Below are 288,358 nucleotides of genomic sequence, written 5' to 3' on the forward strand. Positions count from 1 at the left end.
TCAGTGTTACTTAATCTGTTTGCATGGACGTCGCTCATTATTTGATATGTTTATGACGTTGACAAAAAAAAACATGTATTCCAAGGTTTATCCATCTGCGACCAGAAATATAACCTCTAGACTGGTAGAAACTTTACTAATGGGATGCAAGAGTGGCTTATTAGTTTGCACCAGTCCTGGTCGTTTTTGCATGTATGCCTTAAGAGACGTGTCAATCGAAAACGGTACAGAAATAGAGACGATGTAGCACATGAATAAAACATAACGTCATTGAAAGATAGCTGGATGTGAACTTTAATGCATGTGTTGGTTTTCTGTGAGGATTAACCACAATTTAAATACGTTAGTTAGTATCTCGATCATTCTGAGTAAAAAGGAGTTATGTGCCTTTCAGAATGACGCAGGGAGGAAGTAAAACCATAGTGACCAGGGTGGGTTTCGAATCTACAAACCAAGGAAAACGAATCCGAATCTTTACCATTTGAGCTACAACAACTCCCTTAATTAATACAAATTTGCATTTATTCCTAATGGTATGTTCCTTAGGTACCATGCATAATACAGAAAGATGTATATTTATATATTGCGTATCAAGGTAATAATATATGCTCAAAGTTACTTAGTTCAATAATGAAATATGTAAAACCCGTATATCGTTATTAGAAGGTCGTTTTTTGCATTGTTGGCATACTATTTCCAGAGAGGGAATCATATGGTCACAGGGGGATGATATCATAGTAACATATAATTTGATGAGGCTTTCGCCAACTGTGCATTGGCGGAAAGCGATATTCAAAGCCACGATTCTGCCCCCAATCAAGTGGATCCAAACGAAATATATTCAAGTGATTAATATTGCGAATCCATTTTATTTAAAAAAGCTGATATTCATGTATTCCTATGCGAAGCCATTGTTTTTGGTTTTCGAATTTAAGTGCATGTAATTTACTCATTATTCCAAACCCAATTTGTCACTGTTTGGAAAAGAAATAAAAATGACATAAAACTCAAAGTAATAACGATACGATGGTTGAACAATGATATAAAAGACTGGGAGAAAATTCAGCCACTCATATTCATCTACAATTGACCATTGCATGGTCCCTCATTTGACAGGTGAACAGATTAAAGTTTACCTCAATGACACAGTCATAACAAACATATATCATTTGCATCATTCATTTTTGTTAACCAAATATTTTTTTTAGAGTAGCCACCAAACTTATTTGTATGATGACTACGAAAGTAAATTTTCGTAGTGCAACTGAAATTATAACTAATGCATTGAATTTCTTATAAACATATAAGGCAAATGGAAGGAATATAAACAGAACTTGTGTGCACTGACATCTAGAATAGATTTTTGTCTTATCTATGTAGTAAGATAAAGGGCTATGAACACAAGAGCAGGTCCCAACCACGCTTCTTAAGATAGCAAGACTTGCAGGCCCTGCATTTGTCCTCTCTCTCTCTCTCACTTACACACACACACACACACACACACACACACACACACACATATATATACATATATACATATAGATATAGATATATAGATATAGATATATACATACATATACATGTATATATATACAATTGTTTACTATATGGTGCTTAAATATTGGATCAGTGAAATTGTGTGAAATGGAATATATGTATGATAGCAACGACTGGTGAAGTTTGGTTGATTTTATGTTGTGTATGAAAGAAATGCATAATTGTTTGTCAGTCTTGGTAGAATATATTATTGGTGCTAATCATCCACCTTAATAGAAAACCCTATATGACAGAAAATGTCCCAAGTTTCGTCATTTTTATATTTAGTCATAATTTATATGCAAATAACCTCTTTCTCTTGTGAATGAAATCATTTTCTTAGCTATTGAATGTGGCTTTATATCGATATAAGAAATTCAGATAGTATGGATTGGTTACATAATTTTATCTATCAAAGCAGAATTAGAAATTTTGTATAGTACGTCTACCAGTAAAGTATAAACGATCCCTACCAAAGCTATGTGCTTACATATTATTTACCAAACATTCTTTCAGATAAATGGAAGAGTTATGATACAAACATACTCTGTCATGAATAGCAGTTTTAGGCAAGCTTCAAATAAATATAAAAATATTGATCAAAATATGCCTGTCTTATTTAGCTGATGGATGTACACTGTCTGATATCTAGCCATGTAACTGCTTCACGGAGGTAGCAATCCTTTAAAACAGATATCGTGCTGATTTTGCCTCTTTATGAGGACCATAAAATCAGTAGGCGTATATAGTTCGTTATTAAATTTAGACATTGTATATATAAGCCTCTACGTAAATGACAAGATGTCATTTATATTTGATCTGGAACAAACGAACACGGAAGAGACCATACACGCACTTGTTTTCAATTGCTGATATTTCCGTCTCATACTTACTGATTGATTGCATAATACCTTTGGAAGTGATATTTAATTCAGCCCATTCTAAGCTTGATATACTAGATAAATGTATTACTGCAGTTTTGCAAATGTAATTTTACTTTGAGAGACAGGTATAGTTAACACAAATACTCAACGAGAACGATACAAATTCAGTTTATTTTATTGAGAAACATTGCAGATGTGCAAATTTCGGAAATATAGAACTAAAAGGTGCGTAAAACAAATACACCGCCTTAACGAACAATCAATCATGAAGGACTCTGATTATATTCACCAAATAGAATCTTCACAAATAATTGGTAAATAGTAGCATAGTATCTACTATTTGCACGAGTTTAATACCCCTGTGAAATTTGCATCAATTAAATAATACTACAATATGATGCCTTAATTTACTCGATTGCTTGTGCGATTTGTATTAATGTACACACAGCTCTCGACTACTCTGATTTGGACTTCCTGTGCTATCTAAGGAAGCGAAACTCGGACATAACAGAGCGCATCGTATTTATATCTTGAGATAATGCTTTCTTGAAAAATTAATCTCTTATTCCAAAGATGTATCAAAAATATGATTTTAGTATCGTAAATTAAAGGAGATCTCTTTCATCAAGGCAAAAAATATTGCATTAAAAATATATGCATGATATACAGCCAGCCCAACCTTTTCAAGACATAAACTTTTCGTTTCGTTAGTCGTTAGTAAGGTATCAGTATTAATTTACGAGCCATGTGAATATGCAAGCAAAGTATGTGCATGTAAATTATACAACGAATAACTTGGCTATGAATACCAGCAAAGATAAATTTTAGAATTATATCTGCCTTTAGCATTACGGCTAGATTTAGCATTACAATTTAGAAATGCAGCAAAACTATAGATTTTTACTATAAAAGTAAGAGAAAATATAATTTTGTATGCTACACTTCCTATGCAAAATCCAGTGTGCAACAATAATGACAAAACTTATACGTAATTGAAATCGTGGCTCAGATTTAAGGTAATTTTTCTTGTTCCTCAAGAATATAAATTAGTTACAGACAGCCTAATAGAAAATGTCAGACAAGAAATATATCCTATTAGGCAAACCAGACCAAAACATATTAGTAAATATCAGCAAAGTGTGTGGTAATTGTATCTAAACTTTCAGAAGATGGAGAAAATAATTAGAGAGGAGGTACAGCCAGTGTGGATAAGTTCACAGAAGTATGAGAATAATGATTGCAATGACGGATCAATATATGCTTGTCAAGAATATAGGGTATAATTTTGTTATTTTCAGTCATTAGTGTAAGGTTTGTCGGGTCTGATTTTTCTTACTCTATGAATCGTAACAAGGATACATATGGTATATGCATACATATATCAGTACGGAAACATTTCTGTGTTCATTTTTGCTACAGATTTCTCTGAACAGAAGTTTTAGCCCCTTTCATCGGTTAGTATATTTTCTAAACTATTAAGATTTATATGGATGATATTCTCCTAGAAATACTTTCCATATATGTTAGATGTCTAACTCCTTGCACACTTGTGGGTTTACTTTGTTCTCATAAGATCTTCTAATTAGCGTCTAATTTGCTTTTTGAACCCTAGTTATATTTTTCTTTTGTTATGTTATTTACATAGCTTCTGTCTCTTTTAGGAGCAATACAAGATCTGTTATAATTGATTTAAATGTTGACTTAACGATTTCCGCTGTAAGTGTATTAACTCTAAATTCTCTTTTTCTAGTATATTATATAATATAAAATGGTTCTACATCATCCATGTGTTCGAACTGTTCATCTACGAACGTTTCTGATTATTTAACATGCACTCAAAGGGTTCATTTCTTTATTTCCTGAAACTATATTTCGCCAGAATTCTAACTTCTGACCCTTTTGTAATACTGTGAAATGTTTCATTGTAGTGGATTCCATATATATTTTCTTTTTCAACATGATTTATTCAACACACCAATTTCCCCACGTTAACCACTACCCGTATAGCTAATTGTCCTGGTTTATTGGTACGGGAAAGTCGAATATAAGATCCACTAGCTACTTTGTAATAAAATGTTTTACTTTATCACTAATCTCATTACTGGAACTCATATTGTTTTTCATCTATATTTAATCTACGCGTTATAATAATAGCGTATTTGTATTTGTCAGATACTCGTGTGTGTAATTTAACGGGTGGCTGTTTCTATGTACGACATTTGTCAAAAGTTCACGAGCAGCAAAAATCCCTTTGATATAATCTACAAAGAAGCGTTCTTCCTCATTAAAATGAGTCCCCTTAAAATATTTTATAAAAAAAGCATAATCTCTTTAAAAGACTTTATACTATTACCATTTAATTGAATGAAATTCAACTTGAAAACGAAACAGGTCTTTTGAATCTGAACAAAGATAAAGGGTTTACAGCTTAAGAAGTAACTAAAACGCTGCAGACTAACAATAGGAATTAATAAAATAATTAATACGCATATGACAACACTGATAAGGAGTATTATAACATTGATTAAAAATGAATCAAAGAAGAACGTACGAAGTTTTTGTAAATACCACATCTGCTAAAACCTGGAAGTCGTTTAGGTCAGATTTAATAATGTCAAGATTGACATATTCCATGAGTCACTTCCCTCCAATTCATATATTAGATGATTTATGGAACGAGATTAAAGATATTAACACATTTCAATTATTAGGTGGATTTTAATTCATTAGATGCTGTTTACAAATTTCGGGATTAAGTACTAGATTGCTAAATATTAAGCATATTAATTTAAATTTGAAAGAACGTACAACAAGGAAATTTTAGCATGAAACAGTTCATGATAATAATACTCTAAGGTAACTTTGTTTAACTGCTTAGATAATTTACAAATAACTTGAAGTTAGCCTTAAAATGAGTTGTCAATATTGGAAAAGGTTGTGTTTTGTTGCAACAAAAATGGAAGGTAGCGAAAGTAACATAGAAAAATAATTATTAAAGGTAATCTTATAAAAGATAAGATGAGATCGTGTGTTGGATTTGGAAAACAACACGGAAAACGTTCACGAGATTTAAGACAATTCTAAACAGGAAAACAAAATCAAATTGCTAGCGAGTCACCTAGCCCGACTGAGGACAGTAGGGACTCACATGAAGTTCAAATAGGCTACTAATTTTGTATATATAACAGCTTGAGTTGTTAATGTAGACATAAATGTCAAGTAATAGAAACACCATCAACAAAGTATACCCCCAGCAAATCATAACAACAATAAGATTAATCCTGATATTGAACGATATCAGAATTAAAGCAATCATTTCATTTCCGAGGTAATATGTTATCTATCTACAATTTTGTTTTCAAGTCAATTTCGGGAATCGTTTGAGTCACATCTATACAAGCTTTAGAATGTACTATGATATAGCTATATGGCATAGTCAGTCTTTTAGAATGTGAATTCAATTTCATTACAACTATTAGCTTGCCCGTTTCGATGTACTTCGAGATGACTGAAAATGTCGAATGTATAGAAAACTTTCCAAATTAAAATGTTTCATCCTTTCTGCGGAATACTCTTTTGATTATATATTCGTTCATTTAGCTAAATTTACTCCAGCCTAACTTCGGGCAAATTAGGGTTAGATTGTCCACACTTAATGACTGCCTGGTCTATGTTTGCAATTTGACTCGATTAATACATACACCATACAGTTAACATTGTTTTATTTTTTGCTACTCTTCTGTACTAAAGTTAAACAATGTGTTAACTTCTTTCGCTATGTAAGGTACGAATTCTGGTTCAATTTATTACAAACAACGAAATCTAAAGACATTTAGGAATGTTCATTGTATACCTTTTGGAAATTATATTGTGTTTTGTCATGTCCGTCAGTCAGTAAGTAGAGTGTTAGATTTTGGGGATGGGAATAACAAAATCCGAATAGTTGCGATAGTTTCCATTTTCATGTTTTTATTTATGACGATTTAATCAAAATAAATAAAAGCTTTAGGAAATCTGAAATTTAGAGTGCGTGAACAATGTAATCTCTCTCATATTTTTCAATGCGTTTCCATAAAATAAATACCAAATTGACGCTTACAAGAAGAACATCAAGTATATCTCGTTTCCTCCAATTAAAAAGAGCAGCTGGTCTGACACGTTTGAACAGGAAGTTGAATACGCCACTTAGCACATCACGCAGTTATTATTTTAACCTTGCCTCGGGTCATAACATTGCCATAAATACACATTTTTTTAAAAACATTTTAGCTACTTCCTTAAAGTCTCATCGTTTTGATTGGTCATCTAGGAAAAATACAGCTTAAACATTCTGCCTTTCATTTCTATTTCCTCGTTCCTGTCGGAAAGGTACATTTGCCTGCTTTATATATTGTACAATTATATATTAACAAAATTACGTTTCTTTTTAATAATAGTCCACAACAGTAAATTTACTTTAATATAGGTCGATTTCTTCATAATAGATTATCCACTTTTGAAAAGTCCCAAACCGTTAATTTACATTAACTTACAAATATTTCTTCACAATAATTCGTTCACTTTTTAGGCTATCCATGACATTTTATTTAATGCAACACTGTCCATCCTACTTATCCATAACATCCTTTTCCATTTCAATGTAAGCTAACGATACTGACTATAATGAAAAAGATAACAATCGAATAACACCCACAAAACGTCAGCCCTGAATATATACATGATGACTCATACGCGAATCTCTGTGTCTGAGTGCATCCTTATCCCACTTTAAATGCAAATATTCTCATATGCATTATAACAATGGATCTTCCTAAAGATCACATATTGAACAATGCATTTGCAAAAGGTATCAATCATGATTATGAACAGACAATATTTTTCTAAGATACTATAATGATACATGTAAATCAGTTGCATGATCTTTAAATAATAAATACAGAAATGCAGTTGGTTTATTTTAAGGCAGACAGACTGACAGACAGAGACTGCGAGAGTGGATGGAGAATCATCGATATAGTAGACAATACAACTGTACCTAATCTTACTCTGTTGCCTCTACGAATTAGCTTGATGGCTGTTTTGAAACTGTTCCAAACAAATGTAGAAATTAAACGTAAAAAAGAGATTTACAGCTCGGCAATAGATACAACAAGACAACGGTGATAATAGAATGTTTGACAAACATATTTTTATTTCACAGGAATTTCAAATGATGCAACCGTGTGAGAAGCCACGGACGATATATTTGATGGAGAAGAACCAAATACATGCGCACTAGTGTTAACAGATTAATCATTTCCAAAAATTACATCTGAGGAGAATTAACGAGAACAAACGTCATGGTACTGTATTAAATTTGTCAACGCCCAATAAGATAATCACTTTAAAATGAATTGAAACAAAATATAGACACCAAACATATTTAAATTAGTTCGTGTCTGATGCTCAGGTTACATTTCAAACCATCGGCCCGAGATCAGTAATGTTGAAGGCATCACCAAATAGCGCTAATCCGGTGTGGACAAATGAAATTTCGTCTGTACATTTCACATTTCATAGAGAGGTTATGCAAAGGAAGGCAACACAAAACACAGCTTTTACATCAGTATTGTGTCAGAGGCAACGTGTATAGACTTTTTTCATACCACTGTGCTAATGTTAAAGGTGGTGCTTTCAGTACAATAAATGTACCCAAATAAACTACAGCACATGCTAATTTGTTGAAAAGGATATTACTTTGTGATTGATGGGTTGAAAGTTACACTTCGACCATTACGCAAGTATGATCATTTAATCTTTATAAGCCCAGGTTTCTTCCCTTGTGTAGTCAAATCAACGGATAGTTTATTTTGGGTAGCAGATATTTACCGTTTGTCAGCATGTTTATATTGTATTAGAATAAATATCACTAGTTTCGCTAACCAAGGGTCGTCCGTCCATTTCATTCACTGATGATTCGAAGTTAAGGATATTCAAGACCATTACCTTGCGAAGATTCCATACCCGAACAAAATCACAGCACAAGACTTCACGATGGGTGCCATAACTGTTTATTTAGCAAATATACGTAGCATGCTTAGCATTCATTTGTCTTGCTTTCAGAGCATTTCGATCCCTCCACATAATACAGTCATATCCATTTTAGACATATATTATCTTTACACTAAATAACAGCCGATTGAAACACGATGTCGAAGCAAAAATGCTTTGATTTTTTTATGCTACACAAGTATGTTGTAGTGCAGGAAGTAAAGATTTGAATTTGGGGATGCAACTTTAGAGATATACGGAAATTGCCATTAACATTGGTTTACATAATCAACCATTCTTGATCCAAACAAGAATTTAACACAGCAACCAATATCACATCATCAGTTATCTAACGCCCCACATTGACCATCAACATACTGTGTCTAGTAAACAATACCACATCCCCTACGTCATCAGTTATCCAGCACCCTACATTTTACCATCAAGCCAACATATACCATCATCGTGTCGTGTGTAGGGACTAATATCCTAATCTCCATTATCTAACACTCCAAATATTCTCTGCAACATGCCATGTGAAGTGGCCAAACATAGTTCATATAGTATCCGTCAGCGCATGATATATCATCATCACATTTTGTGTAGTAACCTGCTGCTTTTTGGCTAAATGCATATAGCAGATATGTATATGTAAAGCATTACCAACACACCAGACCCCGTTGGATACGTCAGTAGGGTGGTAATTATCGAACAGATGTAATAAATAGATTCAATCAAAGAAACCAAATGATAAGGGGAAGTAACAGAACTTCTGAAAACTGACATGGAGACTAAAGAAAAACAGCGACATTAGATTATGATGGGCGAGACTAAGAGTTGTACTAAACTTCCCAAACTGTTATGTGTTTAGCGGAGTTTAGAAATATTTACACAATAGCAAAATGGAAGAAAATCTTATAGCTTATTACCATAAGAATAAAGTTACATTTTATGTCGGTGGGCTATTTTATTTTACTCGATCAGACCACACTGACACGTTTTCGCTAATACTTTGCCAAACTGATTGTTGAATAACTGATATCATTTAGACGATATCTTGAGCATTAAAATAATAATACAGGAATTCGCATGGGATTGATGATCAAAAGGGGTTTCTCTGATGATTGTGTTTTTTTATTCGTAACTATGATGATCATGTGTGTCCTAGTGTTCTTGAAACCATCTCGACGAAGAACGTGATTTAAACATCAGCCACATTTTTTTACTATTGGTATTTATCCACGAAGGGTTGAAAAGAAATTACTCAATATAACTGCTTAGTATTATAGCCCACAGTTGTTTATCTCCTTGATGCAAACTCAAATGTCCATCGGTTGCTAGGATGACCCAATACACCTCAAAGATCTGGCACATAAAGACGACTTGATTGTATGGGTTACGTTCTTCACACAAAACTCGCGTTAGTTGTTGTTGCTGGATATTAGTCCTTGAATGAATTAAATTTACGTGTGTTGAACGGCTTGGTTGTCACTTATACGTATTTATATCGTGGATGACTTGTGAAGCGGCAATCCAAGAATAGAAACTGAGTTGATAACCTTTCCAATGAACTTTTACTTCTCGGAATCGATGTTTTCCCACTTTACGTATGTTTCGAAGGAAAAGGTTTTGGATATTGTACATGCCATCTTCTTTCTTAGTCACCGCTGCGCTATTAAATTTTCAAACTGTTTACTTAAAAATCTCTCTGGAACTATACAATACTTTTAACGCAATCAGATATTTGTGATAGAATTGCAACTTGCCATACAACCAACCTGCCCAAGTATTCATGCATGCGAGAAATGTCAGATTACATGTGCTTTGCGAAATTGATCCTTTGTGAGGACACCTGATTCAATAATGTTTTACAATCGATGAACTTATTTAGCGCAAGCAATCGGTCAACATCCGAAAGAGACTAAGCCTCCTGTTTCCCAAACATAGTTTTCTGCCCAATGAAGTGCAATGTCCTTGGTGTTATACAACTTTAGGTTGGAGTTTGAAATCCAGTTTTAGCCAGTCAAAAGTGGCAATGTAAACAGTAAAGGTCTTTGCTCGAGACTTACAAAAATTTCTTAATCTCAAGTTCAGTCTTATACGTTTAGGATTTACAGCCATCATCCTAGGAAAGTGAAAAAGCTCACAGTTGTCTGCAGAGAAAAGCCTTTTACAATTTAGCTGTCACAAGAGGTAATTAATCCAAACAGTCTTGCAAAATATATTTACACCACCATCATCAACCAATTTAAATTTAATGAAGAAAGATATTTGTCTTTCCAAACCGGTTGATAAGACACGTATTGCCTGTTGTTGAACGCAGTTAGCAGTATGTACACATCAGTTAGTCTCAAAGCAAATAAATACTGAAAGCAAAATGGCTATTTATAGAGGAGTTTTTCTGAAATAATATACTAAGTTTCAAAGGTGATTCGTGAGCTAATTATATCTGATGTTTATTTTACTTTTTGTGTCGAAATACTGTCTTTATTAAATTGCGAAATGGCATAGAGACACCAGTTGCACACATTATTTGCGATTATCTTAGTTCTGATTGGATACTGGTGGTCTCTTTGAAAACAGTCTCAGTATTAGTGAGATGTGACAATGTCGGGTTTCCGGCAGGCATGCCTAAACCGACCGGTGACATCACTGCTAATTGCAAAGAAGAGTTTCTCGACCCGCGGTAAAATCTTCAAAGGAAGTCACCACAAGTTAACCCAATGGCTAATTTATGGAAGGTATTTTCTTTGTTTCATATTCGGTCTAAATTCGTAATGTTATATAATACGTATTGACACTACCAAAAGTACTTTGAACTACAAAGTTTATCAGAAGACATTTATATTAATGAGCAGGAATTGTTAACAAATTTTCTCCCACTATGTGACAGCCTTGTACACATATATAACTGCATGCTAGAGAAACCTTACATTAGTAACACGCCCGTTTTGTCAGCTGCTATCATGGTCTTCAGGTTATTAAGATCTAATATCATATACACAAATCACTGATTAATGAGTTATATTTTCATATGCTAGGGAAATATTGTCACATGTTTAGGCTCGAATGAGCAGTAACAAAAGTAAGAATGAATACAACAAGCTTTCAAACAATATAATAATTTATTTCCCTGGAAAAATTCGGTAAAAATAACAAATAAAATTGAAGATACGGTTTTACAGAATCTAATCCAAAAATAATCCAAGAATAACATTTTTGAAGTCGTAATAACAAAATGTTCAACTGATTTCAAGTTCGAATCTTGACGAATAATCCAAGATCAAAGACGATAACGTATGCTGCTATATGTAGTGTTGAAGTCTACAGTTCCTTGTAGAAGCAAGAATTGTCACTCCGGTTTCAGATATTATGAATAATTGGTTTTATAAGAACTGTCTTTCATTAAGAATCTCACATGAGTATATTTATTTTACAGGAAAAAGAATTAATCCTTTTGAACCCAAACAGTTTGAAATAACTCCAATCTTAGTAATTTGAAATAACTTAAACAGCAAAACATACAACTTCCAGTGTAACAGCCCAGCTTCTATTGAGAATAATTCTCCAGAACATAGGTTATATCGTCTTCTAAACGTAACAGGGTGCCACGTGATCATGTTCTAGAAGCTTGTATTATTATTTTATTCTAAGATATCAAAACAATTGTTTCCTACTTAAACATGAAGTATCATCATGACATCGACAACAATCAATCATTTTTAAAACAAAATAGAACTTGTTTACGTGGTTGCTGTTAATTTTGAATCACCGTCAGGATTTAGATCAACACCTGGTGTTTATAAAACAAACAGTTACGGTCAAACTATTTTCAGAAAAAAGTATCATCCCCAGAGAATAAATTTACATTACAAAAGCATGTAATGAAAAATATATATATATAAAACTGACAAACAATTAAATTGAAATAAATATTTATTAACTCACATATACATAACAATATACAGTCCCCTTTGTAAATGAACGTATGTTAAAGTTTTATAAGTATTTATTGCACACTAGCACAAAGCCTAAGAATGTATTAGTGTATATATTTGGTTTATTTACGTAAAATGAATTCCGGTTGACAATTATCTGATTGTGATCGGGAATTGGTTCAAAAGTGAGACCAGGCGGTATACAAGGTGGAGCACAACGTGTGTGTGTGTGTATATATATATATATATATATATATATATATATACAAATATATATATATATATATATATATATATATATATATATATATATATATATGATTTGGTTGGGCATTCCTAAGATTCATAGAATTTTTTGAGCTTTGCCAGGCTTTCTAGACTTTGCGTGTTAGTTTTAGAAACACAAATGACACATTGGCAGATCCAAGCTCCTGTAATACGTAGTGTTCTACGATACAAATGCGTGGTATGAAATCATTCAGGCATCTGCATGACATATAATGTATAGACTAGGGAAGAAAATGACTGTTTGGATGTGGAGGTGAACCCTACCTGGGTTGTTCTGATCACCCCCTGTCCCTGACCGATTTCGTTACTGTTGTAACTCATCAGAGGAAATAATAAGGGTTGATTCAATTGGTCAACTGATCAGCTGATGAGTTACAATAGTAACAAAACCGGACAAGGACATGGGGTGACTAGGACACCGCAGCAGATGGGAGTGTTTGCCTCCACATAAAAAAGGCATTATCTTCCTTAAGTTTATATTATATCGGAAGTGAAAGCGACCCTCTGCGGGAATCCAATCGACACGACCCCAGAACCATAGAGAGCCCAATGAGTCCATACAAGAGTGCATCAGTAATCTAGTCCACGTCTTGTACACATACAGTTGTCAGTCGAAATGGTTATTCTAACAAACCCGTGTCAGACTAGCCCCAAGGGTGTTGCTTTAAAAGGAAAATTGCTCGAGGATTAGAAATTAATCTACGCCCGAGATTCACTAATTGTCCGGATTTCGTCAGTGCTTGAAACACCGTCCTCCAAGAAGCCTCAAAACTAAGATGACACTGTACCAAACGCATGTCATCTATTTACTCACCTGCACGAAATATACGAGACTAAAAGGGAATTCTAAGTGCAAATAAAAAACAACACTTGAGTGATATCCTTAATCATATAGATTAACTCAAATCTAAGCAATTTAATGTATGACCACAACATAGATTATGTTTAATATCAGATAATATCAATTATTAAATCTTATCCAGCGGTCTCTACTAGCACTATATTTAAATAGAGAACTTAATTGGATATTCCAATTACATACTCTGCAGCCGATAAGGATTAACATATTGGTCTAAATGGGGGTTCATTTGTTTTTAACACAATGTATAGACTATTCCAGGCATGTGGATGACGTCGTGTTATACAAACACAAGCATAATAAATAGACCGTTTCAACTAGTATTATGACTCAGTTTTTACATACACATGACAAAGTTTTGAACATTTTATATTCGCTATACTGTTACATACAATACTGAATGAACTTAATTCATGAATTGAGTGGCGCAAAAGCGTCTTAGAGTCTAATTTGCATTATAAACATTGTTGCGTGATTGGACACCCTTCCGTACAGCTACGGCGACAAACAACGTGCTTATTAATGCAAGAGAGTGCATTGAACAAACTTTACTAGAAAAACACTGAAGATCCTCAAAACAATCAATCACGAAGATGGCGTCCACCTGTACCAAATAAATAGATACTTCACTCAAGTCATGTATATTTATCATGATTAAAATTTGGTTATTTATGTTCTTTTGGGAAAAAATAGTATCAATTAAAATCGTTTCAATTGTTTTGATGACACACTTATTGAGATTCATAAAGAACATCTTTGAAAGCCTTTCAAAATGAAGATTATGGATGCCTGCAAAACCAGATTATTAACAAAATTGTTCGTCAATTAGAGGAATTTAATATCCAATTATAATTCAAATATATATATTGAAGTTTTTATATCAGCATAGAACATTCTTTATTCAAATAATGCTAAACATTACTCATAGATAGTTGGTATCTCTTCTCAGATAGTATATGACACTTTAGTATTCAGCCTGTATTAGATCTTTTGTCTAATTTAGTTTATATTGTATGCTATAAGTCAATAATACTTGTCTTACAAACACGTTTATGTAATAGATTCATCATTAAATAAAATGATGAACGCTTCATATATCTGAGTTCAAATATCTAGCGTATCACGTTCTTTTTAAGAAACGGGCACAATGAAAACATCCCAGAAAATAAAAATATTATTACAGAAACTTGGAATGCACTAAATGATTTTATCTAACTTCACACTTTGCAATGATGCGTTTATAATACAGTCACTTTTATTACAGGATTATAGAGGATTTCAATAAATAACGCTTATAGCAACAAGTGTGATAATTACAAAGCCGACAAGCTAGTGCCGGTCTCTAAATTATGCTGGCAATGTAGACTTGATAATGTAGTGAATTATGTCAGCGTCTACTGTCCTGTACACTAATTACGTGAAAGGCACTGCACACTGTTTTCTACACTGTACACCTGCAAGTCACTGCCAGCTGAGCTCTACAACAATCACTGAACGCCACTGCAGTCTGCCCACTGCAATAATTATCTGAAAGTCAGTATCCTATACATAAATTAAGTCAATGTGACGCCCATGTGTCCTGTATATTATTCACATGAATGTCACCCCCAAAATGTCCACTACACTAATCAACTGAAAGTGACTGCTTACTATTCTGTACACTAATCATGTAAACACTGCAGCCCACTGTCCTATACACTAATCAAGTGAAAGACTCAACACTAATCATGTGAAGGTCACTGGACATTGCTGTCTCCATTAATAATTTTCTTTGTTCTCTATCTGCATAAGTGGGATATGCGTTTCTGTCCTTCGTTGATAGTGAACTTCAGTTCGTTAATTTCCTTTTTCTGCTCACTTTATTGATTTGCATGTTGTTCAAATAGCTGTACATGTCTAAACCCTACTACATATCTAGACCATATCAAGTAAATACACTGTAGTGAACTTGTTAAAAAAATGTTTCCTTGAAATTTCTTTAGTAAAGTTTTCATCCATTTTCTCCTCCCGCTTCATCAGCAATACTACCACCACAGTCGCAACCAGTGGAATAAACAAACTTTACTTTTTGCTATTGTCCACTCTGTATTACAATACATAAACTAAATTTTTTATCTTAGATTTAAATTCAAATCTTTTTCATGATGTGTTTATTAATGTACATACTGGCGACACTCATAAAACAATTTTCGCATGGACGGGTTATGTCATCAGATGAGATAGGGCACGAACTGGCAACAGTGAAACCAAATCTCCAAGGGACATGTTCAGCTACTTCATCATCATAAGCATCATTTCATAAATGATCTGTGCTTTACATTAACGCCATTACTTTCCCTGGCAAAATCTCAGATAATGAAGTTTCGTTTTATTTTTTCAAAATGATTAGCAAGTTAAACTCTTTGATATTATATTATAATTTATAAGTTAATTAATTGATCAGTATGTTGATATGATAATTCAAAACGGTTACACTTTAAGTCAAGACATACCCCTCTCTCTCTCTTTCGCTCGCTCGCTGTCTCTGTCTCTGTCTCTCTTACAGCTAAACGCTATGACAAAATTTCGTCACGTGAGGTAAAAGTTTTTATCGGGATGGTGGATGGATGCAATTGTTTTGGAAGTTCTTGCATGACAAACTTAAAATGCAGTAAAGCAGCTGCTATTAAACATATAGCTATTTGAATACTTCCTATCTATGTATCAAGCATTATCGATCAAAAGATTTAAACTATAATAGAAAATATGCACGATGTGATATCCACATGACGTCGAATACTGAATGTGTTCAGAATTATTGAAGTGACTCAAACTAGTATCCAGTAACGTAGATAAAGAAACCTATTACCTGCATAAACATTGCACCATAGAGCCAGTCTTGTATCGAGTGGTCATTTCAGTCACTTTATTTGTCGAATTTTGGAAATGTTGGATAAAAGTGTACAATACCAGTGTTAGACGTACTGGCTCAAGCTTTAAACATTCCTGTAAGTTTTGATACCTTCTTGCAGACCTGAAAGATAACGGAGATTATGTCAACCGCAGGCGTTGCTTTAATAACTACATGATTTCTACTTGTGGTGATAGTAACATTTCCAAGAGCGAGACCTCCGACTCAGGAACTGTTTGGAAATGAAATTTGTCAAGTTTATTCATGACGTCAGTCGTAAATATATGCAGTATGATTTATAAAATAGAAACGTATTAAATGGGTTTATATACGTAATGAATTAGCATCCATCCAATACAGCTATAACATGAAGTGTAATTTGGAAGTCAAAAGTCGTGCGTCTGCTTTATGCGTCTAAAACTGTTTTTTTAGCTTCATGTTTTTCTATCCCAGAACTTCATTTCAGAGTCACGTCTATTTTAACGTAATAAATATCTCTCTCTCTCTCTCTCTCTCTCTCTCTCTCTCACACACACACACACACACACACACATTACCAGTTGTATAGTTTCCTTTCTCCTTGTAAAAAGAGGCTGAAAATTATGAAGTGATAAATTACCATTTCAACACCTTTCAAATCGATCAGCCTATAACTTTCTAAGAGGACCTTCTCGCAGTTGTAGAGATGATTTAAAACATGCTTTGGACATTATAACTTTCAAATGTGAAGCAAATAAATAATTTAAGGACATATTTATAGCAAACAATAAGGTTTGGAAATAAGAAGACAGAGATGAAGACAATGCAGATGTCCCGCACAATCTTTTCGTGTCTCGCACTCCCTTAAGGCTTTCAACGAGACCGAGGTTTCAATGGCATTTTTCACCATCACCTAAACGTTGAGTAAAGTAAAGTTACAGAGTAGTTACTGAGTAACTTCAAAACGTGCAAACCCAGAAAGCAGCAAAGAATGTCGGTAGACGCTGGAAACATGTTGTATATCTATCATTTACACTACGCTATCTTCATCCTCTTCATCCTTATGTTCAGCGGCTTGAAAGGGAAGAAACTTCTAGAAAATGCGAACACTCTATAAGATATAAGCAATCATATTAACAGTACAAATATTTCCATTATTACACTCTGTGTGAGTACCATTGTTAAATGATCTAGAGAGTTGATCTGTGAAAATAAATGTCATAGGTTCGAATCAATGCAGTATTATTGTGCTTCTTATTGGAAAATGGAATCGCAATACCCAGAAGAATAAACAGAAAATATACGAAGCAGTGCTACACATCTAAGTAGATCTGACTGCTTGAATATTGTTAGTATGTAACAGGCTAAAAATATGATAACTACGAGGTCAAATTAGCTCATTATGTTGCCGGATTACGTTACTTTGGATCAATAAAAATCAATTTTCACTCACTTAGACTAAAGCAATTATTTCAAATTAAAAACAGTTGCTTAGGACGGTTCCAAAGTTTTAGCACGGAGGCATTTCCTTAATTTGTATGTGTCAGTAAATTCGTACTCCATACACTAATTCTAAACAAATTCATATAGTCGCACTGCCAAATTATTCTTCAAAAGTTACAAATGAAATGTATACACTCTTGTCCTATGTAGAACCAAGATTGCATACATAAGGCAAAGATATTCAAAGCAATTTGAACAGGTTATTTTAGGCATGCTTATAGCAGCAGTTGATTCGACCCCTTGTTCTAAACTTATCATAGCGACGCCTTGACGGGTCCTACAACGATTTTTCAGAGCTGTTGGAAGGCATCAATCACGTTTGATTACAACAGATAATACACCTGCTTATATGGGGTATACATCCTTCCTATTCGATACAGCAGATTATAGTTGATATTACATTTTCATTATAATGCTAGAAAACAAAGTGGATGACGTCGTTGAAACTTGCATTTCTGATGGAACGACATAAAGTTACGACCTTTAATCCATGAGATGTCACATTTTGAAGCATCGTGAGTGAATCAAGTAAAATAACATAACTAACCAAATGTAGAAAGCCTACATAAATATGTGCAGTCTGATTAAAATAAAGATTTCCTTATGCAAAGTAGCTTGATGGACAACTATAGAAGGTTGTGTTCTCTTGATTTATTAATTTATCAGCCAAATTATAGTTCACATATTTATGGAAGAGAAATAGTAATTTGGAATACACTGTTACTAACTATAACTCCAATAGACATCATGCAGAACTTTATCTGACTGGTGACTAAACATCTATTAAAGAGAAATCCAATGGTCATCTAAATGGTGACTTTTATTGACGAATGTGAGCTATCAACCACGCCGCAAATCACAGTCTAATCAGACTGAAATATTTCAAAACCTCAAATGCTATTGTCGATCATTCAGCGTTCAAGATTGTGATGTTTTCTTTCTTCATGCTTCATAAAGTACAAAAATCTATTAATTTGCTGTGATTTTTCCATCCGCGAATATTTTGTAGAAATGTTATCTATTTATATTACTATGCTCAAAACTTACTTGGATAGTCCTTCAAGCTATTTGTGTATGTTGACTTGTCATTTTTGTGTTGCAGAATTTCTAAATAACGTCTCTTACTTCCAACAACCCATACTGAGAGCATTTCAAATGGTTTAGATGCTTGTATGTAAACGGCTAACGCAGTTATTATGAAAATAGTCCCTCACTTCCGACAACTCACTTCTGACAACTCACTTCCGAGCTCTTGAACAGTATATAAATATATATTCATCTTAACGGCTGTTCTTCAAGCAGTTCTTATATGATAATTTCAGCCTTTAAATTTCTGCTAATTGTTCGGGTAAATAATATGAGTGACTTTGTTTAATACGAGCATCTTGATTTAGCGCTGTTTTTCTGTCTGCTCGTATTATTGTTTGACCCTAACGAGAGAACGTATTAACAGTGTAACGATAAAAATATTTCACAAGGATAGGTGAAGTTCGGTAGCAATATTTCCGTCAATAAATACCTGTATTGGATTACACTGTATAAGAGCTGTCATTTAAGTTTCTAGATCAATTGTGTACTTTCAGAGTTTTAACTTTGGCACGGTAAATTCTATAGTAAGCGCTATTATATATGCAGAAGGTTTAGATTCTAAACCGTTTTGAAGGTATGTTGATAATTCTAATGAAGGTTTATTTTACTGTTGGGGCTTTTTATCGACGTTTAGACGGTGATATTGTTGGTGAAACAATTGTTGCATGACATAATTCGATATCTATCTATCTATCTATCTATCTATCTATCTATCTATCTATATATATATATATATATATATATATATATATATATATATATATATATATATATATATATATATATATACATGCATGAGATCTTGTACCACATAATAGACATTCTGGGTTTGCAATTTTATGGTTTGATGTGAAAAGTGGCTATAACTATGTAAGTGGTGTTCATGCAGGTAGTTTCGTATAACAAAGCCTAGAAAGACAAAAGAGATTACATAGAAGGGATAACATGCATGTTATTTTTTATTTTATACATAAAAAATACATTGCATTTTAATTGTGCTGTGTTCTCTCTTTTTCTTTTATTTGCATATTAACAATTTCCAAACATGTTTGAAAATTTCTTCCCTGAGAAAGTACAAGCCATTAGAGATAAGCTTGGTACCACAAATTCAATTGACTCGTAGTTACCATACAGTCTGGATACAGAATTTGAGCGGCAACTATTAGCAACATCTGAACTTGTCTCTATGGATTTTGTACGTACAATCCTGATGAAGAGTGCACCAAAGTCATGTGAACATGATCCAATTCAAAAATCACTGCTGCTTGAGTGTTTAGATCCAGTATTGCTTTCACTAGCTGATGTTATAAAGACATACTTCTCTCATCAGAGGAATTCCCATCATTTTTCAAAACTGCCATTGTAAAGCCTCTGATGAAGATTGTTGTTGTTGTTGTTGTAGGGTTTAACGCCCGGAAGTAACCACCGATCCACGAGAAGCTACTGGCAAGCTTTCTCACACCCCCACATTGGCTGAATCCGAGACTCGAACCCACGCAGACAAAGGTGAGATGGCAGTGATGTGTAACGGAGAGCGCCTTAGACCACTCGGCCACTCGGGGCACCCCTCTGCTGAAGAAACCAACACTAGACCATAAAGATTTAAAGAACTACAGCCCAGTTTCTAATCTCCGAATCATATCAAAAATCTTAGAAAAGTTGTTCTATCCCAGCTTGTATCTCATCTGACTTCAAACAGTCTTTTTATCAGTGTATAATCTGCATATCGCCCTTGCCACATTACTGAAACTACTCTTCTAAAAGTAGTTAATGACATTCTCTCTGCTTTGGATAGCTGAAAGATTACAGTCCTCACCTTCCTTGATTTGTCTGCAGCATTTGACACAATAGACCATGATATATTACTTCACCGTCTCCAGCATGTATTTGGCATTCATGATACAGCCTTATTGTGGTTCAAGTCCTACTCGGTCCACAGAACACAAATTGTGCCTGCAAATAGAATACACTCCAGCCCATTTGATCTAAGTTGTGGTATTCCACAGGGATCTGTTCTTGGACCTTTTCTCTTCATTATATACACTCAACCGTTCTCAAGTGTCATAGATCATCATCCAGTATCTCACCGCTGCTGACACCCAAATATATCAATCTAGCCACCCAACTGAAGTTGATGCTACCATCCAAGGTGTAGAGATGTGCATTTCTGATGTGAAATCATGGATGACATGTAACAAGCTGCAGATGAATGATGATAAAACTGAGGCCATTCGGATTACAAGAAAAAGACTTACTCATTCACATCCTTTACATCTAATAATACGTATCAGCAACACCAACATTAAATTCACACAATCACATAAAACCAAGGTGTTACTCTGGACAGTACTCTCACATTGCACCAACATGTCATGAACATATCCAAGGCTGCATACCTTGAGCTGAGACGCATCATCTCAATTCGCAAATATCTTTCAGTTGATGCCACTAAAACACTTGTGTATTCATTAGTACTTTCACGACTGGACTATTCTACCTTCTAACTCAATTATTTCTGGTTCATCTCAATATCTACTCCAAAAACTTACAAAAGTTCAAAACACGGTTGCTCGGATCATACTTAGAGTAACACGATCAGAGCACACCTCCCCACTGCTCTGTACCCTACACTGGCTATCCATTCGATCCAGAATCAAACACAAAATTTGTTCTCTGTGCTACGTTTCACTGACGGACTCGAGTCCAACATACCTATCCGACCTCACCCATGTGTACACAGCAGGAAGATACTTACGTTCCTCTTCTGACAATCGTATACTCATTATTACCACTATGAAAACAAAGTCATATGGACAGCGTTCTTTTGCATACCAATATATTCAATGATACTGATTTTAATTCGTTTTGATAATGACTTTCATTCATTTTGATTCATTACTATATTTAACAACTTCATAAAGTACGACTTTCACAATACACCACAATTTCATTTAAAATAAGATTTTCTTAATATAACTATATATCATATTTACATTTTCTAAATTTAATTTGGTAGATGAATAATTCTGATATATTATCAGAGTGTAATTCACTTGTATTTACGTGTGAGTAGACTTGTATATTCATCAAAACGTTGGTATACTAAATAAATCATGAATCATGTCCTGAGGTATAAATGATATCTAAGGAATATTACATATCCCTCTAGTTATATTTATCAACATTATTTCTTAAAATTATTTAATGTAAGTTAGAATGTCTCTTGATGGCTTAATTGGGTTGAGCGTCCGCCTCAGAAACGGGGGTTGTTAATTCGAACCCCGGCCGAGTCATACCAAAGACTTATAAATATCGTACTAGCAGCTGCGTCGCATGTCGCTTAGCATTAAGAGGTTAGTGTTAGGACTGGTCGGCAATTTCACGCAATATTTCAGTACACGATAAACGTATGATACAATTGTGACACTGGTATATATTGTTATGACTCTGTCATCTTATACTGATCAACAGAAAAAAACATACCAACAAGTTAACTAAAATTTAAAAATTATTTTCTGTCTCTTAATAATAAAATGGGAATTTAAGAGGAACTTACAGTACTGTGAATTATATCCCAAATAGTCATAAAAGTTGTATCACATGTCCAAAGTATCGACCTTTTCAATTGATTTCCATTGGTGTTCGGAATGAATTCCAGGTTTTAATTGTGCTGATGTATCGGTATTCTTGAATGTGTCGGTGTGCTAATGGTCTTGATGATTCGCAATGGTATAATCCAGAATGGTTATTAATGAATTCACGATGATCCACAAAAAAATGATCTTATTCAAACAATCAAAGAGCAATTTGTAATGCCAATGAATAATTTAGATAAATAAATCAGTCAATATTATCAATGAATACAACTAGAAGACTGCTATTATGATTGAAATATTAATAAGATATACGTCTTCCTCTCCACGACTCTGTTACAATATTGCCATACCTGACAAATGATGCAATGCATCCCTACCAAACATAGGTTGTAATATAATCCCACCTGAACTACTTGGGGATTTCATAACACTCAAAGGATTTTGTGAGCTTTTGCAGATCTGGAGTCGTTGTAGACTGCATGTTTTTTTACAAACAGAAATACAACGTACAGGCAGCTTCATGCTCCCGCATGACAGTGTTTTAAAACACAAATACAAGTATAATAACACTTCAGGCATCTGCATGATATAGCGTTGTATAAACACAAATATAATTCATAGGCCACTTCAGGCGTCTGAAAGACATAGTGTTTTACAGACACATGACACACACTTTGAACATTTTGGTTTCTATATAGTTATTAGATCGAATGTTGAATGAATATATTCATGAAATGAGATTCGAATAAGCTTATATGAGTCTAGTCTACATTATAATCATTGTTGCGTTTACGGATACACTTCCATATAGCGACGGCGAAGAACAGCACGCTTATTACTGCAAAATATCCTCCATACACGGTGAACTGAAATAAAACAGTATATTTAACATACTTTAAGAAAATCACTGAATTTAATCAGAATAAATACATTAAGTGTGGTGTCCGTCAAAACGTCCCTCAAATCGTATCTGATTGTCATGAAGAAAAAAAGCGTTGATGTTCTTTTCGGAGAATAGTAAGCATTAAATCTTTTGCATTTTCGTTATGATGGACTTTTTGCCATTCATAATAAATCTCTGCTTAAAAAATAAATTATTAGCCAAATTGTTCATGAATTGGAGACATATAATATAAAGAAGAAAGTAAATAAAGTTTACATTAAGCTTACGTATCCGCACAGACAACTCACTTTAAATAATGCATTCCCATAGAATTTAATCGCCTTTTATATGTTTACACTCTTTACTAGGTGTCTCTTTATTTTATATTGTTTTCTTTGCGTCAGTAGTATTCGTCAAACGAACAGGTTTAGTTAATAGATTCATCAATAAAGTACATATGATAGCCGCTGCATACATCTGAGCTCAAATATCTAGCAATCTTCCTTTGACAAAAGGAGAACAGTGCCAGGTTACAGTAATCTTCACAGGAAAATATTGTGTGAGAAACCTGGGGAGCTCAAAGTGGTTTTGTTCATACGTCTCTGTTTGCAGTGATAATTTAATAATAAAGTGGCTTTTTGGAGAATTTTGCGATATTTCAATAAACAAACTATGGTATATACATACAGTGGTGGAAATTAAGCCAACAAAACAGTCTCTGTCTTTACAGTATACAGTAAATATAGACCTGGTAACGTAGACACTTTCTTGTAGTCACCAGAACGCCTCTGCTCACCGTCCTGTACTCTAACCATCTGACCACACTCCTGTATATGAATAATCTGAAAATCACTGCCTTCTGCCCTCTACGCTAATTATGTAAAAGTCACTGTCCTCTACTCTAATCATGTGAAAGTCACGGTCTTTCGTCCTCTGAAAAAATTACATGAATGTCAATGATCACTGTCCGCTACGCTTTTGAAAGTGCCTGCCAACTATTATCTATACTAATCAGATCAAACTTACCACCCACTGTCCTCTACATGACTGGTATGAATGTCACTGACTAATGTCCTCTACACTAATCAAATGATGTCACTGCACTCTCCCCAACAGTAATCCATAAACAGACAAGCGTTTCTGATTTGCTTCAATAATGAATTTATGTTCGTTAATGTCCATTTCCTGCTCACTTCATTCATTTGCATGTTGCATATTTATACGTCTCTAAATTCCACAACATATATATCGACCATACACTATAATGCACGTTTTAATCATCATTCACTTGAATGAGAAATTATGAAGACAATGTTTCTAAGATATCGTTTAATATGTATACCCTCCACAGTATGGTTCTCAAGACACTTAGTGGTGTATGTGTACGCTAGGTGGATTTTTACAAAACCCATCCTTTACACCTACGACGGCTACCATGGAGTATAGAATGGTTCTCGGATCAGCACTATTTTCATGCAGGACCATCTCCAAGTCAAAATAAAGTCTTTCAGTGAAGCTCTAATGTTGATTTAACGCTTCGTTTAAGAGGAGTAGAGACAAACATTATTTTTGAGCTGTCTGCCATGGAGGCCATTTTGGATGTAAGAACATCACCATTTTCATTTAAGTTCATATACATGTATTAAAAGTCCGTCTGTATAACTCCATGTCGATATAAACTTCCTTCCCGTGGGTCGGTGAAGGCATAGGGATAAGAAGCTTTTAATGATGGATGTCGCGAGGCCTTGAGGTATTATTATACTATATTAGAAATGAGGGTAAAACTGTGCCTAAGTATATCTGGCTTAATTTAAAGTTTGTTGTCATATAAAAAGGAGCCAAATTCAGGGAATTATCTGAACTCTAACAAAAGCAAAGACAACCTCCTTGAATCCTTTTTTGTTAGTGGTCGAATTTACAATATGTTATACAACGAGTTTCATGGATAGAGTGAATTTTGATGGGTGGGTGTATTATGGATGAATATATTTTTTTCTAAAAGAACAACAAAAAAGCAGTAGTAATCAATTTCTATCCATCATAAAATTGTCCGCCAAGAAGTACATTCTCAACAGATATTTGATAAACTTTCAATATATTCCTGGTTTGTTATATTTTTGTGATATGCGATACCCTTTGCTGCTTAGTATTAAATGTTTAGGATATCGACCTGATTTCAAATATACTTTTCCACAAACTGTCTGTCGTTTGAGCTATGATGCTGGAATTTCATCCTGAATATATCTCTATCAATATTTAATTAAACGGAATTGTTTTCTAGAAGAATGTGGAGGTCATAGCCATTTTGTCAAGAGCCCAACACGTGACGTTTCATTGTTCGTCATTTAAAGTTTTACTATTATAATGGCTGGGACCGGATATTATTCAGAATTGTCTTATTTCATATAGTTTGATAAGTGAGTGAAAAGGGTGCATATTTCCATGCTTGTTTTTAATATACCAAAAAATGTAGGCAAATAAGTACGAATGCACTATAACATGTTCTTAATATTATTGCGATATATTGCCAACATCGGTCACAAATTAATGCGAGTAATAATTACAAATTTATTTGTGTATCACGCATTTTCATCAATGCTCTCTTTTACAAAATCAGTTTGAACTATCATTCAAAGATTACTCCAACGAAGCCCAAAATTTACAAGATGCTCTTTGCTCCAAAGCAGAATAATTCCTCCTACTATGAAGTTGTTACGCGACTACTACTTACCTATATTGCGTCACATGCATATATGTGCAAGTGGCCTGCGTACTGTATATTATAAGATCTTATAGTGCCTATCGATTTTCATACCATTTATTGACATGATCAAGGAATTAGAACAAAATATTCAGAATTGTTCAGGCATTCTACGCATGTGCGCACATATAGCTGTTTCGCACACGTATCACTTACCTGTCGACCTATATTATGATTACATCAGCTGTGTAATCTTATTACACTTGTAGTTACGCGGAAACCTGATTGGTAATGTACACTGTTGTGCCATCTAAGATAAAGTCTAAGTTGCAATATCTGCTTATATAATGCTTCCCTAGCAAAGGTTAACAACTGAAAATTTGCAATGGAATATATCAACATAATTTCAAAGTTAAATTTAGAGTTTTCGTAAAATCACAATAACAATTTTATACTGACATATTTGCCAGAACCATCAAAATAATTAATGCAATCTAATCAAGTTAACCTGCGACCCCGTATACCATCGTCTGACAGTGTATACCGTCTTTTGCACGTGTCGTGAGAGTGACAGCAAGGAACTTATATTCCCTTCTGCAATACTGCAATAAATATCCATGATTGCAGACGGGAATGTAGTTTCCTTGCTTTCAACCTCACGAAACGCGCATAAGATGGTATGAACGGTCAGTCGTGGGTATACGGGGGTCGAATGAGAACTTGTCTAAAAAGATAGTATTATGTAGTGTGGCAAATGTTTATCTCGTTTTAATGCAAGATTCCTCTTGAATGTTACCTCAGGGTGGACATAGTTCCAAAGACTATCATCAAAATATCCTCAGTATCGTCCAACTCGAAGTTATTTTTCAGTTAATGCAGGTATAACATATGACGTACCTGATCTGCGATGCCAACACCCAGGACAGCTTTGTCTACAACGATCACCGTTAAAATCGTTTCGAGAACGAGGGCAAGGAACGTATTACATCCAAACACCAAACCGTATCTTTGTTTTGATAAGTTCTGGGCGATCTGTGCTCTGCAAAATGTAGGAAATATCACGAAGAAACAAAGCGTTACGTTTATTAAGGACAGTTCTTTAGCTCCTTCGACGGAAATCCAATGGTATTAAAATAATCACGAAGATGAACCCAAACAATTGGTTCCAGGATAGTTGAGTTTACCTAATATCACAAGTCCACAGCGGAATTTGTTGCAATATTACATTTTACAATCACAACTATCACTAGAGTTTGACTGTGTTTAGTTTCTGAATTAACACCCTTCAGTTCGTCCATTAGCGCATGTGTATGTATCCAAACCACCAAGCCATCCCCCTACGCACCCTTTGGATTCTATATTGATTCCCCAAAACCGGAAAAACAGTGACTATGAGGTCATAAACAAAACAAAGCAATAGTTCTTAAAGTCTTCAAGTGTTATGATTAATACAGTTCTGTGTAATGAAAAAATTGAAGAGTGTCTATATTTGAAATTCCTGTGCATTTGAACTTTGAATTCATCCCGAGACGCCAGGGAGAAATTATGGAAACATCTCTCCGTAAAATGGATATCGCATGGACAATACTGTATGAATTACTTTACTTATTAGAGGAAATGCCCGACGGATGCATAGATGCGTACTTTGAAAATATCTTTGCTGCGAAAGCATTGAAATAAATATAATACTTTTAACACATAGTTTTTTATGTGTTTCTTCATATATCTAACCATTGTTCTGTAGGTTCTGTTGGCTTATTTTGAGCGTTACATCCTATCACGAGAATTATCCATCTTCACAGTGTTTTCTGGGCTGTCACGAACAGGCTTCTTTACGTCATGATGTGATAATCACATTGGTGGCCCTATAGTGTTCAACACGATTTCAAGTTGTTGTTAAATAAAGAAATTGTAACGATGTAAGTGGAACCTGACATGATACGTTTTGAAGACCAGGTTAGTTTATAATAACTGATGTTGGATGAGCATTACGACCATTACAATCCTGTTCTGAAGTTACATTACATCTTTTTTGCTCAGCAAAGCCTTAATGAATGAAGGAATATAACTCCCAACACACTATCTTGACTCAGGATAAGATAATAGAGGTAGAAAATGTTGATGTACATTTATAATTATATATAAATTAGTACTCTAAGTTAAATTTGAATCATGGGCGCTGCGGAAGTACGTAACAAATTGAAGTAGATCTAGATTTTACATATAGTATTTGCTCATACTTACGTTGCTATGGTAATGACGGTAATATAGGATAATCTGAAGAGCACATACAGTACGTATGCCACCCATATATTCGATGTGTGTGCCATCATAATGAGGAAAAAGGCATTGGCAGCACAAACAAAAGCCATAAACAATTCTGCTCGTCTGGACCATTCAACAGGCAGGAACCCAACCAACATGACCGAGATGGCTCCTTTGTTTTAGACAGATAGAGAACAGAAAAATTATGTTATGCAACACAACTTTATCAAATATACTTTCGCTCATCGAAGAGTAAACTTTCTTGGCAACGATTCATATTGTCTGACGTTGCGTATGAGTATAAGAGCGACTCAAAATGTAAGACTGGATAGGATTTGATTAATATGACCATAAAATTAATCATATCATGCGGCGCTTTTTAAGCACGTTAACATCAACAACACTTTTTTTATTTGCTTGTCAACATTATTTTTCCCTTTTGTTTGAGCATTAATTTTTTTTCGCTAAGTAAATGATGCCTAAATTATTTAAGTATTAAACAATGTATTTCACACAGGTTATATCACTGATATCGCATATGTTCATAGCCCTTGTCTAATTACAATGAGAGTCCTGAATATGATTACTTTTTGATTTCATAATGGTCATTTGCAATGGATACACTTGACTGATTTCAACAATGTCTCAACCTGCATCAGTCCAAATAAATGCTAACAGGGCCGCTGAAATAACTGTTCGCAAAGAAAAGCAAAAGTTTACATTTTTAATATTTTGAAGTGATAACTTTATTTTTATGTGAGTTCACTTTATATAACAGTAAAAAAAAACGTTACGTTGTTGGTTTGAGCATTCTTCCTTATGTAAATACTATAATAATAATAATAATAATAATAATAATAATTTTGCAAGTATGGCGACTAGATTAACGGTTGAATGAGTTTAACATCGGTCCGTCTTCTTTAACTTCTTTGTACGCGATAACATAAGAACCATTTACATATTTAGCCTGTTACTCGGTATCTTTACTTTCAAATCAGGAATAAAGAGCATGTAATATAAGATATAGAGGATCCAACACAAGTGTTCATTTTATATGAAACTTTTTTTGTCAACGAGTTTTGTTATTTTCTCGTTAAATAAAGACAAGAGTTTAAGAAAATGTTTATTGTATAATATTTAGGTCCTTTATACCTTGGTGACTATATTGCAGAAAGGTTTTGCCACATTATTCCTGATGAATGTTATGATATAATGTTATAATTGCTAAGAAGATGAGCGGTATATTGTAGAATTATATACAAGGCCCGACACAATGTAATTACGAACCTAAAAGTGTGGAAGCCGCCTCAACTGCGCCATTGTAAACATCTTCATTTTCACCAGGACTGTCCTGGGTTGAGATGACGGCCCATAGATTCTGTACATAGTTGAGCACCTGAAAGTTTCCACAAGATGCGATGGCCCACCACACAGACCAGATTATCACAACTCTAGATGAATAACTGCCCTTCATCTCCTTTAGCATGTACAGAAATCCATCCTTACATTTGTTGTTGCTTGAGGAGTCGTTTTCAACACCCTCATGTTTCACATTTTCAGCTGATCTATTGTTCGGGCTGAAAACATTTCCAACAGGTACCCTGCCTTGTGACAGTTCGTTAGTTGAGAGAATACCATTTCCAGTCTTGCTTGTCATAATGATATCACATTTGCCTTTCATTAATGAATCGTCGCCTTCAAATGCATTGTTCTTAAATGAAGTTCCATCGTTGGTACTTTTATTTTCGGAAGAATCTTTGGTGACCGGGTTCTCCTGACATGAACTAGTAACCACTTCTGGATTCACATTTTCAATATGGCTTCCTTCTGTGTCAGTATTTGTTTTTCTGTGGAATATTTCCGAATATTTAGGTCTCGGCAGTATCAAAGTAATGACAAATGCGATACAAACGCTAACAAAGGAGAATATATTCAAATCAAAGTAATCCATAACTTTCAGTGAGTGAAAAATCTGACTCAGGACAAAAGATATAAACGTCCCCATAAGCGTTGCTGCCCTTGTAAAACTCGCAATCTTCTTAAAATGTTGTTTTGGTACTTGTACATAAAGATACGAGTAGTACGCAACATCGCAAGCCGTAACGAGTCCATAAAGAACTTCAACTCCCTTCATCGCCTCAAGTCCTTGCGCCCAAAGTAGCAGTGCCCAAGTGCCGATGTAAGCTGCTCCTTCCATTATTAAAATAGGTTTGTATCGGAGAAAATCGGTCAACAGAAATACTGGTACGAGCCATATGAGATAAGCATATGTCCACCAGGGGTACATCTCATTGTCTACCTGCTCGATGGTTAGATTTTTCCATGGTCCCGTGAGGTACAGAGTCAGAAATGCTTCAGAAGGTCGCATCTCTTTTACAAACCCAAAGCTGCATAAAATGCATGTTAACGGTATCCAGTGCATGTTGTTTTGCTCCGTGATACACCAGTTTACTGACTTTATCTTTGTATGTTGCCACTATTAATACAGAACTGAAGGAAGAGGTGCCAAAGAGCAATGGATTCCCACCCAGGTTACGTATCTGGCACATTTAAAAATCCTTCTCCTAAATGTTTGTATATATTTATATATGATATGTGTTTGTATATACAATAATATACTACATTCAGTGGAATCTCTGTAAAATAATATATGAAATGAATTTACTAATGACTCGAGTACAATCTTTGAGCTTGTCAGTGAGATACGTTATCATACCAGACATTGAAATGGTGAATCTGCAAACTTGCGTTATCAACCTGGTAACAAAGGTATTGCGAACCCAGAAATTGTGTTGATAATCTCAACAGACGAATTTTTACCTTTCTCTTGTTGCGTACATAATTTATATGTTCGTGAAAAGCACTCGGTTTAGCTTGTGTTGCAGGTTATAATCATTTTTAATCAGTTCATACGTTGCGCTGCAATGTGAAATACAGTAACCATGTAGTCAATGGTGGGGCTATATGTGTATGCAAATAATTGACAAAATGAATGTACCCGACTCAGATGTAAGGAATGATGTAGGCACTCGATGACAAACAGTTACGATTTTAAAAAATGGAAGAAAATTACATTTTAAATCTTCGGTAATCGCTATCATAGAAAATAGTATGCCGTTAAACGATAACATAAATTAACCATTTTTCTTTATTGAGACTTGCGTTTACGACATTATATCCATTTTATATTATAATCTTCTTAATGAAATGTCTTTTGAATTATTCTTATACCAGGACGGATAGATCCGCTGATGTTTTACTAAATATTTTATCAACATTTGAAATTTCGGGACCAAATCTAGAATATCTTTTGATAATAGAGCTTTAACACATAAAAAAATAGAAAACAAAAACTTGTTGCATCTCATCAATTTGACTGTTTCATTTTCAACATACTTTATTAGCTAAAACGTTAAGCTGATGGAGTGGAGCTTCAAGTTTCCACATCCTAAACTGACCCATTCCCTGAAAACGATAGAAATATACCTTGATTGTGGCATAGCATCCATATTAGTGTATTCAATCCATACGTCTTAAAATAGAAGCCGTACGGAAGGGAGAGAGAGAGACAGAGAGGGAGAGAGAGAGAGAGAGAGATGTGGGGGTGGGGGTGGGGGGTGGGAAGAGATATAGAGAGACCGTAAAACTGATATATTATAAGCAAATGCACCTATCTAATTCCATGAAAGTGATAATCCCACAAGCACCATGATCTTGCCTATAGATACACCCTGACAGATCTTAAAATGTATTTCGGAGTTGCTTGAAAGCACCGATTCTAATCGAATTCATTAGAAAATACATGTATATAATATATTAGCGCCATTTTTGATATAGCAATATATAGTCTATATTATTATTTACATTTCCAGATTAAAAGACCTGTAGGGTATCAACAATGAACCGTTAATGGATTGCACAAAACGTACCTTTTTTGTCCGCATTAATGTCTGTCTCTCTCTCTCTCTTAAGAAACAAATTCTATACTATATTTGATGGCTTTGTTGCAAACAAAAGACACTTGACTGCCTCACAAAGTATTTTTCATAGCCATCGACTATGAGGTGTTTGTGTGTGTGATTTGGATATTTAAGGTAGCTGTAACAATGTTTCAGAGATTTCGACACGACGTCTGTAGCGTGGCAGTTTATAGTGACGTGTAGTAATGGGGCATCATGCCGTAGGCACGTAGATTCATGCCCCACCCGGTCACATTATCCTGACACCAGTCCGACCGGTCCAACATTAACTACCTTATGCTAAACGTCCATCGGGGCAGCTGCTAGAACCATTTTCGTAAGCCTTTTGGTACGACCCAGCAGTGGTTTTAACCCGCAACCTCCAGCATCAAATTTCACATACCTCCACAATACAGCAATTTAAAAAACTGACATGTTATCAAAAAAGACACAATTTGTTTTGTACTTATATTTATCATTTTTGTTCAAAATTGAAAATAGTTTTTTCTTAAATCTGTTTCTTACAACTTGCCTTACAAATGTTTACAAATCCAACGAAATCAGAAGTGTATGTGTGTGATTTGAATTTTTAACGTAGCTTTAAAAAAAAATTTTCAGTCATATCGCTACGATGTCTGCAGTGTGGTAGTTTCTAATAATGAATTGCACTGGGACATTATACTTCAAACATGTAGCATGATGTCCCACCCAGGTACATTATCCTGACACTAGGCTGACCAGTCCTAGCACTAACCTCTTGGTCAACCAAGAGATAGATCGAAGACTAAACGCAACGCTTTGTCTGATTAGAGACTAACAAAAGTCTACCAGGAATGGTCAAGGGTCCCCCGAAAACACTGGTCTTTTGGACAAAATGGTTCCGAAATAAATGTAATCAAACTTTACTACCTCTGGATCACTTAGAACGAAAATAATGCTTAAAATTGTTGATTGGCTCTAGTTTTAAGGATATGATACTGTATCAGTATATACAATCCTTGACATTGGAATGGCGGAGGATAAGTGACTACAATACATTTTTGACTGGATCTATGAATAAAGATATGACTGGGTTTGGACACTACTTGCTTTTTGGGCAACACAATGAATGAAACAATCTAAAGCTGGTATTGCGTCATACATGTTATGAATTGCATCATCTTATTCCTAGACGTCATAGATAGTGCAATCATAACATACTTACATCACTCTATTAGACCAACTGCTAAATATAAGAGCTCCATACATTAGATAGTGTCGTTCTCTCTTATTTGCCAGTGTTTGATTTTGCTAAAGCGATACAATTCTGTTTAACCAAAGTGAGCAGAAAAACCTCGTACTTGTGTATACAATGCAGATAACGTCTGCTATGATCGCGTTGAAGTGAGTTTTACATCACAAAAGCGCAGTATAACCACTATGGTTAAGAAGATTAATCGTTTTTATTTTGGCTGCAAAGCTGGAAACCAGGGCAAGAGGTGGGACCCCGCACAACTTCTGCAATACTCCTACAACAAATCCTCGGCAGTGGTTGGACAGGAAAAGGAAATATATGCCTTCTGCAGTGCCAATGATTTGGAGACAGCCAAAATATCGTGTCATGTATTGCTACTTCTACGCAGTGCCTCCGGTTTTGAAAGGTGTGTCAAAGACGAAAATGTGGACTGTGTATTATCCAAACATCCCATCACCTATACGCCCAGTACCCCACGGAGAAGGACTGTCGGTTCATGACGCAATAAAATCACTATCACGGTAGTCAGACAAGGAAGAGGAAGAGGATGAAACTTCTAGTCCTGAACCATGAATGTCACATGACCCATATTTTTGACACAAGGTGAACTGAAGGACCTTGCCAGGGATTTGAAACTATCCAAGAATGGAGCAGATATGTTTAGCTCCACCATACAGCAGTGGAATCTCCTGGCAGGTTATGTTAGGGTTTTCATAATCCGTGACTGTCAAAGATATCTTGTCGGTCTCTTCTTCATGTTAATTGCTCTTGTACCCTCAACAACACTGATGGTGTAATGGCGGCCCTCAATATCGTTCAAGATAAGTGGAGACTGTTCATTGATGCATCGAAGAGTCTTAAATATGTTTTGCCATCATTTCCAGTTGATCTTGCAGTCCATATGAAGGACACCTATGAAAATATGAAACAATATTTGAGGTGCATAAATTATGACCAACATCGGTGGCAGCTATTTGGTGATTTGAAGGTTCTTGCTCTCTTGCTTGGTCAGCAGAATGGATATGCTAATTGCTGCTATTTTGTCTGCGAATGGGAAAGAGATCCCCACTACATCAAGAGAGATTTGCCACTCCGACAGTCACTGGAGCCTGGGAAGCAAATGTACAGCATCTGCCACTTTTTGAATCAAGGACGATTTTGGTATTACTCTTGCACATCAAGCTGGGTATGATGAAGAACTGTGTCACTGCCATGGAAAGAACACAAGCAGCTTTCAAATACCTCGGTGATGATGCATTTGACCGTGCACTGCATGGAAAGGAAAATACGGCACGGAAAGCCTTCCTGTTAGTGGCAACACATTTTCTCGGAAACAACGAGGCAGACAACTACAGGGAGTTGATGGGAAACCTCCTCAAGGTATACAAAATCATTGCATGCAACATGTCACTAAAGATACATTTATTGCACTCTCATCTAGATCTTTTCCACCGAATCCTGAGCGATGTCAACATAATATTGCAGCAATAGTGTAATGCTATCATGGCAAATGGAACCCATCAATGCGTGCAGGCCATTGTTGGACAGTGACACGAGATGCTCCATTTAACAAATACAAGAGACAAGCAGCCATGAAGCGCCGAGTAGACACTGAAGAAGGATTAAACTATGTACTTATATATATACATCATAGTTAGTGCCTTTTGTTTCATAATACATTTTATTTATATAACCCCTTTGCTGTATTTTAAAGTGTTACATAAACAAGTCAGGTGACCATCAAGCAACTATAAACACATGAAAACACCTAGGTTTAAAACTCTACTATCTACACAAAACGTAAAATCTATAAACATAAATAGCTTGGAAACAGTAGTCAATCAGTTGTTTTAATTGTCATATTTGAATTTAGTACATCAAAATATCCATAATAAATAGTGTATTTTATCATTGAAGCAGATGACTTCTAAAACATTGTAGACCAGTGTAATAAACTTTGATTAAAGCATACCAGAGATATACTATGTCGGAAATTTCAATCTAAGTAGTTCAAAGTATTTGAAAACCTCAAGCCTCATCGGCGATCGATACACATGAAGTTACTTGAATGGATTATGTACTTTGGTAAAATGGAAAACAACATGTTTAAATAATAACGAAAGGAAGTTAGACAACATAAAATTAAAATAACGACTGATGACTACCTTTAATGCAACTAGACGTGACGACAACAAAAAATTTAACACAATATGCTTTCGCATTTTAATAATTTAAAGGCCATTGTCAACAAGAGTCTTGTCCCTCATATATGGTAAGTAACATGTGTTGTAAACGAATTATGATTGACATGCTGAACTTGTTAATTGATTAAATGAAATATTGGTCGTAATTACATGTAACATTTAAAAATTTCCTTAATTTGAACTCATATCTTCTTTTTAGTTGCATATAGAAAGTTTAAAATTAAAAAGATAAGTTGATGATAGAGTTTACAATTCTTACTGTCATCATGTGATTATTGCACCTACACCTGATCCGTCTGGTCCACATATAATAATAATAATAATAATAATAATAATAATAATAATAATAATAATTTTGGCACTTCACAATGTGAAATGGCATAGCACTATCAAGAAATTCATCAGGTCGATAAAAATTGACCAATACATTTTTAAATTCAATCAGTCGTTTAACTAGTCTTTATTTTTCGTTGACCATTGCGACGTATAGGCTGGAGTGTAGACGTCAAAGATTTCGATATCTGTGTAGTATCAGAGTCCAGTTCACACAGGAAATACAACATCTACCTCCTGATTGCATATCGCAATGAGTCTTTAAAATTTATGTGTTGAGGTCTTCCAATCGTATATATTCTACGGCATCATAGTTACCACACACACCGGCCTCTACACACACATTCATAATTGCTACAGATTGTAGATTGACTTTTATTATGAGTCTATGCTCTTAAAATAAGTAATATAAAAGAGTGAAAACAACAAGCTTTGTAAATTTAAACAAAAATGTAATTCCCTAGAATACAAAGTGAAAAATATGAGAAGAAAGAACTTATGATATTGACAATAAAGTCCAAAAATAATCTAAGAATTATAAACACAAGTGTTATCGATGAAATGTTCTAAGTGAATCTCAATTACAATTCTGATGAAATTCAAGATGGAAGACAATGACGTTTCAGTTGTGGTCAGCGAAGTACTGATGTGTCACTAGAATTTTGTTGAATCACAGGAAATATTATTCCGGTTTGTAATTCGTTATAAATTCCGGTACATGTCTTTATCCAATAATTTTGTTGGAGCACTTTATTATTTCCAGGGAACATAATCATCTGAATTCAATAATTTGAAGAAAATAAAAATTCAACCTAAACTGAACACAACATAATTCAACTTGACGTCTCTAGTGTGTTACGCCCAACTAAGACTAACTAAAACGCAAAACGGATTCCCGGATGGGTGTCAAGATTTCAATCTTCTGGAAGAAAAAGAAGTTTGTTACTAGTTGGCACATGATAAATATCACGTCGTCAAGGAATGACCTTGACTCAGTTTAATTACTCTTACTCTAAGACAGATAAAATGAAATTAGAAAAAGTTGTTTACTTGAATAATAATTTGGTCAATCAGCTCGTACACATAGAATCTACTAAAGCTATTTTAGTTGTTTACATAAATAAAATAAATTCTTTTTTAAAAAGTCAGTCACGTTCAGCAGAAATGAGCTCAATTTTGGACAAGGTCAAGTCCATTTAACAATGTTATATTACACTAGCGTGTAATTAAATAAAAAAATTAAAAAATAACAAACAAATAATTAAATTAAATATGCTTAACAGTTTATTTGATCTAAATATCTTAAAATCCAAATATAGTAACTTAAAATAATGAAAGATCCCTTGCCTATTGCGAATTTGTGCACGAAGTGCATTTCCTCATAATACATATCTTAAAATGCAAATATAGCATACGAATAACGATAACACCCTTGCATATTTTGAATTTGTGCATGAAGTGCATTACCTTATAATAGTCTCTGAGAATGTAAATATAGTAACTTAAAAATAACGATATCTCCCTTTCATATCCGGAGGTTGTGCAAGAAGTGAATTACCTGATACAATTAGGCATCACGTCTGTTGAAATGGTATTGAAACGTTTGCTGGACAAACTTAACAATTAGGAGCTATTTATGATTGTACGCATCCACCTGTTACAAATAATAATAATAATAATAATAATAATAATAATAATAATAATAATAATTAGAATAATAATAATAATAATAACAATACTGACCCGTTGCCCCCGATGCCACCCTACCACCCCAGCGTCAGCGTTCTTTTTATGTTGTTCTTTCAATACAGCTTTTTTGTTTACATTGTTACTAGGAAAATCAAGAAAAGAAGTTTAAAAAAGTGCTAGCATTACTAACTCAAGGATTAACATATCTATTTTCCTTTAACTTTGCGGTAGTTGAGTTTGACGAGAATTGCGAATTGCATCTAGGAGCAGTGTGCAAATGACTCTCACTCAAGCACATACTGAAGACCCATAAATTCATGGCATCGTACAACACCATGACGCCATGTGGCTTAATTATGTGTGTTTTTAAACCGCAATAACGTAATAGTCACATGATAAAATTCTCAAAAGAAATGTAGCTTGTATGAAAAAAAAATCATGACAGAGACATTAATACCATAAAACTGTAATTCAGGGTACAATATCATGTAACTCATAAAGCCGTTCATATGATAATATCCACCTTGTTCATCAAAAAAATAGAATATATATATGGGAGTGTATGTATGTGTATATAATTATATAGAATATGCACGCTGTATCAATGATATACCACGAGATGGGTAACTGTATACCGACCGAGTGATTGAACTCACGTCACGGCCGAGTGTGTCTTCTACAAAAAGTAGTTCTCTGCCTTTTCTGTCTATTCACAAGCAACTTTGATATTGATAAGTTGATTGTTTTCTGTTGTGAGTTTCTATTTTACTCACATTGATTAAATCAATATAAGACACGCTAGTAATTTAAACATTATATATGGTTTTAATAAAGAAATTAAAGTTTGCTTCGTGAACACTGAATGCTCAGTCATTCACACGCATAGGCGCATGGAAATTAGCGTAGAATAGAATCTAAACCAAGTGACGTATAGAGGTAATTAAAATATCTTAATATATTTAAAGTTGACCTAAGTCATTGTTCGGCTTTAATTGACATCACTACCGACTTTAAAATAAATTATCTTTCTTGTTTACACCCACCCCTTCCCCCTCCCCCTCTCTCTCTCTCTCTCTCTCTCTCTCTCTCTCTTCGGTTGGTTTGACGTAACTTTTACGATCATTCTCTCTCTGTCTGTCTCTGTCTCTGTCTCTCTCTCTCTCTCTCTCTCCCTTCGATTGGTTTGACTTAACGTTTACGATCATTCATAGGTCAAGAGACATCGTCTTATGAAAATAAGAAAAACCTCTATGTTCGTCTATCATTTGGTTTTCGCCAGTCTTGTGTGTGTGTGTGTGTGTGTGAGAGAGAGAGAGAGAGAGAGAGAGAGAGAGAGAGAGAGAGAGATGGGGTTGTTGTTATGTGAAACCAAATTCACGTAGACACAGTATTGTATTTTTTGGTGCGTAGAATAGTAAAATCGAGTGTCAAGATCCAGAACCAGAACAAGAAGAAAAATGTACCTGTTTTTATCATACCTAGTTCGGACTGAGCATAAGTTGGTGTCTGAAGAATTAGTCAGCGTGAGGTCATATAAGTACAATGGAACCAATGATGGTTTAATAAAATTCATAGCACTGTGGTCGTTTCATTAAGCTTCTTACTTCGTTGCAATTTAATTCATTATACTAATTCCATACAACTCATTTGTCCAAACAATTACATTTATGTATAACGAATATAGTTAAGAAAATTTCAAGAGGAGTATTTGAGGCATAACCAGAGTTTATTCGCTCCCTTGCTCCTCACTCATTTCAATAATGTCCTGGCATTTTCAGTGTTGATGGAAAATATTGATTCCATTCGATTCATTAAAAAAGCTGCCTATATAAAGTATATATGATTCATCTTCGATACAACACTATAGAATTTATTTCATTTTCGTTAATATGAGACAAGACACATGGTACATCAATGACGAAGAGTGCATGTTTTCCACAGATGTACATCCCTTTGTCCATCTGCCTGTCTGTATGTTTCTCTCTCTCTATAAAATGAATTACATATTTGATATAATCTTTTGTCGCAAAAACGGAGACCTTTATAGCTTAAGAAGTGTTTTCCAAAGTGATAAACAATGAAATGCATTAGTGCCAGATTGTGTGCAATTCCAATCTCAGCAGTTTGCACATTTAATATGACTATCACCAATAACTCCATTCATTCGATAGCAGTATTTATTATTCATTTACATTGATTATATGAGGGTTTAAATACAATTCCTACGCGATCAATATATTGGTAGCTGTGAACAAACTCCCATAGGTTTTTCTTTAACAATTTGCAAACAAATGAACGCCTAACAAGTCTTATAAGGTAAAATCGAGCACCTTTTTTTAGATGCATTAATGCTGTCAAGAGTTCATGGGAAGTTTCTATATGGATTAACGCCCCTATGAATTGCTTATTTTCTGTTCATCGACCTTTTTATATGCAAAATCTTATCTGGCTGTATCTAAATCCAAGAGCCGCTTTTGCGTAGACCTGTTGGTCAGTTCTTTGTAAGAATGTCTAGCTATTGTATAAGCAGCGATAGCTTCGAGCGATGTGAACAAAGAACATAATGACCTAAGGAAAGAACAGCTTTGTTGTTGCTGTTGTAGGGTTTAAAGCCATTTTTCAGCACAAGATAGGCTATACATGGCGGCCAGTATTAATGGTGGAGGAAGAACCCAGGAAATCCCCGGAAAGAACCACCGACCCTCGAGAAGCTACTGGCAAGCTTTCTCACATACCCACATTGGCCGAATCCGAGACTCTAACCTACGCAGACAGAGGTGAGATGGCAGTGATCCGTAACGGAGAGCGCTTTAGACCACTCGGCCACTCGGGGCCCCGAAAGAACAGCAGGGTGTGATGCAAGAGAACTAAAGACATCGACACAGAGCGATGAAACACGAGGAAAACTTGAAACAACTACGACAAAACTAGCCCTTCTTGTCTGCCTTCTCACTGACCAGGAGATGTTTCAAACGCCTACACCACAAGATCACAAACGTCAACGGTAATAAAGCCACGGAAGCGACAGGCTATGGAAAATCTTTGAACGTATTATTATGTTATTAATCTTGTTTCAAGAGTGCATTGTCCGTATTATGCCTTTATGCTCTTAACCTAAGTAACAGAATGGAATGAAAAGCAAATATGTTGTAAAATTCAAAACAAAGTTTTTTTCGGGAATAAAGAGTGAACACATAACTTTCATTATGGTGCGATAAATCCTAAATATTAATAAACTTTTGATCACGAGTCCAAAGTATCGAGTATTCCAATATGTTGTGCTGATAGGCGGGAATAGTTTGCTGTGATAACAGTATTGATGTGTCACAACCATATTATCCAAAATGTCTGTCGACGAATACGCGGTAATTCCAATTTTAACTAATTAGTCCTGAAATTTATGAGCATGTTGTAATGCCAGTAAATTATTGAAATAAACACGGTGCAAGTTTGACAAAGTTGATGGTTTATTTGACTTGAAAAGTGCTTGGTGTTGGTCATTCTCCTTTCCCCGAACTTGGGGACTTTAATATCCGCTTTTCCGTCACATTTTCGTTTCCATTCTATACATTAAGATTAAATGATGAAACTTTGCATTATTATACACTGTCATTATAAAGTATGTCGCAAACTCATAGAGGTCCATTCGTCAAAGATAATGTTAGTCCTGAACATTTCAATATGTTGGTCATACTTTACTTTCCGCTCTGTATTTTCAAATGATGTCAGTTTGAAGAATGAAATTGTATGTACCTATACATCATCATTAGAAGGTATGTGGGATCTAAGTCAAGGCTCATGTCTGGGATGTCTTGATTACGGATCAGCATTTATATTTTCTTCTCAATTATATTTTTTTATATAACTTTCAAGCCATTTGTGATTGCATCATGAATAGAAAGCTGTCACATTCCAAGCTGCTTGTCCAAGGTCAAGGTCACAACATATTAATTTAACTTTCTCTTTATTTTACGTAGACTCTTTAACTCTAGAATAGTTTCAAATTAAACAATGAAATTTGATATTTTATGACCACAAGTGCATCATTAGGCGTTGTGTCGCCTATCACATTTAGGATCATAGCTTCAAGACAAAGGTCAAATCTCAATATTGTATCCTTTCCGTTACACTTTATATTCCTGTGCATAACTTCAGGGCTGTTAGAAATCATGGGATAAAACTTGGAATACTTATATAATCTCAGTAGGACGTGTGTCGCGTACTCACTTGGTAGATTTTAATTCACAGGTCAGTATTTTAAGTTTTCTATCACACTTTCCATTTCAGTCTGTACCTTCAGAGCCCTTTCAACTTTAGGGATACAAATTTATATTTTATATTTGTACATTATCATTAGCACATTTTGGTAACACTATGTGGATCGTATATTCTTTGTCATGGTCATGGGTCAATATATTTTGAGCTTTCATTCACACTTTCCTTTCCTGTCTATAATACACGAGCCGTTTAAGATGAATTCAACGTTGACCACTTATACATCATCTTTAGTAGGCGTGCTACGTATGGTCATTTGAGTCACCATCTCCAAAGTCAAGGTCATGGGTTAATATTTTAAAGATTGCTTTTTTTCTTCTTTATCTCTTGCAAGAAGTTTTACTTTTATGGTTGAACCAAGGTACAATAACATTATATTATTGTATGGCATATTGCGTTTCATATCAGGGTGCATATTAAATCCAATATCAACTATAAAATTCTTCCAGTTCCTCACATTTATTCAAATTCCCTTTCAGACATAGACATGAACCTTGATTATTTCCCATGTTGTCCTATTACCTATGCAGCTAACACAAAGGCCAGAATTCATCAATGTATACTTTTGTTGACTTAACCACGGTACACGGGGATCAGATGTGTACTGAATTAGCGTGATGACGTCTGCGACACTGGTTATTTTGAGCAGATGATCGTCCTTACTCCATTACATATTTACAATTTGCGTTGTCAAAAATGTTCCCGTAAATATTTGGCTGTCGTCATCTCTGAGAAGTTCCATGGGTTACTATTAAAATATGCAATAAAAGACACAACAAAGCGTGCACAATAGTCATATAAAGACGAAAACATAGCGAATTGTATTTATCTAGGAAATTTTGAGAAATATCAAAGAAACGCGGACTGAAAAGGAAGTAGGAATGAAAACGTTCTTAAATTTACCTTGTTTAGTTACCATGTATAATAACCAGTAAATGAACGCTAACATCCGTTGATTGTTAAATAAAACGAATGAAGAGTACTAAGAGTTACATTATCTACGTCGAACATAACAAATATTCCGTCGCCCTGTATTATTTTCCATCATTCATTTTAAGAACACCTAAACACATGAAAACTGAATGATAACATGAATAAGAGATGTTTCATGTTATTCACTAACCAAAAATGCGAGTGTGTTTTGTCCTTTTCGATGCTAAATATTTTAATATTGACCCTTGTTTCTGACAAACATATGCAGAATATTTAATGCCTTGTATAAGTTTGTATTGGAGGCGGAAGAATTTTAATTCTGAATATCGCCCCATTCTTCCGACAACCAAGATCAGAGAGTTTCAACCCGTGTATAAGAATGCGTTTAAACGGTCAGCACTCTTCTCCAAGTGGTTCTTACACCGCTAGTAAATATGAGTCATCTTTATATATTCCTGTCCATCCATCCGTTGAAAAACAAAGTGAAAATTTAAGATGAACTTATAGTACTCTTACTTAACTCCCAAAAATAAATTCCTAACTATTCAATCAGAAGTCCAAACGTATAGAATGCTATGAATTAATTATAACAGCCGTGCAAAATCTGATTTACCAGTAGTGTTGGTTCTCCAATAGTCTTGCTGCACCACAACGATATAATCCAAAATATCTTTGAATGTGTCCTCAGTCACTTTGTAATTCCAATGAAATATTTGAATAAATAGTTACTTTAAAAAAAAAAAAAATGAACACAACTGGAAAATGATTCGACATATAGATTGTAAGATAGGAATGCATAATTGTTTACCTAGATCTTTACATTCAGACTGTCACCTCACCATTGACAAAGCAAAATGCCCTGGATATTAGTCATTTGTAAGGGAAACATTCCAAAATAGTGCCAACAATGTCACCTCTAGAACATTATCAGCTCTTAATAAAGGTTCAATCATTGACTCCGATTCAAGTAAACATCTAAAAATATGACAATAGTCAGGTGAGCTAACATCTACCTTCAGCCACGGATAAAGGTCATGCACACAATATAAAATAAGCCTACATAATGGATGTCACATTTATACTATGTAGGAAATCTCCATCTATTCAATTTGAAATGTTTAAAACACAAACAGTTATCGTGGTGTGCGATACGAATACAAATTTGTACATATGACTGGCTGTATGTTGCTGACTTTTACCGCCACTAGAGAGATAATTAACGTGAGGTCATATTAGTTTATTATTTGCCGGATTATTGTCATTGGAGTATTTTAAAAAATTCATTTTTCGCTCAGACAAAAGACTTAGTTTCAGTTACGACAATTATGACACATGACAGTCACGAAGTATTAGAATGTAGATTTTCATTCCTTCGTTTGCAGACTTCAATACGTTTTTACTCCATATGAAAGTCCTATAGTTACTTATTCCTTCGCATAGGCGAGACATTCCTGAAATGTCTAAAGTCTTCCAATACGTAAAACCAATCGTGGATCTATAAAGTAAATACTTTTAAAGATTTTTGTAAGAGGTAAGACTAAGATGGAGCCGTAGTAATATATTCGCTCCCTTGTTCTAAACTGATGTCAACATCGCCCTGGCAGGTTTGAAAAAGAAAAAAAACACTTTTCGGAGTTGATGGAAAGCATCAATTGCATTCAATTTAATTAGTGACTACAACTGTCTATATACACTTTGTATCCGATTCAGCACTATGTAGTCTGTTTTAATTGTGCATCAAAAATGTTAACGACGCTCATAATCTTTTACCGCTCCGGTGGCCTAGTGGTTAGAGTGTCCGCCTCGGATGCGGGAGGTCGTGGGTTCGAACCCCAGCCGAGTCATACCAAAGACTTACAAAAATGGTACTAACATCTGCCTAGCATGGCGCTCAGCATTAAGAGGTCAGTGTTAGGACTAGTCAAAATGGTGTCAGGATAGCTTGACTGGGTTAGGACATTATGCTTCATGTCAGCGGCATGATGCCCCAGTGCTTGACATTACTTTAAACTGTCACACTGCACACATGGTAGCGATATAACTGAAATGTAATTAAAGCTACATTAAAATCTAAAACACACACACACTCATAATCTTAACAAAGACGATTGGATATCTTGCACACATGTACCTTTTGCCTGTGTGTGTGTGTGTGTAAAGGGTCTCGTAGACTACCTTAGGTTGGGGTGGGTGCTCCCAGTAATATCTTGAATTATTACAGAAGACCCAACCTGGCTCGGTTTTGTTAGATATTGAAGCAATGATATAGTTGCACCCTTCCACTTCCTCCACTCACTTCCGTTCTCTCCTTTTCTTGTCTCCCAGAGATTCGAGACCAACTGTACCGGGGTATTTCCCTTCTCTGTCTCCAACAGCTCGTCCGGTCCCTAAATGCTTGCCGTAATAGATTGCGGCAATCGAGCAAATGAGTCACTGACCTGTCCGAAGCTCCTTTGTAATTCCCAGAATAACAATGTTTCCCGCCAATTTCGAATGACTTCGGAGTAGCTTATAACACTCTTATGTAATTCCCGCTAGATGGTTTAGCGACTACTGACGTTTAGTTGTTGTTGTTGTTCTAGGGTTTAGCGCCATTGTTCAGCACAAGATAGGCTATACATGGAGGCCAATATTACTGGTGGAGGAAGAACCCTGGAAAACCCAGGGAAGAACCACAGACCTACGAGAAGCTAATGGCAGGCTTTCCCACATACCCACGCTAGCCGAGCCTTGGACTCGAACCCACGCAGATAGAGGTGAGATGGCGGTGATCCGGAACGGTGAGCGCTTTAGACCACTCGGCCACTCGGCGCCCCTCTGACGTTAGGTTTAAACCTCCAATTCCAATGGTGGCCACGCCTTGCTCAATTCGAGTGGATGTCGATTCACCCAGGGTCTACATAATAAGCAGACATTGCCCCCTCCCCGGCAGTCTGTCAAGGGTGGATTTACGACCCCCACTTGATGTTCATTTTAGCCAAACACAGGCAATTCATGCCACTTACCTGTAAATCGCACACAGCTAACTAAGGCGCCAGTAACATATTATATGGCCATGTCATATACAACTGGCTTCCCTTCCGTCCGTTTGATGTCGGCTTACATTATCGTAACATAAGCCGGCCGGCCAGCTGTGTAGACATCGCTTTGACACTCATTGTTCGCAAGGCTGACACTCACAACATTTATGAAGCGAATAATTATCCTCAGGGTCTAGCATATCCATGTTGCAATCTGACTACTGTTCCTTACTTATAACGGGGCAGTGTGTGTGTGTGTGTGTGTGTGTGTGTGCGCGCGCGCGTGTGTGTGTGTGTAAATAAATTCCGTTTTCAACTTGTGGCATAAAGAGAATTTAACTTTATAGCGTAGTATTGTATATTTTGTCCATTGTCATTAACCAGACAATATTTTAATAACAAATTATCATATCATTTCCCAGTTTAATATAGCAACCAACAAGAACAATATGTTATGTAATATTTGTTTCTATCATTGTTTTGAAATGAAAATAATTGTCTCTTAAATAAGTTTGATACCATTTAAATAACAAAAGTTTAAATAATACATCCTACAAGATCAGAAGCTTTCTATTTGAAGAAGGCTCGCGAAGTTCGCTTGCAAAGAGGTCACACTTTCACACGTATTCATCTACTTTTGTCCTTCTTCTTCGTATTATCATATAAAATAAAATCGTGCAAACATTAATTCGTTCCAGAGTACATAGGGAGTTTTGGTATGGATTCGGGTCTGCATTTATCGATTATCATCTGCTCCAGTGGTATCTAATTCAAAGAGCGATGCTTCTTTTGTTTGTTTGGACAGTAACTTGCAAGAATATCGAGCTATTCTCGACGTGGCGGTTGCTACAATTGAGGAACGATCAACTTAATGATCTAAAGAACGAACTACAGAATGACAAAGAGTATTGACACAAAAAGAAACATCGGAACAACGCTGATCAGACATCACGAAGTCCACCTAACTGACTTAAAACTATCACTGCCGACACCACAAAACATAATAAATACTGTGCCCGCAGACAGAAACGTCAGAGGCAGTTCTGAACTGCGATGGGAACACCAGATGGTGGGAAAACCCGACTCGTATCTTTCTACTGTTAAGCCTGTTTCAGGTGACTTGTAAACTAGAGGTCTTAAGCCAAAATTAAGTTTACAATTCATATTAAGTTCAATCTATTTTTTAAGCATTTGCAAATCACATCAACATATTAATATATTATCATTTTCACTTTTTATAATATATACAGAATGAAACCCTTGCATATTTTAACATTGAATAACAAGTTCCTTAAGCTCAGTTAAATAAATCCATACAGTGGAAAAATCACTTTCTTCATGACTCAAATAAATTTCCCTTCAAATCCAAGTAAATATATAATAGGTAGATTGATGCGTACCTTAATCTGCTTCAAACGCAGATACCTAGAGTTACCATTGTATCCCAAAATGAACACTCTTTCAGGGATTGGTTAATGTAGGATAGTATTCGCGATCTCATTAATGCTGTTGTCAGAATATTTTCAACTGCGAACCATATTCAACAAGTATAAGTTGCTTTAAACACGCAAGAATCAGTTTATAAAGTTGGAACCGTGAAACCCGCAATATCATATCAATTATTATCATTATCTTGTGTTTATATATCCATGTATAAGCTCAACAATAACGCTTGCTTTTCTTTTAGATGTAATTTTCTTCAGTCGTAGATTGTAGTCGCACTAAGTCGGTCATTGATATAATTGACAGTGTAGTTGCGAGTGTCGCGACAGGTGACACCGCATCGGTTTGGATCCAGAGAAGAAATCCATTGTTCAAGATGAATTGTATAATTCTTGTAATCAATGAGGTATATAAGAATTAATTAGTTCAAAGGGTTGGCACTTTCTGAAATGGTAGATTTGTGTATAACAAGCATTCATTCCCTTTAACGTGATAACACTTTAATGCAAAATATAATACATATGCGGGAATGTTATCTTAGAAAGTCAGAAAAAGTGCTATGATAGTTTATATTTTACTGTTGGTGCTTGACGGTATATTGCATATAAGCTATAAGCAGGGCTTTACAAATCATAAAATAAATCGTAATAATAAACACGTCGACCATTTTTTGGTAAGTTCGCATTAGATGACTGAGTCATGTGGGTTCTGTTGCGATCTGAGCTATTGTGAACTATGACATGTACGAGGTATTGCGACGTATATCGTGTAGTAACGTTTGCATTGAAGAGACGTAATGGCCTTTATAAGAACAAAGATATAGACCTCTACTTTACTTTACTGTCACATATCTTTGTGTTAATACCATTCTGCGCGCGCGGGGGTGTGTGTGTGTGTGTGTGTGTGTGTGTTTGTGTGTGATTTTGATTTTTAACGTAGCTTTAACAATTTTTCAGTCATATCGCTATCTCTGCAGTGTGGCATTTTATAGTGATGTCTAGCACTGGGGCATCATTCCGCAGACATGTAGAATGATATTCCATCCAGTCACATTATGCTGACACCAGGCTGACCAATCCTAACACTAACCTCTTAATGCTGATCGCCATGCGATGGAACTGTTAGTGCCAGTTTTGTAAGTCTTAATACCATTCTGCGTATGTATTTAAATGTTGCGTTTAGATATAATGTTAGAGGAATCATTTATTTGGATTATTAACTATCGACTAATATATTACGCTGGGAATAGTGTGAAATCATTAAAAGAAGTTTTAGGCTATGCCATTGTCTTACATCAATATTGTTCGCACTTGAGCATATTCAAGGCTACAATTACGTAAACACTTTTAGGACCTGAAATTAATTCTGTACTCTCAATTGTTTTGGACATGAACATTTTAGGATACTCTACATTCCTCTTAAATATATATCTTTAGGACTTAGAGAATTAAAACATGTCACATTTAATAAACTTGTTGGATTTGCTTCTTCCTGGTACTTACTTTGAGACCAAAGATTCGTACTAGTCAGAATTGTAGAAAAAGCTATTTCTGTTTATGTTATTGGATATTTCTGAGATAGAATTTTCACAATCTGACACCAAAAAGAGTAATATGAACAGAAAATGAATACACTTTCATGACCCGAGCCTCTGTGGTTTCTCTCTGTCTTGAATTGTGCAACGCAATGTTTGGAAAATATGTAGTTACAGTTCATATATGTCCTTGAACTCCATTCAGACTAGTTTATTTATTCTTATTTGTTTGAAAAGATAACTGGAATACATGCAAATGAGAGAGAGAGAGAGAGAGAGAGAGAGCTTGAGCTTTCCACGTGGTTTTGCTGCGACTTCTTTCGTTTCTGCTGGATCTTCTTAAATGTCTTACAATGGGACGAATGAGTTGGGTTAGGGTGGGGATTTTACCAGGAATATGGAAAACTGACTAGCCGGGCATTATTTCCATGGAATTGTACAGCTGCCATATCAACGTCGTTGATTACTAAATATGAAGTTCAGTTCGAAGCACTCGACGTTTATCCAGACAGGTACGGAACCGTTTCTGGCGCTTGTATTTAAGATTAGATTTTGTCTCACTGTATGTAAGAAATGGAATCTGACTATGGCGATGAAGTTGAAAAATCTACTGAATGTGTGTTAGATCAGCTAGCAGCGGGTGGTAACATTGATTGTTCCACTTGCCAAATATCTGCTTCAAAGTGGTGTTACCAAACCCTCGTTTAAGCTGTCATATCATTTTGTTAAGGATCCAGTAGACATTGCTGTTTGGAACCACCCTGATGTGCTACTACCAACTCCAGGCCAGTTTGCAATCATCCGACATACAAACTCTCAAACGTTGACTTCACCACCAGATGCAAAAGCCGTCCGGGATTGTTTTGACAATAACTAAGTAGCGTTCACCGCAGTGTCCTCCCCTGTTACATATACCAATAAATATTTTACACGAGGATTGACTCAACGGAGACAAAACCAGTCTAGTTTGTTATTCAACAAGGATGCATTTGATCGAATGAAAGTTTTTAGGCAAAGATGATCATTCGATGTTAGCGGTGCTAGGCGTTATTGGTGTGGTGTATTTGTATAAGAGGGATGCCAATCAGCCAGAACGCACCATCGCCGGAGATTTTACGTTTTCTCGGGGCAGAGATTTATTATAACTAGATGACCATTATGCCAGTTGAAAGGGGCCTTTGGCTAGAGGCGTGCGTGAGTAATGCGCCTGCGCGTGATGATACAGACTAGATAATGTCTGCCTGTTGTACAATTAAAATACGCGACTGTATTATTGATAGAAGAACTCTGACAGACCCTCAGTCTTACCGACTTGAAAAAGTGTGTGTGTGTCTGTGTGATTTGGATTTTTAACGTAGCTTTAACACCTTTTTAGTCATATCGCTTCGATGTCTGCAGTGGTAATTTACAGTGATGTCTAGCAGTGGGGCCTCAGGCCTCAAGTCAAATTATCCTGACACCAGGCCGACCATTCCTAACACTAACCTCTTAATGACGTACACCTAGCGAGGAAGCTGCTAATACTATTTTTATAAATATTTGGTATGACTGAGTCTGGTTCGAACCCTTGACATCCCGCATCCAAGTCGGGCGCTCTAACCACTTAGGCCACCGGAGTGGTACGTGAATAAGCAATCAAAACAGAAGAACAACTGCGAGATGAGATCATCTAGAGAACATCTTTGAAAGTAAATTACAAACGCGCTTGCCTGGTGGCAGATATTATTTTAAGCTCGACGTGGCAGCCACTGATGGTCTTGGTGTGACTGGAATAACGACAATGTTCCCCACCGTAGGTGCAAAAACCATTGTTGTTGGAGCCATGTAGATAGTATCGGGTGACTCGTGTGACGCGAGCAACTTCATTTCGATGCGACTACATCCCTGTGTACGCGTCTATTCTGAATTGCTTGTAGCCACACAGAGCAGTTTCAATACAATCAATAAATTGTATTCGGTTGAAATCGAGGATAAAATAATCAGTGCAGCCGAGTTTGAGACTGCTCTGACGGAAATAGATAATCACAAACAACTCCAAGCACAAATAAAAAACCGTGCATTTGCAGATTAACAAACATTAAAAATCTAGTAAAAGTACACAGACTTCACGCAACTTGTATATATTGATTTATACAATAAATTAATTTTGTCTGCCTGTCTGAGCAGCAGCCATATCATCATTCATTCAGAGCTGCAGTGTTTTCGTTTCCCACAAATTGCTAAAGACTAGAGCAGTGAAGAAGCGGCTGTTTGACAGCCGTACGAAACTCTAACCCGTGTGATTGGCACACTCGCGTTACGTGGCTGTTTACATCTTTTGCAGTCCCTCAAGAAAAAGTAACCAAACCTCTACAGGTTGCGTGGTGGATAACATCTCATGGCAATTAAAGGCGAGAATGGTTGTCAGGAGACACAGGGTATCCAATGAGGTAGCAGGTACATTTTCGTAAATTGGCCCCTGGCACATTTCTTAACTTAAAACGGTGAACTTCATCTATTGTCTTGTTTGTTTGCAGTTGTCAAGGTTTGCACCCCTAATTGTATTAATATTATTCACGTTTCAATACAGACACACAGAAACAATTGCATAACATGTCAACATGCATTCTTAAAAGCAATTTAACTACACAGGAGCAGATAAACTTCAGAGGAATCATAAATAAACATACCATTGTGAATGTTGAATGTCACCAAGGTAACAGTCTTAGAAATAGTGATGCATATGGCATATTGCTTGCTATATTTTGGTGAGAAGAAAACGTTTTAGCACACTGACATAGTTTCTACCTTCATGACCCCACTGCGACGTTGACTAAGAGATTCATATCTCACACTTGGGTGATAATAGGAAATGTTTCAGTGTTATGTATATATCTTGAAATTTCTAGATTTGGTTAACAAAGGGGGAAAAGCTTAAAATTAAGTGTCCGTTTCATGCATTGGACAATACATATAAAGTTTCTCCTCTGAAACTCTTATGTTTTCACTGAATGTTAAAAGCACATCAATATCACTGGTTTCTTTTCTTTTTTCAGGTCTCAATTTGCATGGCAAAAGAGTAGGATTAATCGGTTAGTCATGCTGAAAGAAACAATAGCTTCAATCTCATCCATATACTCATTCTGATCTAAGTGCACAAGAGACTGACTTTGCCAGATTTAGCTTCCGAAGTTTAATGGTACGTGCTTATTAAATGCCAAGCAGATTAAATGATTTTTACCTTGAACTGAATTACCCACTGTAAATATTTGTTCTGTACCTTATCTTATTATTTACTATGATTTTGTGAACTCCAGATAAAATTAAAGTCAGTTGTAAGTGAATTGGTGTCCGAGAAGAAATTTATGTTAAACTGTATTGAGTAATTGTATATGTATGGTCAGTTTCAGTGGCTATATATCAATGAATTTATTTTTTATGTCACTTTGTAACTTTAACAATGTCCCACACATCAGTATATCAATATTCCAGCATGGTTTTAGGGTAATTGATCAAACTAAGATCTCTCCAGATTAGATGGCTGCTGTTGTGACTTAACCACCCCACACCGAATACACACTGCTGCTATTAGTATCTCCAGAATGATAATGAAAGGTTAGAACTGCTTGTTTTATATCAGTCTACTTCTAAAGCACATCATTTACTTAAATGTTTGATTTCTTTATGTTTGCAAGAACAGTTTATTTAAAATTTTCACTTCTGTCACACAAACCATTTTCATCCAAACTGACAGAGGGGATGTACACCTTCCATAGTTACTCTGCAGTATGTTGATAGTGAAATACCAATAGTCGGCTAGGAAGAAGAGCTGGCCTCCCATAGCAGTAAACACGTGGGTTTGGGGCAAATATAATATCTCAAAAACGGCTTGGATGACAACTATTTTCAGTTGCATCAGCCTGTTTAGTACACACTCTTTTGAACAACTGTCATCTAGGAAAAGGGGCACCGAGTGGCAGAGTGGTCTAAAGCGCTCTCCGTTACGGGTCACTGCCATCTCACCTCTGTCTGCGTCGGTTCGAGTCTGGATTCATGTGGGTATGTGAGAAAACTTGCCAGTAGCTTCTCGTGGGTCGAGGGTTCTTTCCGGGGCGGGGGGGGGGGGGGGGGTCCCGGGTTCTTATTCCACCATTAATACCGGCCGACATCTATAGCCTATCGTGTGCTGAAACATGGCGTTAAACCATACAACAACAACATCTAGGAAAAGGGCTTGTGTTTGCACTGTGAACATATCGTGGTGTTAAAAATGACCTACGGACATGAAAATTGCGGGTAGAAATTTTGGGTTGGGGTGCATAAACTTCTTCTGCTTTGAACTGCCATTGATTTATTTGGTCAAGTGGATAATAATCTGATGCCTTGTTTTAATATAGGTATCCAAAAATATTGACTTTTTTGACCTCACTTGTGTATTTGATTTTTTATACTAGGTCGGTGATTGCGGCATTAAATTTGTACATAAAAACTGGCCCCTGGGCTCTGAGGCAAAAACGGCATTTCCGTACTACTAGTGCATAGTTCCATTGAAGACAGGTATGGTGATATCGGTATTCTTCAGTCTCAAAAGACCCAGGATGTGACTCATCAAATTGACGAACAGCATCTGTTGTGGCTGAAGGGACCTAATCGAGAACGACATTAAGGAACCAGTTGACCAAAAGCAAAGTTACCTTATAACTAAGTATTTCAATTTCGTTTTCACCAAATATTTGTGTATTTGAAACCATGACAACAAAATAAATATAATGGTCATTTTTACGCATTATGACATATTAAGAAAGAAGACGTTGAGGCTCATACTCTTACTAATATTTTCTATTTTCGTCAATGAGATAATAATGTTCTACTCAATTTCTGGTAATTCAACCAATTGAAAAAAGTCTATTTTTGCATAACGAAATTAAACTGGGCATCAAATCTAAATGTATTTTAATGTATATATGTTTAATGTAAACAATGATATCGACCTTTTGTCTACAAAAAAAAAGATGTTGTGGCTAAGCATATTTTCCCAATAGTACCACAAACTGGCATTTGTCCTCCATTAGCGTAGTTATTCGCGCGTATACTACTTAAGATAGTTAAAACGGCGAGCGTACGTTGTGCGTGCTAGATTTGAACGAGATAACTGCACAAAATCAAATAATGCAAGCAATGTAATACGTAATGTTCGAGAAGACCAGGCCTCTGGTCGGCCTGGTGTCAGGATAATATTACTAGGTGGGACATCATCCTACATGACAGCGACACGATGTCCTATTGCGAGACATAACTATAAACTGATAAATTGCAGACATCGGAGCGATGTGACTGAAATATTTTTAAAGCTACGTTAAAGTTCAAAACACGTACATGAATACACTCCATACAGATGACCGTTTCCTTCTCCGTCAATTTCTAAATGGCTATTTGCTATTATCTATCTTTAAATGGCTATTTGTTATTATCTATCTCTCAATGGCTATTTGCTATTATCTATCTCTAAATGGCTATTTGCTATTCTCTATCTTTAAATGGCTATTTCCTATTCTCTATCTCTTATTCTTTCTTTATCTGCGATAGGGTTAATAAGACAAAGGTGTGCCTTTAGGTTATACATTTTTATTCTTCGTTTTAATTATTTTGGAATACCAATAGCTATAATTTTCTTCAACCATAGATTGTCTTCAACACAGGAAAGCATGAACTTTGCCACATCTCTTCGAGGCATTGACCACTCTGCACCAGCTATGAACTGACTCTCACATGCATCAATTCTTTTTCCTAGATAACAGAGAAAAAGTTGCATATGTCATGGAATCATGACCTAAAAACAATTTGTACCGACTTAAAATCAATAGGTGAAATGAAAGGTACAAGATACCTTTTTCTTAAACATTTATTTTTTTTATTGCAATATCTTAAAATCACCTAATTCAATCATTAACCAAATAACTAATAATGAAATCAACACAAACGCGCATAATATGCATGCATGTGTGTAGTTATGTATGTTCTCTCTCCTTCTCTCATTTAGTACCTACGTACCTGTGGATGGACCATTCGCCAATCCTGGTGGCCTCACAACTGTGAAGTCAAGGTCAGAACACTGTGATGTCAAATAGTCTTCCATCTGAGCCATGTTTTGGAGCGGTTTACCCAGAGCTAATGGCTTCAGGACCCATTCCACCCATATAGGATTCCCGGGTTCCGCTCAAGATATAAAAAGTTACAGAAATTTATAAAGAAACATAAATGCATCAATGCAAACTACTCAAAACAAAAGATTTCATCTTTTAATATATGCTAGTTCAGTTGTCCAAGATTATGCTCTGGAGATTGAATACATAATCTTGTATTTTTTTTAAATGTTCTGGAAAGACACAAGCTTGACATAAATATGTGTAGAATTCTCTTTCATTTCCCCCGAAATATGGCATCTGCATTTTAAATATTTCCGCACGTTTTAAATGAGCCACACCCTGAGCCAAACTACTGTGTATACATCTGGAAGGAACCATAACCTCCCTTTACGAAAATTTTGACAACGCCAAGTGTTCATTTATTATCTTAAATTGAAAGCTAAAGACATTTTACTGCAAACCGTTTCACGATACAGAAAGGAAATTTACATTCGTTGGCTCAGCGCGACTATTTCAAAAAATCACTTTCGATATTTGTGAAAGGGTAACATGAAATATTTATGTTCACTAAACTGAAAAGGAATATAATCAGTTTGTGTTTAATCATTGATTTCACAGATGAGACTTTGGTGCGCCCTATTAAAGAGATTGAGATCCCAAAGGCTACATTTTTTAATAGATCATATCACTTGAACGTTATGTCATGAATGTAAATGTCCTTACAGTGTCCCGGATTCGTGAATGCATTCTTTGTTCACGACAATATGACAATATTAATTAAAAATCGTAAAGAGGCTATTAATGGCTTAATAAGCCTTGCAAAACACCAACACGCCTTGCAAAACACCAACATGCACTCTTGGCAATATTGGGACCCAAATCAAAATTTCAAAATCTTAAAAGATACGGTCGGCATAGTCGGGTGGCTGAACCGAATGTACCATTTCTTAGAACTTCCCAATTCGGCTTCCTACAGAATGCAACAGCACTTCAAGACTAAATTAACTACCATCTCCTATGCAACATCTATCATTTCTTCAATGTAATAACTACCATCTCCTATGCAACATCTGTAAATTCTTCATTGTAATAACTACCATCTCCTATGCAACATCTATCATTTCTTCATTGTAAAAATGATTTATACAAATAATAACATTGCTACTGGATATGTCTTTCTTTCTGAAGAGAATTCTTATATATTTGAAAAGAAAATTTAATGATTTAGTGATAAAACTTACATTTGGAACACACAGAGGACATGCAGACGACCCTTTTAACTCCTGCTTTTCTCATGGCCGACGTGATAACTTTCATGGAGTCGAGATAGAGCGTGACGGTTGTCAGACTTAACCAGCTAGGTGGCGTTCCCAGACAGGAAACCACCGCATCACACTGCTTGAAATTTTCCGCCAGATCATCCTCCTTCAAAATGTCCACCTTAATGATCTGAGAGGAACGGAAATGCTGAGTTAAACCTTTATTACATAATTCCACCGGTGTCACCATACATTAACAGAGTCTTTCGCTGGAAGGGTCCTGCTTTGATGACTTTCAGTCCCTGGCCCTGGTCTCTCTGTAAACTAGTCAGCAGTTTTCTATATACTAGAATTTGCGTTTGTGCGGAAATCTGCCACCCCGTTGCCAATATGTGCGAGCGCCTATAGCCCTAATCTTACATCTTCCAAATCAAGCCGTATTCATAGTTCTTAATTTCTCTTACCATTAGAACACAGTTATTGTTTCACAAATACATGATTTAGATAACGTCCTACAAGCAGCAGACAAAGGATAAGTGAACGTGAGACATGATATAATTTCACTTTTACTCTTGCATTATGTTTAACTCCGAATAGGATATTTGTAAAACTATCAGGCATATTTTCTTTCTTTTTGTGTGAAATGGATGAGTTCATAGATTATATAAGAATAACAGCCCATTACACAGATTTAGAGGTTAATATATTTGCTGAAAAACTCGGGCGTACAGTTTTTAGTTATCAGATTTGGTTGTGAAGCAATAACGTGCTACACCTCTGCGGTGAACGCTGGATTTTTTATTCGGACATTTGCAAGGGCATAATGTCGTTCATTTAAGCTCAACTGTTTCCTCCATCTTTAATACACGTTCAACGACGTCTGAGCCGTCGGGAACGCATCGCATAAATTGTTTGAATTAGTTGTGTAATCAACATAAAAATTAGTTAAAAAATAAACTCTTGAGTAGTGAAGTGGGCCACCCTAGCGACAATGGGAATTAGCATTACAGAACCCCTTGGGCCACTCTAGCGACAAGGGAAATTTAACATGGAGAAAAACCCTGGGCCACTCTAACGACAAGGGGAATTTAACATGGAGAAAACCCCTGGGCCACTTTAGCGACAATGGGAAATTAACATGGGAATATATTTTGGGCCTGTTGAGCGACAAGGGAAATTTAACATGGGAGATAAAAAGCAATTCTAGGGACAAGGGCAATTTAACATGGGAATAGAGTTTGGGCCTGTCTAGGGACTAGGGGAAATGGAACAGGGTCGGGGCCCTATTTTAATATGGTCCCGACCTGATGGGTCTCTATTTTTTTGTTTATTTTAAAAAATAAAAAGAAATAAAAAAATGGGGTAGGCAATTGAAAGTCGATCTCTTTTCTAGAAATGTGGGTGGCCCTGAAAAGGGCCTTTGGGTTTATATATGCCCTTAACATGAAGGGCATCTGTGACTTCTACTTATCCTTAGGCTTCGTCTCACTGTAGGACCGTAAATCAGGACTATTTTGAGGCATCCTTGCCTCTCCACGTAAATCCTACGTATCCATAGGCTGCTGGTGGTCCTATGGACAACTGTCCATTCGGATCGGACATACATCGGTATGTCCGTCCTGAACATCATCATTGACACAAGGGTGGAAGATTCAACGTCAGTCCACATGCTGAGGCGACGAGAACAGGTAAATCAATGCAGTGAACTGCGCTTATTTATAGGTAGAGGAAGGATTGAAACGGATTGAGTTCATTGACCAATCCAAACACGCGTTACAAAATTCAGTCAGCTCGCATCCAATCCGAAGAGAACAGTCTGTGACGTCACGTGGTCTATATAGATTCGCTAGTGCCTGTGCGCTGTCAATCCATGCGACAGTGATTCAACATGACGGAAACTCAGAAAACGATCCATTGGGGTGCACCAGCAGTGGTGACCACCCAAGGGAACCCGGACTTACTTTCAGAAGAGGTGAATTGGGATTTTGTGGATTTTCTTACCTCGCAAGAATTTGTTCCGGAACCTTCGTCACCTTCATTACCACACATGGAGAATTTTAGACAGAGACAGAAAGAAGAATTGGAGAAATTTATACAACGACAAAAGGAAGCGGAACAAGCTTTTCTTTTACAGCAACAACAGCAAGAAGAGGTAAGAAAAAAACAACAACAACAAGAAGCAGCAGCAAAGAAACAAGAGGGTGAAAATCAAACGGTCACGGTACTGTTAGACATTTTAGCGGAGTTAAGAAGTCTGAAACAAATGTATCAGACTTCTTTATCACGACCGAAGAGAAAACGACCTTCCCGAGCTAAACACGCCAACCCTGTTACTAAGCCTACCGTACCACCCTTAGTGATTTCAACCAAATCATCATCATCAGAAGTAGGCCTCGGCCATGGCAAAGGCTTAAGGCAGTTAAAGTTGATTGCTTAAACTCACCCCTACACCAAAAACCAAAGGCCCTTTTCAGGGCCACCCACTTCTCTCGAAAAGAGATAGACTTTCAATTGCCAATAACTCAAAAAAAAAAAAAAAAAAAAAAAAAAAAAATTTTACCCCTATATTACTTGTATATGAGTGCGTGAGGGTAGCTTCTTATTTAAAATCAAAACTCAAAGACACTTACCTTTTTATACCTAATTTATTCTTTTATAAATAGTTACAATCCAATTCACAATTCACAACAGAGCACTTTAAAAAGTACATTCACTTCTTCTGTCTCACTGTTTAGTCTCTCTGTTTTTTAAATTTCTTCAACGTCACAGTCTTTTCCTCCTCTTCCTCCTCACTTTCTTCCCTTCTTCTTTTCTTCTCCTGTTTCTTTTTCTTCACCTGTCTGCTATCTTCCTCCTCTTCTTCCTCTGAAGAATCCCTCTCTTCTTCTGACTCCTCTTGTTTCTTTTTTGGGCAATCTGGAGACCAATGTCCTTTTTCTTGACAATAATAACAGGTATCTTGACTTTTGTCTCTTTTAACCCCTGTTTTTCTTTTTTGACGGTCTGGACACTCTGAACACCAATGCCCTTTCTTTTGACAGATATAGCAAGTATCTTGACTTTTATCTCGAAAAGAAGGAGAGTAGTCCGAAGGCTGGTCTGAAGAAAATGTTCTGATGACCCCTTGCAAAGCTCTGATGAAACGTTCGATTTGGCTAGTCTCTTCCATCGTTGTGCTCGGTTTGAGAGTGAAATGAATACTGAAAGGACAATACACACACCCTTTTATATACGCTGGTCTGCCATGACTTTAAATTAGTCTATGGTGTTTAAACTTGAGTCATTTGACGTTTTGCACTCAAGATGAAACGATCCAATTCATTTGAGAAGAAAGAAGAAGAAAGTAAGAGGCAGAAACGTGATCTATCGCCTCGTACCAGGGCTGAAGTCTTGGCACAAATTCATGCCAGTGATTTTGAAGACGACATGAGTGAACCAGAATCCGAACCCTCTAAACAAAGTTCATCACCTTCAGTCAACCCTGAAAAGTACTATTCCATTCGAGAGACGGAAAAGCGCTCCTCTAGAAAATTTAGAACCACGGCTTACAAATACACGGTGAAGTTTAAACATTTCAAGGCTGAAGTACCGTTAGTGAAAGCAGAAGGGTTCATCACCGGGGTGTGGGATTCTTTGCTCACCTCACTCAAGCGACAATGTCAACCCAAAGAAGACGATCGCTTGAGACTTTCCATACAACACGACGGTTTGAAATACCCTGTTTGGATCGAGTTTAGCAGCCCTGCAGAATTGACTGCTTCCAAAGTCATGGACAAGATTCAACACGTACAACAATCCAATGACCAGTTTGACATCACCGATGGAAAAGCCACACTGCACATGACCCACGTCTCTCCTCCTCAAGGGACTGGCCGCAAAAAAGTCTTATTGGTGAACGACCTTCGCAGCACCAAAACGAGTCTCGTCCGAATTCACAACCCTCAAGACCAGATGTGTTTAGCCAGGGCCATCGTGGTGGGACGAACCTATGCTAACAAGAATGACACGGTAGAATGGAAAAGAGCCTGGAAAACTATTCAACGATCCGACCGAGCCAAACAACGAAGTGAAGCAGAACTCCTGTTGCAACAAACTGGCCTGTCCACAGACACACCCTGTGAGATTCCTGAAATGCAAACATTGCAAGATGTCCTAGCTCCACGCTACACCTTGAAAGTGCACCCTCAAGAAATGCGCAGGCCTCTGTTGTTTCGAGGGAAAGACTTTAAGGATGGAAAATACATTCATGTCTATTATCACGACGACCATTTCGATACCATTACCACTATCACCGGATTCCTGAGATACAGATATTACTGTGAGAAATGTGACTATGGCTATAACAATCGAGAGCAACACAAGCATTGTGGATTGAAATGCTCAGGATGTTTGGCCTCTCCACCCTGTCTGAGCGAAGGGCCAGTGCATTGTTCAACTTGTCTGCGCACGTTTGTTAGCCCTACCTGTTACCAGCAACATTTGAAGACGCAAGGTTCACAGCAGAAATGTGCTTGTCAACTGCTGAGATTGTGCCCTACGTGTGGACAAGGCATACGTACCAATAATGCCAAGGCACACGTATGTTCAGGAAAAAAAATGTCACATTTGTCACCACATCGTGGACTTGGAACACCAATGCTACGTGCAAAAATACCAACCCCCACCAGAGAAAGAGGACGGTCACAAGAAGAAAGACAATTTCATCTTTTTCGATTTCGAATGCATGCAAGAGACTGGCATTCACGTTTCTAATTTCTGCGTGGCTCATCGAGCGTGCGAGAAGTGCATTCAGGAACCTATCTTCAGTCATTGCCCTCACTGCAGCAAGATTCCTGGAGGACGTGAAAAAATCTTTCGGGGACCGAACACGCTAGCCGATTTTGCCCAATGGGTCTTAGACCCCATCGACAAGACGTGGAGCCAAGAGGACATCGAACGTTACGGAGATTGTCATCGTCATGCCACGGTGATGGCTCACAATTTCTGCGGATACGATGGACAGTTTCTTTTGAGATACTATACGGAACAAGGCACCGAGCGTCCTAAAGTCACTTTGAACGGAGCCAAAATCATTTTCATGCAAGTGGGACAAGTACAGTTTAAAGATTCGATGAGTTACTTGGCCATGCCTTTGAGCCGAATGCCTAAAACGTTTGGAATGACAGAAATGGCTAAAGGGTACTTTCCACACTTTTTCAATACGGAAGCCAATCAACACGCCGTTATACCCCATTTGCCTGAGGCTCACTATTACGACCCTGACAACATGTGTACCGAACAACGAGAAGCTTTCTACGCTTGGTACCAGGCTCACGCCTCCGACCCTTTCGACTTTCAGGAAGAAATGTTAAAGTATTGTCGTTCCGACGTGGACATTTTACGACGTTGCTGTGGAAAATTTCGAGAACTGTTCATGGAACACGGAGGGGTCGATCCTTTGAAAGAAGCTTGCACCATTGCCAAAGCGTGTTCCTTAGTGTACCGGCAACGATTCATGCCTGAGAACACCGTAGATGTCATCAGTAATCAAACGACCAACTTTGTCAAACGTCAATACTCGGTCAAAGCCCTACGCTGGTTACATTACTTGAGCGACAAGAAAGACAAGTGGATTCAGCATGCCCGCAACGGAGGGGGCGAAAAGACCATCGGAACGCATTCGGTCGATGGCTGGGACTTAGAAAACCCCAAGATCGTGTACGAGTTTAACGGTTGCTTATTTCACGGATGTCTCGTCTGTTATCCTGACCGTGGCACTAAAAATCAGTTTTTACAACGAACTATGGAAGACTTGTACCAGGCCACTTGTCAGCGACGCCTAAAGTTAGAACAGGAAGGATACCAAGTGGTGGAAATGTGGGAAAACGAATACGATCACCGTTTGAAAACCGATCCCGAGTTTAAACGCCTCGTGGAAAGTTACCAGTTCATGGACCCCCTGAACCCGAGATATAGTTTGTACGGAGAAAGGACCAATGCCACCTGTTTGCTGTACAAAGCCGACGAAGAGAAAGGAGAAGAAATCAAATACTTGGACGTGTGTTCGCTGTATCCCTACGTGTGCAAATATTGTCGCTTTCCTGCAGGACACCCACAATTGTTCACGGAACACATCGACCTGAAAAACATTCGACAATACGAAGGCTTGATCAGGTGCAAAGTTTTGCCTCCCACGGACTTGTACCATCCCGTGTTACCTCACCATTGTCAAGGCAAACTGATGTTTCCTTTGTGCCGTACTTGTGCAGAAACGTGCAACCAAGATCAACCTTGCCAGCACACCCAGGAAGAACGCGCCTTGACGGGGACGTGGGTCAGCGTATAATTGTTCAAAGCTCTGAACATGGGATATCAACTGTTAGAAGTGTACGAAATTTGTCACTTTCCCAAGACACAACAATACCACAAGGGTGACCCCACGCAGAAAGGCATTTTCGTAGACTACGTGGATGCCTTTTTGAAACTGAAACAAGAAGCCAGTGGCTGTCCTTCCTGGTGTCACACTCCCGAAGACCAAAAGACATTCAAAGAGAAATACTGGGCACAAGAAGGCATTACTTTAGATCACATCGAGAAAAACGAAGGCAGGCGATCGTTTGCCAAAGTGATGTTAAATTGCTTGTGGGATAAAATGGCACAACGTCCGTGTTTACCCAAGACGGAGTATTTGATAGAACCTTCCCGCTACTTTCAGATGATTCACGACAAAACCAAATTCATGAAACACGTGGACGTCGTTCGCGAGGATTTGATCTTGGTCAATTACGAAGATCTGGACTTTGTACAAGACGACCCTTTTGGAAATGTCATCATTGCGGCTTACGTGACAGCTCATGCTCGCTTAAAATTGTACGAAGCTTTAGAACTGTTAGGGGAACGCGTCCTGTACTTTGACACGGACAGTTGCATTTACATCCATCACCCGAGTCAACAGCACCCTGACATCGAAGGAGACCGTTTAGGAGCCTGGACAGACAAGCATCCCGACGACAAGATTCTAAGTGTCGTCATTGGCGGTCGAAAAAATTACGGCTACGAATACCGGGACCCACAAGGAGAAGTGCACACGAAGTGTAAAGTGAAAGGATTGACTCTGAATTATCGTACCAGTCGTGTGGTCAACTTTGGAGTATTGAAAGAAGCCTTGCAATCTGGAGAAGATAAACACTTTGAAGTGACCACCTATCAATCCAACAAGATTGTACGTTTACCCACTCACCACATCGTCAGTCGACCCTTGGAAAAAGTCTATCAAATCGTGTACCAGAAGCGAGTCCGACTTCCCAATCATTTCACCTTACCGTATGGACACGTCGGTATTGGTCTGTATATAAAAAGGAACCCTAGGCAAGATCGCTAGTTCATTGTGACTACCAAGACCAAGTGAACAAGATGAATACTTTCAGAGAAACACACAACAAGTTTAGAAAGACACAATTCAAGTTTGGGGCTTCTGAAGTGGAATGCGATTGTGAGCCTTGCGACTTTTCAACCTGTGTTAGTGACAGTACCAGAAGAACCCGTCACCCAGGACAGGACTGTCGTGGACATCCCTGAAAGACCCTTTCGGGAGGACAGTTGTGTGACCTTACCCCCTATAGAACTGGTCAGAACATTACCCAAAACATGTTGTACAGACACTTGTGTTTATTCCACGTTGATGGTTATCATGTGCCTTTTATTCTTGTACTTAAGCCTTTGGCTTTTATGTATTTTTGTCTTTCGTGTTCATGTTTAAAACATTCAATAAACGTGTCCTGAAAAAAGTATATAAACTCTCGTCTTGTTTGTTTTCTTGTCACAAGTGATATTCCTCACACTATGGCTACCTCTGCTGTCTCTGCTCCCTCTTCCTCCACTGTCAAAGTCATCGACGAACACTTAGATCGTGCCAGTTGGGAGGCTTTGTATCTTCGCCATCCCTTTAACATGCTCATTGCTGGACCTAGCGGTTCAGGCAAACTCAAATTCGTCAAACGCTTGATCGAACATAAACATCATTTGATCGATCGTCCACCTCAACGCATCGTGTGGTGTTACAAAGAGTGACAATCGGCATACAGCCTCTTGCGAGAAAGTCAAGGCGATTCCATCGTGTTTGTGGAAGGCATTCCTAAAGAAGACGACGGCATCGTCTCTGACTCCCGTCAAACCCATTTGGTCATTTTTGACGACATGTTAGGAGAAGACGAAGAAGAAATTAAACTGTGGTTCACGCGCAAAGGGCATCATCGTAATGCCAGTGTCGTTTACATCACCCAAAATTTGTTTCAACAAAGTAAAGCCCATCGCACCATCAGTCTCAATGCGCATTACGTGGTCTTGTTTAAAAGCCCTCGAGATAAATTGCAAGTGCAAGTCTTAGCCAAACAGTAGGGACACCTTGGCTGACTCAGGCGTACGACGATGCCACTCAAACTCCACACGCCTATTTACTAGTCGACTTGAAACCTACGACCCCCGATGATTTGCGATTTCGTACCCACTTGTTTCACCACTGGTGCCAAGACGGAGGGCCTGTCCTGTACACGTCTCCATCCTCGACTTAACTTCATTCCACAAAAAAAATCTATAAAAACCTCAGACCCTTTTCGTCTGTCTCACACACATTTTGAACATGACATCCCTTCAGTCGCATCTTCCCGACAAATTGATTCGTGCCTTGTATGGCATCAGTGGAGAAAAAAATCCACAAACACGAGCTCGTGTCTTAGAAGCTAGTCTCAAAGAAGTCTTACGATGGTTCACGGTGACGGCACGTCAATTACTACAAGGGATCATTCAGATTCCTCATCAAACCAAACGCTTTTTTGATCGAAACAAAGTCGCTTTGACCCAACTGGCCGATCCCCGCATCGACACTCAAACCAAAAAACAAATCATTTTGAAACCTGGAGGGAGCGGTACTCTAGGAGGGGTCATCATTCGCTCTCTCTTAAGATGGGATCCTAATGCCCCCAATGTTCTCCCCAAGAAAAAAGTCAAACGAAGCTCCAAGAAGAAGAAAAAGACCAGGTCCCCAAGGAGACCCGTGTCTGCAAGAACTTCTCCAGTGGCGGGACCCTCCTCTTACCAGACACCACCCCGGAAAAAGAAAAGAAGCCCCCAGAAAAAGAAACAGAGAAAAAGCCCCCAGAAAAAGAAAAGTCCACAGAAGAAAACTAGTCGCAAGAGAGGCACTTCGGCCAGGACGCAACCTTACACTCGCAAACCACGACCTGCCACGGCGGTGACTGCGTCTTCGGCAGCCTCAAGTTCATCCACTTCTCCGTTGATGACACCAAGAACTGAAGTACCTTCTCCCAAAATCAAAGTCCAAGAAAGATCGGGCATGTTACAAAGTTTACTGGATTTGTCCAAGCAAGAACTGGCTCGATTTAGTCCGTTGCGTACCCCTGCACGACGTGTCATGCCTGTCCTGAAGTTCATACGACGTAAAGACAATCAGTGGCGACGCGTTCCAGTATAAAAAAGGTGTGTGACCAAGTCGGGGTATCACTGTTTTGGTGCTCCTGAAGATTCAAAGATGTCACCTTCCAAAAAACATCCCTCTTCTAAACAACGCCAAGGAAAGAAAAGGAAAGGACTGCCATCACGTTTAGTCAAACATGGGGACATGTTGTCCAAACACCAGAAACAATGCTTACGCAAACATCGTCACGTTCTTCGCCAATTGGTTCAAAAGAAAATTCCCATTCGTCAAAAGAAAGATGATGTTGGTCCAACGTGGAGGCATTTTACCCTTCTTGTTAGGCCCCTTGCTGAAAGGAGTCTTGGGAACCATGTTGGGAGGACTGGTGGGAGCAAGATAAAAAGGCCCTCGGAAGTCCCAATCGACCCTTGACAACCCCATGGAAGGACGAAAACTAGCTTTAGTGCCTTACAAACGATGGATGGAATACCATCGTTGGCAAGAACAACACACCCCGCATTTACCTCCCAATCTCCATTAGAGCGAGATGTCCCAGTTACAACATGAATTGCAGTCCTTGGTGGATCGCCAAGATTTGTCCGAAACAGAAAAATCGCAAAAGTACGGTCAACTCTTGCAACGACTGCAACTCTTTCACCAGAAAGCTTTAGACGAAACAGCTCTACCCACTCTGAAAGATTTTAAGACCCTGATGAAAAGTCCAGCACCATCACCAGTACCACCACCACTACCAGTGGCCAAGACAGAAAAAGAAGAAGAAGAAGAAGGGTTTCAAACTCCTCCAGAAAAAGTACGCAAGTTAACAACACCACCTACCTCCAGAATTGGATGGATTAAAAAGATGATGACCACCCATTATTCATCACAAGAGAAAAAGAAAGTGAAGACAGAAGTGAAGACAGAAGTGAAACAAGAACCGATATCCCCTGCTCCGACATCCTCCTCTGCGACACCTATTGCTGGTCGCGCACGCAAAGCATTGCAATCCAAGAAAGTACCCCAAGAGAAAAAGAGTAGCATCTTCCAAGAGTGGGTGCCTTATCAACACACAAACACAAAATGGAAAAAGTGTTAGCCAGCATTTACTACGATCCCTCGCATCCGGCAGGTTACGCAGGAGTTCAAAAATTGTATCGTGCTGCCAAAATGCGACTGAAAAGTCTCCGTTTACCTCAAGTGCAACGATGGTTACGAGAACAAGCTACCTACACTTTACACAAACCCATTCGACGCAAGTTTTCCAGAAGTCGCACCCGAGTGGAAGGCATCGATCATCAATGGCAAACCGATTTAGCCGATGTCTCTCATTTGGCCAGCTACAATCGTGGCTACAAATATTTGTTTTGTGTCATCGACGTCTTTTCCAAATTTGCTGGGTCGTACCCTTGACTTCCAAATCGAGCAGCGAGTTAGTGCGAGCCCTGCAACGAGTGTTGAAACAAAGCGGTCGTCACCCTCTTCGATGGCAAACGGACAAAGGTACCGAATCTCTGAACCAAGCTTTCCAAAAAGAATTAAAGAAACGTGACATTCATTTTTTTACCACCGAGAATCCCGAAGCCAAAGCCAGCATCGTGGAACGTTTTCAACGCACTTTGAAAGAACGCATGTGGAAATATTTTACGCATCAACACACTCTGAAGTACATCGACATCTTACCGCACCTGGTGCAAGCGTACAACCAATCTTACCATCGAAGCATCGGACGTGCCCCGCAAGAAGTGACTCCCGAAAACGAAGTGCTGGTGTTTGAGCGCCTGTTTGGTACGTCCCCGACGAGGGCTGCCCCCAAGAAAAACGGAGTGTTGACCGTAGGAGATTGGGTACGCATTGGCAAAACCAAACGCACTTTCGACAAAGGTTACTTACCTAACTGGACGACCGAATTGTTTCGTGTCACTGGACGAGTGCATGGCCGTCATCCTGCCGTCTATAAATTGGAAGACATGAACGGAGAAGTGCTCAAAGGAACGTTTTATTTGTCCGAGTTACAACGTGTCACCAAAGAAGAAGACGACGTGTACGACATCGAAAGCATTCTCGAACTCAGAACCCGTAAAGTGGGTAAACGACGTGTCAAAGAAGTCAAAGTACGTTGGAAAGGATATCCACCCAGTTTTGATTCTTGGATCGAGGCTTCGCAAGTCATCGACTATAAAAAGAAGTGACCATCATGCCCTTTCACACAGACGCAGCTACGTCGACCACTCCTTCACCTAGTTCTTCTCTGCAAGATTTACAGAAACAACCCTTGTGGGTGTGGTGTGGAGAACGTGTGCCTAAAACGCAAATCGTCTTTTTCTGCCAAATCTTCGTGGTGTATTGTGTCATCGGGGCAGCCATCGCCAATTTAAGTTTGCAACAAGGAGACAAACAATTGTGGACCATTTTATTGAGCAATTGCATCGGTTACCTGCTTCCCAATCCCTCCCTGAAATTCTCTTCCAACGGGATCCAGGGGAACCTTGTGTCCAGTGCCAGTGTCAGTCACCCTCCAATAACAACAACAACCCCATTTTGGGCGGAGACACTCCTCTGACGTCCAGTAACCCTTCGGACAGCCACAGAACTCTGGAATTATGAGTCACCAAAACCAATTTTACTTAACCTTACCCAGTGACAGTTCCATGGAGGTGTTTCCCAACAACACGTTGTGCTGTTACACGGCCAAATTACCTCAGACCATCCCATTAGATCACGAAGCCCATTGGGAAGTGGCTTTAGTAGAAATCATTCACCCGACCCAAGTCCTCAATGTCCTTCCCAATCAAAATTCTTTTGATGTGGAAGCTCATGACGAGCAATTGCAACAGTATTTGGATACCCATGGCAAATATGACAAGAAAACCCCTGGCACAAAAAATCAAAAGTACACCACCTCACTTGTTCGTTCCCCCAGGCTACTATTTTAGTGGTCAAAATTTGGTGAGCACCATAACCTCCAGGTTTAATGTCGCGTTTCTGAAAGCTTTGGAAAGTGTCAAAAAAAGTGTCACCATGGAATACCACAAAGCAGCTCGTCGCTTCTTGATGAAATTTGACGGGAGTAAAATCGTGTCCATTTTATTTTGTCCTGAATTGTTTGACATGTTGGGCGGAGACATGGACATGAGAAAGGCCATGCTCAAGAAAAACGAATCACCAATCATTTACGACAACGAGTCTTTTAGTAAGTTATTTCGTGCCCCGGTAGAACTGAACCAAGGACTGAATTTGATGTTTGTGTACTCCGATGTGGTGGAGTACAACGTGGTGGGACACACCTCTGTGCCGTTACTGCGTGTCATTCCTTTCAAAGTGGATTCTGCCACGGTCACTGACGAGGAAGGTGGAAACACTTACCACGTTCACCGCGAATTTGTCCATCCTCACTATTTGCCTGTCAGCAAGTCGTATTTGGACACGGTGAACATTCCTATAAAAGGAGATCTGGGACAAAATATTCCATTCACCAAAGGAAAAGTCACGGTGAAACTCCATTTTCGAAAACGGTTCTCTCACGATTCGTAAGTCAGGTATCCAGTGTACCGAGGGGTTGCTCGACAGCGAGGACACGGTTTAGGAGATATGTTAAAATCGGCCTTTCGTTCGGTGGCCCCGGTGTTCGAAACCGATGGTGACACGCGGATTGCACGCCTTGAAAGACGCGGCACTGACACAAGGCAAAAAATTTCTCCAAAATGTCATCATCGACAAACAAAATCCTAAAGAAGCCTTCATGAGGGCAGGCAAAAATGTCTTGCTGCAAACGGGCAAAGACCTTTTGGGCCGACGAGACACACCTATAAATGCCCTGCACGCTACCGAGTCAAGCATTCAGCAAGGACAAGGCAGAAATAGATGACGAAGAAAACACCCTTTCACCAGACTTCATACGTCTAAAGCTAGAAAGGCAAAGAAAAGAAGAACCGTTCGAGACTTAGACGTTTTCGATTATTGAGAAAGAGAAAAAAATGCTGCACCGAGAGTTTTGCGCCTGTTCCAAGTCGGAACTGGAGCTGTTTGCCATGCCCCCCCCCCCCATGATGACCATGCAAGAATCCCAGTGGGTGGAATTTCATCCCGTCTCCTCTTTGACGGATTCCGCTCCCATCGAGTTTGAAATCAAAGGACAACCCGAAGATTACATCGATCTGAATAGCAGTTACCTGTATTTGAAAGTGAAAGTGATCAAAACGGACAAAACCAATCCAGGAGGCGATGCTAGAGTAGCTCCTGTCAACAATTTCATGCATTCCTTGTTCAGCGAAGTGGACTTGTACTTGAATAACAAACTGGTCAGCAGCAGCATGGATACTTACCCATATCGTGCCTACCTGGAAAATCTCTTGACGTACGGAAAAGAAGCCAAGAATACTCATCTGGATGCTTGCGTGGTATGGAAACCTGACACGGCAGGTGTAGGCACGTTTAGCGACACAGTCCTGACAGAAGATGACAATCCTCACAATGTGGGGTTTAACGACCGTCGTAAGAAAATTCTGCAAGGGCGAAGTTTAGAACTGATGGATCGTTTGCATTTGGACATGTGGTTACAAGAAAAGTATTTGCTGAACGGGGTGGATATCCGTCTGAGACTGAATCGTAGCAGTGCCGCTTTCCATTTGATGGCCCATGCCAATGAATACAAAACTATCATTCAAGAAGCCCGACTTTACGTGCGTGGTGTGGAAATGTTACCTAAAGTGGGAAACGACGTCAGTCAGACGTTGAGCAGAACGACCGCCAAGTATCCGATACGACGCGTGGAAGTGAAAACGTTCAACATTCCCGCTGGACAGCGATCTATGATCGAAGATCATCTGTTCCAAGGACAGTTACCCAAGCGTTTGATTGTTGGTATCGTCAGGAATTCAGCCTTCAACGGAACCCACGATCAAAATCCTTTTGAGTTTCAACATTACAATGTGTCCAAGATCGAAGTCAGTCGCGACGGCAAGACCTTGTGTACCCGACCCTTTGAGCCCAACTTTGGTGTCGCGAAGGATTATTTGAGATCGTACTTGTCCCTGTACGAAGCCACGGGACAGTTAGGAACCAACACCAGTCACGGTATTTCGTAGGACGATTATGCAGGAGGCTATGCTTTGTGGGGTTTTGATTTCACTCCAGACCAAGGCAGCGAAGAGGGACATTTCCACCATATAAAATCGGGTCAGATTCGTGTGGAACTTCAGTTTGCAAATCCACCTCCAGATCACACAGTGAACGTCCTCCTGTATGCAGAATTTGACAATACCATAGAAATCAACAGTTTGAGAGAAGTCATTCTAGATTATTAGAAGCCATGGAAGACTGTTATCCCTCTTTACCTAGTGGAGAAACTTTGGAGATGGAATGTGAGGAGACCGTGGAAGAAGAAGAAGAATCCCAAGACGAAGAAGTTATCATGATGAAGTCAAGATGGCCAGAACAAGAAGCCCATTTAGTCTCCTGTTTTGCTACAGTCCTGGCAGATACAATGAAAGAATTGATCAAGGAAGAGTGCTATGGATGTCACAACGATCATCCCAGTCAAATTCAACACGACAAATGTCTGATGTTAAGTCAAGAAGAAAAATTGGACGAATATCTGGACAAAGCTTGGGATCACATCGAGATAGAATTCGTGTTGAACGAGTGGTATAAAGTTATCATGATGAAGTCAAGATGGCCAGAACAAGAAGCCCATTTAGTCTCCTGTTTTGCTACAGTCCTGGCAGATACAATGAAAGAATTGATCAAGGAAGAGTGCTATGGATGTCACAACGATCATCCCAGTCAAATTCAACACGACAAATGTCTGATGTTAAGTCAAGAAGAAAAATTGGACGAATATCTGGACAAAGCTTGGGATCACATCGAGATAGAATTCGTGTTGAACGAGTGGTATAAAGGCTTGGATAAACATTCTTCTCCTCCATTAACGTCTCTGGAGTGCCGTCGCATCGAATATCTCTTGGACCAGAGTAAGAAGTCGGATCTAAACGCCTTTTACTTGTCAGACATTTTCAAGCAAAAGGTCAGGATCGAATTGATCACTTATCATTACCTGTGAAGAAGAAAACCACACAAATCAATGGATACCTGGGAACTTTATTACCTTTTGAACCACAGCTCGTACACGGCTTCTTGGAATCATGTTGTCTGTTCTAAAGATGAACTCCCTCATCGTACACCTCAAGACCATCTAGCTTATGTGATCAGCACGGACGATAGTCATCTCCCAGGAACCCACTGGGTAGCCGTCTACTTTCCTCAAGAAGGATGTGTGGAATATTTCGATTCGTATGGATTGCCCCCTTTGGAAGACGATATCATTGACTTTATGAGAAGAAATGCTCAGACCACCCGATTCAATAATGTGAAATTACAAGGCACAGATTCCTTGGTGTGTGGACAATATTGTGTGTATTTTCTGCATCATCGCAGCCTGGGCTATTCCTTAGAACATTTAGTGACTCATTTTGATCCTCGTTCTTCTTCTAGAAACGATGTGAAAGTAGATCAATGATTTTGTGACCATTATGCTTATCTTTTGTCTCAAGCTAGGAAACGTAGTGTCGATCAATGGCCTAATGACTTCCAACAGTGGAAATCACAATTTCATTCACAACGTTGTCAGCCTTGTCCAAAATAATGTGTGTGTTGGGAAAAAAAATGTTTGTCATTTGAAACCAAATGTTTGATGTTATATTGTTGGATTATTGTTAAAAATGTTAGAGTTGTTTGTTAGTGTTAAGTGATTTTGAATAAAAAATGTTTTGTTTTAAAAAAAGTGCCTTTGTGGTTTGTTTGACTATAGAAATCTTGATTCATGCTCTTTGACTTCTTACTATCCCTCTCATGGCACTCATTGAACGTTCCGGCTCGAAAACCGTGGAGGGATGTTTTCCTTCACGTCCGCGCTTTGACTTTAAAGCCGGGGTAGCCTCCAGTCTAACCATCCATTGTCGACTCATCCTCCTACGAAGATCTGCTCCAAACTAGCTAAGCTAAACGAAGCCTACGTGAATTTGCACAGGGTCAGACACAGTCTGATACGAAGCCAGAAGAGATAGAGAATGTGAGAATGCTAAAAGTCACTGAAGACCTGATAGAAGAGCTCTTCAGAGAAGAAGTGAACAGGGAGAAAGAAGAATGGACAGAGAAGTACAGACTTCAGAAACAGCAGAGAGAGCAGCAACATCAGCAGCAGGAACCTGAACCTGACAGAGGCTTTGTTGATTGTCGTATCGACACCAAAGAGTTCTTCTTCTCTTTCTGAAGAAGCTGACCTATCGTCAGAAAGTCTATCGTCAGAGGACATCGCATTCTTAGAAACTAAAAGATTGCCATAGCAAACAAAACAACAGCCCTTTTCAGGGCTACCCAATACTCTAGAAAAGAAATAGTAATCCATTTGCCAATGTGTGTAGGTAGAGTAGTGTGAATATAAACACTGACTCTTTTTTTATAGTGTGAGTGTATGTGTTTGTGTATATGATTGTGTGTTTGTAAGTGCTCACGTACGTTTGTGTGGATAGTAGATTATGATGATGTTTTTTGTTTGCTGTTTGACGTGTGGGGAGAGTAGATTTGGGGTTTGATTGGATTGCTTTGCGTATGTGGATAGTATATTATTTGTTTAATAAAATTTTTTAGAATAGTGATGGGTAGTATAAAAATGTGAGTGAGTGTTTCTTTTAGGTCCGCACGTTGTTTGGTCATGATCTAGGTAATATAACTTTGGTCTTAGGGGATGTTTTCCTTCACGTCCGCGCTTTTAGTATAAATTGAAACTCGCTTGGCAGTCTAGCTACCCTGTTCATTCGTTAACAAGACAATGAATACCAGAATAAGCAAACTTCTTGAACTCCAGATACATCTGGAATATGTCAGGCGCCTGTTAAAGGAACTGGTAGCGGAGGCCATAGTAGAAGAGGGAAGAATAAAGAGGGAAGAGGAGGAAAAGAAAATAGGAGAGAGGATGGCTTACAAGATACCAGAGACAGAGGATTGGGGTGCTGAAGCCAATCATCCTCCCTCTGCGCTCTCAAGACAAAAAGTAAAAGGAGACTGGGGAAGAAGATGTGTGTGTGGTGCCAGGCCTGGAAGGTACCATCATTAACCAGGTGTCACTGGAGTTCAAAAACAAACAGCCCTTTTCAGGGTTACCCAATACTCTAGAAAAGAAATAGTAATCGATTTGCCAATGTGTGTATGTAGACGTGTGGATATAAACACTGGCTCTTTTTTCTTGTGTGTGTGTGTGTGTGTGTGTGTGTTTATTTGTAAACGCTCAAGTACGTTTGTGTGAATAGTAGATTTGGGTTTCATTTTAATGTTTTGCGTCTGTGAATATTAGATTTTGGGTTTGTTAATTGCTGCTTCACGTATATGGATAGTAGATCATATGAAATGAGAAAAGTAGGGGGATGTTTTCCTTCACGTCCGCGCGTTTTAAGTGCTGATCTAGGAAATATCAATTTTGTTTTAGGGAGATGTTTTCCATCACGTCCGCGCTTTAACTATAAAGCTAACAGTGTTAGCCATTAAAACCCATTCCACGGAATAAAGACAAAGAAAATGGTGGTAGCAACAGCGTTACTGAATCATTTGATAGGTATTTATTATTGGATAGTAGATGTTACGTTTGTCATGGAAAAGACAGAGAAAGAATTCAAGATAGAAAAGTGTCTTGACTGTTTTAATACTCTGAAGGAAGCAAAGGAGATAGTAAAAGGAATGATGGAAGAAGAGGAAAAGAGATTGAGATGATTGATTGACCCACCTTATGTAAGAGTGGGAAGTTTAAAGGAAGTACTTGAAAATGTCATCGAAGTCAGGTGCTTCTTAGAAAAGATATTGAATTGGACGGAGTGGCGATACGTAAAATGGGGGTTGGACCAGCTGACAAAAACGGAAGAAGTAATGAGGAAAGTGATGACGGAAGAGGTAAAGAACATCAAAGAAAAGTGGACTAAGGAAAGAAGAGAAGAAGAAAACAGAAAGAGAAAAGAAAGCGTTGAGAAACTCAACAATAACTGGATACGAATACAGGAGAAATTCCGAGCGATAGGTCATCCTGACTGGATGCCTGAATCAGAAATAAAGAAGAAGACAGGAATAATGGCAAAAGTTAGAAGATGGCTACAGAAGTGGAGGAAATAAAAGAAGATGATGATGAAACCAAAGGCCCTTTTCAGGGCCACCCACATTCCTAGAAAAGAGATCGACTTTCAATTGTCTACCCCTTTTTTTTATTTTTTTTTATTTTTTAAAAAAAAACAACAAAAAAATAGAGACCCATCAGTAGTGAAGGGGGGCACTTTACGGACAATGGGAATTAGCATTAAAAACACCCCTGGGTCACTTTACGGACAATGGAAATTTAACATGGAGAAAAATCGTGGGTCACTTTACGGACAAGGGGAATTTAACATGGCGATAAATCGTGGGTCACTTTACGGACAAGGGGAATTTAACATGGGGAATAGAGTTTGGGCTTGTTTAGGGACAAGGGGAATTTAACATGGGATTTTTTTTTTAAAAAAAAATTTTTAAAAAAGGGGTAGGCAATTCAAAGACTATCTCTTTTCGAGAAATATGGCTGGCCCTGAAAAGGGCCTTTGGGTTTTCTTCTTCTTCTAATTTCTTCTTTTCCTCCACCAACTTCTTATTTTATCTCCAACACTCTTTCTCTTCTTTTTTTTCTCCTTCTCTTCTTTCTTCTCTTCCTCCTCTTCTTCTTTCTTCCTCTTCTCATTTTCCTCTTCTTTTTCAATTTTTTCGTTCCATGTTCTTATTCTTATCTTTTCCTCTTCATCCTCCTTCTCCTCCTTGATCTCTTTCATGACACCACTAATCTTGTCCTTTGCTTTCCTTAAATTGTTAATTTCCATCTTTACACGATGGGGACTATAGGAATAATGGTCTTCAACCAGTCTTAATAGCATCTGTTCCATTATTCCTAAGTTGTCTAAAACGTCTTGCAAGGTTTGTAATTTGTCCATTTGGTTTGACGCCATCTTCTTTGTATTCTTTGCAGAATGGTTTGAACAACTAATACTGTGGATTCTTATACGAAAAGCGCGAACGTGAAGGAAAACATCCCCTAAAACATAAAATGGATCTTACCTAGATGATGACCAAACATCGCGCGGACGTGAAGGAAAACATTCCACTTTTCTCATTTCATATAATATAACCCTAACTATACTCTCCACATTTGCTAAGAAACCCATAATCTACTATTCACACAAACATACCTGAGCTCTTACAAACACACAAACACATACACTTCCACTATTAATAAAGAGTTAGTGTTTATTTTCACACTACTCTACCTACATACATTGGCAAATTAATAGTTATTTCTTTTCTAGAGTATTGGGTAGCCCTGAAAAGGGCTGTTTTGTTTGGAACTTCATGGACACCTGGTTAATGGTGGCACCTTCCAGGCCTGGCGCCACATACACATCTTATCCCCCACTTACTTTTTACCTTTTGGGGGGAGAGAGCAGAGGCAGGATATGTCGCTTCAGAATCCCAATTTTCACTCTCTGGGATTCTGAAATTTTTTCTTCTCTCCTTTTCCTTCTCCTCTTCTTTATATCTTCTCTCCTCCTCTTCTTTTTTCTTCTTTCCTCCTCTCTTATCCTTCCCTCCTCGACAATGGCTTCAGCGGCCAGTTCATTTAATATGCGCCTGGCATATTCCAGATGCACATGAAGTTCCAACAGTTTCTCCAGTCTCGTGTTCATTTTTGGTGTTGATCAATCAACAAGGGTAGCTCGACTGCCCAACGAGTTTCAATTTATACTGAAAGCGCGAACGTGAAGGAAAACATCCCCCTAAAAACATAAAATTCATCTTACCTAGATCATGACCAAGAAACAACAACAACGCGCGGACCTAAAAGAAACACTCGCTCACTTTTTTTATGCTACCCATCACTTCAATAGACTATCCACATACTCAAAGCAATCCAATCTAACCCCTAATATACACCTCAAACAACCCCAAAAACAAACATCATTTTAATCTACTATCCACACCAACCTACTTTATCACTTACAAACACAATCACACAAACACATACACTTCCACTATTAATAAAGAGTTAGTGTTTATTTTCACACTACTCTACCTACATACATTGGCAAATTAATAGTTATTTCTTTTCTAGAGTATTGGGTAGCCCTGAAAAGGGCTGTTTTTTTTTTGTTTTGCTATGGCATTCTTTTTTAGTTTCTAAGAATGCGATGTCCTCTGAGGATAGACTTTCTGGCGATAGGTCTGCTTCTTCTGAAAGAGAAGAAGAACTCTTTGGTGTCGATACGACAATCGACAAAGCCTCTGTCAGCTTCAGGTTGCTGCTGCTGTTGTTGCTGCTGCTGTTGCTGCTGTTGCTGCTGTCTCTGAAGTCTGTACTTCTCTGTCCATTCTTCTTTCTCCCTGTTCATTTCTTCTCTGAAGAGCTCTTCTATCAGGTCTTCAGTGATTTTTAACATTCTCACATTCTCTATTTCTTCTGGCTTCGGTATCAGACTGTGTCTGACCCTATGCAGATTCACGTAGGCTTCGTTGAGCTTAGCTAGTTTGGAGCACATCTTCTTAGGAGGATGAGTCGACAATGGATGGCTAGACTGGGAACAACTCGGTTCTTAAAGTTAAAGCGCGGACGTGAAGGAAAACATCCCCCACACGGTTTTCGAGCCGCAACGTTCATGAGAGGGATAGTAAGAAATGAAAGAGCATCAATCCAACATTCTTATAGCTAAACAAAAGACAAAGGCATTTTTTTCTAAACACAACATTTTTTTATTCAAAAATCACTTAACACTAAACAACAACATTTTTAACAATAATCCAACACTATAACATCAAACAATTTTTTCAAATCACAAACATTTTTTTCTTCAATTACAATCTACTTTAAACAAGGCTGACAACGTTGTGAATGAAATTGTGATTTCCACTGTTGGAAATCATTAGGCCATTGATGGACACTACGTTTCCTAGCTTGAGACAAAAGATAAGCATAATGGTCACAAAACCATCGATCTACTTTCACATCGTTTCTAGCAGAAGAACGAGGATCAAAATGAGTCACTAAATGTTCTAAGGAATAGCCCAGGCTGCGATGATGCAGAAAATACACACAGTACTGTCCACACACCAAGGAATCTGTGCCTTGTAATTTCACGTTATTGAATCGGGTGGTTTGAGCATTTCTTCTCATAAAGTCGATGATATCGTTTTCCAAAGGAGGCAATCCGTACGAATCGAAATATTCCACACATCCTTCTTGAGGAAAGTAGACGGCTACCCAGTGGGTTCCTGGGAGATGACTATCGTCCGTGTTGATCACGTAAGCTTGATGGTCTTTAGGTTTGCGATGAGGGAGTTCATCTTTAGCACAGACGACAGGATTCCAAGAAGACGTATACGAACTGTGGTTCAAAAGGTAATAAAGTTCCCAGGTATCCATTGTTTTGTGTTGTTTGTTTTCTTCTTCACAGGTAATAATACGTCGTCAATTCGATCCTGACTTTTTGCTTGAAAATGTCTGACGAATAAACGGTTATTCGTTCTGTTTCCTCACTCTGATTCAGGAGAGCTTCGATGCGATGGATCTCTTGAGTGGTTAATGGTGGACAAGAATGTTCACGCAAGTCTTTATACCACTGGTGCAACACGTCTTCGTTCGAGATGAGACTCCAAGCTTCGTCCAGATACTCGTCCAATTTTTCTTCTTGACTCAACATCAGGCATTTATCGTGTTGAATTTGACTGGGATGATCGTTTTGACATCCATAGCAATTTTTCTTGATCAATTCCGTCATTTTGTCGACCAAGTGTTTGGCAAAACAGGAGACTAAATGGGCTTCTTGTTCTGGCCATCTCGACTTCATCATGATATCTTCTTCGTCTTGAGATTCTTCTCCTTCCACGGTCTCCTCACATTCCATCTCCAAAGTTTCTCCACTAGGTAAAGAGGGATAACAGTCTTCCATAGCTTCTAATAATCTAGAATGACTTCTCTCAAACTGTTGATTTCTATGGTATTATCGAATTCTGCATACAGGATGACGTTCACCGTCTCTGTTAGTTTATTTGCAAACTGAAGTTCCACACGAATCTGGCCAGATTTTATAGGGTGGAAATGTCCCTCGTCGCTGCCTTGGTCTGGAGTGAAATCGAAAGCCCACAAAGCATAGCCTCCTGCATAATCGTCATACTCAATGCCGTGACTGGTGTTGGTTCCTAACTGGCCGGTGGCTTCGTACAGGGACAAGTACGATCTCAAGTAATTGTTCTTGGCAAAGTCAGGTTCGAAAGGTCGGGTACACAAGGTCTTGCCATCACGACTGACTTCGATTTTCTTCACACCGAAGTGTTGAAAGTTGAAAGGATTTTGAGAGATGAGTCCGTTGAAGGCTTCATTATTGACCATACCAAGGATTAAACGCTTGGGTAACTGTCCTTGAAACAGATGATCTTCGGTTATGGATTGCAGGTTAGCGGGAATGGTGAACGTTTTCACTTCCACGCGTCGGATGGGATACTTGGCAGTCGTTCTGCTCAACGTCTGACTGATGTCGTTTGCCACTTTAGGTAACACTTCTACGCGTCGTACGTAGAGTTTGGCTTCTTGGATTATGCTTTTAGGAGCCTTAGCAAGATCAGCAGCTATCAAATGGAAAGTGGTACTGCTACGATTCAGTCTCAAGCGAACATTCACCCCGTTCAGCAAATATTTCTCTTGCAACCACATGTCCAAATGCAAACGATCCATCAGTTCTAAACTGTTCTTATTTAGGATTTTGCTTTCTCTTGCCTCAAAGCCTTCATTGCTTTTATCTGTTGCGTCGAACTTGCCCGCTGTGTCATCTGCCCACAGCACACAGGCATTGAGATGACTTGTCTTGGCATCTGTTCCGTACGTCAAGAGATTTTCCAGGTAGGCACGGTAAGGGTATGTATCCATGCTGCTGCTGACTAGTTTGTTATTCAAGTACAAATCCACTGAGCTGAACAAGGAATGCATGAAATTGTTGACGGGACCTATTTCGTCATCGTCTTCTAATCCTTTATCATCTTTTTTTAGAACTTGGACTTTCAAGTACAAGTAACTGCTATTCAGATCGATGTAATCTTCGGGCTGCCCCTTGATTTCAAACTCGATGGGAGCGGAATCGGTCAATGAGGAGATGGGATCAAATTCCACCCATTGGGATTCTTGCATGGTCATCATGGTGGGGGGCATGGCAAACAGATCCAGTTCCGTCTTGGAACAAGCGCAAGACTCTCGGTGCATCATTTTTTGTTGTTGCTGTGTTTCAATAATCGAAAACGTCTAAGTCTCGAACGGTTCTTCTTTTCTTGGCCTTTCTCGCTTGAAGTCTGGTGAAAGGGTGTTTTCTTCTTCGTCGTCTCTTTCTGCCTTGTCCTTGCTGAATGCTTGACTCGGTAGCGTGCAGGGCATTTATAGGTGTGTCTCGTCGGCCCAAAATGTCTTTGCCCGTTTGCAGCAAGACATTTTTACCTGCCCTCATGAAGGCTTCTTTAGGGTTTTGTTTGTCGATGATGACATTTTGGAGAAATTCTTTGCCTTGCGTCAGTGCCGCATCTTTCAAGGCGTGCAATCCGCGTGTCACCATCGGTTTCAAGACTGGAGCCACCGAACGAAAGGCCGATTTTAACATGTCTCCTAAACCGTGTCCTCGCTGTCGAGCCACCCCTCGGTACACTGGATAGATGACTTACTTACGAGTCGTGAGAGAACCGTTTTCGAAAATGGAGTTTCACCGTGACTTTTCCTTTGGTGAATGAAATATTTTGTCCCAAATCTCCTTTTATAGTAATGTTGACCGTGTCCAAATACGACTTGCTGACCGGCAAATAGTGAGGATGGACAAATTCGCGGTGGACGTGGTAAGTGTTTCCACCTTCCTCGTCAGCGTTCGTGGCAGAATCCACTTTGAAAGGAATGACACGCAGTAACGGTACGGAGGTGTGTCCCACCACGTTGTATTCCACTACATCGGAGTATACAAAGATCAAATTCAGTCCTTGGTTCAGTTCTACCGGGGTACGAAAATACTGGGCAAAAGTCACGTTGTCGTAAATGATGGGTAATTCGGGTGGTGTTTTTTGTTCTAATTTCTTCCTCATCTCCGTGTCACCGCCCAACATGTCAAACAATTCAGGACAAAATTCAATGGAGACGATTTTACTTCGCTCAAATTTCATCAAGAAGCGACGAGCTACTTTGTGGTACTCCATGGTGACACTTTTGTTCTTGAAAGTGTCCTTCTTAAAAGTTTCCCCAAACACGCCATTAAACTTGGAGGCTATGGCGCTGACCAAATGATGACCACTGAAATAATAGCCTGGCAGAATGGAGAAGTTGTAGGTCCACGTTTTAGTTTTCTCATCATAGGTTCTATTGGTATATGTGCCAATCTTATCCAACTCCTCTTGCAATGGTGTGTCATGAACTTCCACCTTAAAAGTATTTTGATTGGGAATGACATTGTGGACTTGGGTCGGGTGAATCATTTCCACTAAAGCCACTTCCCAATGGGCTTCGTGATCTAACTGGATGGCTTGAGGTAATTTGGCCGTGTAACAGCACAACGTGTTGTTGGGAAACACCTCCATGGAACTGTCACTGGGTAAAGTTAAGTAAAATTGGTTTTGGTGACTCATAATTCCAGAGTTCTGTGGCTGTCCGAGGGGATATTACTGGATGTCAGAGGCGTGTCTCCGCCCAAAATGGGGTTCTGGTTGTGGTTGTTGGAGTGGTGACTGGCACTGACACTGGCACTGGACACAACGTTCCCATTCGAGGAGAATTTCAGGGAGGGATTGGGAAGTAGGTAACCGATGCAACTGCTCAATAAAATGGTCCACAATTGTTTGTCTCCTTGTTGCAAACTCAAATTGGCGATGGCTGCCCCGATGACACAATACACCACGAAGATTTGGCAGAAAAAGACGATTTGCGTTTTCGGCACACGTTCTCCACACCACACCCACAAGGGTTGTTTTTGTAAATCTTGCACAGAAGAACTAGGGGAAGAAGGACTGGTCGACGTAGCTGCGTCTGATGTGTGAAAGGGCATGATGGTCACTTCTTCTTTTTATAGTCGATGACTTGCGAAGCGTCGATCCAAGAATCGAAACTGGGTGGATATCCTTTCCAACGTACTTTGACTTCTTTGACACGTCGTTTGCCCACTTTACGGGTTCTGCGTTCGAGAATGCTTTCGATGTCGTACACGTCGTCTTCTTTTTTGGTGACACGTTGTAACTCGGGCAAATAAAACGTTCCTTTGAGTACTTCTCCGTTCATGTCTTCCAATTTATAGACGGCAGGATGACGGCCATGCACTCGTCCAGTGACGCGAAACAATTCGGTCGTCCAGTTAGGTAAGTAACCTTTGTCGAAAGTGCGTTTGGTTTTGCCAATGCGCACCCAATCTCCTACGGCCAGCTCTCCACTTTTCTTGGGGACAGCCCTCGTCGGGGACGTACCGAACAGGCGCTCGAACACCAGCACTTCATTGTCGGGAGTCACGTCTTGCGGGGCACGTCCAATGCTTCGATGGTAAGATTGGTTGTACGCTTGCACCAGGTGCGGTAAGATGTCGATGTACTTCAGAGTGTGGTGATGCGTAAAATATTTCCACATGCGTTCTTTCAAAGTGCGTTGAAAACGTTCCACGATGCTGGCTTTGGTTTCAGGATTCTCGGTGGTAAAAAAATGAATGTCACGTTTCTTTAATTCTTTTTGGAAAGCTTGGTTCAGAAATTCGGTGCCTTTGTCCGTTTGCCATCGAAGAGGGCGACGACCGCTTTGTTTCAACACCCGTTGCAGGGCTCGCACTAACTCGCTGCTGGATTTGGAAGTCAAGGGTACGACCCAGGCAAATTTGGAAAAGACGTCGATGACACAAAACAAATATTTGTAACCACGATTGTAGCTGGCCAAATGAGAGACATCGGCTAAATCGGCTTGCCATTGATGATCGATGCCTTCCACTCGGGTGCGACTTCTGGCAAACTTGCGTCGAATGGGTTTGTGTAAAGTGTAGGTAGCTTGTTCTTGTAACCATCGTTGCACTTGAGGTAAACGGAGACTTTTCAGTCGCGTTTTGGCAGCACGATACAATTTTTGAACTCCTGCGTAACCTGCAGGATGCGAGGGATCGTAGTAAATGCTAGCTAAGACTTTTTCCATTTTTTGTGTTGATTGGTGTCTTAATAAGGCACCCACTCTTGGAAGAGGCTACTCTTTTTCTCTTGGGGTATTTTCTCTTGGGGTATTTTCTTGGATTGCAAGGCTTTGCGTGTGCGACCGGCAATAGGTGTCGAAGAGGAGGAGGAGGATGTCTGAGCAGGGGATATCGGTTCTTGTTTCACTTCTGTCTTCACTTCTGTCTTCACTTTCTTTTTCTCTTGTGAGGAAGAAGGGGTGGCCATCATCTTTTTAATCCATCCAATTCTGGAGGTAGGTGGTGTTGTTAACTTGCGTACTTTTTCTGGTGGAGTTTGAAACCCTTCTTCTTCTTCTTTTCCTTTTTCTGTCTTGGTCACGGGTACTGGTGGTACTGGTACTGGTACTGGTGATGGTGCTGGACTTTTCATCAAGGTCTTAAAATCTTTCAAAGTGGGTAGAGCTGTTTCGTCTAAAGCTTTCTGGTGAAAGAGTTGCAGTCTTTGCAAGAGTTGACCGTACTTTTGCGATTTTTCTGTTTCGGACAAATCTTGGCGATCCAGCAAGGATTGCAATTCGTGTTGTAACTGGGACATCTCGCTCAAATTGGGATTGGGAGGTAAATGCGGGGTGCGTTGTTCTTGCCACCGATGGTATTCCATCCATCGTTTGTAAGGCACTAAAGCTAGTTTTCGTCCTTCCATGGGGTTGTCAGGGGTGAATTCTGAGATCTTGGGACTTCCGAAGGCCTTTTTATCTTGCTCCCATCAGTCCTCCCAACATGGTTCCCAAGACTCCTTTCAGTATGGGGCCTAACAAGAGAGGTAAAATGCCTCCACGTTGGACCAACATCTTCTTTTTTTGACGAATGGAAATTTTCTTTTGAACCATTTTCCGAAGAACGTGACGATGTTTGCCTAAGCATTGTTTCTGGTGTTTGGACAAAGGGATCGTGCCTTTCAAAACGTTTAAACAACATTCGCACACGGTATCGATGACCTCTTTGGAGGCCGTTTGAATGAGTTTTTTTCGTAGGGGTGGAGAAGCTTTGGACAGGACAGATAACAGGTCCCCATGTTTGGCTAAACGTGGTGGCAGTCCTTTCCTTTTCTTTCCTTGGGGTTTTCTGGAGGGTGACATCTTTGAGTCTTTAGGAGCACCTAAAAACACTGATACCCTACTCGGTCACAGGCCTTTTTTATACTGGAACGCGTCGCCACTGATTGTCTTTACGGCGTATTAGTTTGAGGACAGGCATGACACGTCGTGCAGGGGTACGTAACGGACTAAATCGAGCCAGTTCTTGTTTGGACAAATCCAGTAAACTTTGTAACATGCCCGATCTTTCTTGGACTTTGATTTTGGGAGAAGGTACTTTGTGAGCAGCAGCCACTGCCGCTAAATTGGAAGGTCCTGCCACTGGGGAAGTTCTTTTGGGGGTCATCAACGGAGAAGTTCTTGGTGTGATCAACGTCTCCAAGTACTCTTCAGTTCCTGGTGACATCAACGGAGAAGTGGACAAACGTGAGGCTGCCGGAGACGCAGTCATTGCCGTGGCAGGTCGTGGCTTGCGAGTGTAAGGTTGCGTCCTGGCCGAAGTGCCTCTCTTGCGACTAGTTTTCTTCTGTGGACTTTTCTTTTTCTGAGGACTTTTTCTCTGTTTCTTTTTCTGGGGGCTTCTTTTCTTTTTCCGGGGTGATGGTGGTGGTGTCTGGTAAGAGGAGGGTCCTGCCACTGGAGAAGTTATTCTTCTTGGGGACTTGGTCTTTTTCTTTTTCTTCTTGGGGCTTCGTTGGATTTTTGTCTTAGGGATAACTTTGGGGGCATTAGGATCCCATCTTAAGAGTGAGCGAATGATGACCCCTCCTAGAGTACCGCTCCCTCCAGGTTTCAAAATGATTTGTTTTTTGGTTTGAGTGTCGATGCGGGGATCGGCCAGTTGGACCAAAGCGACTTTGTTTCGATCGAAAAAGCGTTGGGTTTGATGAGGAATCTGAATGATTCCTTGGAGTAATTGACGTGCCGTCACCGTGAACCATCGTAAGACTTCTTTGAGACTAGCTTCTAAGACACGGGCTCGTGTTTGTGGATCTTTTTCTCGACTGATGCCATACAAGGCACGAATCAATTTGACGGGAAGATGCGACTGAAGGGACGTCATGTTCACACTGTGTGAGACAGACGAAAAAGGGTCTGAGGTTTTTATAGATTTTTTTCATGGGGAGTGAAATGAAGTCGAGGACGGAGACGTGTACAGGACAGGCCCTCCGTCTTGGCACCAGTGGTGAAACAAGTGGGTACGAAATCGCAAATCCTCGGGAGTCGTAGGTTTCAAATCGACGAGTAAATAGGCGTGTGGCGTTTGAGTGGCATCGTCGTACGCCTGAGTCAGCCAAGGCGTTCCTAACTGTTTGGCTAAGACTTGCACTTGCGATTTATCTCGAGGGCTTTTAAACAAGACCACGTAATGCGCATTGAGACTGATGGTGCGATGGGCTTTACTTTGTTGAAACAAATTTTGGGTGATGTAAACGACACTGGCATTACGGTGATGCCCTTTGCGCGTGAACCACAATTTAATTTCTTCTTCGTCTTCTCCTAACATGTCGTCGAAAATGACCAAATGGGCTAGACGGGAGTCAGAGACGATGCCATCGTCTTCTTTAGGAATGCCTTCCACAAACACGATGGAATCGCCTTGACTTTCTCGCAAGAGGCTGTACGCCGATTGCCACTCTTTGTAACACCACACGATCCGTTGAGGGGGTCGATCGATCAAATGATGTTTATGTTCGATCAAACGTTTGACGAATTCGGTTTTGCCTGAACCGCTAGGTCCAGCAATGAGCATGTTAAAGGGATGGCGAAGATACAAAGCCTCCCAACTGGCACGATCTAAGTGTTCGTCGATGACTTTGACAGTAGAGGAAGAGGGAGCAGAGACAGTAGAGGTAGCCGTGGTGTCAGAAATGTCACTTGTGACACGAAAACAAACAAGACAAGAGTTTATATACTTTTTCAGAACACGTTTATTGAATGTTTTTTATCAAACATGAATACGAAAGACAAAAATACATAAAAGCCAAAGGCTTAAGTACAAGAATAAGAGGCACATGATAACGATGAACGTGGAATAAACACAAGTGTCTGTACAACAATCACATGTTTTGGGTAATGTTCTAACTAGTTCAACAGGGGGTAAAGTCACACAAGTGTCCTCCCGAAAAGGTCTTTCAGGTCTGTCCACGACAGTCCTGTCTTGGGTGACGGGTTCTTCTGGCACCGTCACTAACACGGGTTGAAAAGTAACTTTTTTCCTTGAACAACTCTCGTGCATACTGGGCCACTTCTTGGGTCCAAGCCTCAAAATCCCATTCTTTCCAGGCACGGACATCTGTCCAATGGGGATGTAAGTCACAAGCTACACACACATCGTCATACACGTCTTGGGTAGCTAAAAGTTGACGAATCTTTTTTTCCTGTTGAGGTCGAGAAGTATCCAGATGAAAACGCAAGGCTTTGAGCAAAAGGAGTTTTTCGTGACCATTTAAGGCCATGGAGGTGGTAAGTACTGATCGTAAAGAGTCCACAAAGAATCGGCTGGTAAACGAAATCCCAGAAAACAAGTCACTAAGACACACACCACTTGTCGTCCAAAATTGAATGGATACAGTTCTTGTAATAATTGATGGTAATGATCCACGGTTTGAATATGGTCATTGAGTTCCTTCCACGGAATCTGTTGGATGACATGTGACATAAACCGTGGCATGGCAGCCTGTTTTTATATTCTCTTTTTTTCGGATGCAATAGACGTACTTTCTAGCCAGAGATCTTCGTTCTCCAGTAGGGAATCTAAATCTTGCATACTGTAACCGAAACGTCAGAGTTCGTTTAGGTGTTTCCTCTTCCTCTAAGTAGATTCCACGTAAAATATGTTGGTAATCCTTTAACTTGTCTTCCTCAATGTATTGCTGTAGGTGAATCTCGAAGTAACCATAATCATGAACATGTCGATCATTAGCGACCTCAAAGTTTTGAACAAGGTCTGACCATTGAAAGAATTTCTGACGAATCAGTTCTCTTATACCATTCAGGTACCAGTGGTTAAAGATCTGGTGACGTATCGGATGCAATTGTTCTTTACGTTTCACTTGTATTTTGACCAACTCTCGGTAAATGCGTTCTCTCAACTCCACAGGCAAAGCACGAATGTTCTCTTGTAAAGTATCCATGAATAGTTCATACTAAATCCTCTTTGGTCTGACACAAGAAATGTACTCTTTGCACAAACATGGTTTCACTTCAGTGTCGAATTTAAATCGTTGAGTCACTAATCTACACATTACAATTCGTTCAGAAGTTTCCTCTTTCACCAAGTTGACATTGTGTTCAAGATGTTGGTAATTCGTTAACTCTTCCTCTGGAATTCGATGCAGTACGTTTACAATGATGTAACTACAATCGTCCATACCAAACCAATCCTTTTTAAAACTAGAGGATCGTTGATCAATGTCTGTCCAATGGAACACTTTCAATTGAATCAGTCCTTGTATAGCCTTCAGGTACCAATGGTTCAAAAACCGGTGACGTAACGGATGCAATTGTTCTTTACGTTTCACTTGTATTTTGACCAGCTCTCGATAAATGCGTTCTCTCAACTCCACAGGCAAAGCACGAATGTTCTCTTGTAAAGTATCCATGAACAGATGATTATGGTAAAAAGTTACTTCAATGTCTCGGTCCCACTAAAGGTAAGTAATGACAATTCGGTGACCATCGAGCATGTTCAACGTAGGCCGAATCTTGCGGTTCCCAGTGGTGAAGTGACACACCGCAACTGAAGCACTTGACTTTATCTCCTTCGCCCAAGTAGAAAAATCCGGCTCTGGCTAATTCTTCGGGGGTCGGTCCTCCCAGATACTTTGGCCATTTTCCTTTGAACGATTGAAGACGATTTTCAAAGTCGCAGTATTCCGACAAACGCACAGGAAACGAATATTCGTTTTTCACAGGTTCGTTTCGATGAGGGTTGAGTGACATGGGCAGGAGTTTGCTCAGGGCTGGATGACATCCGTAGGGAGGTAAACGTGAAGGTGAACATTCCCCTTTAAAACGAAACCCAGTAAAATGTCCAAGAGGACGAGCGGCATCGCTTTCGCATCCCTCAGGTTTGACACGCACAGCATCACTTTCCATGACAGGGGTAGTGAGAACAAAGTTCCCATGATGCTTTACGGCATCGCTCAGGTCACAACGTACAGCATCGGTCCCATCGCAAGGCTCACAATCGCACTCGTCTGCAAACTCCGTTACGCAATTACAATGGTAACCACATGGACAATCGCAGTTTCCTTCCGGACATTTTCCGTCGCAATGCATGGGTCTTATCCATCCAGTATTAGTCACACTAGAGGAAGATACAACTTTTTTACAATCCCCAAACTGGAACGATGTCTTTTTCAAAGTATTCATCTTGTTCGCTCGGTCTTGGTAGTCACAATGAACTATCGATCTTGACCATAGCACCCTTTTTATACTAGTCGCAATGCAGTCTCCAGCTTGTACATCTTTCCTTTTTTACGTTTTTTATGTCTTGTTCTGGAAGGTACCGTCTCTAAGGTACCGTCAACATTGTACCGTAGTGTGATGGGTGGAAAGGCCATAGAAAGGTAAGGGCAGTGCGGAGACCATCGAGTATGTTCCAGAATAGCTGAATCTTTATAGATACATAGATCCATTCGTAACTTCAATCCACAAGCGAAACACTGTACCTCGTATCCCAATCCTGACTCAGGTCCCAAGTAGACAAATCCTGTTCTAGCTAAAACATGCGAAGAAGGTAATCCTTCCCTATCCGTAGGCCATTTCTGAAACGTGTCCAATCGATGAGCACAATCACAATAGTCAGGTAAGAAGACTGGAAAATGGTAGGGTTTGAACTTGGAGTTCTCATCGGGTTTCTCACTCGATTCTTGCTGTGGCGAAGTCATCTTTCTGGTGGGTGGCTATCCTCTTACAACCAATGTTTTATACCAACGTGTTAATACGGTAAGGTGAAATGATTGGGAAGTCGAACTCGCTTCTGGTACACGATTTGATAAACTTTTTCCAAAGGTCGACTGACGATGTGGTGAGTGGGTAAACGTACAATCTTGTTCGGTTGGTAGGTGGTCACTTTAAAGTTTCCATCCTCTCCCGATTGCAAGGCTTCTTTCAATACCCCAAAGTTGACCACTCGACTGGTACGATAATTCAGAGTCAGTCCTTTCACTTTGCACGTCGTGTGCACTTCTCCTTGTTTGTCCCGGTATTCGTAGCCGTAATTTTTAGGACCGCCACTGACAAAACTTAGAATCTTGTCGTCGGGATGCTCGTCTGTCCAGGCTCCTAAACGGTCTCCTTCGATGTCAGGGTGATGTTGAATCGGGTGATGGATGTAAATGCAACTGTCCGTGTCAAAGTACAAGACGCGTTCTTCTAACAGTTCTAAAGCTTCGTACAATTTTAAGCGAGCATGGGCTGTCACGTAAGCCGCAATGATGACATTTCCAAAAGGGTCGTCTTGTACAAAGTCCAGATCTTCTTCGTAATTGACCAAGATCAAATTCTCTCGAACGACGTCCACGTGTTTCATGTATTTGGTTTTGTCGTGAATCATCTGGAAGTAGCGGGAAGGTTCTGTCAAATATTCCGTCTTGGGTAAACACGGTCGTTGTGCCATTTTACCCCACAAGCAATTTAACATCACTTTGGCAAACGATCGCCTGCCTTCGTTTTTCTCGATGTGGTCTAAAGTGATGCCTTCTTGTTCGTAGTATTTCTCTTTGAATTGTATTTGGTCTTCGGGAGTGTGACACCAGGAAGGATAGCCGCTGGCTTCTTGCTTCAGTTTCAAAAAGGCATCCACGTAGTCTGCGAAAATGCCTTTCTGCGTGGGGTCACCCTTGCAGTACTGTTGTGTCTTGGGAAAGTGGCAAATTTCGTACACTTCTAACAGTTGGTATCCCATGTCCAGAGCTTTGAACAATTCTACGCTGACCCAAGTTCCCGTCAAGGCTCGTTCTTCCTGGCTGTGATGGCAAGGTTGGTCTTGGTTGCACGTTTCGGCACAAGTACGGCACAAGGGAAACATCAGTTTGCCTTGACAATGGTGAGGTAAGACGGGATGGTATAGGTTCGTGGGAGGCAAAACTTTGCACTTGATCAAGCCTTCGTATTGTCGAATGTTTTTCAGGTCGATGTGTTCCGTCAGCAATTGCGGGTGCCCTACAGGAAAGCGACAATATTTGCACACGTAGGGATACAGCGAACACACGTCCAAGTATTTGATTTCTTCTCCTTTCTCTTCGTCGGCTTGGTACAGCAAACAGGTGGCATTGGTCCTTCCTCCGTACAAACTATCCCTCGGGTTCAGCGGGTCCATGAACTGGTAACTTTCCACGAGGCGTTTAAACTCGGGATCGGTTTTCATACGGTGATCGTACTCGTGTTCCCACATTTCCACCACTTGGTATCCTTGCTGTTCTAACTTTAGGCGTCGCTGACAAGTGTCCTGGTACAAGTCTTCCATGGTTCGTTGCAAAAACTGATTTTTAGTGCCACGGTCAGGGTAACAGACGGGACATCCGTGAAATAAGCAACCGTTAAACTCGTACACGATCTTGGGGTTTTCTAAGTCCCAGCCATCGACCGAATACGTTCCGATGGTCTTTTCGCCTCCTCCGTTGCGGGCATGCTGAATCCACTTGTCTTCTTTGTCGCACAAGTAATGTAACCAGCGTAGGGCTTTGACCGAGTATTGACGTTTGACAAAGTAGGTCGTTTGAGGACTGATGACAGCCACGGTCTTTTCAGGCATGAATCGTTGTCGATACACTAAGGAACACGCTTTGGCAATGGTGCAAGCTTCTTTCAAAGGATCGACCCCTCCGTGTTCCATGAACAGTTCTCGAAATTTTCCACAGCAACGCCGTAAAATGTCCACGTCGGAACGACAATACTTTAGCATTTCTTCCTGAAAGTCGAAAGGGTCCGAGGCGTGAGCCTGGTACCAAGCGTAGAAAGCTTCTCGTTGTTCGGTACGCATGTTGTCGGGGTCGTAATAGTGAGCCTCAGGTAAATGGGGTAGAACGGCGTGTTGATTGGCTTCCGTATTGAAAAAGTGTGGAAAGTACCCTTTAGCCATTTCTGTCATTCCAAACGTTTTAGGCATTCGACTCAAAGGCATGGACAAATAGCTCATCGAATCTTTAAACTGTACTTGTCCCACTTGCATGAAAATGATTTTGGCTCCGTTCAAAGTCACTTTAGGACGCTCGGTGCCTTGTTCCGTATAGTACCTCAAAAGAAACTGTCCATCGTATCCGGAGAAATTGTGAGCCATCACCGTGGCATGACGATGACAATCTCCGTAACGTTCGATGTCCTCTTGGCTCCACGTCTTGTCGACGGGGTCTAAGACCCATTGGGCAAAATCGGCTAACGTGTTGGGTCCCCGAAAGATTTTTTCACGCCCTCCGGGAATCTTGCTGCAGTGAGGGCAATGACTGAAGATAGGTTCTTGAATGCACTTCTCGCACGCTCGATGAGCCACGCAGAAATTAGGAATGTGAATGCCGGTCTCTTGCATGCATTCGAAGTCGAAAAAGATGAAATTGCCTTTCTTCTTGTGACCGTCCTCTTTCTCTGGTGGGGGTTGGTATCTTTGCACGTAACATTGGTGTTCCAAGTCCACGATGTGGTGACAAATGTGACATTTTTTCTTTCCTGAACATACGTGTGCCTTGGTATTATTGGTACGTATGACTTGTTCACACGTAGAGCACAATCTCAGCAGTTGACAAGCGCATTTCTTCTGTGAACCTTGCGTTTTCAGATGTTGTTGGTAACAGGTAGGGCTGACAAACGTGCGCAGACAAGTGGAACAAGGCACTGGTTCTTCGCTCAAACAGGGTGAAGAGGCCAAACATCCTGTGCATTTCGATCCACAATGCTTGTGTTGCTCTCGATTATTATAACCATGGTCACATTTCTCACAATAATAAACATATCTCAGGAATCCAGTGATACTGGTAATGGTATCGAAATGGTCATCGTGATGATAAAGGTGAATGTATTTTCCATCCTTAAAATCTTGGCCTCGAAACAACAGAGGTCCGCGCACTTCTTGAGGGTGCACTTTCAAGGTGTATCGTGGAGCTAGGGCATCTTGCAATTTTTGCATCTCAGGAATGCCACAGGGTGTGTCTTTGGACAGTCCGGCTTGTTGTAACAGGAGTTCTGCTTCATTTCGTTGTTTGGCTCGGTCGGAACGTTGAATAGTGTCCCAGGTTCTTTTCCATTCTACCGTGTCGTTCTTGTTGGCATAGGTTCGTCCCACCACGATGGCACGGGCTAAACACATCTGGTCATGAGGGTTGTTAATTCGGACGAGACTCTTTTTGGTGTTGCGAAGGTCGTCCACCAATAACATCTTTTTGCGTCCTGTCCCTTGAGGAGGAGAGACGTGGGTCATGTCCAGTGTGGCTTTACCATCGGTGATGTCAAACTGATCATTAGATTGTTGTACGTGTTGAATCTTGTCCATGACTTTGGAAGCAGTCAATTCTGCAGGGGTGCTAAACTCGATCCAAACAGGGGATTTCAAACCGTCGTGTTGTATGGAAAGTCTCAAGCGATCGTCTTCTTTGGGTTGACATTGTCGCTTGAGTGCAGTGAGCAAAGAATCCCACACCTCGGTGATGAACACTTCTGCTTTCTCTAACGGCACTTCAGCCTTGAAATCTTTAAACTTCACCGTGTATTTGTAAGCCGTGGTTCTAAATTTTCTAGAGGAGCGCTTTTCCGTCTCTCGAATGGAATAGTACTTTTCAGGGTTAACTAAGGGTGGTGAACTTGGTTTAGAGGGTTGGGATTCTGGTTCACTCATGTCCTCTTCAAAATCACTAGCATGAATTTGTGCCAAGATTTCAGCCCTGGTACGAGGCGATAGATCACGTTTCTGCCTCTTACTTTCTTCTTCTTTCTTCTCGAATGAATGGGATCGTTTCATCTTGAAAGCAAAAAGTCAAATGACTCAAGTTCAAACACCATGAGCTACTTTATAGTCATAGCAGACCAGCGTATATAAAAGGGTATGTGTCTTGTCCTTTCACTATTCATTTCACTCTCAAGCCGAGCACAACGATGGAAGAGACTAACCAGATGGAACGTTTCGTCAGAGCTTTGCGAGGGGTCATTAGAAAATTCTCTTCAGACCAGCCTACGGACTACTCTCCTTCCTTTAGAGATAAAAGTCAAGATACTTGCTATATCTGTCAGAAGAAAGGGCATTGGTCTTCAGAGTGTCCAGACCGTCAAAAAAGAACAAAAACAGGGGCTAAAAAAGACAAAAGTCAAGATACCTGTTATTATTGTAAAGAAAAAGGACATTGGTCTCCAGATTGCCCAAAAAAGAAACAAGAGGAGTCAGAAGAAAAGAGGAATTCTTCAGAAGAAGAGAGGGATTCTTCAGAGGAAGAGAGGGATTCTTCTGAGGAAGAAAGAAGACAGGTGAAGAAAAAGAAACAGGAGAAAAAAAGAAGAAGGGAAGAAAGCGAGGAGGAAGAAGAAGAGGAAAAGCGTGTGACGGTGAAGAAATTCAAAAAACAGAGAGACTAAACATGGAGAAAAGAAGAAGTCAATGAACTTTCAATTAAAGTGTTCTGTTGTGAATTGTGAATTGGATTGTAACAATAGAGAAAAGAATAAATGAATGATATAAGGTAAGTGTCTTTGAGTTATGATTTTAAAATAAGAACGTACACTCACGCACTCATACACAGACACGTACTATAAGGGTAACATGGGTGGGGTTTATTTTTGAGTTATTGGCAAATTGAAATTGTATTTCTTTTCGAGAAATGTGGGTGGCCCTGAAAAGGGCCTTTTTTCTTTATGGTGAAAGGGTGAGTTTAAGCAATCAACTTTAACTGCCTTATGCCTTTGCCACGGCCAAGGCCTACTTCTGGACTGCGTAATGTTGATGATGATTGGGTTGAAATCACTAAGGGTGGTACGGTAGGCTTAGTCACAGGGTTAACGTGTTTAGCTCGGGAAGGTCGTATTCTCTTCGGTCGTAATAAAGAAGTCTGATACATTTGTTTCAGACTTCTTAACTCCGCTAAAATGTCCAACAGTACCGTGACCGTTTGATTTTCACCCTCTTGTTTCTTTGCTGCTGCTTCTTCTTGCTGTTGCTGCTGTTGTTTTTTTCTTACCTCTTCTTCTTGTTGCTGTTGCTGTAGGAGAAAAGCCTGTTCCGCTTCCTTTTGTCGTTGTATAAATTTCTCCAATTCTTCTTTTTGTCTCTGTCTAAAATTTTCCACTTGCGGTAATGAAGAAGGTAACGAAGGTTCCGGAACAAATTCTTGCGAGGAGAGAAAATCCACAAAATCCCAATTCACCTCTTCTGAAAGTAAGTCCGAGTTCCCTTGGGCAGTCTCCCCTGCTGGTGCACCCCAATGGATCGTTTTCTGAGTTTCCGTCATGTTGAATCACTGTCGCATAGATTGACTGCACACAAGCGCTAGCGAATCTAAATAGACTACGTGACGTCACAGACTGCTCTCTTCGGATTGGATGCGGGCTGACTGAATTCTGTAACGCGTGTTCGGATTGGTGAATGAACTCAATCCGTTTCAATCCTTCCTATCCCTATAAATAAGCGCCGTTCAATGCATTGATTCACCTATTCTCGGAGCCTCAACATGTGGACCGACGTTGAATCTTCAACCCTTGTGTCAACAATGATGTTCAGGACGGACATGCTCATGTATGTCCGATCCAAGTGGACCGTTGTCCACAGGACCAACAGCAGCCTGTGGATAAGAAGAGTCTATATAGAGAGACAAGGTTGCCTCAAGAGGACTCTGATGTATGGCCCTGCTGTAAGACGAAGTTTGAGGAAAAGAAGATGTCACAAATGCCCTTTATGTTAAGGGCATATTAACATAAACCAAAGGCCCTTTTCAGGGCCAGCCATATTTCTCGAAAAGAGATAGTCTTTGAATTGCCTACCCCTTTTTTAAAAAAATTTTTTTAAAAAAAAAATCCCATGTTAAATTCCCCTTGTCCCTAAACAAGCCCAAACTCTATTCCCCATGTTAAATTCCCCTTGTCCGTAAAGTGACCCACGATTTATCGCCATGTTAAATTCCCCTTGTCCGTAAAGTGACCCACGATTTTTCTCCATGTTAAATTTCCATTGTCCGTAAAGTGACCCAGGGGTGTTTTTAATGCTAATTCCCATTGTCCGTAAAGTGCCCCCCTTCACTACTCCCATCAGGTCGGGACCATATTAAAATAGGTCCCGACCCTGTTCCATTTCCCCTAGTCCCTAGACAGGCCCAAACTCTATTCCCATGTTAAATTGCCCTTGTCCCTAGAATTGCTTTTTATCTCCCATGTTAAATTTCCCTTGTCGCTCAACAGGCCCAAAATATATTCCCATGTTAATTTCCCATTGTCATTAAAGTGGCCCAGGGGTTTTCTCCATGTTAAATTCCCCTTGTCGCTAGAGTGGCCCAGGGTTTTTCTCCATGTTAAATTTCCCTTGTCGCTAGAGTGGCCCAAGGGGTTCTGTAATGCTAATTCCCATTGTCGCTAGGGTGGCCCACTTCACTACTCTCTTGTATACAGACAGAACCTCAAAGAAGAGAAAAGGAGAAGGCATTTTGATTCTCTCTCTCTCTCTCTCTCTCTCTCTCAGACGATGGCGATGTCCAGTGTAACTGGACGGGGTCTATTTAATGCACGCTTATTATCCCTGACGCACCTTGTTATCGAAACTCATAGTAGTCCATATTGTCACTGTATTGTCACTAGTGAGTGCCCGTTCATGTAAAAAGTAACTTGTTACAAGAGTAAAGTTTTACTTTTGGACATGACAAAGTCTTCATCAATGAAACTACAGATTACATATCATCGGACACGTAATACTCCTCCAAATGACTTTAGCACCAATAGATCGAACGGGGATGTTATATCGATAAATAAATACATACCTGTATTCGACTTGGATGAAACACAAATTAACGGAATGATCTAAATGGAGGCATCTTATTGCTCAATGGAACTTGATATTTGTTCGAAATTCTTAAAACACACACACACACACACACACACACACACACACATACTGATAACAAAGAAATGTCTGGTAACACGCTAAAGACCCCCCCCCCCGAAAAAAAACCCCAAACACAACCAAGCACGCGGTCAGACACATGCGACATTACAGATAACCTCGAACAAGTAACGGCAAATGGCGCCCGGGCCGACGATGAAGGCTCAAAGGGTTTGGGCTCCCCAGGACCTCTAACACCCGTGGTTTTGGCGCCCAACGACATCTAGTGGCCCTACCCGTCCCACCCCGGCCGTTAGTAGGCTACTGCATTTCTGTCAGTGGCTCCCCTAACCATCAGTGATTAAATAGATCAGCTTGCAAGCCCCTCTCTCTCTCTATGTATGTATGTATGTATGTATGTATGTATGTATGTATGTATGTATCAATGAATGTATGTATTCAATTAAAAATAGTTTCCATCCAGATCATTTTGGAAATATTCTACCGGCATGATTACTGGCATGGTTCATATGGCTTCCCAGCCGATTTTTAGTATTTCGATGTTTACCTACCGTGATATAACTATAGGAAGTGTACATGCTACACATAAATTTCAACAATAGCACAAGCACAAAACACTCAATTCACAAATATACCCATATCTTACATTATTAGATAATAATAGGTGAGGTGAAAACGTTACATCATAGTCTTAAATTATGACATTTGCACGAGTCAATCTACAAAACTACCAGGGGCCCCGAGTGACCGAGTGGTCTAAAGCGCTCGCCGTTAATAATCACCGCCATCTCACCTCTGGATGCGTGGATTCAAGTCTCAGATTCGGCCAATGTGGGTATGTTAGAAAGCTTGCCAGTAGCTTCTCGTGAGTCGGTGGTTCTTTCCAGGGTTTTCCTCGGTTCTTCCTCGACCAGTTATACTTCCCGCCATGTAAAACCTATCTTGTGCTGAAAAATGGCGTTAAACCCTACAACAACAACCACAACAATGAAAATATCTCCTGACACATATACAACAACAAACTTACTTTAAGATTCTCATGCTTAACCGTGACTTTCTCAGGATTCCGAACAAGTGCTATCACTTCATGGCCCCTGTCTAAAGCCTCGTTCACAAATTCTAACCCGGTGGGACCCGTTGCGCCTAATAACGATATCTTCATGTTGAAAGAGTTTGTTAATATGGACGTCGGTGAATCGTGAATAATATGGCTGATACGTCCGTTGTTGACCTTAGCACCTCCGTAAAGTTAAATGCCCTTAATATCGATCAAGACTAAATGAGACAATAGGACTGATATCTTCCACGTGTTGTACTTTAAAGTAATACACCCATTTACTCAAGTATCATCCTTCAGCTATTGACCCGTGTTGATATCACATGAACAAACGATACGAGCCCCTTTGGTTTATATCAAGTTGCTGACACAAGCAGTTACGATTAAGCCTACATCAGTGCACTTGCACTCTCAACACACAAAGCCAGGTTTAACAATACTAACGCATGTGTGTTGCGTACATGAATATATACGGAAATAAGAATGTAACGCTGTATGTAACTGTATGCTTTATATAAGCTAACAGGTTCATATTTTTACTTTTGTGATTTGAATGGCTATTATTATTATTATTATCATTATTATTTCAACTGATCTTTACATGCAAATCGCCACTGTAATATCTGCTTCAAGAGGAAAAATGTATCGGTAAAAAGAGTAAAATGGACGCCATTATCCATTAAAGTTTACTAATTTTACGTGCATTATTTGTCGAGTTATAAGTACTCCGACAACGTCCTCGTACGTTGAGAGGCCGGGAATGTGATATTTTCAAAGAAAGTTCTTAAATGCTATATTTACAGTGTTTGCTAGAAAATTTGGAAGAGCGATATTATTAGTATTATTATTATTATTATTGTTGTTGTTGTTGTTGTTGTTGTTGTCCTCGTCGTATTAAAACCAAACTCTGTATATGGAATCACAACATGAATGCACATCATATAAGTAATTGATCTGAGATTCTTGGTCCAGCGTAAATATTCCGTTTGGAGGTGAGGTACATGGCAAGGAGGGAGTTGTTGGCCAGTGGCTGGTTCACAATTCGCATTAACAAAACATCCGAGAGTCATCAAATTTTTGTTTAATTAGGAGCATGTACGTCTTTCTATACCTGCTGTTACTGCTGCTGCTGCTACTACTACTACTACTATTACTACTACTACTACTATCAGTAGACCTCAACAAGCACAGTAGCATCACAATAATATCACTAAAACCAATATCACCAACAACTATAACGACAACAGCGGCAGCAATATAAAATTATATATGGTTAAAATTTTTGCAAAGGAGTCTTGTATGTATGTATGTATGTGTTTTTGTGTTTGTGTGTGTGTGTGTGTGTGTGTGTGTATGTATGTATGTATGTGTTTTTGTGTTTGTGTATGTGTGTATGTGTGTGTATGTATGTATGTATGTATGTGTTTTTGTGTGTGTGTGTGTGTGTGTGCATGCATGTCAATATCTGTTTCAAAAAATTGTACCTCTTATTATCCATGCATGGATGGATGGATGGGTGGATGGATGGATGGGTGGATAATAAAAGGTACAATATTTTGAAACAGAGGTATCTTAATTTTACATTTGCTACGAGTTTAGGCTCGAATAAACAGTAACAAAAGGAAGAGTGAAAACAAAAATCTTTGCAAAATATAATACTTTATTTTCCTGGAAAAATTATGTAAAAATGAAAAAATATGAACTTACGGTTTTAAGAATCAAATCCAAAAATAATCCAAGAATAATCCACAAACAAAACTTAAGAAGCCCTAATAAAAGAATCTTCTAGTGATTTCAAGTTCGAGTTCCGACGAAGAATCCAAGCTGGAAGACGATGATGTGTGCTGTAACCTGTAGTGTGTTGAAGTCTACAGTTCCTTGTAGAAACAATGAATATCACTCCGGTTTTTGGAAATCCGAATATATTTTTATAAGAGCTTTCTTTGTTCAAGAATTTCGTATGAGCACACCTATATCTCCAGGAAAAAAAGAGTTAATCCTTTTAAGCCCAAATAACTCCAAACTTTGCTTTGTAAGAGCCCAACTGAGAATAACTCTCCAAAACAAACGTTATATCGTATTCTAGAAAGCAGTTTTGAAAATCCCTAAGTTGCTAAATCGAAAAAGAGGTCGGGGGTCACGTGATCGTGTTTATATCATGTACGCCTAACATGATCTTGACGAAAACCAATAATTTTATTCAGAGAAACAAAAAAATTATAATAAAAAAATGTTTACATCTTAAACCATGTACTCCCATCATGACCTTGACAACAACCAATCATTTAAAAATAAATATAGAACTTATTTACGTGGCTACTACTATCTTTGAATCAAGGTCAGGATCCAAGTCAACACATGGTGTTTACTAAAATGAACAGTCAAGGTCAAACTATTTTCTGAAAAAAGTATAAGTTCCTAGCAAACAGTCCTACATTATTTTGACATATAATGAAATTTGAAAAAAGTAAGATTTTAAAAATTACAAACAATTAAATCATATATAATAAAATCTAATATTCGTAACACATTTTACTACAATGATTTATTCAAAGTACAATACAGTTTAGCTCATAATGTGTATGCGTGTACATGTCGCTAAAACAGTGAGCTGAATCAATACTTCAGCAGTTTCAGATTCTGTGCTGAAAATGGCGTATTTGTCCAATTGTTGGATGTTTTCAAAATTTATACTGCAGTTTGGGATTAAAAATACTAATTTATGTTGAGAACACAAATAAAAATAATGCATTGAATATCAATATACTTGTTACGTGCACGATCATTTATTTTAATTTGTTCCTATTTTACTGTATTTTATGTTTTATATTTTATCATTTTTCATTTTTCATTCTTGTTGATTTCATGACATATTCATGATATTTTTTATTTCCCTCTCCTGTCTGATTGCCGATTTTATATTTTTAGTGTATTTTCTGATAAATTATTTTTATTTGTTTTGTTATTGTTGTTGTTTTACTACGATAATCCGTAGTTATCATCTCAGCTCGTTTTTGTTGTTCCGTTCCCGATGACAGTTTTCATTCATTACTCTAATAGTACTATATCAGACAAAATGGCGGCATACGCGAGTCAAGAACAACGGCCGCTGAAAAAACCACGTCTTGCGCCTCCAGATCTCTATCCCCAAGATGCAAAACAGAAGGAGGTGAATTAATAATTTCCATTAATAAATTTAAGTACATTTGAATGCATTTTCAAAGATATTTTAATTAGAAATTTAGCGGAACCTACCAGCCGGGGTTGGGGATGGATTGTGAACGAATTATAGTGCTTCTTTCTGCCAGTTACTCACATTGGCACATTACAAATAAAATTAAGAGGGTCTGCAGATGGATTTATGTATATTAAAGAGTTAAACTCGCTTGTTTGTTAAGGTATAGTTAAGGGTTAAACTCACTTGTCTGTTAATGTATAGTTAAGGGTTAAACTCACTTGTCTGTTAAGGTATAGTTAAGGGTTAAACTCACTTGTCTGTTAATGTATAGTTAAGGGTTAAACTCACTTATCTATAGGCACATGGTAGTGTTGTCACATTTTTTAATAATGTAGATATTGACCAATTTTCCAGTTGTTTTTGAATTAGGACATCGACCCTGAAATTTATGTTTTGGGTTGTCGAGGTCTCACTGCCGAAGAAACGGCGCTGTGTAGCGTGTTCCAATGTCGATTAACATTGGAACGATAAGTCAGATTTTCAGGAATATCTCACACACTTGGCGGTCCATATCAACGCTTTTCCACAAATTAAAGTCATAATGTTTTAGGTAGACATTACTTACGCTGATGTCTTTTTCCTACTAAATTCAAATTCTCACACAAGCAAATGGACACGTTTTCAAGTTCTGTTGGCCTACATTTCAGATGGCTGGAATGTGATTGAAGCTGGGAATACCAAACTCATTTTAAAGGATGATACAAATCTTGAACAAAACAAAGCTATCTAAACACTTTCTTCAATATTAATATATTTTTTATTCATTTTGTTCAAGAAATAAACTTCAGCTTAATCTGAGTTTGTCTGCACAGTTGGCATCAACACCAGCCAGTATGTAAAACTTGGCAAAATATCCAGCAACCTCATATGACCAATAAAATAAAAATGCTTCTGGTCCTGTCCATAACCAACCAGCTTGACATTTCATCATTCAAGAAGATTGTTGTTGTTGTAGGGTTTAACGCCATTTTTCAGCACATGATAGGCTATACATGGCGGCCAGTATTAGTGGTGGAGGAAGAACCCGGAAAGAACCACTGACCCGCGTGAAGCTATGGGCAAGCTTTCTCACATACCCACATTGGCTGAATTTGAGACTTGAACCCACGCAGACAGAGGTGAGATGGCAGTGATCCGTAATGGAGATCACGTTAGACCACTTGGCCACTCATTCAAGAAGACAAAATGCATTGAATGACTCAATGGTAAATGCAGATTGGTACAAATATCAACCCATAGCAAGGTTATCAATGCAATAAAAACTGGAAAAATAAAGAAGAAAAGGAAAATATTATGTTTGTATCATTTGATCATATATAACATGTATTACATTTTATTTAAATTCATCAGAAAATGGCCAGCGTTAATTGACTAGTGCAGTGGAGTCAGCTGTCTAGATCTTCTATATATATCTTTTCTGGTGGTAGGGTATCATAGTATGATGCTGGTATTGATGTCCGAATCATAAATCAGAATGAAAATCAAGAGCCTGATTCATTGACTTGTCATCAGTGACAGTACCAGAACCAGGTCAAGGCTTCATAGATGAGGCTGTGGTATCTAGTGTGCATCTGCCAATGATATTATATCAGCAGAAAGATGAGTCTCAGCAGAGTGTTACTAGCTAACATTTTTTAGATGAGGTTTACACTATATCTTACAACTGAGGGGATCCTTGATAATCCAAGAGAATTTTTTTAATGAAACTATTTTTAGAACATCGGTTTGGTTTGCTAGTGTTGTGTTTCCTTATAATAGCTCTTTTATTTTCAGCTGCTCTGGTTTTTTTTAGCTTCTAGTGGCTTGTTGCATCCAAATACCTCCCCATATTGACTTTGGGAAGTATTTTTTTTTTAAACACCGCTACATTCATCTGTTTTATGCAGATTTTGCTATAATTTAGATTTGGAACTGATCATCAAGATGAAATGTAGGCATCAAGCCATCAAATTGCTGGTGTTGATATCAATTATACAAAGTCTTGCACATTCACATGCATGGGTTCTGATGGCTGTTTGGCCATTTAACCCTTTCCTACTATCACTGCCTGATTTCCACCAATTTTGATGACAAAAGCATCCAAACTTTTGTTTTCGAAACTTAAACAGTAGTACGTAAATAGCAATGTGTGTTAAGAACAGAATTGATCTTAATATTTTTACTGTTGTATGTACATAATTTCATTATTGTTTTTCCTAAAATCAGTTTGAAACAGTAAATGAACCTGTAATGGAAAAATAATGTTAGACATTTCCAGGTCTGGAAAGTATCACTTTATTAAATTATCTGTTTTCATAAATTGTTGGACAAATCTATTCAGGAAGATATTCAATTCATAGAAAGCAAAGTCCAAATATGTTTTTTAACATTTAGCTCTAAAATCCAATTATGTATGTCATAAACATATGGGACAATGCTATGTTTTGGAATCCACAAAAGGAGTTATAAGGTCAAAGTTGTTTTCCCATTCATTTTTTTGTGAAAATACAAAGAAAGCAGTGAAGGAGAATCCAAGATACAGTGTAAAGAATTCCAGAAGCTACTATAAGTATGTAGACAAATAATAAAACCTTATACATGTGTATTTGCAATTCTGTCAATGGACTGTTGTAACGAAGCTATAAAATGATTGATTACATGACACAAAATCACTCTTTAAAAAAAGATGCACTCACATGCTTGTACCAATTCAATTGGACAAAAGGATTTGATTCATTTATATATTGACTTTTATGCTTCATTGTGGTCTCTGTCAATACATGTAGTTATGGCAATGTTTTATCAGCAACAAAGAAATTAAGATGAACAGTATGACACGTGCATCTGCTCTCATGTACATGGTACAGGGGTAGTGTTAAACAAGTTTAGAAATCTTTTCAAGTTCCATTTTATAGTGAGCTTTCAGAAAGTACAAGAAAGAAATCTTGATTATAAATAGCTGAATACGTATTTTTACTACGTTATGTATATTTGATTTAATTATATCTTACTTAATACATATTTGTTTCAATATAAATGTTTGTCATTTTTAAATTGTGTTTTTTTATAACATAGTTTTCATTATGTGGTATTGTAATGTAAATTTGTTCACTAGAGATGATACTTTTTTCAGAAAATAATTTGACCTTGACTTATTTTATAAACACCAGGTGTTCATCTAAATCCTGACCTTGTTTCAAAATTTGTAGCAACCATCATAAACAAGTTCTATTTTATTTTAAAATGATTGGTTGTTGTCGAGGTCATGATGGGACTTTAACATTTTTTAAATTTTTTATTTCTTAGAGTAAAATGATTGGTTTTCATCAGGGTCACACTGGGTAGACATGATCTTTATCAAGTATGTAGTTTCTTTAACCTTCAAGATGATCATGTGACCCCTTGTTTACGTTTTTGAAGACGATATAGAATCTGTTTTGGAAAATTATTCTCAGTAGAAGTAGAAGCTGGGCTGTTAAACTGTTAGCTGTATGTTGTGCTGTTTGGAGTTTTTTCAAATTACTTGGATTCAGAAGGATTAATTGTTTTTTTTCTTCTGGAAAATATGTGCTCTCATGTAATATTGTGGAACACGGACAGTTTTTTTATATAAAAAAATTATTTAGCTATCAGAAACCGGAGTGATAATTCTTGTTTCTACAAGGAACTGTAGACTTCAACACAACAGATTCCAGCATATGTCATCGTCTTCCATCATAGATTCTTCATATGGATTAGAACTTCAGATCATTAGAACATTTTGTTATTGGGACTTCAAAAAATTTATTCTTGGATAATTCTAGGATCATTTTGGATTTGATTCTTTAAAGCCGTAAGTTCATATTTTTTATTTTTACATAATTTGTACAGGGAAATAAACTATTGTATTTTTTCAAAGCTTGTTGTTTTCACTTTTTCTTGTGTTACTGTTTTTTCGAGCCTAAACATGTGACATAAGAACTTCTTGAAATAACAGTACTGTAATCTAGTTAATCTGTTAAAATTTATTACAATGTATAGCTTCTGTTCTTCATTTCTAAAGTCATATGGCCATAATACACTACATATCAATATGATAATTTTTAACCCTATACCAAACGTGTTTATAATATACATACAACTCAGAAAATTTTCTGAAGTATTTCTAAAATCCAATGATAAATGCAAACATGCATACTGGAAAATAGATGGCACAATTTAAATAAGAGAACAAACACATGTGCAGATACACACACACACACACACTTTCTCATAATATTATTGTATTTCTTGCTTTTCTTCCACTTCTTCCTGTTATGTTCAAAAGTAAAAGTAACTTCTCCCTAAAATTCAAGAGTACCTTGACCCCTGCTAATGGTAGAGAGTTGATATAAACAATGCATATAAAAATTTACTTTTAATCTTTAAAGGTCATAAATAATTAGTTGTTCTTTGCCGCTTTACACTTTGTGTGTATCAGAATCTATCCAGAAGTCAATCCTTGAAAAAAAGTCACAGCTTTGAAAATAGGAGTCCCAATAGCAAGACATTTTTCCTTGAAATAACTCAACATTATGCAAGTATTGATACGTCAGCAGTATATATGTCATCAGAATGGCCCATGGTCTTTTATGATGATGTGATGATGATGCAACAAGAAACCTCGCTCTCAAGTCGATGACATAGTTGAAACCAACAACACTTAATATATACAGCAAAGGCTGAAAATGAGATGGGGTACATCCCACACAATACCAGATTTATCCCAATTCATTAAAATACCATCTTGAACTGGAAGAAGTCATCCTCCATCCTTTCTTATTTAATTCCACCCGACTCCCCATCAGAAATTGCTTCAGGCATCTATTCCATAATTAGACAGTATTGTGCTTAGCACCAAAAGGAAATATGTAAAGTTGCCATTGGAAATGCACACATTTCATAATCACGTGGAAACAAAGTATATCTGCATATGACATTTAAAAACTGCAGATTTTATGCCAATTTATTTTAATTACATGGTAGTTCTTACTTCTTAGACCACAATAACAAATCCAGCAGTCTTGGAACCCTTTTTCTAAATGTGGCTGATGGTAAAATGTAAGTGTTTCAAAGACTGAAGGATTTAGAGTCTCATTGCATGATGTATCCAGAATGATACTTATAGAAAAGAGGTGTCAAAAAATGTGTAATTATTCTTTTGATCAAAATGATGCTAGAGCAATGACAAACAATTAACATGTGTCTTAACCCCCCTATAGACTTTAGATCTGGCCTATATGACTTCACCTAATTATTTTACAATCACTTGGCAGCTGATTGACAATTTGCATATGACGTGATTCACGTGATCATTGCTTTGTAGAAACTGATAATATAAATGTGAAGCTCACCCAAAAAACTTATATACTGATGACTCTGGTGGCAAAATAATGTTTGCACTCAAAATTAAAAGTATAGTCTATCATACTATACATTTGATGTTTGCAATACATGCTCATATGGTTCAGGCATGCCTTTTCAGCATAATGCTACAGTATGCCCATACAATTTTTGTGTCGTCTAATTTCAGGATGAGCTCACTTCAACGAGTGTCAAGCTTGGATTTAGTAATATCCCCCATTTTAATGATGAGGTATGTATAAAACGATTGATCCGTGGATGTTACCTGTGAACAAAAAAGGTTTTTGAAAGTCGAAAACATCTTATTTGCTATGCCCTTATCTGTTAACATTCTAAAATTGCTACATTTGTTAATATAAAGCACAGAAAATCTGGAGATAAGCGTTTGTCATACTTAGTATGATGTTTTTTTCTTGTGTAATAGATGTAGTAAGCAGTTCTATTTACACACTACTTTTATTACTGACATCAAATAATACATGTAGTAAGCAGTTCTATTTATGCACTGCTTTTATTACTGACAGCAAATAATACATATAGTAAGCAGTTCTATTTACACACTGCTTTTATTACTGACAGCAAATACATGTAGCAAGCAGTTCTATTTACACGCTGCTTTTATTACTGACAGCAAATAATGTAGTAAGCAGTTCTATTTACACACTGCTTTTATTACTGACATAAAATTGGCTAAAATCAAACTTTTGGACTGAATAAATAACATTTTTGACATGGACAAATAATGGTTCTTGAGTTTAGATTTGACACTGTGGACAATATAAAGAAATTAGTAATCCAAAATAATAATTTATCTTCATGCTTAGATTTTACAAATATTGTCTGTAACAGTCTTCTCATACACTGCTGTATTAGAATTCATCAAACTTGATAACTGTGTGCAACAGTAATTACAAATTTTGGCTTCCATCCCTTGGGTCCCAGAGGATGACAAATTTCAGATGTGCAAAAATTTAAATAAAAATGCAGCGTTTTCGAAAAATTTACCAGTATTTTGACTAAAGTTGTTATATTGATAGACTCCAGATTTTGGGAATATGTTACACTTTGCAGTATATAGTAATATTACAGTTTCAAAAATCCTCTTGGAGTCATGTTTTTTATTTATTTTTTAAGCAAGATGCATGTAATTTTATTCTTCTCTTTTCAGTACGGGTCAGCCAAGAATGCAAATATCAGTCAAGAAAAGGTAATTGAGGCAACAGTTTAAGTTATACAATTTATTTTTTTTAGTATGCTTGTCAGCATTGCTGCTGGAAGAGAAGTAGTGAACTTTTTATGAACTCAGGGTCTAGATTATGCTGCATAAATACTTCTGTAGGATGTTCCATTGTCAACTTTTATGAACTCAGGGTCTGTAGATTATGCTGCATAAATACTTTGTATGATGTTCCATTGTCAACTTTTATGAACTAAGGGTCTGTAGATTACGCTGCATAAATACTTTGTATGATGTTCCATTGTCAACTTTTATGAACTAAGGGTCTGTAGATTACGCTGCATAAATACTTCTGTATGATGTTCCATTGTCAACTTTTATGAACTCAGGGTCTGTAGATTACGCTGCATAAATACTTTGTATGATGTTCCATTGTCAACTTTTATGAACTAAGGGTCTGTAGATTACGCTGCATAAATACTTCTGTATGATGTTCCATTGTCAACTTTTATGAACTCAGGGTCTGTAGATTACGCTGCATAAATACTTCTGTATGATGTTCCATTGTCAACTTTTATGAACTCAGGGTCTGTAGATTACGCTGCATAAATACTTTGTATGATGTTCCATTGTCAACTTTTATGAACTCAGGGTCTGTAGATTACGCTGCATAAATACTTTGTATGATATTCCATTGTCAACTTTTATGAACTCAGGGTCTGTAGATTACGCTGCATAAATACTTTGTATGATGTTCCATTGTCAACTTTTATGAACTCAGGGTCTGTAGATTACGCTGCATAAATACTTTGTATGATATTCCATTGTCAACTTTTATGAACTCAGGGTCTGTAGATTACGCTGCATAAATACTTTGTATGATGTTCCATTGTCAACTTTTATGAACTCAGGGTCTAGATTATGCTGCATAAATACTTTGTATGATGTTCCATTGTCAACTTTTATGAACTCAGGGTCTGTAGATTACGCTGCATAAATACTTTGTATGATGTTCCATTGTCAACTTTTATGAACTCAGGGTCTGTAGATTACGCTGCATAAATACTTTGTATGATATTCCATTGTCAACTTTTATGAACTCAGGGTCTGTAGATTACGCTGCATAAATACTTTGTATGATGTTCCATTGTCAACTTTTATGAACTCAGGGTCTGTAGATTACGCTGCATAAATACTTTGTATGATATTCCATTGTCAACTTTTATGAACTCAGGGTCTGTAGATTACGCTGCATAAATACTTTGTATGATGTTCCATTGTCAACTTTTATGAACTCAGGGTCTAGATTATGCTGCATAAATACTTTGTATGATGTTCCATTGTCAACTTTTATGAACTCAGGGTCTGTAGATTACGCTGCATAAATACTTTGTATGATGTTCCATTGTCAACTTTTTATGAACTAAGGGTCTGTAGATTACGCTGCATAAATACTTCTGTATGATGTTCCATTGTCAACTTTTTATAAACTAAGGGTCTGTAGATTACGCTGCATAAATACTTTGAATGATGTTCCATTGTCAACTTTTATGAACTCAGGGTCTGTAGATTTGCCGCATAAATACTTCTGTTGGATGTTCCATTGTCAACTTTTTATGAACTAAGGGTCTGTCGATAATGCTGCATAAGTACTTCTGTATGATATTCCATTGTCGACTTTTTATGAACTCAGGGTCTAGATTATGCTGCATAAATACTTCTGTAGGATGTTCCATTGTCAACTTTTTATGAACTCAGGGTCTGTAGATTATGCTGCATCAGCACTTCTGTTGGAAGTAAAGTAGTGAACATTTATGAGCTTTCGATGGAACCCCATGATTGATGCACAGTAAATTTTGTTCTTGTTTTTTTTCTTTCTTTTTCTTCAGTTTGGGACGTTCTTTAGCACAGTTATCAGCAAAAAGATGGAGCTTAACACACTCCAAGATAGTAGCAAGAAGAAGCAGCCACTAATGAAAGACAACTTTTGGCCTGTTACAACTCAGCGACGTAGTCAGATGGAGGCTTGGTTTAAAGATCTGGCTGGAAATAAGACACTTTCTGTTCTTAGTCGGCGAGTAAGTTTCCAAACAGATCTCTAACTTAATAAATTTATCATCACTTTAATTGTTTCTTATATTTTCACTTTGATCTTTATATATATGCATGTGAAGAAAATAATTTCAGTTTTTAAAAAAAATTCAAAGTTGGTTACAATATCGAGGCAAGTTAAATTTTGATACTTTATAAAAGAATCAGAACTTCCAGATAGTTGTAAGGTGAATATCAGTTAGCTATATGCTATGTAAAAGTTATTAACTTTCATCCACCAAGTATGCTTGGGGATTTATCAATGTTTCTGTGGAAATCCATGCAAGATATAGCATCTCAGAGGTGGAGTGGGTTCCTCATAAAGGAAATCAGTACTTTATCGCTGTTAAAGTAATTTATAGTATATAACATTAAAATGATTTATTTGAGGGTTAAAGTTTTACATTTTCAGATGCTTTTTAATTTCTGAAGCATCAATTTTACCAAAAGGTTTCTCTGCTTTTTATTTGTGATAAATTTTCGAGTTCCAATTGACTAAATTTGGGGATTTATCTTCACATATGACAACAGTTCCCCTTGACTTTGGGATATTGTTCTAGCAAAAGTCATTGTACCTGTAATCTATGATGTCATGATGTACTAAATCTATGATTGTCTTCTTCCTTTTGAATTGACCATTAACTGTGTTTTCTGATGAAATAGAGCACTATATCCGATCAGACAAAAATGTAGAGAGCAGTTCCTTCAAGAGGAGGCAGTAATAGAATACACAATTTTGGCAGAGATTTTTAAAAAATGAAATGAACGGTAAACTGATATCCACAACAAAGTTGAATTAAGACAAAGCATAACTGCCAAGTGTCTCATTTTTCCCATATTTTGACCTTCTATAAACTGCATGTGACTGAGTGTGAGTGTGTTTCATTCTTGCATATTCCAAACTGGTGACTGTTCAGAAGTAACAATAGTACAACAAATGCATGTCTTACATTAAATAATTAAGTTATTGTCCAACTTTACTAATGGTTGTTGATGTTGCAAATAGTTATATATGCATTAAAGGTTTAAAAATCAATATTTGTTCCTGAAAATCAACTTTTTTGTCAAAAGCAGCCAGTATTTTTGTCATAAGCAGTTAGTATTTTTGTACTCTGGTATTGGCAGCTATCACAAAGCTCAGAACATTCTGCCTTGTTTATTTTCTGATTACCAAGATGCACTAAAGCTCTGTACCAAATCACAGAGAGCCCCAGGTGGCTGAGTGATCTGTCTTGGTTACCGAAATGTAATAAAACTCAGTACCAAATCATAGAGGGCCTCGGGTGGCTTAGTGGTCTAAGGCACACTCCTGTGCAGATCACTGTCATGTCACCTCTGTCCGCCTGAAATCTAATCAAGGTTTGGGCTGATGTGACAGAGTTTGCCCTTTGCTTAGGTCGGTGGTTTTCCCCATTGTTTTCCTGTTTTCTTTCTGCACCAAATATACTGGCTGCCATTTGTTGCTGATCATGTGTTGAAAAATGGCACTAAGGTCACAAAGCCCAAACCAAACATAGTATCTAGACCAGAATTGCTGTAATTCTTGAAGAATTAATAAAATGGCTGTTTAAATAATCTAAAGAGTTACTCAGTTTATATGCTAGACAATGAATAAGAGTAATCTGGCTTGGTGCTTTAGAAATTGAACTGTTACTGCATTATTGTACATTAAGTTGATTCACATTATCAACATGCTTTTGTATTTATTCATGAACTCAGTGTTGACTCTGTCTGATGTTTTTTTTATATGGTAAAATTGTTGTGGAAATGAATGGTATATAACCAGAATATGTGATAATGTTGAGTTCTATGAAACCTTGTGACAAACTTTTGGACCACAAATCGTTGTGCCTAACAGTTTAATTACTAAAACGCTGCTTATCAGAATTGGAACAAAAATGATAAAAGAGTCTTAGCTTGAAGGCTGTTGATATTTATTGAACTGGTGTCTGCCCACAATCAAATACGGCTTTACAAAATTTTATTTACTACTTGTACTTCATAAAACTACTTACTTTTCTGATATTGAAATAACTGCAAGCACTTGATTTCTTCATATAGATCTATTTAACAACATTCCAAAAATGTTTAATTTTTTAAAATATCTTTATTAGAAATAAAGTTAAGCAACATTTAAAGTTCCAAACTCTCTACAAATTTCTAGAATTTGTGTCCTATATAAATGTATTCAGATTATGTGGCAGTCATTGAGCCGAAGTAAAATGTTCTTTCCATAAAAAAATATTTTAACTTTTCTTTTTTTGTTGAGATATTATTATGAAATTTGATATTCTGATTGCATTTTTCCTGCTGATTTCATTGCTCTCATTAAATATGTTGTCAGACTTTAGTATTTTCATTTATAAATGAAAAGCATATAAACACTTCACAACTTTTATGACATTTAAGTTAATACAAAATATATCACATTAGCAATAGTTCATATGTATGTAAAACAACTTTGAAAACAAACAAAAATGCAATTGTTATTCCTAATTGTCATTGAAACAATGACCAAATTTATGAATAGGATTCAAGTTGGCTGCATCTTCTAAATCCTGTGATGTTATATTTAGCTCCTTGCCGAATGGACCAGGGAATGCTGCCATCTTACACTGAGAACTAACGTTTCAATATCATATACATGTACCTGCAAAATAATTTATCACTTTCAGACTTTGTATTTTTTTGTTTTGTATTTTGAAAACATTATTGACCCTATCAAATGTTATCAATGGATTGTGACTTTAAGTGTGCATGTAGTTACTTTGCTACGCTCGTCAAAGTAAAAACAAAAAATCACATTGAAACTTTGCATTTTGTCTGATAGTGATGTGATTTTTTATCATTATTTCATCAGATAATTTCCCATTACAAAATCTAAACAAATGTGATAACATAATGAATATAAGGTTGAACATATATTAAAACCGATGACAGTTTGTCATTTCAGATATTTACATCATCGACAACTTGAGCCCATTTATAGTAGACAAAAATCTATGTTTTGCATGTTCATTTTGCGACTGTATACTGTTTAAACCATACAACAAGCATTTAATACGATAAAAACTATTTAAAAAGTCATCTTAGCATGTTCTTCTGGCACACCAATTTGTACGAAATTAATAATAAATTTAGTTTAAGAGCATTGGTTGTGGAAAAGTTAACATCGTTATCAGCTGTTAGAAAATTCAAATATGGTGGACAGTGTCCACATGGAAATTCAAATGTTTTACAAATTCAGTGTTCATTGCAGTTGGTTTATAAACGTTCCCAATATATAAATTTGGTAACAAAATAAAGTTTGGAATTTTGTAGATATATGATGCATTTATTTAAGTTCTGTTGCATGTACAGTGGAGTATTTTTGGAGAGTTTGATAGTGGACATGTATAAATTTGCCATTAGGATGGGTTGAATTTTACTGCATACAAGATTTCCAGTTTTCAGCTCGTATAGATTTTCTTTAACAGTTTATAATCCTGCCTTCACTACACAGAATTTTTTACTTAGAAACATTTTCTGTGAAGGGTTGAATTGCGTATATTTGGTGGTTTATTATTTTTAGGTACCATCTTTCAACAAAAAGGAGGAAATATTCACAACATTGTGTGAATTCAGTGTGCCCATCTTGAAAGCAGCATGGTTCATCAAAATGACTGCAGCACACAACACAGCCATGCAGGAAAACAAGACTAAAAAAAGACAGACAGTAGACCAGTCTGTTGGTGTGTATACTAAATAATTATATTCTAAAACAAGTCCGTGTTGATTTCTTTTAATTGTAATACTATTGTTTTTGTAGTATATACATGTTTGCTGTGAAATAATAATTGTCCTTTTTGTTTTGTTTTTCTTAAATTTCAAACTTGTTTAAGTTTTGCTAATACCAATTAATGCCTTAAGTCAGACTTAAATTCTTGGAAGTTAGAAGTTAAATAGGAAGCAGATTTAACAAAGTGGTAGCTATGCATGCACACAAACAAATTGAATGACATGTTACCTTTAATTAGAAGTTAGTAAGTCATGGGATATCACTTTCGATAATTTTGCAACAACAGTATTATAGCTAACATTAGGATTTTGTGTTGAAATATTTTAAACTGATGCACAGGGAGGGTATGTTTATCTCTACCCCATTGTTAACAGGATCTGTAACACTGATGTACAGGCTGTTAAGTTCCTAAAAGAAAATCTAAATTTAAGGTTTCCTATATTTTTCCTATTTTTTAAAAATAATTCCTATAAAATCCCATTTTTTGCAATTTTCAAAATGTAAAATTTTAAATGGAAAATTTATTTTAATAAATTTTACCCTTTTAAATTCATATTTAAACATATAGCTGATCTCTGTATGTCGTATTGATTCTTTTGTATGCTTGTATAACTTTGCTTTTTGTGGCATGTTGATGCTTTTGAAATGTCTATTGTTTGGATGGCAATGATGGGATGGGGCAGCCATCTATTCTCTTATAAATTTGTTTTTGTTGGGGCTTTTCTGCAATGTAGTACTATGAAAAGTTATCCTATGTTTTCATTTGAATCCAGAGTATTTGTCATTCTTGATATGACTTTATATTTTGTAACTGATTTATACACATTAGAAAAATCTTGTATTTTCCTATACTTAGATAATTCTTTTTCATTTAAAATATTAATATATTCCCACATTTTTACCTAGAAACTAACTTTACAGCCTAGCCATGTTGTATCCAGAATATTTTTATTGCAAGGGACGTAATAAATGGGGAGAGCTATATATTTATACATAAACTTATGGAGACATACTGTAAACTCTGGTTAATTAGAGTATATGAAATATAGGCACACACAAGCCATCCAGAATTTGGTAGCAATAGTTTGTCATTATTTTTTCATAAGGAAAACCCTGAGTTTGATGCATAAAATGTGCTGATGTTTCGAGTAATCAGCTTCTCTTCAGGTCATTGGGAAAATGAATCACATGCTTGCCTTGTTCTGATTCAGCATTTATGTTTCACTTTCTTTAAATTGTCAGTAATATCCAATTTAATGTTGTGGATATGGGTGTGTGTGTATGTATGTACAGGTTGTAGTGGTATATGGGTGCAGTATATATGGGTGAATGCTCCACACTGAAATGGTCAAAGATCTTGTGTGAAAGATATCACAGGATGTCTTCAATGGTAACACATATCACATGATTCCTTCAAGGATAAAACATATCACAGGATACATTCAGGAGTGAAACATATCACAGGATACATTTATGAGTAAAACATATCACAGAATACATTTAGGAGCAAAACATCATAGGTTGTGTTCAGAGGGTGAAATGTTTGCCTGCTCCATTGGTTTCCATGTAATATTACTTTTTTTAAAACAAATAATTGCATTAAGATAAATGTTGTTATTGCTTTATCGCAAAACTAAGTACATACAGCCTTCACATATTTATACAGTTCATGTCCAGATTCAACAGTTCATTTTAAAATCAATGTTGATATAGGTTTTTAATGTGTAAAATAGATTTTCAGAATTTGTTATATCAGTGTGTAAACATTTTCCTACTTAATGTCGTCTTTTATATTGCTATAGATTGGACAATTGCTTTGACAAAATTCATGCGTGAGCAACTACAGAAGGTGCAGGATCACTACCATGGTTCAACCAGTGGCCCTGTCACAAGTTTCCTGACGGCAACACAGCCTCCATCTCAAGTTGACCTTGACCTCGCCCTTAAGCAGTGGCACTACTGTTCTCGACTTGCCAGGCACATGTATGATGTAAGTTTATGCATCAATAATTATTAAAAGTATTTTCAAGTATTGTTGTTATTATTCGACCACTGGCCAATTCATATCAGAGACTTATAAAAATGGTTATAACAGCTGCCTCACTTGGTACTCAGCATTAAGACATTAGTGTTAGGGCTGATCGGCCTGGTTTCAGGATAATGTGACGGGAGAGGGCATAATGCCTAGACATCACTATTAACTGCTGCACTGCAGACATAGTAGTGATATGGCTGAAAATTGTTAAAGCTACGTTAAAAATCCAAATTACACACACAGATCTGAGACAAGATGGAGCATATTGGCTGGCATGCACATTTGACTTTATTTATCCTTTCTCTTTGTGGTTTAACTTATCATAAAAAGAACAAATTTAGCAGGCCGGTGGCAGTTGCCGTGTCATCCACACTAACAAGATCACATTATTAGAGATCCCCTCTTACAGTCAGGTTAGAAAATACAAATTGATGAATGGAATGACAAAGCTTTTTTTGTCTTTATGTTTTATATTCTTTATTCTTTTCTTTTTTTTAAATCAGTAATAGATACAAACTACTGTAGTGGAATGCAAATACTGTAAGAAAAGGCATTTTCTTAGGGTCTGAAATTGCTGAAAATCATTTACCCTTGGGCCCCCCTGCTTACATTACAGGGTATTTCTAGTCTTTCATTATTGTCCCTTTATTTGACAAAATAAAAGATGTAAATCGAAATATTCTTTGAATTATCATTATTGTGTAATATAGAAGTTGAGATAAATAAAACTTTACCAGTTGTAACACATTTATTTTTGTTTCCTGTTACAAGGAAGGACTGCTTGACAGACATGAATTCCTGTCCTGGTTTATTGAAACAATGGAAAAAATGAAGCAGACAGATGATACAGTTCTAAAATTACTCCTGTCTCAAGTGCTTCAGGTATGTATCACATATTAAAACTATAAGGACCTAAGAATTCATTACCTCAGGCATCACAAACTTTTGGTTTTGAGAGATTTTTTTGTCTTTTTTATTTTATCAACTTTAAATTTTGAAATTAAAGATTAAACAATTAATTTTAAATCTGTTTTCTTTACTTATCTGCCACATGCAACATATTTTTGAGCTTGTATAGGCCCTACATCTGGTGTGTATTTTTAAATTTATTTTTTCCCACTCCACAACAATGCATTAAGTGGCTCAGCACAGTAGGGCATGAAGTGTTAACCCTGTCCATCCATTCGTCTCTTGCACCATTGCTAAGTTTTGCTTTTAGCTCAGTTTCAAGTATTGTGGTTGGGAATCTGTATTCCCTGAACACATTTCTTGTTTTCTTTTGAAATTGAAGATTAAACAAGTAATTTTAAATCATTTTTCTTTACTTATCTGCCACATGCAACATATTTTTGAGCTTGTTTAAGGCCCTACATCTGATGTGTTTTTTTAAAATTTATTTTATCCCCCACCACAACAATGCATTAAGTGGCCCAGCACAGTAGGGCATAGTGTTAACCCTGTCCATCCATTCGTCTTTTGCACCATTGCTAAGTTTTGGTTTTAGCTCAGTTTCAGGTATTGTGGTTGGGAATCTGTATTCCCTGAACACATCTCTTGTTTTCTTTTGAAATTTTGATTCATCCACTGCATTGGTTGATCTTTGCAAAATAACTTGAATGAGAAGAGGTTTCTAGCTGTTGACATTTGCGGTATTGAATAGGGAAGTTGCAACTAGGTTTGTAACACTCATGCTCTGATGAGATTCAGATCCAAACACATGCAGGTTGGTTGCCTGTCTAGAGATGGGTGGGGATTTGTTTGCTTGGTTATCTGGTTTCCCTAACCAGCAGAATATGTTGCATCAAGATCTAAGCAATGTTACGGATTTTTGGGATTTGTTTTATTTTGGAAACACATTTTAGCTTTAAATATTTACCATTATGTACACCTGACTGAAAATTTTGGATATACATGCAACAAAAAAAAAAAGGTATGTCATGCATTTGTACATCCGTATGTATTATATCCTACTGAGCCATCATTAGTACTAGATCTTAAGTTGTTAGAATTTTTCACAAATCAGTTTACTATATATGTTCACATTATTTCAGTACATGGATGAAATAACAATGACAGCCCAGTTATCCAGACGTCTGGGTCATTTTTGTGGCAAGAAACTGTCTCAGCTTGTAAATGAGTCCGGCTGTAGCTCACCACGCACACAGTCACCCATGTTGAACAACACTGCAAATGGGTGAGTAAGCAGAAAGGAATCCGCGTTTCAGAATGTTGTCATGACAATACTGAGCCAATTTTAATTTTCTGCAAATACTTTATATTAAGTTTTTATATTTTCCTCTTAAAACCCAAAGAGATATAATGCATATAAAAGAATAGTGATATTAAAAAAGATGAAACGGACTTGCCTTGCTTCTTCATATACATTACCTGATCGTAAGATATTATGAGTACATCAACTACAGACCTTCCAACCCTTATAATCTGAGCAAAACTCAATGAAGTGACCGATAAATTACAGACTCCCAGAATAGTAGCAAATATTAAGAAAACTTAATCATTGCAGTACAATGTGGATACTAGGCTGTCTGTGTTTGAGCCAGATTCAGAGTTTCATATTAAATACAGAGAAGTTGGTAAGGGAACTAAACTAACTTCACGTGCTCTAAACTACCCATGTTTCATGCATCATGCCATTGTGATCAAGCTGTTGTGCTTATAATATGTTCCAGAATGGCATCCAACAAATGAAAACGAAAGGGGACAATAAGCCTTCTGAAATGTTTAAACAATCATCACAGAAGTAGGAAAAGTAATATTCACATTCTTGGGGGAAAATATATGAGAGGCAACAATTCCTGGCACCTTTAACTATGGCAGGCAAAGTCATTGAGATGCATGACAGATCCACTTAAATTGTCTGCAGGGCCACCACTGTGATTTGGTTTCATTCATGATAGCCCCTACTTTCATTTTCAAGTACTGTCTCTCATTCATGGGGAAATTAGTCCTCCATCATGAAACTTCTTCTTTGGAGTATTAATACCATCGCTATCATGCATTCCAAGTCAAGGCTCTGAAGTGGACAGAGCTTATCAGAAGAGGTGGGGGGGTCTTGCTTGTTCTTACCATTAGAAGAAGGAAGTAATATTTCCACTCAGATTATGTTATCCTGGATGCATTGGGCTATCTGTTCTGCCTGCAAGGAACTAAAGATGATTGAATTTCTTGCATGTATTAGCTCATGAGGTATGGGCAGGTATAATTGATATTACAGTAAAGGCTATGTGGTACAATATCTATTGCAGTCAATGTTATATATCAGCATAACTAGCAGTATTGGGAGGTGAGTGAAACTCATAATGTGTGTTTTGAGGTACCAAAGGGGAAGGATCAATGCCAGCATTCCCCCCAAAAAATATTGCACAATTGAGAATAAGTTTTTATCTACTTGTATAAGCCTATAGATAATGACTGGAACTTTGAACTTGATTTTACGAAAAAATAAAATATCTTTCTCAGTAGCAATTAATATACTTTAAAACTGAAAATAGTTTCTAGCCTTAGGGACCAACCATTTACTTTTATGAGGATTTTCTTTTGAACCAGGATATTTGCTTTCTTTTACCTCAAAATAATGTTGTTGTTTTTTGTTAAAAAAATGTAATGGATTTAATTACTAATGTTTTTCAACAGGTCAGAGCAAGAATATTTCTTTTAAGTCATTTGGGACCTTCAATTTTTCGTCATAAAAGCCCAGCTCTCAAAACTTAGGTAGTCTGTACTTTATTATTGTCAAATATCATCACCACACAAACATGTACACACAACTCACAGGCAATTAAATTTAAAACAAAACCAAATCCTCAAGAAGTTTTTGTTTGAAGGGGAGGCAGATCTCATTAGAGTTAACCTTCACACTGAACAGATAGTTGATGGTACTGTTTAAATTTATTCAGAATTTTAAATGATCTTTTTGCATCTACATTGCTGTGAAGGAGGGTCAGTCAATGGTCACGCAAGTTAGAATGTTTAAACATGTTAGTTTGATTTGGGATTTAGATCTGCATTTCAGCATGCTCTGAGGCTGGTTGGTAGACAGATATCGTACACTACAGAATGACTAGGCTGGTTGGTTGACATATCGTACACTACAGAATGACTAAGTTTATTATGGTGGTTGCAGTATGTCTAAAGAATTAAATCCTTCCCCTTGCTGCTTTGCTTCATAAAGTCAAACTCCCTCAACCAGGAATTGTATTTCTGCTAGGTTTCACTTGCTTCACCGATGGCTCATCCTTCACTGACTCTTTGATGCTTTGCCTTCAAAAATAAATCAGACTTTTGCACTATTCCAACTGTGGTAAAGTCCAGCTTCAAAGAACTGTTGCCACTAATCATGAACCGCCCAGCAGTCTTTAATAAAGCTGGCTAAAATATTATCATTCAAGGCAATGAAGAATAATAACCTTTTTCTTCAGTACTTAATTTCAAATGAGTTGTTCCACTTTGTGTACTTCACCCATGCAGATTAACATGACTGGTTCTTCCAAAAAAAGGATTCATAACACAGCATCACCCTGTATGCTATAGGTCAGATAAAAGTTTTTTAAAAACCTATTTACAGTTTAGTCACCTCAATGACAATAAGTTTTATAAAATAGCTCTGACATTTTCAACGAGCATTAGGCATGACTTTTTACTGTTTATACAGGTTAAGGTCACATATTGTGATGTTAAGAAATATCTGGGTTTTTTGTTGTTGTTGCTGTTTCTTCTTTTGTGGCTAAGGTGAATGGAAATTGTGTTTTTGAAACTCTGTAGAGGCTTTGTTGTCAATTGTTTTTCTTGCAACACATGTTATAGCAGTTATGCATTAGGCACAATTTTTATTTTCTCTTACAGTGCAATTAACAACAGTGGAAACAATCAGTTATTGCCACAGAATCCCTTAGCTGCGGTTTTTACAGAATACAACAATTGTCCACAGCATCGTGGGATAGTACTAAGCCTTAGTGCAATACTTCAGATCATCACGTTAATGTGTCCTTCTGCCCTTGTATGGAATAACCTTGGAGAGGGAAAGAGTTCCTCGCCTTATTGTGGCTCTCCCTTGGATCTTCTTCCATGTGCTCCATCCAGCCTTCCTATGCCACCGAATCCTCAGAATCAGCAGGTATGTTAGAATTCAGCCTCTTGTTGGGCCCCCTGTCTCCATACACATTTTTTTCTTTTCTTCCCTTTTTGTCTCTTTATTCTTGTGGTCCTTCCATCAATTTTTATTTATCTCAGTGTCTACCTTTTTTGTCTGTTTTGCTTTAGTCTGTTTTCTCATCTATTGTTTCATTCCTATTTTTCTCTTGTTGAATTATCCCACTGTGTACCCCTGTTTGATACCCCTTGTGGAATAATCTTATGGAGGGAGAAGTTTCTTGTCCTGTTGTGGCTTTCACATGGAAATGAATTTTGCCCAACATCAGTTGAATTAGTTCAGCTGCCTAGATTAGCAGGTACATAGGAATCTGTCAGTTCGTTATATTGCCCTGTCTGCAGCATGATGCCTCATTGCTAGAGATCACTATAAACTGCCACACTGCAGACATCATAGTTATATGACTGACAAATTGTTAAAGCTACATTAAAAATCCAAATCATAGACATATACACACTATCTGCGGTTGCCATTGGATATAATTATCATTATATATAATAAAGATCTTTGCCATAGGATATTAAAATAATGATGTAAGATCTGAATGCAAAACATGTATGTAACGAAAACTAGCACACGCTGGCCTTTGTGTTTTTTTTATAACTTGAGCACATATTTGTATTTTAAAGAAAAGTCTAAAGTGTAAAATTTATATATTGCAATTTGTCATTAATGGCTGTTCCAATTGAAACAACTTTCTATCTGCATAACTTGCTAAGTTTCTACTTGTCCCCATTTTATTGTCTTGTATAATCACCAGATATTGAGCTGCTAAATTTGAAATGACTGCTGAACAGTAATTTTAGAAATTTCAAAGCAGTTTTACCATTATAAATTTCACTTTGAAGTACATGTTAAAAATATAGGTGAATATGATCTTCACTATTTTCAGATTTTAGTCTATACTCCTTTGTAGATTTTACATTCCTTTTATTTACTACATTACCATTCTACCTTAGAGGCCCGCATGACAGAATGGTTTAAGGCATTTGAATTTACTGATCTCTCACACTTGTCTGCACAAGTTTGAGTCTTGGTTCAGCCAAAGTGGTTCTGTGAAAAAGCTTGTCAGTAGCTTCCTGTGATTGATGCTTCTTCCTGATTTCTTCCTCCAAAGTATACTGGCCGCCATGTATTGTCTATAATGTGCTGAAAAATGGCATTTCAACCCCACAAAACCAAATCATCCTTTACTTGGTCTAACATTTAATTGTTAGTCTTTTTTTCCATTTTTCTTATTTACGTAATAAAAAATTCCCTGGTATTCAAATTTATTTCATTCAGATTCGAGTACAGATACGAGTGTTGGAACATCAGATAATTCTCCGAAGTAAAGCTGCAGAGTTGAGATGGTCTTCAGACAAGTGTCAGCAATCCACAACAGGTAGAGTCATGCTGTCCTTATGTTTCAAGTTTTGTAATCAAAATGTCTAATCCTACATGATTGTCCTTATCTAGTAAAATGTATAAAAATGGTTTTAAAGTCTTTGAGTCTAGGTCAGCAGAATTATACTACGTTCATTTTTTCTTGAAATAACATTTTTTTTTTTTGCTTAGTTATGCTAACATACTAATCTAATTTGTTAATCTGCAGGAACAAAAAGGAGAGCTTTGTAATTATTTATTTAGTTTATGCATTGGACAATCACAATATGTGTTTATGTCATCCATCTGACATAAGTTATCTGAAGTTTATCAAAGGGCATTAACTCTTCCCAGCACTGCTCAGGCTTAGCATGTTGGCTGATGAAGAATGAGAAACAAATGTGTGTGTGTGTTATTACATCCGTGTGCTGCATTTATTTACACCCTCAAGGTCTTCTAGTAGGTTACACATTTTTTTTAGCACAATTATGCTAGATTTACAGCTGAAACATTTAACAATAATGATTTTAATAACATTTCAGTGTAATAATAATGATTTTGTTTGTATTATTATTATTATTATTATTAAATCTATAATAATATGCCAGATGTCATTTTTATTACCAGGTTTTACAATTAGTAAAGTTCTTGACGTGCTGGACACACTTGATCGGCATAATTTTAATAAGGTAGAAGTGAACAACTGCCTGGAGTCCCTTTACAACAAAATATTTTCCATTAATCAGAACAAGGAAGGAAATGAGGTAAATGCACTCGCTTTATTTTGAGCATTTTTCAGGTAAAATTTAGAATGAGTGTTTTTTAAATTTATATAATTTATGTTATTAGGCTTGTATATTTTTATTTTCATTGTGGCTTACATCATTTCTTTCTGATCACACGAATGTGGGACCCTAGCGTGACACAGAATTAGTTTAATGTGACCTGTAATTTTGTGTGCCTAAATGATGCTACTTATTCTGAATACTGTGAAATTGACATCAGATTTCCCCTATGGATGCATGCTTGCAAATTTTACATCAACAAACCAAAATTGGTTATAATGGTTGAGTTAATTTTCTCATAAAAGTCAATTCTGGTGAACTTCATAGCTTTATAACTATAAGCAAACATTGGCTCATCGCTTTGTTTACTATTACATCACTTATTTTCTTTTGTGTCATTTATGGTGTTCAGTACTGAGCTAACTAGACATTTTAGGTATGTAAAAAAGCATCGCTGATATGGGGGGAAAAATGGGTGCTACTGAGAAATTGGGAGAAATGGTAATTTTTTCCTGACTGTGAAAAGTCCTGAAATTTCACAAGTATTGATGAAAGTCAGAGAATACCCTGGAATTTTCAGCCACCACTTGATGCCTGAACCAATCACATAAATGAGTCATAACTAAACTGAAAGTGAATTAAATTTATTGAGTTCTACCCAGGATATTTGGAGGGTGCAGTATGGATCATTTGGGTGCTTGCAATAAACATATATGCTGAGTAAATCCAAATGCTGAGTGGATTAGATTCGTCCAGCAGACTTTTATTTTCAAAGTCAGCTGGATATCTGTATCTTTCCTTACGTGGAAGGTATGAAAACCACTCTAGCTTCACAAGAGGCAAACATCGTGGTGGCAGAGAGTAGCCGCTCACTGGATGGCCTAGCAAACTTTAAATGTTAATAGATCAAGTGATAAGTGCATGAAATGGATATGAAAATTACTTATTTTCTCAGAAATTGTGAGTATTAAAAACGTCATGTCTTTAATTTGCTGAAAGACAAGTTAAAGCTATGGCGTTAATGAAATGTGACCTGGTACTCAGAACTTGCATTGCTAGTCACATGAGTACACAAATCTAACAACCAACATTTTCAAATGTTGTAGAGAAAAAATTAAAATAATAAAAGAAAGTTGTATAGTGGTTGTAATAAAAATGCCAAAATGAAGGAACACAAAATTTTCCATATTTATATATTCCGAGAACAACATCTGGAGTATTGTTGCATCACGTGACTACCACGTTGACTTGTGCTCTACGCTTGATAAATCAGACTGGCCAGATTGCTGTTTTTTTTTTACAGAAAGTGTCTGACTTTTGTATAATATAATTTAATTTTTCTACAGCAACATTAAAATGGAGTTTGTTGTTGATATCACGTGACTAAAGGACATTGAAATGACTTTACATGCCAATTTATAGGAATATAATCAAACTTGTTTAGTGTGATACATTTTGTGGTTTGTGTACATGATCATCTTTTCTGGCTTAGATGTTTTTCAAGAGTCTTTGAAGATAACCATTTGTAGATTTAGAAAATGCACGTTCTATAATCTAAAATGTTCTTTAATTCCATTCAGTAATGGTCAAAAATGTGAACCTTGAAAAAAATTAATTTCATCCTGCAAAATCCCTGGAAATGACCTGGAAATTTATCTTTAGAAAAGTGTGGACACTGTGTTGGAAAAAGAATGCCTAACTACAGTGTAAACAAACTGACCTACCATAACTGGACATTAGGACTTATTGATGGGCAAGGTTAACACTACATACCTCTAACACATTCATGGTAGGGCATAATAATGACAAAATATAATTTAAAAATTTGGCTAATTTTTTTGTACATATTTTACAATCTTTAACAGAAAGTATTTCAGCGATACTTGTTAGACAAAAAATTCTTTTGACAACGTGTCCTGCAGCCTATCTTTTACTTGGAGTTGGTTATACTGTTATGACAGACATTTTCTTAGACTCGTAATCAAAACAAAGCTACATTTATTTATGCTTTTTTGTGAAATTTAAACAGTCTTGGAAGACAGTTGCTTGCTTGAATGATGAAATCAATTGATTCACTGAAAGGTTTGCCCATTTATATTTACAGCCATTGGTCAGTGATGAACCAATCCTAAACCTGCTGATAGACTGGGCGGTCAGCACTCAGAGACATGGTGCACATAGAGCCATTGTCGTAGCCAAGCTTCTGGAGAAACGCCAGCATGACTTGAGACAAGAGGTTTGTATGCTACATTGTATTTAAACCAGTCATAATGGACATTTTCAAGTGGAGAACACTGTTAATACTCATCTTGTTGAACATTGGACCTGGATTTTATTTACGTTCAGAGCTGAAATTTCATTTGAATATCCTGACATCATATCGATTTACAATTTTTTAATTTTTCTGTTTTAATGTTCATTGAATTATTAAAACAAAATTAGTAACTTTTGTTATAGGATAGAATTTAGTTTAATCATATGCAGTTACTGTTTTCTTATTCCTTTATTTACAGAAGTATATGGAGTCAGACATGATGGATGACAAAGAATCCCTGGGGTCTGATGCTATGGTACCGCCAACAGTCCCTACATTCCAGAACTTATTAATGCATTATCTAGACACCAAGGCACCTGTTCTAGGTAAGGATTCAAGAGGCATTGGGGAACAAAATAAGTTATGGGAATCTTTTGTACCAGAAATAAAACAATTACTCTGGCTAATGACCAACACTAATGGAGTTCTGTGAAATGTAATGCACATATAGCACAAAACAATGCAGTGGTCTGACCTATGAGAAATGTATACCTTATGATTTTATTACAGAGTTGAAAGCCATTAGCACAGTACTTCTTGCACAACCCAAAATGCTTTTACATTTCCAGCAATGTGGACCGCTCTGTTGGCTAGTGGTTAGAGCGTCTGCCTCAGATGCGGGAGGTCGTTGGTTCAATCCCCGGCTGAGTCATATCAAAGACTTAATGGTATTAAGACTTACAAAATTGGTACTAACAGCTGCCTTGCTTGGCGTTCAGCATTAAGAAGTCAGTGTTAGGACTGGTCGGGCTTATGTCAGGATAATGTGACGGGGTGGGACATCATGCTACATGTCGGTGGCATGATGCCCCAGTGCTAGACATCACTAAACTGCCACATTGCAGACATCATAGCAATATAACTGAAAAATTGTTAAAGCTACCTTAAAAATCCAAATCACATCACAAACACACATCCAGCAATGGTAACATTGTGGATTTTTCTTTGGTTTGACATTCAAGGGACATAATTCAAAGTGTTAATATGCAGATACAGTTATTATACTTTAATGTGGTTATCTCCCTTGATAGTTAATCAAATATTATAAACAAAATTGTTTCTAAAGGCATTCTCTGAATAATTCCTTTAAATTATATTAAGGAGTTATTTATAAATTCATTATTAAAATTTGAAAAATACAGAATCATGTTCTTTAGTATGCATTATAATTTGTAATATTTGAGAGGATTATTGTATGTTTTTATTCATAATAAAATTGGAACATGAAGACCTCTAATATTACTTCAAGCATTATATACAAAGTATTACGTATACGTGATTGTTAACTTCACACTGACTGCAATTTCAATATAATACTGTTTTATAAATAATTTGTTTGAGTAAATTTTACAACAGAAATAATTTTTTACTTTTAATATCCAGTGATCCCATCTATGCTAAAGTAACCTAGTTGTTCTCATTAATTGGGTACAAGATTCACATTTGACTCTAGACATGCTTTTATGCGGTTCTACAGAGCACTTGTTATCTTTAGGTAACTGATTGAATGCTTCCTCATGAGATTGTATTTTATGCAAGCCATAAACAGTGGCAGTATTATAAATGAGGATACTTTACAGAGAATACTTGTTTTTAAGTAACTGATAAAATGCTTTTCAAGGTATTGTGTTTTATGTCAGTTGTTTTAGTGGACAGGTTTTTAAATGAGGACATCTAATGCAAAACACTGGTATCTTTAAGTTACTGGCAATGCTTCCTCATGATATTATGTTTTATGCAAGTCATAATTGTCGAGAATTTTTAAATGAAGCCATCTTTTACACAACACTGTTTTATTTAAGTTGCTGACAATGCTTCCTCATGATGTTGTGTTTTATGGAAGTCATAATAGTGGATGAATTTTAAAATGAGAGTACACAAATATGTTTTGATGTGAAACTACATTTACAGGTACTTCCTGAGATATGTAAACTGAGACATATGGAAACTCACAGAACCACAATGAACCATAAATATGTATACAGACTGTTTTTCAATCTTAAAATTTAGTTCACACATAGTATAAAGTTCTGCTTTTCCTATCGTGTTACATATTTTCATAAGCTTAAGGATTATTATTATGTTTTGTTGAAGTTAAACATCACCTTGATTTCAAAGTCATAAGTAGCCTAGTTTAACTCAGCTTACATAAAAACAACATACATAGAGGTTCCATGAATGTAACACTTGATGAGCACCTGTATTATTGTCAGCCAAGCACAAAAAAGTGAAGTATATTGTGTAACTATGGCGGATCAAACTGCAACAAATTTAATGGGATTTATGGTGATACATACATTTTTTTTTGGTGGTGGTGGTCATGGAATATTGAGAGCTTTATATGAGTGACCATGATTTTGGAAATCATTTCAGATGAAAACTCGAATGACGAAAACAGGCAGGCCTTTGCAAATCTGGTACACCTTTTCTCGGAGTTGATCTGCCTGGACGTATTCTCTCATGATGCCTACATGTGTACATTGATCTCACGTGGAGAACTGACATCATCACCATCTGTTGCCACACTCTCGGCTGACAGCGTGGATCTGTCAAGCATTAAGAGTCAAGTTGAAAGTATCAAACATGAGGTAGGACAAGTATTCTCAGAACTATAAAAAAGCAATGTATTTACATATTTTATGCAAACAAAATGAAAAATAACATGCATTTATAATTTTTTTATGGGCTGAAATTATGCACAACATTTTAAGCAGATTTTCCATAGTTGTTAGCATATTCTTCATAGTGCAAGCACAATCCATGCTTTATGATGGTGCATTTGATCATTTCAGTCTGTGCAAGTCGTATATGTTCTATCAATATTTGCATTGGCAGTACATGTGTTTGCTTACTCTGAGTACCCTCACTCTAGTAGAGCCATATAATCAAATGAACCCTAAATTAGTCATGGTTATTGAACTGTTTTTACACATTCTCAGATGCATGATTAACACCTTGACAGTTAAGACTCAGTCTTGTTTTGCAAGTTTAAAGAATAACAGCAAAAAAAAAACCCAAACAATGCACTATGTTTTAATCTAAGGAGTAAAATACCCAGTCTATTAAATATTTATCAAGGACTGAGATTTTGTGGCATATTTGAAAATGTATAATCTTATATATTTTATGTGAACAAAAATATGTGGCAGTAAAATTCATGATAAATGGTTGGCAAATAGGCCATAATGATATTAGGCACTTCTGTGCACAGAGGTACCACAAATAATATTCTTTGGTTGATTACACCTCAAAATGTGCTGGAATGATGATAAATATCTAGTTGATAAAGATTCCAGACTGTTTCTTGTAAATTTGCCTTTGTAAGTATTGTTTTACTAGGTCCAATTATGTGGCACTGATCATCAGACTCTAAAGTACATAAATAACAGTATCATTTATGGCAAGTTAAATTTTACAAGTTTTATTTTAGTAGTTGCAGATCTAGGGTGGTTTTAATACATGGTAATAAAATTGAATTGTAATTATTTTAGTAATCTCATTTTGAGATCACTTAGTGATAAAAATCTCTAAAATGATTTAAGTATATTATATATAATATGTTGTCATTGGGTACAGCCAACTCAGTCAAAAGAACACTGGTTTAAGTCACTGGATTTGACTTGTGGTTTGAATACCCCTACTAGAATAGCATAGCTGCCAACTGTCCTGTTTTTTCCGTATTTGTCCCGTATTTTGGACCTGAATACAGGTGTACGTTTTTTTGGCAAAAAATATGTTTTTTATTTTAAAAAAATATTTAAAAGGTTCCTTGCAATTTTCAGTTTAGAACGGGCACTCGGTTCCATTCTGAAAGAAATGTATCGCATGTATATAGGAATACAGTTCTACAATATGATTGGTTCATTCGAAATTGAGGCTACAATGCCTGTCTTTATCGTCCATATTGGATTTCGCATAAACAGTTACCGCTGTCACTTAATCTCATTTTCGTGATATTTAACTTCTAATCATGTTTAATAGGAAAGCAGAATATTCAGAATTTTCACCATGAAAGACAAAAAAAAAAAAAAACAGAACTAGAAGGACAATTGTGCCGTCTTGTTTAGATTTGTGAAACCATCTAGTAAAGGAGAAAAATCTACGGTTTGCAAGTTGTTTAACAGGATTTCGCTATTGGGCGCCTATGAAATAAAGAGTACAAAAAAGCTAATAAAGCTTGCTGCTTCATCATACACAACTCAGCCTGAACTTACGACGTATATAAATACCAGAGAGAACCTTGATGTAATTTGATTGAAATTTGGTTTATTAAATTTCTTTTGGAAATTAACCTTCCTCTTTCAGTTACTAGTGTTGCTGGTGATTTATTTTGCACACGTTTTCCAGACAGTAAAATCGCAAAGGATTGATTACTCATATGCTAGAACAAAAACAGTTAAAGAAGAAAATCACACAGAATTGAAATCATCAATGAAAGTTGATGCATTCAAATTGATAATGATTGGAAAAAAAATAAGGTGTGGAAAAGGCTACTATAAAAAGTATGTCTGAGTGTTGCACTCGTGCACCTTCTGAATGGGCACCCGAATGGAATATGGTACAACACGAGCATATTAATTTTGAAATTTTTGCAATTTTTTTTTGAAGTTTGTGGAGTTAGCCATTTTTGGATTGCAGAGCAGCTACTAATAACAATACAGCATTGTGGGCATGTGTGTTTTACAAACAGAATTTCTAATTAGAATCTGCATACTTCATCATAGTTTCTGAAACACCATTCCCTCAAACCATGAAGCTGGATGGCACTTGAGTAATATGTCAGGGTCACTTGATTGTAAATGACAAGCAGCTAAATGTAACCATGGGAACAAGTTACATCTTATTAGTGCCACATTTTGTTATAAGAGAATCATACTGGAATATATTCAATGTGAAAAATTTTAAATTAGTGAAAAACACATAAGCAAGTGGCTTATGGTATCATTCAACTTGTTTCATAAATTTAATGTTTAATTATGTAGTGCTGCGGCAAATGAAGTAAAGTGCCCTGCCCAGGGATACGCCACGGTGGCCGACCCGGGCTGATCCGATGGTATGAATTGAACCCACACCCTGTCTTGATTCTGAAATGGTAACCATTTAGTTACTGGGCTTGGCATATTATATTATTTAACAAGTTTTATGAATTTATTGGTTGTTCCAAGATTGTGATTCTGTGTATCAGATAACTCAAATAACTTGTTTTCTTATCAACATTGCTGTTTGATGTTGCTTGAACTAATGTCACAGAACAGTATACATTTCTGGCTTGGAGGGATTTCATTCCACCTGTTTCTTATGTCATAGTGTCCTCTCTCATTTTACAAAATGTAGTTTGTATTACTAATAATAGCAACAAACTTTGTGGTCTTGTTAAGATTAGTAACAGAATAGATGTACTGGCCTTTCATGTTAATTTTTTTTATTTCAAGGAAGACATCTCAAATTCAAGTAAATGTTTACATCCAAGAGTAGTTATCTTCCTTGTATATGTTCATGGGGCTCTTAAAATAAAAATAATGAATGCTTGTAAAAGGAAATCATGACATCATTTCCTCAAATAATGTTTCAGATGTTAATATATATTCTATTCCGGCATAAATAATGTTGAAAATACTGTAAAGATTATTTTGGGGTGTATGTTTATAGTAGTGACTGGGACTATGAATCACAATATCTTGGGAGGTATCTCATATGATCTTGTGTAAATTAGTATTAGATCAACTCTCCAAGCCAGCGTTATTATTAGTACTTTGTTTAATGAAGTTTTTATCATGCGGCAAATAAATGACAAATTATACGAGTTCATTTTCTACTTGTATTGTAGCACCAGGATGACATCAAGGTGGACATGGATCTTCACACTATGGACCTGCAGAGTTTGTTTGGCCCAGTGAAGGATGAGAATCGATTTAGTCCTGAATGCCCACGTTAGTACTGTCAATTCTTTTTAATACTTGTAGTCTTATTCAACTAATTAAACATTCAGATGGGTATAGAATAATGACACTAAGTAATGTTTCATGGCACAGAAAGTAAAATCCTAAAAGTAGATTTTCATCTTCTCAGCAAATGAGGACAGAATATAAGCTTAAAAGTTAAAATACCTAAAATTTTCATGGCATTTTTTAGTGCAAAGTTAATAAGACAACTTAAATTGTAAATTTTTCTGACTTGATTAGTGACACCAAAACACAAAAGACTAATTGCCAATGAGTATATACCATTTTAGATGTCATGTATGCTAAAGTTTGTAAATTTTTAAAATAATATAATGTTATAGTATAATTATAATGTATAGAAAGAATGTTAGCACAAAATTCTTATACCTAATGAAGAAAAGCATACATATGTACATTATGACAGGGATATAATGAATTATGGATGGAGCAAATTATAGTGAACTTCTGGAAACTGGACACTGTAGGAACCAGTCAGTTTGGCCATATTATAAAGGTTTTAGTATATGGAGGATCAGTTAGTAGTAGAAGGGCTTTGCTGGACCAGTATGTTTGGCCAGTATTTAGAGAAGGCCAGGTTACAAAGTGGCCAGCTTTGGGACGTTTCAGGGAAATTTTTGGGTTTCCCAATAGGTCCCATAGAAAAATGTTTCATTGTACTTCTAATCATCAGATGTTAATTTTTGTAACTGTATTGCAACAGATTTTGATGTCACAACACCATGCAGCTGTTTACCCAGTGCACATGTCTAAATGTTACTTAGGACAAAGGATATTGTAATAGTAATGGGTAATGGTGATGGTATAATTTTGTGAGATTTTAGTATTCAGTAGAAACTTCAGTGGTTATAAGTTTGGTTGTAATTTGTCCATTTTGTATCTCCAAGTCATAATAAAGAAAATATTGAAAACATTAATTTTAGAATGATAAAGTGAATCAGATTATTAAAAATGACTGAATAATACACCTTTCTGGCCAGCTGTCTATCCATCTGCCATTTTGTTTGGATTTCACTAAATTTGGTATGCAGATTTTTGTTGATGGGATCTCAAGAGTTTAATTTCCAGCATTTGGTGTCATTATTTGATGGTACCTGATGGCCTGTCCCCCTTTCTTTTCTGCAGCTGAAAGTTTTACTAACAAATTGTTTGACTTCAATCAAATTTGGTAATGGCCTTGGCTGGCCAAGTGGTATAAATCACTCATATTTACAGATCACTGCCATCTTGGACTGTCAGTGCTTGGCAAAAGAGGGTGTGTAAGAAAGCTTGCCTGTAGCTTCCTGTGGATTGGTGGTTCTTACCGGGTCTTTTCCCGGGTTCTTCCTCCATTTATTGGGTGCCATGTATAGCCTATCATGCACTGAAAAATGGTTTTAAACCCAAAACAATGACAACATCAATCAGATTTTGTATGCAGTATGATGTTGACAAGACCTTGAATAAATACGATTTCTACTATTCCTTGGCAGCATTTACATGAGTTATGCCCCCTGATTGACCATTCTCTTCTGACTAACATTAGATTTCCAGAATTTAAAAAATTTGGTGTACAAGACATATTTATGAGAGCTTGAATCGATTTGATTTGCAGAATACTACATCGTCATTCAGAGGAGTTATGATCCCTTATTACCCTCCCAATTATGGTTTTTGTAGCGTCTCTATGCCAAGTTTTTTTTAAATATTTCCGATTAAGGCCTGTGCCTACATCTTAGCATAATGACCTAATCATTGTCTGTCACTCTGACTAATCTCCACAGTATTTCCTTGCCAAGGAATTGTTGTATTTCTGCCTGATTTGACGTGCATCTTTACATGGATGAGACCCTTCAATAATTATTTTAAGCATTTCACATTATTATTCAGAAGAGTTATGGCCCTTGAGTGTGTATCTTCCTGGCTTTGGTTTCTGTACCATTACTTTACATTGTTGGATATTTACCAAATTTGCTGTGCAGTTTTATGTTAATGATACCCTGAATGAGTTAAGAGTTCCCACATTACATAGCTTTCTATGAAGGAATTATGGAACCTGAATGTCCATTCCTCTAACTTTATTTCCCAATATGATGTCTGTGTTTATGTCTCTGTGAAACAAACTGTAGTTCTGATACACCTATCCCAAATGGTGCTTCCTTTTGGAAATATTTTTGTTCATTCTTCTGGCATTAGGTCAGGCGAGCTTATGGTACTGCCCTCTGTCTGTAATGCACCATCCATCATACATTGTCTATCAGCATTTTGTCTGTAATGCACCATCCATCATACATTGCCCATCAGTACTTTGTCTGTAATGCATCATCTGTCATACATTGTCCATCAGCATTTTGTCTGTAATGCACCATCCATCATACATTGTCCATCAGCACTTTGTAATGCATCATCTGTTATACATTGTCCATCAGCATTTTGTCTGTAATGCATCATCTGTCATACAGTGTCCATCAGAATTTTGTCTGTAATGCATCATCTGTCATACATTGTCCTTTGGCATTTAAACTTCTCAAAAACCACTAGACCAATTTCAACCAAATCGGAGAGAGAGCATTCTTGCCTGAAGTACTTTCAAGCATATACAAAATATTGCAAATGAATCATTAGATGTAGTCACTATACAAAAATAGAAAAGTCATTAAATATTTTTTTTCTTCAAATGCCACTGAGCAGAATTTGACAAAATTTGACAGAATTCATTCTGAAATGAGGCTTCTAGATTGATATAAAAGATGCATGTTGGCCATCAGATGTGCCTACTATTAATGAGAATAGAAAAATAAAAACAACCTTCAAGTGACTTATCAAAAACCACTGAACAGAATTCGATAGAATCATCCTGGAAAGAAGGGCTTTCAAGCTTTTATAAAGCTTTTACTACTTTCAGATATGACCAGTGCTTAAAAATAGAAACAGATTTAAAACAACTTCTTTTCAAAGCCACTTGAGAGGTTTGGCTAAAATTTGACAGAATGACAATCTTTCAGTTATTGTTCAGATGATGACAGTTGCTAATAATAGAAACCTTTGGCTGACTTCTTCACAAATACTGCGCTGCAATGGAATTGGACCATATTATAAAAAGACACTGGCTTGAAGTGATTTTGAAATTATTATAAAGGATGCATATCTGCCATCAAATATAACTGCTCCAGTACTAAAATAAGAAAAACCTGAAACGTTTTTGAAAAACTACTCAACAAAATGTAGGCTTCTGATCTTGAAGGCATTTCATGTTTAGCTGGTCAATAAACTACCAAAGATGGTCTAATTAGCAAACTAGAAAGACATTTCAACTTCATTTAATATAAACAATTTCAACTTCATTTAATATAAACAATCAGAATAATTTGGCCAATTTGTCAGATAGCATCATGTCATAAATGGCCCTCAGTTGATTTTGAAATGCTATTAAATGTATGGATGAAGAATCATGTCATAAATGGGCCTCAGTTGATGCTGAAATGCTATCAATTGTATGGATGAAGCATCATGTCATAAATGGGCCTCAGTTGATGCTGAAATGCTATCAGATGTATGGATGAAGCATCATGGCATAATGGGATGTCAGTTGATGCTGTTGTGCTTTCAGATGCATGGCTGAATATACAGCTAGAGAAACCTCAATAAAATTATCTCCATAACATATGCAGTCAACAGCATTGACTTGGGTCATTTGTTATGTTGAAGTGGTTGACTCTACTTGAAACCTTTACCTGGTACAAGTATCTTTATGATTGATTGTTGGTGTTCATTACACACATACATTAGTAAATGCAGGATTTGTTTTAGTGTGAATGATTATGTACAGATGAATGAATAACAGTTTGCTACCCATGACAATCTTTGCTGTATTCCACACTTTCTTTCTTTTCTTTTGAAGCTTCTGTAAAGTCAGTGAAGTCTGAAAAAGAACAACCAATCCCAAGTGTGGGGAAATCAGATCCTGTGCCACCACCTCTCCCACCCCCAGTTCAGGAACCAAAAGGTCCCTCACGGCACATGTTATACGCCACACATTTCCCCATTCCTCAAGATGAAAACTCCAGCCATGAATGTAACCAAAGAATGATCGTCTTGTTTGGTGTGGGAAAAGACCGGGATACTACAAGGCATGTCAGCAGGAAAGTCGGCAAAGAAATTCTAAAGCTCTATAGCAAAAAGAACTGTATTGATATCAGCAGTGGAGATTTAGGTAAAACCAAGAAAAAAAAGGAGAAAGAAGGCGAAATCCCAGTATTGGCTTCAACATCATCCAATTTTGAATCAATTTTTGCAAAATTTCAGAAATTATCTTACTACGACCAACATGCTGTTGCATACCAGTGTGCCACTTCAGTAATAGAGCAAATAAACAGCTTTACATCAGGAAATTCAAGCTACTTGCCCTTGGTGGAAAATATAGCCTATATGTTTGATCTGATGGAATATTCTCTGAACATTAGAAACCTCCTGGAATTCTCAATTAAGGTGAGTTTTGATTGACTCTTATGTGAGACACAAAAGGCTATGATGAGCCATGGTTAGGTCCCTGCTTTGCGCTACTGTTGTTTCACGTTCAATCCATTGAGGTATGTTCAAGTTGAAATCTTTGTTGATCCTGCATTTAGCTGATGGCAAAATATAGATAGTGTGATTTAACTGTGTTTTTTTAAGGTGCTAGTTTTCGTGAATTTTGTGGTTTCAGAAAAGCATGAATTTAAAGACCTATAAAACACTGTTCCTTCTGTGGAAGGTATTAGTCCCCTTTTCCTATTCCATGAATGTAAGTACAAATAAAAATGTTATTGTTGTGTTCAAATTGATGAAAGTTACAGAAATTAGGAGTAGATCATTGCATGGTTTTGAAGTAGGCTATTAAATCAGCCCCACACCTGTGATGAAATTGATTGGCATTTATGGGGCTGATATTGCCTATTTTTTAAAACCTGCAAAAATATGCAGTCATCGGTGTACATTTTATACACTTACAGGTATTTCTCTTTGCTATGGAGCTACCTTCAGCTGAAGGATTCTTATGGTGATGTACATTATATTTCCAGATTAAATTCTATGTTTGGAAACTTGTAAATCCACATGGAATAGCACAACCCTCTGTCCTGTGGACATAATGAATTTCACACTTGATATGGCTGTAATTAAATACTAGTAAGTGTCTAAAGTGTTTGCAGGTGTGTTCCAGAAGGATTTGCATGCAGTAAAATTGCATTTTTAATGAACAGGTGACATTCAGTCCCACATCATCCATCATTGTCAATACAGTTTTAGGGGGTTGACTTATTGGACTAGGTTTGAAGGTGACACACAGCATTTCCTTAAACACCTTTTGTGAGGTTCACTTGTTTCCATTATATAAAGGTGTATGTCATGTGATCTGGACCCATATTTTCTAATTATTTGAGCCCAAAACCCCAAAAGCAGAAATGCAGCTATATACATTGATGTCATTGAATTTTAGTACTTTAGAAACCTGACCCTTGTTAAAAAAATTTAAAGTTCTATGACTCTGACTTCATTCTACTTAAAGTTGCATATGGTCAGAGTTTTATGACTTTGAGCCTGAGATTGAGTTTCATGCTCAGAAAGCATCAAGATTACAAGATCTTAGCTGGCTAAAATTGTTCACATTAATTGTTATAGCTTGTGTGATAGATATTAAATTGATAATGTTAGGACAGTCTTGTGGTATCAACAATGGATTAAATCAAGCTTAGTTTCCTTTTTATGCTTGGAGCGTTTTGTCTTGTAAATCAGTGTCATGCCTACTAGCTTCACTTACTAAGAATAGTTGGTAGTTCTAATAATAGGCATGTTTTTGTAATAGTTCTATTTGCCTTTTAGTCTTGAAAAAGTCTGGCTGTGTAAAGGAACATAACTCATCCTTTTCATTATAAGTGGAAATAGATATACTCATTGGTTATCTCTCTTCTTAAATCACTGAATAAAAACATGCTCCTAAAATGTAATAATGCTTAAATATGTTCGTTCAAAATTTATTTTTTTTTATAATCAATTATCTGTTAAGGAATAAAGTGATGTAATGACTTTAACATTTAAAACTGTCTTTGTGATATGATTATGATCTTATCATAATGTATCAACAAAAGTTATGTTTTGCAAGAATTTGTAATATTACCAGCTAAAAGCTATTGATTTGTTATAATGCTTAAAACACCAATACATTTTATAATTTATAAGAAATTGCTGTATATGTGACAAAAATTAAATAAAAATGCACGATCTTTTTTTTAAGCTACTGACAGAAATGCAGAAGGTAGAAGCATCTCTAATGGAGCTGAATTCTGGTCTGTCAGGCAATTATACAACAAATCTCTGTCTCTATATTGTGGGAATTTTTCGCAAGTACCACTCCTATCTGATTGTGTCAGAAGACATGACAACACAGGCTTTTGAGGGGTATGTATGTATTGTCAATAAACAAAAACTTTCATGTTCACCAATATAACATTTTTTGAAAATTTTTTGCAAGATTAGTTCCATAGCAAGAAGACTGATGGTAATAATAGCTGGTCATTATGAAAGTAATGAAACATAATATCTAAGAAACACACCACAGTAATGATAATTCAATAACTTACCTTATTGTATGGATTAAATTGTGTTAATTCATTGGCATGTTGGAATATATCTCATTGTGCTGATCTAGAAATCATTAGAGATTCAAGAGACACTTCTCTGTAAATGCCATTTTGTGACCATTTGAGAGCAACGATATGGAAGAACTCTTGCAAATTAATTTAAAGTTGTGCATATATAAATGTACTATGTGTATTATAACTGTTAACCATTATAGTGCTTTTTGCAATCTAAGTTATTGGCAGAAGCCTTGTAGCACTGAACCTTTTCAGATAACCACTGCTTACAAATATGGATACTTCGGCTTGACAGTAATGGTTGTTAAAATAAATTTTATTGGCACATTGCACCAATGAACAAGCATCCTGTTGTTATTTGAAAATTGCATTCATTAAGAAAGTTTTAAAATGTTTGTTTAAAATATGGGCTGCCTAAAAAACACAAAATAACTGACTCTCCAACATAGTTCATCTTCAAATCATGATTTCATTAGACAAATACTGGCTGATAATAGCGATGATGACAAAGATTGTTAAAGTTTTGAAGTTTATTTGAGCTGGAGAAAAAGTTACTGTAAATGCCAATAAGTTATTTTGAACCTGAATATGATTAGCATGCAAAAAAAGAATGATATTTAAGTGTTATGTAAATATTGCGCTATGGCCGTTTCCTCCTCCTGTTATTTTGATGACAAGGATGAAGCTCCCTCCCCCACTCCTCATCCATTAGATTAAATCCTGGCAGCATCTCTAATGAAGTTACTAGCAGGCTTCCTAATGTACCCCAGGTTGGTTGAGCTGATACTCAAACTCAGTGCAGACAGAGAGGCAGGTATCAAACTAGTGGCTGCTGATATAGGGCTGTTAAAGACAATGGGTGGTGGCTGCTGAAATGGGGCTGTTAAAGTCAAGGGGTGGTGGCTGCTGATAAGGGGCTGTTAAAGACAAGGGGTGGTGGCTACAGTATCTAGAGTTATAAATTTGGTGTTAACTTGCAAATGTTTTTAGAAAACAGATTAGATAATTACTAGAATTACAGATAATATCAGATAAGTGTTATGTATATGATGACCACATACAAATAGGTCAAATTGGTGGTACACCAGTCAAAAGACTATTTTGATGTCATGTGATGTTAGGCAACATTCATGTGAAAGAAGGGGCCCCGAGTGGCCGAGTGGTCTAAAGTGCTCACCGTTACGGATCACTGCCATCTCACCTCTGTCTGCGTGGGTTTGAGTCCAAGGCTAGGCTAGCGTAGGTACATGGGGAAAGACTGCCAGTAGCTTCTCGTGGGTTGGTTGTTCTTCCCTGGGTTTTCCAGGGTTCTTCCTCCACCAGTTATACTGGCCGCCATGTATAGCCTATCTTGTGCTGAAAAATGGCGTTAAACCCTAGAACAACAAAAAAAAATCATGTGAAAGACATATTCTCTATCAGTGTTCTGCACTGGAAAATATCATCATGCAAATATAGGAATGTGAAAATATGTTTCACTTTTATGAATGTAGCAGCATCAGTGTTAGGATTCTGTGTTGTGTGCTAAAGTGAGTTACAGATACAATATATGATTGCATGGGTCTGTAGTGAGACTGTAGTACCCTTGGAACTCTTCTTTGCTACGAAGAAATCTAGTACATGGGTCTTAGATGTGACTGTGGTACTTTTGGAACCCTGTTTGCTATGAAGGAATCCATTGAATGTGTCTCAGGTGAGACTGGTTCATTTGGAACCCATGTTTACTATGAAGGAATCCATTACATGGGTCTAGATAAGAATGTGATACCCTTGAAATTCTTGTTTTCTGTGAAGGAATTCATTGGGTGGGTCTCAGTGAAACTGTGGTACCCTTGGAACCGTTGTGTGCTATGACGGAGTTCACTGCATAGGTCTTAGGTGAGACTGTGGTACTCTTCAAACCCTTGTTTACTGTTAAGGAATCCATTGCATGGTTCTCTGATGAGACTATGGTATACATGGAACTCTTATTTTCTGTGAAGGAAGAATCCATTGCATGGGTCTCAGATGAAGACTTTCTCAGCCATGAGACCTTTGCTTGATATGAAGGAATGGCATCCAAATTGTAAGGCTATTTGTAAGGCCCTTGCAATGTGGGGATGAGAAAAATAAGAGGCATGAGAAATTCCTTGATCAATTCAGAATTTACTTTATGGTTTTGGCAATACAGGAAACACTCGTTAGAGTTACTGCCCTTCCTAATCTACACTGTTATTGATAAATAGGCATACATTACTAAAAACATCTAGAAAAAGTTATCAGTGGGCATTATGATATACAGCTGTCAGGATAAACATGTGTAATATTCTGATCCCTGTGACCATCACGTATTAGTTCAAATTTTGTTAATATTGTTGTAAAATTGATGTAGACTTGACAAAGCTATAAAAATTACTTTTCTTGCAGGCTGATTGGTGTTGTGAAACATGTGTGCAATCCAGCTGACTGCACTTCTGCAGAGAGGTGTATCCTGGCCTACCTTTACGATGTGTACAACCCCTGCTGTTATCTCAGAGTAAGTCAGTTTGTATGAACTTTTCAGTCTACAGTATTCTGTCATGCTGACTGCAGGCCTAGAACTTGGCACAAATTTCTCTGAAGCCAGAAGGACTAGTGGATTGAGAAATTTACTTGTCTGGTTGAATCTTGACTAGTCCTTCCCACAAAACAATGTTCGCCAGATACGGAGATTAACTACCCATTTGACTATTGAAATTATGAAAACAATGTCGGTCAGATATTGAGATTAACTAGCCATTGGACTATTGAAATTATGAACTACTAAGCTGACAGAAAATATACCAGCCTCAGGCTCACAGACTACCAATAATTGTGAGCCCTAGACTGGCAAAAGTGGGATTGCAATGTATTTGAAAAATTCTCCTGTTTAATGTCCTTCTGCCATATTTGTTTGAGGGGGCATAATACCATGTTCATCCATCCATCCATCTGTCCATCCAAATCTCTGGCAATAATATCCACATTATATGATCAGAAATTTTGGGTCCATTTGCTGTCATAACTCTGATCTAGTATGATAGCAAATGATATTCTTTCATACATTTTACCAAAGTTTTTCAGAATGTGGCTAACCGTCTTGTTTATTTGAGGATGTTAGTTTCAGTGAAACAACCATTAACCTGACATAAAATCTTTGAATCCAAGTTCACCATTGCTTATAAATAATTTATTCTCATTATGAGTAATATTTCTTTGCTTCAGATAGCTTATAGATGTCTGATTTTGTAAAATCAATGCTTTCAGTGCAGCTGGGAATGATGTGTTCATTATATTAAGATGTCATTTACACGATATCACTTGTAACCTGGGGTTATCATAGTGCTATTAACCTTGGGAAAGATTGGACACAGAATCATACGTATGAAATTTGATGATGATAATAACAGACCTATGAAAGAAAATGATAAAGTGATCACAAAGTATTCAAGACCATGGAAAACCCTTAGCAATTTAAAACTTGCTGTAAATCGGCCATGCATGCTTTCAATTAAGTAAAATCTGTGAGATCATAATCAGTCAGACTGGAAAAATTCTCATGAAAATACCCCGTTTTGTGTATTGAAGAGGAGTTATCTCCGATCTTCTACCTGGGCAGATCAAATAAATTTGTAACTAATCAATTAGTCATTATTGTTTTGAGACTTAGTGGCAGGGTACCTAGTCCCATCCTTTTCTGTGTGATCCCTTTTACTTGTAAATAGATTTTCAACCATGATTAGCACAAGAAACTGCACACCAACTGAAGATTTTGAATGTGGATTTCTTTATTGCTTGTACCCTTAGCTATGTAAAAATCTGAATTTTTCAATACATTCAATACTCCAATATTTTGCAAGCATTCATATGTATACAATGATCATGAATTTTCTGGAATTGACCACACACTAAAGTTTTAAGGTGTGGGAAATAACTGAGGTAAAAATATTTCAGCCAATATGAGTTACTTGACAAAAAATACGCCTCAGCATATCAAGTTATAACATATGAATTTATGATATTAAAGATCATGAAATTTGGAGGATACAAAATTTGACATTTGGATAATTCATTATTTATTCCAGGCAAAATTTTATGAGATGTTTTATAATGTGACCGATGCATATTCTAAAATCAGACTGACACTCTATGCTGAGATCACACCTGCTGCATCCAACCTGCTTTGGGATCCACACTTCATGAGAGAGGTCATCAATAATGTCAAGTGAGTATAACACCTGTTATGCTTTATTGTTTTGTTGTTTTTGTTTTCCTTTCTTTTTCTGGCACCATAATTATGGAAGGTATGGATAGTGTTACCAATGTCCGTGCATCCTATCATGTCACGTCAGTTACAGATTGTGTTTCAATGCAAGAACTATTGAAAAACTTCATGGATTGAGATCAAATTGGTTGTGAGGCTTTATATGAAAAGGACCTTGGTCACATTTGATTTCATCATTTTCCAGCAAACTTATACGTAGCTATACCCCCAGTTTTGACAGAGAACTTTGCTCTTTAATTTCCATTGAATAGCATTTGAAGGACTTATGAATTAAAACCAGATCTGGTGTGTGGTTTTATACCTCAGTTAAGTTTATGAATTCAATGTTTCTTTTTGGTGAATGTTGCAGCCATGAGAGCTGTTCCAGTAAAACATACTTGGAACCTGGGAAGGAACTTTTAAGGTAGAATAGTCACCCATAGATGCAGTTAGAATTTTATATCATATTTTTTATGAATACTGAGTCACATCCATTCAAAATCCCCCTTTTGACGTCCAGCCAGGTTCTTAATTTCCCCACTCCTATTTTACTGGTACATTTTCGCTTCTTTCCCAGCTGCCTCCCATAAATTACATGAAAGAAAATGGTCCCATCTCTAGGTCGGGGGGGGGGGGTAAAATATTTTGCCGTATATCTGCAACTTTATAATACAAGGCATATGTATAATGAATTACATAACAGAATTAGTCATTATATTATTAATATTGTGTGATATACTGTGTCTTAACATTAAAGTACTTCTATGGCATTATATCAAGCAATGCAATGTCAGGTCAGTTAAATGTTGTCTAAAATGGAACAATCAAACTTAACATTTCACTCACTGCAGGCAGTTTTGCAGTATGTAATATTATTTAGCTTAGCTTCTTTCATAGTATGTATGGCATCAACTTTATTTGGTATTTGACAGGACTCAGCCAGATAACCAGTTGATTAAACAGCTAAATGAAGTACCGGCCAGTAGGTACAGTTTTGTGTGCAATGCAATGTTGGAGCTCTGCATATCACAGGGAGTTGAGAAGTAAGTTTCTGACATACCTTTCTGATATCTATATATAAAATTTTCATTGATGTATGATTTGGATATTTAAATGTAATTTCTCAGCTTATTGTATTCAAAGTCAGCAGACAGATTCTATTAATGTCATTTCTGTGTCTCTTGTTCAAAATCAGCAGACAGATTCTATTAACAAATCATTTCTCTGTGTCTTGTATTCAAAGTCAGCAAACAGATTCTGTTAACATGTAGGCTTTTTTGACACAAGTTAATTATCTTGAGAAATTCAGTATTCAAGGTAGGAAATATCAGAAGTAAACTTTGCATAGCAATTTTCAAAGTAATAGTTTGAACCACTAGTTGAGCTTTGTTGTCTAGTTTGTTTGAGTTATATTTGAATAAATCCTAGAAAATCACATCTTGCAGCATTTTCTAGATGGATATGGTCATCGATTAGTCTAATTTTGCAGGTTGAATGAAATCAGCATACTGTGTGCAGAGCTGACAGCTCGATGTAACTCCCTAAGTGCAGAATGGTTGGGTGTTCTGAAAGCATTGTGTTGCTCTTCCAACCATAGTTGTGGTTTCATTGATGTCCTCACACAGATTGATGTGAGTTATCATTGTCATCTTATGCTCATATGCTCTTGCCATGAAAACAGTTCGTAGTGTAACAGCTCCTAAAATGGGTAATTTTACTAAACAGCTACGAGTGTAACAGCTCCTAAAATGGGTAATTTCACCAAATAATTAATAGTGCAACTGATCCAAAATGAGTCGTTTGACCAAATAGTTAATAGCTTAAGAGATCCTAGAATGGGTAATTTTGCCAAATAATTAATAGTATAACAGAGCCAACAATGCTAATTTTACCAAATAGTTAAGTGTGTAACAGATACTAAAATGGCTAATTTTACCAAAAATTAAAGTGTGTAATAGATACTAAAATGGCTAATTTTACCATATAGTTAAATGTGTAACAGATACTAAAATGGCTAATTTTACCAAATAGTTAAGGTGTAACAGTTATTAAAAATGGCTAATTTTACCAAATAGTTAAGTGTGTAACAGATACTAAAATGGCTAATTTTACCAAATAGTTGAGTGTGTAACAGTTACTAAAAATGGCTAATTTTGCAAAATAGTAAAGTGTGTAACATATACTAAAAAGGCTAATTTTACCAAATAGTTACGTGTGTAATAGATACTGAAGGCTATGTCATCATAACAGTGTTCACTGTGAGATATCATATTCCATTGAGAGATATATTCCACTGTGAGATATTATATTTCACAATAAAATATCATATTCCACTGTGAGATATCATATTTCATTGTAAAATATATCACATTCGACTATGAGATTTTCTATTCCACTGTGGGATATCATATTCCACAGCACCCAAGTTCAGTTTTATATACTTTTCATACGAATTTTAAAGCTGTTGCATATGTAAACTTATTTCAAGATGAAAGTGTTGATTTTGTTCTTTGTTTTACACATTATCCAGGTCAGCGATCTATCGATCCATGACTCTTTGGCAGTGTTTGTGTCCATCCTGATAGCTCGGCACTGCTTCTCACTCCAGGATTTCATTCAGCATGTGGCTCTTCCCTCACTGATGGCCCCAGCAGCTTTTGGTATGTTTTTCAGTTTGCATTGTGTGAAAGTTGATTATTGAGTATCACAGATTTTTGCGGGCTGCCAATTTTCTTGGATTTCATTGTAACATGACTTTATGGACCCATCAGAAAATTAGAAACAAATGACAAAGAAGCACACACCCCTCCAAATTGTGTATAGTTTCATTTCTGGAGATTAACAATGATGTTTGATAAATCAATGTATTTTTGTAATGTGTTCGTAAAATATTACCTTTTACATGTATGTTTTATTTTAAACATTTAAAGATAATGAATCATTTCAATGCATGTGTTACTATATAGAATCCAGTAGTTGTAATTGCAATTTCCATTCTTTAATTGATATGTTGTAAGTTAAGTAAAGACAGAAAGAAACTAGAAAAAACAAAAAGGCCTTCAAGCACTAATATTACTGAAAATGAAAGAAGGAATAATAAATGACACTAGTATATGGAAATCAGATTTAATACTTAGTCAGATCAATTCTTCATTCAGATGAAACTGTTGTTGATAAATATAAATTCTATTGAAAGCATGCCTCATTTCATCCATGTATGTTTAATCTTAATGAACAACATGGGTGTAAAATACTAGAACAATTGCATGAAAACAAATTACTAATGAAACACAACATACATTAATTGATGCAGTGAAGCACACATATCACTGACTTTAGGACTAAAGCACTGAAAAACATCTTGTTAATCAAAGTCTTCTGGTTCACACAATGTTTATCAGGTATAATTTCCTAAAATTATTGAATTCAACAAGTCTCGGCATTCTCAGAGCAACAGATAATGTTAAAAATAAGATCTTTTCTTTCACACATTTTTGCTGAAACTACAATTATGCATTAAGTATGAATCAGTCTGATTAAGTTTTAAGTAAAGTCTGGTGGGACAGGCTCAAAGAAAGGATTGGTTCCATTTCTTCTCAATTTAATTGTAATCTTTGCACATTGATGGATTCTGTACACATCAAATGTTAACACTGCATGCTAACTGCATTGAGCAATGGCAGCTTGTCATGCATTTTGTTGTTTAATGGAATGCTGACTTCGTCCGAACAGATGGGGATTTGTAAGTTGAAATTTTTACCAGTCTTGAACAACAGTTTATGCCACGGTCATCATAAACATTATGGACATAGTTTTATGGAAAATATCTTATACATGCACTTCAGTAACCATTTAGCTTGGTGCTGTTGGCTGCATCAGTTTTGGTAAATTTTGTGTGTGTGTGAGTGCGTGAACTTGGCGTGTTTAATTTGTGCTCGTACAGTTGGTAGTATTGTCTTAGTCATTGAAATCACTGCCATTTGATGTTGGTATAGTTATGATCATTTATATTCTTTATTTTGGGGTATTTGTAGAGGTTGATCAATGAAATTAAATAACCACAAATATGCAAACTTTGACAGGCAAAGTCAAAAGTTTAAGTACCAATGAAACAAAATCATGAATATAAGACCCACAATTAAATGATGCTACAGTATTCCTGAAAAAAATAAAGAAATAATGTCATTATAGCAGAAGAGTGTCTGATTATGCAACAATTAACCTTGGAAAGCAGAAGATTATTTATCTTTTTTTTTGTCTTCTTCAGCAGAACATGGAGACCAGGATGCAGAGCCAGGTGCACGCCTAACATGTCATCTCCTCTTGTGCCTTTTCAAAATTCCACGTTCTGTCCATTCTCCCCATCAGACCACTGGCCACAAAGGGGTTGGCAATATTCGAGCCTCATGTGACCGACATCTCCTTGCCGCAGCACATGACAACATTGACACAGGAGCATTTCTTGCTGTACTGAAGGCAAATTTGGTTCTAGGTATGTTTTAATTATTTGAAAAACATGCATAATTAGAGATAACTTGTTTGTACTATACTTACTGCAATGCCTTTTACTTACTGAAGTCTTTCCAAGTACAATCAAGTCTATGAGTTTTTTAAACTCTGTTGGTCATCATTCCAATTACATAAAGAATGATTGTAGTTTACCAGTGCTGGAATCGATTAGCTTGTGGTTACTTTCTTTAGCCAGATGTTCTCACAAATGTACATTTCGTTAAAGAAAATATACCATAGAATATATAAAGAAAACTCAAGTAATTGATCGAGTTTACAGAATTTATTGTATGACTTAAGTAATTAGATTGTAATCTGTACAACAGTGTCGGTATTGGCTGCCTACTATGTGTGATATTCTTAAAATTTTTATTTCTTGTTCTGGTTTGGACTAATCCTGGAATGTTCTGCCTGTTTGGAAAATAAGACATTGCCCTGTCCCTATCATAAATATCAGGGTTGACAGTATACTTTTTAGGACTCTTCTTTTTTTTTGCTAACATGTACCATTTTTGATAATGTGCACAAAGTAATCAGTCCACTTGACAGAATATTAACTGTCAACTTATTCTTTGTTATAATGATGATTTATATTTAAAATATAGAAATATCTTTCTACATTATTACATTTAATTTGCTCTTTCCTTTCAAGTTTTTCTTGTTTGATTACAATATCAATTATTATGATATTGCAACTCGTGACAAAAGACCCATCTCACAGTAGTGCCCCTTTGCCCTCACCATCCCCCAAATATTTCTGGCTGGAAAACTGATATTTATTTGAATCCTAGGAATGATTTTGTAATATTCTTGCGTACATTGAAATACTAGGAGAGATGTCTTTAAGATTCTGGCAGTCAGTTGAATGCTCGAAATAATATTAGTGTAGCTTGAATTTGAACACCAGCAAATATCTCATGAATATTCTGGCTTTCATTGTCATTCTGGCATACATTGTCATTCTGGCTTTCATTTGTCATTCTGGCATACATTGTCATTCTGGCTTTCATTGTCATTCTGGCTTTCATTTTCATTCTGGCATACAATGTCATTCTGGCTTTCATTGTCATTCTGGCATACATTGGACATGAAACACATGGAATTATTTCATTTGCCTTTCAGCATACTACTGAACACTAAGAAAGGTTTCATTATTATGCTTGCAAACATTTGAAAATGGTCTAAGATTTTATTAACTTTCTGGCATACATTGAAACTTTAGAAATGTTTAATAATGTTCTGGAATATAGTTGAACACTAGGAAAGATTTTCATTAACATTCTGGCATACATGTGAAGACTAGGAAGGATTTAAATAGTATTGTGGCATACATGTGAAGACTAGGAAGGATTTAAATAGCAATATGGCATACAATTGAAGACTAAGAAGGATTTAAGTAGTAATATGGCTTACAATTGAAGACTAAGAAGGATTTAAATAGTAATATGGCATACAGTTGAAGACTAGGAAGGATTTAAATAGTAATGTGGCATACAATTGAAGTCCAGGAAGGATTTAAATAGTAATATGGCATACATTTGAAGTCCAGGAAGGATTTAAATAGTAATATGACATACATTTGAAGACTAGGAAGGATTTAAATAGCAATATGCCTAAAGTTGAAGACTAGGAAGGATTTAAATAGTAATATGGCATACATTTGAAGACTAGGAAGGATTTAAATAGTAATATGGCATACATTTGAAGACTAGGAAGATTTAAATATTAATATGGCATACAGTTGAAAAGTAGGAAGGATTTAAATAGTAATATGGCATACAATTGAAGTCCAGGAAGGATTTAAATAGCAATATGGCATACAATTGAAGTCCAGGAAGGATTTAAATAGTAATATGGCATACAGTTGAAAACTAGGAAGGATTTAAATAGTAATATGGCATACAATTGAAGTCCAGGAAGGATTTAAATAGCAATATGGCATACAATTGAAGTCCAGGAAGGATTTAAATGGTAAAATGGCATACATTTGAAGACTAGGAAGGATTTAAATAGTAATATGACATACATTTGAACACTTGTTGTTGTTGTTGTTCTAGGGTTTAACGCCATTTTTCAGCACAAGATAGGCTATACATGGCAGCCAGTATAACTGGTGGAGGAAGAACCCTGGAAAACCCAGGGAAGAACTACTGACCCATGAGAAGCTACATTTGAACTCTAGTAACTCTAGTAATAATTTCACTAACTCTTTGTTTGACTACACCTAGTATTGTATTTATAATTACCTTTTAAAACACAACTGTTTTCAAGTGGTGCGTGAAATTACACTATTAATAAAGCAAGTCAGTTGCATCAGATTGCATGCAAAATCATTGTTAACATTTAGGAATCTCAACTTGGGACACATGTATTCATGACCTACATTAGATAGAGTGGTTTGTATTTGATTTGATTTGATTTTTTGTTTGGTCTTGACTGTTGAAGCATATGAAAGACAACTTGCACTCAAAAATGTATTGATTTTCTTTTTTTTTCCTTTAGTAAATACAACTATTGAAGATAAGGATATTGTCTAATGTTCTTTTTTCTGTTTTCTTTATTTAATCATTACTGCGCTGCCTATTTTCACAGTTATATGTGGTAAGAGCTGAAGGTGCTCTGAATATAAACAGCTTCCAAAATCAGGTTTTTATAGAGTATGTGCCTTTGAAAAGAGCAATTTACTAGCTGATGCATTGTAAAGAATGGGTCACAACCTTCACTCGAATGGTCCATCCACCCATCAACCATTCAGCAGATTTTGCACTTTAGTGCGGCCCAGTGATAGTTTTGTTTATAACGAGGTTGAAACACAAACTGTCCTTGTTCATCTGTCAAGTTGCAGACAGAGGGATGGGTTGTGAATGCACTGTCTGTAAGCTGTGATGGGTTGGTGGGGTTGCACCTAATCTCCCATGGTCTTGGTGCCAAAAAGTTTTTCAGAAAGTGAGGTGCCACCGATGCAGAATGATCTTGATGGTACCTGTGAAGTAGGACTAGTCCTGAATGACTGAAGTGCTCGATCAAGTGATTGACAGTCATGGGGAAAATTGCACAGAGACCCAGTCTGCTCAAAAAGCCATAGTTGCAGGTGTATCAGAGTAATGGATTTTGGAGTACCACAAACCTTCAATTGGATAACATTTTGTGCCTGTTTTATTGAGGAGAAATCGTTAAACCACCTCTAAGATCAGAAGCTACTGTTGCATAATCACAGACACATTCAGGCAGCATGGCTGAGTGGGTATAAGCCACTTTAAAGATTTATTTGACCTGTTAGCCAGTTTTTAATTTAACTTTCCAAAATTCTCACCCTGTTTCCCAGGAGGAAGTTGACATGGGTTTCTGACATGGCTCAATTCAAATCAGTTTGAGTCTTTAGCCAACACCTCTTTGAAGCTGCAGTTGTACAAAATGTGTTTGTTTATAGCCCTTACTAATACATATAGGGAGAACAAGATACATGCCTTTTCTGTGGACTTGAACTATTTACAGTTCAGATCAGATGGTTATGTGGTCCTGTTGACACAAACAAGTTTCATAGTGAAAAATAGGGCAGTCACAGAGTGATCATTCATTTCTTTCATCAACTGCTCAATTTACAGATGTTGTGATACCGGACCCATTCCATGCATTCACACTTTGAAAAGTGCATGGAAAAGTGTCATTAGGAACTGCAGTGTCTCTTTCTTAAGGGAAAGGAATATAACCACCCAAGCCCTGGCATCAAGACCGAAATGGGTAATGTGCTTGGCATCGTCTGAATTCACAGAGTACACCTTATGAAAGTCTCAGCACAAGAAATCAGAGTTATCTCTGAAAACCTCTTTTTCAAGAGGAATGTGGTGATCCAAGACATAGTAGATTTACTTGGCTGGCATGCACAGTCAGCCATCCTCAAGCTTTCATCTGTATGATCTAGCTTTGCAGAGACAAGAACTGAATTTGGTAGATTCATTTATTGACTGCTATATATTACAAGACAAGGTTGAAATAAGCACAACCATGCCTTGGGCTGAGAGCATTGCTTTTGCTACATTCATCTGGGGAATTTACATGGTAAGAAAAATTCAGCTGATTACTTTTCTTTTACGTAAGTACAGTCATCACAGCTCATGAGACAGCTGTGCTGGTCTGAGACTAGAAGTGTAGTTTGCCTTCACACATAGAAGAATCTTATTCCCTCTGTTGGTACCATGGTAGAGATAAGATGCTCAGCATTGCTTCCTCCTATTATCTATTTCCTAAAGTTATTTTGATTGGGCAATTTTATTCAAAAAGGAAAAAGCATATGTTTAGTAAATTGTTTCTCCAGGAATAGTTATCTGATAACATTACTTTTAAACTCTCCTGCATGTCTTTGTTGTCAAGGTATCACTCAAGCTGAAACTGGTAAACAACCATAGCCACCTATCAGAGGTGAGGGGATGTAAAGGAAAGGGGTTGGGAAGAGTTTCTTCCCTTGATCTTTCCATGATTACTGGCTTTAAGAGGTAGCAGATCTTTCTAATACTAATGTGACCAGGTCAGTATTCTAGGAGAAGCATAACTTACTTAAACATTTGCTTTATGCAGGCTTAAATGTGTATGAAAATTGAGAGTTCATTATTATTTTTAGGTGACTCCTGTAATGATAAAGCAAAGTCCAAAGGCTCGACTGGCAAGAAAGAGGAGAACCGTGGAGACATCATAAGCACCCTGCTGAACAGTTTGGATGATGAACTAGGAATTGACATGATGCTTGGGTAAACCTTCCTCTAGTGTCCTTTGATGTAGTTTGTTTGGGACAAAATTGTTTCTATTTTCCATTTTGATTAAGCTTTTTAATTGTTTGCACACTTCTAGTGATTACTGTGCTATATGCCTGTATGTAAGAAGCATTATGCTGTAGACATCATAGACCCAGTTCTGCAGTTGTATGATTCCCTGATCTGTGCTATCCCTTTTACGTTTTGGAACTGCTGTGGTTAAGGCACTGGACTCATGGTTCAAATTTTGTTTTTTAAAAGAGTGGGAACCGTGACTTGCATACAGATATATATTGTGAATTAGGCCTACCATAATTTATGATCTACCATCTGTACATAGATTAGTGTTTGTATTTGATTAAACTCCAGATCTGATGCTATGCTGTACACACCTGTACATCTCAAACTTGGTGAATGTGGTGTGTGATGTACAATATCTTATTCCATCTATACATGTGTTAGTGCTTGTATTCTTATATCAATATATAAAGTTGTAGAACTTCTAGCGACTTTCAAGTTTGTCGATATGATTTGTAATGGTTGTTAAATGGTTAGGTCAGTTTTAGAATTTTGGGAATCGTGCCTTGCAAGGAAATTTGTTCTGAAACCATGAGATGAGGAATTGGGAATTTATACATTCTAAAGGGCCGGTGGTGATACAGCTGGACTGTTAATCTGATTCATATTAGGACTGTACTAGAGCTTCAGTGATACAGTTACTAAGTTCTGTCTTGGGAATGTCAATTTTAGGATGTTGTTGTTGTTGTTGTAATGTCATTTGTCAGCATTTGTTAGGCTATACATAGCAGCCAGTATTTTTGATGTAGAAGGAACTCTGGGAAGAACCACTGATTAATAGGAAGCTACAGAAAAGCTTTTTCACGTATCTTGTTTGGCCAAGCCCAAAACTCGAACTCATGCAGAGAGAGGTAAGATGTCACTGATCCATAAAGGCAAGCACCTTAGACCACTCAGACCAGTGGCATGCAGACAAGTGGTAATATAGTGATATATGGTAATGACAGAAGTCTAGCTAATAAAAATATAGTGCTAAGGCCAAAAAGAAATATATGTATTTTCTATTGCACTGGTTTCAAAATTACATTAGGTAGTTTTTTTTTAAAAACATTATATATATTTGAATGATTAGTATATATAGCGACTAAGCACTTAAAGTACTGGGAAAAACTGGCTCAGATGCTTAATTTTCTGTTTTTACCCTGGGAGAAAAAGTGCTTGAGTTGGCAGTGAAAAATAGAGACAGTCGTCTTACCAGCAAAATATTCTTTTTTGCCTAATTACAAAGGTCTAGCAAATAATTTATTGATACAAAAACGAGCACTGTAAATTGTCAGTCATGTATTGTGTAAGTATCATGTATCATGTAGGAATCGTGTATCATGTGTGAATAATGTATTATGTAGAAATCATGTATCATATAGGAGTCATGTATCATTTAGGAATCGTGTATCATTTAGGAATCTTATATCATATTACTGTTGTATTTACATTGATGGGGATACACTGCATTGGAAATGCATGTTAGTATACACAGTTTTACCCACTCATGACCATTAGTGACTGTTATGCCTTCAGGTTGTTGTTGTTGTTGTGGGGTTTAATGCCATATTTCAGCACACGATAGGCTATGCATGGCGGCCAGTATTAATGGTGTATGCCTTCAAGAGTTAAGGGAAAGGGTCTAGGCTTTAATGATGTTAAGTATGACTTTTTAATTTCAAACAGATGCACTGCCAGTAAATTGCACGTAACTTAAAGCTTTTAATACAAGACTTTTCCCAATGTTAACAAATTAAAGAAAATTTTGTCTTGTCCTCAAAATATTGATGTCTCTGAGGGGCTAAAGTCAATCTGAGCATAAGTATGAATCATGTCACTGTGCAGTCTGACAATTAAACATAGCTGTTCTGCCATTTGATAATCAACCATGATGATTGCATATTACATTAACAGGTATTAGAATTCCAGAATGCTATTTTTGTATTGGTAATATCCTTGTATTCTGAATGGTTATGAAGTTCTTTATTACCAACAGGAGTGGTAAGGGTGGAATGGAGAATGCAGGTCTCGGTGAATTCTCAAAGCATTCCCTGAAAGAGATGTGTAGCCAGGATTGGGTTCGGGAAAAGTTTTTGCAGGATCCAGAAAGTTTGCTGACGTCTGAAGGACTCTTGGACTCGATGCTTACCCCAGAACAGGTAGATTTAATAACGAATTCTTACGGACACACCGTTGAACACGAGTTTTGTTGTCTTTCCTCTATCAGGAAATAGTGATTTATTAGCATATTTAGCAATTCATTAATATATTTAGCATCATTACTATCAGCAATATTAATATTTTGTCCTAGATCACATTCTTTTATGAAGGTTTTGAAGAGCTTGCTCATAATGTATGAAAGAGCCCTATTGATTGTGGAGTCAAAAGGTCAAAGCTTAAGGACATTGTGGCTAATAGTTTTGCAGAGTAACTTTTCTGAGTTACATGGTCAAATTTTATGGTTATGCATTTAGAGTATTAAAAAACCTAGAAACTTTTTGGTTTAAAGTTTAAAGGTCAGAGGTCATGGTAAGTCTTATTAGAAAATAACAGTTTCTGCACATTAAGGTTTCAGCACATACCTAGACTAGAAATCAGGGTCATTGAGAACCGATGGTCAATAATGTCCAGTCAACCATTCTGTACTGGTGTCTACATAAAGAACTATTAACATGGGGTGGATGTTTAATGGTAGTCCTGTTACCAGATCTGCTGTAGCATAATGCACCATCATTTCTGGGTCTGTGTAATATTATAGGAGTAATCAGTAGAACAAGCAACATACCCTGGTCTGCAGACTCATTATGCTATGGCAGATCAGGATCTTTATTGCTTGCAGTTTGATTGGACTTATAATATATGGTATGTCAGATTTTTTTTATAACTTCCTAATTTATATGATAAAGTAGTTCACAGGCAGCAGGATGTTAAGTAGAACCATTGTTTCAATGTTAATGAGTGCCAATCTTTTGTTTAAGGTTTTTCATTTTGTTGGAATATATTTTTGTCAACTTGCAAACTGGCTATTGTCAAGAAAATCATTGAATGGACATTTGTTAAGAAGATATTTTTTGGCTTATGTTTTTCTGAAAAGTTTGCCATTCAGTAGCATCATATTGGGAATGGCATCTGTGGTTAGTCAGTTACCTCTTTTGTAACTTGACATACTTGGATAGGATTTTAATAGCATCTTAGTATAATGGAGCATGTGTCAAATCATTTGAAAATAAAGCACTTAATTGCACTTGAAGCTGAGATCAAAAGGAAATTTCAGATGAAAATAAAAGAACGCATCAGGGACATCCACCATTGTTTTCAAAAGAAATGTTGATCAGTATCAGAAATTATTTGTCTTGCTCAGATCTTTTGATAGCAGGATTGATGCTTATCAGTAGAGGATATGTTTGGGTACACCAGTTATTATTGTACAGTATATGCAATTCTGGTTTGTGATCAATATCTATCTTTAATTGGGAGTCCAGGAATTATGTTTTAATTGTGAATTATATTTATCTCATGAAAACATACATGTCTAGGCACATTGTCTTTTGCTGCAATTATCAAATCTCTTAAAGAAGCAATTCTCCTCCCATGACTGATTTCACTTTGTGAGACTAATGTCAGTTACGATGATGTCTCTCCTTTGTCAAATAAATAGCATCACATAAATAAGACAGTAACAGAATACAACTTTTTTATTATTCACCAGAATAATGAGAGTTGTTTACTTACCTTTTCTTTACTCAACCGACCAAAAACAGATATTTTGTTTTTATTTATTATTTGTGACCGTCAAATCCCAGCTGCAATAGAAAATAATATTATTTGACCCATGTGCATTGGCTTTAAATATCACAAGGCCAAAAGAGCAGCTGGGCTGGGTGCATCAGCTGCTAGTAGTTATATAAACTTAACACTGACAAGACACATTGAGCCATTGTACTAGCATATCAAGCAGAACTTTTCCTTCTGATGAGTGTGAAGATAAGCAGTGCTGGTCATGGATAATTGGTGACTACACCACCCCAGGAAATGGAAGGGAACACCTACTCATTTCTTCAGGCAGTACCTGCTTCTGTGTATTTACTCTCAATCCAGATGTGCCCCTTGTTGTAGGAATTACTTTCCATTTAGCATTTGCTAAAGGTGACATTTAGTTTTATTTTCGGAGTTGGCTGTTTAAACTAGTTGCCTTGATTATATATTTTTGTGTTTTACCAAAAATAATTCACAGCAACTTATTAACTTTATGGCTTTTGACTTATCTGCTTATTTCTTCCTCTATCTTTCTTTCTCTCTCCCTCTCTCTATTTTTCTCAGTACTTATATCTGTCTGTTGTATTTGCCGATATGGAATGTGTAATTATCGATACAGCTAGAAAACTTTGTAAAAATCCTGTTAATTGAAATCCCTATAGGCAGAACTCTTGGTGGACGATCTGTTATCCGAGTGGTGTGTGTTTTACCAAAGTAAATGACAGTAACTTCCGGACTTTTTGTCTTTTCTGCCTATTTCTATCTCCGTCTCTTTCTCACTCTGTCTCTGTATCTGTCTCTCTCACACATTCTGTCTACTTGTATCTGTTGTGTTTGCTTACGTGAAATGTATTTATTATACATGCAGAAAACGTTGTAAAATCTCTGTTAATTAAAATCATTACAGGCAGAACTCTTGGTGGAGATGATCTGTTATCCTAGTGGTGTTCCAAACCAGATAGACTGTACCGAGCCAGAGAATTCAGAGATAATTGAACGTATCCTGGGTTCACTGGACCAGTGGACCCTTCGAGTCTCACTCTTGGAGCTCAACTTGATGTTCAAACTTGCTGCAACAACTGCTGTAAGTTGAAAATGAAGCTTTGCTATTTGTAACTGAAATATGCAAAACATGTTTTAAAAAAATGAAAAGATATCCACAGGGTTTCCACGCTATCAGGAAAAAGTTGTGAGAAATTTATTTTTTTTGCGACCATGAAAAGTTCTGGAATTTCGCAAATAGTGATGAAAGTTGGGGAAAATTCCGAGAATTTTCGACCACCACCTGACGTCTGAAACAATCACATAATTGAGTGATAACTAATCTGATCGTGAGTGAAATTTATCGAGTTCTAACCAGAATATTCTGTAGATGCAGTATGGAGTCTTTGATTGCTTGCAATAAACATATATGCTTAGTCAAATCAAACGCCCAGTGGTTTAGATTCATCTAGTAGATTTTTATTTTCAAAGTCAGCTCAATATCTGTATCTTTCCTTACACAAAAGTTATGAAAACCAATCTAGCATCACAAGAGGCCACCATGGTGGTAGCAAAGTGTAGCCGCTTACCGAATGGCCTAGCAAACTTTAAATGTTTCTAGATTGAATGAAAAATGCATGAAATCGATATAAAAATTACTTGTTTTCTAAGAAATTGTGAGTAGTAAAATCGTTATGTCTTTAATCTGCTAAAAGACAAGATAAAACTACGTTGTTGATGAAATGTGACCTGGTGCTCGCGATTTGCATTGCTAGTCGCATGAGTACTGTACACATATTTAACAACCCACCTTGTCAAATGTTGCAGAGAAAGAAAAAATAAATATTAACTCTTATACTGGTTGTAATAAAAATACAAAAACGAAAGAACACAAAATTCTCCATATTAATATATTCCGAGAACAACTTTTGGAGTATTGTTGTATCACGTGACCACCATGTGGACATGTGATCTCTGCTTGATAAATCAGACTATCCAGATTGCTGATCTTTACTAAAAGTATCTGACTTTCATTTAATATAATTTAATTTCTCTACAACAACATTATAAAGGAGTTTGTTGTTGATATCACGTGAATATTGGACTATCGATGTCCTCATTTGAGATTTGTGAAGTCATGTGACTAGTAATGCAGATGGCAAGTACTGGGTCAGGTTTCATCTACGCCGTAGTTTTGTCTTGTTTGACTGCAGATTAACAACATAACAATTATAATACTTGCCATTTCTGAGAAAATAATGGTGAAAATAAAGGTTAATTCGCCATATTGGATCCATGCAATTGTCATCTGAGAGTTATGCATTGGTACATCACTGTTTTTTGAAAGTATATGTGTAGTTTTTCAGTCTTCTTGTGATTTGAAGTGATAAAAGACGCGTGAAAAAAGTTAAATCAAGCAGAGGGTTGTGGTCACACTTGCACTCCTTGTGTTCGTTTATATTACCGATAAGGTAATTTCATGTTGTCAGAGATTTTGCCATTCTTTGTTGATAAAACGTCAGACTCCTGTGCTTGAACCAGTAACCCAGAACATCCTATTTACTGTGTATCTGTTAAAATCATTCAAATAACTATATTTTATAAAATATGGAAATGCATACCTTAAAAAATAAATATGCACCTGAATCAAAGTTTCCAATTTTGCAAAAAGTTATCCCACACATACAAAATCGTCTGCTGCCCAACATGTCAGCTTGCCGCTAGAACGGGATTCTCACAAAATTTCCCAGCATACAGTCTTTCTAAATTCTTTAGTATTTTCCCACATAAACAAGACATTGTAAAGACATTACACCCTATTCATTGTTGTTTCTCGTCCACATAATAGCTCATTTTCTAAAATAAATTATTGAATTTAAAAATTTTTTTTTTACAAGATCGGTTTAGTTGGCTTAATATTGCTTGCCATTTATTGTCATTTTTACATTCAGTTTGGTAAAACTACCTATAATCCTGATCAAACTAGACAATGGAACTGCAGACAGAAACAGTCCAAATTAATGTATTTCATTTCTATAGCCTGATTGATAAACATTACATCTTTTCAAAGCTGTGCACAAAATTGGCCGACCTGACTTTGGTTTCTATAGCATAACTTGACTAAGCTTTTTGTTGCATTGCAACTAAATTTGGCATGCAGATTTATATTGCTCAGATCTTGAATAAATTGAGTTTATAGAGCTCTGCATTATCATTTAGACAAGTTATGGCCCTGATTGCTTGTCCTCCTTAAACTTTGCTTTCCCTTTGTACTGCTCTGGTGGCCTAGCAGTTAGAGCATCCACTTCAGATGTGGGAGGTCATGGGTTCGAACCCTGGCTGAGCCATACCAAAGACGTATAAAAATTGTATTTACATCTGCCTCACTAGGCACTCAACATTAAGAGGTTAGTGTTAGGATTGGTCATCTGTCAGGATAACATGGCTGGGTTGGACATCATTGTTACATGTCTGTGGCATGATGTCTCAGTTCTAGATATCAGTGTAAACTGCCACACTGCAGACGTCGTAGCAATATGACTGAATTTGTTTTAAAGCTATGTTACAAATCCAAATCACACACCTAGCATAACTTTACTAAAGATATTGCATTTCAGTCAGTTCTAAAGGACTTTATCTGGATGAGAACTTGAACAAGTTGATTTCCATTTTAATTGTTTACATTTACATTATCTTTAAGAAGCCAGCTTTAACAGTCTTAATCACTTGCTTGTCTTCCAAAGTTGATGAATTTTGTCAGGTTTGAATGAATTATAAATTTATAAATCCACGTCTTATTCTACAGGAGACTAACATCATTTTGGATAACATTGCTGAAGAAACCATACAGCTATTTTACCAGCAGTCAGAAAATATAAAGAATCAAGACAGTAGCCTTGGTGAAGGCATGTCAACACAAACCAGGTACTTTCTTCTTTCTTAAATTCTAATTCAGCAGCACAGTAAGGAGTGTTTACTCAACAGGGTGCACTAACATCAGTTGCTTTCACTCTATTATCATTCCATTTTTCTTTTGCAGCTCATAGATTTTACAAGCCAGCTCCACCATGTTAGTTCAGTTTTTGAACCTTCAAAAGCAAATTTATATGGTGTTATGGTCTTTTTCCAACTTAGATAAACCTCTGTAGTGACAATAAAGTCATGTCGTGATTAACATTTATGGGGGTGGGTGGGACGGTGATTGGTGCAGTTATTTTGATACATTTTTTAAAGGAAAAAAATATGTGTTTTGGCATTATTTGAAGTCTGTTGCTTTGGAATTTAAAAAATAAATTGTATGGGCCTTAAAATGTCATGGAATGTCTCTAAACCTTGCAGTTTCAAAACCTGAATGGAATTTTCTGACAATGGAGTTTTAAAAAAATCAAATTACTAATTTCATAGAGCGCCAAGCAGCAATTCAGAAACATTTTCAGACACAACAAAATTAAAATCAATAATTGGTTTCATTTCATAGATATTATGGTCCTTGAGTTTTGTGAAATAGCCCTGGAAAAGCTTTGGAAATATTATGGAATTTGTTTTTTATACGTATGCACGTATACGTGGATGATGAATAATCTCATTGAGAATAGAATATTTAACCAGTCTGTAGAGGAAGCTTGATTGAAGAGGAGTTGGTTTAGAGGTGCTTCACTCTATTTAGTATTCATTTTATATACACCTACTGTTAGGTGGAATGTATCATGCTTATTCTGTCTGTCCTTTAATCTGTGTTTGATGGTTTAAGGTGAGGGACAGACCTTTAATTTGGAGTCCAGAAGGTCAAAGCCAATGTGACTCCCCACAAAAAATTAGTTTTTTCATGACAACGTTAGTTTTAGACCATTCACCTTCACCATACCTAATGGATGGCTTGATTTTATGCTAAAAGACCACTGTTGGGAGGTGGTGTGTGTGGTGAGTATTGAAAGGTCAAGGATCAAGTCTCAGTGAGTCGGTCTTGAAAGGTTTCTGCCCAGTAGGTTTAGTTTTGGCTATGTACTATCACCAAATTTTGTAGATGGAATGCACATAGAACAAGAAAGAATCTATTTGATCTGGGTTCAGAAATTCAAAAGACAAGGTCACTGTTGCAAAAGAATGTAATGTTTCTTAACATTAATTTAAATTATGTAACACGTGATGTCACAGAATTTTAAGTTAGTGCTTATCATCATTGGAAAGATGTTGTTTTGACAGAATGAAGGTCAAAGTTTCAAAACCCAAGTAAAGACAACTGGTTTCTTGGTCGATACTGCCCATACTAATGGATGCACTAGTTGTGGTTACATACAGAACTATTAAACATTGGGATGTTGAATTATAAACCATTCATGTACTCTTGTTTTCTCTAAGGAGTGAAGCAGATAAGGATAACAGTGTTTGGATGGTGGCACCCCTGATATCCAAATTGCCAAGTACTGTTCAGGGCCGAGTTCTGAAGTTAGCAGGACAAGTTTTGGAATCCAGCAACAACTTGGTGGCTTCAAAAAGCAAGCAGGATAAGGAAAGGAACCAAAGAAGGTACAGTCTCTGTCATGTTCAAAATGTTCAGTTCTACAATAAACCTTTGGACTCTCGGGTGTAGAATGGGCCCTATGCAGTTTCCTGCATGTCATATAATGGAGTCAGTCTTTTGTCTGTGATGTACCTGGTGACAATGATCCTGCTGAGAAAAGCTTGGACTTTTAAATAGAGCATTATTTATGTAAAAAGGAAAATTGGATATTTTTTCTCAGTATTTTAAAGGTTACTTTCTACATACCCCACTATGGCATGTTCCATTATAATAAAAACATGTAATTTTTTTGTACATGACAACGTGTTTCTACTTAAAAGTATGAAAAATAACATGTAAAGAGTTTATTTAGTGATCATGCTGCACCAGTGTCGGAAATTGTGATTGTTTTTTTGTTATTGGCAACAAAATATACCATCTGGCGAAAAACATTTTGCAACATTGTTGGCTGTTTAAACTTGTATCTTGGTATTGGAGTGGAGAAATTGAGGCACCAGTCACATATTTGTTATAAAATGCACTGTAATCTCTTAATTTTTACATAAACATATTGTTTGTTCATATTGACAAACTATCTTAATAGTGCATTGTTATGTTATAATTTGCTTATGCTGGAATCTGGTCTGAGTGCTGTGTGCTGTGATACACTCCAGTGGTCATGCTACCATGACTAGCTACAATCAACCAACCATTGAAAGCTGGTATAGTAACTGCTACATTTGACCAAACGACAGCTAGTTCCTTTTATTTAAAAATATACCCCAAAAAAGAAATTTTGTTTTAACTTTAAAAAAACTGACTACTTCTGAAGCATCAATTCTTTTTTTATGAATACTAAGCAAATGAAAAACAATTGGTCTCAATATTGATGTTCTACATACATACATACATACATACATACATATGAAACATTTGTGGTACTTTTATTTAGAAATTCTCTCATATCTCCATGTTAGACAATTTTTAGTTAAAAGGCTTTATTTGAGTTAAAAATCCTGTTGCCCAACTCCTGTGTTCAGTGATTAGTACAATATAGTATTGTTAGAGTGTAAATTTTTTTTATATAAAACACCATTACAAACAGTTGGGTTTGCAACTATATACATGCATAGTCCATGCTTTGTGATGTAAAAATGTCTAAATATCTGGGAAATATTCACCGTTTCTACCTGCCAAATCAACAGCAAGCAATTTCAGACTTCTTTGAAAATAATCAGCACTCGCATCTTTTAACTTTTAGGTCATTTATCTGGTAGAATGAAATTAATTTTATTCTCATTACAGGGACATTCAGTAGAAATTGATATCATTTGTTGAGCAGTGTCATTGTTGCAATAGGCATCATTGCAAAGTTTTTGCATTTAACTCTGTTAATATAAACAATTTTTACTTATTGTCATAAAACTTGATGGGTACATGAATCATGAGGAAGAGTATTTACAACTAGAGAATGCAGGCACATTAGTATAGTTTTCAAGTTCCACTGATTTGTGTTGAGTTTTTATATTTAGCTCCATTTTTGTGACATTTTTGTCCTTACATTCATAAAACTTACAACCCACTGTTGTGGGGCATTCATATAATAAAATATCTTCAAACTTATAACTGACTGTTGTGGGGCATTCATGCAATAAAATATCTTCAAACTTATAACCCACTGTTGTGGGGCATTCATGCAATACTTATCACCCACTGTTGTGGGGCATTCATGCAATAAAATATCTTCAAACTTATCACCCACTATTGTGGGGCATTCATGCAATAAAATATCTTCAAACTTGTCACCCACTGTCGTGGGGCATTCATGCAATAAAATATCTTCAAACTTATCACCCACGGTTGTGGGGCATTCATGCCATAAAATATCTTCAAACTTATGACCGACTGTTGTGGGGCATTCATGCAATAAAATATCTTCAAACTTATGACCCACTGTTGTGGGGCATTCATGCAATAAAATATCTTCAAACTTATCACCCACTGTTGTGGGGCATTCATGCAATAAAATATCTTCAGACTTATGACCCACTGTTGTGGGGCATTCATGCAATAAAATATCTTCAAACTTATCACCCACTGTTGTGGGGCATTCATGCAATAAAATACCTTCAAACTTATCACCCACTGTTGTGGGGCATTCATGCAATAAAATATCTTCAAACTTACCACCCACTGTTGTGGGGTATTCATGCAGTAAAATATCTTCAAACTTATGACCCACTGTTGTGGGGCATTCATGCAATAAAATATCTTCAAACTTATCACCCACTGTTGTGGGGCATTCATGCAGTAAAATATCTTCAAACTTATCACCCACTGTTGTGGGGTATTCATGCAATAAAATATCTTCAAACTTATGACCCACTGTTGTGGGGCTATCATGCAGTAAAATATCTTCAAACTTATGACCCACTGTTGTGAGGCATTCATGCAATAAAATATCTTCAAACTTATGACCCACTGTAGTGGGGAATTCATTTAGTAATATATCTTCAAACTTACGACCCACTGTTGTGGGGCATTCATGCAATAAAATATCTTAAAACTTACGACCCACTGTTGTGGGGCATTCATGCAATAAAATATCTTCAAACTTATCACCCACTGTTGTGAGGCATTCATGCAATAAAATATCTTCAAACTTACGACCCACTGTTGTGGGGCATTCATGCAAGAAAATATCTTCAGACTTATGACCCACTGTTGTGGGGTATTCATGCAATAAAATATCTTCAGACTTATGACCCACTGTTGTGGGGCATTCATGCAATAAAATATCTTCAAACTTATCACCCACTGTTGTGGGGCATTCATGCAATAAAATATCTTCAAACTTATCACCCACTGTTGTGGGGCATTCATGCAATAAAATATCTTCAAACTTATCACCCACTATTGTGGAGTATTCATGCAATAAAATATCTTCAAACTTATCACCCATTGTTGTGGGGCATTCATGCAATAAAATATCTTCAAACTTACACTGGTCAACAGTGAAATCATTACTGACTTGAAAAGGCCCTAATCTGTAGTATTTTGGTGTGCCGAACACGAATATAACCGTGAAAAATTTGTATTGGCTCTCGTTTTGAAGATATTCATATACCTCATTTTCTATGTTTCACTGTAAATTTCTCCAGTAGGACTGCAGCAACATCTGGAATAATGATGTAACATTGCATAATACCATCATGCTCACATCATCCACAGTTGATTGCATCATTTTCTGATGCAATGCAATACTAATGCCATGCGGCTGCTGAAGTAAGTTGACGTCAGCAGTGTACTATACATGTGTAGGCCTATTATACTAATGCCAGGCGGCTGCTGAAGCTGACGTAAGCAGTGTACTATATAAAGCCCAATCAGATAGGTTCAGCATTTAAAATATTTTAGACGTTGTGCGAGACAGTTCAAGCTACAGTAGTCCCCCTCTTGAACGGCCCCCCTGACCAGCGGCCACCCGCTCCTTAAGGCCAGAATCCGTTGGCACCGACGAGTTTGTGTTCAAAAGTACCCCTCGCGAAAGGCCATCCGCCTAACGCGACCAGCGGCCAGCATATTAGTGCAAAATCATAAAATTTACCCCTCACAAGCGGCCACATTTTATTTGAATATGTATCCAGAACCAGTATTGTATTCATAACGTGTGTTAAGTAATCCGATTTCTGTTTCCCGATGTCAGGTTTTCGTTACTGAAAGAAGTGTTGAGTAAAGTACATTTACCACTAAAGTTAATATTATATCATTTACGCCTCACGAGAAGCCAAATTTATTCCATAAAAACCGAGAAAGACTCAAATTTTAATCCATACAAAAGGGTACGTACATGTAATCCAATTAGCCTTATTGCTGTGTTATCATAAGATGTCCGGTTTAGTCACTCTGATAATTGTTAAGAATACAGTAGTAACAGCTGAGAAGTGGCAGTATCGATGTACAATACCAAAGTCAGCAGGAAAATGGTTTAATAGCCTTTATGGCTTCCAGTAAGATGTTGAGCTTGTTCGCTTTGGTAATCAGTGGCTATTACTACTGACAATAATTGTCAAAATTACGAATCCTAGCGGCCGCGAGGTCAGATCTGCGTGATGTTAATGATACATATCGAAGCCGTTTTGGCTTCTCACCTAGTTTCAAGAAATGTATAAAAACAATAGGGTACCAGACTGCGACTAACGAATCACGTGACAAGATCACTTCCTTTAAAAACACACGGCAATTTGTTTAGATGCATACAAAATTGTTTTATCAGTATTGTAGTTGGCAACATGAATAACTTACTGCAAAAAGATCAACATGTCATGGAGGAAAATACAAATTCTCAGTTTAGAGGAGAACGTGAAAGTAATTCAACTGACGGGGGGGGGGGGTCGTCGAGGATCCTTGCAGAAAACTAACGTCGGGAAGACTCAGATAAACAATATCGTGAAAGATAATGAAACAATTCTGCAGAAGTGGAAAGGTGAAATGGACGGAGAAAGGAAGATTGTTTGAGCCAGGAGACGTTTGTATCCTGATTTGAAAGACAAGAAAAAGCAAAAATTTTGTCAGTTGAACTGGGATATGACGACTTTACCGCAAGTAACGGATGGTTGTACATATTTCAAGTGAGACACGATATGAAGTGTTCTGTCATTAGCGGCGAATCAGCTGATGTTAATAATAAAGTTGTCGAAGATTGGAACAAAAGACTAAACGATATATGCGGGGGATATGACAGCAAGGATATTTTTAATGTGATGAGACTGGTTTGTTTTTTAGACTATTACCAACAAAGTGACGTGATGTGAACTGTAACATAATTATAAAGACAGTTTTAAAACTGTATCATTGGTTATTCATGCATTCTTTGCAAATGATGACAAAGTTTGTTTTACATTTATTTCACATCATGCATGTGGTTTTTTAATTAAAATATTAAATGTACTTGTGACTTTTTTCATGTGTTTACTATTCGCATTTGTCATCCCCCTCTAGAAAGGCCACCCGCATTATAAGGCCACTTCCCTGCTGCATTAGGGGTGGCCTTATAAGAGGGGGACTACTGTACTGTTACATAAAACTTATTATTTTATCCATTTACGTACAATAAAGAACAGTAATGCCTCGAAAGTGTGTTAATACCACGGACAATTTTTGCTATATTTGTGGGGAAGTGACATTTGCCAACCAGAAGAAAAGTATCAATTCTCAAGTGAAGAAGGCATATCATCTTTACTTCGGATGCAAGGTTGGTGACCAAGACAAGCCTTGGGCTCCGCATATATGCTGTGCTACATGTACAACACAGTTTTCACAGTGGTTGAATTGCAAAAGGTCATCAATGCCGTTTGCAGTCCCAGTGGTGTGGAGAGAGCCAAGCAACCACCTAAATGACTGTTACTTCTGCTTGGTTCCTCCTCTTTCCGGCGGAATAACGAAGCGAAAGAAGTCGAGAATAGTCTACCCAAACATTCCGTCTGCATTGAGACCAGTTCCACATGGTGAGGGACTTCCTATTCCAGAACCTCCAGCAGAATATTCTCTTGATTCATCTGACGAAGACAAAGGTGAGTCGACCTGTTCTTCTCCTGGTCCATCAGCATGCAGTGATCCAGATTTTCACTGTGGTGCATCATCAACCCCACACAGAATAACACAGGAAGAACTAAATGACCTGATTCGTGATTTGGACTTATCAAAGAACAAGGCAGAATTGCTAGGATCAAGACTCCAACAATGGAATCTTCTAGAAGAAGATGTCACAATTACTGCATATCGAAAGCGCCACCAGCAATTGGAGCCTTTCTTCAGAAAGGAAAGTAATCTGATATTCTGTTCCGATATTGAGGGCCTCATGAATGCTTTAAAAATCACTCATGACCCACAAGAATGGAGACTATTTGTGGACTCTTCGAAACTGAGTCTCAAGGCTGTGCTTTTGCACAATGGAAACATTCTTCCATCTATTCCAGTAGCGTATGCTGTCCACATGAAAGAGACATACGATAACTTAAGGCAGCTACTGAATTCCATTGAGTATAACAAGTACAGCTGGCACCTCTGTGGTGATTTGAAGGTAGTTGCCCTTTTAATGGGACTGCAGCAAGGATATACAAAATACATGTGTTTCTTATGCGAGTGGAATAGCCGAGCAAGGGAAATGCACTACATGAGGAAGGAATGGACTCACAGGCAGAATGTAGCCATTGGAGAGAAGAATATCCAACACCCAGCTCTGGTTGAGGCTCAGAAAATCTTGCTACCACCCCTTCACATCAAACTAGGTTTGATGAAGAACTTCGTGAAAGCCATTGACCGGACTTTGCCAGCATTCCGATACCTGCATGAAAAATTCCCTCGACTCAGCGAAGCAAAGATTAAAGAGGGAGTTTTTGTGGGTCCTCAGATTCGAGAGCTTTTCAAAGATGACCGGTTCAACAACTTGCTGGAAGGTGACGCGAAACAAGCATGGAATGCTTTTCGCCTAGTTTCTACAAACTTCCTCGGAAATGTTAGGGAAGAAAACTATAAGGAACTAGTAGAAGACATGTTGATGAAGTATAAGAAACTTGGCTGCAATATGTCTCTAAAGATTCACTTCCTTCATTCCCATTTGGATTTCTTTCCTAGCAACTGTGGTATTGTTAGTGATGAACACGGCGAACGTTTTCATCAAGATATCGCAACAATGGAACAAAGATACCAGGGAAAATGGTCCACTACCATGCTGGCTGACTACTGCTGGACACTCCTCAGAGATGCTTCCGAACAGCTGTACAAGAGACAGGCGAAGAAATCTAAGATGTAGTCAATGACTTGATTTTTTATAGGTAGGCTATTACAGTTGACCTTTTACTATTGGAATGCATTTCGTTATGTAAACATTAATTTCTTGCAGATTACAAAAAAACTAGAGCCAATTTTGCAATTTGACTGTCATATTCGTGTTCAGCACATAAAAATTGATAAGAATTGACTAATTTTATTTCAGTAACATGACTTTTGTAAAAATTTGTTGTCCAGTGTTATCACTCACTGTTGTGGGGCATTCATGCAATAAAATATCTTCAAACTTATCACCCACTGTTGTGGGGCATTCATGCAATAAAATATCTTCAAACTTATGACCCACTGTTGTGGGGCATTCATGCAATAAAATATCTTCAAACTTATGACCCACTGTTGTGGGGCATTCATGCAATAAAATATCTTCAAACTTATCACCCACTGTTGTGAGGCATTCATGCAATAAAATATCTTCAAACTTACGACCCACTGTTGTGGGGCATTCATGCAATAAAATATCTTCAAACTTATCACCCACTGTTGTGGGGGATTCATGCAATAAAATATCTTCAAACTTATGACCCACTGTTGTGGGGCATTCATGCAATAAAATATCTTCAAACTTATGACCCACTGTTGTGAGGCATTCATGCAATAAAATATCTTCAAACTTATAACCCACTGTAGTGGGGCATTCATATAGTAATATATCTTCAAACTTATGACCCACTGTTGTGGGGCATTCATGCAATAAAATATCTTCAAACTTACGACCCACTGTTGTGGGGCATTCATGCAATAAAATATCTTCAAACTTATCACCCACTGTTGTGGGGCATTCATGCAATAAAATATCTTCAAACTTACGACCCACTGTTGTGGGGCATTCATGCAATAAAATATCTTCAAACTTATGACCCACTGTTGTGGGGTATTCATGCAATAAAATATCTTCAAACTTATCACCCACTGTTGTGGGGCATTCATGCTATAAAATAACTTCAAACGTATGATCCACTGTTGTGGGGGCATTCATGCAATAAAATATCTTCAAACTTATAACCCACTGTTGTGGGGCATTCCTGCAATAAAATATCTTCAAACTTATAACGCACTGTTGTGAGGCATTCATGACTGATATTCTGCATATTTTAGCAAATCTCTTCTGAGCCACCAGCCCTTCCTGTCCCTTATTCTGACATGCCTTAAAGGGCAGGATGAACAGAGAGAGGGGTTGCTCTTGTCACTGCTCAATCAGTTGGAGAAATGCATTGCAAACTTCAAGGAAATGCTGGTAAGTTGCCGTATATTCATCTACATAAATAATATTACCTTCCATTTTGAAAACATTTCATAGATGTCCCTCTAGAGTAGTACATGTATTAGCTCTGATCATCCACCTCCCTTAAATTGCCAAAAATTAAAAACAGGTTCCATATCAGGTTGATTAGCAGAGTTGTACATCTTTTTATTTAGCGATGAAACAAGAAAAAATTTGGTAAGCAGACACCATATTTTCAGTGGTACCATAAAATTATGCATTCATTTTGAAAAGTAAGATGAATAATTCTAGTTTAAAGAATGCTTTATAGTTTATTTTTTTGTTTGTATGCCCTTTTACTAACCACATTTTTACCGTTGTCTGTCCAGCCATTCATTTAAGTGATGTGATTAGGTCATTGATGCAGGGTATTCCACCAAATTTCCAAATCTCTTCTTTTTAAAAGAGATTCTGTGACTTGTTACAATTCCATTATTTTTCCTTGTGATGACTTTATCATCAGTTAGCTGTCAAGGTACTATCTATAAATAAGTAACTGGAAATGGTCTTGCTTTCCATCAATTATTTCTTCTTCACTCATTCCAAAAACAAACTTTACTCACCGAGGCTGACTAAGAGGATGGCCATTACCATTTGACTATTTTATACAAGAGGACAGCCATTACCATTTGTCTGGATTATAGTCTTATGCAAATATGAGGCTATAATCAGTCAAGTATATAATTGACCAATGAGATGAAAAGTTAAGTCTCTTGTATGAGTTGGATTTCCAGCATTTTACATCATCAGTATGAGGAGTTAAGTCCCTTGAATGAGTTGTATTTCCAGTATTCTGCATTGACATTAGAGGAGCTAAAGCTGCTGCATACATGTTCTCCTTATTTGGGTTTTGTAACACAAGTTCCACTGTAGTGACTATAGTTTATTCAGCTAAACATCGCAGACAACCTTTTTTCAGCATGTGTCAAATGAGTGGTGTTTCTCAGTATGTTGATACAAAAGTTGTTGAAATTATTTGTGAACAAAGAAAATTATGTAGTTTTTGCTGTTTTGAGATGTTCACATGAAAATTCACGTCTAATTAGTCCTACATGAAAATGGTACCAATTTTCTGATATCCAATATGGCTGCCTCAACAGACATGTAGAAAATCTTACTGAATGGAAAATATGGGGTTTTCACTGGAAGTGTTCTTATGAGGTCTAGTTGGTCTGTACCAATTTGATATCCAGCATGGCTGTCACAGTTGTCATCTTGAAAATTTATTTCTTTTCCTTCTAGATGGAAAAGCGTATCAACATTAGGTTTTCACTGGAAGAATTCTTATGATATCAGAGATGTCTCCAACACTCAGCTTTTAAAATGATGCAATGGTCTTATTTTGAATGTCTGGATATTCTGTTTTTGACAGTAGAGCATTAGTCTTTACAAGAGTTTTTGTTATATTCTTGGTATGTAGCAGCCACATGAAAATTGGTACCCAATGAAAAATAGTGAATTCATATTATGTTTTGTAGAAATTTCACAAATCAGTAACATCTTTTACATTTATAAAAATTTGTTCTGTGATCATTTTTATGTAAAGTTAGTAATCTGAGGTTATGAGTAAAGCTCAATGCTGCAAAACTCTCATTTAATTTGTGTTTTCAGGAAAAGTACCCGGATGAAGGAAAAATAAGGTCCAACATTCATGAGACATTGCAGCTCCGACTTTTCCTGGTGGGTATTTTTGTCAGATGTTTTTCATGTGACCCAGCTGGTAACAGTATCAACCCAGATATGCCATTGTGTAATGCAACATCTATGCTGTTTTCTTAAAATAATAATTCATACATGTAGCATTGACCCCTAACCTATTAGGTTGTCATTTAACTGCAGACAAGGATGAAATCTGCTTGCAGTTGAGGTACATTTTATGCAGTGGTATGACGTGAACCCCAGATCTGTTTATATCATTATGAGATAGCAGATCTGGATCTAAGATGTAAATAGTTGGACACATTTTACAAACTGGTATTGTATGGATCATTGATCAGCCAGACATTATGAGTCAGCAGATGTGGATCAAATTTGTTATCAGTTGGATACATTGTGTAAATTTTTGCCATGAAGATCCCTAATCTGTCAGATCCTTGAGACACCAGATGTGGATCTAAGCCATTTAAGCTTGAATAAATTTTATACACCAAAATTGTTTGGACCCATAGTCTGTCAGGCCACTATGAGACAGTAGATATGGATCTCAGCTTTACAGATGGGTACATTTTATACATTAATTCTTTATGGACCTTTCTGATATGAGGTAACCTTACCCATCATCTCCTTATCCCACTACCTATAGCCAGTAGGAGTGCAGGGGCCCCAAGTGGTCTAAAGCACTCACCGTTAACAGGTCACTGCCACCTCTCTGTCAGCATGGGTTTGAGTCTCACACTCGGCCAATGTGGGTATATGAGAAAGCTAGCCAGTGACTTCTTGTGGGTCAGTGGTTTTTTCCCGGGTTCTTCCGGCACCATTGATACTGGCCGCCATGTATAGTCTATCTTGTTCTGAAAAATGGCATTAAACCTTATAACAACAACAACAACAACAATAAGAGTGCAATCAGATGAGGCCTGGTCTTTACCCATCATCTTTTTATCCCACTACATTACATAGAGCAAATAGGAGGACTGTCAGATGGCCTGGACCTTACCCAGCATCTCATTATCCTACAATCTATAACCTGTAGGAGGGCAGTCAGATGAGGCCTGGTGTGAGTAGTTATATAATGTTGCATAAAATGGGGAACAACATGTGGAAGTTCTTCCATAAACTTTATTTAAATACAACACTCCCTCGATAACTTGTGCCCTGATAACTTGTGAACCCACTTTTTTAACACCAAAAATGCCCAAACAATTGATCCCTTTTGGTTAAACTTGAAGGTAAATCGCGATCAAAATTGGTAATGGAATCTGTGATATATAACTCATTTTACAGTCGAAAATGGTAGATAGGACCTGGAAATTATAACAAACATTATGAAATATCAAATTTAAAAAAGATCACAATTTTTTACATTTTCTTTCCAAACGATATTCCTAGTACACTGCAATTAACGATATGTAAGGAAATTTTGATCAATGAAAATGTCACTTACCCCGAGTGGAGGCAGTACTTTAATAAATAAATACAAATTAAATAATTGAAATTAGTGTCCTAGTTCTATCTTTTAGTTCCTTTTAAGTGTAATCGTCATAAATGCAATGTGTCCTCTTTTAATTAAATGTAAAATGCATCAATCTACCATAACAGATATGTGAGCGTTTATCAGAGAACCTAATTAGGTGCTGACCGTCTTTTGATAACTGACTAGCAGAACTATTTGTTTTATTGTTGCACTGAATTAAAAGCTAACCTCCTTTATATTATCATGTTAATTATGTCTTCTGAATCAAATAAAGTAGCTGGATTAAAAGAAAAGTTAAAAGGCACAAAGATCCTACAAGCTTAAAATCTAGCGGCCTTGGTCGTACGTCGGGTGAACTCACTTCATTTGATCAATCAAACACTCTTATAAATGTTATTGTGTTATGTAACATAAACTACCTTAAATTAACTGACTCTTTCATAACTGTGATTAAAGATAACAAAGCAGCCAAGTGAATTGAATATTTTATAAAAAAAAAGAGCTTGATTTCACAGATACGGACCGTTGTGGGCAAGCACGTTTCAGAGATTTCTTGAACTGGCACTTAGAGATATCCTCAAGGATGATAAGAAGTTTCATTATTACTTCCAATGAAATCACGACTTCAGTATTGTACTAATTGAACAACAATGTAGACGATTGTCTCACGAATAAATGTCGCATGTATTTGAAAAAAAGGAATCTTGTTTGGTGGTGTATCAAAGGTTAGTCTAGTTCCCTGCTGTGTGGGCTCCCGATTTGGCAGGATACTATTAAACACCATTATGGGAACCAGACTCGTCAAGAAAACAAAAAGCTGATGTAATACACACATTTTTCGTGAACACATGGTAGTTGTTGAAACCAGTTGGAACGATCTTTGACATGGTGGACATTTTGAAAATAAATGTTATTTAAACAGAATAATGAACAACTTCATTAGAAAAAGTGCATTATTAAAATTATTATTGACGTGATTGTAAAAGGAGGATTCAGTCATTAAACAGCCCAGTTCCCTAACGCATACCACCCTGTGGTTTTCTCGATGTCAAAGTGATTTTTTTTTCAATTTTTGGAGGTTCCTCTGTAACTCATGCCTCACTTATAGTGTGATCTATGTTTATGGACCCCGTTGTGCAGGATTTATCAATGGAGAGGTGTTTAGCCAGCATATTGTAACTTTGAGAAGGAATATCATTGAAACTTTTTTTAATTTAGTTTGAATTTAAAAATTACTATAAGTGAAAGTGAAAAGAGTGTAAAAAATTTAAATCTTATAATACATACAAAGGTTTTTGATATATAAATGAGCATGTTCATTGTTCAGAGCAAATTTTAGAAATGTCCATTCAGTGTAGTACTCATTTATGCCATAATAAATGCAGAGTCCACTTTCTGTGGAAAACAATCACATAAAATATACTTAAAGTTAAGTGCATCAGACTCACTTCTGGCATCCTTCATGGGAAGACCCTGAATGGCTGAGTGGTCTAAAGTGCTTACCTTTACCAAACATGGGCATCTCACCTCTGTCACATGGGTTCAAGTCTTGGGTTCGGCCTGTGTGGACATGTGAGATAGCTTGCCAGTAATAATGACATCCATAGTGCCATTGGGTACACTCATGTGAGAATGGCATATCATGCATGGCTTTCTCATATGGGAAATTGGTCTCACTGTTCAAGCAGTGGCCTCCAAATTAAGAATCTTTTTTTAAAGTTTTATCTTAAAGATTGCAAGTCAAATACAGTAAGGTTGCATCCTAATACTGATTGCAGGTGAGACATTGTGTTTTGCGGAACCAGTGTTGATTGATATTGTACTTTTTCCTTTTGTAGGTTGGTGGTATGTTTGACACAATCCAGAGGAATACATCATCCACTATGGAATGGGGACAACTGTTGGTACAGCTCATTAGTTCAGGGGTTGTGGACCTTCAGTCAAATTAGTAAGAAAGTTTCTTTTAATGTTTCTGGACACCAACCAGAAGGCAGTGCACATCATGGTTTTTTATGTACATTCAGCCACCTGTCCATATAAATGCTCGTCCATCAGTTTGTTCCATATTTCCATTCTTCACAGTAACTCGAGTTCTCCATGATCTGTTGTTAACAAACTTTGTAAGGAGGCTGAATTTGGGGCAAGGAAGAAATCTGTTGATTTTGGGTGTGAATGGCAAAGATCAAGGTCACATGGACTGAAAGAAGAATTGTTTCCACTAATAACTTGTATAGCAGGCACCTTGACCAAGCATTCGGTATCAGCTTACATATGAAATAAGAAAGAAACCTATTCCTTTTCTGATTAAAAGGTCATAGTCACATAGACACTAAGAGGAGAAATGGTTTCTGCATGATATCTTGAGGTCCTTATCCCCAGTGCAAACTTTATAACTGGCATGCATTTGAGGCAGAGAAGAAGCCTCTTCACAGGGATTGAAAGAAGAATAAACAATTTCCACAAAACTACTCAAGTTTTGGGCCAATGGCCTTGACTAAACTTTGTAGTTAGTTTGCATTTGAGACCAAAAAAAAGATACAAAATGATTTTGGGCTTAAAAGGTCAGAGGTCAGGGTCAGAAAGTCTTCAAAAGGGAAACTGGCCTCGGCAGAATTAACTAGAGTCCTGTGCCACAAACCATGTGGATGACTTGCATTTGAGACCAGCAAGGCACATGTTGATTTTGGAGTCAGTAGGTCAAAGGTCAAGGTCACCAGGACTGAAAGAAGAAAAATGCTTGCAGTAAAAAACTTGACTTCTCTATCATTTATCTTTATTGTGGATGCTTGCATTTGACCAAGGAAGATGAGTGATTTCAGATTCAATAGGTCAAAGATTAAATTCCCAATAATTTTAAGAAGAGTCACTTCTATGCTGCATCCTAGTCCAAAGTTGATTAGTATCTTATAGTTTTGGCAAACTTTTGGGCTTGCTTGCCAATGAGCAGGGAAAAAAATTATTGATTGTGTGGTCAAGGGTTTCTTGGTCAAGGTCCCAGCAACAAAGGCATAGTACACAAGTTTAACAGGCTCCCTTTCTTATAGTTTATGAGTATTCAACTAATGAAAGAAGGATTTACAAAAAACTGAAGTATGGCTGTGGATTTATCACAGTGTGGGCATAGATTGTGACCATTTACAGTAATCTTGTTGATATGATGCAATTTACATTTGTATTTGTCATAGTAACAAGTTTCGTACAAGAGTGTTGTAAATTTTTAACAGCTCTCTACTGGATACAGTGCTTCCTCGTTATAAAGAACTGTATTACAGTACTGTCCCTTTTATAGCATGGTTTTGGTCATGCACTCCAATATGCTGCATGAAGTTTACTTTTAAAAGTGATATTTTTTGCATTTTATTTGACTGATCTTATTCGCTCAACTCATTGCAATGTAATTTCATATGGTGGAATGACATGTTCATTTTCCAATTATTGCTTTAAGCTTTGCTTATAATATGTCCAGTATGTGTTAGCTTTACCTATAGTGCAGTCAACATTTTTAATTCATATGAATAGCACTTCAAAGAGAGATATTATATGCTGAAATGTAGACTTTTTGCAAATAACCTTTTATAATGATAATTTATTAAATTTTAGTGTATGCACAATTAAATGTAGACATTATCCAAGCTGAAATGTAGATGTCTGTCATTCCACTAAGTCTTTATTGCTGTGCCTGGCATGCTGAAACATACACTCTTGTTTGTCATTCCAGTCAGCCTTTACTGCAGTGTTTGACATAATGACACAGATTAATGTTTTCATTACAGTCAGCCTTACTATTGTGTTTGAAATGTACACTCAAGTGTGTTGTTACAGTCAGCCTTGACTATTGTCCTTTACAGCTGTGTTTGACATGCTCAAATGTTCATGTGTCATTCTAGATACCCATTACTATTGTATTTGCCATGCTGAAATGTACACTTGTGTGTGTCATTCCTGTCAGCCTTTGCTATTGTGTATGACATGCTGAAATGTACAACCATGTGTGTCATTCCAGTCAGCCTTTACTGCTGTGTTGGACATAATGAAACATGGACTGTTGTTTGTTATTGCAATCAACCTTTACAACTATATTTGACATGCTGAATGTACACCTGTGTGTGTCATTTCAGTCAGCCTTTAGTATTTACTATCGCGTTTGACATGCTGAAATGTACACTCATAAGTGTCATTTCATCCGTTACTATTGTGTTTGACATGCTGAAACATATAAATATGTTTGTCATTACAATCATCCTTAACGGCTTTGTTAGATACACTGAAATGTACACTAATGATTGATATTACAATCAGTCTTTACTGCTGCATTTGACATGCTGGAATCCACACTCATGTTTGTTGTTACAATCAGCCTATACTTGTTCGTCTGACAAGCTATGCATGTATTTGTTATTATGGACAGGTTGTAATGACTCCGATAGACATGCTGAAAAGTATATTTGTATTTATCATTACAGTGAACTCTTCACCACAGTTCTGGACATGCTTAACGCCCTACTTTTGGGAACACTAGTGCCTGACCTTTCAGAAAAAGGAGACGATAACAAGAAAACACACTCAAACCTTGTCAAAAAACTAAGGGTAGGACTGTTTCTGTGCTGTAATTAGTGTAGCAGTTTGTTGTTTTGTAAGGTTTTTATTTTACCTATAGATTTTCTTCTTCATACACTACATTCTTGTCAGTTCAAGCTCTCAGAAAAGAAATCTAAGATGCTATTGTTTTCCCCTTTTTTCAAAGTGGTCAGATATCATACATACATAACAGTCCATTCATGCTTTTGTCTGTAAGTTATTCCTAAAGTTTAAGTTTGTAGGGCACATAGTTGTCATTTAAATACAGTTTCATATGCTTTCATGTACATTCTTTTACAAGGTCAAGGAATTAAAACTAGATGTGAACTTTTTTTCTTGATCAGTCATTTAGAAAAAATATAATATCTTCAGGTCATAGGTAGAATATAAATTCGATAAAGTGATGTAGACTAGGATAAATAAAAATATAATGTGTAGTAATTCTTAATGAATCGGAAGTAGTTTTTTATCTTGATTCCCCAAAGTGTGTGTGTGTATGTGTGTGTGTGTTAGAGAGAGAGAGAGTTGTATGCATTCTTTGTTGAAACTTACTTTGTCTGGTTACAGATATATAACCCTACTAACAACACATTTATTGTTAACTTTTAAAGGTGTATATATTATCTGTCATACTAATTGTTTTACAGAAAGAATTAGGTGACAAGTACTTTGAAGCCACAGACAAGATCAGACAGTTATTTCCTCTGCCCAAAAGGTTCTATGAGATAATCACTGTGGAGCCACATGGCTCACTGGTGGACACGAAGGGCAACAAAATTGCAGGTTTTGACTCCATTGGAAGGAAACAGGTACCTTCCCATTACAATTTGTATTCAACACCATAAGGCCAAATGTATTATGTTATGATATTGTCTGTTCCCAATTTCCTTTCTGCACAGTAACTCAAGTTCTCCACCATCTACTGTTACCAAACTTTGCAAATAGCTTCCATTTGGGGCATGGATGAAATGTATCAGTTTTGGCATGGAAAGGTCAACAGTCAAGGTCATAAAACAGAAAGCTTTTTCCAGACAGTAAGTTGACTTTTATACCAGATACCTTGGGTATCTGTTGTTACTGGCTTGCATCTGTGTTCAGAACGAATATGTAGTGATTTTAGGATCAGAGATCAAAGTCACAGTAACTCGAAGGAAAAAAAGGTTTCTTCATAGAATTTTATCACATTTCATGACCTAACTTATGGATGTCTTGCATTTGAGACAAGGATGACACTGTTCATTTTTGGAATAAAAGACTAACAGTGAAAGCAGAAAAAATTATTTTCACAAAACTACTTAAGTCCTTTTCCACATACATTGAAGATGGTTTAAGTTTTAGATAAGGCAGATGTCTATTAATTTTGTGTTTAAAAGGTTAAAGTCAATGTCAAAGGGACTCCCAAGAAGGAAAATGGTTTCCACAAAATATCTGAGGTCCGATTCTACAGACCATGACCAGTCATTGTGTATAGCTTGCAATGAGACAAGAAAGGCACTTGTCACTGTTGGGGATTATTAGGTCAAAGCCAGTGTCAACAAGGCTGAAAGAAGAAACATTGTTTCCCAAAATAACTTGACACGGCATGCATATAATGTAATATTTATAGTGCTTATTAACTATCTGTAAGTTTTCTGTCCATCTGTATGTCTGTCCTTTTTTATTTTTAACTTTGAAGTCACTGTTCCTGACCATCATTGGTTCGTCCATATGACATGGGTACCTTGAGTTTGGTAAAGAAAAGATATTATTTCATATGTACCAAAACCAATCAAGGTAGAAAAGTTGTACTAAGCTTTCTTAATTAAAACCGCTTTATTTTTAAACCTTATATGGTTCTGTTTAAGGAAGTGTTTTCTCACTTGACAGCTAATTGAGTTTAATATTTGCTCTAAAGTTCTTATCATTGCATTGATTAATGTTCACTCTTAAAAGTCAGCATCTGTTACTAAACAGGAAACATAAATATTTTAAATAAAATTAGCAATATGCTTTATATATGGTACTTCTGTGATTGAAAAAATATCAGAATAATGTCACCTAGTTAGAAGTGAAATATAGTGAAATTTCTTGTGGGAGAGCAGCCATTCTGTCAATACAAAGGTGGTCTTTTAGGATAGGTGTTCTGAAATTACAGGTCATTACAGTATATAATTTATTTTTTCCATGTTTGAAAAATATGGTATTGTGTGACAGGTGGTCATCCAAAACTGTGGTATTTCACATCAGCTTTACTACTTTCTGGTCTTTATCATCTGGTAGGAAATGGGTATAATGTGTTTGTCTTTCATTTTTTGTTGTATCCTCCATAATATGTCTAAGCTTAAAATTTGAATAAAAGTCATAGTGAATAAGAAATTAACTAAGCAGTCGTATGATCTCCACTGCTTCCCCTGTGCAACATAATGCTGTTTATTACCCAGTGACACTGTTTTGAATATATCATTCTGTCTTTCGTATCCATTCCTTCTGGATGTGACATTTTTATACAAATTTACATTACATTTTAAACACGTAACTACTATGCCTTGCATATTTATTCCCCTTGTGAATGCTGCCATTTTGTATTAGTCTGTTTTCTGCTACTTTTGTTCATGGAGCATTGCTATTCACAGTTTTAGTGTGACAACATATAATGCATGTAATACCTTTCTTTATTACAATGACCACCATTATCTTTATGTCTGTATGTTTGTTTCTTTTTCTCCCAGTGGCATGTTTCTGAGACATGCTATCGCATATTCATATCTACTCCCATACCAATACTGTACCATTTCAGGGTCTGCAGGTGGGAAAGAAGGAGAAGATTTCCCCATGGGAGGTGATAGAAGGGGTAAAGAATCCCCCACCCTTGTCCTGGACTTACTTTGGGGCCATCAGACTGGAAAAGAAGCCACTGAAATATGAGGAACAGCACAGGTAATTAATGCAGTATATTTACCAGGATAAATATGTACAATCTGATGAAGACTTGAACCCAAGTTCTGATTAACTTTAGCCATGTTCCCTAATAATTCAGACATGCATGACACCTTGAGCATCATTTGAATATGCTTCTATGCATTGCCATGATGACAGGGGCAGATAGTGTTATTCCTGTTGTATATCCTTTCAATCCATCTCTCCTTCACAAGTTGATGAGGATTTATGTTTAGGTCACACTTTCTTGTGGTTTCTTTGTCTGTGGATTCACATAGGTTGGTGTGTGGATGTCTCTTAGTTAATGCAAAACCCATTCGTGAAAATAAGGCAGCAGTGACTGGTATATCATACTTAGTGACTTTGGTTTAGATTTGCATGTAGTACTAAGTTCTGAGATTGGATGTATAAACCAGTGTTTTTGTTATTGTTATTGTTATTGTTTGTGTGTGTTTAGTATTGTGACATTACATATTCAGTTCAGTGATGTCCAGTGTCCATATACATGTAGTTTTGTGAGTTGTGTGTGTGTGAGAGATTGGTTTACTTTTAATTATTTATTTATTTATTTCATATGTATATGATGTAGATTGTCTGGCAATTCATTTTCTTCTTCATCCCACATCTGATTAAATCCCAAGAACCCACAGAGGCATAACTTTGTTATTTTTTTTCTATATACCTGCCAGAGGTATTACAATGGTGCCCGGCATGGGACCAATTGGGATTAACTCTGCAAACTTGATAGGCTCCTTTCTCAGGATGCAGCAAGCACAGTGCTCAATGGCAGATTAAAGATTCTTCTCTAACCTGGGCCAATGAAAGTACTGCCTTGCAAGCCACAGACTGGCATCCTGACATTTATCAAAACCTAACAAGAAAATTAAATTACAATCACAACCTCTGACAACAACACCTCATTCAAATACTGAATGGACACAAACAATAACAAAAACATAAACACTGGTTTACAGACGTATCATTGAAAATAAAACAAACTCCCATCAATGTTGTTACCTGTATTATGTGTATCACTGGCTTCCTTGTGTTTGTATTTAAGTTTGTTTGTCAGTGTGGCAGGTAATTTATATATTGCAATAGACAATGGGGATATGTCATTAGTCTGTCTCACCATGTATAGCCTATCATGTGCTGAAAAATGGCGTTAAACCATACAACAACAACATTAGTCTGTCATGAGCACATCTTTTGTCCAACATTTAACAATCCTAGCAGTAATTAACCCAATATTTATTTGTTTCATTTATGCTGGTTGAAACTTGACCCAACCCCAGGCCCCCCAGATATCGTGCATGTACGGCTAGAGAATTGTTGAGTATGTGACCTGTTTCCCCATTCTTGTGCCAAGTAAAAAAGTTGAGAAGTCTGCCATTTGGACTTCGTATAGGACTACCATTTGTCATTTATCATAGAGATATATTTTACCATTTAGTTCTATTAATGAATGAAGTCAAATAATATTGTTGTGATATATGTATTTTTATACTTCATTTACCTTGTAGTTATATATACACATATTATGGCAGAAACTTTTTATTCATAATACACTGTTGAGATGGATTAACATCTTAATTCAAAATATACAGAGGCAAACTTATTGCTTGACAGTAAACATCAAATACTGGGTTTATAATGACATGCATGTAGATTCAGGTGAGACACCAGGTTCTGAGAAATGTTTGTTAAATTATCTCATCTAGGTTGCTCCTGCATCACACCCATTGTCTGCATCAACCTCTGAGTCACTTCCTTGAAGCACCACCACTGCCACCTGAGGACCTTGAACCAGCTCCAGAGAAAGCCGTATGTATAGTTACTTCATCAAGGATTTTTTAAATATTTTTCTTGCTAATGGGGCTATTAGCATCTGCTGAAAACCTCCCTCGAAGCTCCTGTTTATTACAGATATTTAGTTGTGATTGGAATACAAGCAAAAAATTCTTTGTTTTGATAAGGTCAGAGCTTCACAAGGTCCCACTCCCACAAGTTAAATAATTCATGAAACTGCAGTGCTAAGTAACATTGCTGTGTATTGTGTGCACAGTATCTGCATTCCTATTTGTGTTTTAGAGTAAAATTTCTGTAATCCCATTCATAATCTACAGTAAGGTATCTGCAATCCCATTCATGTTCTTCAGTACAGTATCTCTTTTCCCATTCATGTTCTACCCTACAATATCTTCATTCCCATTCATGTTCTATTGTACAGTATCTTCATTCCCATTCATGTTCTACAGTACACTATCAACATACCTATTCATGTTCTACGCTATAGTATCAGCATTCCCATTCCCATTGTACAGTACAGTATCAGCATACCTAAATAAAATTGCTAAGTAAGGTTGATTGGACATTGCATAATGTGTACTATATTTTCTACTGTATGATTTTCACCTAATTGCATAACAGCATATACAGATCTGACCGCAGATAAAGTAACAGCTGTAGATCAGAGTGTACACTGTTCTAATTAGAATTTCAGGTAAAGCGCTGAAATCTTGGTCTGCCGGGGCATTATATGTAACCATATCTGGGTCCATGCTGTATGCAGTTGGGTGATACTAAAACAGCTGAAATCATGGTCTTCTGTGACTTTACACTATGGTAGAGTCTTCCATGACATTCTGCTATGGTAGATATGAATCAATGGTGTATGCAGTCATATCATGCAATCAGCTGAAGCCATGGTCTGTTTGTCATTATGTGACAGGTAGATCTGGGCCCATTGTGTATGCAGTTGGATTCAAGTCATACATGGATATATATGGTAATAGACCACATCATCTTAAAACAAACTTTATGCAAATTACAGGCAGAGGAGAAGCCACGGGAGCAGACTGACACACCAGCTGTGGAGACAGGCAAAAAGCAGAAACCTCCCAGGCGAAGGAGACAGTCTAGGGCAGCTGGAAGCACATACACTCAAGTAAGTTACATCATTTTCTCCAGCCATTTCACTTACAGTTATGTCAGTCCATGTAATTAAGCTCTCTGCATTTTCCACCATTATAATTCATATACTAATTATTTCAGAAAATGTGCCCAGAAAATATGAGGCTTAAGTCCGTACTTATAAAGGTAGAACATAATGTTTCCTTCTGCCTAGACACCATTGTTTTTATAGCCTTAGAAGTTGATTAGCTGAAGACTTTACATCTACTGAATAAAGGTCATCTGCCTTTATAAACCTTGATTTTTGTGCACAGAGTAAAGCCAGGTATATGAACCTTGCTTTTTATAAACATTTTAGCTTAATAATTTTCCTTGCATGTTAATGCAGTCAAGCAAGTTGTCTATTCAAGTTCATTTCTTATAACTGCTCTTTTTACTATGTCACATTTTTGTCTGTTCTGTGAAACATTGGCAAAACATAGAAATCACACTTTGGATGGCATTATTTTTGTTGTTGGTGTCGGTGTCAACAGTACCTTTATGGCATTAAGCTTAGTTTAACTGACTCTGTTAAAAATAGAGTCTGCTAGATATGGAATACTTACTGTCACAAGGAAAGGGATTCACTGATGTTATATATATATATATATATATATATATATATATATATATATATATATATATATATATATATATATGCATGTTGATGTATAGTCAACTTGCAAAAGAGGTCACAGCAACCACCATTTCAACCTCCAGTTGTCATTGTTATGTGCAGTCAAAAAACTTTTTGGTTTATGATACTCGCTTTAAGGAACAGTGCATTGTGTTATGATGATTTCTGTCCATACATCCATCAGTTATCAGTTCTGCTTTCCACTCAATAACTTCACAATATACAGTCATCAAACTTTGTGGATGGTTTTCAATTGGGCTTACAAAGAAGCCTGTTGATTTCTGGGTCAAAAGATGAAATGTCAAGGCCACTGTGACTGAAAGAAGAGTACTTGTTTCCAAACAGTAACATCAGTTTTGCATCAATTTTCTGGATTAGACTTTGCTGATGGCTTGCACTTGATAGACATCTTAAAACAAGGTATAAGAATATTATTCACTTGACTAGAACAGTCAATGAAAGAAAGTTTATGCTCTGCAACCCCAAATTTATACCTGCATTCAGCACATCATCATTGGCAGTTTTGACACTAAGTGATGCCCACAGTGCAGACACATGCCCTTTCCCTTGATGATAATTCTCAGAAACATGGTGCACTAAACAGCTTCATGCAGTTTAAAATAGTTGCCACCGAGATATTCTCATTACCTTGAACCCACATGTGTACTGGAATGGGTGTCTAGCTTTATTTGATAGTGGGCTATTGGTATTTCAGTGTTTTCGTCCTTTGAAGTGACTCTCGATGGTTCAGAGGCCTAACATCAAATTCAAGAACAGCTTAAGTCCGAAACACATAATTCGCAAATATTTCCATATCTTTAATTATTAAACAGTAATATCTGAAAAACTCAAACCATATTCTTTAGTTAAGAAATTTGACAGGGCCAATTTACAAAACTATCCCTGCCACCACAGATGAAGAATTTTCAAGTCTGTGGGAGGGCTGCATTCCAGAGTTAGCAGAAGCTTTTCCTAACATGGATGTAATTGGGTAAAAAAAATTTTGAGAAACATAGTTTACTACAAAATTTTCTTTCAGAATTTACTTGTTACTGATCACGTCTTATTCTCAAGGGAAACTAGACAACCTTAATTTTGTCCTGGTTATTTTTTTTAGTCTTGAGCAGTTGCACTGTAACAATTGGTATGTATTTGCAAAGTAATGCATTTAATTAAAATTCACACATAAAATTAGCATATACATATATATATATATATATATATATATATATATATATATATATATATATATATATATATATATATATATATATATTTGGTTATCATTCTTTTTTTCTTCTCATTGACAGCCTGCCCCAATACGCCAATTTAGTAGCTATCAAGATCCAATGTATCAGCAGACTCCACCAAACTGGTATGGACCACCTAATCTAGCAGCACAACAGCAGATACCCCAGTACACCTTTCCACAGCCAACTATTCCACCAGGTAAGTGTCTAAGTGTATAGCATTGTCTCAATTTCATTGTGCTGTGTTTAGAATAGAAGATAGACCAAATCTGATACAAAAGCATCCCGGCATGAACAACTTTCATGTTTTTACAAAATATTCCAGTCCTGAATAATGAGAGTGTACACTGTTGTTTTGATATACAGTACATGGTTTTATATAAAGAGACCCCTGATTATTAAGGACTGTTTTTTTTGTACATATGCACAGATGGGGAGGAGGGTTGAAGTTTGCATATGTGTACATATAGAGGGAGAGGGGAGTAATAGTATGTATGCACCTGATAACGCAAAATGTATTAGAGCTACCTTGAATGAAACTTATTTGCCATAGGAAACAACAAACAACCAATAGTATTTCCACACCTCCCAATTTGTTTTTGGAGCCCTGAGTGTCTGAGTGGTCTAAAGCGCTCAACGTTAAGATCACTGCCATCTCATCTGTCTGCGTGGGTTCGAGTATCAGGCTCAACCAATGTGGGTATGTGAGAAAGCTTGCCAGTAGCTTCTCATGGGTCGGTGGTTCTTTCCAGGGTTTTCCCAGGTTCTTCCTCCACCAGTTACACTATCCGGCATGTATAGCCTATCTTGTGCTGATAAAAGGCGTTAAATCCTACAACAACAGCAACCAATTTGTTTGCATCCCCTGTACTGATAAAATGTCAAAGAAAATATAAATAGGTACTGTACATTATTTTCAGTTGGCCATTGAGAGGGCAGTATTTCATTCAGCGCGTTTCATTTGCATGTTAAGTAGGTACAATCATTGGCCATGTCGAGTGGTAGCATGAGAAAATGGTTTAGCATTCCTTAAAGGTATGATAGTAAACCAAACTTTGACAATGCATACAAAGTCAAATGCCTGAACTAAATATCAGTACCAGATTTGTTATGCTATGCAGAATGTAGCATGAAATATCAGCATTCATTCTTTAATAGGTTGTGCAAGAAAGTAGAGAAGTGTCCTCCCTTGTGGATTTTTTTAGTGTATGTATGACATGCAAGTAACGATACCAGCCTCTGTGTCCTTTTCAGGTTTCCTGAAGAGTCCATTGCAGTCAAAACTGTCTTCTGCATCCAATAATTGCAATGTCTGGTTTTAATATTTCTATAAAATTGAACATATAAAAAGGAGGAACTCTTATACACATTTGTTCAAAGAGTTATCACTCCAAAATGTACTGAATTATTCAGATTATCAAACACATTGAATGATCATATCTTTTGCTTTAAAACATAGACTCACCAATGTAAATATGATTACCATGATACTAAAGAAGCTGATTTGATTTGAAACGTCAACATGTTGTCAGTATTTGAAGTGGGAGGGGGTAATAAACAAAAGCCTATGTACACATGAGGGAGAGGGTGAAATTATGTTTACCTGCATGGTTTTATGCTATTTGCAGTTTTATGTTATACATTGTTAAATATTATATGAATTCATTTAACTGTATGTTTGTGTTGCCTTAAATAAATGTTTCAAAAGTGAGACAAGAATTGTCAAAGCCAGATTCTGTCTTCTTTCATATTTTTTAGTTATATCATATAGTTCTTTTTTTGTGATGTGTTTATATGTTCATGCATTTGAAATGACACTAAACCCTTATCTACAAGTATGTCACACAGCTTTCAGATATTGAATTTGATTTAGGGTGGTATTTGAATGCTTTCAAGAGTCCTGTTGTGGAGTAGTTAAATAATCACTACGACATGCAGAGGTGCTATTGAGCTGTCAAGTTTAAGTGGTAGTGTAAGTTTGATTGCAGTAGAAGGAGGACATGTATGAATCTTGGATGTGCAGTTTTCTTGTTTATCAAGCTGGAAAAAGATTCTCACTGAGAGGAATTTGTTTTTCAGGAGGCGGTGGACCCAGATTTGGCACTCCCCAGTATTCTTCTAAACAAGCAATTCAGTCAATGCTGCGATCCCGTCAACCGATGACAGGTAGTAGCTACATGCCAGCCAATCAGCAGGCACTTCACAACATGCAACTGATGCAGAAACAGCGGCAGCAATTTGTGCGACATCGGCTGCAGCAGTTTCACCAAAATCAGCAGCAGAATCGTTTAGCGGAGAGTCAGGCAATGTATGGCAATACCATGCCACAAGGCAACCCACAGACCCCTGGCATGCACCCAATGTCTCAGCAAGGTAGGTGGCCTATATACATATTTTGAAATATAAAGTCTTTCTCGATATGTGTATTTATTTTCCTTCTAGTGTTATTTTCTGTCTTTTGTGTCTTGGTCTTGGTGTAAGCATGCTTGTCCCTGTGACTAATTGTTCTTCTGACCTTGCAAAATTATTGCCTTGTTTTGTATTTGTTTCACTATGATTATCTTGTTATCTTTATGATCTGGTCTCTTACTCAGTCTATATATCATTGTGCCTGTCCCTTTCTCTCTGTCCCTCACATCCCATGTTTAAGGAATTTTGCTGATTTTAAATAAATTGTGAAGTTAAAAGATTTCCTGTCTTAACATTTTGATCTTCCTTTATTTCTCTCTCTCTCTCTCTCTCTCACTCTCTCTGCTTGAATTATGTCATTTGGTCACTAATAACACCCATTGCACATTATTTTCTACATGTAGCAGCACCCATGCAACAGTTCAATCAGGGTTATGCAAATATGCCAGCTCAGCAAAACTCAGCCATGATGGATACCATGAACAGTGGAATGATGCCACAGAAATTCACTCCTCCCTACACCAGTCAGAACCCAGGCATGATGCAACAGACCATGCCACAACAGCCTGGCTACATCTCACAACCTTCCCAACAATCACAGCCTCAGTATAACCCTTCCACTAGGTATGTATATCCATGTCAGCTGCTATATTCACATGTCACTTATTGCATGTCAAAGATCCATTGTCATTTGTCAGTTTCATGTGTCACATGTTATATGTCACAACCTTCCCAGTAATCACAGTCCCAGTATATCCCTTCTTCTAGGTATTTATAGCCATGTCAGTTACTATATTCACATCTCACTTGCATGTCCAAGGTACTTTGTCCTATGTCAGTTTCATTTGTCAATTGTTACCTGTCACATCCTCCCCAAGAATCACATCCCAGTATAACCTTTCTTCTAGGTATGTATATGCATGCTGGTTGCTATATCCACTAGTCACTTGCATGTCAAAGGTCCGTTGTCATATGTCAGTTTCATTTGTCACATGTTACACGTCACAACCTTCCCAGCAAGGATCTAAATCTAATATATGTGTGATTTAGTATTAATCGGTGTCCAAATATTGGTTATGTCTTCCAGCTTTCCTAATAGTTGCAGCCACAGTGTGTGGCTTCTCTATTAGTGGAAATTTGTCATATATCAGATACATCTATTACATGTTAGATTGCTTCCTAAATGATACAAGGACATCCTGGTTAAATATTCAGACATGATTTTCCTCCGTTTTAAGTGGAATAATGCTTTTCTCCTGACTTGAATCAGATTTGTCTTGATATAGTCTTTTTTATATCATCTCTGATCTGGTTTTCTAAAAGCAATCTGTCTGCCCCCATTCCGCAATGACCTTTGTACATTATTCGTTATGTTACCTCTGAAATAAAGATCTGAATTACATTTAGCACATGATTCTCCTAAACAGAATTCTGATTAGTCAAAGGCCTAATTTCATCCAATGAATCTTTGTGTAATGGAAACTGATGGCAATGGAATGAAGAAGCATACTTGCAAAACATGGCATCCCAAGTTGTTGAGAGAGCCCATGACATGATAAGTTTAGATAAAGGTTTAAAAAAATGTATGGGAATGGCTGGAGCAAAAAGTTGACACAAATTGAGTTGTTCAGTTTATAAGACAGCCAAAGCCTCAAAAACAGCTTGGCGGCATATCAACAGGTTGTGTCCATTGGAAAAAAGGACAAGTGAATGTATGGGATTATTTGTATGTAGTTGATGGACTTGGGTATTTATTTTACAGATTTGTTATGAAAAGAGAGTAGTAAAATATATTTGCTGCAGAAATTGAGAAATTATTGTGAGTTAATTACGATGTGAACACTGACATGCACATGAAATAACTTCAGCATCAGTTGTATTGGAGAATAAATTCATGTGACTAAAAATATTGTGAAATTATTGAAGTCAAGTTGAACATTTTTGGCAAGTTTATTTGTTTTTCAAATGATTATTTTTTTTATGATCATAAATTGCACTATGAGGAGTTTTTTGTGAGTGTAAAATACGTTTTTGTCCAGGGACCCCTGGACCCACAGATTGGGGATGCTGCCCCTTGAGATCTTGTTGGGGGAGGACACCCAAACCCCCCAATAAAAATTTGTTTAACTTTTTATATGGAAGACCAAAATCATGTCTGAATATTGCAGCCATCCTAAACACAGTTATGCTTAGTTTTTGCCATCCTAAGGCTATGTGTAGACTTTAGTCAATTGTTGTTTGTCACTAATCAGTTATTACAAGTCATAATCCTTCATACAGCTGCATGCATCAAGTATAATACAGTACTTTACAGGCCCATAATTGAACATTATTTTCTTTATAACTTGAATGACTAGGAGGCTGTGAAGTTTAGATGTCCTGCTAACTTTTACCAGCTGAAGGGCGGTAACTTAAACTTTACCAGCTATTGCACTTTTAAAATAATGAAAACCATGAGTCCAGCTAAATATTTCTAGCTTTGGGCTTTCAGTTTATCACTAATTTCGAGCCCTGGTTTATGCCCAAGTAGTCTGATTACATCTCCCAGCTTTCCAAATAGCTCAAGCCACAATATGACTCCTTTTCTAAGCATTTCATTTGTTACATACTGCATTTCACAGTACTTCCTATACTACTCAAAACCAGAATCACGATGCTATGAAAGCTGACAAAATAGGCAGGTTACATCTCTGAGCCTGTTCAACAATCACAGTCACAGTATCTCATTTCCAAGTGGACAAATGGTCCAAAGCACTCACCATTCCGGATCACTGCAATCTCACTTCTGTCTGTGTGTGTTTGAGTCTCAGGCTTGGCTAACGTGGGTATATGAGAAAGCCAGTAGCTTCTTGTGGGTCAATGGTTCTTCCCAGTGCTTTCCAGGGTTCTTCCTCTACCAGTTATATCGGCTGCCATGTATAGCCTATCCTGTGCTAAAAAATGGCATTTAACCCTACAACAACCCTAGGTTATTAAATTGTTACTTTTTACTACAGCATGTTAGTGTCAGATATTATAAAGTCACAATCCTTCTTATTGTTATTATTATTATTACTAGCTAGACTGCCTTCACATTAGCATATCCAGAATTGGAACTTCACTACCCTAATGGTTGGTTTGAATGAGACTGCATTACAGGATTTTATGTCAAATTGTTTATCATAACTGTGTTTGTTTCTTCCTCTGAACAAACATTTCCATGCTGTTATTTTTGTTACATTCATTATATTATTTTGTCTTTTGCCTATTTTTCTTCAGAATGCCTCCTACTATGGCTACAAGTGGAATGCAGAATCCTTCTAGTTCAATGAGTGGAATGGGTGGCTACAATCAGATGGGATCTAGCGGCCCCACCCAACCTCAGGGTGGTGCTGGCTACATGCAGCATATCCCCACCCCCCAGCAACAGCAACAACAACATCGATTTCAGCAATACCGCCAGCACCAGATGATGGCTGCCATGCAGCCGAATGCCCTGCAGCCAAATCAACAACAAATGCAGACACAGCAGAAGACAACAGCAGCCCTTGTTGCTCAGCTCCAGCGTCAGATGGGTGTGCCTACTCATCCTGGAGCTCCAGCTCAGGCTCAGGCTCCAGCCCCACAGTACAGCTATCAACGAACACCACCACAATATTAATATAATATAATGTGCAAGGTTGATAAATGGAAAATCACTGATAACTATCAGTGCATACTTTATATCTGTGGTGAATATAAGTGTGTGAGGTTCGGCTACAGGAAAAGGCCCCTTCAGTAAGCATCGCCACGGAACCATCAGGTTGAAGCTAATCAAAATGGACATAAAACAAAAACAAAAACCTTAAAAAAATCAACATATTATCTTCCACATGTTGACTGGATCATTGTAACGTGAATGAATACATAAGGATTTGTTTACAGGAAGTTTTGAGATGTATGAATGCAACAGGCAGTACAAGATATGTAAGCCTTTGTATATTATCAGAAAATTTATGTGACAATTTTCAAAACAATAGAATTTCTAGCTTATAATCCAACAAAGAACCTATGTGAGTGGAGGAAGGTTTGTCGATTCATTATCTAAAAAGGCTTGTCAGCATAACAATTTGCAAACATATGCAAGAATTAAGGTTGTATTTCTCATTCCAGTATGTGAATGCACCTTGGTTAGCACGTGCACATTGGCTTAGGCCATGTGTGAGAGTTGCATCATGCTGTCTATGGCCAATGGGTGGACTGTCAGCTGAGGACTTTTGCGAGTAGTAGTATCATGTTACCTATGGCCAATGGGTGGTCTGTCAGCTTAGGACTTGTGTGAGTAGATGTATTATGTTACCTATGGCCAATGGGTGGTCTGTCAGCTTAGGACTTGTGCGAGTAGTTGCATCATGTTACCTATGGCAAGTGGGTGGTCTGCCAGCTAAGGACTTGTGTGAGGAGATGTATCATGTTACCTATGGCCAATGGGTGGTCTGTCAGCCAAGAACTTGTGTGAGTAGATGTATCATGTTACCTATAGCCAATGGGTGGTCAGTCAGCTAAGGACTTGTGTGAGTAGATGTATCATGTTACCTATAGCCAATGGGTGGTCTGTCAGCTTAGGACTTGTGTGAGGAGATGTATCATGTTACCTATGGCCAGTGGGTGGTCTGTCAGCTAAGGACTTGTGTGAGTAGATGTATCATGTTACCTATAGCCAATGGGTGGTCAGTCAGCTAAGGACTTGTGTGAGTAGATGTATCATGTTACCTATAGCCAATGGGTGGTCTGTCAGCTTAGGACTTGTGCAAGTATTTGCATCATGTTATCTGTGGCCAATGGGTGGTTTGTCAGCTTAGGACTTGTGCAAGTAGTTGCATCATGTTATCTGTGGCCAATTGGTGGTCTGTCAGCTTAGGATTTGTGTGAGTAGTTGCATTATGTTGTATAGCATAGGAGAGCTTGTGAGAAATGTTTCTTCAACCTGGTCTACAATACAGGAAATGTATACGGTGGCCCGTCTTGTATGGCAATGACTTCTGAACTGGAAGAGTGGCCTTATAACAATGGTGGCCTTCCAGAGGGTGACAAAATCTTTTTTTTGAGAAGCAGATGTAATGTACGTAGAAAGAAAGCTACATAGCACCTCAAAGCATTTAATATCTTCATTTAAAATCTTCATTTAAAAGTAATGTTATGGTTAGAAGGTTCTTGTCTTAAAAATATTAGACTTATTTCAACTGAATATACATTAATAGTTCTTATTCTTGACATAAGCATGATATGCGAATGTGGTATTGTTGTCATTCAAAAACATCATTTGAATCTTGGTACATACAAAATTCTCTTTCCATTTGCTCAATTTTCCCACTGCTGCTGAATATTCTCCTATCGGTTATGAAGTTGTATATTTTAGTCCATTCAATACAGTAGTGTTCAGCAAGTCATCCCCCCTCCCCCTGTTCCCTGATGTCATCAAGTCAAATAACTTAATTTTCTTCCTAAGTAATAAGTCTCTGTTTAAGTTTTGTAATAATTTATTCCTATGTTACTAATTGTACAATATTGCAATTTAATTACACAGATCAAACTTTTGTTGTGGGGACGAAATGCCTTCTTTATACAGAAAGTGATACATGTACTGTTATTTGGTTTTGGTCTTTGTCTGGTACCCTGTTTTGTTCAAGGATAATATCTCTGTGTGTGTTAATCCAAGAAATCTATATTTAGCATATGCTGACCATGTTATGATCTGGACAATTATGTCCGTTGTAATCATCAGAGACTGCAGAGTAAAGCCCAAAACTCTTTCAAAACATTTGTGAACCCGTTTTCTGTAAACATCAGCTTTTGTAGATAAAGACGTAATATTAATCTTAGTCTTACATGTACTTTTGCCAGCACTTCTGTCAGTAACAGAAACCCGACATTGGGAGGATAGGTATTGGTTCTGGACACATGTAAAATAAAATGTAGCCACTTGTGATGGGAACATTTTACATTTTGTACTAATATGCTGGTCAGTGGTCACATTAGATGTGTGAACATTCTTGGGGACTACTTTTGAACACAGAATCTTCGGTGCCAAAGGATTGTGGCTGCAAAAGCGTATGGCTGCTGGTCAGGGAGAACCTTTCAAGAGGGGGACCACTGTAGTAACTTCGAGCCAAAATATCTTAGAAACTATGATAATGCTCAAACGGTTGAAATTGCCTTCTTGTAGCCCAGGTATAAATGTGTAATATATTGGATTTTTCATTGAATTAGAAAATATTTTCGTAGGTAAAATGAGGAGACTTAGGACAAATTTTGAAAAGGTCCAAAATTGACATCATTCTTATATGCCTTTAGTCATGCCATTTTGTTGTCTTTAAGTGCAGGTAATAAGTAACTAAAATTTCAAATTTGTTGATGTATTAGAGAAGATTTTCTTATGTAAATTAGTGAGATGGGTCTGGCATTAATTTAAGAAATATCCATCAGCTTACCATGCGAATTGCATAACACCTGTGTTAACCTTTAATGGACAATGTCATCATTTTTGTGATAAATCAGTATGTTCATAATTATTCTTGAAAATTGTGGATAAATTGCATGCTCATATTGACCATAATAGTCATCCAAGATTAGAGTTGTAATATTGCTTTTGTAACTGATACATTTGTGTATTGTTTTATGTGTTGTGAAATTTAGATAGATACACTGTTAAGAGTATAAATATGTCATCTGAAATCAAATTGTGTCATGTTTTAGTCAATCAAGATTAACTTGTATTGCTGGAAATATGTGTGTACAAGTTCAGGTTCATTGACCATGCAACCTTGGTTCCTCTCTTATAAAGTCATCCCATTGGCAGTGTGAAAGTGTCCTTATAATTTAGTTGGCCTTTCTTGAGGGATATCAAACAGATATGAATAACTATGTATAAAGTTTAAAAAAAGCATAAGTGATTTTTAAATATTTAATGTTTTTATTTCAAACTTTTGTTTTGTGAAGTCAGCACCTTAAAAAATTATGAATAATCATCAAGTGTGATGCAAAACTGTTTGAAGCCATTGTCAGTTGGGTCAAGGCTGTTCCATTAAAACATACATTGGACCCAGGGAAGGCACTTTTAAAGTGGGGTAATCAGCCATAGAGGCAATTTAAAATTTTCTTATCATTTTAATATGAACCCTGGAAAATATTTGTTTAAAACTGCCTTCCCTGGGTACTATGTACATTTAAATGGAACAACTCTTGGGATACAGGTATCTTATTGAACCATCTTTTCACTGCTGCCAAATATACTCGATGTAATTGAAGATGTTTATATTAATCCCAATTTCTAAGCAGTATCAGCGTATTTTTTACTGCAGTCACATAATGACATATTCTCAGTGATGTAAAAAATTTCTTGTGGGATAAACTAAAAAGTATCCACTTGATGTGAACAATCTACAGGAGAGTTGCATTTTCACCAGTCTGGTATCTGCATGTTCTCTTAGCAAATAAAGTTTTGGAAGGTAATGTTTACAACAAATAATGTTATCCCTGATCTGTTGGCATATATTTTAATGATAAATCTGGATTTATAATGTTTACATTGTGTTGATTCTTGTACATGGATAAAAGGTGGTACATGTACATCTCAGATGAACATGTTACTTCATTTGATGTCATTTTGTTTTGTTAGTTGCATGGCATATAAGGGCCATATAAAAAAGGCCCAAATGAGAGTCAAAATATATTTGCATAAATTATGAATATATTCACTTGTTTTGTATAAATATACATTAGTTAATTGTAAATTAAATCTGGTATCGAAAGATATATTTTATCTGCTGCCTCATCTATGGTGTATTGCATTGACCTGAAGGAAGAATAAGAAACTAATCATTGATGAAGGAAAAAAAATACTTTTCATGCATGTAGCCACATCCTTTCAAAATACGCAGTTTATTGAATTGGGAAATAACAGTAAATACCTAACATTTAAACATATAGCTAGGTTCAAATCTCCGCAGTATGCAAATTAAAAATTGTCTAACCTGTAAGATATTATATGTATAGTTATAAATGATGATTTAACAACCTTCAAAAGAAAATGTACTCTAATGCCAAACACACCTCCAAAATATTAATTGGTCCATGAAAGTATCATAATATTAATGCAGAGCTATGAAATAAGTCAAGTAGTTTGAACTATGACTTTCTAAGCATGCCTTTTCAATATTAGATGGTCACTGAGGGGCCTCAAGTCTACTTTTTGAAGGTTGTTAAATCATCATTTATAACTACCATTTCAGTCGAAAATTATGTTCAGCCTTCAGTATATAACCTACAGTTAATCTGGACAACACATGATACTAGGTCATTTAAAGCAGGGATGCATGACACAGAGCCCACTGGCCACATTCAGCCCAAACACATTGTGCAGTTCACAATCCATGTCCTTAATGGATGTGTATTTTTGTTGTTATATTATACACAAAAACTTCTGCAGTGCAGCCTGCTTAGTTCCAGTCAAAGTCTATTCTAGCTGATGTAAATGTTTGAGTCGTGCACCAGTGATTTAAAGTATGAAAATCTTTATACTCATGTTAGTTTCATGTAAAGTGTTTTTTTAAAATAATTCTATGGATAAACAGGATTTGTACTTCATCCTCAGTTCCATATTGCCATAATTTTGCATATTAATTATACAGCCAACAGTGATTTATCTTGAACACAGTCATAACATCACATTATTGACAGGTGACACATGCTCATGTCCAAGGCTTTTACCGTGGTTCAACTATACTGCCTGAACAGCAGATTAATTGATGTCAATTCAGCTATTGACAAATCCAGCCCCCACTGCCAAGTTGATGACAGGAATAAGTCCTTGCATGCATGCTTTTCCTCCTAACAACCAGCGGACTATTTACAATCTGTACAAGGCTACACATCATACTGCTATTAGAATGATGAAGAACATCATGGATTTCGGTCATTGGATATGAACTAATGGCTATATTTTTGACTCCATATATATATTAAAACAAATTTAGTTATTTTCAGGGACATATACTATTAAAACTGAATAAAATTGCATCATGCAAGCTTAAAAAATTGTTATAGTATCTTACACATAGATTATGAAAAAGATATTTGATAATTCCTTTCCAGATGAAAAGTAATCTTATACAAGGTTGATAATATTTCCTCTTTCACTAAATATCAGTATTATTACAAGAAGGTGTGGTGTTCTCCCTACACTAACAAGCCTAAAGACATGTTGACTGACTGGTGACCCAAACTGTAAATTTTATGGGATTCTTGCACATTTAGAGCACATGCTGTCTACCTGCAATGTATCTTGGACAAACGGTCATTATCGTTGGCATCATAATTAAGTGCTTGCTGAGATTGCTGCCAGTATGGATAAAGCCAGAAGAAAGAAACGGCAAGTGAATAGTGGTCTAAACTTCATCAGTTTTGTGTGAAGCTGTGAGACACAAAAGCAAAAGACGGAAGCAAGAGGCTTATTGACAGAACGCAAGATTAGGTACTGCAGGCAGATGTATAAAGACAGCTTAATTTCCCAAGAGATGTCTGTAACACCAACTTCAGACCTGATAGTGCCCTGTGGTCAGGAGGTACTGGACAGGCAATTTTATTAGAAGTGACAGTGCCATGGGAAGCTTGAATGTAGGAGGCCTGTGAGAGGAAATAGGCCAAGTGTCAGCCACTCATCCATGATTGCCAGCAGAATTGATGGAAGGCCGGAATCTAACAGTGGAAAAAGGATGATGTGGCTTTGCATTGCTGACCATTTGGTATGCCATGAGAGTCATTGGGGTTACAGAAGCTAGCCACAGTAAGTTAGTCACCATTGTTGACAAACAGACCAGATTTGCCTCACATTGGATTTTGTAGAAGAGGGAGTAGTGATTGAAAACCTATCCACTTCCAGGCTGAGTCTGATCAACTCAGTTGGCGTACCACTGGAGACTGTTGTGGGTCAGCGCTGAAGCGCTCTAGGAAAGCGGATCTCTTATTGATCATGGAACCGACTGCAGTATGTGTGTGTGTGTGTATGTGTGTGTGTATATATATATATATATATATATATATATATATATATATAGATTAAATATCAGTATTAGTACTCATGCATTCATTCTTTCCAGATTAAGTCATTGTACAGTGTAAAATTTCAGATATTTAAACAAATCAATTGACAAAGACATGAGACGTATATTTTCAAACCTTTGTCACTGTCCACCAATTCAATTTATGAAATCTTCCAAACCTTTCATTTCAGGAATGACCACTCCATTGTCCTTGTGGATAGAGTGTCCGCCTCGGATGCAGGAGGTTGTGGTTCGAACCCCGGCCAAATCATAACAAAGACTTAAATAATTGGTACTAATAGCTGCCTCACTTGGCGCTCAGCATTAAGAGGTTAGTGTTAGGACTGGTCAGCCTGGTATCAGGATAATGTGACCAGGTGGGACATCATGTTGCATGTCTGCGACGTGATGCCTCAGTGCTAGGCATCACTATAAACTGCCACACTGCAGATATCGTTATGATATGACTGAATTTTTTTAAAGCTACATTAAAAATCCACATCATACACACACACACACATACATCTCAGGAATGCAACATTTTTTGAAGAAAAAATTTAAGGTGCCCAATTCTGTAAAAAACAAATTTAACTTATAAATAACATCCTTGCAGATAACATCTAAGTGCATCTTGGAAGACTATTTATTGTTCTCTATCCTTGCATATATTTGTTGAGTGATGGGAGATAGGACATTACCTACACCATTACACAAAATTCAAAACCCTCATTACTACAATATTGTGTGTGAAGGTAATTTTAAGATTATACATTACAGTACAAGTAGACTATTCTGGTGACCTAGAGGTTAGAGTGTCTGTCTTGGAAGCGGGAGGTCGTTGGTTCAAACCCCGACTGAGTTAAAAAAAAGGGTACTAACAGCTGCCTCACCAGGTGCTCGTCATTAAGAGGTTATTGTTAGGACTGGTCGGCCTGGTGTCAGGATAATGTGACTTGGTGGGACTTCATGCCACATGTCTGCATTAGTATTATGGTGTTGTTTGAAAGCGCCACATATATGATTGATGGAAGAAATATTGATTCAATTCAGAAGGACTTCGACGTTGCTACAATGATAATAGTTTTAGTAAGATATTCAGATGATTATACAAGATCAGCCAGCCCATCAACGATGTTTGCTAAAGATTCAGCTAATCATCCTAAACATGCAAACGTAAGAATGAATGCAACTGGGGATGCAGTTGCATCAATGAATGAAAATTTCAACTTAGGATTCGCAGCACGTAGATCAATGTTAAGTGATGAAGAAGTTTTTTCATGTGCACTACTATCTCATAAAAGGATTTTGTAGAAATGTTAGAAAAGTTATTTTTGGAGCTAAACATAACAGTTGTACTTGTAAGAAAAGCCCATGACAATGATGCAATCATGCGTACTGCTGCTACTCACAGCTGTATGGTAAGATTAATCAAACTTTCATTGTGGATGCCAGTAATGCCTCCATCACTTGCTGAAGAACAAAAATTAATTTCTTTTATGGACCAAGGTGGTAAATCACTGTTATCATGGTTGACAATGACAACAGATAGCAATCAAAGTCATATTGCTGGGTTATTTACATGGCAAATTGCATCACAACAAGGAGTTTCTGCTTCAAGGCATATATTTATCCCTTTACAATATACTAATTGACATGATTCACAAGAAGGTAGTCATATGATATTTGACAAACTTGCAGTTATTGAAGTTTCCTTACCAAAAAATGGACGTCATGAACCGTCTGAAGATATATTATTAAGTTATGACCAAAATCATATAGCATGTGCATATCATCGTTTGATGACATTTATGGGACGTGATCAAAATATAGATACTGGTTTACAATTATCGCAGTTTGATTTTAGAAATCTGTATCCGATTTATTACTTTTCATTGGAACATCTTGATTTATCTTGATAATCTGTTGTTGATAATCACTTTCGAGCTCGTGTAAACCCCTTTGGTGGTGCTAATTACAGAGCAATTGCAGTTATTCTTTCAGATAAAGCAATGTCACACAAAGGTGCTGGTGGAAGAATGCGAGTTGTTGATGCACCAGTCAAAAACATGTAATTAAATCACTCATGATATTATAATAATGTTGTATAGTTACGTTAGAGTCACTCTGACTTCCGGTCAGGTGAAAAATTACAATCAAAACTCGCGAGTAAATACGGAACAAAAGTATCACTAAAAAAAAGTCAAATTTCTAGTGGTGGTCCAAACAAATTATTATTAACCAAGACTCAAATTTAACATTTTGATAAGGCTTTAGAATCAAAAACTGGAGTTCAACTTCATCTTTCTCCGATCTGTATTAAAAATGCAGTGTATAGTTAAAGTTGGTGGTATATTTCCACTTCTTGCAACTATACCAGCATTAATAGCCGCTACAGCCCCAGCTGTAGCAAAAGCAGCTGCACTCTGTGCTGTTTGAACCGCTGCTGGAATGGCATTAAAGAAAGCAACAGGGAAGCGGTCTGAGTTTATCAGGAATCCCTTGTCAATACGGAAAAGGTCTGAGACTTCTAGGAACACTTCGCTAATTCTGCCTGTGTCAAATTTTGATTTACTTGATGCTGCTAAAAAAACTAAATATAAAAACTGTCAGAGGTGATTTTATGCATTATCAATAATCAAAACCACCAAACAATTTTGAAACAGGAGTCATAAATCTTGATGATAATTCAGGGCCTGGTACTCATTGGGTTGCATACGCAATTGATCCATGTGGTTCTATTTATTTTGATTCATACATGCTTCCTTCGCCTATAGAATTTTTAAAATACGCCAGAAACATTCCAATTTGGTATTCAACATTACCAACACAAACACTAATTGATCCACCGATATGTAGTCATGAAGTAATTAATATACTTGACGCTATATCAAAATCTTCCAATGCATCTTAATAAGTCATGCATGATCATACAAGTAATCACGTCGTTTTAAATAGATCTTAAAATATAATGGTTGATATTTACGGAAGATCTTCTATCAAGGACAAGAAGAAAAAGATGATATTGATTTGTCAAATTATGCGACTAAAGATGAACTCGCTGATAATATGAACTTCTCTGTAGTTGACCATGATGAAGTTATTTTTCAAGATAAATATGGTGTTTTAAAGACGAGTAATATTAAATGGAATGATATAGTTCGTAGAGTTATCGGTGCTACTGAAGATAACATTCCAATATTTACCAGTGATGATAAAATCAGAGACTCAAGTATATTAATCGCAACTATTATAAATTCAATTACAAAAAGTGTTGTGAATCGTTTACAATCTACCGATGACACAATGACAGGTGAACTCAGCATGAATGGAAATAAGATATTTGATTTAAGAGATCCAACATCTGATGAGGATGCTGCAAGAAAAAATATGTAGGCACAGTAGATACTAAATTATCCACGCTACGAGCTGATTATGATTCTCACGCAAGTGCGTTTACAAGACCTCATATAATCTTTAAAAAAATTAATGAAATCGCAGATAATTTCTTAGGCACTCTGTTGACTGTTGATGTAAAACTCTGATATTAACACAAAACTTGGGGATATTAAAACAGCTATATCAGATATTGAAATGAGTAGAAAAAGACTAGAAGATGTTATAAGTGGAATTCCTGATATTGTTACAAAAAATAACCTAATTAAAATTCCCCACAAGCAGATTATCAACGTGGTATATACAGTAGCATTATGGTCACCACTCAATAAAACCGTTAAACATTGCGCTGAGGTTACCGGTATACACATGCTCTCGGTACTCGGTGTTGTAATATTTACAATATCTACCACGATTTCACGGCGTTATTAGTCAGATGGATCCATGTTAGTGATGTTAGATCAAAATGACGAAGTAACATTTACTGTGGAACCAAAAGAAGAAAACAAATCGGCTTGATTTATTATTGGTGTCTTGAATTGCTAGCTAAGTTCCCACCTAATTAAGATATAATGAGTATTCAACGTGATGTTGCAGCGCAATATTATAGATATAATAAAGCACATAAATGGCAAACAAAATTGAAAAATATCGTTGACGAGAATGTAGTAACAATAAAGAAATATCCCAGACGTGTAGTTATTGCTGCTATAATTGTTTATTTGGCGTCAGCTATTGTTGCTGTTACCTGCGTGTTATTATCAACAATAACAATGATGGCACAGTAGTTGTAACAATTTGTCTTTCAACTGCAACAATGATTGCCGGTACTCTTGATATCGTTGCAAAAAATATGTACATGAACAAAAGCAAAATTACATGATTATATAATAAAATTACATACAGCATCGCTAGCATACTCCAAATTATCCTCGTTATTATCAACGAGCCTTAGCGATGGCAAAATAGCGGATTTTGAGTTCACGGAGATGATCAAAATCTACAAAGAAGCAATGAATGTGATTGATTTAGAAAATTTAGATTTAAACTCCACTGACTTCGCCAAGCGAGATACTTCAACAAATCGTAACGAACAAAACTCCTTCAAAAACAACAATGATATCGGTAAGCTCAACTAATCCAGAATTTAGTGTTAACTTTCCAACTAAGATTCCAGTGAAAGAAGTCGCACTAGCACAATTACGAGTATATGCCAGCTGTCCAAATATCAGATCAAAATCATTTGGTATATAACAGGTGAGTAATTCGCTTTTATTTGCAAATAAAAAAATAAAGAGGATAGAACTCTCGATTGGCAAGTTGTTTCTATTTCAACAAGATGTTTTCAAATTGAACAAATCAATGACGAATTTCAGCGCAAAATGAAAGCTATAACCGGAAAAGAAGCAAAAATGCCTATAACAGCTCAAGAACCAACGTTATCATCTGCGATTGAAATAAATTCGACAGATTACGCTGTAGATATTTATCAATCGTCAATAAGACCTGTTTTAGGTTGGACTGAAATGCCATCAGAGTATAAAAGACTGCCATAACCTCAACGAGATGATTTCTCTATTAACGAAACAATATTTATGAATGAACCACAATATCGAGATGGATATCCATGGCGTCATTATGCAGATGATCGTATTAAACTTTCTGATGGTAGATCATTTTCTAAAACACCGTTTTCCATAATTTATTTTGATAAAAAAACTTCCGATCATATTATTTATGAAAAAGATTTCAGATCATTGGCTGATGGAATTAAAACCGAACATATAACTACATTCACGACATTAGTTCAATTATTTAAAAATTATATTCTGGAGTATCCTAAAAATGATCTAAAGTAGAAAATTATTGAAACAATACAACATTTAAATCAAACTGTATCAGATACTGAGTTTGCTAATCGAGTTATTATTTGAAATAGTAAATGCTAGTACTTATGATATAGGAAGTAAACATATAACAAATATCAGACAACTATATAGTATTCACTATAAAATAACTGAAGCAAATTTATTAAAATGTATACTTCCCGGATTTGAAACTGGCGGACTAAAAAAATCACTTAACGATCTTATCAACGCAAACTTTCCTAAAGTAGTCGAGTCATGGAAATAAGTATCGCCACCAGCATCTCTTCGCAAATATAATAATGATCTATACGGTGGTGGTCGTCATATTTCACCAGGAATCGTTAATATAACATAAACACTCGCAGTCAATCTTGTATGTGACGTAGCTGATGGCAACTATCAAATATATATTGAAAAATCAAATCAGTCTCAACAAGGATATATTCTATATATATTTACTCCGCAAGTACCTCCTGGGTATTTGATTGTACAAGTACTATTAATCCTGTTTATCTACGATGTCGTAATAATTTATTATCAAGAATAAATTTCAAACTTAACCAATCCAGACAATTGATTTAAGAAATGAAAATCTGAATTTAAATTTATAAGTAAGATCTTAACGATTTGTACAATTAATTAAATTAAGAGGTATATTGTATAATGCACCAACAGTAAGAGTTTTCATACACGACAAGGAGAAGGTTCTTGAAAATGCCACCAGAACACTAATGACAGTCTCCAGTCAACACAGAACGATTTAGTGTTAATATAGTTACTGATAAACACGGCAACGAAGACTTTTTATTGACACAGGAACAATTAGATGAACTGTGGCGAGAACGTATTATTATGATCACATGTGATAGAGATCAGATTCTGAATTATGTACATTCCTGCATTACATCAACTTAATAAAGAAAAATGTATAATTTTGGGGGGAAAATATCGTTTCATTAAAATGATTGGTATATTTTAAAAAATAAAATAAGTAAACAATAATCTGTTATAATGTTTTTTTTACTGGTTCTCAGGTGGAATAAAAGTCAGAGGATCGCTAACCATGACACTGCTGTAACTTTCATTTTCATCAGCGGCGTTGTCACTACTTTCACTGTTTTCACTCTCACTTTCAAAATTCTCCTTTCTGTTTAAGCTTTCACTATCTGACGTAATCTTTCTTAATTGTCTCACGCGCGTGTCAATAATTCTCTTCATTTCGTATTCGTGAGCTAATTTTGATCGAATTTTTTCTATCACGCTTGAGAGGAATACGAATTTTTTAACTTCTGCATCTTTTACAGTAGCCAAAGATTGAAACATGGCCTGCTGTATAATTGTCATGAACCTATATTCAACAGGTAGTGTATATTTGTTTTCAAATTTACGCCCTTGCAGTGACTCAAAATAGAAATAATTTTCTCTGGATCAAGCTGAATTTTTCTTCAGTGTTTTTTAAATTGTATTCCTCAACCAAGACTATATAATACAAATTATGTAATATTGCGCAAACACAACATCTAGACTACGTAATAAATATTTTACTTACCTCTGTTCGTTCTCGAATTCAGCCCCAGTCTGACTGGTGATAGATAAATTCTGCTTCGTTTTATAGTCAAACATTCTGGGAAAACCCATAATTCTATAACATTATAGAGAATTACATGATTAAGTCATTTTGGAAAACCAGTATATGAAAACCGATGATTCTTAAACATTCTAGAGAATCATATGATTACGTTCTGGAAAACCGTCTGGGAAAACCCATAATTCTAGAACACGCTAGAGAATCATCTGGTTAAGTTATTATGGAAAGTTCTAGAATTATGGGTTTTCCCAAAATGTTTGACTATAAAGGCAAGCCAGAATTTCTCTATCCCAGTCATACTAGAGTTGAATTCGAGAGAGAACAGAGGTAAGTGAAATATTTTATTAACCTACGTGTGATAATTGTTACGCATATAGTTAAATTATTACATATTTACAGATCTAAAAATAACTTACATGTAACCGTGTGTTTTTCTGCCTTGATCTTTTTGTAAGATAGAAACTATAAATTATCCTTCTACTAATTTGAACTATTATACAATTATGTTACTTCATTGATATTAATTATGACATAGATGGTTAATTAATTAATTACTAGGACAAAATAAATTACGATCTACGCAGAAATATATACTACAGAGTTATCTCTCTTGGTACAGAATTATCTCTCTTGGGAGTAGTGGGTTGTGGGGTTTTCACACCTTCCATCAACAAACCTTCACGATGACTTTTTAGTGTCCCATCAACATAAATCATTTTGAAATGATAAATTGACAGTTGTATCATAATTAATCAATTAATGAATGATGACAAAAAAAGAAATTAAATGAATAGTTAGTAATATAAGCGGGATAAGTACTTAATTACTCTACCGGAGAGAGACAGAGTTATCTTCCTTCAGCAATAATGAAATGTAATTTTTATTCATACTTTTTGAAAACGCCGATTTGTATGTTTTATCCGCCATACGTTGTACCGAAGGCATGCAAATATCAAAATATTTGCCAGCTGCATTCATTGATTGAAATATCATTTATTCGCCAGTTTCTGTACTTATAGATTTAAGCCCCCTCTTTACAGTTGTTTTTTTTTTATTTACCAGTAGACCGCTCCGGTGGCCTAGTGGTTAGAGCGTCTGCCTCGGATGCGGGAGGTCGTGGGTTCTATCCCCGGCCGAGTCATACCAAAGACTTACAAAAATGGTACTAACAGCTGCCTCGCTTGGCGCTTAGCATTAAGAGGTTAGTGTTAGGACTGGTCGGCCCGGTGTCAGGACAATGTGACTGGGTGGGACATCATGCTACATGTCTGCGGCATGATGCCCCAGTGCTAGACATCACTATAAACTGAAAACAATGCAGACATCGTAGCGATATGACTGAAAAATTGTTAAAGCTACGTTAAAAATCCAAATACAACAACAACGACAACATTTACCAGTACCACCACATACAGAATTTTGGCTTTGTGTTACAGCTCGTAAATTGGATAAATTATTATCGATTTTGATACCGTTGATATGATTGACCACAAGACCATCTTCGATTAATCCATTGAAACATTCAAATATAAATCGGTGTTGAAATAATAATTTGTCTAAATCATTACTTTGAAAATCTTGTCAGATAATCTTATACACTTTTAATAACTTTGTCACTGTCATTTTTTATTATCATAATATCTTTTCAGTTCTTTGTATTTTTTACCACCACATTGCACGATCAACCGCGTTTCTCCTGTAATCGCAACACCACATTTCAAAGACGGTTTTGGTCATAGACTTCCGTTACGTACGCTTTGTAAGTGATGTCCGCAGAATTCGTTTACGCATGCTTTGTTACAAGAAGTCGTAGAGCCCATCATTAGCCACTTGCATTCGTTTTAATTATAAATGAATGAATTTGAGAGATTATCTACGATTAAACCTTCTAAAGATAAATTTTAATCTTGACAGAATATCCAATAACTTACCGATAAAAGCCCTGGTTGATCCAAAGAATAAAACTTTGATTAATAAAATTCACGACGCTAAGAAAGAATTTCGCAAAGAAGGCGCATCTCATGCTTGGTCAGCATTCAAATTCACAGATGTCGACGCTACGATGAACGAAAAACGAACAGCAACGATAATTAATTATCTTGATAATCGAAACTATCTTTTCAAAGTAAAATGTATTTAGGAAGTAGACGATACCTGGATTATCTGTGACAAATATGACCCTGTCCTTCATAATAAAACAAATGCCATACTGAGTAAAAATTCCAAACCAGGAATGTTAGCTGGCATTGACAAACCGTATTATGAAAGTGTGTATCCTGTAATAGCAGTTATTTATGGAATTTATCCCGTACATGACAAACCCAGCGTTAATAATCTAAAACCAATGAAATTTTCAAGACTGAATTGTGTATTCGAAAACTGTCAAACGGATAAAAGAATTAAAATAATAAAGGAGAGGGAAGAAATAGTTGAAGATACCGTCAAAGATGTCGCTGAGCAAGAAAAGAAACTAAAATTCCCGATAAGAGTAAAAACGATATCCGGAGAGATTTTGTACAAAATACAAATCACTAAGGAACTTCGATCGAAATTATTGATCATAATGCGCATGCGTGGACTAATACAATAACAATATTTCCAAGAAATCGAACTGTTAAATTTTAGATAGGAGATATATATGCGATTTTATTAAAGAAATAAGTAAAAACTATCCTGTATCAGTATGGTTATATCAGAGTTCTGATGATGGAAATAATGATCAGTTTGTAGGACCTAATGGCGTCATTTATCGCACAGAATCTCTCCACGAAGAAATGAAAAATCTTGGGTTGAAATTTACCGGTGATGCTGAACAATTACTCAGTTTTAGGATTCCGTCAGTTGCGGTCCATTTTGTTAGAGACAAAATTTTTTGGAAACCAACTCGATTTAATTTTCCCAATGGTATAATACCGCGTTGTGCCTAATACTGACACGGTGGATTGTGAATTAGTATATATGATCATAAAGATGTTATCTCGGTTTATATGTTTGCATGTTATCCTGGAAGCTTTCATGGAATGGAAGAGTGATGTGTATATTTTAAAAGATTTGGTCATCCCACACACGAAATGACCAGAGTATCGGCAAACGGACCATTACCGGATGTTGACCTGACTGGATTTGCCTGTATCGAGTCATTCGAGTTTGCTAAAGGTCTTCATCCGATTTTCTATGTCGAGTTTGGCAAACAATTTGCAGAAAAAATGTGGATACCAATAGTTTTATTACGATATATGCTCGACGTAAAACTACTGATATCGTCGAGTGTAAGTGAAGCAATTATATCATATGGTCCGCAGAAAAAGGTTTGGTTACCACAACAAAATAAATATTGTGATGATGAAAATCCTGATATAACCGATTACGAAAAAAAAATCTCAAAAAAGATCTTGGCAGAAAAATAATCGGTAAATTCACCCAAGGCAGATGATAGGATCATAAACGACATTGTACAATATTGATTATAGATGATGCTGAGTTAGATTTTATAATTGCTGATACAACGAAAAAAAAAACGTTTATAAGTCGAAGCAATGTTAATTTATCAGACGAAGCCAAATTAGGTACAATTGTGAGTTATATGGATGGCAAGTCACCGCAGTTTACTCATTTAGATCTTCTATGCTCGCGTACGTTTCGATAAATCTATTATCGATGGTAAATAGAGTTGCTACGTTTCCTGTCAGAGTCGCTACAGATTCATTTTATATCAATAAAAAAGTATTTAGGATTGTTGGAAAAATTGAGCATCGGCACTTATGCATCATGGACAAATGGAGAATAAAACGAGAAAATATACTCGATTATTCTAAATCCGCTGACGTTGCAATCAATTATATTTATTGCCCCAAAAATCAAATATCTAAATTGTCATCAGCACCGTCAGTGTATGATCCCATAGCTAGGCATAAAACAGTTTATCTTAATGGACGAGGAGGTTCTGCTAAAACAATTCGTGTGATTAAACTATTTCGGAAAAATGATATGCTCGTTTTAACCCCCACATACAGACTCGCAAGAGAAATGAGAAAAAAAGTATATTAGATAAAGTACTTATACATTCTTTCGATAGATCGGAGATAAATGGAGTCCTGATCGGATGGGCGAAATAAACATTCCAAAGATTATCGTTTATGATGAAATATGTACAGTGTCACTAGAAACATTAAAAACATTTCTTGATTGGTTATTAACAACACATACTGCTTTCTTAATGTGTGGCGATCATGGTCAACCAACAACTTTTGTTGCATTATCTCCACATAAATGGTTAAATAATTGTGTTGATTATTATGAAGAAATAAGTGATGATCATAGAGCACTTGATCCAGAATTAAGAGAGTTTAAGAAATGAATCAGACTACAACCGAATAAAGGTCAGTGTGAAATAATGCGTGAAATAATTTCAGAAACCCCTATTAACAAATTTTGGAATTTATGGAGACCAAATGATTTGATAATTGCAAGCAGAAAGTTAGTTTGTGATACACTTCAACAACAATTATTTATGTTACATAAAGAAAAATTGTCAAATCTAATCGTACAATTATGTTATCGACCAGTTGATACGCGACGGCAGAATATCGACGTTGGTATACCAAGATCGTCAGAAGAAAAAAAATCTTGTGCGAAATGATATTGTTTTGGGTCCTGTCATTGTTGTTGAAGTTGCGCTAAAAATGGACAAATCTCACTGGACGTGAGGATATGCGATGACAATGCACTCATCTCAGTATCGTGTGGTAAAAATAAAATATCAGCCTAATGAACTTGATTAGGAGTGCTGACATCAAAATGTGCGTGCTGAATTCGTTTAGGTGGTGGTAGCTAATTTTCCATATTGCCTGTCATTGTAACCATTTTGCAGCAGCAGATCGTGTAACATTTGCTGCATCGGCGAGTTTACTAATTGCTGCTCTACCTTTCCAATATCCTCTTGGGCTATACTAAATTGATTCCATTATTTTAATAATTTGTGAATTAATTACCGGCTCCGAATAATAGTTTACTTTTCATCGCATATCTTACCAATCAATTAGCCAATGATTCTCTGATACTTTTATTTTGTATGAAATTTAACGAATGAAGCAACTTCACATCCGCAATATGTCGTTGTTGCAGATCTTTACTTTAGTAAGCTACATCATGAGCGTGACATGCTCCATCAATATCATTTATAGGATACTCTCCAGGTCTTGGTCGGTCTCGCTCGTGAAGTCGGATATCAAGTAGGGTAACAGGACCACAATAATTATATCCAGAAAAAATGTTTTTCTCCGGATATTTAGCCCATGGAGTTCCTGGTAATTGTCCTAATAAATCAGCGATATCACCACCAGTTTTACTGGTAGAAATAAATATATATTTTTTGTGCCACATTTTACACATTTGCCTGTAAGCGCACGCTTTTTATTTTTTGTTATTATTGTTGTCAACATACTCGTAGGGGTATGTACTCTACATCGAGCACAATATAGATTCATATTTATTTATTATATTTTTACAACATGGATGTCATTAATTTCTCAGCGACACGAAAACAAGAGCCAGTAAAACATATTTTAGCATTACTGAATTACATCAGAATGATTATAATAGATGCATCTGGGTCTCGTAAAACACAGTAATGACTTAATTTGATAATGAGGTGGCTCAAGTGGGACAAGATATATCTAGTTGCACCATCAGTTGATGATCATAGATCTTATGATGTACTTAAAGACATTAATGAAAATGCAAAATTGTTAAATGAAGTTGGCGACGACATTATTAATTTTATAACTGATATTGATAAAGCACCGTCCGTATATGAATTAGATGGGTTTATTAATAATCTCGTAGTTTACGATGATGTGATGCTGGAGAAGCAATCAAATCCAGCTGGGATATTTTCTAGAGGTAGGCATAAAAATTCAGATCAAATTTATGTCACTCAACGATATACACAAATACCAAAATTGATCAGAGATAACTGTAATATTTTATTTGTATATAACGGAGTTGATACACATACACTGAGAAATATTAATCAGACTTGGTGCAGCGGAGATATGGATATAATCAGATTTAGAAATTTCTTCTCAAAAGCACAAACTACCCCACACGGATTTATAACAATAAATTTACACGATCCCAGAACAAGATATCGTTTAGATCTTGATAAAATATTTGGTTGATCTAATTATTTATAGCAGCAGAGGAGGCGCGACTTCAATGAGACGTCAGGTGGGTAAACGACAACATATATACAAATGACAAAACTAAAGTAACAAAAACCTAACCCCCAAGAGAGACTCTGTGAGAGAGACTCTTGGAGAGAAACTCTCGGTAAGTTAGAGGATTTGGTTGACGTTATTTACCTTATTTTTTTATATGAGGTTTTAGTTTTCAAAGTAATGTTTCAGCAAAAGGTCTGTTCGCCTCCTCTGCTGCTATATTTTTAGCTTTTGTCTAAGATTTTTAAACTCATGGCGCAAAAGGATGAAAATAGTATGCAGAGGTGATAAAGATACCCATGCATATGAAATTTCAAGGTGATCTCGATACTGCACAATCCCTATTCTATTGTATAAGATTTTTAAAGCCAAAACGTTTTGCACACGTAACTCATTTTTAAACTTATTTTAAACATTTGTGATCATTATGCTCGTCAATGTCAATTTCACAGCAGTTTTTCCAGCGAATTCATTTTGGCATTTTAGGCCTAAACGTAATAAAGTTATAAACGAGATTGCAAGGTTATTTTATTGTTATATTTTTACACCCATGATATGTGTAGGTATGCGATTTGATAAACATGTCACGTGTCTGCTGGCCTAGGATAGTATAAATACCTTTTTTCGGAGTTATTTTCCCTCTACATACGTATTGTCCAAGATGGACTGGTTCTTGTGTTTGTCGATAAGCGCATGTATTTTGCCCTATGCCAACGCTTTATGGAACAAATCTGAATCAGAGAAGCACGGTTCTTCACAACAGCCTGTACTTGCTTTACGAGAAAATCTTGACCAGCCTGAGATCAAAGCTTCTTCAAATAATGGAAACGACCGACTTAACTTTCTTGAGAGAGAACTGGAGAAGATGAAGGAGGAAAATACAATATTTAGACGTCATCTGTCGAGCCTAGACGAAATGATGAAACAGTTCCAAATTGATAACTTAGATGCGTCTGCCATATCCATTAAAAGTGCCAATGGAACAATGAAACGTGCAAGAGCGGAGAGAGATGAGGGACAAACTAAGATTAGTGTAGAAGGAATTCTGTCTATATCTCTTGGAAGCCATGTGAACGTTGAGGGTCAATATATGAAAAGTAAGTTCCCATTCGTATTTTGGCTCTTAATAAACTTTAAGAACCTTTGATTCAGCACTCTTACAACAAAGGCTGTCCTAAACTCTTAAAGTTTTGATGACACATTATCAAGAATTAGATGCCTTGTTTTCAATATTGGTTTAATCAGCAACAATAATTTAGGGAATCTTCGGTGATACTACAGAGTATACTGATATACATGCCGTTCTCAATTTCTCAGTTTGCCAGTAGCTTCTCGAGGGTCTGTTGTTCTTTCCGGGGATTATCCGTGTTCTTCCTCCACCTTTAATACTGACCGCCATGTATAGCCTATTGTGTGCTGAAAACTGGCGTTAAACCCTACAACAACAACAACAACAATATCTCAGTTTTACAACAACGTGACTTTCATATTTATCTTCATGTAATTAATTATTTGACCTTGGTGGTCACGATTTGAATTTGGTAATAATCTAATTTTCGTTGAAGATTTTCATGTAATGCTGTAAATTATGTTCATCTATCGTTGATTTGCATTATCTTGTAACTAGCCAAGTACATCCTGCTGACAAATTTGGTGCAAGTTAGTTGATATTTTAACCAAATGGATACCTCAAATTTTCCTTAAGTGTAGCCATATTAGCATGGTTTCAAACGCTTCCTTCTGGAGCAGTCAATTTAGTATGATTTTTTGAGAGCTTAAAAAAGACAAATTTTATTTGCATGCCGATTCTTTGTTACTGGCATACGATATAGGATTAGGATGATTATTGTCATATAATGGTGGCTAAATGGATGAATATCTTTGTCTCTCCAGCACAAATCAGTTGTAAATAATTGTATCAATTTTGCATTTGAAGAAAATGACATTTATGAATTCCCGTCAACGTAAGAAAAGTCACGAGTCAGGTATGTTTAAACCACTGATATTGACATAAACGTATCTCTTGCCAGTTTATGCCCTGCTAATTTTCTGAATCTGATGAACAAATCCAATTACATTCTAGGCTTGTTATAGATTTTGACAGATTCTCAATTTTTGGCTTACCTCTTCAAGTGATATAATTTGATGACAAGGGTACATGTGAGTCTTCAATTGTGCTCTTAATAAGCATATTAACAATACTCAGAAGCATGCAAATAAATTATTGTATTCTTAATTTGACATCACTTTGTTAGTTCTATTACTCATCTACTCACAATCTTTCCCTCCACCTTTATATTTTTCTCCATTTCTATGCATACTACGTTACGTATCTATTGCCACATTAACGTCCATTAATACTGATCAGTGTAATTCCAATTTAATTCAAGTCATAAAAGATATGGGTGTAATTCAAAGCAAAAATAAAACATCCCAATATTTTTCGTTTCATTCTCAGCTGATCAAATGATTTTTCAGTAATAATGTTCGTTCAAGTGGCGCATTGAGTTCAAGTATGATTATTCTGGACATGACATTGCACAAAATCTGATGTAAGTACTTCAAGTGGTCTCTGGATCCATTGCCACTTGTACTTTTCGGTGTGCGTGTCTGTCTGCCAGATGTATGGTTTGAGGTGCAGTAGGACAAAGCAGACTATAAGATTGTTGTTATTGTCCATTCCTCTGCTTCTCTGTTTACAATTAGTTGGTCTGTTTAACCATCACAGAGAGAGAGAGAGAGAGAGAGAGAGAGAGAGAGAGAGACAGAGAGAGAGAGAGAGAGAGAGAGAGAGACAGACAGACAGACAGACAGACAGACAGACCTAGACAGATAATGATCCTGATTAATCAAGGTGAAACTGAAATGATGCCAGGCCAACCGACAGAGTGGCAAGAAAAGAGGGAGAGTGGTCTCCAGATTCTTAAGTGTTTAACCTGTTTTGAAACGTTAAAAAAATAAATTAAAAAAATAAAATAAAATCAAAACAACAAATAAAAAGCAAAACAAACAAAAACAGTATTATTACAATATGTATGTGCCGCCTAATCAGGAATTTACATTACGGCCCATTCGACTCGAGAGGCTATTGCAACTTTGTATAATTGGTATCGTGTAACAATGTTGCTAACATTCCATGGAAAGTTTGCACATCACATTATTACGACTCGGGTTACTTGGGGTCAGCTTAAGCTCATGGTTTACATCAAGGTCAATATTCCTTTTCTGTCTCACTCCATCTTGTCTCCACTTACTTTTGTCCAGAGAGAGAGAGAGAGAGAGAGAGAGAGAGAGAGAGGGGGGGGGGGGGCTCAGAGGCGTAGGGAGATAGAATAAAACCAAAGGGGATTTCGCTGAATTTTCATACCATTATTAATCCATTTAGCGAACAAACAACGATTATTGATACTCACTCTGCTTTTTCCTGTATTAATATTGATAAATAAGTGGACATTCATCACTGATTCACAATGTATAGAAGCAATAATCTACTTTTACTAACATTAACATATGCGTATGCATACGCCATGGCGAATCACAATAACCCATGCAAAGAGCATAGAGTATTCGTAAATTATATATATATATATATATATATATATATATATATATATATATATATATATATATATATATATATATATATATAGGTTACTGCATTTGTATGGGAAAATAGGAACGAGTTTTCGGAATGAATGCTGCACGAACTTGCAGTGCAGTATATCCTTCCGACAAAACGAGTTCATATTTTCCCATACAAATGTAGTAACCTTTTTATTATATGCTCATTTTTTAATTCTACCTAAGGTTTAATTATATAAAAAAATACACTACAAGAAACAACGTAAATGAATGAATGCCGTATTCCAAACTTAATACACAAGCGCAGATTTGACGTTACAAAATGACATCATTCTTAATGCGCACATAGCTCCGCCCAGATAATTTTGAACTTAGTCGCGCGTCGACATAACTTTCGAAAGAAAATGGCGTGTCTAGTTAAAATTGAAATTTGCAGTCATATTGTGAATGAATGGACATTGCAATGACTTCTCCATTTGAGGTGGAGTGAATATATTTTGGTATTTTGTTTCGATTCGACGAAAGTTTGTGATTTTGGACTGGATTCATCTGTGCAAATTATACATGAAATACATCGGATTGAAGTGGCGCGAGAGAAACGTGTTTACGTCTGCAAATGTGTTTCTGTTTCTGTCATTGAATGTTTGAAATCATAACGAGGGAAAAATATGAAGTTTTTCAATTGCAATTTTCAAAAAGACGCTGTGGAATTTAATGTGTATTTCATTTTGAGTGCAGTAAGGAGGATGCAATTGCACTTATCATCGAAATTACAGCACACTTTCGAAATGTGTAATCCAGATTGAAAACCTACTACATGGCTCATGTAATTCGGATTTGCAGAATTAAGAAAAAACATTTTGTGGAAATTCAGGATGTAAAACTGTAAGTATATTTTATTTTGCCATTCTTATCACCAGGTAAAGAAAACAGTATATGCCTTGTTATTTGTAAGGACCTAATCTGTCATTTATATAACGTAGCTAGCCTAAATCCGTAACATTGTATCAACGCAAAATGTCAAGACAGCTGGGTCTTTTTATGCAGTCCACGAAACATGTTTCAGTTCAATCAGAAACAAATTTAAACAACCACAACGTAAAGAGCCTCTTACGCGAGTGTACATGATTTGTTTACAAATCAAAAGTGCTGGCGTCTGAGTCCATTGTTTATTTACAAAAGAAAGTAGTTCCTTTATTCACGTGAATGCTATATGTGTATCGTCGCGCGCGTTCAGCAGTATCGGGGAATATTGAAGGATTCTGTTTCTGTCAATGTAAAGTTAACGGGGAAGAAAATGAGCATATATATATATATATATATATATATATATATATATATATATATATATATATCCACGTTCAGTATTTTTTTCTTCAATTTATATACCATTTGAGATAACTTATTTTACAGTTATTCATGCTTTCTGCCGGCGTTTAGTTTTTGTTTTTCTTTATTATTACACGTTTCATTCGCAGGGCAACATGATCGAGGGCCGGTTGCCTTCTTCGCCCAATTAACTGATTCATTAACCGGTCTGGGAATGTACCAAATCATTCACTTTAACTACGTTGTGACCAACATTGGTGGAGGCTATAATCCACACTTGGGGATTTTCGTCGCACCTGTCAAGGGACTGTATGTATTCCATGTACGAGCCATGGTAACATCCGGAATGAGACAGTATTTAACAATAGTTATGGACGGCACTTATATTCAACCATTATACCCGTATGCTTCAGAAGCTCAAGTCGTTGCTATTGACAGTGTGACAACTGTTCTGGAAGTAAACAAGGGCAATGCAGTATGGGTGCGTGCCGAATCTGGTTCTGGCTATCTTCATGGAAACAGATACAGTGTTTTCGCAGGCTGGCTCCTCAGTCCATTGTAAAAATCCATTAATAAGAATTGCATAGTTTAATATTGGTGTGTACATGGACTTAAACAGACTGCTCCTTCCAAAGTAAGAATTTCGTTAAAAAAACCATGAATATATGAATAAAGGTTTCCATTTACAGTATCTTTGTTTACTTGTTTCTAACGATATTGGATGCTGGCTATTAATTTTGGAGTCATAAAGCCGAAGGCGAATATAGCTGACATAAGTGAAATCGTTCATGTATATTAGTTCAACATCAGTGACCTAACCCGATTTCAGCAAATCGTGTACGAGATCAAAATAGCGATGGTCATGGAAACTCCGAATAAAACAAGAAAAAAGGGTTTCTGCGCAAAAACATTAGTTAGGTACATAGCAAACTATTAACCATGGGTTACGCGTATAATGTGCCATTAGAAGACCGATTTAGTACTTGTTGCAATGTTTATCATTAAATGGTCTCAATGGCATTTGTATGATCACAGTAAAGGTTCATTTACTAATTCATCATTAACAGGTTCCGCGGAGATAACTGCTAGGATAAAGTTCTAGCTTATATGCCATTATTTAAGGCAGGTATGACCGCTGATTGTCGGTCTTGCAATTATGCATACCAACATTACCAGAAATGTTAGATTATAGCAAAATGTTACATGCAGCTACATGTTGATAATGCTTTGAATGGTTTAAATGATTACATTTCTGCATAATCATTTACAGGTCCTGTTGTTCATGAATGCCAATCCTCCAAACTTTGGTGTCAGAATCATACCCTTACAAAACATTGTTAGATTTTAATCTGATTTGGGATTCAATCATTAATAAGATTAATTCCTCGGATTATCTCTTATAAATACTCACACAAATTGTCTCTGATTGCCCATTACTATAAGCTTGGTGAGTTTCCACAACATAACATTAATAAGGACACAACTAAAACAGCTTATAGCCCCAATAAATAAATTTGTTTTTGCACTTTTATACTTTTCCGTCCTTAGCAAATCGATCGAATGCTCATTGTTACGGCAGATAACACATTTTCTTAATTTGAGAGGAGCAATTAGAGACCTAGGAAGATCTGAACTTATTTTAGCACAGTTCTAGAAAATAAAGTGCAGTCTGAGTTTGCAAAACTGCTCAGAGATGATATATAATTGGTTTGGTCTTCTTCCAGCAGGTTATCTTGCAATACAATTTAAGCAGCATTTGCACACCATAATGCTAACAGTTTGTCTGTTTTGTACTATGTTGACCAATGGTTTGGTCTATGCCAATGGAAAGACGTTTCTGCTACAAGCATATATTGCAAGCAAATTGTGTTTTAGGGTGTAGATCAGAGATTGAACTGTTTCATAATTGTTTAAACATGTCTTAAACGTATTCAGTTATCAAACCTTGAGAACACATCCAAATGAAGGTAAATATTTAGCAGCAGCAACAACTTTCACATTTTCCTTCATCTATACAGTTGTAAAATTCACAATGTCTGATGCTTTGCGGTCACATTTGTCTGCGCAAATAGCGTTATTTTACAAATAGTTGTGATTATGCCGCAAAGCATCCTTAACTATCATCACATGTTTTGGGGATGATCCTTCGAACTAAGGCCTGTAAGTATTATCCAAATATAGTTTACTACTTGTACGCCAAGTTTAGTAATATTTTTCTCAAGTCCATGTATAATTGTTTAGAGAATGGGCTAAAATGTATTTCTTAACTGGATGAACAACATATACTGATCAAAAGTTCGAGAATAAACCGGGAAAGAGGTAATATTTTAGAGGTCAGGATCTACTTGGATAATATTAATATCAAAAGCATAATGTTGATGTGCAAGTTGAATTAAGAAAAGGACTATGTAACTAAGGTCGCTGGTTGACAACTTAAACCGCTGGTCAACTAACTTTTTTAAAGGTCCCTTCATGATATCCGTGTATAATAGTCCCTACATAATTCACCTCTTTTCAACGTCGTGCAGGTTCTAAACAATATCTTATTGATATTAATTTCCTTGGTTATCTTTTTCTTGAAAAGCTGAATTTTAAAACGCCAATCCGAATAACATTCATAGTGTTTCCTTGCAAAATGTTTTAGAAAAAGCATTTCGCTTGTTTAAGCCTTGTTTGCCTAGATAAAAACACATTCCTTTTAAAATGGGAAATGAAGATACTCATCTTAGGTTACCTCGAATTTGAAAACTTCTAACAAACGTTTATTGTGAAAGAGGCTATATATGGAATGCAGACGGGAGAGGGGCAAACGTCTACCTTGTGTAAGACTTCCCTCTTGATATATGACTGCGATGTTATCCAAGTCTGGAAAAAAATGAGCTGACTGGAAAATTGTATACATGTGAAGAATACTTCATTAAACCAAGAAGTTAAAGTATTTCCAGTACTGTTCGAAGCGGCAAACTTAATACACCTACAAGTAAAACGTAGTACATGTGAAGGATTTAAGTATTTACGTAATTATTTAATTAGCTCGGTAGGACATGATAAATTTACTGTGAAACAGTCAAACGCGAGAGAGGCGGGTAGGTGAGTTCTCGTCATAAAAATGTGTATATTTGTATTCTCTGAGGGACGTTAATTTACGTTCTATTAAAATGGGACCATTCGTAGATTTTCATCACAAATCAATATTGCCACTGGAATATTATTATTAGATTGCATATTTAAAAAAATCATCGTGGAAAAACGTCAGAACAAAAGGTTTATGTAAAACTATAGGGTCTCCTCAATTTTACTATTATTATTTTCACCATCTTTCTCTCTCTGTCTCTCTCTCTCTGTGTCTCTCTCTCTCTGGTTGTATTCCCATCCCATTCAAATCCACCTTTACCTAGCGTAACGTCCCATATTAAAGAAAACAAATCTCGACCTAAGAAGATATATAAGAAAACTGTGCCATTTTGAATGATGTATTCAGCAATACAGCTAACTCAATGTATTATCAACTTTGCTATTCAAAGTGCATTTTATATTTAGACAGCGATATGCTAGATTTACATACATACATACATACATACATACATACATACATACATGTATGTTTCTTTGTAAGTTCCAATGTAATATATATATATATATATATATATATATATATATATATATATATATATATATATATATATATATATATATATATATATATATCCTGAGGTCAGATTGATTTTGCTGTGATAGTAATGATGATTGCCAACCAACTTCCCTTTCGTAGTTAGTAGACTATACATTTATATGCAGTGGAAGACATCAATCTTCCCCATACCTTACTATTATTCCACAGGTTGAAAACTTTTGTGGGCAACATTCTGTCTAAGCTAAGGAATTATTAGCAAACCAAATCAAAATAACATGACCACAAAACATACCTATTAGCAGAATACCCCTTTCCCCCTCAAACATTTGCTAGCTTGTTGGCCTGTGCCGTTCATATATCAAAGATATGTCGGTGTTCCCTCCCGGTTCATGAATGAGCATTTTTTTAATTAATTTCACTTCATTTCAGCAAAAGTGTAATTTTAAATGACATTTGTATTGCATTCATCTCTGTATTTTTCATTTGCTTGCATGTCAGCAATGTTTGGCTAGCCGCTAACATTTATCTAACAAGGACCCTTTCTATTGGAAGTATTTATAACATGCTTGAGTGGTGTTTAGGTCGAGTGTTCAGTTAACTATTCTTCCAAATTACGGTGTGTTGTTTTTAGATTGTTCTGTTTGAATGTTCCCACATGAGAGTGATATTTGTTTAAGTAAACTGGAAGTTCAAGATTGTAGATAATATGTTATCAATTGTGTTCGTTGTCTTGATTTGCAAAGTCCTTGACAGTGTCTATTTAATACGATATAAAACGGTTCGAGGAAACCTTTCATCTATATGCGTTACTAACAAATCAAAATATCTACCTGCACAAAAAGTACTTTTATTTTCAACTATTTGCAAGGTTGCAAGGTTTCTTGAATCTGTTCAAACGTAAGAATGATACCCCAATGAAATCTTGTTAGCATGTACATGTCGTTTATTGATATCGAAATAGTTGTTACTATGAAAGATCATTACATTTTATGTTACTTCTATACAAACTGACCGATCCAATGACCTAGTGGTTAGAGCGTCCGCCTTGGATGCGGGAGGTCGCGGGTTCGAAGCTTGGACGAGTCATACCAAAGTCTTATAAAAATGGTACAAACAGTTGCCTCACAAGGTACTCAGCATTAAGGGGTTAGTGTTCGACTGGCCGGCCTGATGTCAGGATAATGTGACCTGATGCTACGAGTATACAACCTGATGTCCCAGTGCTAGGCATCACTAAAACAACTGCCACATTGCATGTATCGTTGCGATACGATGGAAAAATTGTTAAAGCTACTTTAAAAATCCGAATCACACACACAAACACACACACATACACACCCACGTCTATACAAACTATTGAGTTTCTCGCAATAGCGTTATGCCCCAAGCTATGTTTAGTGAACAAAGAACAAAATTTAATGTGTGTTGCACAGTACTTTGCACAAGACCCTGCACAAGATTTTGTCCCCCTTGGATACAGAATGCTGCGCAACGACAGTGTCATTTCAAGACGTGCTGCACATCAGCATCCACATTGGAAAAAGCGACCGTTTGGTTCAATCAATTTTATATACACAGCAATAACAAATATAAGTGGGCTCACACTGTTATGTACATAGCCAGAAATGTACAAGTAGTCTCGTACTGTCATATCCAATCTACTCGTGACATTAAGATATGTCTGAGCTTTAGGAGGTTTATATGGTTAATTATATTGACAGTTTTGTAGTGAGTCATGAAACTAACATTTTATTCAGGACAAAAATGGGGCAAAGTCAAATATTATTGTTGTTATTATCATCTTCATTTAATATAGTTCCACTAAGTGGCCCAGTAACAACCATATTAACAACTTTAAAAGCCCTCTTTCAAACGAGAAGGACTTAGTTTCATCATGAAATTGTTTCAATACGAAATAGTAGCCTTCTGTGGACATTTCGCCTAACCCAGTCGCATGTTTGTGACGATTCTGACAAACACTAGCAGCAGCCGTAGTATTCAGCAACGTTTGATGAGATTTGGAGTTTGGAGGGCTCGAATAGTTGGTTCATATGGACAAAGAATTGCGTCCGCTGTAAATTTAGCCACGTTTGCCCAGAATTATTCAAGCAAAGGTATTAATGTACCTTTTCAAAGGGCATGTGGTTTTTCTTTGTCAGTCAATGTACAAAATTGGTCTGAACACTTAAAAAACAACATGAGAGACTGCCAAGATTGTTACACGTATTCGCCATGGAGAGAGAGAGAGAGAGAGAGAGAGAGAGAGAGAGAACCTTGACAAGTGAGGAGAGATATCGTTCTTTTCCATAATTTCTGTTCGTGAGAAAGCCTGATATTTTCACATCTGAATGATTTTATTTTCTTGACAAAATTTGGTTTCCTTTTTCAATCATAGCACGGAGAAAATAAATATCTAAATTTCTACGTTCCCGAGATGCATGTGCGACAATCCTAGCCATAAAACTGTTGGTTGTGCCTGTACATGTATGGGCCTATTCTTAGGATACTTTTTATTATTCTTACTTCGTCTGGCAAATCAACTCTACCTAATCCTTCAATAACCTAATGTCAGTTTGCTTCTTAAATTCTGATCATGATATTCAGGGATGATTAGCCCTACACAATTTGCCCAAGCTTTTAATGGATTCTTAAATCTTTATACGGTAACATCTAGTTGGTTGGGGGGCGGGGGGAGGGGGAGATATGAATCTTCATTTTGAACGTCTGAAGTTTTGCATATGTAATGGTAAACAAAGCTTAAGCTCGTCGATTGTTCCTTTCAGCAAAGATAGCAAGAAAATACTATCAATGTCTTTCTAAAGCCCCTTCGATATTCCTTTTAACTTTATTTTATTTTCAAACGATAACTAGTACAATGGATATGACTAAACTATCGTGGAGCTTCAAGCTATCCATTGTCTTCGTTATCTGTTACAATTATCACTGATGTCGTCTGTGGTATTTTGTTGCAACCTTTGCTAAAAATAGCCTTCGAAGAGTTTCAGCTTTGATGTTCATTGCTAAAAACAATTCCATACATTCAACGTGACGATTCATATCACCCCTTCTAGTTAGATTTTACCTTTTTATCTGTTATTACCAACGTCTACACAGCATACGGATGTATACATGGATAGATGGAAAGATAGATATAGAAATATACATATTATTAGATTTGGTTTAGTGTTGTAAGGTATAGATAAACTTTTAAGACAACATATGCGTCAAGGCAAGTAGAGAAAACTGAACTGCATACCAATGAAACACCACAGTAGGCCGATTTGTTGCTGATCTTATTGTAGGAATGGAATCCGCACCCACTTTGTCACGAGTATAAAACCTGAGCCAACAGAACCATCACCTTTAAGTGAAATATGAAGATTGTTCATAAGTTATCTATCTATCTATCTATCTATCTATCTATCTATCTATCTATCTATCTATCTATCTTATCTTATCTATCTATTTGTGTGTATGTGTGTGTGAAACGCTGTGTAAGAATTTCAAGTCCATATATTTTATGATTATTTTCATCTTAAAATATTTCAGATTGATTAGTTCATGTTCTAAGTGAACTTTAATGCATTCAAACTGTCTATATCGGTACGATCATGCTCTCTAAGGGGAGCTAACCTGTAAGAGTTGCATCTCTTTGTATGCTGTAAATATAAATGGAGACCTCGAGTCTTTCGGATAGTTGGATTGCAGAGGTAGAAGTAATTCCTAACTATAATTGTGACTGGGTAAGTAATTTTGAAGAAACAAGTTAACTATAAATTTTATAACTTACTTATATGTAAGAGGATTGCTGATCACATTTCATTCTTAACTGAAACTAAACAATCTGAGTAACTTTTAATTAATAATTGCTTTTGTTATTCTTCAGAGGTACCAGTATAATAATTATAAGTATTTTCAAAATAATGCATTTACGTAAAATGCACACAAAATAGCACTGAAATATGTATGGTTATGTATTTGTATTATTTTTTATTTTGGCGGGGTCTCACTGACAGCCTGCCCCGATTCGCCAATTTAGTGGCTATCAAGATCCAATGTATCAGCAGACTCCACCAAACTGGTATGGACCACCTAATCTAGCAGCACAACAGCAGATACCCCAGTACACCTTTCCCCAGCCAACTATTCCACCAGGTAAGTGTCTAAGTGTATAGCATTTATTACGTTGTATTTAACCGTTGTGTTGCAAGCAGATGACTATGAAAACCATTATCAACATGTAGCCTACAAACTGATTCTCTGGCACCTTATAAACTGTTTGCAGTCTTTGTACATAATAATCACTGGAAGTTATGGTGTTTGATCTTTTTACATATCAGGCCCAATATGGTCACCATTACTAAATATAGAATTAACATTTAAACAGTTCTTTCTCCAAAATTAATGAACATAATTTGACCAAACTTGACAGACGGCATCCTGGCACTGTCACAGGATGTAACCGGGTTGGGACTGGATTAGTGAAGACACCGAAAGCAACTGCGTTAATAAGATGTTTATTTATAAACGCAAATTAAATGTGAACAAATCTGTAACCATTCGAAAAAACAAAAAGATAAGGAAAATTATAAAGTTCCTAACATGGAACTATTAACAACAAGTAACTCAACAAGAACACTCAAAGATGAATTTAACGAATGGAATTATAAACAAACGTGAATAATGTCCTATCACTGATCAACAACTAAAATTATATGATCAACACCCCAATATAAACAAGGTCTTATTAAACACCAAGGGTGACCAAAGCATGTGATTTATGCACTTATCAATATAATTCATTTATTCATCAATCTATCAACTCATCAATTTATCAATTCATCAAGCGATATTGAAATATGTATGAATTTATGAATCTATCGCTCATATAACGATATTGAAATATGAATGCATGCAATTTTGCTCAGATAGCAACAGTGAAAATAACAATAACATGGAACACATAATATATATATATATATATATATATATATATATATATATATATATATATATATATATATATATATATATATATAACTATCGTGGCGTCCATTTGATGTCCAAGATGTATCTCCGGTTCCACCCGCTCTAGTCAATGGTCAAAGAGCCCCCACGGATGGTCCACCCATCCCTGTATGTTGAAGGATCCCACGAGAGCCCTCACATTCAGCACAGACCCGATGTCGCGAAGCCTTGGTCCCTCGCATTGAGAACAACAGTACACTCTTCCGAACCAACGTCACCAGACACAGCTTACACGTCACAAGAAACCACACAGAGTTCTGTGACTCCACATCACCAAACCATATATAAGGCAGCTAAAAGTATAACAACTAAACCGTGTAGTACATATGACACGGTTAAGTACTTCTGCATTGATATATGTTGCGCATGCGCGCACATGAATTCGTTACCCATTACATTAATCGTTCAATGCATGCAGCGTATAATTAAATTCAATCTGTCTGTTCAGTTACAAAAAGTAGCTAACTCGAATCAGACTATAGTATTTCTAATATCACGGCGTTGTATAACCTAGGTATTGACTCTCTGTAGAATTTAGAATAAGTTCTAAAACATCTAATATATGAAACAATTCTGTCATATAAAACGAATAGTGATAAAGAATACAATCTTAAATTTCAATACCTGTACAGCTGAAGATTTGCTCCCATAAAGAGGTAGGTCTTCTGACAAGACTCGTCGTAGTGTAATTTGTTTATAGAGAATTTGCTCTATATGTATACTAGCTGTGGCAGATATGCGCAGCTAGGTACTTAGGTTTTCACTGCAGACAATTTGCACATGCAGCATGGGTTGAGTTGCGCTAAGTATTTCGAAATAACTAGAGCCGAAAAAAAAAGTAAACCTCCCTCGGGTGACGCTATACGCGGCAACGAAACCAGAGTACATTTTTGATCACATATACATATTGATATAAATCACACACAATTATGTGACAGGCATGAAGACCTTTCAGTTTTGAGCCAACGAAACATGACAATCTGGCATAAAATATGGCCAACATTACTAAAATAAGACAAACTTTTGAACATCCTTATCTCAAAATACTGCATAGAATAATTTGAACAAATTTAACACCTGACTAAGGTTTATTAAAGATTATGATCTGATGGTAATCTGCCATCAGATCTTTCCAGTTGCTAAAATAGAATATTGTAATAACGTAGATACAATCTTCAGAATTTGACAAAATTTTAGAGAAAGCGTAATGGCATAAAAGGCTTTAAAATCTTTTTCTTCAAATGATGCCAATCAACTTTCAAATATGGCCTCACAAGAATTTACACACATATTTTATATCTTTGACAATTTCCTTTGACTATGAAGTTTTAATTGATAAATTCGTACGTTTGGTAGTTTTGGTTATTCAATTGTGAAACTTAGTGCATGGAAACATATTTGAGAGCAACAATGGTCTGTACCTATTATGTCTATTTTGCCTCATTGGCTTCGACCGCTCCGGTGGCCTAATGGTTAGAGTATCCGCCTCGGATGCGGGAAGTGGTGGGTTTGAACCTCGGCCGAGTCATATGAAAGACTAGTAAAAGTGGTACTGACAGCTGGTTCGCTTGGCACTCAGCATTAAATGTTAGTGTTAGGACAGTTCAGACTGTTATCAGGGTAACATGAGTGGGCGGGACATGATGCTGCATGTCGGCGGCATGATGCCCCAGTGCTAGACATCACTACAAACTGCCACAATGCAGACACCGTAGCGATATGACTGACAAATTGTTAAAGCTACGTTAAAATCCAAATTACACACATGCACAAACATACACCTCATTGGCTTCTGAGATGCAAGTGGCCTGATTATTCATCTGATAGCTATATTTCATTTCAGATGTTTTTTTCTTTTTCATGTTTGTCCCTCAAGCCATTATTGTTCAATAATTACAGTGGTGTCTATTGAAGGACTTCCCTCCCCCTTCTGCAATGAAACTCTGGCGCTATAGCAACAACTGCCTGACGTAAAATGAATATATTGGTAAAACTATATTATTTTGGGTATTAGGCAAATGGCCCTGGTCAAGGGTGGTATCCTTTGAGTTGTGGCATCTAGTGATGGAAACCAGTATATACCGCCTTTATACGACTGAAAAACATGTTTTTAAAGTGTTAATAACAAACGCAAGATCACATACATGTAGTTTTTCATTTCCATAGAATAGAATGTATTGATGGAAATATTTGTGTACATGTACAATTCATGAACCATGTTATTGTACAGCGCTTCATCATTGTAACATTGTCAATATATATTATAATATAATTTTATTAATTCTCCCCCCCCCCCCCAACTTATAAGGTCATCCCTTCTGTGGCAGAAAGTGGTATTACTGTAGAGATGGTCCTTTTTGTGGGGTAACAAACATATATTAGAAATTACTTAAAAAGTTAAAAATGCATAACTGATTTTTAAATATTGAAGTTATGGAGTTTTTATAAAAGTTTATTAATGTTATTTTAAACACTTATGTATAACCATCAATTGCTGGACAGAACTGTTTTATATCCTTGTCAGTTAAATCAGGATACAAACATCTGATTGATCTATCTTTTCACTGCTGCAGAATTTACCATATATAACAGAAGATCTTTATTTTAATCTTGTTTCACATTCATTTTCTCAAAAGTATCAAAAGACTCTCCCTGATCATTTGGTCAGATTGTTTTCACGTTTTCTTCTAAACTGAGAATGTCTCGTGAAATCTTGCAACAAGTATTCCTTCATTAGCATAATATATCGCAATGGTACTGATCTGTAGCTATAATGCAGAATACTGTGTTTATAATGCAGCTGAGTTAAGCATGTGATTGAATGGTTTAAGTATGGTACCTTTTCAAATACATTTCATACTACAGGAGAGAGACGCTCGATTGCTACTATACTAAGTTTACTTTATTGCAACTTCAGCTGGACAATACCGTGTATATGTGCTGTTAGCTTTTGTTTTTTTTTAATAAATATCATTGTAATTATAGTCACTAATTACCATGGTCATAAAAGGTGACATTAAGGAAGACACAATAGTAAGGATAATTGGATTGCTTTGTATGGATTAAAGTAGGTTACTTTATTTAAATGTTGGAGCCAATATCGATATGTTGATTTTAGAATCCGTTATGTATTTACTTGTGAGGAGAAACTTTTACATATTTTGCACTAATATACAGGCCGCTGATCGCGTTAGCGGGATGACTGTCTTAGAGGTTTGCATTTGAACACAGTCTTGTCAGTGTCAAGGATTCTGACGATAAAAAGCTGGTTTCTGCTGGTAAGAATGAACTTTCATGAAGGGACCATTGGGATATATGACCAAATAACAAGTAATTGTGTTATAATAAATGGCCATACAGTAAGGGAGATCACAGGTTGCACTGTTTGCTTCAATGATGATTTCCAAGAAGCCTAGGTGGGGTAACCAGGTCCACTTTAAATTTCATTGCTATGCATTGGAAATCGAGCCAGCAGCCTGGGAAAGTGAGGTAAAGTGAAAATGAGGCACCCAAAACATAGGGCACTGGATGGCGCTTTGAGTACTGGCAAAATATTCATTTAACAAAAAATGAAAGATGCGTTAATGTATACCTTATGGTAACCAAAACTGAAATTTATATTAGGCAGGAAGAGTGTTGTAAAAAACAATTAGGTGTACATTGATCATTGTTTGCTGCATTCACACTGCGGTATAACGTCATCTTGATAAGGCAAATATGTTATTGAGGGATAAAATCAAAATACGTCCACTCGATGGGAACAATCGACAATGGTATGCATGCATTGGCTCATTTCCACCAGTCCGGTATTTACATATTCTTTATGCAAATAAAACTTTAGGAGACCATGTTTAAAACTGATTTGTTTGCATATAATGACAGCGATCTAGATTTATAATATTTGCTGTGTTGTTATAAATGGATAAAAATGTAGCCGATAAAAGCCAATATTACTTGCCAGAGTAAATAGCTATGATAAATAAATACAAACATTGAGAAAAATTGTGTTTGATATCCACACAGCTTTCATCTTTCTGGTACAATAGCCATTTTGGGGCATTTAATTTCCTGTCATACACATCCATGCTCATAGAGGCATATTTAGAAATTATAGATATATGTAAAGATCTGATTTATGTGTCCAAAATGAAATAAAGGGCCCAGCTGTAAGTTGTTTACAGCTATTTTTGTCCTTTTCCTTGCAGATACAAGAATATAAAGAAAACCAAATATTTCAGCAATTCATCTTTAGAGCGAGAGGGCGGTTGAGAGGTTGAATACACATAATTATTTTAGTATGTCATGGTAACTGTATCATCTGTCGGTATGCAGCTTGTCAAGTAGTCTAAGACGCTTGCACTTCCAGATCACCGACATCTCACCTCTGTCAACGTGGACTCGAGTCTCATGCTTGTCCACCGTGGGTATGTGTGAAAGCCTGCCAGCTGCATCTTGTAGTTCGCTAAGATTTTTCTGAGTTCTTACTTCACAAGATATATAAACCACCATGTTTAGCCTATCGTGCAAGAGAAAATTTTGTCAGATCCAAAATTACAAAAAAAAAAATAAAAATAATTTGATATCTGGACTTGATGTCCCTTCATTGACAATAGTATTGAAGAAACATGGTAACGAGTTCAAACTACTTGTTTTATTTCATAGTTCTGCATGAATAGTAGACTATTTTCATGGACCAATTAGACTGTATTTTGGAGGTGTGTTTGACTTTATAGTAAATTTCATTTTGATGTTTGCTGAATTATCGTTTATAAGTGTCATTTCGTTTGACAAATTGTGTTGAGCTTTCAGTGTATAGCCTGCTGTCGCAATGAGGGCATAATGTAGAGCTTTCCGTGTATAAACTACAGCTGCATATAGGGCATTATGCAGAGCTTTCAGTGTAAAAATTACAGTTACACACATGATATTATATAGAGCTTTCAGTGTAGAACGTAGAACTTAAGTTGCATATAGGGCATTATGCAGAGCATTCAGTGTATAACGTAATGTTGTATACAGGGCATTATGTAGAGCTTTGAGTGTATAACCTGCAGTTGCTTGTTTGGCATTATGTAGAGCTTTCAGTGTTCAACCTACTGTTGAGTTTTCAGTGTATAACATAATGATGCATACAGGACATTATGGAGAGCTTTCAGTGTATGACCTGCAGTTGTATAGAGGGCATTATGTAGTGCTTTCAGTGTATAACATAATGTTGTATACAGGGCATTATGTGGAGCTTTCAGTGTATAATAATAATGTTGCATGCAGGGCATTATGGAGAGCTTTCAGTGTATAACCTACAGTTGCATGCAGGGCATTATGTAGAGCTTTCAGTGTATAACCTACAGTTTCATACAGGGCATTATATAGAGCTTTCAGTGTATAACCTACAGTTTCAAACATGGCATTATATAGAGCTTTCAGTGTATAACCTACAGCTGCATACAGATACAGGGCATTATACAGAGCTTTCAGTGTATAACCTACAGTTTCATACAGGGCATTATATAGAGCTTTCAGTGTACAACCTACAGTTGCATACAGGGCATTATATAGAACTTTCAATGTATAACCTACAGTTTCATACAGGGCATTATGTAGAGATTTCAGTGTATAACCTACAGTTTCATACAAGGCATTATACAGAGCTTTCAGTGTATAACCTACCGTTTCATACAGGGCATTATGTAGAGATTACAGTGTATAACCTACAGTTGCATACAGGGCATTATACAGAGATTTCAGTGTATAACCTACAGTTTCATACAGGTTATTATGTAGAGCTTTTAGTGTATAACCTACAGTTGCATATTGGGCATTATGTAGAGATTTCAGTGTATAACCTACAGTTTCATACAGGGCATTATATAAAGCTTTCAGTGTATAACCTACAGTTTCATACAGGGCATTATGTAGAGATCTCAGTGTATAACCTACAGTTGCATACAGGGCATTATACAGAGCTTTCAGTGTATAACCTACAGTTTCATACAGGGCATTATAAAGAGCTTTCAGTGTATAACCTACAGTTGCATATTGGTCATTATGTAGAGATTTCAGTGTATAACCTACAGTTTCATACAGGGCATTATATAGAGCTTTCAGTGTACAACCTACAGTTTCATACAGGGCATTATATGGAGCTTTCAGTGTATAACCTACAGTTGCATACAGGGCATTATTTAGAGCCTTAAGTGTATAACCTACAGTTGCATGGAGGGCATTATGTAGAGCTTTCATTGTATAACCTACAGTTTCATACAGGGCATTATACAAAGCTTTCAGTGTATAACCTACAGTTTCATACAGGGCATTATATAGAGCTTTCAGTGTATAACCTACAGTTTCATACAGGGCATTATAAAGAGCTTTCAGTGTATAACCTACAGTTGCATATTGGTCATTATGTAGAGATTTCAGTGTATAACCTACAGTTTCATACAGGGCATTATATAGAGCTTTCAGTGTACAACCTACTGTTGCATACAGGGCATTATACAGAGCATTCAGTGTATAACCTACAGTTTCAAACATGGCATTATATAGAGCTTTCAGTGTATAACCTACAGTTGCATATTGGGCATTATGTATAGATTTCAGTGTATAACATAATGTTGTATACAGGGCATAATGTAGAGCTTTCAGTGTACAACCTAGTGTTGTATATAGGACATTATATAGAGCTTTCAGTGTATAACTCACTGCTGCATACATGCCATATTAATCTGGACAACAGTGACACCAGGTCATATAAAGCAGGGATGCGTGACACAGCAGTAGTGAATGGGGCCACTTTAGCGTCAATGGGAATTAGCATTACAGACCCCCCCCCCCGGGCCACTATAGCGTCAAGGGAAATTTAACATGGAGAAAAACCCTGGGCCACTATAGTGTCAAGGGAAATTGAACATGGAGAAAAACTGTGGGCCACTCTAGCGTCAAGGGAAATTGAACATGGAGAAAAAACCCTGGGCCACTCTAGCGTCAAGGGGAATTGAACATGGGGATACTATATTTGGGGTTTGTATGCGTTAGCGACGTTGTGTGGATAGTATATTTGGGGTTTTTATGCGTTTGCGTACGTTTGTGTGGATAGTATATTTGGGGTTTGTATGCGTTCGCGTACGTTTGTATGGATAGTATATTTGGGGTTTGTATGCGTTCGCTTGACCTCTTCTTTTTTCTAAAACTTGTGCAGAAGAAATTCATTTTATAGTCATTTTCGAATTAAACTAAGGTTGCCAATAAGGTTAGTCAAAACAAAAGCTAAATAAATCAGGTGGTACTGTACTTACTCTGCGAAAATTGACGGAAATGACCAAAGAACTAAAAAAAAGATGAAAACAACCGGTAATTTCTACCTTTTGTATTAATGTTGCAAATCAACAAGCATATCTCTAAAATCACAACATTTTAGTGCCACAATAAAACTTCGGCTTTGCTCAGGAGTCACAGTGGCTTAGTAGTTAGGATGCCCGACTCGCTACCGTCATATCGGCCGGGGATGGCGAACGTGATGTATGTTTAGTCAAGGCACTGTAGTCCAATGCATTCGCACTTAACACTCTATTTGTGTTGCTATACCGTAAAACACCAAGCCAAATCAAGATTGTGTGTTTCATGGGAAATAAATTCAAAAATATTGCTAGTTGGAATAGACTTAAACTGAATAACTGCTATTGTTGATTTTGTTTAGTTTTATATATGGGCAAAAATCAAAAGATCGATTAAACAAAATGACATTATATTATGAATAATCCAGGGGCTAGGGTAGATAGAAAGCGACTGAAATGACCCAGATGTAAATTAGAAACACGCCTTGATTCTGACCATCAAGGTAACACAAAAGCAGACGGAAATCGAAACCACAAACAAACCAGAAACAAAAAGACAAAAACAAAAGCGTTTTGTTTCGGTAAGTGGGGATCACGGAGAGACATCATCAAGGTCCATGTCGGTAATCCATCTGAAATAATAATGATAATAATAATACATACATACATACATACATACATACATACATACATACAGCAATAGCAAAAACTTCAACTAGAGGTGGAAGCTTGGCAAAAATGTCCGCACATATTTTGCTTCAACATCGATCTTCAAACCAATTACAACCTCACACTACCCAAAAATGCATTTTTCTGTTCTTTGTTTCCTACTTTGTTCCTGAAATAACATGCCAAATGCTCACTGTATTCAATCAGTATGGCCGGAGTTCAGATGACAAGTAAGTGTCCATCCTGTAATATAAAAGTGCGGCCTTCGATTCCCTCCTTTGTAAGCATTTTCCTTTACAGAAAAGGTATAGCCCAAAAGGCGTGCGAAACACGAGGCTAATTGTCGGTTGGTACAATCAGTCTTTATGTATTTTAAATGAGAATTGCAACAGAACAATATATCCAAGTTGATTGTTTGCATATCGCTGGCACATAGTGTCGGGTAATACAACAAGAACAGAGTATTTATCAAAGTAAAATGACGTTTGATCACCAAGCATGATGTGATGTTTTGTAGGCTACACCTCTTTAGTAAAGCAAAACGCTTAAAGGAGAACAAAGATAACAACTAATCTCCGTCTAGCAATTAGCACTTATTATTAACGTATTCTGCTCGTAGAACATATTCTTTGCATAGTGACAGTAAAGGGTAGCTACACTGTTAATCCCTGTGAACATGTAGAATACGTACAGATGCATTGAACAATGTCATTATTAAAAAGTAAAACTTCAGCCTGAATTACATAAAAAGCATGATAAGAACTTACAATATTTGGCGGGTGTTTCTCAATCCAATACCAAGACGGAGACTTTCTAGAAATCAACAAAAAATGAGAAGAAACTTTCTTATAAAACTGTGTTTTCCGAAACCGAAAATGTCCTCATAGACGTTTTAGCTTATTACTTAATATATTTAAGCATGACATTTCAAAGAAGTGGCCAAATGAGAATAATGTGTTTAGTTACTTATTTGCTTTGAATTGTAATTTTGGCATTGACTCTATACGCATATTAAGAACATTTTGAAAAGCATAGTATGACAAAATAATGTTTGATAAACGTGAAATATATTAACTTCGAGATCGGTCCTATTAGTAATCGTTGCAATATTCACTTCTTCCAGAACACAGTAGCAACATCGTTTTTTATGTCTTTTTTTGTACGCATCCACCAATTTTCAAGCCGTCGCTTAGCCCGTATCAATATAATGTATGTATGTATGTATGTATGTATGTATGTATGTATGTATGTATGTATGTATGTATGTATGTATGATTTTCATGGAATTAGAAATAAGAACTAAACAAAGTTGGGGAAAAGGGAAATGGATGTTCAACACTTCACTTTTAAAAGATTTTAACTTTGTAAATGAAATAAAAATAGAAATAGAAAATTTTAAACAAAAACATCATTTAGATATAATTTTGGAATGGGAAATACTAAAAAATTTTTTAAAAGAAATAGCAATAAAATTTTCAAACATTAAAAGTAGAAAACTAAAATGGTTAAAGGAATCGATAAAATTTCAACTTTAAATACCAAACAATAAAGACCTAGAAACAAAATTAAACAATAGACTAGATGAAATAATAGATGAAGAATTAAGGGGGAGGGAAATTAGGGCTGGAAAATTTACGCAATTATATAAACAAGCAGAAGGACTTTATAAAAGAGAAGAGAGGAGGAAAAGGGGGGAAATTTTTTAAATAGACTAAAAACAGCTGTAAACAAATTAACAGCTGACCCAGTAGAGATTATGAATTACATAAAAGATTTCTACTCAAAATTATACACAACACAGGACATAGAAGGGAAAAAATTGACGAATATCTGGAAAATATCCCCTGCGAGGTGATATCATCAGATCATAAAAGCTTATGTGATGATTTCATGTCGCAGGAGGGAATAAAAGAAAGCATACAAACTTCCAACAAAGGGAAATCACCAGGAGGAGTTGGACTCTCTGCAGATTTCTATATAAAATTCTGTTGGGAGTTGTCGCCCATACTTGAATGGTTATACAACAATATTTTACTTAGAAATGATAAAATGTCAGAAACAATGAGGGAGGGTTTTATAACCTTAATATATAAAGGAAAGGGAGATAGGGAAGACATATATAATTTGAGGCCCATCTCCCTACTAAGTACAGATTATAAAAATTTTAAGTAAGATTCTAGCGAACAGGATAAAAAAATGTATGGATAAAAGATTTTTTCGAAAGTCGACTAAAATACTGTACAATAACATAACCTCGAGAGTACAGGTTAATGGAATCATGACAGGTAAATTTGAAATCCTAAGATCAGTGAGGCAAGGATGCCCACTATCTATGCTATTATACGTAATAGCAATTGAAATGCTAAACATCAGCATAAAACTCAACAAAGAAATAGTTGGTGTATAAGTTCCAAACTTACAAGATGATGTGAAAATGCTACAACATGCAGACGATTGCACAAACTTTATAGAAAATCCAAATTCTTTTAAACACCTAATTAAGGAATTTGAAAGATTTGGCAAAGCTTCAGGATCACAAATTAACCAAGATAAAACAGAGATATTAGAATAGGCATAGGTATACACTCAATCTTACCAGCACATTTGTTTAAAAATACAGTAAAAGCACTAGGTGTATAATTTGGATTAAACGAAGAAAAAGAAAACTGCAAGAAAATGGAAAATGAAATAAAAAGAAATGTTGATATCTGGGCACTAACGCCACTATGCACAATGGAACGAGCCCAAGTGGCTAAAACATTTATGTACGCAAATTTAAATTATATCATGAAATCGATTGACATTAATAACCTAACATTAAGTAATATAGATAATCAGATTATAAAATACATATGGACTTTTAAAATGCACTACATCAACAAAGAAACGTTATATAGGGTCAAAGAAAGAGGGGGGATAGGAATACCCAGCCCCATACTTTTAAAAGTAACAAATATTTTAAATAGGTTCAAAAGAATAAATGCAGACCCCAAATTACCATGGGAGGGAATATACATCTACTGGTTTGGTTTTACATTACGGAATAGGGAAGATATATATAAGAACAACAATCTTACAAAATTACTTGAATGTCCTAGAAAATTTAAAAGTATGAAAGATCTATTATTTAAGTATAGGGATAAAAAAAGAACTTCGGGGAGACGGATGAGAAAATGACTTACACGTGGATAAGAGAAGATAGAACGGGAAAATTATTATGCACAATAGAAAGGGAACATTTATATATTAATTGGAAAAGAGCATGGGGGCACTGGTCGAAACTAGGCTCCCTAAAAATTCAAAGCGTCTGCTTCAAATACATGCATGATGCGTGGTTGACGGGAGAGGCGGCAGCGAGACGGCATATGGTCAGAGTACCGCCTAAATGTCCGCTGTGTAAAAAAGGCCCCTTTACTAAAACACATACATTACTACAATGTCCACAAACAAAAGAAAACAGAGAAAAAGTAATATCGGAAATTTAAAAAAATGACACAAACATCAAAACATACTGTATTTAGATGGAAATTTCAACAAACAAATATTATACAAAGTAACCAGCTTTATAGTCTCAACCATAAAATTGTGTGGACCAGTTATAATAACAAGATAAAAAAATTAAAAAACTAATATAAAAAAAATATTTAAAAAAATGAAACTGTCCAACCATAAGGGAAAGTACGGATAAGGACATTATGGGGCTAAGTCACATGGCGCTACGCGAAGTGAACAGGCCCATAAAAGAGTCTGGAAAAAGAACCCTTATGGTCTGGACCCCTTATACAATTTTTACAATATACATTCCTTTATTACTCTATCCTACATAGTATCTATCAAATTACTTTACTAACATTAGTACAGATCTTTACTGTACATACGATTCTGAAAGGGAGACAACTATATTATTTATTTTGGCTATTAGACATAAATTTTCAATACAAGACGGACCTGCTCGAGATTGGAGACATACAAAAATAAAGAAAGTATCAACCTCACCTCGAGCACAGTCTGAGTCTTAATTTTATAAGAGAGAGTGGAACTCTTTAATACACACATACGAACCAATCGGGTTTTAAAGGTTAGCATATAAAAAACACTCTCTGCAAAATTCAAAATTTTAAAGAACACTCCCGGTGTATGGATAAACAAAGGAGAAGATAAGACAACCGGGTTTTTGATTTGACATATATTGTTGTCCCAACACGAAACCAAAAATAGCGCTCAAAACATATAGCACACACATATAGCAAACATGGGACATAGGTGACCCTAGCAAGGTTGACCAATAAAACTAGGGAAGAGACTCCGAGAGGATAATAAAAATCACTCTCGGACGATCAACCCTATAAACACACTAGGAAAAAATTTAGAAATACCCCACTCAAAATTTCTAAACCAAAAAGTTTTAAAAACCCTTTAAAAACAAAACAAGCAACACACCTTCGGGGGAAACGAAAACACATAAAAACTTTTTAAAGCTTTTGGTTAAGTAGGGGGCGGGGGACATCTGTCTGGTGCCCTCTAAAATAAAATAAAAGAAAAAAAAATAATTAAAAAAATAAGAAGACCATGAATTGGGGTACACCGGTCACTGAGACTACCCAAGTGAACCCGGACTTACTTCCAGAGGAGGTGAATTGGGATTTTGTGGATTTTCTTTCGCAAGAATTTGTTCCGGAACCAGTACCTTCGCCACCTTCTCCTTCATTAACGCACGTGGAGAATTTTAAACAAAGACAGAAAGAAGAATTGGAGAAAGTTTTACAACAGCAAAAGGAAGCCGAACAAGCTTTTCTCCTACAGCAACAGCAAAAAGAAGAGGTAAGAAAAACACAAGAAGAAAAATCAGCCAAGAAACAAGAGGGTGAAAGTCAAACCGTGATGGTACTGTTAGACATTTTAGCGGAGTTAAGAAGTCTGAAACAAATGTATTACGACCGAAGAGAAAAAGACCTTCCCGAGCTAAACAACACAACCCTGTGAAAACACCTACCATACCGCCCTTAGTAATTTCTACCAAATCATCATCATCAACGACAGTACGCAGTCCAGAAGTAGGCCTTGGTCGTGGCAAAGACTTAAGGCAGTTGAAGTTGATTGCTTCCTAAATTTTGTTATTTAAAACCCACGAAGACTCAAAGGCCCTTTTCAGGGCCACCCATGTCTCTCGAAAAGAGATAGTATTTCAATAACCAACATCAATTAAAACTCAAAAACCAATTTTGTTTACACTGGTGTACGTGTGAATGTGTGAGTGTAGATTCGTATTCTAAAAATCAATACCCAAAGACATTTGCTTTTTATAGACTGTTTATTCTGGTACAAATTTTACAATCCAAATCACAACACCACATAACATTTTAAAAAGTTCATAGGCTCCTTCTTCTTTTTCTGTTTTCACTCTGTCTTTTTTTAATGTCTTCATTTTCACAGCTGTCTTCTCCTCTTCATTCTCACTTTCTTCCCTTCTTTTTTCTCCTGTTTCTTTTTCATCACCTGTTTGCTTTCTTCCTCTTCTTCCTCTCCATCACTCCCCTCTTCTTCTTGCTCCTGTTGTTTCTTAGGGCAATCTGAAGACCAATGTCCTTTTTCTTGACAATGATAACAGGTGTCTTGACGTTTGTCTCTTTTATCCCATGTTATGCTTTTTTGACGGTCTGGACACTGAAGACCAAAGCCCTTTCTTCTGACAGATATAGCAAGTATCTTGACTTTTATCTCGAAAGGAGGGCGAGTAGTCGGTCGACTGGTCAGAAGAAAATTTTCGGATGACCCTCGTAAAGCTCTGATGAAAAGTTCGGTCTGTCTAGTCTCGTCCATTGTTCTGCTCGGTTTGAGAGTGAAATGAATAGTGGAAGGACAAGACACACACCCTTTATATACGCTGGTCTGTCATGGCTATAAAGTAACCCATGCTGTTTAAACTTCAGTCATTTGACTTTTTGCAGTCAAGATGAAACGATTCAATTTAACTGAGAAGAAAGAAGATAGTAAGAGACAGAAACGTGGTCTATGGCCTCGTACCAGTCTTGGCACAAATTCATGACAGTGATTTTGAAGAGGACATGAGTGAACCAGAATCCAAGCCTAGAGAGTCTTCCTCTAAACAAAGTTCACTACCCTTAGTCAACCCTGAAAAGTACTATCACATTCGAGAGACAGAAAAGCGATCCTCTAGAAAATTTAGAACCACAGCTTACACTTACACGGTGAAGTTTAAAGATTTCAAGTCCGACGTAACGTTAGAGAAAGCAGAGTGCTTCATCACCGAGGTGTGGGATTCTTTGCTCACGACACTGAAACACCAATGTCAAGCCAAAGAAGACGATCGCTTGAGACTTTCCATACAACACGAGGGCTTGAAATCTCCTGTTTGGATCGAATTTAGTAGCCCTGCAGAATTGACCCCTTATAAAGTCATGGGCAAAATTAAACACGTACAACAATCTAATGACCCGTTTGACATCACCGATGGAAAAGCCACACTGTTTATAGCCCACGTCTCTCCTCCCAAAGGGACAGGACGCAAAAAGATGTTATTGGTGGACGAGCTTCGCAGCACCAAAATAAGTCTCGTTCGAATTAACAACCCTCAAGACCAGATGTGTTTAGCCAGGGCTATCGTGGTGGGACGAACCTATGCCAACAAGAACGACATGGTAGAATGGATAAGATCCTGGAAAACTATTCAACAATCGGACCGAGCCAAACAACGAAATGAAGTAGAACTCCTGTTACATCAAGCTGGCCTGACCAAAGACACACCTTGTGGTATTCCTGAAATGCAAAAATTGCACGATGCCCTAGCTCCATGCTATACCTTGAAAGTGCACCATCAAGAAGTGCGTAGGTCTCTGTTGTTTCGAGGCCAAGATGTTATGGATGGAAAATACATTCAACTCTATCATCACGATGAACATTTCAATACCAGTACCAGTATCACTGAATTCCTGGGATACAGCTATTACTGTGAGAAATGTGACTATGGCTATAACAATTGAGAGCAAAACAAGCATTGTGGATCGAAATGATCGGGATGTTTGGCCTCTCAACCATGTCTGGACGAAGGACAAGAACAAGTGCATTGTCCTACTTGTTTGCGCACGTTTGTCAGCCCTGCCTGTTACCAACAACATCTGAAGACTCAAGGTTCACAACATAAATGTGCTTGTCAACTCCTGAGATTGTGCCCTACCTGTGGACAAGGCATACGTACCAATAATACCAACGCACACATCTGTCGAGGAAAGAAACCATGTTACATTTGTCACCAAATCGTGGACTTGGAATATCAATGCTACATGCAAAAATACCAACCCCAACAAGAGAAAAAACATGACCACGAGAAGAAAGGCAATTTCATCTTTTTCGATTTTGAATGCATGCAAGAGATCGGCATTCACATTCTTAATTTCTGCGTGGTTCATCGAGCGTGCGAGAAGTGCATTCAAGAACCTATCTTGAGTCATTGCCCTCACTGTAGCAAGATTCCTGGAGGACGTGAAAAAATCTTTCGGGGACCTAACACGCTAACCCATTTTGCCCGATGGGTCCTAGACCCTATCGACAAGACGTGGAGTCAAGAGGACATTGAACGTTACGGAGATCGTCATCGTCATGCCACAGTGATGGCTCACAATTTCTCAGGATACGATGGACAATTTCTTTTGAGATATTATACCGAACATGGTACCGAATGTCCTAAAGTCACTTTGAACAGAGCCAAGCTCATTTCCATGCAAGTGGGACAAGTGCAGTTTAAAGATTCGATGAGTTACTTGGCCATGCCTTTGAGTCGAATGCCTAAAACGTTTGGAATGACAGAAATGGCTAAAGGGAACTTTCCACACTTTTTCAATACCGAAGCTAATCAACATGCCGTTCTACCCCATTTGCCTGAGGCTCACTATTACGACCCCGACAACATGCGTACCGAACAATGAGAAGCTTTCTACGCTTGGTACCAGACCCATGCCTCGGATCCTTTTGACTTTCAGGAAGAAATGTTAAAGTATTGTTGTTCCGACGTGGACATTTTACGGCGTTGCTGTGGAAAATTTCGAGAACTGTTCATGGAACACGGAGGGGGTCGATCCTTTGAAAGAAGCTTGCACCATTGCCAAAGCATGTTCCTTAGTGTACCGACAACGATTCATGCCTGAAAACACCCTAGCTGTCATCAGTCCTGAAACGACCAACTATGTCAAACGTCAATACTCGGTCAAAGCCCTACGTTGGTTACATTACTTGTGCAAGAAAGAAGACAAAGAGATTCAACATGCCCGCAACGGAGGAGGTGAAAAGATGGCTGGGACTTAGAAAACCCCAAGATCGTGTACGAGTTTAACGGTTGCTTATTTCACGGATGTCCCGTCTGTTACCCTGATCGTAGAACTAAAAATCAGTTTTTACAACGAATCATGACGTACCAGGACACTTATCAGCGGTGCCTAAAGTTAGAACATCAAGGATACCAAGTGGTGGAAATGTGGGAACACGAGCACGATCACCGTTTGAAAACCGAGTCCGAGTTTAAACGCATCGTACAAAGTTACCGGTGGGTGGACCCCCTGAACCATAGGGATAGTTTGTACGGAGGAAGAACCAATGCCACCTGTTTGCTGTACCAAGCCGACGTAGAGAAAGGAGAAGAAATCTAATACTTGGACGTGTGTTCGCTGTATCCTTATGTGTGCAAATATTGTCGCTTTCCTGCAGGGCATCCGCAATTGTTAACGGAATACATCGACTTGGACCACATGCGACAATACAAAGGCTTGATCATGTGCAAAGTTTTGCCTCCCACCGACTTGTACCATCCCGTGTTACCTCACCATTGTCAAGACAAACTGATGTTTCCTTTGTGCCGTACTTGTGCCGAAACTTGCAACCAAGACTAGCCTTGTCAGCACACCAAGAAGAACCTGCCTTGACCGGAACGTGGGTCAGCGTGGAATTGTTCAAAGCTCTGGACATGGGATACCAACTATTACAAGTGTACGAAATTTGTCACTTTCCCAAGAAACAACAATACTACAAGGGTGACCCAGCCCAGAAAGGCATTTTTGCCGCCTACGTGGATGCTTTTTTGAAAGTGAAGGAAGAAGCCAGTGGCTATCCTTCCTGGTGTCACACTCCCAAAGATGAAAAGACATTCAAAGAGAAATACTGGGCACAAGAAGGCATTACTTTAGACCACATCGAGAAAAAAGAAGGCAGGCGATCGTTTGCCAAAGTGATGTTAAATTGCTTGTGGGGTACAATGGCACAACGACCGTGTTTACCCAAGACGGAATATTTGACAGAACCTTCCCGCTACTTCCACATGATTCACGACAAAACCAAATACATGGAACACGTGGACGTCGTTCGTGAGGATTTGATTTTAGTCAATTACGAAGAAGACTTAGAGTTTGTAGAAGCTGACGCATTTGGAAATATCATTGCGGCTTACGTGACAGCTCAAGTTCGCTTAAAATTGTACGAAGCTTTAGAACTGTTAGGGGAACGTGTCCTGTACTTTGACACGGACAGTTGCATTTACATCGATCATACGAGTCAACATCACCCTGACATCGAAGGAGACCGTTTAGGAGTCTGGACAGGCGAGCACCCCGACGACAAGATTCTAAGTTTCGCAAGTGGCGGTCCTAAAAATTACGGCTACGAATACCGGGACAAACAAGGAGAAGTACACACGAAGTGTAAAGTGAAAGGATTGACTCTGAATTATCGCACCAGTCGAGTGGTGAACTTTGGCGTGTTGAAAGAAGCCTTGCAGTCTGGAAAAGATGACAACTTTAAAGTGACCACCTATCAGCCAAACAAGATTATACGTTTACCCACTCACCACATCGTCAGTCGACCCTTGGAAAAAGTCTATCAAATCGTGTACCAGAAGCGAGTGCCACTTCCCAATCACTTTACGTCGCCGTATGGACATGTTGTTATTGGTCTATATATAAAAAGGGACAATATCCAAGATCGATAGTTCAATGTGACTACCAAGACCAAGCGAACAAGATGAATCCTTTGAAAGAGACAACATTCCAGTTTGGGGATTGTAAAAAAGTTTTATCTTCCCCTAGTGTAACTAATATTGGATGGATAAGACCCATGCATTGCGACGGAAAATGTCCGGAAGGAAACTGCAATTGTCCATGCGGTTACCATTGTTTCTATTCCACGTCGATTGTTTTCATGTGAATTTTATCGTTGTACTTAAGCCTTTGGCTTTTATGTATTTTTGTCTTTCGTGTTCATGTTTAAAGTATTCAATAAACGTGTCCTGAAAAAGTATAAAAACTTTTGTCTTCTCTGTTTTCGTGTCACAAGTGACATTCCTGACACTATTGATACTTCTGCTGTCTCTGCTTCCTCTTTCTCCACTGTTAAAGTCATCGGCGAACATTTAGATCGTGTCAGTTGGGAGGCTTTGTATCTTCGCCATCCCGCTAACATGCTCATTGCTGGACCTAGCGGTTCAGGCAAAACCGAATTTGTCAAACGTTTGATCGAACATAAACATCATTTGATCGATTGTCCACCTCAACGCATCGTGTGGTGTTACAAAGAGTGGCATCTTGCGAGAAAGTCAAGCCCATTCCATCGTGTTTGTGGGAGGCAGTCATAAAGAAGACGATGGAATCGTGTCTGACTCCCGTCAAACCCATTTAGTCATTTTCGACGACATGTTAGGAGAAGTCGAAGAAGAAATGAAACTTTAGTTTACTAGCAAAGGGCATTATCGTAATGCCAGTGTCATTTACATCACTCAAAATTTGTTTCAACAAAGTAAAGCCCATCGCACCATCAGTCTCAATGCTCATTACGTGGTCTTGTTTAAAAGCTCTCGAGATAAATCGCAAGTGCAATTCTTAGCCAAACAGTGAGGAACGCCTTGGCTCACTCATGCGTACCACGATGCCATTCAAACTCCACACGCCTATTAACTCATCGATTTGAAGCCCACTACTCCCAATGATTTGCGATTTCGTACCCAATTGTTTCACCACTGGCGTCAAGACGGAGGGCCCGTCCTGTACACGTCTCCGTCCTCGACTAAACCCCCACAAAAATCTATAAAAACCTTAGACACTTTTCGTCAGTCTCACAGAGTCTCAACATGACGTCCCGTCAGTCGCATCTTCCCGTCAAATTGATTCGTGCCTTGTATGGCATCAGGCGCGAAAAAAGTCCACAAATACTGGCTCGTGTCTTAGAAGCCAGTCTCAGAGAAGCCTTACGATGGTTCAAGGTGACAGCACGTCAATTACTACTAGGGTTCATTCAGATTCCTCATCAAAACGAAGTCGCTTTGACCCAACTGGCCGATCTTCGCATCGACACGCAAGCCAAAAAACAAATCATTTTGAAACCTGGAGGGAGCTGTACTCTAGGAGGTGTCATCATTTGCTCTCTCTTGAGATGGGATCCTAATGCCAAACGAAGCTCCAAGAAGAAAAAGAGCCACGGTATCAAGACCAGGTCCCCAAAGACACCCGTGTCTCCAAGAACTTCTCCAGTGGCGGGACCCTCCTCTTACCGGTCACCACCCAGTAAAAAGAAAAAGTGGTCGTCACCCTCTTCGATCGCAAACGGACAAAGGTACCGATTTTCTGAACCAAGCTTTCCAAAAGAATTAAAGAAACGTGACATTCATTTTTTTGCCACCTAGAATACTGAAACCAAGGCTAGCATCATGGAACGATTTCAACGCACTTTGAAAGAACACATGTGGAAATATTTTACTCATCACCACACTCTGAAGTACATCGACATCTTACCGCATCTGGTGCAAGCGTGCAACCAGTCTTACCATCGAAGCAAGAGGTAACTCCCGACAACGAAGTACTGGTGTCTGATCGCCTGTTTGGTACGTCCCCAAGAAAAGTGGAGTGTTGGTAGTAGGAGATTGGGTACGCATTGGCAAAACCAAACGCACTTTCGACAAAGGTTACTTACCTAACTGGACTACCGAATTGTTTCGTGTCACTGGACGAGTGCATGGCCGTCATCCTGCCGTCTATAAATTGGAAGACATGAAAGGAGAAGTGTTAAAAGGAACGTTTTATTTGCCCGAGTTACAACGTGTCACCAAAAAAGAGGACGACGTGTACGACATCGAAAGCATTCTCGAACGCAGAACCCGTAAAGTGGGCAAACGACGTGTCAAAGAAGTCAAAGTACGTTGGAAAGGATATCCACCCAGTTTTGATTCTTGGATCGACGCTTCGCAAGTCATCGACTATCAAAAGAAGTGACCATCATGCCCTTTCACACAGACTCAGCTACGGCGACCACTCCTTCACCCAGTTCTTCTCTGCAAGATCTACAGAAACAACCCTTATGGGTGTGGTGTGGAGAACGTGTGCCTAAAACGCAAATCGTCTTTTTCTTCCAAATCTTTGTGGTGTGTTGTGTCATCGGTGCAACCATTGTCAATCTGAGTTTGCAACAAGGAGACAAACAATTGTGGACCATTTTATTGAGCAATTGCATCGGTTACCCGCTTTCCAATCCCTCCCTGAAATTCACCTCGAACGGGAACAACGGGAACCTTGTGTCCAGTGCCAGTGCCAGTCACCACTCCAAGAACAACAACAACAACAACATCCCTATTTAGGGCGGAGACACTCTTCTGACTTCTAGTAACCCTTTGGACTGCCACAGAAGTCTGGAATTATGAGTCACACTAACCAATTTTACTTAACCTTACCCAGTGACCGTTCCATGGAGGTGTTTCCCAAGAACACGTTGTGCTGTTACACGGCCAAATTACCTCAGGCCATCCAATTAGATCACGAAGCCCGTTGGGAAGTGGCTTTGGTAGAAATGACTCAACCGACTAAAGTCCTCATTATCCTTCCCAATCAAAATTATTTTTCAGTGAAAGTTCATGAGGAGCAAATGCAACAGTACTTGGATACCCATGTCAAATATGATAACAAATACATAACCCAGTAACTAAAAAGTCGACCTTCGCTTGATCATTCCCTCAGGCTATTATTTTAGTGGACAACATTTGGTCAGCACCATCGCCTCCAGTTTAATGTCGTGTTTCTGAAAGCTTTGGAGAGTGTCAAAAAAGTGCCACCCTGAGTACCATAAAGTAGCTCGTCGCTTCCTGATGAAATTTGACGGGGGTAAAATCATGTCTATTTTATTTTGTCCTGAATTGTTTGACATGTTCGGCGGAGACATGGAGATGAGAATGGCCATGATCAAGAAAAAGGAATTACCAGTCATTTCCGACAACGATTCTAGAAAGACATATAAAAGAAGAACCGTTCGAGACTTAGACATTTTTGATTATTAAAGTATTGAGAAATAAAAAATGATGCACCAAAAGTCTTGCGCCTGTTCCAAGTCGGAAGTGGATCTGTTTGCCATGCCATCCACTATGATGACCATGCAAGAATCTCATTGGGTGGAATTTCACCCTGTCTCCTTTTTGACGGAATCAGCACCTATCGAGTTTTAAATGAAAGGACAGCCCGAAGATTACATCGATCTGAATAGTAGTTATTTGTACTTGAAAGTGAAAGTGATCGAACCGGCCAACACTCCCATAGAACTGATGGATCGCTTACATTTGGACATGTGGTTGCAAGAAAAGTATTTACTGAATGGTGTGGATGTCCGCCTGAGACTGAATCGTAGCAGAGCCGCTTTCCATTTGATGGCTGCTGCTGATGCCAGTTACAAAACCAAAATCGAAGAAGCCAGACTCTACGTGCGTCGTGTGGAAGTGTTACCTAAAGTGGGAAACGACATCAGTCAGACGTTGAGCAGAACGACCTCCAAGTATCCAATACGACGCGTGGAAGTGAAAACCTTCACCAATCCTGCTGGACAGCGATCCATGATCGAAGAGCATCTGTTTCAAGGACAGTTACCCAAACGTTTGATCGTTATTATCGTCAAGAATTCAGCCTTCAACGGAGCCTACAATGAAAATCCTTTTCAGTTTCAACATTACAATGTGTCCAAGATCGAAGTCAGTCGCGATGGCAAGACCTTGTGTACCCGACCTTTCGAACCTAAATTTGGTGACGAGAAGAATAACCGGACAGTTAGGAACCAACACCATTCACGGAGGCTATGCTTTGTGGGCTTTTGATTTCACTCCAGACCACGGCAGCGACGAGGGACATTTCTACCCTATAAAATCCGGCCAGATTCGTGTGGAAATTCAGTTTGCAGAAAATCTACGCGCAGAGAATACGGTGAACGTCCTCCTGTATGCAGAATTTGACAATGCCATAGAAATCAACAGTTTGAGAGAAGTCATTCTAGATTATTAAAAGTCATGGAAGACTGTTATCCCTCTTTACCTAGTGGAGAAACGTTGGACGTGTAATGTGAGGAGACCATGGAAGAAGAATCCCAAGACAAAAACGAAGAAGTCATGATGAAGTCTAGATGGTCAGAACAAGAAGCCCATTTAGTCTCCTGTTTTGCTACAGCCCTGGGAGATACAATGAAGGAATTGATCAAGAAATATTGTTATGGATGTCAAAACGATCAACGATCATTCCAGTCAAATTCAACACGATAAATGTCTGATGTTGTGTCAAGAAAGCAAATCGGACGAGTATCTGGAAAAAGCTTGGAGTATCATCGAGATATAATTCGTGTTTGATCAGTGGTATAAAGGCTTGCGTCAATATTCTTCTCCTCCATTAACGCCTCTGGAGATACTTCGCATCGAAACTTTCGTGAACCAGAGTCCGAAGTCGGAGCTAGTACCCCTTTACTTGACAGACATTTTCAAAGAGAAAATCAGGATCGAATTGATCACTTATTATCATTTGTGAAGAAAAAAAACCCAAACAACATGGATACATGGGAACTTTATTATCTTGATCGATGGTTTTGTGACCATTATACTTATTTTTTGTCTCAAGCTAGGAAACGTAGTGTCCATCAATGGCCTAATGACTTCCAACAGTGGAAATCACAATTTCATTCACAACGTTGTCAGCCCTGTCCAAAATAGTGTTAATGATTTGAGAAAAAAATGTTTGTTATTTGAAAAAATGTTTAATGTTATATTAAATGGTTAATGTTAAAAATGTTATAGTTATTTGTTAGTCTTAAGTGATTTTGAAAAATAAAATGTTGTGTTTTGAAGAAAAAATGTCCTTGTGGTTTGTTTGGCTATACGTATCCTGATTCACGCTCTTTGACTTCTCTCTAACCCTCCCATGACACTCATTGAACGTTCCGACTCGAAAACCGGGTAGGGATGTTTTCCTTCACGTCCGCGCTTTGACTATAAAACCGGGGGCAAGTCTCCAGTCTAACCATCACTACATATAAACAAAGGGAGAACACCCTTAAAAATTAAACAGGCTAAGGAAACAACATGGCATAATTACTGCACAAACATCAGTATCGCAACTAGTACTAAACAAGTCAGGGATGAGATTAGAATAATTAGAGTGAAGATAACTAACACCACCCCAAAAATAGCGGGAGCCATTACTAATAAAGAAAAAGCTGATCGACTAGCTCAGCATTTCTCAGAAATGAGTAGTAACACCAACCACACCCCAGCATTTCAATTACATAGGAACAAAGTAGAAAGAACACATAATAATCTCTTTAAAGACATCGTTCTCAAAGTCTTAAACCTAAATAAAGATATTACAACTTATGAATGGGACCTAGCATTGAAAACCAAAAACGAAACTAGCCCAGGGTAACGTCAAATAGGATACACAATATACAAAAATATCCCAAATAACATTAAACAAACAATTGTTAAATTACGAAACCAAAATATGGACCTTAGGCAAATTACCCGATAAATGGAAGCACGGAATAGTAATAGCAAGGAAAAGACCATAACGATATTAGCTCTTACAGACCCATTTCCCTAACAAACAAACATTTGTAAGATCATGGAAACCATAGTCATCAACCGACTCAAACACCACCGAGAGAGCACTAATTTAATCTCCGATAATCAATGCGGATTTAGAAACAAAAGATGCACCACGGATTAACTAATACGATTGGAAACCGCAATCAAATTAGCGTTCAACTCCAAACGCAAAGCTGATAGGAATTTAATTGCAGTATTTATTGACCTCGAAAAGGCATTCGACCTTGTATGGAGAAAAGGCTTATTAGCAAAACTCAGCAACTATACCATCACAGGTCGAATGTTTAACTTCATTGAAAACTTTCTCGTCGACCGTAAAATTACAACCAGAGTCGGCGACACCTACTCTAAACCACACACACTTGTAAACGGTACACCACAAGGGAGCGTACTCAGCCCAACCCTTTTCAACATCATGATTAATGACTTGGACACCAACTTAACATCAAAACTAATTGAACTCTCACAATTTGCTGATGACAGTGGACTATGGAGATCAGGAAACCCCTCCAACCACAAAGTAATCAGCGATATTCAAACAAGTTTAAACAAGAAAGGGAAATGAGCTGATAAATGGGGATTCAAATTATCCCATGAAAAAACCATAGCAGTACTGTTCACCGCCAAACTTAAATCACAAAATCAATTTCCAAAACTTGCCATCCAAAATCAAGAAATTAAATTCGTAAAGGCAGCACGATTTTTAGGAATGTACTATGACTCAAACCTAAACTGGGGACATCATATAAACGAACTAGTCAAAAGGTGCAATAAAGACCTTAACCTCCTTACAAACCTTAAAGAAACCACCTGGGGATCCAATCAAGAAACCTTACTAGCATTATATAAATCATTAATTAGATCTAAATTAGATTATGGATGCCAAATTTACAACTCGGCACCCCAAAATAACCTCAAACACTACTATCCACATCGCTGGTGGAGCTTCAAATCTTAACTGGAGAACTGCCGCTCCATCTTAGAAGACAAGAACTCACCCTCATATATGCAGCCAGGTTAACAACACATCCCGACACACCACCCACCCGGCTAGCTATAAATAAATGCTACATACCTTTTAGAACTAAATTTAAAAAAACATACCAGCAGGGAGATTAGTCCATCAATTAGTTAAACAACTTCCTATACACAACCTCCAAGCAGCAATTGCAAATCATAGTGACAAAGAACCATGGATAAATACCAACCCTTAAGTTAACACCCTCATTACGAAATATGGAAATAAAAACGAACAAAACTCAAACGAAACACAATCTGTACAGAAGAGATCAACTGAAAATATTGCAACTACATTAGGATTTACACTGATGGAGCAAAAATAACAGAACCACCCAGAACAGCGGCAGCTTACGTAATTCCCGAACTTAACCTGAAAGTAGGACGAAGACTACCTAACCTCTACTCCATATACACTGCTGAATTCTGGGCCATACTTGAAGCACTCAAATGGATCGAAGAGAACAAAATACCCCAAGCGGTAATAATAAGTGACTCGCTAAGCGTCATAAATTCCATACTTAATAATAACACCACATCAAGAGAAAATTATATTAGACAAACCAATCTATTATTAAAAAACTAAACAATAATAACTTACAAGTAGAATTTATGTGGATTCCGTCCTATATTAACATACCAGGTAACGATATGGCAAATATAACAGCTAAACAAAAACTAATCGAAACCACTCACATCAACCTAGATTATAGCATATGTGAATTCTATATCATATCTAAAACTCTCATTGACAATAAATGTCAGGAATTATGGAACACAAACACCAAAGGCAGGAAGCTAAAAACCATAATTAAAGAAGTCTGCAGAAATAGGAAATCACCCAGAAGAAAAGGCAATGACCCAAAATTCATCAATAGAATACACACAGGCAAAACCAAGCTGGCCAACAGCTTCGGACAGTACACAGGACCACAACCACATAACCCTAACTGTTACCACTGCAGGGTCCCAGAAGACCTAGGGCACATTGTTAACAACTGCCATACACTTGAAAAAGAAAGGACTGGGTTTAAAATTAAACAACGTAATATTGGATCCCCAGTCACAAACCCAGAATTCTTGATGAACACAAACCCCAATATCAATCTAACATTCGAAAACATCATAAGTTTTATACACGAATGTAATCTAATTAATTTTGTTTTAAAAAAGCATATCAAGACAAGTCCAAAATATTACAAAATCACTGTTTGAGAAATATGACCACCGGCTAGGTCTCGTGGGTTCACAGACTGACACAGCCGTGCATAGCCCCGAATAATAAAAACCAAATAAGGACGAAACTAATCTAATTATAATTAAAAGACATACAAGCAAATCAAGACCAGTCAAAAATAATACAAAATCACTGTTTGGGAATTATGACGGCCGGCTAGGTCTCGTGGGTTTACAGACTAACACAGCCGTTCATGGCCCTAATAATTAAAACCAATTAAGACCACAAAAACTTAAAATAGGAAAATAAGAATTAATTCAAACATGACTATATAATAACATACAAATAACTATAAAACAATTTTCACTCCAAACCAATAAGACAAGGAATCATAATAAATAAGGAATTCAAGACGTAAAATTGAAGAAAAAATAATTAAATATAACTTTTTAAAATATCTATACCTTCTTCCTACCTTACTCTTTAACTATCTTATATTCTCTTGGCATGAACATTAACACCTCTACGACCACATTCTAACCCAGGTGACAGCCATCAATCAACAAATAACTAGAATTACCGACATGACCCTAAATCAGATCATATAAGGTGGACTTGAACACAGACCATCAGGATCGTCCTCACTAAAACAGATCAGGAACAATACGACCCCAAATTATCAATATGTAAGGTGGTCTAAACTCCAAAGACTATCAGATCCCGCAGCACAAAGCTGCAAAATAATAAACTTTCTGCTTAAGGAAGTATAACCCCAAATTAACACGTATAAGGTGGTCTAAAACCCAAGGACCATCAGATCCAGCAGCACAAAGCTGCAACGAGAAACAACAATAATTAGAATACTAAGACCCTAGCAACCAATACCAATCAAGGTGGTCTCAAATACCCAATATCATCAGGGCCCGCTACACAAGGTGGCTACATCAAAACCCATGGTTTTCAACCTGGGTATCTATCCTTAACCTACTCTAAAAACAGCACAGAGTTATCCTCCACATTATGCAGGACGATACTTTTAGAAACTATACCCTGGAACTTAGAAACGCCAAAAATGTGCCATGAACCGCCTCCTGATCCATAAGCCTCTTCGTCCTCTGCCACGACCGAACATCAAAACATCAAGCGTGCAGTGCACGCCCCCATAGCAATATACACGAGTGCGCGTTGGGTCCAATCCCACTCGTCTCAATCAACAAAGCAATGCAACGTAAGCAATGAGTGCGTGCTGGGTCCAATCCCACTCACCTCGGCCATATATCCAAATCGATAGGAACTAAATAGTACCTTGATCTGACGGCCTAATTAGTAAGTGTTCCATGAATACATAAAAGCCTGGGGGATGTGGCTCTAATTCCTTCCCCCAGGAGTAATTAAATAGCACGCTGTGCGTGCATTAAACAGTGATACATGCTCCATTGGAGCGAAATTCACTTTAATCCAAGTAAGTAAGTAAGTCTAACCATCCATTGTCGACTCATCCTCCTACGAAGATGTGCTCCAGACTAGCTAAGCTAAACGAAGCCTACGTAGATTTGCATAGAGTCAGACACAGTCTGATACCGAAGCCTGAAGAGATAGCAAATGTTAGAATGTTAAAAGTCACCGAAGACCTGATAGAAGAGCTCTTCAGAGAAGTAATTAACAGGGAGAAAGAAGAATGGACAGAGAAGTACAGACTTCAGAAACAGCAGAGAGAGCAGCAACAGCAACAACAATAGCAGCAGCCGCAGCAACCTGAACCTGACAGACGCTTTGTCGACTGTCGTATCGATAACAAAGAGTTCTTCTTCTCTTTCCGAAGAAGCAGGCCTTATCCTGCGAGAAAGCCTGTCGTCAGAGGAGGTCGCAATGTTAGAATCTAAAAGATTACCATAGCTTCAAGTTCACACACACAAAGAAAAACAGCCATTTTCAGGGCTACCCCAATCTCTAGAAAAGAAATAACAATCGATTGCCTATAATAAGTTGAAAAAATAGAAGTGCGTGTATAAGCACATGAATTCTTTATCTTGTTTGGAAAGTGTGTGTGTGTGTGTGTGTGTGTGTATGTATGTGTGTGTGTGTATGTGTGTGGGTGTGTAAGTATTTTCTTTAAGTGGCTTGTCAAATTTTTTTAGAATAGTGATGGGTAGTATAAAAAGTGAGTGAGTTTATTTTAGGTCCGCGCGTTCTTTGGTCATGATCTAGGTAATAAACGTTTTGTGTCTTAGGGGTTGTTTTCCTTCACGTTCGTGCCTTTCCTATAAATAAGAAACTGCTCGGTAGTCCAGCAACCCATGTTGATTGATCAACCCTACAAAATGAGCAGAAGACTAGCAAGCTACAGGAAGCAAAGAAGGAAAGAAGGTTGTGACAAAGTGAGAACTATTCATGTACTAACACCTTTATACTATTGATACTGTGTATTGACATTTATTTATACCTTTATTATAGTGAAATTTGCGTGCATATGTCCCGGCTGGGACTAGCAGGCACATTGCTCATGTACCAAATTTGCCTTTTATTTTTCTAAATAATTTACTTACTGTGAAAAGTTTGCAATATTGTATAATTGTATGTGTATAGTGGTCAATCTGTTAGTTAATTGGTTAGGAGTGACCGCCTCTGTACACAGAAATACAGTGTTGTGCAATAGGAAAAAACATAGTGGTGTGAGACCAACATTCAGTGAAATCTGCTCATCTGTTCTGTTCTGTTGCTGTTGCTGTTTTAGGGTTTAACGCCATTTTTCAGCACAACATAGCCTATACATGGCGGCCAGTATAACTGGTGGAGGAATAACCCTGGAAAACCCTTCGAAGAACCACCGACCCACGAGAAGCTACTGGCAGGCTTTCCCACATGCCCACGCTAGCCGAGCCTTGGACTCGAACCCACGCAGACAGAGGTGAGATGGCAGTGATCCGGAACGCTGAGCGCTTTAGACCACTCGGCTACTCGGGGCCCCATCTTCTCATCTACTTAAACTAGATACATGGATACCGACACAATGCCGGTTAGAGCTAAACCGAATGCTCCAAACTGAATCAATACTTTCACACTGTAGAGGAAGACAGAAGACTAATAGCATGTCACCCAGAAGGGTGTCAAACTTTAGATTTTGGGGATGCACCCTCAGCGCCAAAACAGGAAGAGATTCTGATGGCGCTGAATACGTTAGGAATTGACATAGGGAAGATTGATGGTTTGCAAAATGGGGATATCAACAAGTTTGTAATATACCCTAAACACCAAACCCCCTTAATAGAACTAGACAAAATCACAATGAAAGGGATGACAGCGACTGTAACAAAAACTGCACCTTTCGTGAGGTAGATTGAGCCTAGGACCACGGAGGTGCACATAATGGGCCTACCCCTTGAAGTAACCAATGATGTGCTGATCCAGAAGGTAGAAGGGAAATTTAAAGCAACAATTATCACACACATGATGGCCACTGTATGGGGATTTGCGCCCAGTAAATCAGGAAACAGAACAGTCCATGTCAGCAGGGAGGATGCAAAAAAAATTCCCATCTTCTTTTATGTACTTGGTTTCCGGTTAAAAAGCTGGTATATAGGATCTGAAGATGACAGGATGTGTTCAAAATGTTATATGACAGGACATGGCCCAAGGGACTGCCCAGGCCAAGGACAAACAACACGGCCTGCACCAAGCCATACAAAATATGCAAGTAAAGTGGCCTCACCAAGACAGGATCTGAATGGGGACCACCAGCCGCAAAAACAGCAGCAACAACAACAACAAAAAACATACCAAGAACAGATATTGACACTTATAAAACAAATCAGGGAATGGAAAAGATGAAAACTGTGGAAACCAAACCGAAGAGATGGGATTAGAGACGACACGCCCACTACCGGAAATAGATTTAACGAGTCGAAGATACCCAGAAAACACCGGAGTGGGAAGAAATTCTGAGTCCAAATAAAACTGAGAAACTCAGGACACCCGCACTGGAGAGGCTAGTACTGAAACATAGATTCGAAGGGTTGAGAGAAGAAGTACTACAAGAAGAAGAGAATAGTAGAGAGGTAATGAAAGAAAATGAACAAACGGGAGTGGGACCCCTAACATCCACCCCGCTACCAAAGCGCAATAGGAAAAAGAGGAAGGCAGACTGAGGTCTTGAATCTCCCCAGGAAAATGAAGAAGGAGTAAGAGACTCAAAACTGAATACAGACAAAAAAGAAGACGGGACAGCGAAAGGAAACAGTACGCCCCCCCAAAAAGAGAGAAGATGAGGAAACCGATGTTGGTGAAATGGAAACGGACATAGATAGCGAACAGGAAGATGAGGAAGAAAGAAAATCAGAAACGGAGACAGAAACTGAATATGAAAGTACCGAAGACACATGAAACACGATTAAAACAGAAACGACTGAATATGACACGGAAAATACATCACATGATACAATCCAAACAACCTCGAGCAGCATTTCAAATGAAGGGGGGGGGGGGGACACCAGTGCCCCCATCTAAACCCCAAAACATCACAAATAAAATAATCTTAAAATATAATAGAAAGTACAAGCATTACTGCGACAACCTGGGGAGGGACGAAAATGGAAGGAAAGAACTTCCAAATTTTGTCCATAAATACAAATGGAATAAATATAGACAAATTACTTAAATTTGGAAATGATTTTGAATATGATACTTTATTCCTTCAAAAAAGACACAATGGTTTTCAAATGAAATTAAAGTATTATGTGAAAACAAATTTAACGGGATTTTATTAACAAAATATTATGTAGGAAATGATATGGGGGTGGGGTAGCAACACTAATTAAAAATAAAAGAGGGATTTACTGGGAAAGAATTGATGAAGGAGAAAATTTTAAAGTTAGACTTTTACATATAATTATCGATAAGACTCATTTTATAAATTTATATATGCCCGCAAATAGGGAACATAAAAAATATTTCTTAGAGAAACTTTCAAAATATTTAGAATAATATACCATGGAAAATGGTATATTAGGAGGGGATTTTAATTTCGTAGGGGAAAACATTGATAGGGAAGGGGAACTAACAACTAACGACATAAGAATAACACCATAATTAGAAGACTTTATCAAAAAACACGGATATATATAGGATTTTAAACATGCCGAGAAAAGAGTTCACTTTTGACTATAAAGCAAACAAAGGTAGCAGACTGGATACATTTTAGTAACAAACTATAACAAAAAAATGCACAAAGAATCAGGGATTACGGATTTAAAAATTTCGGATCATAAACTCATGTATATGAAAATGGAATTATATAATAATAAAAAAATGGGGTAAGGTAAGATGGATGTTCAATAATGTACTTCTAAAAGATCAATATTTTACAAACGAAATAAAAAAAAATACAGATGTTTAGAGAAAATGGTAACACTGATATAATTAAGGAGTGGGAAAATTTTAAAAAAAGATTTAAGGAAATAGCGATTAAAATTTTCACAGATTAGAAGTAAAAAACAAATATGGAAAAAGAAGCGATTAAACTATAACTAAACGAAATAAACACAGCAGAGCTAAATATGAAATAAAAAAATAGAATGACGGAAATATTAGAGGAAGAACTAAGGGGCAAAGAAATTAGAGCAAGAAAATTTACAGAAGTATATAAAAAGGACGTGGGTTTATATATGAGGGAAGAGATAAGAAAGGGGGGAGAAAAAATTCTAGATAGCTTAAAAACTACGGGAAATAAAGTATCCAAAGATAAAATTGAGATTATGAACCAAATAAACGATTTTTACAGTAACTTATATAAAACAGAGGGAATTGCAGATAACAAAATCGACGAATATCTGCAAGATATCAAATTCGAGATGATATCATCAGAACATAAAGACTTCTGTGATGTTTTCATCTCGCAAGAAGAAATAATAGAAAGTATACAAACTTTCAATAAAGGGAAATCACCAGGTGGAGATGGACTCTCCCCAGATTTCTATATGAAATTCTGTGGAGAGTTGTCGCCCATAATGGAATGGTTATACAATAACATTCTACTAAGAAATGAGAAAATGTCAGAAAGTATGAGAAAGGGAATACTAATTTTAACTTACAAAGGGAACAGAGACATGGAAGAACTTAAAAATTGGAGGCCCATCTCCCTCCTGAATATGGATTATAAAATATTAAGTAAACTTTTAGCAAATATAGTAAAGAAAGGTATGGATAAAATTATAAACATAATCAGACATGTGGACCAAAAGGAAGGGACATTCAAAAAATATATTAAATATAAGACAATAATAGATTACATACAAGACAATGGCCAAAAAGCTGCTATGGTACTTTTTGATCAAGAAAAAGCTTTCGATAGAATTGAACATAACTATATGCAAAAAGTATTAGAGAAAGTTGGTTTCGGGAGTAACTTCTGAAAATGGACTAAAATCCTGTATAATACAATAACCTAAAAGGTACTGGTTAACGGAGCCATGACAGATAAATTTGGCATCCAAAGATCAGTGAGGCAAGGATGCCCACTGTCAATGTTATTATACGTAATAGCAATCGAAAAGCTAAACATTAGCATAAAACTTAACAAAGACATTCTAGGTATTAAAGTTCCAAATATAAAAGAGGAGGTAAAAATGCTACAACATGCAGACGATTGCACAAACTTTATATGAGATCCAAATTCCTTTAAGCACTTGATGAGGGAGTTTAAAAGATTTGGAGAAGCATCGGGATCTCAAATCAATCTGGGGAGATAAACACTTAGGATTACCCCCACATCTTATAAAAGAAAGAGTCAAAGCACTAGGTATATGCTTTGGAATAAATGAAGAAAAAGAAAACTGTAAAAAAAATTGGAATAGGAGATTAAAAAAATGTGAACATCTGGGCACTAACGCCTTTGTGCCTCATGGAACTAACCCAAGTGGCAAAAACATATATGTACGCCAATATAAATTATATCCTAAAGTCCACAGATATTAGTAATCTTACATTTAAAAAAATTAGACAATAAAATTATAGACTACATATGGGATTTTAAAATGCACTACATTAGTAAGAAAACTCTTTATAGGGCCAGGGAAGGGGGGGGGGGCGGCTAGCCTTACCTAGCCCCATACTACTAAAATTCGCGAATATAATAAACAGATTTAAGAGGATACAAACAGAACCAAAATTAGCATGGGAGGGGATCTATATATATTGGTACTGGTTTACAGTAAGGAATAGGTTAGATATATACAAAAACAATAAATTCGTAAAAAAAATTAGAGATACCTTGAAAATTCAAAAGCATAAAAGAACTTTTAATAAAATATAGGGATAAAAAGATTTATGGGATATGGATGAAAAACTAACGTATAACTGGATGAGAGAGGATATAACAGGGAAAATTAAATGTAAGGTAGTAAGGGATAACATGCATGTGAATTGGAATGGAGCATGGGGACACTGGTCGAAACTGGGCTCCATGAAAATACATAGCCTTTGCTTCAAATACATGCACAATTCATGGTTGACGGGAGAGGTTCCAGTGAGACGTCGTATGGTCAGAGTACGGCGAAAATGTCCACTGTGCAATATGGGGCTATTTAGTAAATTACACACCATAACACAATACATAAAAACAAAAGATAATAGAGTCCAAATTATAGCTGAAATATGCAAAAAAGATAAATACAAAAAAGAAAACATTATATTTGGACGGAAATTTCCACAAAAATACCTTATATAAAATAACTGAATATATAGTATCATTAACAAAGGCCTGTGGCCAAATATTTAATATAAAAAAATAAACACACAGAAATCCAAAAGCATGATATATAACTGATCAAAAGAAACCCCTATGAGGGAAGTACGGTACGAAGACGCTATGGGGCTATGTCACATGGCGCAATGCGAAGTGAACAGGCCCATGGAAGAGTCTGAAAAATACCCTCATGGATGGTTTTATCTATGTATACACATGATAACACTGCCTCTACCTTATCTCACAATTAACTGATACTAACACAAGTACAACTCATACTGTACTATACACCCCGTTAGGGGAAAAACTTAATATTTTGGAAATTTGGAAATAAATAATTGAAAGACAGCCTGCTCGAGAAGGGAGAAGTACAAAAAAAAAGGATAGACCCCACCTCAAGCACAGCGAGTCTTATGGAAAAATGCTAGAGCGACATATATAGATACACACATATAAACCACTAAGGTTTAAACTTATTCCATATCGAGATAACGCTAACTCGCCAAAATTCAAAATTACAAAATCTCCCAATAATGAAATTGGGAGAAGATAAGTCAACTGGGTTGAAATTCTAAAAAAAATTGCTGTCCCAACATAAAAACAAATATAGCAAACACAACATACAGCACAAACATATAACATACACGGACGTAGGTGACTCTAGTAAAGTCAACTTAAAAGAAATAAGGGAAGGAATTCCGAGAAGATGACAGAAATCATTCTCGGATGAAAAACCCTGTAGAAACACTAGGGAAAAATCGAAATACCCCAATCGAAATTTCTAATGTTTGAAAATTAAAAAGACAAACAAAATAAACACACAACACGCAATTTTGGGGGATACACAAAAACATAAACTATTTCTATATTTGGTTAAGTGGGGGGGGGGGGGCATCTGTCTGGTGCCCCCCCCCCCCCCCAAAAAAAAGACTAGCTTTACTTCTTGAACTCCATGTGCACCTGGAATATGCCAGGCTCATACAGAATGAGCTGGCCGCAGAGTCTATAGTGGAAGAAGGTAGGATGAAAGAGGGGGAGAAAAGGAAAAAATATGAGGAGGAAAAAGAGAGAGGAATGCCTGTACCACGGCCACAACAAGGAATTTCAGAATCCCAGAGACAGAAGATTTGGGATTCTGAAGCCACTCATCCCGCCTCTGCACTCCCAGCGAAAAGAGTGAAATGAGATTGGAGTAGGAGATGCGTGTGCGGTGCCAGGCCGGGGAGGTGCAACCACTAATAGGTGTCTGTGGAGTTGAAGAAAGAAAAAAAAAAACAACCCTTTTCAGGGCTACCCCAACCTCTAGAAAAGAAACAGTAATCGAGTTGTCAATGTGTGTATGTGGTGTAGTGTGAATAGAAACAGTCACTCCTTTCCTAGTGTGATTGTATGTGTTTATGGGTGATTGTGTGTGTGTGTGTTTGTTTGTAAGAGCTGAGGTACGCTTGAGTGAATGGTACATTATTGGGTTTTGTAAGCGATCACGTACGTTCGTGTGAATAGTAGATTATGGTAATGTTTTTAGCTGCTTGCGTGTGTGGATAGTAGATTATGGGTTTGATTTTAAGCTTCTCCTGCGTGTGTGTGGTAAGTAGATTATGATTTTTATTTTATTATTATTTATTTTTTTTGCTGCTAACCGTGTGTGGATAGTATATTTGGGTTTGATTTTGATGCTTATCATGTGTGGATAGTAGATAATATGAGATAAGAAAAGTAGGGGATGTTTTCCTTCACGTCCGCGCTTACCTATAAGAACTCACGGCGTTAGTCGTTCTCACCATAATTCAAGCAGCAACAGCAACCATACCAAGGAATTTATGAAACAATCTAGCATTCTTGAAGCGGAATTTCCGCACCTATTTAATGACCAAAAAAAAAAACGATGACAATACACCACTAAATGAGTTATTTAATCTAAACGAATGGAGAAAGGCGTTACGCAATAAAAAGTCCACATCGCCAGGTGAATACCAAATAGGCTATGAATTTTACAAAAACATACCACCAAACATGGAAAACATAATCCTGCAACTAATTAATCAAATATGGCAAACAGGGAACATACCAACGACCTGGAAACAAGCAATAGTCATTGCCATACCTAACCGGGGAAAGACCCTACAAATATTAATTCCTATCGCCCAATCTCCCTGACCAACACCCTGTGTAAACTCATGGAGACTATGATATATAACCGCTTAAAGCACCATCTAGAACAAAACAAATTATTATCAGAGAATCAAAGCGGATTTAGGCCTAGACGATCTACTTTAGACCAACTCATCCGACTAGAAGCCAACATCAAACTCGCCTACAATGCAAAAAGGAAAAAAGACCGACACATTATTGCGATCTTCTTAGATCTAGAAAAAGCCTTTGACATGGTGTGGACCAAAGGACTCATATCCAATACCTGTATGGTATTACAGGTCGCATGCATTGCTGGATCTCGAATTTTCTAACAGGAAGACAAATCAGAACCAGAATAGGGGATGCACACTCAGAAACACACACATTGGAAAATGGAACAAAACAAGGAAGTGTGATTAGCCCTACTCTATTCAACATCATGATCAACGAACTCAGCAAATATGTTAACACCAACCAAGTAGAACTATCACAATTTGCTGATGATAGTGGTATCTGGAAAGCGGGCAACCCAAACAGCCAGGAAATCATCAAACAAATCCAAATCAACTAGATAAGATAGGAACCTGGGCTGACAATTGGGGCTTCAAGATATCTAAGACCAAAACTGTAGGAATGCTTTTTGTCCCATCAAATAAGCGTACAATAACATACCCTAAACTAAATCTACAAAAAACGCCAATAAACTTTGTTAAAAATACATACTTCCTAGGAATGATGCTGGATGAACAATTAACCTGGCAGTCTCATATTACTAATATCATTCAGAGATGCAATAAAGACCTAAATCTACTTAAAAACATAAAGGGAACAACATGGGGAGCAGACCAACAAACTATGTTAATGTTATATAGGTCACTAATTAGATCCAAACTAGACTATGGCTGCCAGATATATGCATCGGCAAACACAAAATTACTTCACAAATTAAACAACATACAGTACAAAGCACTAAGGCTCTGCACAGGAACACTTCCAAACATTGCCTTAGAAGAACTACAAATCCTAAAGGGGACTTACCCCTATGCCTAAGAAGAGAGGAACAGACCTTTAGGTATGCCACCAGGAACTCCATACACATGGATAAGAACCCCACCAAAACTACAGTCAACAAATGCCGAATACCATTTAGGCCAAAACTTGTCCCAAATCCACGGGCAGCCAATAAGGTACATTCTCTCTGTACCGAATTAGGGCAATGGGGAATACAAGCTGAAGAACATCAAATAATTGACACGACACCATGGAAAAACAGGACTCCAGACATCAACCTGACAGCACAAAAACTTGGGTCCAAAAGTGAAAACCCAATAGGGCTCCTAGCGGAAGTACAAAAAATCATAAGGGAAGAGTACCCGACCCATGTAAAAATCTACACAGACGGCTCCAAATCACAAGAGTTAAACAGAACGGGAGCAGCTGTGGTTATCCCTGAATATAACATCGAAATTGTTGAAAGACTCCCAGGCGACTGCTCATTCTACACAGCTGAATTCTGGGCATAAATGAGGCACTAAATGGATTACAAATTCAACCTCAAAACAACATGTAATCATCACCGACTCCCTCAGTGTACTTAAATCACTGGAATTTGGTCTTTGCAAAAGTAGAACAAACCTTATGGAAACAGCGCTACAAACAATAAGGGAAATATAATCTAAACAACAAGAACTAACATTCCTGTGGGTACCCTCACACATTAACCTACCAGGAAATGATAAAGCAGACCTAAGTGCAAAATCCAGCCTCACAAAAAGTACTAATTTGGCCATGCAATATAGCGTAACAGAAATTTACAGCCAAGTAACCCAAAAAAATCAATTACAAATGGCAACAAATATGGGACAACAACATCAAGGGTAGACACCTATACCAATGGCAAAAAAGGTGGATAGACATATTACAATACTAGGACACTACAAAGCCCAGATATCAGACTCATAAATAGAATAAGAACTGCTAAAACCCTGCTTAATGGAAGCTTTGGAAGACATCTCAACAAAGGACTTGACAACCATACCCATTGTCCCCATTGCACCAGCATAGAAACCCTGGAACATGTCTTTAATCAGTGCACCTATTACCATTCCCACAGAATGGAATTTCAAAAACAACAAAAGAAAATCGGGTCCCCCTATAAATATTCAGACTTCCTAAATCCTACAACAAACAGCAATACAGAACTAACAAAAAAAAACATATCATACTTAAAACAAATAAACAAGTATGACAAGTTGTGACCCAGAGAGTTGAAAGCATTAATTGCTAGCTTAAAAGCCAACTCAATGTCCAAAATAAGACAAATACAAAATATAGGTTATTAAACAAACACCAAATAAAGAGAACAGGCACCTCTGAGAAGTCCCCAGGACCTGATTAATCAGCAAAGGTGCCTGCATACTAGATATATAAAAAAGGAGAAAATGCTTAACTTTAAAAAACAAAATAAATAAAAAAATAAAAAAATAATATTCAAATAAAAAAATAAAGAAGGGAAAACATTTCTTAAGAAAATGGGGAGACAGGCACCTTTGATAAGTCCACCCTGACCTGAGTATTCAGCAAAGGGACCTGCACCCATAAATCTCCTAAAACACGCACGTTCCTGTTCTCCCTTCTCTACCCTCCAAACTTTCTCAAAATGCATGTCTGTATATTCTAACCATAACATCTAAGGTCTGGCAACAAGAACAGAACACATATTAACTCCCTAAATTTAGATATATAAGGTGACATAAGTCCAGTCATCAGGACCCTCCGCACAAGGCGGAACAAAACTAAAGTCACAACAAAACTTTTTATTAACATTGCATTACACAGGGAGCATATCACTTTCTTCAGACCAAGTGCTGACAACTTTATTCTTGAAAAAAACAATGATGACTGAAAGAAGACACAGACATATATCAATTGCCTCAAAAGAAGCTCTCACTTTGGCTATTGGAGAGCTCTTCAGATATACCACTTTTTTTTGTGGCGTAATTCAGTATGATCATTTTTGGACACCGCCATCAAAATTCAAAACCTAAATTACAATACAAGAACTGAAAGTAGCGGGTGACAAACACCTAACAGATTGGCATCATATTCTTAATTTTGTATTATTTACATATACGAAAGTACACTCTGTGCACAAACAAAAAGAAACAAAACTGCTACAGGTTAAAAATAAACAAATTTTAACAAAAACTACTAAGATTAGGTTAATTACAGTGGCTAACACGTCATTGGTATATTCAACGTCCACTAGTACAACTGGACCCAGTTTGAACAAATAGGCTTTGGCGTTTCTAACAATATGGACCTGTGACGTCGGGCTCCTCCTGGATTTATATCTTCCCTCCCTTGCCACGATCAGACATTGTAATTAAGTAGTGCGGCCACCGCACTTAACCACGGGGATGTAGTGGCTCCATTCCTACAAACCCGACTAATTAAATAGCCTGGTCATCAGGCATTAACAAGACGCAAAAGTACGAGTTTACGTAAGCGTCGATAATTTTATATTCATTCATTCGTTCGCACCATCCCACGGAATAATCAAAGAAGATGGAGGTGACAAAATTATTCAATCTGTTAAGAGATATCTATTTCTGGATAATGGATCTTGAATATGTTGTAGAAAGAATAGAAAAGGAATGGAGTGATGGAGATAGGAACGACTTGTTAACCATTCAAAAGAGTCTAAAGGTAGCCAGAGATCTCATTGTAGGGATGATAGAAGAAGAAGTGAATAAGGCGAGAGGATTTATAGACCTCCCCCTTATGTCAGAGTGGGAAGTTTGAAAGAAGCACTGGATCATGTCATCCAAGTCCGGTGCTTCCTAGAAAACCTATTGTATTGGACGGAGGGGAGGAAGGTAAAATGGGGTTTGGACAAGTTGAGGAAAGGGGCAGATCTCATGAGAATAGTAATGCAGGAAGAAGTCAAGAACATCAAAAAGAAATGGAGTAAAGAAAGAAAAGAAAAAGAAAACAAAAAGAAAAAGGAAGAGTTTGAGCGGCTTAACAATAATTGGATAAAGATACAGACCAAGTTCAGAGCGTTTGGTCATCCTGACTGGATGCCAGAAAATGATGAGAAGAAGAAGAAGAAGAAGAAGAAGAAGAAGAAAGGTATAGTGGAAAAAGTCAGGAACTGGATAAAGAACTGGAGAAAATAAAATAAGAACAAGAAGAAGAAGAAACCCAAAGGCCCTTTTCAGGGCCCCTTCAATGCCTCGAAAAGACCTTGACTTTCATTACCTTTCAAAAAAAATTTATTAAAAAATGTTGTATATATGTTTATAATCCCACCATTGATTCCCATGTTAAATTTTCCTTGTCTCTAGACAGGCCCAAAATATATTCCCATGTTAAATTCCCCTTGACGCCAGAGTGCTGGGCCTGTATTCCCCATGTTAAATTCCCCTTGACGCCAGAGTGCCGGGACCCTGTCTGTAATGCTAATTCCCATTGACGTTAGGGTACCCCACATTACTACTTATGTATGTATGTATGTATGTATGTATGTATGTATGTATGTATTCATTCAGTTTAAACACTTTTATGCACGAGAAAAATATACAACAATAAAATAACTCAAGAATTTTATTATGAGACGTCGACATTCTGCCAACTGGGGTAGTTTCGTTTGGTTTGAAGAAGAGAACGAAAAAGAAAGCAAAGAAATAGACATAAACCATGTGACTAATTTCATCCCTGCATTAGAACGTTTTTGGAAGCAATAGGTTTAACAGAACAAAATAAGACTAGGCCTGCTGATAACATGCGTAACACTGAAAGTGCATATTTGGATAAATTCATTTAGACTCAATTATCTGGCCTTCAGTTGAAAAACCATATTGTTATCTGTAATATTAACGTTAACATGCAGTGGGTTGTTTGATAAAATGATATATGATTTATGTAGCGATGACTTCTTGCTATCAATGCCCAAAATCAGTGAAAACTTCCATGATCTTTATCTTTAGATTCAAGTAGAGCTCAAAGCTTCATTTCATTTAATTTTTCCACACTTTCTCCTAAATCAGACAACAGTAAACCAAATCCAGCTCACATGTGTTGAAAACCAAAACAGTCCTAGACGTGTATGTCTAAAGGACATATTGATCCCTATTCCATTGGCCGTATGAGCTCGCTAACATTGTTCTTGAAGTCACACGTGCATCCGATATATTTAACAATGAGTCAATCACTGTTACAATCTATCCATATGATTAAATAATCAAATAAATGTCACCTAAAAAACGAAATACGATTAAATTAATTTCGCAATGTTATAAAATATGAGTTATTATCTATCACTCCATCGATTTAGCTGATATAAATTTTAAAACTTAAAACTGTGCTCAGGTAAGAAGAAAAATAACCAAGCCGATTCCCAATTTTATCTAAAACGTGTGTCTATCTAGTTTACCACCTGATTAAACACAAACGAGAAAACTGTAGATCACGTGAATTGTGATCCTAACTATCATAGCTTCATTAAAATCGTATATTTTATTACCATATGGACTCGCTTATACGTCGCATTCAACTTTACACGGTACAGACGCACATCTGGCTTTGCATAACGCCATGCCAGGTCTGGATCTATGCAGTTTGTTAGTAGTAATCAGTAGAACAAACAACATATACTCTGATCTGCTAGCGCATCATTTTCTGGCAGATCGTGGGCTTTGCTGTTTGGAGTTTTACTCGACTAACAAACGAATATAAACGGTAATTAGTGACATATACTAGTTTGTTCTGGAAACAGGCCATCGCACGAGGTCAAATATACAGTAGAGTTATATTCATTCAAGGTTTTAATAACTCAAACAAAAATTCTTAATTATTCGCTTAATTGCTTAAAAAACCTACAAATCCTCAAAACAAATGCACAATTGTTTGAAAGACAGATCGTAATAGCCAATTCAAATTAAAATTATATTTATATAGATCTAATATGTAATATAATAGACATAGTTGGTTATGGGCCGACTCTGGAATGAATCGACGTGACAGTCATGATTTATCAGTAAAACTTGTATGGATCGATTCTGTAACGGGACGACTTGGAAAGGGCCGAGTATGTTATAGACATCCAGTAATCTTATGAAGATCGTCTACTTTCCGTCTTCTATTGAAAACTGTAAACTTTGTGTCCAAAAACGAAGCATGTGACCTTTGAATGGAGAACATCTTGCCCGGATTACCTACAATAAGTGCTCACGTGGCTTGAACATACTATTGATTCTACCGGCGGTATGACAATCACACGGTATTTATAGTTGTCTGCCAAACATAAGGTTTTATAATTGGAATCGAACGCTTTGGTAAATTAATTATTTAATTTTTAAAGTAAACAATAAAGAAAGAAGTAAAACCAGTTAAATTACTATTGTTTGTATGGAAATCTCGAGCCTTGAAGCTATTAAAATGTTAGTAAGCCCCACCCACATAATGGTAATTTATATATATAGATATGCTTTGGAACTGTCACCCAGAATTGGAATGAACGTCTTTGAAAATTATAGTTTCATGTAGTTGTTCAACACGGATTATTTCAATAATGGGTGTCAATTTAAGGAATTGAATTATAAATACCTTTAAAGGCAATTATTTAGTTTATTTGGTTTCTCAATCATCCATATTCCTTTGTATGGTTTTTACTTACACTCCTCGAGAAGTACATATATCAAAATCAATGAAAAAGTACTTGGACAATTTTTAAAGAGATTAACCTTAAATGTGTGATTCGGATTGATTGACGGGCGCTGAGATGCCTTAATGTAAGCTACGCATGTTGATTAACAAATTCGTACTACCCTATAATGCCACGATTAGACTCGACGTGCTCTTTTCTTTAAACAGTTTATTACCTGGTCACTATAATAACAGTCCCTTGCGATCGATGCTTTTCGTCCGGAAGTTTCTTAATGACAATTAAAGTGCAGAGCATTCAATATTCAGTATTGAATATAATCTGGTTAAACAAAATTAGGACTTCATTTTAAAGCGATAATTTATATTTAATTTAAGATAAGTAAATGCGCTTGCATGACCTGTATGAATTTCACTTTGGTATGCATCCATGGATGAAGACATTTGGTAATTTGGAATATTTTCCAAAACCGGATAAACTATAGTTATGATACGATTGTTATGGGTTGTTTACTTCAACTTAAATAATACTGTACCTGCATTTACTGCAACCGCTACGTGGATGTTGGTTGGTTGGTTGGCATCCGTTAGTTGCGAGAGACGATGTAAGTGCGCCCATGAGAGATGTCCTGGTCGGTGTTTGCGCAGCGTCTGCTTTGGCTATGTAGTCCAACGGGTATGTGGCGGTCCTTGCTGCACTTTCTGATCCTGGAGGTTGAGTCTGGTTTGGGTTGGGGCTGCTTCTTCTTCCTCTGCGATCCCTTTTCATCAGCTAGCAAGCGTAGTTTGTCCTCGCCGGCTTTCCGACCAGTGATCAGAGCATGTCGCGAGCTGGACCTGTCCAGAGCAAGCTCTTCTCAGTTGTTGATATCGATGTCAAGGGCTTTTCATTTCGTGCTTGCAGACATCCTTGAAGCCGAGATGTTGCCGTCCGATCGACCTTTTCCAGAGGCAAGTTTTGAATAAAGAATGTCTTTCGGGATCCCCCCGTCATCCATCCGACGTACATGGCCCAGCCGTCTGATGCGACGTTAACGGAGGAGTGTGACCATGCTGTGAATCTTGGCACTTTCAAGCACCTTTTTGTTTTGTACTCGATCGCTCCAGTTGATCCAGATACAGAATCCAGTTTTCACTGGCGCACAGTAGAGTGCTTAGCACGCAGGAACGGTACACGGTAACCTTGCATATTCTCGTGCATAGCTATAAGCTTCATCACGTTCAGACAACAAAGTCCTGTGACATGGACTTTTACAGTAAATGATTGGACCTTCGAAGACTGAAATATATTTGTCTCTTCTTATCTAGCTCTTCATGCACAGATACCAACAGAATATGTTTAGATGTAAATATAACAAAAATACACACCCGCACAAACAAGATGAACGCCAGTGTACCAATGATCGTGCTAATAAGTTTCCAATGATCACCAAACCTGAGCACTCATCTTTAAGCATATGCTAAAGAAAACTACAAGATATATAATTTCAGAATTTTGTATAGTCGATACGCTTTCAAACATTATACTGTTTTACGATAATAGGAATAGAATAGATGGTAATCAGTATGATATATAGGTTAACGCTAAAATAAAAGTGTGCTAAAAAACTTAATATCTTAAAAGGGATACCTAAGTGGTCACTTCATGGTCCCATACATCGTAATATATTTATAAATAACATTATTTTGCATGAAAGATTTCATTGAATTGTATATCAGGGGTTAAGCTAGACTTGAATTTTAGGGAAAAATGACATCCTTTTGCACACAAGAGAATGAAGTGAGAACTGAACAGGAGAAGTGGAAGTAAAGCAAGATACACAAACATACATCCTTATATATATATATATATATATATATATATATATATATATATATATATATATATATATATATATATATATATATATATATCCTATGTTTTTGTCTTATTTGAATTATCCACTCTTTCTCAATATGCGTATCTTCATTTCAAATTGGTTTTAAACAATATTTTGTTCTCAAGTAACAAACATTCTGAGTTGTATGTATATCTTCATATTCATATACAATGTATTTTGGCAATATGACTTTAAAGGGGCACTGTAGAAGATATACATTGTAATCAATTTTAGCTGGTATAAGTAACTAGATTGCTGTATTGTAACAACAAGTTAGTTAAAATGCTTAATCAATTACTCTTAAACGAGTATTATTTTCCTTTTCCTTTATAAACGTTTACTATAAAATGGCAGTAGAAAAATACTTTAATCTTTTTTGAAACAATCCCTGTAACATGTACATGATAGCTAATGCACACATACCTTCATAACGGATTGTCCCTCCCAGTTTCTTTGTTACCGATCAAACATTACTGTAACTGTTCGTAGATGGCGCCGTAAAGCATGAAAGTCAGTATATAAATGAACTAAACTTGTTTCCATCCAGATTGAAACGGCCAAATTGTAAGTGCATCTATTTTTAGAAAGAGTGGTTTTCTTGTGTGACATTCACATTCTAGCTTCGTTACAACAATCCATGGTTAGGATCGCAGATTTATGGTTTTATTATTCGTGTGGCAATGTTAGGCATTGGTTAAATAGTATTTTCTTGCAGCTTTTTTCCGTTTTTTCAAACACATGGGAGAAAACAACTTTGGACCTTACAGCTCCTCTCAAATTCCATTACGATTCGTTTCGCACCTACATAATTTCATTTTTATGCTACATTTTAAATAACATAATTATATTTAGACCTTGCTTTCTATGATTTGAATATTTTCTTTAATATATTTGCCCAAATGTTTACAAAAGAACCAATCTTATAGAGTTGTACTTCCCAGACACATTAATGTCTACCATTATTTCCCCCTTCAAAAAGTTCACTTACATTTCTAACTGATTTTGTGAAGAAAATAATGTCCAAGCAGCAGTTTAATTCCTCAGATCACCAATTCTATTCGTAAAACACATACCGCTACTTACATACTATTGTTTATGTTTCAAAACACAAATGTGTATTTTTTATCATCAAATCATAACTCAGTGTTTCCCTTTATGCACATTTGTCAGAGAAGCATGCTGGAGAAAATTGATGCCAACGTTTTGTTGCATTGCATTTTTTACGCAAACGATTTGATTAACGCGTTCAGGATTTATTTAATATCCAATGTTTAGGATGAGGGATGGCATCTTGAATACTTTGAGCATATTTATTGTTATGATGGAGTAGCTTCAACTAATCTCGCAAGGTCTCGTGCAATTTCCATCGAGCTCAGCAAGATGTCCAGACGATTAACCTAAATACTTGTCGGGTTAGAAATTGATCTTCAGATGAAAACGGCTTGCACTCAGGATCAATAAATTGAAAGAAACATAACACAAAAGAGTAACTGTGGATCTAACTTTAATGAAAAATGGAGATAATAATTCCCTTGACTGGAAAATGTCACATCCATTTAGATTATTCCTATACCGTGATTGCAAAGCCTGCACCAGTGAGCAATCCTTTCATGACACTGTTGAATAATTTTAAAAAATCTGATCTTGTTCGCCACAAGATATATTGGGAACACATTATCACCAAAGGCATTCTTCCTCAACAAAAAAGTAATTAAGCATGCAGAGACAAATGTGTTATATCGATTACAAACTCATGGGGTTCATTGAAGATTTTTGTTGGTATGTAACTTGGCTGCAGTACGAGAAAGATTTAAAAGTGTAAGTGCAACTTGCAAATAAAAGAAGATGAATCATTAGCCTATTTTGATTTTTGGATTAATGTGTTCAAGGACGAAGTATATTAAAACTGATGGTAGTTCACATTTTATGACAGGCATTAAACTAACTACTATTTGGTTGAAAGGATTTGTGGGGTTTGGTATTGGCTTAAATATGTGTATGTAATGTGTTGGTCTATTATATTACTATAAAAGGATTATAAGAAGACTGTTAACTGTACGTCTTTAAAATTAAAAGGAACTAATACAATTATTCCTTAAATGGACAGTGCATTTGTTTGTTAATTGTGCATGTTGGTTTATCTTTATATTTAGAGAGAAAGAGAGAAGGCATGTTGTGCAAGTTACAATTTCATAATTCAAGCTGAAAAAGTACAGGTCAAATGGAAATTTTGTCAGTACATTTTCAACCCCACAACGTTTTCCTTTGACACCCCAGTTTTGACACCAGCGGGGGTCACCCTCAATTTTGTACACCTGACTGATACATTGATAACCTGTGAAAATTGTCCAGTGATAGTTGCTATAACCAGATACATAAAATACGTATCTGCTATAACTTACTTTGTAAAGGATTAATGGTCAGTCAGCTATCAAACACATGCCTTTGAATGTGCAAGTGTTTGTTGACGCAGGTGAAATGAACAGCTGCTTTTACAAGGCTTGCTACCCATAGTTTGCCTTGCGCTACGACAACAGAAATAACTGGCAACAGTAACGAAGCATCTTAAAAGCTGCAGTCACTCAATATACATCCAAAATGTCACAGGGTGAATTCATTGTCGCTTTCCAAACATGCAAAGGCGAGCCTTTCAAGTTTTAGGCGACTTAGTCGTCCACTTTGCCTGGTAGCATGACCCCTGGTACGTTGAAGGGTCTGGACAATCCTGATAGACATCGCACTGATCTCAGTCGGCAAAAGGTGCACGTACTGACCAAATCAAGACATTTGGTAATAACGAAACAAAGGAGTGAACGGAAAGTGCCAGTGCTTTATGGTGCATGTTTAAGATGAAATGAATACCATTTAGATAATCACATCATTTTGTCCCATATCTGAAAGATATAAATTGATCAATCGTGCACTTCTTTGTAACTGAACAAAGAGCAAAGAAAGCAAGTAAACCATGTGTAATTACATGTACCAACATAGTCATCTCTTCTTAAGTCATCTGTACAGTCAGCCATAGTTTCAAGTCGTTCTTGGTGAGAATATCATATCTGATTGCGCGTGTCAGTAACGGTAACTACTTCAAACAAAATCGCATCCTCGTGACATATACAGGAAATAGACGATCTATCTTAATACTGGTAATACAATACAATTTATGACTGAGTCGCATGCTGTTTTTATATAAGTCATTAATATGATAAAATGTACTGTATCTTTAAATATTCATACATTCAGAAATTTCAGTGGTGTGTACAAAATGTTCATTTACAAGGCTGAGTTATGTTATTTTTTTAAGAATATCTCCACGAAGAATGAGATGAATTGATTCAACAGGCCATTCCAGAACACGAATGTTTTCATAAAGATGCATGTTGGCTATCCTTCCATAGTGTGAGATTTTCATGTCTACATGGTCTCATTTGCAATCATTATTTGAACAACCTTGAGTTCAAACATTTTCATTGTGATCTAAAGAAGAAGAATGGTTTCTGCATAATACTGTACTGCCTTACACTTGGGTATGGAAGAAGCCATTTTTGATCAAAGGTCATGGATTACTGTACCTAAAAACAATAGATTATGCACAGAAATATCAGTTATTCACATAGAGAACTATTAAAGACCAGATAGACATATACTGTGCCATTTATGGCACCCATGCTGATGGAGCGAAAAGGTTTGTGTTTGCTTAAATATTTTTTATTGCTGAATGTAACAGTTCATTGCTTATCTTTGTGGAAATGACATAAGTTAAAGACTACCTTTTTTATCATCTTGTGTTGTTGACACATTATTAGGGTGCATACTTCGTCTTCAATCCCATCAGAACAGCATTTTCAGATTACCAGGTACGTTTTACCAAACAGCTGATTTGCAAAGTCCTGTTTAGTCAAAGCATTTGCAAATGTTGATGTTTGTCAAGTATGGTACAGTTTGTGTATTTTCATTAATGCATTTGTAATATTGTAATTCTGAAAGGATTTTAACACCTGTTTAAAATACGAGATGCGTTGGTCTGCTAAAGACGTTTTAATAGGAACAGTGTTTTGGTTTTAAGATACCCTGGTAATGGGATACATGCATTGATCTCATTAGTACAGAATGATCTACATTTTATAGATAAAGACACTGTACTCAGAATCTTTACATCAATGCATACATTTTTAATGCATCCATGCTTTTGTACATATGAGCCATTACAGACAGGACAGTGCTTCAGGTATGTGAAAGTATTTGGTTTAACTCGAGTCTTTACCCAAATTTCTCCAATAGTATTTTCACAGATTTTCTCAAAATTAATCAAAGTTAAATTTTGGGAATAAATGTTTAACTATTATTTTGCAATAAATGTGTGGGCCGTAAGCAAATATTATGGCAGTTTTCAAGGATTTTTTCACCATCCAAGGCTTGAACGACTGAAAAATAGTCATTTGACATTCTTGAATGAGCATGTATGACTGGCCAGTGATGGCATAATAGTGAAATGATAGATTCCTTGTAATAAGTAATTGAGTAGGTCAGTTTGGTCCTCAGGGTTGAGGAGTCATTCATATATTTTGCATAATATGTTTTAAATTGTTGTTGTTGTTGTTGTTGTGGGGTTTAACGCCATTTTTCAGCACACGATACGCTATGTATGGCGGCCAGTATTAATGGTGGAGGAAGAACCCGGGAAACCAACGGGAAGAACCACCGACCCACGAGAAGCTACTGGCAAGCTTTCTCACATACCCACATTGGCCGAATCCTGGACTCGAACCCACGCAGACAGAGGTGAGATGGCAGTGATCCGTAACGGAGAGCGCTTTAGACCACTCGGCCACTCGGGGCCCCGTTTTAAATTGTAATATTTGTATTCAATAGATTTCCATATATAATCTCTTTTCTATATTTTTTGTAATGGTCCATCAATTCCAGAATTTGCATATGAGAGCATTTTTAGTATTTGCCAGTATTCTGCAGTGGTGGTGGTCTGGTGGGGGCCTATTGTAGGATTTGACTTTGATATCAGCTTTAGTATATGCAATAATAATATTAAGCAGTGAAACCATTTCGTGTGGACCTATTAGAAATTCACACACTTTGCAGCGCAGTACTCTGGTCTTTGTAAGGTCTCACATAAGTACTAGACCCTTACAGTGGGAAACTTAAGCAGTATCATCCCTCGAAGCAAAAAGATAAATCACCATTGACAGCAATAACCGGGTTATAAAAGCCTAGAGAATTCGACGACTTCTCGTAACTGCTAAAAAAAGCTGTAGCATGTTTAAGTACAAATACAGTCTTATAAAACAAGCATGAGTGCAAATGACATGTCTTCATTATAAATTAATCTCATTATTTCATGTGTGTAACTTAAAATTAAATTCCTTACATGTTCAGTTTTAAACTGTCTAACATGGAACTAACTAAATTGTATCTGATAATATTGAAATAGGTCTAACGTTCTAAATTCCTACACATTCATATATTAAATAATTTCATTGCATAGTACAGAGAGCATGAAATGATAGTTTTCATTTTTATATACTCGTCATTACTGTGACAGTATACAGATAATTTGGACTATATGTAATATAATTGAAGTAAAGTTCACGGCCACTGTAACAGGTTTCTCACTGTCAGCACTTTGTGCGTGCCTTAGTGAGTGAAAAGAACATTTGTTAATGTATAATACAATTATATTTTCATGTACACCAGTAGGTCTCAATACATGTTCCCTTAAAACAAGCAGAATTACTCCTAGACAATAACGAAATGTAAGCAGAAAGGTACAAACTGAAACTGTACCATGACTCATAGGTAAAAACAAGACGTGCATATTGCATTCTGCTCATGTAATTGGCGCTTACATTTTTCAATCCACTCATTACTTCGATCAGGAAACGATACTGTGCATTTTTAAAGTCAACGCATTCGTCTTGCGCTGTCGACATTCACATTGTTTCAGTACACGAAACATTCGGATTAATGCCCTGATCAACTTTCGTTTAAAAGCGCTAACAGCTCTTTCATAGTAAAAACCCCTGTTTAATGGGTTGCAATTTCGTAGTTAAGTCATCAATGGACAGCCTATAGTTGCGATATTCGGAATGAATTTCCTATAAACCCTAATAACTCAAGAAAAGGTAGAAACTGTTTCTTGCTTTCTGATTTAAACGCAACGGCGATTTTTCCAATGGTGGGGTTTAAACCGCCCAGACCCACTTACTAGAGTCACCATGCATTCCAAGTCAGAATGTATATTTCACTGGTGCGTATCTCAGTGCGATTGATGTTGCGGATCTTACAAAACACGCTGATTAATATGGCCATGTGCTCGTTTCATGTATGTGTATACACAAGAATATCACCAAAGAAACTAAGTTTTAAATTATTACAATTTGCATACAAGACTATAGCACAAGGAGCATACCTCAACCAAACTGAAGCATGACTTTAAATTGGTATAGACCTTAATTGGACGCGAATGCCGTTCGCGCACGGTAATTATCAATGATGGATGTCTGCAAACATCGAAATATATTATTGCATTGTCAATTTTGAAAACAAGCGTTTGATACATGACATTGGCTCCGCATCGAACATGATGATTTTATTTGGCTATTATTCTTAGTATACCGTGCAGCGTAAAATATAACAGTACACACGCAGAAATCTTCTGGTAATATGTGTCCCTTCTCCTTTCACCTTATCTGTGAGAATACCTGGTTCCAGTATAACTAATTTTACGGAAAGAAAAAAAGAAATCATATTCAAACTATTGGTTGCAAAATAGTAACACCATACGTTTCAGTAGGTTCTGTACATGTATAAATGGGTGATTCGAAAATACAAGCAAACACACTACCGAGTCATATACAAACTTATATATAATAGCACGGTTTGAGTGACTGGCCAATGATCAGGCATATATCACTAATTTAGTAGTTGACAAGTGTAATATTTGTGATTGTCAGAAATAAACGTCGATATTTCCGCAACCGCTCTCTCTACCGGTTAATCTAAACAATTTACAATGTTGTTATTTACGGAAAGGGTTCAACAAATAAAAAGAAACTTCATTATATTACATCTTTAATTAGAAATATATGTAGGAGTTTCACTTCAACTGATGAGCCAGCCAGTGAAAATTGTATATGTATTTCCATGAATAGTGGCGTCGTTGCAACACTCTGCTTGTACCCACACTTCTTCGCCTTTGTCAACTTGCATTGGTACAGTTATGCTTCCAGAATGATACCCTGAAGAACTTCTAGAATCAGCATAAACGTGTTGAACCACAGTACCATCTTTAACCAATCTAAGATCTTGGTGTTTTCCAGGAGCTGACATGACACTTACATGAAATACATAGATTCCATCGTCAGGAGCGATAAACATTCCAGAACGAACATGATACCCACCACCAATATTGGTCACAACTTGGTCAAAAACAATTGTTTGATCTACAACAAGGTTGTTTAAATCCAGCACAGATAACATTGCATGGAAAGCAACTTGCCTTTGTGGAGCCTGCCCTGTTTTGATATGAAAGAAAAGCAAACTTTAGAATCCTGAGATTGTAAAATGCATTTCCCCTGTCTATCCGTTTTGACTCCCACCCCAAAGTGTGTGTCTCTGCTCTAAATCCCCGAAAGCAAGGACAATGACCAGCGTCATGTCCAATAAAGCGGTACTTGTGAATTGTTCTTGTTATGTCCAATAATTGTCATGTAGGTATAAGGTAGGATCTAAATAGTTTGTATGTTAGGACCAAGGGACAATTCCATGTTTGTTCTAATCCTTGATCCATATATCTGATTACGGTGGGTAGTCACCGCAAAGACATTTGTTGGGTTACTCTTATATATTCATTCATTTGCTTCATGCGAATGCATATATGGATCGGTATAGGATAAGCATCTCAGTTGGTTTAAATGTATAAGTTATTTGACATACACAGACCAGGAGTGGATAAACACTGCTTGGAAAAATGATAGACTTGTACATTTTACTGTGCATATTAATCCACCTTCGCGTGCCCTGCAACATAATCTATCGCCATAGGGTGTGCATTTATAGGGCATTAAATATATGTCCCTATAGGGTTCCACGCCCCCTTTGATCCGTCAGATGAGTTTCAATTTAATTCCCATAGCAAATGCTCGCTCTAAATCCTTGCCTTAAGTTTATAGCTCCAACATATAGAAGGCACCCTGCGCATTACAGAATAAACGTATAAACGCAGTGTTTATGCCATCAATTAGACAAAGCAGTGTAGGAATTCAAGCACGCTTATACAAAGGGAAAAGCGAGGTGAAGCAAACGGACGATCCTTCGTGACGTTTGCAGAAAGATGAAATTATGACTAACTTGTATGGCTCACAAAGAGAATCATTGTTCGAAAGAGAGAATATGAAAGAAAAGTGAACTGGTCAGTTATTAACTAATATAACATAGCAAACATACTCAGAGGACATTAGCAACTTTGTAGACAAAAGCAGAAGAACGAAAATATATGCCATATTTGAACAGATATATAACTGTTCGTCAGCAAAAAATTATTTTGTTTAATTCTGCTACGACCGAAACAGGTTTGTGTTGATTGATGACCTCTTGACTCAGTAATTACGCTACAATTATTGCCAATTCAGCCTTAATTATCTTATCCACTTTGCACTTGAATATTAAAATAAAGAATGACTCAATTTTTTTTCTTCTGGTCATAGTTCAGATCAACGTTGCTACTTTATGATATCTGTTATTATTAAATGTTTGAAAATCTTTGTTTCTTGATTTGTGACAAAATGTTTTCCTCTATCATCATTTTATCAACAGAGCGATACAGAAATCGTTTTTAAACCTTTGGTACGAAGAAATAGCTTATTTAATAATTACTGAATCTCAAACAACATGCAAAACACCATTGCCAATGTTCATAATAATCATATATGACAACACCAGGAATGTTGTGCGACATTACTTGTAGCATATACCAAACGTTTCTTATATACAAATATATATGTGTGTGTATGTGTGTGTGCGCGCGAGTGTCTGTGTGTGTGAAGATACATTGGATAACTATCATTAGCTGTCGTTTGTTGTTTTCGAATCAAAATAATATTTTGATCTTACATATGAAAGAAAATTAAACATTAAATTAATTTTATCAAACAAGGTCAATACCATGTTCAATATAAGCTTCCGAATGGTTATTAAATTGTTGTAAATTAATACTGAGTTAAATTTAAAATGGATGAATTAATTTGTAAGTGCTAAAGTGGTACATTATAAAGGAAACAATAATCAAAAGTTTGTGACAACTGATATCGTGTTTTGATTTTTGATTAAAATTTTAGACTCATACAAATTTGGAAGGAAATAATGTTATGTGATATACATATGCCCAGGAGGTATGTTCAATTATTAAATATGTCAGTAAATTCTAGAAATGGAGATAAACCATACCAATTTATATATTGTGTCTCTCCAGTTTAAAGATCCCCATTTTTCTGCTACCCATTATTTTAACGCGAATTTGATCAAAATTTTCAACAAACTGATTATATTTTGATTACACATTTTATATTGCTTGAAATAGTTTTGAGCTGAGCAGAATAATTTACAGCAATTTACATCGTTAATCACGTTATCCGATATTTTCCGAATCATTATAGCACGGTCTTGTTGGGATAATACTCACTGTTAAGTGACCTTGACTGTTATGCGGTCTCCTTTAACTCTTGTGTACATTCGTGAGTCGGAGAAACGGTTTTGAAATACCTAGAGGTTCTACCTATATACTTTTAACAGGGCTACTATCATTCGCAAAACAAAGCTAAGCACCTTGTCAAAATTTGGGATATAAGGAAGGAAATAGGGACAAAACGTCTGTCATGAAACTTCTTGCAAGCAGCGAGCTTCAAAGATCAAAAACTTTAACCATTCAATCGTTTCACGAAAGCGGCCAAAATGAACTTTCTTTAGCAATCAGGGTGGCATAAAAATGGCGAACTAATTTGGTCAGAATCCAAGACAGATAACGTATATAAAAGGGGGAAAAAAGTTCCCCTTTCACACCATTCTTTTCTCAAGGATTATCTTTTAGTCAAAATAAAATGCATACTACCTAATTTGTCCAGAATATTGGTGTTATTAACTATACTCCAATCCTCCTCGTAAGAATCAGATGATGAAAAGAGTTTTCTTTGAAATAACAGTTCACTTTCATATTCTGAATCGTGAGTCATAACTTTTGTTATCTATCTGATAGTTAGCTCCAAATCTGATTATTTCGTGACATGGTGTGCATAAATGTATAAAGCATGGGAGAATTCTACATATAACGAATTCGAGTTCTGACTGTCCACCACAATCCATCTCGGAAATGCTTCCTAAGAGCTACGAAGTAAAACTGGAAATAGCCAGAAAAGGAATAATAATTCATTGAGAAGCTATGTTACGACAAGCAAAATATGGCAATGCCAATAGCGTTATGATACTTCCAGGACTCGAAAAAAGAGATTTAGGAATATTTCGCACAAACAAAATGTCGTCTTGTTCAGATCATCACAATGAACGCAATGCTAGTGTGAGATGTGTACATATAACAAGGGCATTAAATGTTTGTTTGCATTAAAAAGTCCGCTAGAACGAAACTTAGTCAAAAAGTGAGATTTCATTCCTTTTAATAAAGTTAGTAGTGGAAGACACCATGTCAAATATAAAAGAAGTTATAGTAATGTGTTTTGTCTTTTGTATGATGTCAGTTTTATTTAGACATCTATCATGGATTTATGTTTCGAAATGAAAGACACCGTACAAAGACAAGTTTAAATTTTAGGGAATAACCAACACAATCAGATATAGAATAACTTCACATGAAATCTGAATATTCTTTACAAAACTTACTTCGGAAGATTTGTCTTCTCTTCTCTAAAATACGCTTGGATGACGTTGTCTTTTTCCCCGAAACACACACCAAAACGTTTCCGTTGGACATCTCATCCTTATCGTTCGCTAGCGTATCGTTGTCTTTTTCATTCTCAACGTCATGCACCACATCAGATGTGAGAACCTGTGGCGTTGACGAGTCATACTTATATTCTACGATATTTTGCATTGACGAGGTCGATTCTTTCTCCTTGCATTCTCTCATTTGTTTCATTAAATCCTTGACAGTGTTTTGCAGATCAAGATGGTCGCGCTGAAGAAGCTCCAGTTTCTCTTCTTGGCTCCTCAAATTAATCATAAACTGTTTATTTTCTTCCTTCATTTGATGTAGCTCCCTCTCAAGAACATCAGGTTTGTTGTTTACAAAATTAGATGAAAATAAGGCTTCTAGATCTGACATACGTTGGTATAAAGCATGGATCATTTGGGCTTGAGAATCATGAACCTCATATTCATATTTGTTTGACCAGGATGTGACACCAGGTACAACTAATGTAGACGTTGTCACCCAGATAAAATTGATCCAGTTCATTGTTAGAGTCTCAATTATAATATTGGTCTTACTGAAGTTAAATTATATTTATGTATGCAATCAGACACATAATACTTCAGCTTATCTTTCAGCATTTACTTCGACTGTAAAACGGGAACGTCATGAACTTGACCTCATTGTCATAAAGATAACCTACATGTGTACGATTTATCGAAATATCTATAAATGTTACATAGCAACTATCGCTGACAAAGTTGTCCAGTGCACAATGCAAACTATTAGCATTTAAATTAAATTTATGAAAGATGTTTTAGTATATAGTCTATATATATGAGTTTTATTTCACCATGTTTATTATCCAGTGTCAGAAGATCTATAGGGCAGGTTTACTAAAACATGAAACATTTTAAGGATTTTGACGTGTTTACCATTGTCATATAGCATATATTTTGTCCACATATGGAAGAATGGAAATCTGCAATGGAAATACATTGGAAAACAAATGATTTCCAAATTTAGTCAAAGAGAATTTGGGATATTCTCATTTAAAATTAAAAGACCCCCGTTTGTCGATGAGTTTAAGGTTCTGGCCTTTACAGTTCACTCACAAATCTCATTTCTGTCCGCGTAAGTTCGAGTCTTGGCTAGACCAATGCATTAGGTTGGAAAGTTTGTCATACGCTTCCCGTGGGTCGATGGTTCTTCTCGAGGTCTTGCCAGATTTGCTCCAGAAAATAAACAGCCTGCTTTATATAGCCCATCTTGTGATGGGAAATGGCATTAAACACACAATACAGTACCTATCATCTCAAATTTTACACGATAAAGAGTTTAAAAAACTTACACAGCACATAATTATCATATCATACGTACCTGCCTAATCTATCTGAATTCCTCCCACGTGAATAAGCGTTCTACACAAATTTCAAATAAATCATTGCCTTTTAGGTTTCACACGTCGGAGAATTGGCAGCTGACGCATGTCCTAATATACATCAGACTGGAATCCCTTATTGACATTCCTGGGTCTTTCCAGACCTCAAGGATTTTAGTCTCATTTACTTTGAATTCATTTACATTTTGATTATTTCTGTTTCGTGCAATTGCCTTTCATGTATATATATTTTTTCTGTTTTCCTCTCTTTCTGATTTCGTTTTGTGTATTACCGTTTATCATAATGCAAATATTTATCTCTGTCATAATGTAGTATAGGTTTGTGTTCGATTTATAAGTAAGTGGCCTTTGTACCTTGACGAAGGGCTTGAATAGCTCAAAATGTTGAAAAAATGTGCCGTTGGCAATAAGAGTGTCATTATATAGATACATTGCTTATAAGGTTTCAAAAAAAGAATGGTCGCCTATTACATTGTCAGGAACACAGATGATTTCGTCTTTTCATATTATGCGGCCCCAGAGGCCTTCATGGCTGTCGATTTAGCAATTTGCTATGAGATTTCATATATGTAGGGACAGTACGTGAGTCTGTTATCTGTGATAGGTTACGTGCACTTTTGCACAAACGTTATCTCTAAATCGTCCTGTAGTTTTTCTCACTCAGGCAGGTCGCAAAATATGGGTCAGCAGCAGAGAGGGTGAACAGACTAACTTTTAGAAGCGTCTAAATGCCGAAATAAACCTCCTAAACAAATAAAAAATAAGGTCACTAACCCCAAACCAAAACCTCTAACCAACCGAGAGTGTCTCTTGGGGGTTAGTTTATTTTGTTACTTATCGTTGTCGTTTATGTTTTCTAATTTGTTATGTGTGTCTTGTTTACCCGCCGGACGCTTCATTGAGGTCATGCCCTCTCTGCTGCTATAATTAAATCATTATTTATAATATCAAATAAAATGGTTCATCCGGAATCTTATTCTGCCCGGTTATCCCGAGAGTGACTGGAAGCAATTAAGAAATTTCTCCCCGTGGGAGATTCTTTCAGAGAAAACCTACAAGCGCCAAAAGAAGCACAAGATGAATTTGCAGAAGGCGCAGAATAGTTATTTAAACCCGTCACAAAAGTTACTGAAAGAGTTGCAAAAGCTACTGAAGGTCTTCTTCCATCAGTCAAACAACCGCTGAGCAAATTGCAAAGAGAACTGCAGCTCAACCTCAACTTGAAGATGAAGGTGAAGAAATACTTGAAGGTGCTGTTGGTGAAAAACCAAAAAAGATAAAAAGAGGAATTGATTTTTGGGGAGAAATTTACTAAAAAGGGTACACAAAAAATTCAAAAAAATAAAATGAAAACTAGACAGGATAAGGCCAATTTTGGTAAGTTTGCTGCCGAACATTTTCCTTTCAGAGATCAATTTTTGCTAAAAAAGTAAACAATGAAACATGGAACGACTTGGTTTTTAAAATAAATCAAAATGTTGACTATATAGACAAAGAAAATATTGATTATAAAACTTATTCAGCAGGAGTAGAAATTCCTAATAGAACACTAAAAGAACAAAGAAAGCAAGAAAAAAAAAACAACAAAAAGAAAAAGAACAAAAACGAAAGGAAAGGGAACAGAATGGAGAACAACAACAAAGATCTTCCCAGCAAGAGCCTTCCTATCAACTTCTCCTCCATTGCAACAAACGGAAACAGATGAAGAATTTTATAAACTATATGGAGAACCTACAGAAGAAGAATTTTACGATATACCTGATGCTACTGGTAGTGGTTTGGGAAGTAGTCTTGTTTGTCCTAACAATATCCTCGATGACGTGCAACGGTTAGAAGTTCTCATAGGAGGAACGCGTGCTGGTAATAATTCTCCGGAAATAATTAATGAAGCAGCTGATATTTGTCAACGATTATTTCGCGGCGGCATTATGGATATCGGCACTTACCGAGAACTTATTGATGAACTCGTTAATGATTAGTTGTCACCATGATTAGATAAATAATAAGTAAAATAAGATGATCAACATGGACCTGTAATGGTCACAGTAGTAAACTCACGATTACCAACCTACACAGCGATTTACCGGGATGGACTTGGTGATGTTGTTCAGGGATTATTCAGAAGGTTAGCTGAGAAAGTAGCACCTGTTGCAAAACAATTATCAATTAAGGCTATTGATGTTGTTCGTGAAAAATCTCCTAGTGCAATTGTCAATGTTGCTGGTAAGGCGTTCTCGGCAATCAAAGAAAGACTAGCACGATTAACAGTCAGTGAAATTACCAAGCACTGAAATTATGCCTGCAAATGTCAGTAAAATAATAAATCAAGCTTCAAATCAGAAACTGGCAGCGCTAGCAGATCAAAGACTCGGTGAATCGGGGAATAATATTTCAAGTTTAATATCAGGAAATGGAATTTCCGGAAGCGGAGTTTTTCGAACGCGGTAATAAACATGTTAGATGAAAATAATTATAAAAGATGTTCAAGCGCATATCTGACACAGAATTTGACATGGAAGCACCGGTTCTTAAAGATGAGTCTGTACGTGATTATCAGTTTTATTCTTATGACGCACGATTACCAGATCAACGTGGGAGAATTGAACCACACGTTCATGATAGAAGCAAATACTTTTTACCCGCTGGATCTTTTTTGAGGTAGAAGGTGAAATTATAAAAACGGATGATACTGTATACGCAGATGGAGTACGAGTTGTTTTTTTTAACAATGGTATCATGGCACTGTTTGATAAAGCCACTTATATGATTTATGGAAACAATATCGAAACAATTGAGAAAGATGTCGACGTTGCTACAACAATAATAGGATTGGCAAGATACTCTGATGATAATACAAGATCAGCAGGTCCCACAATGAAGTTTGCAAAAGACAATTCTAATTTCCCCGACGACAATCAGTATAATATAAGACGGCCAAGAAACAATATAAATAAAGCTGACGCTGATGCGTGGTCAGTGGTTCATGGTGCTAATGAAAATTTCAACTTGGGATTTGCAACACGCCGAGTGATGTTGGAAGGGGCTCGTAAAAATTTTTCATGCGCGATTCAACTGTCTCATATCTTCGGATTTTATAAAAATGTTAGAAAAGTTATCTTTGGAGCTAAACACACGGTTGCTTTTGTGAGAAAAGTTACCGACAACGACGCTATCTGGAGACTTGATGCTGCTGATCCTAGTAAAGTGATACTAACAAAACTGTCGTTGTGGATGCCGATAATGACTCCAACGATCGCAGAGGAACAGCGACTATTATCTTTCATGGATACAGGTGGTAAGTCCCTGTTGGCATGGTTGACAACAACCACTTATAGTATACAAACTGATATCAACGGTCAATTTACATGGCATATAGCATCACAGCAAAATGTTTCTGCACGGCGACACATATTTGTTGCTTTTCAGAATTATAATCGAGTAAACTCAAAAACTCACTCCCATATGATATTTGACAGATAGGATATTACCGAGGTTTCTTTACGGATAAACGGACAACAAGAACCAAAAGAAAACATTCTACTGAATTATGAACAAAATCGTATAGCACGTGTATATCATCGTTTGATATCATTCATGGGACGTGATCAAAACGTCCGTACGGGTTTACAAATATCACAATATGATTTTAGAACTCGGTATCCGATGTATTACTTTTCACTGGAGCATCTTGATTTATCAAAACAATCTGTCGTTGATATACACTTCAGAGCCAGCATGAATACAGGTGGTGGTGTTGATTACAGAGCAATCGCGGTTATACTCAGTGACAAAGCGATGTTACTTGAAGGTGGTAGTGGTCGAATGAGAGTCGTTGATGCACCAGTGGAAAATCTTTAATCGTGTTATTTAAAAACACGAGTATTATCATAAAATGTCATACGAACACGTTAGTGTCACTCTAACCCCAGGTCAGATTAAAAAACTTCAAACTGCATCAGTTAAAAACAGGAACCACAATAACGCTAAAACACAGTCAGATTACAGGTGGTCCAAATAAATTATTGTTGACAGAACGTCAGTTTAAACATCTTAATAAAGCCAAACAATCCAAGACTGGAATACGACTTGAATTTTCCTTCGGAGCCATCAAAGATACTGCTAAGACAGGTGGTATATTTCCACTTCTTGCAGCAATAAAAGCGTTAATAGATGCTGCTGCTCCAACCGTAGCAAAAGCAGCTGCATTAGGTACTGTTGGAACCGCTGCTGGAATGGCATTAAAGAAAGCAACAGGGCGATGAGTAAAAAAAGAGGACTGGGTCTAAATTTGCTGGGAACCTATCAAGGAAGAGGTCTGAGGCTTCCAGAAACACTTCGTTAATTATTCCAGCATCAAATTTTGATTTACGTGATGCTGCTAAACAACTAAAAATAAAAAACTTCAGAGGTGTTTTCATGCGAGATCAATTACCACAACGACCAAAGAGCGTTGAAACGGTTATTATTAATCTCGATGATAAATCAGGGCCTGGTACTCATTGGGTATCATACGCAATTGATCCACGTGGAATCGCTTATTTCGATTCGTACGGGTAAGCTCCACCCCGTGAGTTTATCAAGTATGTCGCGCCACTTCACACAGCGGTTTGGTATTCAACGCCACCAACACAAACAATGACAGATCCGCCAATATGCGGCCGTGAAGTAATTAATGTACTTGACGCTATATGAAAATCTTCTAATGCACCTCTTAAAGTTGTGCATGATTATAGAAGTAACCGCTTCGTTTTAAACAGATCTTAAATTATAATGGTTGATATTTACGAAAGATCTTCTTCTACCAATAAGAAAAAAAAGATATTTATCTGTCGAAGTACGCGACTAAAGATGAACTCGGTGATATTACGAATCTTGCTGGAGTTGACCGAGATGAAGTTGTTGTTTTTCAGGATAAATACGGTGTTTTAAAAACGAGTAACATCAAATGGAATGATATAGTTCGACGAGTACTCGGTGCGGTCACGGATAAACATTCCAGTATTTGCTGACGGTGGGAGAATCAGAGATTCAAGTATATCGTTTGCAACCATCAGATATGAAATTGCAAGAAGCGTTGCTAATTGTTTGAAAAAGACTGGCGACACAATGACGGGCGAACTCAGCATTAACTGGATTAAGATAGTGGTTTTGAGAGATCCAACATCCGACGATGATGCAACAACAACAAATACGTTGACATTAGCGAGAACACCGTAGATGGTAAACTATCCACGTTCCAGGCCGAGTACTAAGTTCACGTAAACGCGTTTACAAATCTTCGCATAAATTTTATCAGGCTTATTAGAATTGCAGATGATTTCTTTAGCACCCCGTGGACCGCTGACGTAAAATTCTCTGATATCAAGAATAATATTGACATGATTAAAATAAAACACTAGAAGATGTCGTAAGTGGGATTCCTGAGATCGTTAACAAAATTAGTCTGATTAAAATTTCACACAAGCAGATTGCCAACTTAGTATACACAGTATCATCTGGATTCTCGACATGGTCACAACAAAATAAAACTCTCAAACATACCGCAACGGTTACTGGGATGTACAAGTTGTATGTGTTAAGTGTTGCAGAAATTCGAGATTTTCAGAACATATCCATGGCGGCATTCAACTGATACGTTTTCTGGAGTTGCATCTATCATATTAAAAAGCGGAGACGGAGAAACATTATTACTGGAAGCAGCTGATAAGAAATTAACCGCAACATCTTACTGGTGGTGTCTAGAATTCGTAGCTAAAACACCTAAATTGGTTACTATATAAACTATAATGAGTACCTCAATCGACGTTCAAAACAATTAGGTACAATCAAGCACGTGAACGGTAAATAAAATTAAAAGATACAGTCGAACAATACACGGTAAAAATAGAGAAATATCGTAGACGATTAGTTATCGTAGACGTAATTGTTTATTCAGTATCCACTGTTGTTGCTGGAACCGGCGTGTTATTATCAGCAATGACAATGATTGTACCAGTAGCCGTGACAATCTGCATTTCAGCTACAACAACGATTGCTGGTGTTTTCAATTTTATTGCAAAAAAATATGCACTTGCACGAATAAAAAATTAAATCATTATATGATAAAGTTACATGCAGCGGCAACAGCATACTCTAAGTTATCTTCGTTGATATCAAAAGGTCTTAGTGATGGAATGATTTCGGAATTTGAGTTTTCAGAGATGATTACAATATATCACGATGGAACTGGTATTAAAGGCACGAGTATAATCAATAAGGACATCACAGAAGCTACTTCAACAGATCGTGACAAACACAACTCCAGCGAAAACCACGATGATCTCAGTAAGTTCGACTAATCCTGAATTTAACATCAACTTTCAAAATGCAATTCCAGTAAAAGAAATCGCCCTAGCACAATTACAAGTATATCACAGTTGGCAAAACATCAGATCGAGATCATTTAGTGGATCAACAGCAAATATTTCTCTTGTATTTGCTAGCAAGAACAAACCGGATGGAACACATGACTAGGTTGTTGTTGGAATACCAACTGGCAGTTATCAGATTGAGCAAATCAATGATGAATTTGCTCGTAGAATAAAATCAATAACCGGAAAAGAAGCAAAAATATCAATTAACGGTTATGAGCCTACTTTACCCTCTGCAATTGAAACAGTCGCAAGATTACGTCGTTGATATTTATCAATCATCGATCATAGCTGTGCTAGGCTGGCCTGAAATCCCGCCAGAGTATTTTGGACCACCAGAACCAACCAAAAATGAATTTCTCACAAATGAAGCAAAATATATAATTGATTATTCAAGAGGCATATGTAGAATAGAATATCGAAATAGACATCTCTGGCGAGGGAGTGGTAGTGGGTGGATGTGGAGAGATTTAAATCTACATTCTTATCATTTCACATGGAGAGGATGATTGTTTTATACCTACGATGATAATTTAAATCCAATCATCGATGAAAACTTATCCGATCATTTTCCGATCCTGTTGTCACTGAATCTTGAAAATCAATCAGCAAATTACAAACATTATTTTCCAGCGTGGCACAATATTACGACGATGATATAAAACATCAAATCATTTCAATGATAGGTCATTTCAGTAATGTTATATTAGATCTTGAATACATCAATGATGCTGTTACTCTAGTCGTTGAAGATAATAGTAATTTTTTCGTTGACCCTAATGCAAAACATAAAAAACGACCATTAAACAATTGTTTCTTAATCATTTTAAAATAACAGAGGAGGATTTTCAATGATTTGTAATACAGTTCTTTAAAATCATCGAACTAAATAAATCAATCAACGATATTATCAACGAAAACTTTCCTAAAATACTCGATGCGTGGAGAAAAATAGCTCCAACTTCAGTTATTCTAAAACATGATAACGATCCATACGGAAGCGGACGCCACATCTCACCAGGAAAAGTTAATATGACATCAACAATCGCGGTTAATCTCGTTTGTGATGTAATCGATGGCAGCTATCAAATAGATCTTGGAAAGTCGAATCACGCTCAACAAGGATACATTTTATACACATTCACTCCGCAAGTAACTCGTGGGAGTTTGATCGTGCAAGAACCAACCAATCCTGTTTATCTACGGTGTCATAATAGTGTATTATCACAAATTAATTTCAAAATCACTGACCACCTCGGACGCTTAATTGACCTGCGTGGGGAGGAATTACTTGTAAGTCTATATGTGAAATTGTAAGATTTTTATCATCAGAAATTCAAGAAACAACCCCAAAAAATGACTAAAAATATCGGATTGTCGAAGAAAATATTTCTACTCAGAAATATTTCAACTAACAGGATTTTCGACTTCACTAGGGTTACTTTGTACCGCTTCAACAGTAACGGACATACTTTTTCTTAATTGTCTTATACGAGTATTAATCGTTTTCTTTGCTTCGTATTCGTTGGATAATTCTGATCTAATATTTTCTACTGCGGTAGAGAGAGGAACGAATTCCTTCACCTGATCATCTTTTACTGCAGCTAGTGACGGAAACATCATCGTCTGAATTAGTTTTATGGACTTGTATTCAGATGGTAGTGAATAACCTCCATCGTTTTTAGGTTCTTATAAAAGCTCAAAATCAGAAATAATTGTTTCAGGATTCAGTTCATCAGATATATTAATTCCGTTTTTTTTCTTGTTTTTTAATAACAGAAAAGATGTCATTGATAATTTCATGGTTCATTAAACAGTATAATATATATTTAAATAAAAAAATCATCATGCAGTATATAATATATATTTAAAAAATCATCATACAGTATAGAATATATATAAAAAACAAATAAACCGTATTTCATCGGGTCCCTTCTCTGGCCTGTGTATCTTTCATAGGGTCTTTTTTGAGACCTTTCTTATGGTCTTCTCGGCACCCTATGACCGTTTCTTTTAGCCGACATTCTTTCTGAATCTCTTTGTTGGGTACCCTTCAGCATGATGATCATTTCACTTATCACGTACGGTTTAATTTTAAGGACGGCACAATACACAAATCTTATTTTTAAGGACAGCACAACATATAAATCTCATTTCTAAGGACAGCACAACATATACGGGGCCATTCTCTACGCTCAACAGATTTTTACACATCCTCCTCCAATAATCAACCCGTGGGTGATGCAAAATCTTGCACCCACCACGTCGTGAGTGTAGTTAGTGTGTTTTTTTCTGTTGAGTTTCGAGGGCTTTGGCGGAGCCCACAATTAATTATAAAAATCGCAAATATGCGTAACCACCGACAGTTGTCAGTCATGTGACTCGATCGCCAGACCTAGAGTATCATAGTTCTATGCGTTAGCAACGAGCCACGGAAGCATCTGACAGATATATGATTCAA

General features: G+C 36.8%; 5 protein-coding genes and 1 long non-coding RNA gene across 9 annotated transcripts; 3 read left to right on the forward strand and 3 right to left on the reverse strand.

The window, feature by feature from the left end:
* Positions 1 to 19,930: 19,930 nt before the first annotated feature.
* LOC149774404 (thiamine transporter 2-like) lies at positions 19,931 to 30,887 on the reverse strand. The gene is made up of 4 exons (XM_089945330.1): positions 29,729 to 30,887; positions 28,421 to 28,613; positions 27,074 to 27,215; positions 19,931 to 23,458 (listed from the first exon to the last, which is right to left on the reverse strand). Exons 1-4 carry the CDS (start codon positions 30,861 to 30,863, stop codon positions 23,354 to 23,356), a joined length of 1,575 nt encoding a protein of 524 aa, XP_089801456.1. The 5' UTR covers positions 30,864 to 30,887; the 3' UTR covers positions 19,931 to 23,353.
* A 4,584-nt stretch (positions 30,888 to 35,471) lies between these two features.
* Positions 35,472 to 97,668, reverse strand: LOC149774405 (flavin reductase (NADPH)-like). 2 transcript variants are annotated; one of them, XR_016416869.1, is made up of 5 exons: positions 97,227 to 97,668; positions 56,432 to 56,639; positions 55,096 to 55,260; positions 37,730 to 37,825; positions 35,472 to 37,093 (listed from the first exon to the last, which is right to left on the reverse strand). XR_016416869.1 is itself a non-coding variant. In XM_089945321.1 (4 exons), exons 1-4 carry the CDS (start codon positions 97,359 to 97,361, stop codon positions 54,686 to 54,688), a joined length of 654 nt encoding a protein of 217 aa, XP_089801447.1. In that variant the 5' UTR covers positions 97,362 to 97,666; the 3' UTR covers positions 54,654 to 54,685. The 2 variants fall into 2 exon arrangements, 1 of the variants encoding a protein (XP_089801447.1); XM_089945321.1 differs by lacking the exons at positions 35,472 to 37,093; positions 37,730 to 37,825 and adding an exon at positions 54,654 to 54,831 and having other exon boundaries at positions 97,227 to 97,666.
* Positions 97,669 to 100,332: 2,664 nt separating this feature from the next.
* On the forward strand, positions 100,333 to 193,718 carry LOC149774406 (mediator of RNA polymerase II transcription subunit 12-like protein). Of its 3 annotated transcripts, none has more exons than XM_089945337.1 (40): positions 100,333 to 100,425; positions 106,025 to 106,087; positions 107,024 to 107,062; positions 108,922 to 109,110; positions 112,695 to 112,854; positions 114,704 to 114,891; positions 115,708 to 115,818; positions 116,988 to 117,130; positions 119,800 to 120,070; positions 121,391 to 121,490; positions 122,099 to 122,235; positions 124,361 to 124,492; positions 124,770 to 124,896; positions 126,944 to 127,158; positions 130,398 to 130,500; positions 134,411 to 134,997; positions 136,781 to 136,944; positions 139,548 to 139,656; positions 141,224 to 141,363; positions 142,335 to 142,445; positions 142,892 to 143,033; positions 143,933 to 144,062; positions 145,670 to 145,894; positions 150,530 to 150,656; positions 152,716 to 152,878; positions 155,383 to 155,559; positions 158,263 to 158,381; positions 159,816 to 159,983; positions 167,905 to 168,043; positions 169,682 to 169,750; positions 173,042 to 173,151; positions 175,667 to 175,790; positions 176,429 to 176,590; positions 178,558 to 178,697; positions 180,419 to 180,521; positions 181,531 to 181,644; positions 183,597 to 183,735; positions 185,616 to 185,909; positions 186,350 to 186,569; positions 189,204 to 193,718. In XM_089945337.1, exons 1-40 carry the CDS (start codon positions 100,333 to 100,335, stop codon positions 189,583 to 189,585), a joined length of 6,429 nt encoding a protein of 2,142 aa, XP_089801463.1. In that variant the 3' UTR covers positions 189,586 to 193,718. The 3 variants fall into 3 exon arrangements, with proteins under 3 accessions (XP_089801463.1, XP_089801465.1, XP_089801464.1); XM_089945339.1 differs by having other exon boundaries at positions 186,353 to 186,569; XM_089945338.1 differs by having other exon boundaries at positions 145,673 to 145,894.
* A 16,001-nt stretch (positions 193,719 to 209,719) lies between these two features.
* On the forward strand, positions 209,720 to 214,670 carry LOC149774407 (complement C1q-like protein 2). Its single transcript, XM_089945340.1, has 2 exons — positions 209,720 to 210,167; positions 214,131 to 214,670. The coding sequence occupies exons 1-2, from the start codon at positions 209,732 to 209,734 to the stop codon at positions 214,541 to 214,543; spliced, it is 849 nt and encodes a 282-aa protein (XP_089801466.1). The 5' UTR covers positions 209,720 to 209,731; the 3' UTR covers positions 214,544 to 214,670.
* Positions 214,671 to 216,939: 2,269 nt separating this feature from the next.
* Positions 216,940 to 227,063, forward strand: LOC149774408 (uncharacterized). The gene is made up of 3 exons (XR_016416870.1): positions 216,940 to 217,071; positions 221,632 to 221,770; positions 226,849 to 227,063. It is a non-coding gene; the product is annotated as an uncharacterized LOC149774408 (long non-coding RNA).
* A 47,199-nt stretch (positions 227,064 to 274,262) lies between these two features.
* LOC149774409 (uncharacterized) lies at positions 274,263 to 278,672 on the reverse strand. The gene is made up of 2 exons (XM_089945315.1): positions 278,058 to 278,672; positions 274,263 to 274,684 (listed from the first exon to the last, which is right to left on the reverse strand). Exons 1-2 carry the CDS (start codon positions 278,629 to 278,631, stop codon positions 274,272 to 274,274), a joined length of 987 nt encoding a protein of 328 aa, XP_089801441.1. The 5' UTR covers positions 278,632 to 278,672; the 3' UTR covers positions 274,263 to 274,271.
* Positions 278,673 to 288,358: the final 9,686 nt, after the last annotated feature.

The sequence above is a fragment of the Sinohyriopsis cumingii genome, unplaced genomic scaffold (genome assembly GCF_028554795.1).
Source record: "Sinohyriopsis cumingii isolate HCF-2022 unplaced genomic scaffold, ASM2855479v2 utg000233l, whole genome shotgun sequence".
NCBI classification, from domain to species: domain Eukaryota; kingdom Metazoa; phylum Mollusca; class Bivalvia; order Unionida; family Unionidae; genus Sinohyriopsis; species Sinohyriopsis cumingii.

Coding starts and splice junctions, on each gene's coding strand:
- LOC149774404 (XM_089945330.1), bottom strand. CDS start 30,863: ATGCACTGGATACCGTTAACATGCATTTTATGCAGCTTTGGGTTTGTA. Junction 27,216..28,420: donor ACCGTCATTACCATAGCAAC/GTAAGTATGAGC, acceptor TACATTTTGCAG/AGCACAGATCGCCCAGAACT. Junction 23,459..27,073: donor GTGTTGGCATCGCAGATCAG/GTACGTCATATG, acceptor GTTTTATTTCAG/TTCACCGTGTATGGAGGATA.
- LOC149774405 (XM_089945321.1), bottom strand. CDS start 97,361: ATGAAGATATCGTTATTAGGCGCAACGGGTCCCACCGGGTTAGAATTT. Junction 55,261..56,431: donor GTCCTCTGTGTGTTCCAAAT/GTAAGTTTTATC, acceptor TTATATCTTGAG/CGGAACCCGGGAATCCTATA. Junction 54,832..55,095: donor GGCGAATGGTCCATCCACAG/GTACGTAGGTAC, acceptor TCTGTTATCTAG/GAAAAAGAATTGATGCATGT.
- LOC149774406 (XM_089945337.1), top strand. CDS start 100,333: ATGGCGGCATACGCGAGTCAAGAACAACGGCCGCTGAAAAAACCACGT. Junction 155,560..158,262: donor AACTTGCTGCAACAACTGCT/GTAAGTTGAAAA, acceptor CTTATTCTACAG/GAGACTAACATCATTTTGGA. Junction 168,044..169,681: donor CAAACTTCAAGGAAATGCTG/GTAAGTTGCCGT, acceptor TTGTGTTTTCAG/GAAAAGTACCCGGATGAAGG.
- LOC149774407 (XM_089945340.1), top strand. CDS start 209,732: ATGGACTGGTTCTTGTGTTTGTCGATAAGCGCATGTATTTTGCCCTAT. Junction 210,168..214,130: donor TGAGGGTCAATATATGAAAA/GTAAGTTCCCAT, acceptor TTTCATTCGCAG/GGCAACATGATCGAGGGCCG.
- LOC149774409 (XM_089945315.1), bottom strand. CDS start 278,631: ATGAACTGGATCAATTTTATCTGGGTGACAACGTCTACATTAGTTGTA. Junction 274,685..278,057: donor GAGAAGACAAATCTTCCGAA/GTAAGTTTTGTA, acceptor ATATCAAAACAG/GGCAGGCTCCACAAAGGCAA.